We start from the raw sequence: 285,611 nt of genomic DNA, 5'->3' as shown, positions 1-285,611 counted from the left end.
GGGAAGAGCCCCTTATAAAACCATCAGATCTCATGAGAACTCACTCACTACCACGAGAATGGCATGGAGGAAACCACCCCATGGTTCAATTACCTCCACCTGGTCTCTCCCTTGACACATAGGGATTATGGGGACTAAATTCAAGATGAGATTTTGGGTGGGGCAGAGCCAAACCATATCACTTCCCTTGTGGCTTTGAGCCATAGGCTGCTGCTCCCGGGAGCGTGGGTCAGGAGCCTGACTCAAGTCCGTGTCCGTTCTCACCAAATCCCTCTCACACAAGGATAGAGTCAGCTAGAGAAGATTCCATTGCCCAATGCCTCTGAGGTTGACTGGCATAAAAACAGCAGAAATCCAGTATTAAAACCTTGTTTTAAGTGTGATAATGGACAACTTACTTCTCTCAGTTTCCCCTTCTGTAAAGTGCGGTGATTTCTGAGGTCTTTTCAGCTCTGATCTTCCAAGCCAGTGAGTCCCAGGACCAGCCTGTTTGGGTGCTGTGGACACAGCCTGCTTCAGTGAATGCCTGGTGCCTGGCCGCTTGGGACTCACAGCCCCAGGATCAAAGCCCACAGCCACCAAGTTTGAAAACCAGTTTATAAATTAGGAACAGAAGGCAAACAAGCATTTGTGAACAAGACAGGACACTGGGGCTGATGTTGGGGCCTGTGCTGTGGACACAGCCAGGCACAAGACAGAAGTGGTGCCCCAGAGAGGGGCCGGCCTGCAGCGAGCTCAGAATACACACCCGAGCCAGCGGCCTTGTCTGCCAGGTGGGGAGGAAGTGTGAGAAGAAACTCAATGGGGACTTTATTGGGTGTTGGGCTTAGGGACTGTTTTCATTTGGGATTTAGTCATAAATTAAAATCCTACACATAACCGTTCCCAAGGAGAGAACCCAGGAAAAATATTTCAAATTTAGGAGAGATGGAATAAAACTCTGTTTCCAAGGCCCAACAGAGTTCTTCTTGCTCTCAGCCTCTCTCTCTCTCTCTCTCTCTCTCTCTCTATTTCTCTCTCTATTTCTCTCTCTCTCTCTCTCTCTCTCTCTCTCTCTCTCTCTCTCTCTCGATGTCCAGGGCCTGAAGACAGGACCTATTCTTCCAGGAGGGAGAGGAGGAGGGAGCAGGAAGGCCGGCAGTGACCAGGGCCAGGGAAGGCAGATGAAGCTGTGTGATTTGGCTACACTTGCCAGGCCTTGGTCCCTGCCCAGACCTTCAAAAATAGAACCTGCCAGGCCTGTGGAAGGAAGAGGACAAATGCAGAAACGCACATAAACAAATTTTAAAGAGAAACGTGAGAGAGAACAGGCGGCCCTGGGAAGGTGGCTGCTGCACGGTTACTCCCTTCCGCTCCGGGTCCCCCTCTCGCAGGGCCCAGGCAGCACCAAACACAGTCCTGACAGCGCACGAAAGAGGTGGAAAGAGGAGTACTGTCAGCCAGGCGGCTTGAGGTAGAAGTGGAAGTGGAAGAATTTTGTGAGTGGCATGGGACCCCAACTAGGGGGCTCTGCACTGCTTCCAGTGGAAAAACTGCAGAGACCCTAAGCCACTGCCCACAGGGGTCACTCCCACTTTCTCTTTGTGCTACGAGAGGCCTAGGGGGCCTTCCCTTCCACCCTTACACAAGAGGGGGTTTCTGCCTGAGACCCAAGCTTTACAAGGCCCCCCTTCATCCTCCTCAGGCCACAGTCCTTCTCACTAGGAGAAGAGTCCATAGGACCAACAGGATGTTACTGCTAAAACCCAGGCTCTGTTTTCTAGAACCTAGACCATGTTTGGTGGACCCAGGACCAGGACCCCCAAATTATCTATCCAAAGGGCCCCAAGTCAGCTTCCAGGCCCTGCATAAGACTCTTCTCCAGGCCTGTCTCTCCCAAGTGATGGCCAAAAAGCAGTATTTGTGCAGATGTGAGCAGAGCTGAGACATGTGGGCCCAGGGTGCTGGAAAGAGAGGCTGGGAAGATAAAGGGGGGCTGTGGCCAGTGCTTTTCGTGCCTCTGGCTTCTGACACAGAACTCCAGAGAATCGACAAGTCTAACCTCCAATCTGGCTTTCCAGGTTGTTACAAAAGCATAGTTGAAGCCGGGCATGGTGACTCACACCTGTAATCCCAGCACTTTGGGAGGCTGAGGCAGGCAGATCACCTGAGGTCAGGAGTTCAAGACCAGCCTGGCCAACATGGTGAAAACCCATTCCAAGAAAAATACAAAAATTAGCCAGGCATGATGGTGGGTGCTGGTAATCCCAGCTATTAGGGAGGCTGAGATGGGAGAATCGCTTGAATCCTGGAGGCAGAGGCTGCAGTGAGCTGAGATTGTGCCACTGCACTCCAGCCTGGGCAACAGGACAAGACTCCATCTCAAAAGAAAAAGCATATTTGAGCTACGTGCAGTGTCTCACGTGTGTAATCCCGGAGATTTGGGAGGCCAAAACCAGAGGATTGAGGCCAGGGTTTCAAGACAGCTTGGGCAACATAGCGAGACCCCATCTCTACGAAAGTAAAATTTAAAAATTACCTGATGTAATGGCACACTCCTATAGTTCCAGCTACTTGGGAGGCTGAGGTGGGAGGATCACAGGAGCTCAGGAGGTCGAGGCTGCAGTAAGCCGTGATTGCACCACTGAACTCCAGCCTGGGTGACAGAGCAAGACCCTGTTTCATTTTTTTTAAGTATATTTGTGAAGGATGGAGACTAGAACACATTGTATGTAATGGTTTGTTGGCTTCTTATAACTTTTAAATATTTAGACATATGGTATGGGGGCCCCTCTGTGAGCCCTTGCCCTGAATCCCACAGGGGAGAGCAAGTCTGCTAGCAATGAGTCAAAGAAGGGCTCTTTCTGGAGAGTTGGCGCAACCCTCTGTTAAAAGAAAAACTTCAGCCGAATTAAATTTAAAGGAGTTTAGTTGAGCAATGAACAATTCGTGAATCGGGCAGCCCCCAGAATCACAGCAGATTCACACAGACTCCAGGGATGCCCCCTAGTCAGAACAAATTTATAGACAACAAAAGGGAAGTGACGTACAGAAATCGGGGGTGAGCTACAGAAACAGCTGGGTTGGTTACAGGTTGGCGTTTGCCTTAATTGAACACAGTTTGAACACTCAGCAATGTATGAGTGACTGAAGTATGGCTGCTGGGATTGGCCAAGACTCAGCAGTTGTTACAGGTGCATACTCCTAAGTTAGGTTCTCAATCTTGTCTACCTATTAGGTTACAGTTTGTCCACAAGGACTCAACTATAGAAGCACAGAGTCCTTCTCAGGCCACCCCTTTGCATTGGTTACTCCACGAACTCACTCAAAGTCAGACTAAGAGAAAGCAGATTAGCGTGTGACCAGAGAGGATGCAAATCTGATGGTGTCATCATGTACTTAAAACCCTTCAATATCCCTGGCTTCCAGATGACATGCTTTGGTGTGGCATTCAGGACCCTTTCCATCCTCCTTGTCTCCTCAAATTTATCCCTCACTTTCTACCTACACCCACCCAATGTTTCCCACAACTTTCCTGTCCCCTCTTCCTCTCATGGTCCCACATTTTGGCCCTTCACTCCTGCTTCTTCACAGGCCACTTCCTATTTGTCCTTCCTGAGCCAGTTGAAATGTCACCTCCTTCAGAGTGTCTTTCCTGAGTCGGACACCCCTCTCAGGTTCATAGCACTGCTCACCCAGTCCTCCAGCGATTTCTTGGTCTTTCTCTCTCATAGACAGTGGGCATCTCGGGAAGATCCATGTCCTCTCTGCACTGCTAGGCTGAGGGCCTGCTTGATAAGGGAACAGACACGTAATCGTGGAGGTCTCTGACCCACCCTGTGGGCAATGTCCTTCCTCTCATAGCATTTGGGAACTAAAATTCCTCAGGGAAGAAAGATTCTGTTCCTAATGCACAGGAAGCTGCCTAGTCGAGATGTTGGGGGTTCTGGAATGTTCTTGGGATCTATCCAGGGGACTTATAAGCACCAAAGGGATCTCCATTGATTGATGCAAGCTGGCTATGCCTGGAGTCCATCATGGATCCTCCACGCTGAGGAGTACAACAAGACCCCAGGTCTTTTGGATGCATAGAACTGGTCCTTGCTAGTCTCTCCCAGCATGTTTTACCCAGACCACAGCCGCACTCCTGTGGCCTCAGAAACAGACTCTCTAGTGTGGAAGGGGGGCAAGATCTGTTAGGCTTAACCTGAGACAGTGCCATATTATGGTCAGAAAGCATGTTCCACATCCACAGCCTTGTGACCATTCCCAGAACCCCCTCTTTCACAGGGTGGAGACCTCAGATATTCAAGTCCCATTGTGGAGATGCATGAAACAGGTAGGAATGCACAAAAATGAAAGAGAGCAGTGCTGGCCAGGCTCGGTGGCTCACACCTGTAATCCCAGCACTTTGGGAGGCTGAGGCAGGTGGATCACGAGGTCAGGAGTTTGAGACCAGCCTGGCCAACATAGTGAAACCTTGTCTCTACTAAAAATACAAAAATTAGCCGGGCATGGTGGTGCACACCTGTAGTCCCAGCTACTTGGGAGGCTGAGGCAGGACAATCACTTGAACCCAGGAGGCTGAGTTTGTGGTGAGCTGAGATCACGCCACTGCACTCCAGATTGGGCCAGAGGGCAACACTCTGTCTCAAAAAAAAAAAAAAAAAAAAAAAAAAAAAAAAAAAAAAAAGAGCAGTGTTAAGGAATTCCAGAAAGAGTCAGGAAACATAAAGCCCCTCTGATGGCTGATTTGCCCAGGGCTCTGGATGGTCTTGAAGAGTCTTTCTTAGATGCACGAAGGTCTGGAAGGCTTCTATTAGAGGTTCCTTCACACTTTCCTTCTTTCAGGGTCAGACTCACATTGTGGTCTGATGATTCTCCTCTTCTCTTCTCTTTCCCCTTCCCATTTTCTCTCACAGGTATTTCCCCCAATAAAATCTATGCAGGTTTAATCCCATCTTGGTCTCTGCTTCTTGGAGGACCCAGACTAGCACATTGACCTTGGGTAAGTAGGTCAATGCGTGCTGCACCCTCAGGATCCACATCCCTCATTTGTTACATAAAAGAGATTTAATCATGACTCTCATATTAATACAATGAATGCAATAAATATGTGTCAAACATTTATTTAACTCACTAATTAACGAGGCAACCAGTATGATGTTGTGTCTGTATGTATATACACACACAATTATATATTTATATTTTATATACATACATATATAAAGAACGCTGAAATGAATTTACAGAGAGATCCAAAACAGGTCAATAATCAGTTGCATTCCACTGTGCACAACTAATTTGCTTCTTTGCAGGCAAAAAACCATTTGCATTATTGGCAGTTTTCTACAACTTAGAGTTGTAAAATAGCTCTGAGATAATGAAAGGCAGATTCCTTGGAAAGTACACTACACAGGATACTCAGTCATCTTTTTTTGCACATGTCATCAGTCTTTCACAATTTCTGACGGAAGGGAAGGGATTGGATGAGACGATTTCTGAATTTTCTTCTAGCCCATGTGACCGTGCCCCCAAGGCTCACCTGTCATGCTGAAAATCTGGTTCCTCTGCCTACTGCATGCATCTCCCCTCCCCTTCCCACCCCAGGAGAATCAACCCATAGCCTTCCTTTGAGCTTACTGCCCCCTTGATTAGGAATTGGCACTCTGTGGATTCTAAGTCAAATGTTAGCTGATACTTAAAAATAAAAAGCAGGCCAGGCGCGGTGGCTCACTCCTGTAATCCCAGCACTTTGGGAGGCCGAAGCTGGCACATCACTAGGTTAAAAGTTCGAGACCAGTCTGACTAAAAGGGTGAAACCTTGTCTCTACTAAAAATACAAAAATTAGCCAGGCATGGTGGCACACACCTATAGTCCCAGCTACTCGGGAGGCTGAGGCAGGAGAATCTCTTGAACCTGGGAGGCAGAGGTTGTGGTAAGCCAAGATTGAGCCACTGCACTCCAGCCTGGTGACAGAGCGAGACTCTGTCTCAAATAAATAAATAAATAAATAAATAAATAAATAAATAAATAAAATAAATAAAAATAAAAAGCATGGAGACTATCCTTTACAGATTGTAAAGCACTAGTCAGTGTTCTGTTCCAAAGAACAGAAATTGGCTCTGGTTAACATAGTAGAGAAGGGTCAGTAGCTCATAGAATCATGGGAAGGCCAGAAAACATGCCCAGGCAGGAAATAGTTGGGAGCCGGGGAATGGTGTCAGCTGGAATGTTGCTACAGCAGCCAGCAGGACCATGCTAACTGTCCTGGTGACACCGCCGGGCACCAGCTGCTGAGCCATCAGACCGTCCACTTGGCCACAGTCACTGTTTTAAAAAGTCTCTAACTAACCTGGAGGCTTGGTTTACTTCCTCCAAATTCAGAAATAGTGGCAGGAATGTCCAACTGGCTGTGTTTAGGGGACATCCTCACAGTCAAGCTGCCTGGAGTTGGGAAAAGAATATCTAGTCCTGTGATGCTTACTATTGGGGTCAACTTGAATGGCCTGAAGGATGCCTAGACAGCTGGTAAAGTATTGTTTCTGGGTGTGTCTGTGAGGGTGTTGAGGGTGTTGCCAGAGGAGACTGACATTTGAGTCAGTGAACTGGGAGAGGCAGACCCACCCTCAGTGAGGATGGGCACCATCCAAACGGCTGCTAGTGCAACTGAAACAAAGCAGGCAGAAGAAGGTGGGATAGGCTGGCTTGCTGGGTCTTCTGGCTGCTTTCTTTCCCCCATGCTGGATGATTCCTCCTGCTCCTCCTGCGCTTGAACATCAGCCTCCAGGTTCTTCGGCTTTGGGATTCTTGGACTTTGCCGGAGGTTCTTGGGCCTTTGGCCACAGACTGAGGTCTGCACTGTTAGCTTCTCTGCTTTTGAGGCTTTTGGACTCATACTGAGCCATCAGTGGCTTCTTTCTTCCCCAGCTTCCAGACGGCCTGCCGCGGGACTTTGCCTAGTGATCATGTGAGCCAATTCTTCCTGATAAACTCCCTTTCGTATATACATATATCCTATGTCCCATGGGACAATTCCATGTCCCATTTTGACAATCAGAACAGCTCACACCTTCTTCTCATTTTTTTAGATAAATGTTAAGAGATTCAAAGTCACACATGCCCACTGTACTCATTTCTGAAGACTGCCATAACTAGGTACCACAAACTGGGTACATAAAACCAAAACCAAAGAAATTTATCATCTCACAATTCTTAAGTCCAAAGTTAAGGTGTCAGCAGGGCCACAATCCCTCTGATACCTATAGGGCAAGTCTTCCTTTCCTCTTCCTAGTTTCAGGTGGTTTACTGGCAATCTTTGACATCCCTTGGCTTGTACCTGCATCACTCCAATCTTCAGTCTTTAGAGATGGTTCTCCCCGTGTCCCTGTCTTCTTGTAAGGACACCAGTCACATGGAGTAGGGGTCCACCCTACTCTGGTATGACTTCATCTTAATATAACTAATTACATCTGCCATGATTCTATTTCCCAAAAGATCACATTTCAAGATGCTGAGGGTTAGAACTTCCATATATCATTTTGACTCACTAATATGGTTTGGCTGTGTCCCCACCTAAATCTCATCTTGAATTGTAGCTCCCATAATTCCCTTGTGTTGTGGGAGGGACCCAGTGGAAGGTAATTGAATCACAGGGACAGGTTTTTCCCTTGCTGTTCTCATGATAGTGAATAAGTCTCATGAAATCTGACAGTTTTATAAAAAGGAGTTCCCCTGCACAGGTTCTCTTGCCTGCCTCCATGTAGGACATGCCTTTGCTCCTCCTTTGCCTTCTGCCATGATTGTGAGGCCTCCCCAGTCATGTGGAACTGTGAGTCCATTAAACCTCTTTTTCTTTATAAATTATCCAGCCTCAGGTATGTCTTTATTAGCAGCGTGAGAACAAACTAACACACCCATCAACAAGAGCTTCCTGTTCTGTGTTTTTTAACCTTTTCTCATTCATGTCCCATTTTGACAATCAGAAAAGCTCACACCTTCTTTTCATTTTTTTAGAGAAATGTTAAGAGATTCAATGACAACCTCAATAGTAAGTTGGAAGTCTTCTAGATCACTTTTGTAAACTATAATAACCCCCCGGCTTCCAAGGACACACACTGCTCCTGTTAGAAGCAACCTCCCTCTTAAGTAAACAAAGCCCAGTATGAGTCCAAAGGACAAAACCAGAACCTGACCCATAACTTCTGTTTTTGCCCACTGTTCTTTCATAACACACCACAGCCACACCAACATCTCTCAGAGAAAGGAAAGTAAGAGCAAAAGAGCCTTAAAACTGATTCACTGGCTGAGTTCTTCCTTAAGCTAAATAGGTTCTCCCATAGCCCAGAGTCCTTCCCCAACTCAACAGCTCTTTCTATCCAAGACAAGAGGCTTCTCTAGTTTCCTGAAACTGAGGGCAAATTCTGATGCAATCCGCCTTGTAACCTGGGACCCTCTCCATATCAGGAAATTGTCTCTTTCCCAGACCCTACTTAATAGCCCCTAATGTGCAACTGTCTCTGTCATTGGAAGCAGCTTCCAAGGAACTCAGAAACTTTTTCATGGGAGCACAAAGTGGGAAGGGTCCCAGTGAGCTGACCAAGCATCTGCTGCCTTTCATCTGCTGCCAAGTGAGCTGGCCTTGAACTAGGTCTCCTAATCTTTGACATGCATCTCCTCATCTGTCAAAGGTCTTACCTTTGACATATTTATAGACTATAAAAGACTTCATACAACATAAAATGCTAAATGAAAATAAGGTATCCTTATGGTTGCTGCTGTTACTGAATTTAGCACAAGAATTTAAAAGGACATGAGTAAGGTGGAGGGGTCCTTGGCTGGCATTTGGCAGATCTCCATAGTGCTCCCTCCAGTGCATCTTGATATACATTTATTTATATTTATCCTGCTGATGATTCATTATTTCCTGAATCTCAGAATTCATGTCTTTCATCAATTTGGGAGCATTCTCAGAAAAAGCAAAAATATCATTGAACATTGTCCCTCTCCCAATCTCTATTGTCTCTTTCTGGCATTCTAGTTATATGTATGTTTGATCATTTTATAATATCCTCCATGTTATTCATTTCTTTTTCATATTTTCCATCTCCCTTTTCTTCTTCTTTTGTTTGCTTTTTTTTTTTTTTTTTTTGAGACAGGATCTTACTCTCTTGTCCAGGCTGCAGTGCAGTGGCATGATCATGGCTCACGACAGCCTTGATTTCCTGGTCTCAAGTGATCCTCCCAAGGAGGAGCAAAGGCATGTCCTACATGGAGGCAGGCAAGACAGCCTGTGCAGGGGAACTCCCTTTTATAAAACTATCAGATCTTGTGAGACTTGTTCACTATCACGAGAACAGCATGGGAAAAACCCATCCCAGAGATTCATTGACCTCCTACTGGGTCCCTCCTACAATACATGAGAAGGGACCCAGGAACTACGGGCACATGACACTATGCCCAACTAATTTTTGTTTTTTGTGTTTTGTGTTTTTTTTTTTTTGGTAGAGACAGGGTTTTGCTATGTTGCCCAGGCTGGTCTAAAACTCCTGGGCTCAAGTGATCCACTCACCTCAGCCTCTCAAAGTGCTGGGATTATAGGCACAGCCACTGCACCAGCCACCATCATCTTTCTTCTTTGCACCAAGTTTTGAGTAATTTTTTCAGATCTGTCTTCCAGGTAATTAATTGTCTCTTCTGTTATTTACTCTTTCTGTTGTGTTTTTAAATTCCTCTGGCTACTTTTCTTAATTTTTAGAAGTATTTTATTCTTCAATTGACCTGGTATATTTTTATATAGAGAGTAAGCTTATCCTTTTCTCGTGTTTTTTTGTTTGTTTTGTTTGTTTGTTGTTTTGTTTTGTTTTTTTTTTTTTTGTGAAACGGAGTCTCACTCTGTCACCTGGGCTGAAGTGCAGTGGTGCAATCTTGGCTCACTGTAACCTCTGCCTCCTGCTTCAAGCGATTCTCCTGCCTCAGCCTCTCAAGTAGCTGGGATTACAGGCACCTGCCACTACACCCAGCTATTTTTTTAAATTTTTAGTAGAGACAGGGTTTCATCATGTTGGCCAGGCTGTTCTCGAACTTCTGACCTGGTGATTTGCCTGCCTCGGCCTCCCAGTGTGCTGGGATTACAGGCATAAGCCACCACGCCTGGCCTTTTTCTCGTATTTTCAACTTTACTTTTAAGTTTCTGTAGTAAGTTTAGGCATATTTATTTTATAATCTACATTTGATAATGTGAATATTTTATTTTCTTGGGAATTTAATTCTTAGTTGTTGGTTTTGCTGGTTCTTGTTCTTGGTAGCTTATTTTTCATTTGAAATTTTGAGCTCATATATATATTTTTTGACACGAGGTCTCACTGTGGTTTCCCAGGCTGGAGTGCAGTGGTGTGATCTCGGCTCACTGCAACCTCTGCCTCCTGGGCTCAAGTGGTTCTCCTGCCTCAGTCTCCCAAGTAGCTGGGACCACAGGCACACACCAGCATGCTCAGCTAATCTTTTGTATTTTTGGTAGAGACTGGGTTTCACCATGTTGCTCAGGCCGGTGAGTTCATATTTATAGGCTTATGAGAGGACTCCTGGCCTGGAGTAAAATCATCACCTGTCAGAAGAGATATAAGTCTGTTTCTGTCAGGCACCCCAAGAGCATTGCCAACCACTGTTCATCTTTTAGTTTTCGTTCTTAGAGGTTAGAAGGCCACATCTTATTGGTTCTCTCATTTACTAATGAGTGAAACAGTCTTTGTTCATTTTACTTTTCATTTTTTATTTTTATTTTTTATTTTTTCTAAGACTGAGTCTCACTCTGTCACCCAGGCTAGAGTGCAGTGGTACAATCTCAGCTCACCACAACCTCCACCTCCTAGGTTCAAGTGATCCTCCTGCCTCAGCCTCCAGAGTAGCTGGGATTACAAGTGCCCACCAGTCCCAGATAATTTTGATAATTTTAGTAGAGATGGGGTTTCACCATGTTGGCCAGGCTAGTCTCGAACTCCTGACCTCAAGTGATCCGCCCACCTCGGCCTGCCAAAGTGCTGGGATCACAGGGGTAAGCCACTGTGCCCAGTCCGTTTTACTTTTTAATACTTTATGTGTGGTTTTGTGTGTGTTCATTGATTTGATTCTTGCAGCATCAAAGAACTAGAAATAACCTAACTATCCATTGTAGGGAACTAGATAAGAAAATAATAGTACATCCATTAGATGGAGTACTTGTCAGTCACTGAAAAGAAAGGTGATTTATGTATGTTGATATAAAACATTCTAAAAAGTTATGTAAAAAAAGAAGAAGATGCAAAAGAGCCTTACAATTTGCTGGCATATTCATTTTAAAATACTTATTTTATATATATATCTATGTGTATATTTAATTATGTATAAACTATGATTTTTTTTTTTTTTTTTTTTGAGACAGGGTCTTGCTCTTGTAGCCCAGGCTGGAGGGCAGTGGTATGATCTTGGCTCACTGCAACCTCTACCTCCTGGGTTCAAGCAATCCTTGTGCCTCAGTCTCCAAAGTAGCTGGGATTACAGGCATGTGCCACCACACCTGGCTGATTTTTATGTTTTTAGTAGAGACAAGGTTTTACCGAGTAGTCCAAGCTAGTCTCGAATTCCTGGCCTCAAGTGATCCTCCTGCCTCGGCCTCCCAAAGTGCTGGGATTACAGGCGTGAGCCACCGTGCCTGACAACTATGATTGTTTATCCATCAAAAATGTCTAGATGAATGTTTTTGTCACTGGTAGTTAACTCTGGGTAATGAGACCAAATAGTTGTGGGACATTGAACTGTTTGAATTTTTAAAATGAGAATTATATTGTTTAACCTAGGGGTTTTTGTGCATTTTGTTTGTTTGTTTAAACATGACAAGGTAAGAGGAGAAACATAAAAAAGACCAGTTTTCTGTATTGTAACTACATCATGTATTGTTGCTTCATTCCCACATTCAAAGCCAACAGCCAAACATAGGAACTGGTATCGAAGGAACAATTTTTTTTTTTTTTGAAACAGAATCTTACCTGTTGCCAGGCTGGAGTGCAATGGCGTGATCTTGGCTCACTGCAACCTCTGCTTCCTGGGTTGAAGTGATGCCCCTGCCTCAGCCCCCCGAGTAGCTGGGACTACAGGTGGTACCACCATGCCTGGCTAATTTTTTGTATTTTAGTAGAGAGGGGGTTTCACCATGCTGGCCAGGATGGTGTTGACCTCCTGATCTGGTGATCCACCTGCCTCAGCCTCCCAGAGTGCTGGGATTACAGACATGAGACACCGCGCCTGGCCCAAAGGAACATTTTTTTATTTTTTATTTTTTTTTATTTATTTATTTTTTTTGAGACGCAGTCTCGCTCTGTCGCCCAGACTGGAGTGCAGTGGCCCGATCTCAGCTCACTGCAAGCTCCGCCTCCCGGGTTCACGCCATTCTCCTGCCTCAGCCTCCTGAGTAGCTGGGACTACAGGCGCCCGCCACCTCGCCTGGCTAGTTTTTTGTATTTTTTTAGTAGAGACGGGGTTTCATCGTGTTAGCCAGGATGGTCTCGATCTCCTGACCTCGTGATCCACCCGTCTCGGCCTCCCAAAGTGCTGGGATTACAGGCTTGAGCCACCGCGCCCGGCCTAGGAACAATTTTAATACATCTTGGCAGAATACTTCTTACCCATACTTCTACCCAAGCCTGCCTCTCCCCACCCCAGCGTCTTTACCCATCATTTTATTAGTTCTCAAATCATTCTCCCCACAAGGTCTTGAGAACAGGAGTAAGAACAGGTATTCTCCCTCTTGGCAAAGAGGAACCTGAACCTAGGGTTAGCCCTAAATCCTTAGGGAGCAAGCCAGGAACAGCTGCTGTGCTCCTCAAAGCTCTGCCCAGACAAATACCTCACTGGGGGCTTTAGGAACTTCTAAGAGCCCCCTTTACTTCTGTTGGTCAGCCTGTGGAATGTCCAATGACTTTGAGGCCAAGGCAAGTCCTATTTCCAGTGTAGCCTTAGGAGCCCTTCCACTCAAAACTGGACATCAGAGAGCTCTCAACATGCTCTAAATTATTGCATAGATGCCAGGCACGATGCCTGCCTTCAGGGCAAAATTAACCTCCTGATCTTCTCCAGCTTGATCAGATGCCAGTAAAGACTGTCAAAACCAACAGTCACAAACCACAGCCTCTGGGCATGCGGTGGGAAGCAGACAGGTGAGCTCTCCTTCTCCTCCTCCTCCCAACCCCCAACCCTTGCCTCCCACAGACTCATGCAGACACTTCTCCAGTCAAAAGAAAAAAGAATGGTGAGGAGGGACAAGAGCCTCAGGGGCCCGGTGTCCTACCCAACTTCATGAAGAAAGACCTCTTAGGAAAACTGAGAGGGAACAAAATCTCTTGCTATTTCCATTTAGAGATTCCACTGCTGTCTGGCTTTTCATGACATTTGGACTTTCTCAAGGTGAAAGCACAGGAGTTATTCTTGATTGCTCTGGCGTCACCTTCCACAAACAATTCTTTTCAAACCTCATCAGATGCTACATCCAAAGTACTTCCCAAATGTGTTTACTTCTCTCCCTTTCACTGTCACATTCCCAGTCAAAGCCATCACTCTCTCTCTTTCAGTCCTATAGCCAATTCTACCAATAGCCAATGGGTAATCAGAGGAGGTCACTGCTGTGCTACAAGCCCTCTATGAACTTGCCAACATGGCCGGGCGCGGTGGCTCATGCCTGTAATCCCAGCACTTTGGGAAGCCGAGGCAAGCAGATCCCTTGAGATGAGGAGTTTGAGACCAGCCTTGACAACATGGCGAAACCCCACCTCTACTAAAAATGCAAAAAGTAGCCAGGCATGGTGGTGCATGCTTGTCATCCCAGCTACTCAGGAGGCAGAGGTGGGAGAATCGCTTGAACTCGGAAGGTGGAGGTTGCAGTGAGCCGAGACTGCACCACTGCACTCCAGCCTAGGTGACACAGTGAGACTCTGTCTCAAAAAAAGAAAAAAAAAAAAAAAGAACTTCCCAACAGCACTTAGAAGCCATCCCAGCTGTGTACGTGGTCCCCATGATCTTCCCTTGCTGCTCCCTCCAACCTTCCCCTCCCCCTGCCCCTTGCCCATGACTCTGCAGCAACACACAGGACCCCTCTCTGTCCCTCAAGCATGCCAAATGTGTCTCAGCCCTGGGGTGTTCTTCTCCCTCCTCACCTGGCTGACTCCTTATCCTCATTCCATTCTCAGCTCAGGAGAGGCCCTTGACACCCCTCTGGTCTCCTGTCACCCCTCCATGTGCACTGCTCAGTTCTATTTTCATCAAAGCACTCCGCGCCATCTGCAATTAACACATTATTTTATTTGCTTGCGTGTCTGGGTCCCCCAAGGAGGTAGGCTCCAAAAGAGCAGGACCCTCACTGCTTGCCTGTTTTGTCCACTTCGTGTCCTCAACAGCTGGGATGCTGCCCGGTAACACAATGGAAATGTTGCCAGTGAATGAGTTCTCTTTCCAGAAGTGGAAACGGCATGATTGAAGCCATCCACATCCTCTTGCTGCTGACCAGGATCAGCATCTCTGCTGGAGTGAGCTTTGCACCTGTTGTACAAAGTTAACTGGCCCAGCCAGGAGGCTCATCAGGGGTTGTGCCTGAGTCTCCTCCATGCAGAGAAGTTTCAGGGGCAAGAGGTCTTGCTTACATCAGACACAGACATACTCTCAGAGCGGGAAAAGAGCACATGGAAAATCACACACTGGCTCTGGAAGTTTCTGTCCAGTGGGGTGACACACATCACCTCCACTGAATGTTCACTGGCCAAGCAAGTCTTGTGGCTGCATCTGGTTTCATAGGGCCAAAATGAGTAATCCACCTCTTTCTAGTTTTCTGTCTTTCCTTGTGTTTCCTTAATTATTAATTTTAGAGTCAGAAAACTAAGCAATGTTCAATAAAGAACTGTGTGGCACCCCTTTATAGACTGGGTCATGTCCTCTCCAAGACTCATGGGGGAGATGACATTAGATCTGAGTTTTAGGAAGGCCAGGAATGGATTCGAGGGGCAGGACTGGAGAGAGGGAGACCAGTTAGGAACCTGGCCCAGCTGTCTCGGTGGGAAGGAAAGAAGAGGAGGAACTGAGTCCCAAGGATCTGTTTTGGGCAGCTGGATAAATGGATGCCCTTCCCTGACGCGGGGAAGTAGTTGTTGAGAACGTGTTGAGAGAACCCACCAGGAAGGGTGCCTAAACCCAGGTAGAGATCCCAACCACCCCCAGAATCTGTGAACTCAGTCTGTCGGTGCTGTTATGTGGAACCAAAGGGGCAGCCGTCTGGGTTAGCAAAGGCATAACCTGCAGGGCTAGGGTTGAGGGGAGGTGAGGGAGGTGACAAGGTGCAGAATTGAAGGAAGCTCCTCTCCTAGGTCTCAGGGCCACGCAAGGGCAGGCTGATCCTGGGAGTGGTGCCTCCTTAGAGTTGACATCCTTGCTCCTCACTCGCCTCATCCTAATCTTGGCCCGATCACAAAATATGTCAGGCCTGAGACATTCTTCCCAGGGGTCCTATGAGCACAGTCTCCTACCTGCTGGGCTGAGACTCTCCAGGACCCCTTGTCTGATGGGATGGTGGACACTGACTTGGCCTTTCCGGTCCAATTTCCCCACCACCTGCTGCTTCATCTGACCCTGAGATCTTGCCATCTGGATTCCTGTGTCCCCAGCGTGGTCTGTACTAAGCAACCTGGACTTGACAGCCCCTTGCCAGACTCCACACATTCCTCTGTGCCCCAGGGATCCGGCCTTGCAGCTGCTTTTGGGTCCCTGCTCCGACCTGACTCCATCATGATCATGGCCTAGAGAGCTCTGTGCAGGCTGCTGACCGTACAAAGGCCCCTCTGCGAATGCCAATATAGTGAGCAGCTCAGGGGCAGCCGACGCCAAGCAGGGCCCTGGGGCCTTGGGCCAGCCGGAGTCCCAATCCATGTCAGGCAACCATAGCATTTACACAGGCGGGCTGCCATCCTCTACGAATCTGGAAATGGGTCTGCCTGGTTACAGGAATCCCATAAACACCCATGCAGAGGCAGGCGGGGCCAAAGGCCCAGAAGGCTCCCAATTTTGTTTGAGAGCAGAAACACCCAGTCCCCAAAGCCACTGAGCAAAACATGTGATCCCCGCCTTTAAACACTGCAGGGACTCTGTCTCAGCGAGGAGGAGGCGCACACATGGGAGCTGTAGGGAGACTCAGGCGCAGAGCCCAACCATGCCCCAGGCCCAACCACACCCGGAGCCCACCACGGCCAGAGCGGGCCCTCCCTGAGCAAGAACTGTTCTGCCCCAGGGTGTGGGCTTCACCTTTGCCGGCACAGTGCAGACAGGAGGTAAAGTCACCAATGGTCAATCTCGACAGTCCAGAAGTGATGAGATGTAGACACACAGCCTCGGGAGCCCCATACCCCGGCACTTCTCTGTCCCCAGAACTGCTGCTCTGGACAGAAGCTGTGAGGCCAACAGAACTCCTGGGTCCTCCTCCTTTGGATGGCATGAATTCCTGGGCCTACCTCAGAGCCTACACTGCAGCAGAGAGCACCAGCAGGAATCTCCCCTCCTCTGTCCTCTGTCCTGGAGGATGGCCTCCTGGAGGCCTGGGAGGAGGGAGGAGGCACTGTCTTCCCATCTTGGGATTCCTCACCACTGGCTCCTGAAAACAGCCTGGACAGCTCAGGGGGAAGACCCAGTGGTGCAGACACAGGGGCAGGGAAGTGCTGGCTAGAGAAGGGCGGGGTCCCTTGCCAGGTCTCCACCCTCAGGCCTGTGCCTGCGGACCTAAGTGAGAACAAGCACTCCTGTTTTCGCGCCCAAATGTTGCGTTTTCCAAGACCACTCTGGCCTGTCATGCCCCCCATCCTGTGCCCATATAAACCCCAGACCTTAGCAGGCTCAGACACACAGGCTGAACACAGAGAGAAGCAGAGGAATAGGGCAACAAAAAGCAGTGGGGCAGCACGGCAGAGAAGGACGGAATGGGCTGAGAACAGCTGGACTGCAGGGGAACACCACCTTCCCACTCCATGCCTCCTCCCAGCCCTCCATCCATCTTGCTGCGAGGCACCTCCACCACTCAGTGAAACCTTGCATGCATCCTTCGAGACGGTGTGCGATCCGATTTTTCCAGCACGCTAGGCAAGAGCTCCAGATAGAGAAAGCTGTCACACTTTGTCCGTTGAGCTGATTAACACACAAGCCATCTGCAGATGGCAAACCTGAAAAAGCCTGTAACACATGCTCACTTGGGCTTCGGGAGGCTCAGACATCCGCCCCAGATGCTGCCTGGGGTGGGACCCCAAAAGCACGCGCCCCGGCCTTTGTACCTGCCTGTCTGCATGCTCCCTGCAGGAGTTTGTCCTGCAGGGTGACCAAACAGGCAACACCCCTGTCGCATGCCCTGCAAGGGGAATCAGAGAACTGTCCCATTTCACCAGCGGCCCCATGTCCTGCGAGGGGAGTCAGGGAACTGTCCCATTTCACCAGCAGCCCCATGGCCCTCCTTGCCCATGATTTGCTGGTGGGGTAGACACAGGAGGAAGGTGGTCCGTGGAGTGGGGCTTCATGCCAACCATCTGAGAAGGTCAGGACTTCTTGTGTGGTTTTGGGAGATAAGAATCTAGCTGCTCTCTGGTCTGTTGGGCCCTGGGCGGTGCCTGGACCTGAGATGGAATGGGCAGAGGTGCAGGAAGGTTGGGAAGCACACCTGGCCTTGCTGGTCCAAAGCGGGCCCATTCCTGTCTCCGTTGCACCCAACTTCTTGCTGACAGCCTTTCTTGCTGCTGCTTCTTGGCGGCAGCAGCTATAATTTCCCCATATAGCATCTAATTTGAACTTCTACAAGCCTCCTCCCCTTAAAATGCTTAATTATTATGTTCTTCTAAAATATCAGAGGGAATCTTCCCAGCCATAAGAATTTCCCCAGAGGAGAAAAGGATAAACCAGCAATTAGTGCCATGAACTCAGATCCTAGAAAGTCCACATGGGTCCAGGGGATGTGTTCAGCCCCAGGACTCCACCTGAGAGAGCGCGCCTGCTAGGAAACCAAGGGCATGCTGACTTGCCTGAAAGGCTGTTAGGGTGGCAAGCATGGCATGGGGCTAAAGGGCACCTCTGCCCTCACTTCTGCTGCTTCTGACTCATGATTTTCCCTGTTTCTCTGACAGCACAAAGCCACTCTCGCCCCCAAAGCCCTCCAAGCCACAGTGCTTGAAGCAGGATTAGTCCTTTACTGCTTTACTTGTTTTTCCAGAACATTACCTTTACCTTCATTCAAAAATCTCGTTTTAAAAAAAATTCTAGGTCTCCTGGTTATATCATGTCATGCCTTGAGTCACTTGTCCTTGGAATGACCCATGACCCTCCGCTTCCCTCTCAGCCTTTTGACTTCCTCCTTACTTATGACAGTCCCATTCCATCTTGGTCACACTGTCCCCTGAACAAGCCCCAGGTCATGTCATGACTCACCAAGACCACCAATGACTTCTCCAAAACCAAAACGTCGCCCTCTGGCTCTGAACACAATTCCCATCTCCTCCTTGTCTTGCACCCTCAATTTCACTATTCCTACTCGGGGACGTCAGTGAGTCCTGTGCACGCACACACACACACACACACACACACCCCTTCCACTTTCTCCCCATGTAACAAGCCTTCTTTTGATGAGAACAATGCTCTCATGAACATGTCACCTACCTCATGTCCCTAAGACTCCCAACCAGCCTGGGCTGGTTTTGATGTTCTCCAGGGAATTAGATGCTCTGTCCCAGCTTCTGTGCACAAGTGGCTTTCTCTGGCCTTCCACCTCATGGCTGAGTGGGAGAAAATCTAACCGAAGCATGCACTAGAGCAACTTCTCACTGCAGCGCCACTTACCAATCCTTTCATTCCTGTTTGTTTAGATACCCAGCATTGGGCCCTAGTGGTAGAGGAGCTAGAAAGAAATTATTTAGGCAGATAGTGAGGGTAAGAGTCCTTGGCAGAATTTCCCTTTTAACAAAAACCAGCCCCCAAATAATTTATTTTCTAACAAAAAGCAGCCTGAAAAATCGAACTGCAGACATAGATAAGCAAGCTGGAAGCTTGCACAAGCGAATGCCGGCAGCTGTGGCAAAAGGGCAACCCGGAAGCCAGGCGTGTTCAGTTCGGAGGCTCCATCTTCCCTTTTCTTTGTCACCACATGTATAGTAAAGAAGCAGGTAACGTGGCTCCTGCCAGGTAGAGAACACATCTGCATAATAAAACATCAGGGTAGGGCGGCCAACTTTTTCATGCCCTATGCAAATGGCACACCGAGTCCTAACCAGTTTTTTGTGCCTTATGCAAATGGCACACTTGGTCCAACAAATCTTTCATGCGCTATGTAAATCAGACACCACCTCCTCAAGCTCATCTATAAAATCCCTTGCATTTTGCCACAGACCAGAAAACCCGCTCAGGACCCCTCTCTCTGCAGGAAAGAGCTTTTCTTTTTCTTTCGCCTATGAAACTTCCACTCTGAAGCTCGCTCCTTGTGTGTCTGTGTCCTAGTTTTCTATGGCTGTGAGATAATGAATCTTGGGTATTTACCCCAGACAATGACACCACTTCACTAGGACCCTAGGACAACCTGGGCTGGCCTCCTGTATGGGCAAGAAGAGCAGTGCAGGGACCCACCAAATTCCCACAGACAGAGATGTGATTCCCAGGCTGGCATCTTTCGCTGGTACAGGCTTGTGAGAGCAGAATGTGAGTATCCTGTTCCAACCTAGGTCAGTGTTGTCACTCTGGTGACCTGAAATCGCTTTGGTGGGAATATTTACACCATGGAAACTGGCAGATGCTATGAATTGGTCCTGTCTGTATTCCAGAGGGCCACTAACTAGCACACCACTGCCAGTACCTGCCACAGAGGCCAGAACCCAAGGCTTTGCCACAGTGATTGCCTAGTTTTGCTGGGGACAAACAGCTGTCGTGGGCTGCAAGGTAACTGAGACTCTTTCTCTCTTAGGGAAAGAGATTGCACCAGGTGCTACAGAGTGAACCAATCACTTTTACTTATTTTGTGTTAATTTTTTTTAGAGACAGGGCCCACTCTGTCACCCAGGCTGGACGGCAGTGGCATAATCATGAAACCACTTTTGCAAAAATCATAACAGTGAGAAAATTATGACAGTGAATGAGATCTCATCTAACCAACTCCATCTTGCCTTTAATCTTCAAACTGCCCTTGGTCATTCCTGGGCATAAGCCAAGTTAACTTGTTGAGAAATTTAGTTTATAGTTTAAGTGATAAGAGCCCTGTCCAAAATTAATTCGTCTTTATAAAACTAATAAAAGATCACCAGGTTAGGAGGATGAGAGGGGCTTGAATTCTGCTAAGATACAGATGTAGTTAAATAATTACCAACCATTATTCCAGAAGTCACAGCATTTGTATCTTCCCCAATTACTCCTGCAGATAACATCACTATTGTAGAACCTAAGATTGACCTTTTGAGATGTCTTTTCAAGCTTTTGCCGATCGCCTCACCTGGACCAGACCGTCCTCTGTGGCTTCCGCCCAGAAGTGGTTCAGTGCTCACAAGGGCGGTTTTCCACACCCCTGATTCCATCCTCAATGAGTCAGCCTTCCCCTTCCTTCGCCCCGTGCCTGCCAAACTACACTTCAAAAACCCTAGCCTCTGAATTGTTGGGGAGGTTGATTTGAGTAATAATAAAATTCATCTCACGTTTGGCTAGCTCTGTGTGTATTTAATGCTTTTTCTGTTGCAATTCCCTGTCTTGATAAATCTGCTCTATCTAGGCAGCAGGCAAGATGAACCCACTGGGCAGTTAGACTCATAGCTCACTGAAGCCTCAAACTCTTGGCCTCAAGCAATCCTCCCACCTCAGTCTCCTAAGTAGCTGGAACTACAAGCACAAACCACTATACCTGGCTAAGTTTTTTGGTTTTTGTAGAGATGGGGTCTTGCTATATTGCCAGGCTGATCTCAAACTCCTGGCTTCAAGCTGTCTTCCCACCTTGGTCTCCCAAATTTCTGGGGTTATAGGTGTGAGCCACTATGCCTGGCCTTAAATATGTTAATTCTCTCTGGTGACCAATATAATGCACATGCTTTAGATATTTCATTTTTTCTCATTGGTAGGTACTTCAGACAGCCCATCAAAATGCCCAAACTCAGAAATACTGTCTTATAATCAGATAAACCAATTGCACTTGAAAAGTTAATTCCTGATGATAGCACAACTTAAGTCAGTGCTTTGAAATACTCTGTTTATAAGGCCTATGACATGTACCCTTAAAAGTGTTACAGGAAAGGGGTCCTCATCCAGAGCCTAAAAGAGGATTCTTGGATCTCGCACAAGAAAGAGTCCAGGGCAAGTCCATAAAGTGAAAGCAAGTTTATTAAGAAAGTAGAGGAATAAAAGAATGGCTACTCCATAGACAGAGCAGCCCCAAGGGCTGCTGGTTGTCCAATTTTATGGTTATTTCTTGATTATATGCTAAACAAGGGGTGGGTTAGTCATATCTTCCCTTTTTAGACCATACCAGGTAACTTCATGACATTGCCATGGCATTTGTAAACTGTCATGGCGTTGGTGGGAGTGTAGCAGTGAGGACCACCAGAGGTCACTCTTGTTGTCATCTTGGTTTTGGTGGGTTTTGACTGGCTTCTTTAATGCAACCTGTTTTATCGGCAAGGTCTTTATGACCTGTATCTTGTGCTGACCTCCTATCTCATCCTGTGACTTAGAATGCCTTAACTGTCAGGGAATGCAGCCCAGTAGGTCTCAGCCTCATTTTACCCAGCCCTTATTCAAGATGGAGTTGCTCTGGCTCTGGTTCAAATGCCTCTGACAAAAGCAATAATGCAGTGAGGCTTATAATGTCCCTTGTCAGGACACACTGGCCTTTCTACGGGATTTTATAGATCCCCTGGATCTAGGCACTGTGGCAGACCAGAAGCTGAGGCCTAAGCACAAGGTTAAATGTCTCATCCAATCCTCTCAGCAAGTCTGTGAGGTGGGCACTATTATTATTCCCACTTTACAGATGAGGAAACTGAGGCCCAGAGAGGTTAAGGAACTGAGGCAAAGTCACATAGCTTGTAAGTGGATGAGCTGGGTATGAGTCAGGCTGCCTGTCCACAGAATCTGCACTAGAATCCACAACCCAGGAGGATTAAGAGGCGAGAGCCTGAGCAATGCCTGGACCAGGAGGCCTGGAGGGGTGCTGATCTTGACTTTCACTTTCCACAATAGGGTGAGAGCATTTGCTTCCAGGAAGGAAGGGTCGGGATGTGAGGTTTAGGAATACAAGGACTTTGCCCCGGTTCCTAGGGAGAAAGAAGGATGCAAGGAAGTTACAGGAAAAGAGGTGATCAGACCCTGTTGGCCACTTGGATTTTTTCAGCAACTGCTGCAGGGTGGGGCTTATTCATTCCCCAGGGCCATCAGTGGATTTGATGACTTCCTAAACATGTGCCTCAGAAGCCAGGCTGCCTGAGGATCCAAGAGATGACTGCTGCGAGTGACTCACTCCCAATCACTGGAGGCCCGCACCTCCACCCAGAACTGATGAGGGAAACAAACCAACCCACGCGGACGCCATCGTCAGCCCCAGGAGTGGAAGTCAATGCCAGGGAGGACTTGGGCCAGAGGAGGCTGTCCAAGCTGAGGATACTTCCACACCCTTCTCTGCTGCTTTTTTTTTTTTTTTTTTTTTTTTTTTTTGAGACGGAGTCTCGCTCTGTCATCCAGGCTGGAGTGCAGTGGCGCGATCTTGGCTCACTGCAAGCTCCGCCTCCCGGGTTCACGCCATTCTCCTGCCTCAGTCTCCCGAGTAGCTGGGAAGACAGGCGCCCGCCACCACGCCCGGCTAATTTTTTGTATTTTTAGTAGAGACGGGGTTTCACCGTGGTACCAATAAGATTGAACATCTTTGGTGTGGAAAGGACACTTTTTGTCCAACTGTGCCCAGAGGCAGAGAAGGGAGCCCTAGGGCTTCCAGCCCGGAACTCTGCCTAGACCGAGATCCCATTGCTCCACTTACTCCAGGCCAGCCAGGTCTCAAGGCATTTCCCATGGGGAGTTTCACTCCAGTGCCCATTTCCCATTCACCACAGCCTAGAAGGAGCGGTTATCGATCTACCCTAAGCAGCCTGCAGCTTCCCAGCTCCCAAATCTACTGCTTCTCTTTTTGCTTCAAGGCAGAGTCTCCCCTTACCTCCCCTCTGACCACCATCAACCCACAGAGACCACTGCATTGCCTTGGGGGCTTTACTATTTCTGTGAATTGTGCTATAACATCTGTCGGTTGCTTCTATTCTCTAGTTGTTTTTGTTACGCTTGTTGAATATGCATGAGAAGTAAAGGGTTGAAGTGTTCCGCTCTCTCTGCCTCCTCTAAAAGCTTAATCAATGGTGGTGTTTACATGAAAGAGTGAGAGAGGGCATGTGTGAGCCAATGAGCTTGGGTGTCATTTCCTCGTCTAGACCAACGGTTCTTTCCTTGCCTGCATGTTAGAATCACCCCAGAACTTTCAAAAACCCTGATGCATGGGAGCGTCCTAACCAATTACATCTATATCCATGGGGAGGGACCCAGACACCTGTATGTTTCAAGCTCCGCAGCCGAAGCTGAAAAGCAGCACACGGGCCCTGCTTCTGAAACCACCTTTGCAAAAAGCATATCAGTGAGAAAAATTGTAACAGTGAGCTGAGCTAACCCACTCCCCATCTTGCCTTTCCCTTAATTATTCCTGAGCTTTTGGGCTGAGCTAACATTGGAAGACATTTAGGTTATAGTTTAAATGATAATAGCTCTTCCCCCAAATTCAACCAGCTTTGTAAAGGTAATGAAAGACCGTCAGTCTGGGGGGCAGAAAGCAGCCTGATCCTGCTGAGATGCAGACATAAATTGCCAGCCATTCCTGCAGATAACACCACTACTGCAGATTAGCCTTTGAGATCTCTTTTCAAGCGTTTTGCATGTCTGACACTGATGATTGCACCTGAACCTGCCACACTGCTCCTGTAACCCCACCCAGGAGTGATTCCGCTCAGGAGGACAGCTTCTACCTGCTGTGATTTTATCTGTCTCAACCAGTCAGTAGCAAGCCTAGCCACCCCCACCTCTTCCCCACACTGCCTTTAAAAAACCCTGACCTACAAGTTTTGGACGAGATTGATTTGAGTAGTAACTCCATCTCCCATGTTGCGTGGCCAGCCTCTTGTCTATTAAACTCCTCTTTACTGCTGTGACAGGAAAATAAACCTTGGGACCCCCAAGTCACTAAGCTAAAGGGAAAAGTCAAGCTGGGAGCTGCTTAGGGCAAACCTGCCTTCCACTCTATTGAGTCATCCCTCTACTCACTGAGACAGATATGTATCTGATTGCCTCTTTTGGAAAGGCTAACTCAAAACTCAAAGGAACTCAACCATTTGTCTCTCACCTACCTATAACCTGGAGGCTCCCTCTTCACTTCCTTTACTTCCAGTTGTCCCACCTTTCCCTGCCCAACTGATGTTCATCTTACATATATTGGTTGATATCTCATGTCTCCCTAAAATGTACAAAACCAAGCTGTACCCTAACCACCTGGGGCACATGTCGTCAGGACCTCCTGAGGCTGTGTCATGGGCGCACATCCTTAACCGTGGCAAAATAAAAGTTCTAAATTGACTGGGACCTGTCTCAGATATTCGGGGTTCGCACTGCAATGCCGCAGTCTTTATTTGTGCAGCAGGCAGGAAGAACCTGTTGAGCGGTCACACTGCTCCAACATTACTTTGTATGTAAACCCCACACAGATCGTATTGAAGGGAAGATTGTGATTCTGCATTGCGAACAAGCGCCCAGGTTGGGGGCCTGCTGCTGGCCCCACAGGCCTCACTTTGAGTGGCAAGACACTAGATTACTTGAAACTTTTTAGAACTGCCCTGCGTATCACCCCATCTTGGCCCTCTCACACGTTTTGTGGTTGCTTGATTAACCTCTCACTAGACTGAGGGCAAGGATACTCTCTGGCTCCCCACTGTATCCGGGGGTTGATAGCACAGGGTAGCGTTCCATTGTTGCATGCGTGCATGAAGTGATTAAATGAATAGAATGGATTTCAAAATGCCCCCAAAATATGGTCTGTTAAATGTCCCCCGCCAAAACAGACCCAAGTGCCTATTGCTTGTGGACTGCACCCAGTATTCTCTCCTTGGGACAGCCCAGAGCCCACCTGGTTGATGCCTGAGCTGCTGACCACCTAAGGACAGGAGCTTAGAGACTCAGAAGCCAGATAGGTACATCCTGGACTGAAATAGAAACCAGTGGAGGCTGCCTGAAGCTTCCTAAGGAAGGGTGGGCCCAGCCCAGATGGGAGAGGAGAGAAGAGCGGAAGGTTAGACTAGGGGAGGAGGAAAGGGCAGGGCAGGAGGGCTGGCCCCAGGGGAGAAGGGCTTCTAATGATGGTAACATCTGATCTGCCTCTCCTTCCTGCTAATCCTAAATCACAACAGTGTGAAATCTGAGCAAGTGTGAATGCCTCAGGCTCCAGCTGTTTTTCATATCAAGCCCCAGTTCCAGCCTGTCACAGAGAGAAGCCCCCATGCTGAGGACGCAGCAGTGAGAGGCTGCAAGGCTGGGGACTAATCCCTGCAAAGCGGTGGGGAGACACCACAGCCTGCGGGGACACCCGTGGGGAACCTGGCCAGTCTCTCAAGTCCAGCTGCCACCGTGGCTCTGGGTGAACAGCCCCCATTTCTGCCCCTGGAGACAACTGGTTCTGCCTTCCTGCCTGTGTGAGTGTCTTGGGGCCTCCGGGATGCAAACCAGGCAGGCAGGGGATGGGCAGGGGATGGGCAGGAGCAGCTGCCTCCCTCGGAAGCTGCAACCCTGGGGGAGTCAAACAGAGACAAACCCCAGCCAGGCCTAAGCCACAGGCCTAGGACTCAGCTGGGGGCATCTCAGTTGCTGGGGCTGGATTAGCCAGAGGAGACAAACAAAGGAGGCTTCAGAGGGATTACCGGGCACATTAGATGGGCTGGGCCATTAACCCAGATGGAATTGCTCTCTCGGAGGAAGCGCCTGGGGCTGGAGGTGTTGGGGAAGTGCCTGCTGGCACCGGTGTCTAACTGTGGCACTGTGCGGAGGCTGGGGCTCCTGTTACCTTCTCTGGAATTCGCTCCTTGAATAGGGGCCTGGGTGGGACTGAGGGAGCAGCAGGCTGGGGCAAGAGTTTCCTGCTGCCTGTAAGGAGAGACAGGACCCAGCCACCTTATATTTTCATTTATCACACCTCAAGCCCTGCCAGTGCACTGACAGGTAAATGTAGGGACGCGCTGTTCAGCCTCAGAGCTGACGGGGATGTTGGTCTTGACCTGCGACAGATGCCTTGCGGAGGTATCTTCTCCACCTTCCTTCGGCTGCCCGGGGAGAAGCCAGCGTGATGTTCTCATGGCTCTGCTCCTCCTTGGCTGTGACGGTTGAACATCATCCTGCAGAGACCTGACCCCAGGGAACTGACCCAGAGGCCAGACTGGCCCAATCAGATTGTCGCTCTTGAAATTTGCAACTCGGACTCTAAGAGCCTGGGTCAGTTTGCTGCTGGAGCTGGGTGATGCGGACCCAGGGTTGAAGGCACCGTTTTGGAGCAGCCCCGACAAGCCAAGTGCAAACTGAGCAAAGGAAGCCAATCCAGAGAGAGGGAGGAGAAAGAGAGAGAGAGAAAGAGGGAAACAGACACAGAGACAGAGAGAGACAGCAGAGACAGAGACGGGGAGAGATTTCTTGCTTTCAGCCCCTTGGGAAGCCTGCCTGTGGGTTCCACGAGCCACCCAATTCTTCTCACAAAAATCTTTTACTCTGCTTAAAATAGACCAAGCTAGTTTCCGTTCCATAAAAGCCCATCATTCAGGGCCGAGTGTAGTGGTTCACACCTGTAATCTCAGCCCTTTGGGAGGCCTAGAAAGTCAGATAACTTGAGGTCAGGAGATCAAGACCAGCCTGGCCAACACAGTGAAACCCCATCTCTAGGAAAAATACAAAAATTAGCCGGGTGTGGTGGCATGCACCTGTAATCTCAGCACATGGGAGGCTGAGGCAGGAGAATCACGTGAACCTTGGAGGCAGAAATTGCAGTGAACCGAGATCGTGCCACTGCACTCCAACCTGGGAGAGAGACCAAGACTCTGTCTCAAAAAATAAAATGTCCGTCATTCAAATAAAGTTCATCCATGGAGGTAGCTAAGGCCAGGCCGCAGGACAGTGCTGAGCCCAGAGGCCAGGTCAGAACCAGGGATGTCCAGCCTGGATGGTGCTTCGTCTGTCTCCAAGGAGTCCTGGGAGCTGAGGGGAGCACAAAGATCACAGACTGGCCTTGACTTTGGTCCTGATGTGGGTGGGGGCATATGTGGATCCTGTGAGGACTACAAGCTGCCTCTTCCTTCAGGAATCTATGACTTCGTCCAGCCCATGAGCCCCCAGCACTGCTCCTGGCCATCAGAGGAGATTTTGGGCGATGAGACATGCTACCCCCACCCCAACTCCTTCCTGATATCAAGGAGCAATTGGCCAGGCAATAGCCCAATATCCAGTTTCTGGGAAAGGTGGACAACATTATTTGAACCTGAAACATGCCAGAGGTAATCAGATCAGTCACAGAAAACGGAGAAGCCTGTAATTTATGGAGAAGAGCTTGGAGACAGGAAGCACCAGCCCTCTCCTGTTGTCCCCAGGGGGTGGGGAAGGTGCCGAGATGAAAGAGTGACCTCCCCCTGGCAGAGTGACCCTCTCTCACTGAGGGAGCATGGGTCTGAGCTGTAGGCAGGGATGGAGGGCTGCACGACTTCACAAGTTTCTGCTCCCACCAGGCCGGATGGAGACTGGCTCCAGGGACAGATCCTAAGCCTCAGCGGTTGTTTCTGAGGTCCTGGAGTTCCAGATGGCTGCTCGGGGGTTCTGAGGATCTTTGTCATCCCAGATTCCCCTGTGATACCCATGTTAAGTGCCTGAGCCACTGGGCTTCCCAAAGGCCTTTGGGCTATTTCTGGCTGTTTTAGTCCACCATGGTGGGGGCACCTTCTCCTCAACCCCATCTCCTGGGGAAAGCCCTGGTCAGGATTTTCCCAGCCCAAACCTCCGTTTACCGGCCAACTGCTTTCCTGGGAGAACTCCAAAAGTTCAGAATTCAAAGACGTTGAGGGACAAACAGAAGTCGTGTTTATAAGGAGGGAAAAGAGGATGCTGGTGGTGGATCTGTGGTCCCATCACAGAGATGAGGGGAGGTGGGTTACTTGCAGGCCTCGTCTCTAGGTGCTGGTTTACTGGAAGGGAAAAGGAGAGCGTGAGGGATTGAAGAATGCAGACAGGAACTCACCTTTATTGGATTCCTACAAAATTCCATTTAATCCTTGAAGTCTTCTTATAAAGCATTACTGCATTCCCTTTCAGATGAGGACACTGAGGCTTAAAGAATTGAGTAATATGTCTATGCTCACGGGTGTGTCCTACTCTACCACCGTAGGCAGACATACCCGGGTCTGGCCTCCCCACCTCACCCCTCACCATCAGCCTCCCATTGAAGTTTGGCAGCACTCATTAAGCCATTTAATAAGATTTACATACAGTCATGTGCATAGCAGCATTTCTGTCAATGACTGGCCACTTATATGACGGTGGTCCCATGAGATTACAATGGAACCAAAAAAATCCCTGCCACCTAGGGATGCCACAGCACAACCCATTACCTTTTCTACGTTTAGATGCACAATACTTACCACTGTGTTCCAATCACCTGCAGTATTCAATACAGTAGCGTGCTGTACAGGTTTGTAGCCTCGGGGCAATAGGCTGTACCCTATAGCCTACGTGTTTAGTAGGTGACACCATTTAGATTATGTAAGTACACACAATGATGTTTGCACAATGTAAACCCAATGGCAATCTGAGACAGGTCTCAATTTAGAAAGTTTATTTTGCAGCCGGGCGTGGTGGCTCACACCTGTAATCCCAGCACCGAGGAGGGTGGATCACGAGGTCAGGAGATCGAGACCACGGTGAAACCCCGTCTCTACTAAAAATACAAAAAAAAAAAAAAATTAGCTGGGCATGGTGACAGGCGTCTGTAGTCCTAGCTACTCAGGAGGCTGAGGCAGGAGAATGGTGTGAACCTGGGAGGTGAAGCTTGCACCGAGATTGCGCCACTACACTCCAGCCTGGGTGACAGAGCGAGACCCTGTCTCAAAAAAAAGAAAAGAAAAGAAAAGGAAAGAAAGTTTATTTTGCCAAGGCTGAGGCCACGCCTGTGACACAGCCTCAGGAAGTCCTGACAACATTTCCCCAAGGCTGTGGGGTAGAGCTTGGTTTTATCCATTTTAGGGAGACATGAGACATCAATCAATACATGTAACAGGTACATTGGTTTGGTCCAGAAAGGCAGGATAACTCAAAACAAGGGCTTCCAAGTTATAAATAGATTTAAAGATTTTTGGATTGGCAATTGGCTGTTATTATCAATAGAAGGCAATGTCTGGGTTAAGATAAGGGGTTGTGGATGCCAAGGTTTGATCATTCAGATGAAGCTTTCAGGTAGCAGGCTTCAAGGAGACCAGATTGTAAGTGTTTCTTATCAGACTTAAAGAGTCTGTTCTGTCACTAATTCCAAAAGGGAGGAGGGAATGATGAGGTATGTCCAGTTCCCACTTCCCGTCAAGACCTGAACTAGTTTTTCAGGTTAACTTTGGAAGGCCCTTGGCTGAGAGCAGGAGTCCATTCAGATGGTTGGTGGGGCCTTACAATTCTATTTTTGGTTTACAACAATATCAAAATTACCTAATGGCACACTTCTTAGAACATACCTGTGTTGTTAAGTGACACATAATTGTAGGTAGATGGAATGGAATGGAAATAAAATGATAAAGGCCAAGGCTCAGAATGAGAAGAGAGTAAAAGAGAAAGCTGGGCTGGGAAGAAAGAAAGGAGGAGGAGGAGGGAACAGATGGCCAGGGGGCCCCTAAATCAGAGTGTGGACTGCCTATTAAGGTGGGACTCCAGAGCCTCTCCCCTGACGTCTCCCCTGACCGGCTGAACCCAGATCTCTGAGTCTGCTTTTCAACAAGCTCCTTGGGTGATTCTTATACTCATGAAAGTTTGGGAACCACTGCAGCCTAGCCTGGGCTAGCCAAGGCAGCAGCCACTAAGTGTGGCCATTTAAATGGGAATAAGCTAAAATTAAAGATTCACTTCCCCCCTCACCTGAGCCCCATATTAAGTGCTCAATAGGCTCATGCAGCCGGGGCTATCGGGCCCCGCTATCCATGTGTGGTGTTGATTCCCGGCTCTCTCCAGTCAGGCAGTTCTCTCTGCATCCTCGGAGGGTTCCCGCAGGCCTGGTGACTATGGATTTGGCGGGAGTCTTCCATGTGTCTAACAGTGATATGGGTCAGACTCCCAACTGTATCCCCAGCTCCACCCCAGCCCCAACCCAGACCTGTGGTTCCTGATCCCCTACAGAGAGGGTAGGTCATCGAGTGACCACAACTTCTTCTTAGGCCCTGTCCTGCAAGGTCTCTGCAGAGGAGGGGCCAGTGTTGAAGACTGAGCAACTTGGGCAAGGTCTTCTCTTATTCTTGTCCCCACCCACACAGACAAGCTGTGGCTTCAGAATGACCAAGTGGAACCAGGCTGTGCAGTTTCCTAGCAAATGCCCACCTGGGGCCTGAATGTGGTGTGTGGAGGGTGTGCACACTGTCACAGGCAGCCCAGGGAGGCAAGCAGTGCGACCCCCGTCCACAGATGAGACTCAGAGAGGCTAAGGTGCGGGCTTAGCTCACACTGGTGAGGGGTGGGTCTGGATTTGAATCCGGGCCTAGCTGATCCTCAGACAGTGCTCCTATGATCCTGATTTCTCTCTGCTTTGTCTCCCAAAGCCTGGCCTCGAGGGGCCTTGGGTCCTGGCTCCAATCCTGAGAGCATCCTGGCCATCGGTCCCCAAAATCAAACGTGCATCTCACCCCTTCCTACTGTGGGTCTGGAAGGATTCCTGACTGAGATCATCTTGGTAATCAATGTTAAGATAATATAGTTTGGCTGTGTCCCCACCAAAATTGCAACTTGAATTGTATCTCGCAGAATTCCCACATGTTGTAGGTGGGACCCAGGTGCAGTCATTGACTCATGGGGGCTGGTCTTTCCCGTGCTATTCTCATGAATAAGTCTCATAAGATCTGATGGGATTTCCGCTTTTGCTTCCTCCTTATTTTTCTCTCACCACCACCATGTAAGAAGTTCCTTTTACCTTCCACCATGATTCTGAGGCCTCCCCAGCCATGTGGAACTGTAAGTCCAATTAAACCTCTTTTTCTTCCCAGTCTCAGGTATGTCTTTATCAGCAGCATGAAAACGGATTAATACACAGGATATCCCTTCCTTCCAGTTAAAGAGGAACAAATCATCCAGGAATTCCCAGTGCTGCGACAGCCTCCTGTTTACCCCTCGGCCTGCTTCGTCCCGGCAGATAAGGAAGAGCCACCCATTCTCTCCGTTACACCAGTGCAGGTTTCCTGCCGGACTCCAGGCAACTGCTTCCTAGCCAGGCTTTTTCCCAGGGCCTGGGGGTGGAGGCCACAGGCTCTTCAGCTTGTGAGAAAGTAGGAGAGAGGGAGCTCTAGAGAAATACCAGCAGGTGGGGAGGTGGCGAGAAGGGGCCCCAGCCTGCCTGTGGTGGGCTCTGCATGGCCCGTGGGCCCTGCCCTCTAGCACACACAGAAAGTCCCTTGGCTTTTCACAGAAGACTGACTGCTTTTCTCCAGCCATGATCCCTTTGCCCCTGCACCTGATGGAAAGCCAGAGGCAGAGCCACACAAGAAGCAGACTGACCCCACTGACCACCTGGCCGGCCAGTACTGGGCAGATCTGCAGGGCTGGCTCCCCCTGGATGCACCAAGATCCAGCAGTGGGCACCGCAGGGACTGCCCACCAATAACAAACCTCCAGCCAGCCTGGAGCCTGCCTTCTCAGCAAGCCCGATGTCACCAGACAGCCACTAATCATCTCAGAAGCCTTGCTTCCAAAGAGACGGGGCGCACCTTGTTGGCTTGAAAAGCTTGCCCCATTTCTCTTCCTCCAACCTCATCTCCCGGATAGGTGCAGGTCCCTGTCGGGCAGTAAAACTTCCCTACCCAACATCCACTTGTTGGTCTTTTAGTCTTTATTTCTGTTTTCATAAAGCTCTGCTTACTACACGAGGAAGAATAATTCTTCCTCTACCTCCAAAGATGACAGAGAGCTAGGAAATCATTATAACTACAGACTGGCCTCACATGGCCTCAGTGAGCAAATCCCAACTCCAGGCTCCCCAACTAACTCCCACGCTAGCGTCTCAGCAGGAAGGCCTGGTTCTCCTAAATTCCCCTGGGCAGATGGGAAGCTCTCCCAGGCCTTTTTCCTTAAGATATGACTCCTGGCCGGGCGCGGTGGCTCAATCCTGTAATCCCAGCACTTTGGGAGGCCGAGATGGGCGGATCACGAGGTCAGGAGATCGAGACCATCCTGGCTAACACGGTGAAACCCCGTCTCTACTAAAAAATACAAAAAGCTAGCTGGGCGAGGTGGCGGGCACCTGTAGTCCCAGCTACTCGGGAGGCTGAGGCAGGAGAATGGCGTGAACCCGGGAGGCGGAGCTTGCAGTGAGCTGAGATCCGGCCACTGCACTCCAGCCTGGGTGACAGAGCGAGACTCCGTCTCAAAAAAAAAAACAACAAAAAAAAAAACAAAAAACATATGACTCCTCTAATGCACAACAACCTGCACGAGAACCTCTTTGTATGTTTAGTCCTCTGAATCCACGTCCCATTATTAGAGTGGGCAAAGAGCCTAGGACCAGCCCAGCAGGCTGCGTGCACTCCAGCCATACTTCTCAGTGATGTCCTTCCCCAGCGCCTGCATCAACAGATCATCTTCTCTTAAGAAATCAAAGGTCCTAGTCATTTTAGAAAGTTTGTTTTGCTGCTGGGCACAGTGGCTCGTGCCTGTTGACACAGAGATAGAGAGAGACTGCAGAGACAGAGACCAGGGGAGAGATCTCCTGCCTTCCAACCTCATGGGAAGCCTGCCCGTGGGTTCCATGAGGCACCCCAATTCTTCTCACAAAAATCTTTTCACTCTACTTAAAATAGCCGAAGCTAGCTTCTATTTCATGAAAGTCCATCATTCAGGGCTGAGTGTAGTGGTTCACGCCTATAATCCCAGCACTTTGGGAGGCTGAGGCAGGTAGATCACTTGAGGTCAGGAGATCAAGACCAGCCTGGCCAACATGGTAAAACCCTGTCTCTACGAAAAATACAAAAATTTTCCAGGTGTGGTGGCATGCCCCTGTAATTTCAGCTACTCTGGAGGCTGAGGCAGGAGAACTGCTTGAACCTGGGAACGGAGGTTGCAGTAAGCAGAGATGGCCCCACTCTACTCCAGCCTGGGCAACAGAATGAGACTCTGTCTAAAAAAAAAAAAAAAAAAATCAAAGGACTTGAAAGCTGTCTTCTCACCTGTCTGCCTCCCCTCCTCGGTTCTCAGTCTTCTTTTCAGACAGGTGGGCATCCTAGGGAACTCCCTGAGGGAGTTAGGCATAGCCCCTGCCTCTCTTCTATCAGTTATGCATTTTGGCTGAGTTGTCTCTATGGTTAGCATTTGTTGGTGAAGTAAATGTTTCAGAGGCTATGAGGTCAAGACATTACTACTAGAGTATTTATAAACAAATAAAAGATGTAATTGCCTTGGGGCAGAATTTAAAACGCTAAGGGAAATTCTGAACATGATTAGAACTCATTAACCTTAAGGAAGTGAAGACAAAGTGTTAACAAAGAGGCCAGCACACTTTATTTCATAGCTTTCTCCATTCCTTGTTTGAAGACAAGACCAGTAGGGTGATAGGATGGCTATTCCTCTCCCCTTAGAGTCCCTGTTATGTTGGTCATGGTCCTGAGTTGCAGACAATAGAATCTATTCTAGCCGGTTTTCATCAGAGCATTTATTAAGGACATTAGAAAACTCACTGAAATGTTGCAAGGACTGGAGGCACCCAAGCTTCTAGAACAACTTCCAGCACTGCACTGAAGAATGGTCCTGGTAAGGGAGCTACTGACATTGACAACCCCCAAATCACATGCATTTGCAAGTCTGAGCCCTGGTCTCTGCTTGTTTCATCACTTTTTTTTTTTTTTTTTGAAACAGAGTCTCCTTCTGTTGACTGGGCTGGAGTGCAGTGGCGCGATCTTGGCTCACTGAAACCTCTGCCTCCCGGGTTCAAGCGATTCTCCTGCCTCAGCTTCCTGAATAGCTGGGATTACAGATGTGCGCCACCGCATCCAGCTAATTTTTATATTTTTAGTAGAGACGGGGTTTCACCATGTTGGCCAAGATGGTCTCGATCTCTTGATCTCATGATCGCCTGCCTTGGCCTCCCAAAGTGCTGGGATTATAGGCGTGAGCCACCGCGCCCAGCGTGTTTCATCACTTTCAAACTAAAGTCCATCTGATTGGTGGAAACTAAGTCACGTGTGGGCAGCCTTATGGCAAGCGAGGCTGGGAATCGTGTCTGGCTGCCATGCTGGGAAGGTAGATCCACAACATGAGGGAAGCTTTTGAAATATGGAGAGGCTGTTAAAATATGGATACCCAGGAATGATCACAGTCCACCACACACACAGAATTCCCCTTTCCACAAATCACTGTGTGAGACGGGAAGTCTAGATTCAGATCTGCCTTCTTTCTAGAAGCCCCTGTTCAAGCCCTTAGTTCTAGAGCAAATAAAGAAAGCTGTAGAAAAAAGATTTTAATTTTGGTGTGACTTGAAGACTCTTTTATAGTCTTCTCGTTATCAGGTATGAGAAATTTTTACAACTTCTCCCTGTTGTTAGAAATGCTCCTGTGATGGGCTAAATTCTTTGAAGTCTCTGACTCTTATCTGCAGTTTCCTCTGCCTGGATTGCAGCTCTGGCCTCTGGTCGCATCTATAATACCTGGCCCAAATATGCAGGTGGGAGCTTGCTAAACAGGCCTGGGCTAAAATCTATCTCTGCTGCTACACAGCTGTGTGACCTTCGAAGTGTTACCTAATTTTTCTTATCCTCAGTTTATGCATCTGTAAAATAGGGGTAATACTACTGACTTCCTAGATTGTCCAGGGATTAAATGGATAATAGACGAAAAGAGACCACATAAATAGTAAACACACAGGATTCTGTCCCTTCTTCTCCTTTCTTATGACGTTTTGTACACTCCTGGGTTACAATACTTACACTAAACTGTGCCATTTGGACGTTCACCTATTTTTAAAATATCGCGTAGACAGCCCCTTCTCTGCTGTGTGGCCCGTTGCTTTCTTGCAATGTTAAAAAATACACAAAATACAATATTGAAAAACACATAAAGGAAAGCTAAAATCACCTATTTTCCAAGCACATTAAACAAATTATGAAATAATGTTAAATTACTCCGTCATTTGCAGGTAGTCTTATATCTGGCTCTATTCGCCAGAGGAAACCTTGCTAAAAGTTTTGTTGTATCATTCTATTTTATTTGCAACTTATTTTTTTTCCTTAACGATGTACCATGAATATCTTTACAGGTGAGTTCATACAAATCTACATCATTCTTTTAAAGGGCTACCACGTATTCTATAGCTTTCTTTAACCAGGGCTCTTCTGGTGGACAGCATTTGTTTTGAATTCTTGTGATGAGCACTCCCATACATACACATGGCACACACATATGCCATCATTTCTGGAGGGGAGATTTCTAGAAATGAGACTCTTCTATCACAGACTGTAAACATCCACAGTGTTGTCAGAAACTACCCTTTCAAAATACTGTGTTGATTTTCAGCCATCCAAACAGTACCTCTTTCGCCCACATTGTTTCCAACACTGGAAGCCATCTATCTAAAATTCTGGACAACCGTGTAAGTTAAAAAGGTAAGTCAACTAGTGAATAGGTTGTCCATTTGTATCCCTCCTGTCGAGTGCCTGGCTATTTGCCCACTTTTCCACTGGTTCTCTTTTCTTTTACATTGCATGATAGAGATATTAATCCTTTGTTTGTGAGGGCTGTTGTAAAATTGATTTTTCTTCCAAGCAGTCATTTATCTTGTAATGGTTTGTTTACTACACTGCACTCTTGGAAGGGAGGGGCCGTGTCTTATTCAGGCTCTAGTAACTGAGACAGTAGCTGGCTTATTGCAGGCTCTCGGCAGTGTCTGTTGGATTGATGAGTAAATCTATACATGGATGGCAGACGAATCAAGGGAACTTCAGTGTGCATTAGCAAAAGCACCGAGTTAGGAGATTTTAAAAATAAAACGTGTATTCTGGAAAATGTCAATTGTGTCTATCCATTTTCTCAAAGTTTCATCTAAAGTTCAGCTTATTGTAGCAGAAACCACTGCAGATCTTGGGTTTCGCTTTTCAATTTCTGAGTATTATAAGACCCTCAAAATGAACATGAAACTAATATTATGTGACAAAACCCATAAGCATAAGTAGCAAATAAAAAACTAGAAAAATATGTATCTACCTTGAATAAGAACTAAGTCAAGAGAAATAGACTAGTGAATCATTCTATCAGAAGAGGGGTCATGGGATGGTTAAAACTAAAATGATATCAGGGAATCATGAATCATTTTTTTAATGACTTCATCATGGTAGGATTATATTGTGGAAAAAACTCTGGACTCCTACCTTAAAACTTGTCAGGCAAGTGGTCAAGTTCCTTCACCTCAAGTTCATCTGTAAACAAGGGAAAACTATTTGCCCCGGCTACTTCAACAGTCTGTCTATCCTTTCATCCATTTACTCATTCATTCCTTCAAAATTTTTTGGCAGACAACTTATAGTGAAGACCGACTTAATTAATTTATTCATTTATTTTTGAGATGGAGTCTCACTCTGTAGCCCAAGCTGGAGTCAGTGGAGTAATCTCGGCTCACTGCAACCTCTGCCTCCTGGGCTGAAGAGATTCTCATGCCTTAGTCTCCTGGGTAGCTGGGACTACAGGCAGGAACCACCACGCTCGGCTAATTTTTTTTTTTTATTTTAGTAGAGACAGGGTTTCACCATGTTGCCCAGGGTGGTCTTGAACTCCTGAGCTCAGGTGATCTGCCTGCCTTGGCCTCCCAAAGTGCTGGGATTACAGGCGTGAGCCACAGCGCCCATCCGAAGACTGATTTAATTTAGATAAGTGTGCATGGAAAAGGGACTTGTAAATTATAAAAAAAAATGCTACAGCCAGAATATGAAGGATATCCTTAACATTATTTAGCTTATGAAGTCAGAGTAGAAAATACCTCTATGGTACCCCAAAAATGTAGTGAATGGATACACTGATACAGCTTTTGGAACATAAATAAAAACACCTTATTTAAAACACAGCAGAGGTCACAGTGAGACAGACTAGAGTAGAATACAGTTTTTATTATATTGAAGTATTTGCAGCAAATCTATACATTGAATATATGTATGTACATACATTTACATACTATATATAATATATGCAATGTTTGCAATATAGGCAAATATATATGTAGCATCTGTATGACAGGGAATCAGCTGACAAAGGATGGCCTGCTCGAATGTTTGCCGGATGAGCTTTAATGAGTAGAATCGAATGACATGACGACGAGCATAAAAGCTATTGGATAGTAATAGTTACACCACAGCCTCTTTAATGCGTCGCATCTCATTTAACCTTTGCAACCCTGTAAGGTGGGTCTCATACATTTTACGGATGAGAGAGCTGAGGTATTAGAAAGTGGCTGGTCTTGCTCTTCAACCCAGGTCTTTGTTGTCAAAAACAAAGGGATTAAAAAAAAAAAAAGCCCTCAATTTTTTTAAAGACCTTGGAGTTGCAAACAGGAGTGACGTAAAATGCTCAGGACTATCTGAATCCTAGTTTCGTTTTTGTTTTTTAAATTTTATTGTTGTTTATGAGGGTCTCATTTTGCTGCCCAAGTTGGTCTCAAACTCCAAGCTTCGAGCAATCCTTCTGCCTCAGCCTCCCAAAATGCTGAGATTATAGGCATGAGCCACAGCACCCGGCCATGAATCCTAGTTTCAACATATTTGCCTCTTATTTTTAAAAAGTCTTACTTGTGCAATATGTGCTTTGCAAATCCTTTCTTTTTGGAAGTCTTTGATTTAGCTTTTTCAGGTCAGTAGCTTTCTTGAAGGCAGAGGCTCTTGGTCATCAGAGGCCCTGCAAAGGGAGGCACAAAGTGCCCTGAATGCAAGGGACTTTCAGTTGAATTTTGTCACTTCAGTGCAACAAGGTGCTGATGAGAATGCCTGCTCTCCAGGAGTTAGTCTAGTGAGGGAGATGGATCAATCATCGGACAATTATCATACGGGGCAATAGATGCTGATGGTGAAACCTGGTGTCGGAGCAAAGGCCTAGATAGTTTATCTGCTCCCTTCTCTAAAGGAGTTTGGAGAGCAAGCAGGTGAGGTTACCTGTAGTTTCCTTCAGGATGGCCCAAACTGCTCTAAAAAAAGACTCATCAACCCAATTCACCCAAGACCCAAATATGACATCAAAACACAGAGAATAGAAAACTGTCCCTCCAGCTCTGTGGGGCTGAAGGTAAATACTTCCACTCCCATGTGGTTTGTAATGATCAACCCACAGATGAGAAAAATCAGTCTTTGTTTCCAGGATAGGAGATGTGCCTAAATGTTTTCTGAATCACAGTGACTTAGAGGAAGGATTGAAGTTTTGTCTCAAAATTGGCTTTTCTGACCTCTGCTTCCTCTCGGTTGGCATCGTGCAGATATTTACTAGACAGCTGTGTAATTTGTCATGATTGGCAGGGAAGCCATTCACTGAAGGGAATTCCCCTTTATCTGCCAGAGCCCAGGGTCCTTTTCCAGGCAGGGCAAGGCAAAGAAATTCAAATTGGGATCTGTGACAGAATTATTCAGCAATTCAAGATTATTCGGTATATATCTACTCCCATCCCACATATATGACGAATAACACATGCACTGTTCAGGAAACTAAAAGTAAAGAGAAGGCCGGGCGCGGTGGCTCAAGCCTGTAATCTCAGCACTTTGGGAGGCCGAGACGGGCGGATCACGAGGTCAGGAGATCGAGACCATCCTGGCTAACACGGTGAAACCCCATCTCTACTAAAAAAATACAAAAAACTAGCCGGGCGAAGTGGCGGGCGCCTGTGGTCCCAGCTACTCAGGAGGCTGAGGCAGGAGAACTGGCGTAAACCCGGGAGGCGGAGCTTGCAGTGAGCTGAGATCCGGCCACTGCACTCCAGCCTGGGCGACAGAGCCAGACTCAGTCTCAAAAAAAAAAAAAAAAAAAAAGTAAAGAGAAGAGATCAAGCTCTAGAAAAGAACAAACACCGGTGAACTTCAATCTGAGTGAGGATATTGTCAGAGATTTGCTTGTTTCACAAAGCCTTTCCTCAGATCTCTTTACAAACAGAAATTTTACTGGAGGGAGAGGAATGCTTGCGGCTTCACACACCCCATGGTTTAAAGCTCCAGTGAATTAAGCTCTTGATTGCTGCCACAAAAGAGAGAAATAGAAGTCACTCTGTGGGTGAGAGAGTTTCCCAAGATAGAATAATGCAGCTGGTGGGAGTGGGGAGAATCTCAGAAAGACCACATTGAGGACCATCTGAAAACACATGCTATTTTCCCATTCTCACCTACTATTTAAAACATCTGGTAAAGTTTTGCCTAGAGATTATCCCACAGGACCCTTTTAAAAATTAATAAGATTTGTAATGATCATGTTATGTTGCAAAGACAGTAACACAACACTTTTTTAAACTCTAGAAGTTGTTTTCTTAGGCAGGCTAAACAGGCTCTTTGTAATCCTGTTTAGATTATTGGTTTATTTAGCAAATCCTTTCCCCTTTAAATAGTGGAAAGTTAAAAGTCCAATGCATTGATCGAAAATGGCCAATTAGTGGATAGAGATTGAGCCAATTTTACTTTGTTACTTTGCCTCAAATTAAAACCGGCTCTTATAAGAACCTTATTGGGTTCCAAAGAAAAATATTTTTCTTTTCCTTTTTTTTGGAGATGGAGTCTCACTCTGTTACCCAGGCTGAGCTCACCCCAACCTCCTCCTTCCATGTTCAAGCGATTCTCCTGCCTCAGCCTCCTGAGTAGCTGGGATTACAGGCACCATCAGCCTGGCTAATTTTTGTATTTTTAGTAGAGACAGGGTTTCACCATGTTGGCCAGGCCAGTCTCAAACTCCTGACCTCAAGTGATCTGCCTGCCTCGACCTCCCAAAGTGTTGAGATTACAGGTGTGAGCCACCGTGCCCGGCCCCAAAGAAAAATATTTCTTGCTAAAAATAATCTGCCCTTAATTTTTTAGGAAAGTGTAGATTACATTACAGAAAGTTATGTTAAAAAAAAAAAGAGATTTGAAAATGTAAATGTTGAAGTTTAGTTATTGCAGTTGATTTAAGAACATGGAATTGAACTATTTCACTGTGATTGTCCCAGGGTCATGAATATCACAGTCACTAAAGGAAGTACAAAGTCAAGAAGTGTAGTCATTGTATGGGTCAGATGAGAGCAGCAGAGGTGTTGACTGTTATTTCAAATGTTGGCTTAAATCCCTTAAGAAGGGAACCTGTTTTCTGCAGCATCATTCTGAATAATTTGGGCCACTGATTTATCTTCTTATTCAAAAAAAAAGTATATGCTTCTCAAGGCTACCTAAAACCGTAAGAATAGGCAAGCTAGAAAGAGCTCCTTCTTGGACTGACTTCTGAATGCAGACCATCATTGCTGTATTTCATGTCCCCCTCCCTAAAACTTAAAACAGCACTCACGGCCCCAGAATCTCAGGAAAGCATACTTATATGCAACAAATACCCATCAGGCTCCACTGAGTTACTGAACTGTGTCCTAGTTGTCCCCTGTATTGTCAACTTCATGTTCTAACTGATGGTTTAGGGGATCTGATGGAAACTCTTGTTGATCCTGATTACTTAGTTGTTTTTGTGCGAGCACCCTTTGGTTTACAAAGCTAACAAAACGAGAAGTGACATCATTTCTTTTTTTTTTTTTTTTTTGAGACGGAGTCTCGCTCTGCCGCCCAGGCTGGAGTGTAATGGCCGGATCTCAGCTCACTGCAAGCTCCGCCTCCCGGGTTCATGCCATTCTCCTGCCTTAGCCTCCCGAGTAGTTGGGACTACAGGCGCCCGCCACCTCGCCTGGCTAATTTTTTGTATTTTTAGTAGAGACGGGGTTTCACCGTGTTAGCCAGGATGGTCTCGATCTCCTGACCTCGTGATCCGCCGGTCTCGGCCTCCCAAAGTGCTGGGATTACAGGCTTGAGCCACCGCGCCCGGCCGACATCATTTCTTTACACACACACACACACACACACACACACACACACACACACACACGCAAATCCAAAATTAAGGCAATTAAAACACTGTTAAGAACAAAGGGCACAAGATACCACTAATCAACCTTCCATATTCATTACTTTTTTCTTTTATATTTAATGCAAAGATATGAAACCTTAGTGTACAAAACCAAACATTAATGAAAATGTCTAACAAAAAAAGTAGGTTAATGTAACAATAATTAGAGATAAACTAAATGCCAGCAAAAATTTCAAGAAGCTCCACTATGGCATCCAGCGTATTTGGACGTGATAGTTTCTTCTGCATAAAAAACAATCCGCTTGTGATTTCAACACATTTCTATTTTTGTGATTATGTTTGAACCTTATGAAAAAATCTCAATTGAGTCTGGATTTTTTTAAACCATAGGTTTAATTTTTCTTCTAAAATGACTCTCCTCATTAAAGTGAAAAGATGCAGCTGTTTTCAAAGATACTGTTTGCTGCTATTTCATTCAGAAACTATCCTAACTGCTGGTGGAAAGATGGTTTCCATGTGAGACAATGGGAAGCAGGAACATTTCCTAATCTCCTGGAAGATCACATTTGTAAACTACTCTTCACATCACCCCCATGCAAAAGTTTAAAAATTTAGAATGATTGAAGCTCAGGCATAGATTATTACAATAACATTTAATAGCAGCTTAACCTACCTTTAAAGAATATTATTCTAGGAAGATGTGCATTTTACAGCAATTACACACAAGAAATGAATACACACAGATGAAGCGGTGTGGTTATTTCAAACACAGCTTGTCTCTGTGAAAAAAATCCTTGCTCTTGGCCTCTTCCACTTTTCAATAAAATAGGGGTTTAAAAAATGACCTTGCAGGGAAGTCAGGAACAAATTTGATAACATGGACTCAAACCTCAGAGATGTTCTCTGTTGTAGTGAGTCTGCAAATTCTTTCCATAACCAAATACCTTCCAAGTTACAAGTATTTCACAGACAGAGGAAAGGGATCTTTTCCCTATGTATAATTTAACCTCTTATCTGTTTTGAAAATTATCTAGAAGATTGGATGAAATTTTTTGTGAAACATTACTAGAAACAGTGATCCTCTGCTGCCCAGTAATGAATTAAAAAAAAAAAAATCTTAAAACTTTCTAGCCCCAGCAAATAAATACTTTTTTTAAAAAAAGAAATCCATTTGCGAAAAACATAGTCAATTCAAAGTCCCAAATCTGGAGATGAAATAAATGTGAAAAGGGTTCACTGTTGCATTCAAAGTTCAGGGTAATTAATCAGAGATGGGGGATGGGGGTTGGGGGATGGGGGAGGCCCCTCCAGCCCCCTGGAGCCAGAGCAGGCAAGGTGCACCGTAACCATGCCTCCCTGATGGAACCCAGGGAGAAGACATAGGATGTTCCCCCTCCTCCCTCTAGTCTTCATTTTCAAATCAAATGACACTTAGCTTACCTCAAAGTCTTACAGGTTAGGTCATCCGTAAACAAATTGGTTTTTTTTTTAAATGCCTTTAAATTCAATCTGTGTGTGTGCCCAAGAAAAAAGTGCTTTTGGGCCACTAAATTTTCACATAACTTTGTGGTTACACATTTCAGAGGGAAATCAAAGACTCTAGTGTTGGGTTTGTGAGTCCTGTTTTCAAGTGTTGCTTCTCCTCCATATATCTCGTATTTATCTAACAGAATTAAGTGCGATGGGAATGGACATAAATTCCTGAATGTCAGTGTTAAAAAATCTAACTGGTTTGGAGAGGCAGCTTAGCAACAGAACACGTGAGATACCTAGAGGGTCTAGTTCCCTGTACGCTGCCTGAAAGTTGGCTGTAATACTTGAGCAAAAGTTATTTCCATCCCTGTGTGAACTAGCGGGAGTGCCATCCATGCTCCTGGGGGCTGGTCCTCCTCCTTGCAGTGTAATCAGAGTCTGTGTATTTCAGCTACACAGTGCGGAGATGCTCAATCTGTGTTCACGGGATGAACTCAGTGAACTGCGAATGTTAGCAGGAGGGATGTTTGCTTTCACTTCAGAGAACAGAATGAGGACAAACTGGTAGAAAAACTACAGGACAACAGATTCCGGTTCAACCAAGGTAGACATGTAGTGAGCTACTGGTCACCGGAGTGTTCAAGCAAAAGCTGGAAAGTTACTTAACAAATCTGTGGTTTAGTGGATGTGGGCTGGAGTCCATGACCCATAAGATCCCTTCCTGCTCCTGACAGCTTTTTTTTCAGGCCCTGGAATAACATGCAGATCTAATTTGGAAAACTATTCTTAGAAAATAACCAATATAACGTTAGGAGGGAACATTGTATTTACAAATATTTCCACTGTTTTCTTCGGAGGACCAAATTGGAGGTAGAACTCCAGAGGGAAGCAGAATGCAGAGGAACACTTCCAGGATGCGGCTGGAATGCACAAAGGATCAGATGACACCCTATGATGACGGCTGTCATCTGAAGCCTTATCCAGAAAGCAGGCTCCAACAGCTCAATTACTGTCGACTGATCTAACATGAGATACACAAGTGTCATTTAAGATGCTGCCTGAAGGCTCAGTATTTCCAGGTGTTAGCTGCACAAGAAAATAATCCTTACGTGTCTTGAGACACTCTTTAACAAAGGAGAAAGAAGCCTTCTAAACATGGCCCCTCAGGGGCAGAGTTGGAAGCAAGACTTCATCCAAGTTCCCTTGCTCTGAATGCTCACCTGACCTGGATCTGTCTCTGGCATCAGGCAATGTATCCTGGGAAGTGCAGCACTGTTTTGTGTGATCACATCTCTTCATTCATGCCCTTCCTTCTGTGCCTCTAACATAATTGTGGCCTGACACAGATGATGCTCATGGCTCCTGGGTTAACAGCTAAAATAACTGAACAACTGTACATTTTGGTTAAAGTGGAAAAGACACTGGTGTGGATATAAGTGTGTTCTTGGCTTCATGTAAAGTCTACTGAAGCAGACATGTGGGATGCATTATTAAGGTGCTTGGCAATTGATTTTTTACATGAAGCCTCACCAAAAATGTAAATTTTAATGTTGTTTAGTTTTTGGATCCCAAATGAAGTGGCTCAATTAAAATTAGAGCAATTCCTAGTATTCGTGTTGAGCGATCGGAAGTCCTGATCACTGCCCACAAAATACACTAGAATGAGGATACCAGGTGAATATGATGGCCCAGGAGAACAGAAACTTTAATTCAAACTTTAAACCTCCAGTTCACTGCAGCGGGAGTGTAGAAAGAGATATAAATATATAAATATTTATATATTTCTATATTTCAAGCTGGGCATAAATGCAAAAAACAACAATTAGCCAATCATCCAATCTAATAACCTAACACACTCAGCAGATTTGTAAGTTTATTGTTCCTATGGAATATAAAAACATTCTATAATTGTTAATGTGAAACACGCTTGTTGCTGTATTTTTGGGCTTCTTTTCTAAGCTTCTGGATTTTACTTCCATGTTAAAAGAATAACTGAGGCACTGGTTCTGAATTGAATGCTGTATTTATTATAGTGTTTTTATTAACAAACTTTCACCAGAAAGTTCCGAGTGTATTAATACAGCAGGCACATTGGCTTCCATGTTTGGCATTTGACAGTCCACAGAATTGCACTTCACTCGCACAATTCCGCCACAGCTTTGTGAATTATTTGGGCAGGACCTACAACCAGCCTCCCCCATTAAATGATTAAATATGATTTTTGGTTCATTCTGATTGAAATGTTCTGAGTTCACACTTGCATCCATCTGTGACAAGCTCAGCTCCACTTTCCCTCCTGCCTTGTTTTCAGTCCCTCCACTGCTCTCCATATTGCTCATGTCTCTATTTTTACAGAGTTCCCTTTGTTTATTCTCGGGGTCGCAACACGTTTTGAGAAATGATCCAGTGCTTCTGCAGACAAATGATGATGGCTCTGCCATCTTTGGAAGATGCTCTTCTATGCTCCTCTGAAGACTGTGTACATTGGTGTGGCCAGTTTTCTCTTGGGCCTGAATGTTCTGCACTGGCTGGAGGAAACAATTCCTAGGCAGAGTATTCTGCATTCCAGCTGGCTTTACTCTGCCCTGCAGGCAGGGACAGTGGTGGATGTGTGTGATGGGGTGCACAAAGCCCTCGGCAGCTTGGTGTGTGGCCTTCAGAGGTACCACGCCGTTTTGGATCTGGACAAAGCTGCTAGCGGTAGGAGCGCACTGGTGGCACACGCAGTCCCCCATCTGCTGGCAAGAGTGCGGGCCGTATTTCAAGCGTTTGTAGGCATTTGGGCAGCCACATCTCTGATTCAGAGAGAAGAAGTGACACATGGTGTGCTGTTCAAGAGAGGGCTGTAACAAGGCAGAGCTAGTGTCATTTTTAGTGCTTTTGCTGAGTTCACTGTTGTAAGCTGCATGCACAGGCATCCCTAAATTCTTTGCTTGGCTGTTGAAAAATTCAGAGCAGATGTGGGTCTCTTCATAAGTGGTCTTCTCAGAGGCAGTGCAGCTGTGGGAAGCCAGAGGTTCTAATTCATAAAACTCATGCTCCAGTTCAGATTTAGGGCCCCTGGGATCTAAATAAGCATTTACGGTATGTGTTTTGCTTTGTCCCTTGTCACTAGGACTTGTAGACAAGGCATGGGAAAAGGCACTGCACTGTAGTTTTTTAGGTAAGGGAATCTGACCACAGGTCCCCTGTGGTCCAAGGCACCGGCACATGCACTGGAAAAAGAAGGTGGCGAAAGCCCAGCTGATACACATGATGAGCATCATGAAGGTGCCCAGCTGGGTGTACGCTAGAACTGTGGAGGGCATCATCATGGCCCCTGCCACGAAGGTGGTCAGGGCAGCCATGGCAATCGCAGAGCCCATGCGACTCAGAGAGAAGATCACCTTGCCTTCTCGGTCGGGATCTGGAGCCAAGCGGTAGGCAACCCCATAATGGACGGCAAAGTCTACAGACAAGCCAACGGCAACGGAAATGGTGACAGATTCCAACACATTTAGCTCCCAACCCAGCAGGACGAGAGAACCAACAGTGACAAATATCGTTCCAGCAATTGAAATGATGGCATAAAGGCTTATGATGATGTTCCAAGTTGTCAGCAGCATCACACTAAATGCAACAGCAACTGAAAGCCCCATGGCAATGAGGGTGCCATCGGAGAGGCTATCCTGGAGGTCATAGAACTCCAGATTGCTGACAAACCAACCATTGCTGAGGCCTTCAGGGGCCGAACTCAGCTCATTGGATATCCATGAGTCCACCTCTTTATAAAACTGATGCATCTTTTCATAAGCCAGTGTGAAGAGGTAGGTACTCTGGAACTCTAACACCACTGCCCTGATAGTATCATTAATATCAAACCTCGGCCCTGGGGTTTTGCTATCCAAATGGTACCCTGTGCTCCTTTCCAGCTCCATGATAGCTCTCTTGATGCACAGTTCAAAAATCTCTTGCTTGTAGGGGAAGCTCCAGTGGCTGCAGCATGGGTACAGGGCGGGCTCATCACAGTCCTGGTTCTCCATCCACTGTTTGAACGTCTCAATGAAGCAGCTGGTGAAGTCCTGTTCATCAGTCTGGTAAAAGAACGTTTGGTTTCTCAGTTTTTGACAGAAGTGCAAAATCCATGCCTGGGAAGCTGGGCTGGCGATGTTAAAACTGCTATCTAACGTCAACTTCCCTTTACTCTTGGGATTTAGTGGATTGCCATTGTCTTCTGGGGACACGCCCCAGATTACTGTGATGGGCATGTGGAGCTCCTCACCATGGTGAACACGTTCAAACATGAAAAGCTTTTTGTATTCAGCATCATAACGCTCAAAAGGATGAGACGACCTGAACACCTGGAACTCGGATAACTCCAGTGAGGGCAGTTTCATCTTTGGATTTATACATACAATGTAGGCCCCACCTACAGTTAAGGCAAGGAACCCAAACAGCCAAAGGTAGCGAAACTTAATGACAATGCATGGCAATACTTTTTCAAAAAAAATTCGAGATGCTTCTGAAATGGCAAAGAGTACTTTGTGGCACTTCTGGCAAGCCACTGTCCAGCAGCTTTTGTTATCATATATTTGGGGCTGGGGCTTTTTGAAGCAAGTGAATATATTAAGAAGATACCGTTCATGCAGCACAACAACTGCTGGAAGCCATGTGACCATCAAAACATAATTCACCAAAATAGCTGTCCCTGCATAAACTCCAAAGCATCGGATTGCTGTAATGTTGCTAACATAGTTAGCATAAAAGGCAGCAGCAGTGGTAAAACTGGTGACGAACATGGAGAGGGCAGCGTGCTGCAAGGTGATGCTTACAGTTTCTGAGGTTTCAGCATGAGGCTTATCAAATTTTGTATAGTTCCAAACATCACACAGGACAAAAGCATCATCTGCTCCAATTCCAACCAAAATAATAAGGGCAGTGAGGTTCATAAAAGGAAAAAATTCGAAGTGAAATACTACACGATAGAGAAAATAGGAAACAATCAAAGAACTGATTATTGCAAACATTGTCATCAGAGTGATAAACATGGACTTGGTGTAGACACACATGACTAAAAGGACAATCACAATGGCTATGGCAGGATACACAGTATCCATTAGAAGATAATCCTGAAACAAACTGTGTTTGATACCAAACTCAATCCCGGTGATGGTAGTCACGCCGTCAGAAGAGTTCCAGTTTTCAAAGTTGTCCAAGTAAATGTTCATCATGCTCTCCCCTTTCTCTGTGGGAGAGAAGAGCATGCTGTATTTTAAAGCTGGCGTGGCATAGTCAGCCGTCTTTGGGGTCATAAAGTCTTTGTCCACCAAGTAATGGAGGATCTGGTACACGGCATTGTACTTGGTACATTTGCGTGGCACATTGGTGCACTTGAGCTGGTCCTTTCTTCTGGCTGCCATGTCCCAGCAGTCTGGCCCGAGAGTGCCATTTTGGTAGTGTTTGGCACAAGTCCGAAGCAGCTTCAATGTATGAGAGACGTCTCGCTCGACTATCTTCTGACAGGACGATCTATTGTTCAGAATGGCGATGTAGTTTCCCAGTGTCCAGCTGGGGCAGCAGGAGGCAGCAGTGGTCCTCTGGCAGAGATCACCAAACTGGGGGTGAGATCTGATCTGCAGAGATAGAGACAAGCAGAAGGACTACAGTTTAAATTGGTTCACAATCGTTCACAACTGGAAAGGTCTGCACTAAGGTGACCTTGAGGGACAGGGAAAGTTACAAAAGCTAAATCATTATCCTCTTAAATTAGGAATCAGTTTGAAAACAGGGTGAAATTTCCCCCTAAATGGCCTCATGTTACAGGATGCCCTTTAGGTTACTTTATTTTGAATTAAAAACTACTATTTGGGGATGACATGCAAGTGTGAAACAACTTCAACCAATGCTAGTTTTGTTTACAAAAGGAGATCAAATTAACACCTACTTAGTCAACAAGACTTTTAAAAGTCACTTTAAAAAGCAATGAAGTGGACAGGTTGTGCAGCTTAGGTATGTACCTGTATAGGATGAAGAAAACAACTGTACAATTGATACAAATTTGTGGTTTTGCCTAAAATTCTGGTTATCAGCATGAAATTGTTGGTGACTAAAGTACTATATTTCAATCAACAGTTAGAAGCAAAGATGATATTCCCTAGAGAACTGCTTTGGCCTGAATGTTTGTGCTTCTCCCAAATTCAAGTTGAAACCTAATCCCCAGTGTGTTAGGGGGTGTGGCTTTTTTGGAGGTGACTAAATTACAAGGGAGGAGCCCTCATGAATGGGAGTAGTGCTTTTATAAGAGTCCATGAGGACACATAGAACGCCCCATCTATGAGGAACAGGTCCTCACCAGACTAAATCTGCTAATTCCTTGATCTTGAACTTCTCAGCCTCTAGAACTATAAGAAATAAATTTTTGTTGTTTATAAATTACCCAGTCGGAGGTATTTTGCCACAGAAGCCCAAACAGATTAAGACAAAAACTGCTTGGTGAATCAAAAAGTGACCCCAGTAATATCAAAAGTGCTGATATCAAGAAGCATCGGCCAGGCACGGTGGCTCACGCCTATAATCCCAGCACTTTGGGAGACCGAGGCAGGTGGATCACCTGAGGTCGGGAGTTCGAGATCAGCCTGGCGAACATGGTGAAACCTCGTCTCTACTAAATATACAAAATTAGCTGGGCGTGGTGGGCGCATGCCTGTAATGCCAGCTACATGGGAGGCTGACGCAGAAGAATCGCTTGAAGCCAGGAGGCGGAAGTTGCAGTGAGCTGGGATTGTGCCACCGCACTCCAGCCTAGGCAACAGAGTGAGACTCCATCTCCAAAAAAGAAGCATAAAAGTCTAGAATAAAATTGTTTCCTGAAGTATGAGTAGAAAAGGGCAATGTTTCTAGATTAAAATATGATTTATATCTGATTTTTAAATTGGTATATACAATAAAATAAATGCTGAAGAATTTAATTATTTCTTCCATAAAGTTTATTCAAATTGGCAAAAATCCTTTTTTGGAGAACTTTCTCTTTTGGTAAATGAGGGCCTGCTGCATATTAGCAAGTATGATAATTCTGGATTTGGTGTGGAAAGTATTTCATTTAAAACACTGTTCCAGGAGAAGGCTTTCCATCTTACGGCTATTGTTATAAAAAGTTGAAAAATTGTTCCATCACTGGTTTGCTAGATTATGGTAAAGTCTGTACCATTCCATTCTGTAAATTAGATGAGTAGCCCCTCTTCTCTGAGGTGAGAATAAGAAATATTCCTCTTCTCCTGAGCCTGACCAGAGAGTTCTCTTTAGGAGAACTAGAACTAAAGATGACCTGGTCCTATCAGTTTCCCTCATCTCTATTTACCAAAGGCTGTTACAGGCAAGAAACTCCAAAGTTCAAAGAGGAAGTGAGTATTTTTTTTTTCTAGTAGGATTAAAAACACTCTTTACCTTGATTAAACTAGGCTTTATCAATCATATATTGAAATGTCTTCTCAAAGTAGAGCAGCAGCTGGCATGAATCACCTCTTTAGAACTTGGACTTACCCAAGAACCAAGTTACCTATGATCCCTGAACTCTGTTTACCAGGATACTTTCCTGGGATTAATCCTGTGGGGGTGGGGTGTAGATGAAACAGGACTAGCCACGTGTTGAGAACTGTGGAAGTCGGGTGACCTATTTCGACAGTCCATTACACTATTTATCTACTTTTGTATATGCTGGAGGATTTACATAATAAAAAGTTGTTTGTTTTTCTAAAGATAACGCTATTGAGGGTAAAGAAAAATGAACCCAAAAGGTTATTGTTCAAATGTACTAAAATAATATTTACTTTAACAAAGGCTTCATTTTAAAGCTCATTTTTGAGGAACAATTGTAGATGTCCCATAAACTAGGATAATTCATACTTGACTGTTTCCAGGTAAAAACATTCACATATGCTAACTTAGGGAAAAAGGAACCACCTAACAACAGGAAACCCTGGAATGGCATCTCACTGGTTTTCATGGCAGATTACCAGTTTTACCTTACAAAGAAGTAACATACAAACCACTAGGGTCAGCTTGATGAACTGAATGAAAGGTAATGCAACCCCAATGTCTGACAGTTTTCAGATGGAAGAAAATGAACTGTATCCATTGTGAAAATCCATTATCAGCTAGAAGGAAAATGACCTGTAGTTGCTGAAATAATCAAATGTCAAAGATAAAGGACATGGAGTTGCCAAGTAAAACTGGGAGAGAAAGCATAGAATTCTGTCCTTGAATAATCTTTTCAAATAATAGCACATTTTTAGATGTGTATCGTTGACCAAAGATTAAGAAGTTAGACATTATAAACACAGACTAAATACTATTTTGATGGCTGCTATTAAAAACAAGTGCTAGTAAGTCACTGGGGAGCCAATTCTCCAATTGAACGATGGTACTGATTGATGTTCAACCTTTGGGAAACCAGTTTTCGAGAACGCATACGGGGTAAGAAACAAGGACAGAGAAAAGACATCATGACTGGTTTTCTCTACCCTGAGTTGGATGCCAGCACTGAATTTAAAGGAATGGAGTTCAAGGAATTGTCTATACTTTTAGGGAGTACGGTCATATGTTCTTGATCTATTCATCCATTCAAAAGCAAATTTACTGAGCATCTACACAAGATGAGTAAGACACAGTTGTCCTTCCTCTCAAATGGTTCACGGTGTGGCAGGGAAATCAGACACAAACATAAATAACTGTAATTCAAAGCGAGAAGTATGGTATTATATGTAAGGGCTTATGGTGACCTACAGAGCAAGTACCCAAGTCTGTAAGTGTGATGTGACAATGGCACTACCTTAGTCACATGTGACTGAGATATAGAAACACAGAAGCATGTATTATATTATGGGGCTTGAAGAGACTGGAAAGCAGGCATGTCTTCACACAGAACAGATATGTTTTTGCCATATTTTTGGAAGAGGGATTCATATGAATAATTTCAAAATCTTTGAAGTTTATAAAAATAAAAATGGAGTTAGTGGAAGCAACTTCTTATAACTCTCATGAGGAATATAGCCCTTCTAATTCTAGTTATTCACAAGATGGGTGCTTAGGGGAACCATTGTGCTTATGTGGTTATAACATGTCTTTGTGCACTTCCCTAGTTAGATAGTGGCAGGGGTGGAGTTGACTTAAAATAGAGGGTAAAGGAAGAGAAGAGAGAAAAAGAAGAAACCAGCAGAGAGTTTTAAATGATACCTTAACTTTTAAAACTATTGGCTAAGTTGAAGATATTTTAAGAAGCTGAGAAAAGAACAAAAGGGAGGAAAATTAAGCCCTTAATACCAGGTTCAATTGATTGCTGGACCCTCCTCCCTGCGTAACAAAGCTCCCTATGTATTAAACATTTAAGGGGAGCCTAGGGAGAAAAGAAAAAGCAAGGGCTCTGTAGCCCTCTTTAAAACAAGAATAGGAAAACATGTTTCTGGAATCTTCTAAGCTTCAGGGGTTTTCCAGCTCTTCACAAAAGTCACCCTAGTAAACAGTCTCTGACACCAAATTTCAAATCCCTTTACAAGCTGAGTCCTCAGAGCTCCAACTTCTACATTGTACAAAGACTACAGAACAAGTAAATGGTTTCCAGCAGTCAAAATTACAGAGACTCACTTCTGGTTACTAATGACACGAGTGTGTCCTTTAGGATGTCAAAGGGTAGAAAGAGGCAATGAAGAAGAGTAGGGGAATCAACTGAAGCTCCTTTTGAAAGTGTGTAAGAAAACAAGCATTTCTGTTAGGAGGTAGAAAACAGGATCAGAAACAGAAGCACTTCACTTTGGAAACGAATGCTGTCTGAATTATGAGTATAAATGGCATGTAATTTAAAGAAAATCTAGAGTTTGAACTAAATGTGCTGTAAACACAGGCAGGCGACAGTTGAAACATCTGGTCTCACTGGGATGTTATACTAATTACCAGACGTTTTCTGGAGTCAACCCCCCAACAATTAAGGTCTTCTGCTTGCTATCACTTGGTTGTGCCCCATTTAACTTCAGAGTTGTTAATAATCAAGTGCTTCCATATAACAACCAGGATCTGGGGGCTGGGGGAGAGGAACAACTGCCAAGTAGTCTTAGGACAACTCGGCTCAAACCACTGTAACAAATAAAAATCCTAACAGTGTCTTGAACTGGGAGACTAAAAAAAGGTACAGTAATAATCTGAAAGCCAAACTGTTAACCAATAGTTATTATTTAAGATAGCAGATGAATATATCATCTCTATGAGGAAGGTTTCTTACAGGTTCATAGAGTTTGAGACTAGAATACAAAGGTGTTTATAATTGGTAAAAATAGTATTTAACAAGTTAAAATGATAACCATACTCTCTAAGGTAGACTTTTGGGGCTCTGATCACCTACTTATTCATTTGTTGGTATGGATTTATAATTGGCCATACCAACCATTCATTTTGACATGTGTCTTGAGTCTGGTTTTCAAATTCTCACAAGAGGACCACAATACTACTCTCTTCCTAATTAACTGCCAAAGCATATAGATAATGCTCTTAGTTGGTGACTTACAAAGTATGTACTAAAAACATGTAGTTGTCCTGTTCTTACCAGGGATTACAAACTTAAACTCACAGCTGTCCAATCCTTATCATCAACTCGGTAGAAAGACAGACTTAGACAAGCAGAGTACATCTATTCTTCAGATAGTCTAAATTATGCAAATACAACAAGCTAAACCATTAGAAAGCCACATACTTAGACTCCATTGCTTTGATCTCTTACAGAAATGCTTTCGCTATATAATGTTTTCTTGCTACCAGCCTACCTATGTTTTGCAAATCAGCTGAACTTTAATATTGTATCTCTTCTAAGCATGCTGTTAACAATTTTGTATACAGCATCACACTTCTTTTATGAAGACTATAGGGGAACTGTCTCCTCCTGTCTTAGCAGGAGGAAAAGCTGGGCTTCTAAAAAACAAATTTGTTACCCTATTTTTATGACTTTTGTTACTGATTGTGAAATTCTTTTTGCTCTGGCTGCTGGGAAGTTAGAGATAAGTTTGCAGCTCCCATGAGCAAATGTACAAGATTGTGGGGTGTGCATTATTATAAATCTCATCTTAGCTTTATTATTTTCCTCCCATTGTTTTCCCTTCATGTAATTCATTCAACTTATGTATCCTGTCCTTTGCATACGCTTTTCTGTAAACTACCTCAACATGATGATTTTTATCATCCATCGATCTACATAAATCATGTTGAGGTAGTTACAAATATATATATACAAATATATACATATATACATATACATATATATATATATATATAGAGAGAGAGAGAGAGATGAAATAATATACTACTTTTATTTATGAAACCCATCATGGCATACTATTGCTTACTGGCTTTTGAGTCTCAGAGTCTAACATGCACTCATGGAATAAATTGCTAGAATAAATTCTTTAAGAAAAAAAAGGATACTTATTCCGGACCACAGTGACTTTTTAAGCTTCATTTCTGTGGGAAATGGCACTGTATAAGGAAACAAAGTGGGGGAGATATCTTCCTCACTAGAAGCATAAAGCAGGGTGGGTAAAGGCAGACTCTGGAGTTCAACTTGGCTGGGTTCCAATCCTGGAAGTGCCCGACCACAGATGTGAACTTTCCTCAACTAAAAAATGGGCTATTTAGTATTTAATTCATAACACTGCCATCGGGATTAAATGAAATAATGTGTTAAAGTATTTAGAACACTTCCTGGCACATGATAAATACGCACTAAATATCAGCTATTAATTAACTGAGTGAATTCAATCACTTCAGAGTCTTCAGGAAAGGGAAGGTCTGAAGATCAACCAAAGGTAGAAGAATGAGGACAAAAAGGGATAGAAGTTAATGAACTGCACTCATCCAAGGTGTGATTATAAAGTAACCAGACTGGCTTAGCTTCTCTAAGCTTAATTTATCATCCGTGTAAAACACATTATAAATTCCAAGGTCATAGATCCATTGTGAATGATGTACAAGTACCCAGCATAAAATCTTGCACATAGTAAATATCACTACACATTTACAACTTTAGAGTTAACTTTCTGTATAAGAAGTATCCTAATGCATGACAAGGAGAAATAGGTTCATAGCCTTCAAATAAGGAACTGATAGCTGTAGAAGAAAATATCGCAAATAAAGATTGATCACCAATTAAGAAACTTTGGTCTGTTTATAGATCTTTTGTGGTTTTGTCTATGTGAAAGGAAGATGGCACTGACAGAAAATCCCAATACCTCAGTCGATTGGAAAGTCATTTTCAAAATGTACAGCCTCTTAGAATGAAGGATGGGGTAAATCTGGGAGATCTGGGACCAACTAACTAGGTTACCTGGTTAAGATATGTATTTCTTAGAAGGTACTCATATTAGCACAATGAGACTGCTGGTTTGGGTGATCTCTTCTTTCCTTTCTACCGCCTATTTCATTAAGACATTTCCCTGTTGATAGAACAGGTGATTGCATCAGGTTGTCAGGCTAGCTCTCAGCAGGGCACATGATTCGATTTTTAACTAACCAGTTATTTTACATTTTAGAGTTATGTGGGAACACAAAGTGTTCCTTTTATGCCAGTTGCTTTGCTTGGACAAGTTCATTAGTGACATCAGATAGCAGTTGCTATTTAGAGAAACTCTCTCTGAACATATGAAATTGACAGCTCTTCCAAACCCAGAAGCACTACATTTTCTGATGCCGACATGTTTTTGGCTCTAGAGAAGACTGAGAGACGAAGCGCCTGTCGTCTTGCATTCTGGTGTCTCCCAAAGCAGCAAGGTGTTTAGCATTCAGGGCAGTCTGGATTGGATTACTCTGGCCATTTACATAGATACTGTATTTATGCTCTTTGATGTCCCCTTTCCCAGCCTGCTCCCTAAATTTCCCTTTGAGGTCACTGGCCCAAATGACCCAGTGATTGCCAGAGAGGCAGACATTTCATTGCACAATTAAGATGCCGACAATTGCCTCAGGGCAGGAAATAGGGACTGATGAAACTAGGTTAGGAAATAAAAAATACAACAAAAGAAGAAAAACAGTCTTAAATATTATACTGAAAAGAAATATTCTGTGAAATAACAGAAAACACCATCAACAGCCAGAGACCATGAATGGGAAAGAAAAAGGAAGATGGTATGTTTTAAAGTTAGAGAAGGAAACACGGACACTTTGATCCTGGGATCTGAGAGAATGCAAAGCTGGCCTGCTGGAGTTTACTCCTCAGTAGGTAAGCCTCTTAAGTACTTTCATCTGATCAGACACCAGGGTCAGCAGTAAAAGGAGTTTCAATAATACAACCTTATTTATGCTAAGGTGATTTTAGTTTTATTTTACATACCCTGGAATTATCTACATTGCACATCGATTTAATTGCAGGTAAATTCCATAATGTCTCCCCTCCAGATGAAGTAAATACCACTCTGGAATATCGGTCACCTGGTGATATGAAAAAAAAAAAGGAAAGAAAAAGGTTTATAAATTATTCATTTATTTCATAAGACTCAGGATTCGGAAATAACTCAAACTGGGAAACCACATGGACAATTCATTAGCAGCAGGAAATTCTTTCCTTTGATAAATTCCAGGAGAAAATGTTAAAAGAAACAACAAAAAAAAGCAATGCCATAATATTGTCTTAGCGCAAAGCCTTTGTCTACTCACTACATCTTAAAATTGTATGAAATATATAGCAAATCTATTTTTGGTCAGACTATAGGAAGAAAAATCCATAGGAATTTACAATAGGAAACTAATTGAATATATCCCTTTTAATTTCACAACACATCACCATAATAAAAAAAGATGCACTAGGGAATACCAAGAATGGATTATAGGGATGTTCTCCCTGGCAGCTAACTAGAGAGGAAAGATGGTGGGTGATCTATTTAAAATCACTAAAAAGAGTCAACTAAGTACAGAATGCTGGCCATATTCCGGTTGAGTACATGGTCTCTCTGGTATACTAGAATCTAGAAAAAATATTTTGACAATCAGATTAACAAAAAATATGTTTCTGAATAAGGGAGGTTGTACGATATACCAGAAAGAGCATGCATGGTCTTTAAAGTCAGATTAGGATATAACCAGGTCCTGTCATTTACTAGCTATGTGAACTTAGGCAACTAACAACTTCTCTGAGCCTTGGTTCCTCATTTGTAAAATGCAGACAGCAATATCTATCTCAAATAGCTGTGAGAATTAAATGAGATGATAACAGATGCCCAACAATATTGTTTCTGTATCCTTAGAACAGAAACAACATGAACCACATATTAAAAAATATGAACCACATAAAACAAAGAAGATTAATTTTATGTTAGTTAAAATGCCTAATTGTGCTAACAAATCAGCTGGTAAATTTATGAGTAAAGCTTTATTAGAAAAGGTTTTATCTATGATCATGACGTTTTGGCTATTATCTTATGTTGACTAATTTTGGAGAGCAAAATCAGCCTGGTGGAAACTGAAACATTTCATTTACACAGAGTTGGTAATGGCTTTAGTCAAGGCAGAATCTACTTATGAGACAATATTTAGCATTGACTATTGACATGTAATGTTTTTCCTGGTTAAGATCATAACTAACAGATGTTGGTTAAGCAATAATATATAGTAACACTTTGATTGAGAGAAATAAACCAGCCAGAACATGCAAGTAACCAGAGTTCAACTTCCTAACGTTTTTTAAGAGAAGAGACAGAAAAGGAAACATGTATAAGATTCTGCCTAATCTCCCACTATCTATTACTATACAGAGTAAGAAATCAAAATAAAGATCCTGAGACTTGGTAAGCTCCAGAAACATCAATGATCCAATCAAGTCATCTAGTGTTCTATTAAGTGTTCTAATAAGACAGGAAAACATACATTTAAGAGGGATTTTCAATAACAACAGCAAAAGCTGAAATCAAAAGAGCTTTAATGTTAATATTTACTTAATTAGAAATTACACTATCCACAGTTCCTCAATCCTAATCACTATGGCTAATCAATGGCTTACATACTTATATTCATGTCCTCTAGGCTGTGCCTTCCTTCTTCCCTGGCAGCTGCAGAGTGATCAGGCTGACTCCATGTTACAGCAAATTTTGGGTAGTGAATTTGTTGCCAACATTTAGAGATCTGATGATTTCACATTCAAATCTGGATTTTTGGCCAGGTGCGGTGGCTCATGCCTGCAATCCCAGCACTTTGGGAAGTCGAGGCAGCAGGATCACCTGAGTTCGGGAGTTTGAGAGCAGCCTAACCAACAAGGAGAAACCCCATCTCTACTAAAAATATAAAATTAGCCAGGCATGGCGGCGCATGCCTGTTATCCCAGCTACTTGGGAAGGCTGAGGCAGGAGAATCACTTGAATCTGGGAGGCAGAGGTTGCGGTGAGCTGAGATCACGCCATTGTACTCCAGCCTGGGCAACAAGAGCAAAACTCCATCTCAAAAAAAAAAAAAAAAAAAAAAAAAAATCTGGATTTTTGACCTCTGGCAAGTTCTTGCAACATTTGGGTCCTCATTTCTAGAACCCCATCTTTTGTCGCAGCTAAGTAGCAGCTGATTTCTTTAGACAGGGCAGATGTTCCTTAGTGTTCCACAATCACCATCACTTCTCTTGTCATACCTAGCTAGCTTTATTCACTTGTATTATATGACAGGCCCGAAGTATTCAAACTTTGAACCTCTAGACTTTATTGTTTTCACCTCTCTACCTCTACTGCCTAGTGATGAGGCAGCACACTGACGGCTCTTAATACAGTACTGCTTTTTGAATGAATCAGAACTTTAAGTCATTTTCTGATTCATTTTAGAATGAATCAAAACTTTAACTGATTTTTAAATAATTCAACAGATTATTTCAAGGTTCAATCCAAAAATATGTACCTGTATTTGATCTAGAAATAAACAGTACAAGGAATGTTTAAAAAGACTTCAAATGTTGGGCGAGGTCGAGAATTTCATTAGATTTATATCTTCCTTAAAATAAGAAAACTCAATCATTACTTTTTTCATTAATTTTAATAATATAATAAACTCAGACTAGTAGTTGACTAAACTAGAGAAATAAAAGAAAAAGTTAATTAGCCAAAATTTCTTTAGGTTCAACAGCAACAGTGAAGCTGTGTGACTAGCCACACACGACTATCAGTCTAGACTGTGATCATGTTCAATTTTAAATGCCAGCAAACCACTGAGCGTGTGTTCATCTACGATGCCACTCACTTGGAACGTCGCAGAAAAAGCTGTCCTTGTGGAAGTTCCAGTCAACTTCTCTTTTCTCTCTTTCATAATGATCATCTGACCATCTATCATCCCGATGGCTGAAATGGAATGACAATTTGATCTTCAATAAAGTTCTCGCTATTTCAAGGCTGATAAGCATACTGGAAACAGTACTTCCTCAAAGCCATGACCTGCTTAGTTCTTGATATTAAGTTGAAAGGATTAAAAGAAGCAATCAACATTAATTTTCTCACTTCTAAAAAAGAAAAAAAAAAAAAAGAAAATCTCACCTTTTCATCCTACTACAACAAAATCTTCAAACACAATGACAAGCTAAACAAATTCAGTGGCAAAGATTTTGAGCCACACATTTTACATTTAAATTTTTTGTTCAGGCAGTATTTTAAGAGGAATTCATTAAGCAATGTTTTATCTAAAAGTTATATAAAAATAAATAATTGATTACCTTTTGGCTTGTTCATCTGCATATTTAAAGGGATAATTTGCTAATGTTGCTTTGTATCCTGTATTTTTCACCATATTATTCCATGTGACCAGTCTCTGGCCTATTGCTGTTCCTCTTGGTTCAAAACCCTAAGGCAAAATTACAAGTGCTCGTTAGTGTATTTCATTTCAGGCTAAGTATAGTTACAATGAAAGCTTGGGAAAGCAATGTCAAAGTAATGTATAGCTTTCGACAGAAAATATAGCTCCTCACAGCTACTCCAGAGGTGACTGCATTAAAACAAGATGCCTTGACATGATAATCATCACCTATTTGCTGTGACAAAACAGTTTGATTCTTTGGTATGATACATGTCTAAGGAAAGTTTATCTTTTCAACTCATGCCTAAGCATTTAGTAAATACTTATTTTTATCTTATAAAAATTATGATAAAATTAAATCATGTTACACATCGTTAGTATTTTTACAAGAGTGTTTCATTATCCTTGATCATATTTTCCTCATAATTCCACGCCAGAGAAACATTTACTTCAAAACAGACTCCGCTATCTGTTAGTAATACTGAAATTCCTTTAACTTCTTTGGGAGAAAACAGAGACAGTGTTAAAGACTTTATGAGAATAATTTTATAGAAGGCAGATTCTCCAATTTATTGCTTTTTAGCTTAAACATGGGGACCAAGAAGCAAACCTTCCAGATTTTTGAGGGTAAGCAAGTTCCTTGATCTTTTAACAACCTGATAATACAGATAAAGTAATGTCTTTACTTTTCAGAAAGAGAATTGTTGCTTGAGAAGGTTTTTAAAGAAATGGGTTACTAAATAACATAAGGCAACATGTATTAAAATACACAATATTTGAAGATGATTTTAGGCTAAAGAAAACATAAATGCTACTCACCAGCAATGGATCGGAGAAGTCAGGAAGCTCTGGCACTAATACTCCAACCAAGGCACAGACCACGATGAACATGGTGCACATGCCCAAGACCACCACTGGCCAGTCAGCTATCAGGGCTGCATAACTACAAAACACAAAGAAGTGTCAGCTATCAGGGCTGCATAACTACAAAACACAAAGAAGTGTCAGCTATCAGGGCTGCATAACTACAAAACACAAAGAAGTGTCAGCTATCAGGGCTGCATAACTACAAAAACACAAAGAAGTGTCAGCTATCAGGGCTGCATAACTACAAAACACAAAGAAGTGTCAGCTATCAGGGCTGCATAACTACAGAAACACAAAGAAGTGTCAGCTATCAGGGCTGCATAACTACAAAACACAAAGAAGTGTCAGCTATCAGGGCTGCATAACTACAAAACACAAAGAAGGCACAAAGAAGGCCCTTTGCAGAAATATTTTTGGTACCTAAGAGAGCAATTTATTAAATCCTCATATTGTAGACCAAATACAGGTATTTATCAATACAATATCTAATGGGGTTATAAGTATTTGTATGTAATTGTAGTAGAAAGTTACAAGATCATTCTCCCCTCATTTTTGTGATCAAGTAGCACTTTATGCCACAGGCTACTGAGAGTCAGAATAATGTTCGTATATGACAAATAACATTTTATATCTACTCTATGCCTGTAAAAGATATAAAATACACACTTCATTAGTGGAAAGAAAATAAATTTTAACAGAGGATCCATTCTCTATGCAGTGTCTTCCAGAACTTTTGTTGCTCTAGTTATTCCCTTTCTCCACACCTTTACTCTCACGGTTCTTAAAGAAGAACTCAATCTATAAACAGGTTCATATAGTTCTAATCTTAAAAATAACCAAATTGAGGGCTGGGCGCGATGGCTCACACCTGTAATCCCAGCACTTTGGGAGGCCGAGGCAGGCGGATCACAAGGTCAGGAGTTCGAGACCATTCTGACTAACATTGTGAAACCCTGTCTCTACTAAAAATACAAACAATTAGCCGGGCATGGTGGCGCACACCTGTAGTCCTAGCTACTCGGGAGGCTGAGGCACGAGAATCGTTTGAACCCAGGAGGCGGAGGTTGCAGTGAGCCGAGATCGTGCCACTGCACTCCAGCCTGGGTGACAGAGTGAGATTCTGTCTCAAAAAACAAACAAACAAACAAATGAACAAACAAAAACAAACTAAACATTTCCCACAAACCTGTAACTTTCCTTCTAGCTAAAACTACAGTGAACATATCGACTAGATATGTGAGTTCCATGAGGGCAGAAATTCTTGTCGGATTCATTTAGTGTACTATCGGTGGAAGGTGATCAGTATCTACTGACTAAATGAACAAACACCTGGTGCTTGTACTCTCCAGCTACTACAATCTGGCTTTAGTCTCTTCCCACATGTGGGGAACTGTCTCTATTACCAAATCCTACCACCGGGCCCTTTCTTCCAGATGTGCTTCCCACACCCGCATTTGTTACCTCAAATTGAAAGATCTGTTTCTGTATTCCTTCCATGAGGTCCTGGATCACACGTTATTATTTTGACACTTCCAAGTCTTGATATGAGCTAAGTACCCAATAGCAGCTGACTAAACTGAACTTTTTCTAAAATTCAAAATGCATCCTGCAAACTTCTGGTTTCTTGAATCTTTATTACAAGAAAAGCAAGACAAAATATTTAACTTGTGGACCACTACTCTCAAATTCTCAGCAATGTTAGCTCATTTGGCTGCTACAATGGCTATTTCTGGCTCATTTGAAATAGGATTCTTACTCATATATTTTTGAGTTATTTCTTCAAAATCATGCTAGTAGTTACAAATAATTCTGGTGGCTCTAAATGTCAGTCTGAAAAAAAAAGCTACTATATGTCTCTAAGAATAGACTGCCAATTTTTATAATCTGATGTCTTTATTGATCTGGCTTTGTGGGGATATTTGCTTCAAATTATAATTCTAGTAAGGTTATTAAAATACAGCGTAATTATGCTTTAAGGGAGCATGTGCACAGGCACTTTTCACTGCTGCTCTTTTAAAGTAATCTTATAAGGCCAGACGCAGTGGCTTTATATGTGGCCTGCAATCCCAACACTTTGGGAGGCTGAGGCAGTCAGATCACCTGAGATCAGGAGTTTGAGACCAGCCTGGCCAACATGGTGAAATCCTGGCTCTACAAAAATACAAAAAAAAAAAAAAAAAAAATACAAAAAATACAGGCGTGGCGGCACACGCCTGTAGTCCCAGCTACTTGGGAAGCTAAGGCAGGAGAATTACTTGAACCCAGGAGGCGGAGGCTGCAGTGAGCAGAGATCACATCAGTGCACTCCAGCCTGAGTGAGCAACACTCTGTCAAAAAAAAAAAAAAAAAAAGAAAGAAAGAAAGAAAGAAAGCAATAAAGGAAGGAAGGAAAATGAAAGAAAGAAAGGAAAGGAGAAATCTTATAAAAATAAATGAATAAATACAAGCTCGCCCTTATTCAGAATACCAGTTGCTCTTATGCTTTACATAAATTATCATCTTGTTCAATTCTCACAACAACCCTTGGAGATGAAACTAAGGCACAGACAAGTTATAGAACTTACTCAATGTCACAAAACTAGGAACCTAGATAGTCTGGTTCTAGTGTCAGGCCTTTTAATCTCTGGGCTGTCATTTCTTTCTTCAGACACAAGAGTAACTAGGAACATTACAAATAACTACACTGGCACAAATGCTTCCCAAAACTTACAATTAAACATTCCTAGCCCTACTTATAGTTAATTTCTCTATGCAAAGTCATATGGGTTCTAAGTTTGAACATTATTCACTAGACTGCAAATTTTGGATTTAAAAACTCATTCAGGAAAAGTGATGCTAGATAAGACAGAATAACCTTTTAGAATAATTCTGAATATAATAAAAACATATAAGTGACAATAAGCTGATTGTGGTTGTTCAAATGTAAACACCAAGTGGCTAGAAGCTTTCACACTTCTAGGACACACCCTGTGCAAAAACATTCTCCTTACTTTATTTCCTCCTCCACCAAATGCAAACTAAGATGAAAGTAACTAGTTTTGAAGCCATAAAGTCCTCTGTCTCAATAGCACATTTGAGACTACATTCATTGCTTTAGACTTAAAAAGAGTCCTTTACATTTTAGACCATTAAAATATCAGCCCTGTGAAATGAAAATGGCCCCAGGCTTATACAATTATTCATTACACTTTATTTTAAATGGATTCATTTTCTCTCAAATGAATCAGAAGTTATGCATTTTTACCTACTAATGTTATCAATAGAGGGCAATAGGCCCCAAATTGCTTAGTATTCATACTGTGGTTTAATTTACCCATATAATGATTTTTTATTTTGTGTTCTTGAAAATCTGCACACACATGTATAACAACCTTAAAAGCCCCATTCAATAATTGCTTTTCTTCCCTTTGAAAACATTTGGTTTTGATTTTACAGCACTGCTACATACCATATACGTGCACTGACTACATATGGAAACTTTATGGCATTAGTGATTTCAGCACATTTCTTCCAAACACGTTTAACCTTGCTTACTATAATTCCACTTCCTTACACGCCCGATGTTTCCCATGCTAACCTTTCCTAGAGACAACTTCACATTTAAGTAATGGGATCACCATCCTGAGTATGTAACACACCACGGGGGAAAGCCCAATCATTCTGAGTAAATTTTACTCAAACAAGTATTTCTCCTCAACACCACAAAATTGCTGAGGCTAATTCTACTCCTCCTGCTATCTGTGCAAAGATACAGTATAGCTGTGGGTACCACATGGGAAACAGAGTTGCATGCGCAATATGAAATCCAGACAATGGTTGTAATATGAAGATAAAAATCCAATAAAGTAGGAAAATTGGAGAAGTAAAGGAAATTAAAAAAGGCCTATAAATCTCACAAATATATATATATATTTGATGATGTTTTATATATATATATACACACACACACACACATATATATATCTCCATATCCTGTGCATTATTCTCTTTGAAAAGTGGACCACATGTGCAGTAGAAGAATTTTCAAAGGAACCATTCTTTTAACTATCATGTATTCTTCTGCATATCAAATAATACTTGTCTTTCATCCACCTGCTCTAATACTGAAAATCTTTAGACACCACAATATAACTGTAAATGCGGCCCACCTCTGTAACACCTGGCTTACAGCAGGTAGTCATTTTCCAGTGAAAGACCGTTTTCCCGGAGGCCCTACTGCTGCACTAGCTGCTGAGGTTAGGGCCCACAGCTCTTTACAGGGCACTGCGGTATGCAAGTTCACATCATCTTCTCAATAGGTTAAGTCTCAAATAGGAGACAGATCTGAAGGGCTCGTTCTCCTTTTACAGAAGAAGAAACAGAAGCAGCAGAGGTAATGAAACGTGTTCGTAGGTGAACCGTGGATCTGAGTTAGCAGGCAGGCTGCCTGGCATTCTGGTCCAGGGTGTTATGGCCATGCTGGAGTTTTCACTGCTACTCAGTGGAAGCCCCTCAAACATAGTCAGAGATTTTCAGTCACCTTATTATTGGGTTTACTCTGGAAACAGATCAGAAATAACTGTTAAAACAAATAAACGAAGTATCTTATACAGCCAACTTATGCTCAAGTGACATTAAAATAGGGGCCAATTTTAAGTGGGTCATTTATATTATAACATTCCCCCATAATAAATTTTCCTCTTAGCTTACAAAGATTTTTTTTTTCCTTGCTCTTTGCTGCCTTTCTCAAAACACTCTTCTTTCTTCTCTTTCCTCTGAGCAGAAAGCCATGTTTCAGATGGTGTAAGTCAGTCCCCACACCAGAGGCTTCCTTTTCGTCACCAACCACCGGATCTTTAACCCCTTACAGCCTGGCTTTTGCTCTCATGACTCTTCTGAACTGCCCAAGTCAACTAACTGTTATTGGTTTTGATCTTCCTTGACCTGAGCAGAATTTAACACTGTTAGCTACCTCTTTCTTCCTAAAAATCCTTTCCCTTTTGGTTTATTCCTTTCTGTTTCCCTTAATAGCTCTTTCTTATTCCTCTTGTCCCTTAAAGATAGACATTTCAAAATGTTATTAAGTCATAACTTTTCCAGTGGCATCAACTATCAACTTAGTGGGAAGAGTGATTGAAGTTCGAGAAAATTAAAAAAAAAAAAAGAATATACAACTCTTTTTTTCTTGTGAAGTAACAAATTCATCCAACATTTAGCATTAAACAGTAAGGATGCAAGGCATTCTGGAAATACAAAAACGGCAGACTTGGATCTTGCCCTCAGGGAATTTACAGCCTAATACAGAAAATAAGACAGGCACATGAATATCTACAAGACAGGTTAAAAAAATATATATGTGTGTGTGTTTTTTGTTTTTTTCTTTCCCCCCTGAGATGGAGTCTTGCTCTGTCACCCAGGCTAGAGTACAGTGGCATGATATTGGCTCACTGCAAGTTCCACCTCCCGGGTTCAAGCAATTCTCCCACCTCAGCCTCTGAGTAGCTGGGATTCCAGGCACCCACCACCACACCCAGCTAATTTTTGTATTTTTAGCAGAGATGGGGGTTTCACCATGTTGGCCAGGTTGGTCTCGAACTCCTGACCTCGTGATCTGCCCACCTCGGCCTCCCAAAGTGGTGGGATTATAGGCATAAGCCACTGTGCCTGTCCAAAAATATGTGTTTTTTAGAGGCATACAGATGAAATGTTTTGTGAATTCAATAAGGGAAGCAATAAGTTCCAGCCAAGGTGGGAAAGGGGAATCAGGAAAGGCTTTGTTGGAGAAGTTATAGTTATATGCATATATACTTAAAAGAAATTATAACTTTGTTTTAATAATACCAATTTAATAACAGAGAAAGAAATGAATTTTTTCAAAGTAAAATTTTTAGTCATTTGAAAAACCCTATTTATCGAAAAGTAGAAATTCGTTTTCTTAGTATGCCATATTTACTTGCATACCTCTTTCCCTTATTCTTTCTTTCTCTCTTGTTTTTTTGCAAAAATGAAAAGCGAATTGTTAAACAAAATGTGGTATATACATACAATGGAATATTATTCCAGCCTTAAAAAAAGGAGATTCTAATACATGCTACAACATGAATGAACCTGGAAGACATCATACTAAGTGAAATAAGCCAGTCACAAAAGGACAAATACTGTAGGATTCGACTCATACGAGGTACTTAGAGCAGTCAAACCCATAGAGACAGAAAGCAGAATGATGGTTGCTAGGGCCCGGGGGTAGGAGAAAATGGGGAGTTCATGTATAATGGATATAGAATTTCAGTTTTACAAGAGAAAAAAAGTTCTGGAAATGGATGGTGGTGATGGTTATACAACAATATGAATTACAATAGTCATCATGTTGTGTAATAGATCACAGCCAAAGAACTGTACTCTTACAAATGGTTAAAAGACAACATATATGTTATATATACAACAAATATAAACATGTTATATATACAACACATATAACATATAAACATGTTATAACATTTAAAGTATGTCAATATGTTTTAACTATCATATAAACCTGTTATATATAACATATAAACCTGTTGAATATAACACATAAACCTATGTTATATATAACATATATATGAATGTGCGTGCGCTCTCTCTCTCTCTCTCTCTCTCTCTCTCTCTATATATATATATATATATATATATATTTTTTTTTTTTTTTCCCGAGACAGGGTCTGGCTCTGTCACCCAGGCTTGAGTGCAGTGGTATATTTCAGCTAAGTAAAAACTCTGCTTCCTAGGCTCAAGAGATCCTCTGACCACAGCCTTCTGAGTAGCTGGGACTACAGGTGCAAACCATCATGCTTGGCTAACTTTTTGTAATTTTTTGTAGACACAGGTGTCCCCATGTTGCCTTGGCTGGTCTTAAACTCCTGACCTCAAGTGATCCACCTGCCTCAGCCTCCCAAAGTGCTGGGATTATAGGCGTGAGCCACTGCGCCTGGCCTATTATGTATATTTTACCACAATTTAAAAAATATATTTTTTTAAAATAGAAGGATAGTTTACTAATTAATATTTATGTAGTAATTTCACTTCAAAGAGAGGATAACTCCCTTGAGGCAGGCATCAGTGTTATCAGCATCTGAGCTTCTTTGGCAACTGAATTTCAAAGATCGCTTAGAATTTCTTAAGTGTAATGACATTGTATCTGGAATTACAATGTGTAAGAACATCTGATGAGAAAATGCTTTTTTAAGGAACTCTTATCTTGTTAACATTTTCTCTGTTGAAAGATAAGCCTTAAACATTTCCACATAAAGGAATACTTCCATTGGTAACAAGATTTTTAAAAAGAAAGACAACCCCTCTGAAATAAATTGCCATGAATTCAAGTCCTGGTAGTTGGCAGAACAGTATCTCTTTCCTCACTAAGTAAGCCACTGAGAAGCCAATCCATAGAAGGAAGGAATGCAAAATAAACAAATATAAATGTTTACACACAAATATAATTTTTTTTTTTTGAGACAGAGTCTCACTCTGTCCCCCAGGCTGGAGTACAGTAGCACAATCTTGGCTCACTGCAACTGCCACCTCCCAGGTTCAAGCGATTCTCCTGCCTCAGCCTCCTGAGTAGCTGGAACTAAAGGCACGTGCCACCATGCTTGGCTAATTTTTGTGTTTCTGGTAGAGATGGGGTTTTGCCATGTTGGCCAGGATGGTCTCAAACTCCTGACCTCAGGTGATCCACCCACCTTGGCTTCCCAAAGTGCTGGGATTACAAGCATGAGCCACTGCACCTAGCCCTAGACACAAACAGAATTTAATACAGTTAGAAATCTACCTTAACACTAAAACCACTTTTGGAGATATGGAATTCCTCAAGCAGCCAACTCATGGGAATTTCTTTTTCTTTCATAAAAATATGAATGAGGAAAGTGAAAAGAACAGCAAAATATGGAGAAAATACTAGACTGGAAAAAGTATGCAGGTAAGTTTATTATTTAACAAGATTACCCAGATTACTTTACCTTTTTGGCAACTTGAAAGGTCTGGATGGTCTGGAAAAAAAAAAACAAAGGAAAAATGATCAAAAACAAAGCATCATAACATAAACAAAGGCTTTACATATGTATTGAACATTTTACTTGTTATCTCTATTACAAAGAATCCTGGAAGCATTAAAAAAAAAAAAAAGGCAATCTATTTGAGAGATTTTAAACGATGAATGTTGGCTACTTTACATACCAGTAGAGACAGCTCAAGTGGCTACTCAGGAGGCAGAACCTTCCCAGACTCCGTATTACCATCTCCTGATGGAATCATAGTCACACTGTATAATATTCTTCTCTGAGATCTACAGCTACCAGATTCAGTCTTCTCTCTCATAACAGGAATCCACATCCCTAAGCCTCCAATCTAAGCTGCTTCCTTACATAGCAAAGATCCTAACACTTAAAAAAATAGGATATTAGGTATTCTATTCCCTCTTCAAGATACCAGTTGCTTCTCCATTTTTCAATTTCTTAATATCTAACTTCGCAATCCACTTCAACAGATATGGGCTTGTGTTTCCAATCAGCTCTTTCCCATACTCTGTTTTATTATTCCCACTTATCCTTTATACCTTGCCTCCCAGATATAGGATGAGCTTGCTAAAGAAACTCCAAATTCAGTCTCAACCTCCAAACTCTGTATTCCTATCAGATTATTTTTTTCCTATTTACTGGAAAGCATTTAATAATTTGTTGAACAAACAAAAGTACACTGGTTATCACATCATGGTCTAAAGACACATGGGAGTTCCTGAGACCCTTTCACGGGGTTTGTGAGACCTCCCTTTTCCAACTATAGATCTGTGTAAAGTCAGATTTTCTTCATATACTTCATATATTTCAACCAAATGGCATATTGCCATAGATTACAGAACAAATATGAGAATCCTGCTATCTTCTAGTAAGCCACGTGTCAAAAAGATTTGCAAAAATGTAAAACAATGATACTTTGCTAAACTTCTTTGTTTTGAAAAATGTAATTATTATTCACAAAAAGTGTTATTTATGTTAACATGTAATGGGCTTATTAATTTTAATGAGTTTCATAATTTAATATTTGTCAGTTCCAATTCCGATATCGTACATACAGCTATAAGACATAAACAAAAGCTCTTTGAAGATTCTCAACAATTTTTGAAACTGAAAGGGGTTGTGTGACCCAAAGTTTAAGAACCACTACACTAATTTATTGAGGATATATAAATATTTGCTGACTGAATAATTGAATTGCCTAGCCACATACTCTTTCTGAAAATGAAATCTTTCACCAGACTGTACCATACTTGGAGGGAACAAAACAAAATGTAAAAACCTGTCCTCCAAACTTTCTATTTTAAGCTATTACTCTTCCAGTAGTTGGAACCCTACCTTGGAATTTCTTGAAGATCTAAAGTTCTCTTTCCTATTTTCTCTCTCTGTTTACGTTTCTCACTCAGATACATGTATGCACTCTTACAAAGAAACATTTATCTAATTCCTAGTATATCCATGAACAAGACAAACAGGGTTCCCAACTACACAGAGCTAACATTCTAGAACGCACTTTGTATTAAACTGTTGAACAAAAGAGGCATGTGTTCTAAATTTCAAGCTTCATTTACATGCCCTCATTATGGATTCTACGCCCATTAAAATATTAAAACCAAGGAGATGGAACAATCTCAGAAGTTGCAAGCACTGAAAATAATTTTAGGGAATATATATTCCAATTCCACTGTAGCCTCATTTTCAGAGATGGGCCTCAGTTTGCCTTTGGTCTCTCAGCGTCTGAATAATGGAGCTGTAGTGAGAACTCAAGTCTCTTGATGCCTAATTTGCTGTTCTCTGTACTGTGAGTATTTGTCTGTAAAACCAAGCAAGAAAAGCCCATAGGGAAAAGAGAAAGTATTAATCTCTTATACAGAAAATAATTGTCTTTTCTTTTGGCAGATGTGGAACTTAAAGTCTGAGTTTCCACTAAGAACAGCATAAGATAACTCGTTTTTTTGTTTTGTTTTGTTTTGTTTTTGAGACAGAGTCTTGCTCTGTCGCCCAGGCTGGAGTGCAGTGGCGCAATCTCTGCGGGTTCCAGTCTTCTCTGCGGGTTCCAATCTCCCCTCGGGTTCCAGTGATCCTCCTGCCTCAGTCACCTAGGTAGTTGAGACTACAGGCGCATGCCACCATGCCCGGCTAATTTTTGCATTTTTAGTAGAGCTGGTGTTTCACCATGTTGGCCAGGCTGGCCTCGAACTCCTGGCCTCAGGTGATCCACCTGCCTGGGCCTCCCAAAGTCCTGGGATTGCAGGCCTGAGCCACTATGCCTGGCCGAGAACTTGTTACTTTAAGAAAAAAGATGAGACTGAATATTTACAGCATTATAAAGGACACAAAAAATGGATTCTTTTTATATATATACAGTAAAGATAATTCATTTTTAAAAATCTAAAAAGATACATTAGATACATAAAAAGGAACCATATCTTATTTGCATTCATATCTCCATAACTAGTATAATGTATGGACCTTAGTGGATGTCAGATCAGTGTGTGTTGGATTAATGAATGGGGATATTTCATTACTTTTCTCATACTCAACAGCTTTGAAATCAGTAGACAACGAATTAAAAAAGCAAGAAGCTAGGGACATAAATATTAACAGAGGTAAATTTTATTTTGTTTCTTTTTTTCTCTTAAACACACACACATGCACACTTTGTTACATCAGCCCATTCCTATCTGTCAATCCTAAACTCTTTCAACATTTTACTAAACTTTGTAAGTTTCTCTTTGTGCCTCTGTATCCTATAGTATAGGCTCTCTGTTCAATGCTGCAGGAACCATTAGTTTGTTGGTTAATCAGAAAGGTTAATTAAAGAGAAACATTTTTTGAAGTTCTACATACATTCCTTAAATATCTAATAGTAACTTAAACATAAATGTCAATCTGTTCTTACATAAACCATAGAACTGCTACATTGTCTATGACTGAGTTTTTGAGGACTTCGGATACTTGTGAGTATCCTGGGTATACTGACTACAATATACATCTAAATTTTGATGATTTTTTCCCAAATCTTTTACAATTTTTTCTCCCGTGCCTAATTCAACAGTATACATTTTTTTGTAGCAATTAACCTTTTTTTCCTAAGGCTACAATTTTCTTTTCATGAAAACAACTTTTTCTTTTAGCATCTATATATAAGTGAACTAAAAAATTTAATCAGATGACATAATTACCAAAACAAGCCAACTGGCATGCATGGGTTTGGTAAGCACACTTGTCAAATGCCGGGAGCAGAAGTGTGTGGCTGTAGGAGAGCAGCCTCCTGACCTGCAGCACTCAGCTGGCCAGGGCCATCCAAGTGTGCAGAGAGGAACGGAGCGCAGGGCCACTCCAGTGAGCTGGTGAGGGCTCAGCAGCTTTACACAGACTGGGCTTTCAGTGAACACGTTCACATCTGAAGAAGCCACGAAGCACGCTTAGTTTTCTGGTGAATCTACAAAAGACCAAAAACCCCCAAAACCTGTATTTTCAAATACAATTACATATTGATTTTTCAATATGAGTTTTATAGGGATATAATTCATATACCATATAATTCACCCAATTAAAGTGTACAATTCCATGGTTTTTAGTACTTTCATGAGTTATGCGACCATCACTATAACTATATGTTGATTTTATTTAAAAAATTTTTAATTTAAATTCTTTTCTTTTGAGACAAGGTCTTGCTCTATCACCCAGGCTGGAGTGCAGTGGGCCAGCTCACTACAGTCTCCATTTCCTGGGCTCAAGTAATCCTCCTACCTCAACCTCCTGAGTAGTTGGGACCACAGCTGTGCGCCACCACACCCAGTTAGTTTTTTAGATTTTTTATTTGTAGATGTGGGGTCTCTCTATGCTGCCTAGGCTGGTCTTAAACTCCTGGGCTCAAGTGACCCTCTCGCCCAGGCTCCCAAAATGCTGGGATTACAGGCATGAGCCACTGTGCCTGGCTTATACATTGATTTTAAAATAATATGCTGACTGGGCACGGTGGCTCACGCCTGTAATCCCAGCACTTTGGGAGGCCAGGGCGGGCAGATCACCTGAGATTGGGAGTTCAAGATCAGCCTGACCAACATGGAGAAACCCTGTCTCTACTAAAAATACAAAATTAGCCAGGCATGGTGGTACACACATGTAATCCCAACTACTCGGGAGGCTGAGGCAGGAGAATCAGTCGAACCTGGGAGGTGGAGGTTGCGGTGAGCTGAGATCGCACCATTGCACTCCAGCCTGGGCAACAAGAGCGAAACTCTGTCTCAAAAAATAAATAAATAAATAAAAAGAATATGCTATCTGAACATCAGTGATGAAACTATTAATGAGCTATGAAAGCAAATGTATTTTTCCAGAGAGTAAGGCCCTGGACAAAGAAGCAAATCACTTGTCTACAAAAATCTTAATTTTTCACTCCCCGTGTTTCACTTATGCATCCTTAAAAGTACATCTTGAATTTCCAAGAGAAATTACGAGATTTTGCTATCTTTAGAACTAAAATTATCCTCACAGCCATAAGTCTGGAACATGTACTGAGCAAAGAAATGGTATTTTGCTATAGACATTTGGGTTGTAACAAATGTAAACCCTCTCTTTGCCACTAACTTTTTCTTTTAACTAAATAGAAATTCATGTATCTATGATTAATTTATTCCCTAGAGAGAAACAACTAAAGATCATCATAGTCTTTCTGCTTGAGTAAAGATTTCACTTTATGTTAAATTTGAGACAGTAAGTAGAGATTGTCAACATCAGTTGGAAAAGAAAAATTGAGGTTACCACAAAGAAACCTCCTGGGAAAACATTAGGTCTCTCTGAAGTTTCTATACTAATGGACAGGACAAACAGATGATGGAAACACCGAAACCACACTACAGGTAAAACATGAAACCTGTTTGATTTACAGTGTTGCCTTCTTTAATTCTGCTTTCGCAGTCTCTTACCAGAAACACCTGTGAAAGGAGGCTAGCAAGGGAGTCTACCACATACTTTCATAGATCAAAAGCAGTCTTCCTCCATTTGTAAAATCCTTTGGATTTGCTATTTTTAATATCTACCTAATAAAACCCGCAGATGACTTTCACCCTAACTTCAGTCTTGTGTTGATAAATAACTAGTAAAAACAAACAAATCTAACCTCGGAGAGAGAAACTATCTTTTTCCAACATTCACCTTTTAATAAAAACAAACCCAAATAAGCAACAATAATCTTCAGTGGGAACATTTTCCTCTTCTTTGATTAGGTTTTTAGCCTTTTTTTTTCTGAAGGGAATAGGCCCAAGGAAAGATGACATTTGCGTGTCCCACCACACACTCCCACAGGCTGTGGTGTAGGTAAGCTTCGGTCCCCAGAGAGTCCATCAGCTGCGGTGTCATTCTTTCTCTCCCACTCAAGAAAGCATTTCTGTATGCAAGTGAGTGACAGTGACATTATTTTAGGGCTAAGCTCACATCTGTTTTTTAAAAAGCAAAGCATGTACAAACTGGGGTACTCATAATTAGTAATAAATTGCCCTTGGCACTTCACACTTGAGAACTGTAACAGCAGTTGAGAACCTTGGCTATAGTACTCTGATGACCAGTGAACTGCGGTATGTGTACATATATCGGTCAAGAGGACAACTAATGAGACTATAAAGTTCTCAGAAGGAGGGAGAGTGGGAGGTACCAAGCGGAGTAATCAAGATAATAGGGGTAGATATAGAGGCAACGGAAATTTTTTAAAAAGGTAATAGAAAAAAAGGAGTGTGAAAGGGGTAAAGTTAAGAAACAGAAAAAAAGTGGAAAAGCTCCTAATCGTCTATTTCTTTGTTTTGCTCAACTTTTCCTTCTTTTAATAATTTTTGGAAAGAGAAGGGGAGCTTGTAGAGTAAAGGAAATGAGAATACTGAAATGCAAAAACTTTCCCATCAGTCTAGAGAATTCTTTCTAGACATAACTGCAGAATTAATACCACAACTTACAAAGGGACAGTCTCAGGCGGGTGCGGTAGCTCACGCCTGCAAATGTCAGTACTTTGGGAGGCCAGGAGGAGGACTGCTTGAGGAGTTCAAGACCAGCCTAGGCCTGATAGTGAGACCCTATCTCTATAAAAAATAATAAAAAAAAAAAATTAGCTGGTGTGGTGGCATGCACCTGTAGTCCCAGCTACTCAGGAGGCTGAGGAAGGAGGATTGCTTGAGCCCAGGAGGTCAGTGCTGCTGCGAGGCAAGATTGCACCATGAAGAAAACATACTTTCAGCTTTATGGTAGTAACAAAATTTTAAAGCAAAAAGTGCTGTAAGTAGCACAGTTTAACCTCAAAAGTCACATTGGATTGTGCTATATTCTCTTTCTGTGAGAGGCTATTCTGCAAGTAGTAACTTCAGTTCAGCACTGGTAGGTTAGGAAGAAAGTATTTGAAAATAAAAAAAATCCACACTTCAATGCGTATTCTTTAAAAGATTCCCAACAAAAACAAAGCCATTCTTCATATTAAGTATTTCCATGAAACATCACTGGCACACTTGTGTTCTATCATGAAGATGAAACAGATACCCTGCAGACAAGCTAAGCTTGGCCTCTAACCCATTTTTCATGCACCAGAGCTAAATGTTTATGGTCTGTGTCAAGTGATTTTAAGGATAACAAAAACCACAACTACTTGTGTGATGCATTTCCTAAATGCTTACGAGATGCTGACTCAAAAGTGTTGGTCATCTTGATGTCTAGAATTGTTAAAACTGAACAAAGTGCCAGCTTCTATATAAAAACTAGGAGGCATGTGACAAAGGTTGGGAATGGCGAGACTAACATTTAAAGAGCGCCTTATAAATACTATGCACTTTATAAATATTAAAAAAAGAAATGTAGTATATATTGAATAACCATTTTGAGTATCAGAAAAATACTTTTTTCTCTTTAAGAGAACAGTGAACTTAGAAATCAAAAGATGTGAAGTTAAAGTCTGGACCCTGAAACTTATAAGTTGAATGATCTTGATGATCTTGAACAATTCCTTTAATTACTCAGGATTTGTGAGAATGAGATAATACTTTAAAATAAGCTGGTGTGTGTAACAGTTTTCTACAAACTGTTGAGAATTATCCAAGAGAAAACAGGTACTACTACCACACTATTATTTTTTCATCCAAAAATGGCATTCAAACATCAGTTAGGAGTAATGCAAAGGACTCATTTAGAGTAAAGCATAAGGTCCCTTTATTCATCAGCACTGTACACTTTTATGATTTACTTAACAAGATCAACTGATTCTTGCTACTAGCTGAATGTAACATAAAAATCGATGTCACACCCATAAGCCTAATTAGAATAAGAGACTGTCAGAACTGTAAGAAACCTAAAAGTCATCCCACTTAATACCTTTATGAAACAAAGGAGAAAAGGGTCTAAGATCATAGAGCAAAGTCAATGGCAGAGCCAGGTCTAGAATCCAAACATCTTGACTTGAACCTGTGCTTTATTGGCCACACACTGAAAAGGAAAACCTGCACACTGATGCAGGCTATGAGGTATTGCTTGTGAACTAAAAATGAAAAGGAACACAGAAATGGGAAGAGCTTCCTAACCAAAAGCAAATGGCACTTGTGCACAAGAGGGCATATGCAACGATGTCCACTGAAGTGTGGCTTACAATAAGGAAAATAAGTGAGAGCAACCTTAATGTTCACTTATTAAGAAGAAGATTCTTAAATAACCTTAATGTTCACTTATTAATAAGAAGATTCTTAAATAAATGGTGGCACATCCATGTAATGGTGCACTACACAATGTGAATACACATTCATATACGAACATATACATACACATATACTGATATGGAAAGAATTTTAAAACAAAATAATAAGTTTCAAAACAACTCATACTGTATTCATATGAAAAAAGAAAACTAAATACAAAATTCGTAAATGTATTTTAGAAGCTCAGAAGGGAACTTGGCAAATCAATAGGCCTGTTTACCAGAGAGGAAAGAAAAGGATTAGGAAAAGAATCAAGAATGACTTTCATTTTGTATTTTTGAATTCCTCATGAGCATATGTTCATAAATTAGTCGTATAATTAAAAAGTGAACTGAATTTTTGTAAAGGGTAACTGCTTATGTATTCATTTATGTACATGTGATAGAAACATTTTATTTGAAAATTTCTCACTTCTACATAATTTGAGGAGAATGGGGTATCCTGGCTAACTCTAATTTAGATGAAAAGAAGTAACATAGATTATACATTTCCAAAAACTTAAACTACATTTAATACAATCTATAGTTAATTCACTGCCAGTTTAAGTGACACCAAGTAATTTGATGACCACTGGAATCACCTGGGTAGCTAACTAAAACTAGAGATTGCCAACCCCCTCCCCAGGGATCTGGTTCAGTAGGTCTTGAAATAGAGACTACACAGTCAGAGCTTGAACCACTGTCTTGGACAATCTGCCAGGAAAATACGACCTCCAGACAAGAAACAATTAGAGAATAATACAAGAAAGTAATTATAACATATAGGTATAGTACAGACATTAAGTGAATGGGAAATAGGAAGATAATATTGGACCAGAGTAGTCCAAAGAATAGCCCCTGAAACTTGACCTAAGAAACAGAATTTGAATTAAGGTTTGACAGAAGTAGGTTTCAGATAGAGAAACAGAAAGCAGAGGGAAAGGAAACAAACCTTGTGTCAACAACACCTATAAGCAAAGTCAGTGAGGATTTACTGTGAAGGAACAGTGAGGATGACAACTTACTGGATTGGGGGTTGTTTGAGGGGAAGCAAGAGACTGAAGTAGATAACAGAAATAGGAAGCGGCTAAAGTTTCTTGAGTAACAACTGATAGGATAAAACCACTATTTTCGGAGGACTGATTTGGTAGTGATGTGCAGGATGAATTAGCCAGAGGAAACGCTAATGGGAAGGAGAAGCAGGTTAGGAGCTACTGCAGCGATCTAGGATAAATAGAGAGAAAAAAAGGAAAATAATCTTTTAATAATTCAGAAAGCCTCTGACAATCTTATCAATATGTGAATCAAAATTATAAGCATCTATTGTCATAAATATATATGGTATTACAAGAAAATAATTCTGGTGACATTTTGGATAAACCAAAGTTTATGTATCCTATGCATGTTATAACAACATATTTCTATATTCACTATTATTTAATATTTTATATAATTATGTAAGTACAATTAGAAGTGCCTCAAACTATAATTGAAAATAATATCAGTGCCTACTGAAGTGAAGTTAATGATAATTTGAGTTACAACACAAATAAGTTGTTCAAAAGATTAGTCTACAGATTGAGGGTATGGTTGTATAAGCATATTTTGGGACTTACATTAAGCCTAATTCAAATATATTTTATTACCTTCATTAAGATAAGGTACACACACATTTCTCACTTTCAAAATTTTATGGATCTTACATAAAATACTAAAACCTTTCTGCATTTTCACTATAAACTATACAAATTGCATAAAGAGCTTGTGTGTTAATTATAACTCAGTGAAGGTATGTTTCCATTTCTTAAAGTAAGTTCAAATTATGTATTTTATATCTAAGATTCCATCTCAAATTTGCTCATTTATTAACAGGACAAGGCCTTTATCAATGAGACCATACATCAAAAGTATAAATACAATCATAATTCATAAATGTGTGAATTCTCTTTTCCCCCAACATTTGCTTAGTTTCAATTTTTAGTTTGTCTACACTGTGTTCAATGTAAGAACTGTTACTTGAGCTCAAAATTACAGAAACATTATTAATCTTTCTTAAGTTCATTTCCCACATATCTTGGATCATTTTGTCCCTACAAAATTACTCAGTATTGTACAAGGTTGAGTTTGGAAGTGTAAAAGTCACACCTGCTATCAAAAAAACCCAAAAAACAAAAAACAAAAACATGGGGGGTGGGGGTTAAAAAATAATAAAAAATCCACTGTATCAAAATGAATTCCAACGGTGTAACCAATACCTTGCAGCTGTTGTGATATCTTCATTTTACAGGCTGGGAGTAGAGACATTTCCCTCAAACTTGTATAGAAATTCTTTAGTTATGCTTCTAAGGACAAAAATATATGGTGAAATTGATTTTTCTTCCTGATCTAAACGTTCTCATGCTTAATCTCTAACTTAAAATTTTTGTAACTCAAATCATTGTCAAAAGCTTTAATAAGGGTCAAAGCAAAACTCTAACAATCATCGTTAATAGAAATAATATTGATTTAGAAAAAGGTTTTCTTCTCAAAATCTGAGATTAGAAAAGAAAAAAAAATCAACTAAACTTAAAATAATTAAACTGAGGAAACAATGAGACTTTTCTGAAGAAAAATAGGGAAAGCCCCAACATGCTGGGGCTGCATGATCTCAAACTGTAGTAATGTCCTTGTTACACTTTGGCACTAGGGCAACCAGGGAAAACTTTAAATTCATTGTATTCAATTTGTCACGGCATAGATTCTGTTTGCAACTCCAGAATCTATTATATATGCCAGTGACACCCAAATACTATGTGACAACTTTTAGAAACGAATTCTAAAGTATAATGTATTTTTTAATAGACGGCAATGAGAAATCAGAGGACCAGTTTCAAACTGGGTGTTAATCTTGGGTTTTAACTTCTTTGGCTTCAATTTCATCTGTAGAATAAGGAGAGTTGGATTAAATTATTTCTAAGGTCCTTTCCTGCTGTGAGATTCTATTGTATTTTCCTGTGGAATTTTAGATAATTCAAATCACCACATATTTTAGTCTCTTAAAGTATTTCAACACTCTGGCATGGCTAAAGCTGGTGAGCCAGGTTCCTGTAATCAAAATTTGACGGTAAAATATTTCACGTGAATAGGCAATAAAAATGATCCCTCCATAAGGTAGGCAAGAACTAGTATTTTAAAATGCTTTGAAAAATAATGCTGGCTCTTTATGTGAACGGCTAGAGACAGACTTTTAAAATGACTAGATAAATGGCTTAATAAAAAAAAAAAAAGTGTTCAAAAATGCTTGTTAGGAAGACAGGGCAGAATTCCCCATCTGTCTGCTTTAGATGAAGGTAGAGATTGATGAGCGGGTGATACCAGTAACACATCCGTGTTGGTGCACGTCACACTGTAGGAATTAATGCCAGGTTACTAAAGACGGTCATTTGAGATTGCTCAGGAATCATCCAGTTTACCAACTGAGTGAGTTTTATCAGAAGAGCAAATATGAAAGAGTGCTCAAATTAAAAGGGGTATTTAAAAATTTCCCAAAGTACTTTTCCTGAGTTTCTCATTTACTATCTCAGAAAGGCAATATACACCCCTCTTTTTTCATTCTAAAAATTTTCCTTTAGTAGACTTTTTCACTTAATGTTTTGTCTATTCTAGAATGTAAACTTTAATTTTTAAAGGAAAAGGAAAGCTTTAATGAGGAATATATTTTCTGTTTTAATGTTGGTTTTGTTTTCTGATTATAAAACTAACACATTCATTTTCTTGAAACCTAAGAAAATGCAGAAAATCTCACAATCACCCATATTCTCACTACACAGATAAAACATTGTAACTCTTTTTGATGTATTTTCTCTGAATATTTTTTCCTTTTTGCCTAAATATAGAAATTAAATATAAACAAAATTAGGATCATACTAGATGCATAAAGTATTATCACTTTGGATTAGCATTTTCCATGTAATTAAAATCTTCTGAAAACATGAATTTTAGTAGCCATATATTCCATTATATTTGCCATTACTTATATATCACACGATTGTAACCATACTACTATGTTATGTTAGATCTCAACTTGTTTCTCATTTATTTATAAGAATCTTGAATTAAAGCTAGGAAACATAACATCCCCAATTGTGTCAAACAGTTTTCCTTGTTTGTGGTATTTTTTAAGATGGTTTTCGGATAGGCATTAAATTTTTTTTTCAAAACTTGTAATTTTTCTTTGTAGTTTTTTTTTTTTTTTGGAAACCGAGTTTCACTCTTTTTGCCCAGGCTGGAGTGCAATGGCATGATCTCGGATCACTGCAACCTCCACCTCCCAGATTCAAGTGATTCTTCTGTCTCAGCCTCCTGAGTAGCTGGGATTACAGGCACGCACCACCACGCCTGGCTAATTTTGTATTTTTACTAGAGATGGGGTTTCACTGTGTTGGCCAGGCTGGTCTCGAACGCCCGACCTCAGTTGATCCGCCTACCTCAGCCTCCCAAAGTGCTGGGATTATAGGCCTGAGCCACCGTGCCCAGCAATTTCTTAGTAATTTCTATGACTGTTTTCACAATTAAAGAGTCATCCTTGATCCAGATGTTAGTTTTTCTCAATTCCACTTACTTAATAATCTAGGTCAGCTCTATTACTTTCTGATGCTTCAATTATCATCTTTGGTAAAACTCTTTTTTTTTTTTTTTTTTTTGAGATGGAGTTTCGCTCTTGTTGCCCAGGCTGGAGTGCAATGGTACATTCTCGGCTCACTGCACTCTGCCTCCCGGGTTCAAGCGATTCTCCTGTCTCAGCCTCCCAAGTAGCTGGGATTACAGGCATGCACCACCATGCCTGGCTAATTCTGTATTTTTAGTAGAGACAGGGTATCATTATGTTGGCCAGGCTGGTCTCGAACTCCTGACCTTAGGTGATCCACCTGCCTCTGGCTCCCAAAGTGCTAGGATTACATGCATGAGCCACCACACCCAGCCAAAACTCTGTTTTAAGGGGAAAAAATAATCTAAAAATTAATTTTCACAAAATGTACAGCACCCAATGTTGTGAGAATAGTAGCTAATCATGGCACACTTGTGCAGTTATGGGATTGAATTTCCAGAGTCTGGCTGAACTGTCCAAATTGGCTGAACTGTCCAATGGGCTATAGTTTCATGCAATCTAGTAACAGTTGTTCACTGAGGTTTAATTAACAGTGGAGATGAACGTAGATTCTGAGTCGAATGGGTCCTTCTAGAACTACAATAGTGGTAACAGAAATCTCTCAGTTAATTGGTGCCCATTTTGTTAGCCAGGTTTTGGGAAACTGGGCTATGAGAATAGTGGGAAAATGGGGATCTATTTTCTGTTTCCTCATTTCCTGAAGGGGAGTTGCATATGGTTTCTTGGCTTGTAAGAAGAAAGGAATTTTAGTCTGACCTCATTTGAGAATGGGAACTAAGTGGAAGTCAGGAGCCCACTGAGTTATCAAGGGGTTTGACTTTATGGAAGTTTTATATGTCCTGTGCAGTCTATTTCATTTTTCCTGGAGTATCCATTGATGTGTCTACCAGTTCCTTTCGCAGAATCACATTGTTTTATTTTGGCTTCAACATGGGCAAGTCCCAGGGCAGAATACATTTAAAAAATCCTAATTCCCTTTTTGAGAATGGGTTTACAGTGTTATTCTTGCATCTGTAGCTTGAAAACAATTCTAGTCAGTGAAAGACTGGAGGATTAAATGGGCCCCAAACCAAATATAAGAACTATAATTCTCTATGGTATGCACATACTAAATTATAGTCTAGAACAAAGATCCTGAAGGGGCTTTCAGTTCATTCAGAGCAACTTCATAACACGACAAATGCATGAACACCAAGACTCCCATATGCTTTCCTTGTGCATACAGATCTTTCTTACAAAGCAAACTCACATTCAATGCCAAGTCAACTGAGCTTACTCAGTTTTCCCAGAACCTGACTTACATCATAGGTTGAAGTATTTTGGAGGAAAAAGGCTTAATATATGTAGAATCCAAGGGCTCTCTGTTGTCATAAATGTTCAAATCACCCTTTCTATTCCTTCTTCTGGACTTAAATCTGGCTCTTTCGTATGGAAAACTTAAATCTTTCTATAATCTTGGCTTGCTTCTAGATACCATCTTTGACAGAGAGATAGAAAAGATGTGTTACTACCTTTCCTAAGAAGGGTTGCCTAAGGACAGCCCTTTATTTTCTCAGCATTATTAAATCATTCCTTTTGTCATCTCTTCTCCACCCTAAAATGGAACACTAAGAAATAAAAGATACAATTTCTACTCTTAAGTACCAAACTAGGAAGATGAGAGGCTAACAGAGATGCAAATAAGAAAGCAAATAAGGGAAGACAGGTGCAAGAATGTGATCACATCACAAAGTCCTCCACTTCTCGGATTCTGAAATCAAAATGCTGCTTAATGTTGCCATCTTCAAATCAAGGGGGAATATTTCTACATATATATCTATTCCCCCTTGATTTGAAGATGGTGACATTTTGAAGATGGCGAGGTGGCAACTCAGAGTGGAATTGGGTTTATTAAGAAACTCTAGTAGAGCAGACCTGAAGGGAAATCATCTCCCTCTTCCTCCAACTGCATAGACCCTCCCTCCCACTCTATACCAGGAATACGAAAATTAATAGAGTATTGTCCCTGCTGTCCAGGTATACACAGACTAGTCAAGAGGGAGAAGGAAATTTTAAGACTGGTGGTGGGGAGAGTTCTTAAATCCCTCATGTCATTCTTTTAAACCATTCTGATTTCACTCAAGTCTTCAGTGAAAGGCACTAAGTTAAAGTGTAGAGTTTGATGCATTTTTACCTGTGTACACATCTATGTAACCACTACCCAGATCACGAGATACAACTTTCCCCAGCACCCCAAAGGCTCACTTGTGCCTCTTCCCAATCGATAATCATACCCTGTCCCCAGAGGCAATCAACATTCGGGCTTCTATCACCACAGATTAGTTTTGCCTAAAGGATCACCATTTAAAGACAGCCAAAAATAAAAGTTTAAGCAAAACCTCACATAATTAAAATTCAGGTTAATTCAAGTTTATGAAAATACATAAAAATGAAGTCCTAGTAATGTTTTAGTCTTAGTAATGACTCCAAATGAGATTTAATTGATTTTTTTCTCTTGACGTTTTAGAAATACCTTTTCCAATGACTTATAAGGTACAGATCTTATATAACCTATAGAAGGCTTCTGACGAGCAACAAAACTTCAATGATCTACAACAAAACTACTACTGGTACTGTTATTTGTCATTACATTATTTTTACTAGATTATTACTTTTTAAATCCATACTATTCTGCCTCCCTACATTTTAGTTTCTTTCCAAGTTTGAGTTCTCGCCTGAATCTACAATATCTAGTTACAATAAGTGCATATACTTATTGTAATAAACAAAGAAATGCTTCAGTGTAAAAATTACAAAGTATAATCTTTAACTCTGATACTTTGGTTTGACAGAATATATCTATCTATCCATCCATCCATCCATCCATCCATCCATCCATCCATCCATCCATTTATTTAGAGACAGGATCTTGCTCTGTTCCCCAGGAGTGCAGTGGCCCAATCATGGCTCACTGCATCCTTGACCTCTTGGGCTCAAGTGATCCTCCCTCCTCAGTCTCCCAAGTAGCTGGCACCACAGGCATGTACTACCATGCCCATCTAATTTTTTTTTTTTTTAAGAGATGGGTCTCACTATGTTGTCCTGGCTGGACAGAATATTTAAATAAAGCTGTCCTGCAGGCTAATGTGAATATAAAACTAACCATAACAGTGATAAATATAGATAGGAAATAAAGATATGAAATTTTAAAAACTTGATGGGGGTAAGAAAAATGCTGAGTGAGACATTATGGAAATGACAGTCACGTGAAAGGGTGGAAGAGGAGGCTCTGTGAATTGTGAAAGAGGGCAGAAATGGTCACAGTGCACAAAATAAAAAGAAAGAAAAGCATAAGATCATGGAATGCAAAAAAAGAAAACTTTAAGAAGAGGTGGTAAACAGAGATTGCATGCTATAGAACTAAACAGGAGAAGAAATCAAATGAGTTTGTCAAAGGAGTCACTGACCTGGCATTGCCAGGAAAGTAATGGTGACAGAAGTTAGACTCCAAGGCACTAGGAAGAAAAAAGACCATATGAAGTCAAGGTATTAAGTATAATAATACATTTAAAATAACAACAGTCGACATTTATAGATTTTACTATGTGCCAAACACTGCCCTACGCACTTGACATATATTACAATATTCTAAAATTCTTAAAATAATCCTATAAGGCAGGCATAGATTTTATAGATGGAGAACTAAGGCATAGAGAGGTTAAAGAAGTCACCCAAAGCCACATAGATAAAGAGGCAGGATTCAAACCCAAGCAGCCTACTCTGGAGCCTACATTCTTAACCACTAGGCTATACTGCAGCAAAAAATTTCTATTGTTTTCATAAAGTAGAAGGTGCTGCTGCCCATGTATGGGTGCTGAGAGAGTAAACTATGATTTGAGTTAACAAGGGATAGAAGAATACTTGAAACAAACAAAAACTGAAGGAAGTGTGCTTGGGAGTTAGCCATTAGAACTAACTTGTGACAGAAGCATGAAACCAGAATGGGTAAAGTCTGCACTGTTTCCATTTTCTTCCAGCAAGCAGTGTTTGTTAGCCTGGGAGCTGGAGCAAAGGCATCAAAATTCCTGAAGATGACAACACAGAGCTTTAACATTTAAACTAGAAAATTCAGTTCAGATAATTTCTCCAATTACTACTAGCATTTCCAAAAACCCACTGAAAAACCCACTGCGTATCCTGCACCAGGTAAGGTGTTAAAGTACAACATGATATAAACAGGCTAAAGAAATTAGGTGGAATTCTTCTTCAGGGTCTGTGCAAGGTAGCATTGTGAATATGCTGTTTCTATGACCTAAAAATGACCAGGGCAGCCTATGACACATCACCTATACCCTCATGATTATTTGTGTGATTTCAGTTCTACGATCTCAAGACTGAACCTGTACAGCACCTACTACATAGTAAGCACTTAACTGTTTCTTAAGCTATTACTGAAACGAAAAAAAAAAAAGTTATAGCAAGAAAACAAAACATATTTCATTCTCTTGTGTTTGCACAGCATAGAGTGGTGATTAAAAGGAAGGCCTCGAATCAGACACACTTAAACTTCATTCCAGATTCTACCACTTATTACTAACTTTCTAATTAATCTTCCAAACACTTTTGTGTTTTTTTTTTTTTTTTTTTTGGAGATGGAGTCTCTCTCTGCTGCCAGGCTGGAGTGCAGTGGTTGCAATCTTGGTTTGCTGCAACCTCCGCCTCCCAGGTTCAAGCAATTCTCCTGCCTCAGGCTCCCGAGTAGCGGGAACTACAGGCGCCCGCCACCATGCCTGGCTAACTTTTATATTTTTAGTAGAGACAGGGTTTCACCATATTGGCCAGGATGGTCTCGAACTCCTGACCTTGTGATTCACCCGCCTCAGCCTCCCAAAGTGCTGGGATTATAGGCATGAGTCACTGCGCCCAGCTCTTTTTTTTTTTTTTTTAAATTAAGGATCAAGATAATTTATTTAGGTAGAGGACCTGAAAGAGATAATCCCCAAATTAACTTGTAAATGAGATTCTAAGAATTCTTCTGAGTTTTATAAAACTTAAAATTATTTTTTTCTCTTCTTTAAAATTTAAGTTCCAGGATACATGTGCAGAATGTGCAGATTTGTTACATAGGTATACATGTGTCATGGTGGTTTGCTGCACCTATTGACCCATCTTCTAAGTTCCCTTCTCTCACCCCCCACCCCCCAACAGGCCCTGGTGTGTGTTGTTTGCCTCCTGGTGTCCATGTGTTCTCATTGTTCAACTCCCATTTATGAGTGAGAACATGTGATGTTTGGTTTTATGTTCCTGTGTTAGTTTGCTGAGGATAATGGCTTCCACCTCCATCCATGTCTCTGCAAAGGACATGATCTTTTTCCTTATTATGGCTGCATAGTATTCCATGGTGTATATGGACCACATTTTCTTTATCCAGTCTATCATTGATGGGCATTTGGGTTGGTTCCATGACTGTGCTATTGTAAACCGTACTGCAATAAACATACGTGAGCATGTGTCTTGAATGATTTATAATCCTTTAGGTATATACCCAGTAATGGGATTGCTGGGTCAAATGGTATTTCTGGTTTTAGATCCTTGAGGAATCGCCATACTGTCTTCCACAATGGTTGAACTAATTTACATTCCCACCAACAGTGTAAAAGTGTCCCTATTTCTCCACAGCCTCTCCAGCATCTATTGTTTCATGACTTTTTAATAATCTCCATTCTGACTGGTGTGAGACAGTATCTCATTTTGGTTTTGATTTGCATTTCTCTGATAATCAGTGAAGTTGAGCTTTTTTTCATGTTTCTTGGCCACATAAATGTCTTCTTTTGAGAAGTGGCTGTTCATATCCTTTGCCCAATTGTGATAGGTTTTTTTCCTTATAAATTTGTTTAAGTTATTTGTAGATTCTGGATAAATTAGACTTTTGTCAGATGGGTAGATTGCAAAAATTTTCTCCCATTCTGTAGGGTGCCTGTTCACTCTGATGATAGTTTCTTTGGCTGTGCAGAAGTTCTTTAGTTTAATTAGATCCCATTTGTCAATTCTGGCTTTTGTTGCAATCGCTTTTGGCATTTTCTTCATGAAGTCTTTGTCCATGCCTATGTCCTGAATGGTATTGCCTAGGTTTTCTTCTAGGGTTTTTATGGTTTTGGCTTTTACATTTAAGTCTTTAATCCACTTTGAGTTACCTTTTGTATAAGGAGTAAGGAAGGGGTCTACTTTCAGTTTTCTGCATATGGCCAGCCAGTTTTCCCAGCACCATATATTGAATAGGAGATCCTTTCCCCATTGCTTGTTTTTGTCAGATTAGTTGAAGATCAGATGGTTGTACAAATGTGGTGTTATTTATGGGGTTTCTGTTCTGTTGCAGTGGTCTATATGTCTGTTTTGGTACCAGTACCATGCTGTTTTGGTTACTGTAGCCTTGTGGTAAAGTTTGAAGTCAGGTCACGTGATGCCTCCAGTTTTGTTCTTTTTGCATAGGATTGTCTTGGCTATACAGGGTGTTTTTTTATTCCATATGAAAATTGAAGTAGTTTTTTCTAATTCTGTGAAGAATGTCAATGGTAGTTTGATGGGAATAGGATTGAATCTATAAATTACTTTGGTAGTATGGCCATTTTCACAATATCGATTCTTCCTATCCATGAGCATGGAATGCTTTTCCATTTGTTTGTGTCCTCTCTTATTTCCTTGAGCAGTGGTTTGTAGTTCTCCTTCAAGAGTTCCTTCACATCCCTGTTAGCTGTATTCCAAGGTATTTTATTCTCTTTGTAGCAACTGTGAATGGGAGTTCACTCATGATTTGGTTCTCTGCTTGTCTATTGTTGGTGTAAAGGAATGCTTGTGATTTCTGCAAGTTGATTTTGTATCCTGAGGCTTTGCTGAAGTTGCTTATCAGTTTACGGAGTTTTTGGACTGAGATGATGGGGTTTTCTTCTTCTTTTTTTTTTTCTTTTTTTTGAGACAGAGTCTTGCTCAGTCACCAGACTGGAGTGCAGTGGCGTGATCTCAGCTCAATGCAACCTCTGCCTCCTGGGTTCAAGCGATTCTCCTGCCTTAGCCTCCTGAGTAGCTGGGACTATAAGCGCACACCACCACACCCAGCTAATTTTTGTATTTTTAGTAGAGATGGGGTTTCACCATGTTGGCCAGGATGGTCTCTGTCTCTTGACCTTGTGATCCACCCGCCTCGGCCTCCCAAAATGCTGGAATTACACGCATGAGCCACCGCACCTGGTGATGATGGGGTTTTATCAATATAAAATCATATCGTCCGCAAACAGATACAATTTGACTTCCTCTCTTCCTATTTGAATACGCTTTCTTTCTTTCTCTTGCCTGCTTGCCCTGGCCAGAACTTCCAATACTATATTGAATAGGAGTGTTGAGAGAGGGCATCCTTGTCTTGTGCCGGTTCTCAAAGGGAATGCTTCCAGCTTTTGCCCATTCAATATGATATTGGCTGTGAGTTTGTCATGAATAGCTATTATTTTGAGATACGTTCCATCAATACCTAGTTTATTGAGAGTTTTTAACATGAAGAGATGTTGAATTTTATCAAAGGCCTTTTCTGCATCTATTGAGATAATCATGTGGTTTTTGTCTTTGGTTCTGTTTATGTGATGGATTATGTTTTTTGATTTGCGAATGTTGAACCAGCCTTGCATCCTGGGAATGAAGCTGACTTGATTGTGGTGGATAAGCTTTTTGATGTGCTGCTGGATTTGATTTGCCAGTACTTTATTAAGGATTTTTGCAACGATGTTCATCAGGGATATTGGCTTGAAGTTCTCTTTTTTTTGTTATGTCTCTTCCTGGTTTTGGTGTCAGGATGATGCTGGCTTCATAAAATGAGTTAGGGAGGAATCCCTCTTTTTCTGTTGTTTGGAATAGTTTCAGAAGGAATGGTACCAGCTCCTCTTTGTACCTCTGGTAAAATTTGGCTGTGAATCAGTGTGGTCCTGGGCTTTTGTTTTGGTTGGCAGACTACTAATTACAGCCTCAGTTTCAAAACTTATTGGTCTATTCAAGGATTCAACTTCTTCCTGGTTTAGTCTTGGGAGGATGTACGTGTCCAGGAGTTCATCAATTTCTTCTAGATTTTCTAGTTTATTTGTGTAGAGGTGTTTATAGTATTCTCTCAGGGTTGTTTGTATTTCTGTGGAGTCAGTGTTGATATCCCCTTTATCATTTCTTATTGTGTCGATTTGATTCTTGATTCTTCTCTCTTTTCTTATTAGTATAGCTGGTGGTCTATTTTGTTAATTTTTTCAAAAAACCAGCTCCTGGATTCATTGAATTTTTGCAGGGTTTTTTGTGTCTCTATCTTTTTCAGTTCTGCTCTGATCTTAGTCATTTCTTGTCTTCTGTTAGTTTTTGGATTACTTTGCACTTGCTTCTCCAGCTCTTTTAATTGTGATGTTAGGGTATCAATTTGAGATCTTTCTAGCTTCTTGATGTGGGCATTTAGTGCTATAAATTTCCCTCTTAACACTGCTTTATCTGTGTCCCAGATATTCTGGCATGTTGTCTCTTTGTTCTCATTGGTTTCAAAGAACTTTTTGATTTCTGCCTTAACTTCATTATTTACCCAGGAGTCAATCAGGAGCAGGTTATTCAATTTCCATGTAATTGTGTGGTTTTTAAGTGAGTTTCTTAATCCTGAGTTCTAATTTGATTGCATTGTGGTCTGAGAGACTGTTACGATTTCAGTTCTTTTGCATTTGCTGAGGAGCGTTTTACTTCCAACTATGTGGTCGATTTTAGAATAAATGCCATGTGGCACAGAAAAGAATGTGTATTCTGTTGATTTGGGGTAGAGAGTTCTGTAGATGTCTATAGGTTCACTTGATCCAGAGCTGAGTTCAAGTCCTGAATATCCTTGTTAATTTTCTATCTCATTGATCTAATATTGACAGTGGGGTGTTAAAGTCCCCCACTATTATTGTCTGGGAGCCTAAGTCTCTTTGTAAGTCTCTAAGAACTTGTTTTATGAATCTGGGTACTCCTGTATTGGGTGCATATATATTTAGAATAGTTAGCTCTTCTTGTTAAATTGTTCCCTTTACCATTATGTAATGTCCTTGTCTTTTTTGATCTATGTTGGTTTAAAGTCTGTTTTGTCAGTGACTAGGATTGCAGCTCTGCTGTTTTCTTTTTTCCCCCATTTGCTTGGTAAATTTTCCTCCATCCCTTTATTTTGAGTCTATAACAGTACTTTTTCTTTTTTCTTTTCTTTTTTTTTTTTTTGAGACAGAGTTTCGCTCTTGTTGCCTAGGCTGGAGTGCAATGGCACAATCTCGGTTCACTGCAACCTCTCCCTCCCGGGTTCAAGTGATTCTCCTGCCTCTGCCTCCCGAGTAGCTGAGATTACAGGCATGTGCCACCATGCCCAGCTAATTTTGTATTTTCAGTAGAGATGGGGTTTCTTCATGTTGGTCAGGCTGGTCTCAAACTCCTGACATCAGGTGATCCACCTGCCTTGGCCTCCCAAAGTGCTGGGATTATAGGTGTGAGCCACTGTGCCCGGCCAACAGTAATTTTTCAAAGCTTAGTTTCTTCATCTATAAAATGAAAATGACAGTAATAGCACTGAATTCCTTGGGTTGTTTTCAGTATTAAGTCAGAGAATGCATGTAAAATATAGCACAATGCCTGGCATATAGTAAGGGTTCAATAAAATAATTAATACTATTGTTATAAATTTTAATTGCAATTTTATGCCATTAAAGTCCACTTACTTCACTAATGACACAAGTTCAGTTCACAATCAAGTTCTGTGTCATAATTTTAAAAAATTCTTTATACTCAGGGAAAAGTGTTCATAATTACAAAATATTTTGGAATATTTATAGTAATGATAAAATTTATTAAAATTCTTAGAAAGGTCATTTTGTTATAAAAATCACAAATTACTAAAAGGAGATAATAATGTGATGAGAATTAGAAATAATTTAAATATTATGCAATCTAAATTGTAAGGTTGATAAAAAACTAAACATTCTTAATTGTTTATATGACCTGATATAGTCAAGGACATCATTAATGTGGAAGCCATCTATAGCTGGTTACATGCTCACGCAAAGCCTATATATCTGCAGGTGAGATAAAAGGAAATATATGACTTCAAAATGTTCATCTTTTCCCATTTTGAAACCTTTATGGGACACTTATTATGTTCTGGTTAAGCATATTCTATAATATAATCTAAATTTTAAAGACTTAATTCACAATGATGAAGAATTGCTTTTCTTTTAAATCATGATTTTTAAACAGAATCTCTTAGTTTAACTAAAGAAGACCACAAATATATAATTTCTAAACTATGCAATACAAAATTGTATTTAAAACCATGTTGAATTTACCTCTCTTCAGATATATCTAGACACTGATGATTATAACCATTTCTACCTTCAATAATGAATGTCCACACCTTAAATTTACAAACGTATATTCTTTTTATAAATGACAGGAATATGCCAGTCCAAGGGAAAACATAAAGCATGTGTTTCAAAATGACTAAAGGAGCTGCTCAAATGTCTATGGATTATGGGCAATCCTACTGATTTTCTTTGCTGTCTTTTACTTTTGTCTACTTTAAAGTCAATTTAAGCATTCAATAGCTATTGATTAGCTAAAAAACAACACACCTCTAATTCAGTGGTTAGGTAATTTACAATTTCCCCCCGGAAACATTAAGAATATTGCTGAGAAGATGTGTTAAAAGACTGCAGTGAACAATGACAGAAATGTGCTGTGTGCATGTATTTATAAACCCCAGTGCCAACTCAACTGAAACTTTTTGGTAAAAGAAAGATATCTGATAATTAAGTATGTCAATCTGATGGAAATGCCACAGAGCAAAAATGCACACTCATTGGATCTGCTTAACAGCCATCTCAATTAGAAACTGAAGAAGGCATTTCTACCTGATGTTACCTTCAAAAATAGGTTTTCTGCATAATGTACATGGTCTCTGCAGATTCCCTATGAACTCAAAATCCTATAAACTGGAACAAATCTAAGCTGGAACAAATCAGACTTTTATGTAACAGCTTCAGTTCCAACTTAGGTTAGAAAGAAACTTTTCTCTTACTATAGCCTGGTCCTAAGTAGAAAGCAAGAAATGATACTATTTGTTATTTCAGTAAACAAGAAAGGAATTGTGTTTTCTAAGACTGGGCAGGAATGGGGGAGAGATCTTAAGGTGTCATATCCTCTTATTAATCAATTATTTATTCTTACGATGAGTTCCAAGGCCTAGCTGATCACTAGTTAAAGGGCAGCTAGGTGCCCTTTAGAAAGGTGAAGGAAGCAGGGTATGGGAAATCCCTTTATTTTCTTTTTTATTTTTTTATTGAGACAGAGTCTCATTCTGTCACCCACACTGGAGTGCAGTGGCATAATCTCGGCTCACTGCAACCTCCACCTCCTGGGTTCAAGCAATTCTCCTGCCTCAGCCTCCCGAGTAGCTGGAATATACAGGTGTCCACTACCATGCCTGGCTAATATTTGTATTTTTAGTAGAGATGGTATTTCACCATGTTGGTCAGGCTGATCTCGAACTCCTGACCTCAAGTGATCCACCCACCTCGGCCTCCCAAAGAGCTGGGATTACAGGCGTGAGCCACTGCGCCAGGCCTGGGAAATTCATTTTTAAACACATTTTTCTCTGCCACTTATCAGGGGGAGAAGAAAAGGGCAGTACTAAAGGTCAAAATATAACGTGGCTCTGGTCCTCCCATACAATGCACACCCTAAAAGAGGAATCTAGGAATGCCTTTTTTTTTTTTTTTTTTTTTTTAAACAGTAGTAAAGAAAATAGAGCAATTAGAAATCTGAAAAGGACGATAGGTTAATTCAAAGTATTTTTAAATGACTGAAAAGTAGCTTTGCTTAAAAGGAAACATTCTTCCTTAGCCTATGAAGTTACAATTGCATGGTTTAGTTGGAGGTTATAAAGCACAGTCCCATGTGTTACATCTTAAAGTTACACTAAATTATAAAGTACTTACCCTTAAACTCAAGCCTTTTCATGCCAGACTGTTGCTGTGAGCCCTGTACAAAACATGCTTAATAAGAGTATAATATATAGTTTTCTTAATAAGATGTGAATAATAATCATTAATATGAGATCCAAGAAAAGCCCATAAGAAAGCCAGAAAAATCTTATTAAACTTAACTAACTTAAGAGCATGGAATACTGGAATGAAGTCTACAATCCTCAAGCCAAAACACTCACCAAACACTGATGTTGCTCAGTGAGAATTTTAAGCTGTGGGAGAAGGAGGTCAGGGGTAAAAAGGTTAAAAAAAAAAAAAAACAATTTGGAGCTCTGTGTAGAGTTTTACCCTATGCATTAGGGAGAAGCATTTTAACAATCAAACAATACTTCATAAATAAATCTTTACTAGGGATTACTTTATAATGAAAAAAACCAACCAACCAAAACAAAACAAAGTTCTAGAATACCACCTAAAAAACAAAGACCCAGAATATATAACCTTGTTAGATCCTCATTATGTATAAGTGGAAACAAAGACAGAGTCATTAATCTGACTTCTTTCTAAACTTCTAAAGTGCTGGGGAGAAAATCCGCCACAGTAACATGCACTGAGATCTGTCACCTTGTTCCTTCCTGTCCAGGGCTAGGGGACTCTTCCTCCATGAAGTACCCTTTCCTCACCCACAACACACTCCATCCCTCAAAGGGAAACTTGCAATGCCAGGTCAAGGAATTTGGGGAAACTGGAAGATTTCTGAGCAGAGGAGTGACATAATGAAAGCAGTGTTTTAGGAAAGAGGAGGTGGGCAGGCCCGAGTGACCACAGACACACAAATAGGGTCCGAAGGAATGAATGTACTAACTGTCCATCCTTGCTTCTTACTAGCACAACAAAATAGTGCTTGGAAACAGTAAATTGCTTACATTCCTGTAGAAAGCATTAGGCTTGAATCTCAAAGTATTTGGTAACTATTAGAACTCTGTACCATTCAAATGGGGAAAAGAAACTGATTTCACTAAATTAACTCAGCAAATTCACATAGAATAAAGGTATCAAATTTGGCCTTGAAGTCTTTCATTTTATTCTGCTTTCTAGATTCAGAAAAATACATATGAACAAAGAAAAGACAAAAGTCTTATTTAGGAACTGAGGGTTCATCCACCAGTTTTATAAGCTACTGACTCCTTTACGGTTACTTCCACTAGATTGGTAAATGTCCTGAAGGTGGTCAGAGTTGAGCAAACAGAAAGGTTATTCCCTGACTGACTCTCCCTGGGGCACAGTCTCCTGGTCCCTCTCCATCTTCCCCTAAAGTATGGAATATCTCCTGTGATTTATTAAATACTGTACTGAAAGTGAAAAACAGAATGGTTGTATAGGTACACACCATCAACACACACAGCTGAAAGCACACTGGGCCTGGGCCCAGGAAAAGATCAAAATTCAAAATCGGAAGTACAGTTTCTACCAAATGCATATTGCCTCTGTAGCACTGTAATGGCAAAAAATCATAACTCAAACCCTAAGTTGCAGACTATCTGTATTGAATAAATGCTTCAGGCTGCGTGCTATGGCTCACACCTGTAATCCCAACAATTTGGGAGGTCGAGGCGGGTAGATCACTTGTGGTCAGGAGTTCGAGACCAGCCTGGCCAACACGGTGAAATCCTGTCCTACTAAAATACAAAAATTAGCTGAGCATGGTGGCATGCATCTGTAGTTCCAGCTACTCGAGAGGCTGAGGCAGGAGAATTTCATGAACCTGGGAGGCAGAGGTTGCAGTGAGCCGAGATTGCGCCACTGCACTCCAGCCTGGGCAACAGAGCGAGACTGTTTCCAAAAAAAAAAAAAAAAAAAAAAAAAAAAAAAAAAAAAGCTTTACAATGATTACACAGCATTCAGAATTCATTTTATGGGCGCAATCTTCTTGGACTAACTAGAGTGTATCGTGATGCCTTCTCTGGCCCTTCTCCAGACAAAGGGGACTGCTTGCATTCCCCAGCCCCATACCCCACCCCACCACTTATTGCCATGTTCTTGGTGCTTCCAGGCCTCCTGTTTCCGTATTTCAGGCAGTTGCACTCTTGTTCATTTATTTTATTTTATTTTTTTATTTTTAGTATAAACAGGGTCTCACTACGTTGTCCAGGCCTAGTCTTGAACTCCTAGGCTCAAGTGATCCTCCTCCCTTGGCCTCTTCAAGTGCTGGGATGACAGGTGTGAGCCAGCCTGGCCTGGCCTCTTGTTCATTTTTGAAAAGCCCCTCACCTCTCCTATGACACTTTCTCTTAGCTCTCCTATGATTCCATCTCCTTCTTTAGGACTCACATAACCCTCTAAACCCTGATTTTGGCATTCAGAGAGTTGGGTTATTTTTGCTGAAATCATCCTTCTCCTTCTAGACTATAAGCTGTTTGATGGCAGTGACCAATCTAACTTCATGAGGCTTTTGCTGTTGTTAAGTTTTGTTAACTTTTTACAGAAAAAGATGTATTTTGAGAACTTTTTTTGGTAATCATTCATTGATTCAACAAGTATTTACTGAACCATGAATGGGTCCCAGGCCTTAGGCTCTATTTCAAACTGCAAAATACCAAGTAATCAGTTGAATATCTGGTTTGTGTTTAAAAAAAGGAGACAATTTTGTAGAGTCAATTTATTGAAAAGAACACAAAATATTACAGCAATCAAAATTGTCCTTTAAATGTTAAGTTCTATAAATTCTTTTAAATTACACCTAACAATCCATTTAAGTTTGAAAAGAAGATGCAATAGATCACAAGTGCCTTTTCCCTGGAATTAGATGTGTAACCGATCCATAACAATGTTTTTTTTTTTTAAGTCTCACTGTTTGCCAAATATTTTACAACCTTTTGAATTTTTTTTTTACCAAAAAGAAAAAACCTAAAGCATTTCTTTTTTTCCCCTTTACTCTCCAGTATCTGCTAAACAACTAGCACTAATATGGAAAGGGGATAAAGCATATATTTGCTTCATTCCAAAATGTTATATTAATTAATTTTACGAAATAAAGAAAGCATTGTTTTCTGACATTCATTATTAAAGTAAAAGATGACCAAGGCTCATATTCTAAAATGTATTACAGAATGTACAATGTATTCCTTGAGGCATAGCACACTCTAAAATCTGTTCATTTATAATAAAAGAAGAACTCTCTCAAAGAAGTCTTTCTAAAAAATAGGCCTTCACTCCGTCTGACTGCCAAGCTGACTTACTTTGGCAAGCAAGCCTGGAACATTTTCAATTTTATAAATATTATCCCTTTTAAAAAGTTAATTTGACTGCTTTAAGGAATGTCAAAATAAATCCTGGTTTCAGTGAAATCAAAATTAAATCTTACCAGACTTCTTCTAAAATCAAATATAATCAGATTATGTAATCAGTATAAAGTGTGAAGGCTCTGAGTTTGGGGGGCTAAAGAGACCCATTTATTCTTCATGACCCCTTTTCCTCCTCCAGAAGGCAAATGAGTGACCATCTTTTCCTATAGGTTGATGGTGTGAGGTGTGTCATTTATAAAGAAGAATGAAAAGGAACACATCATGTCTTTATTTAAACCAGGATTCAGTAATAGCTTCATTTCTAAAACAATACCAACAGGATTAAGCACAGGCATGAAACAATACAACAAAACTTAAGAGAAAGTGAAAGGAACAAAAATGGAGAACAGAAGGGAGATTATAATTTGGTACCAGACACTGTGTTAAGTGCAAGATAGCTACTGTTACTCCCATTTTACAGAGATGCTCTTACTACTTAATGTTGTACAATGCGGAAAGAATTCAGAAAAGAAAAATAAATTATAATGTAGCAACAATGATTGCTTCTAGAGACTAGCTATACTTCTCTATCCTGGAGAAAAACTACATTTTTACATTTATATTTTAGATCTACTTACAAAAAGCCCGGCAACTATAAACTAAATAAGATGATAGTTTTTGACTCAAAGATATGCGGTGACTTTTGTGGAATGTAATTGTGGCCTCTGAATTCTGAAGATTCTGAAGGATATTGCCTACTTGTTACACAATTTTTGCTAATATAGGACTTTTAATCCTTCAGATTTTTTTTTTTTTTTTTTTTTTTGACGGAGTCTCGCTGTGTCACCAGGCTGGAGTGCAGTGGCGCGATACCAGCTCACTGCAACCACTGCCCAGGTTCAAGTGATTCTCCTGCCCTCCCGAGTAGCTAGGATTACAGACACGGGCCACTACGCCCAGCTAATTTTTATATTTTTAGTAGAGATGGGGTTTCACCATGTTGGCCAGGATGGTCTCAATCTCCTGACCTTGTAATCCGCCCGCCTCGGCCTCCCAAGGTACTGGGATTACAGACTTGAGCCACTGCGCCTAGCTGTCCTTCAGGTTTTTGAAGGGATTTTTTTTTTTTTTGTCATTTCTTTGTTATTTAGTAAACAAAACACAAGCAAATACTAAGTAGAATTATGTCAACAACAACAAAGTATTCACTGTCAAATATTGCTGTTATTCTATATCATATAAGTTTCATTTGCTGCCGTGGACTTTGAAAAGGGATCTCAGCTGTTTTAACAGAGCCAAGGAAGGTAGTCCTGTTCAATAAAACTCTCTGCAATTATGGTAATATTCTCCATCTGTGCTGTCCAAAATGTTAGCTACTAGCCACATGTGGCTACTGAGTACTGAAAATGTGACCAGTGCCAAATTTTCAATTTTATTGGCTTTATTGAAAACCCAATGGTTTATTGAAAAGCAAATGTCTAAAGAATGCAGTTTAGCTATTCCTTCTTGCAAAAGACACTTGTCCAGCAGTTCCAGAGAGGTAATAATTTATATAAAAAATAAAGACAAATGATTGTTTCACTATTAGTAATCTTTCAATGGTAAGAGAGGAAAAGAGGGGAATATGAATTTGTAAAACTGTATAGTCTAGTTCTCTTTTTGTATTAATATATAATAAAACTTGCCTGTGCCTCTGTAAAAGCACTGGTATTTAACTTCTGTGGTCCAGAGAATACAACAGCTATTCTGTAAACACCAACCAAAGATGACAATCTACCTATGGATCTAAGTGTCTTATCTTGTCCAATTCTACATCTTTGAAGTCAGGAACCAGACTTTGCCTTTTCCACCTGTCTCCAGCACCTAAGGCTTATTAAATACTCATTAAGCACTTGTTGAATAAGTGAATAACTAACTCTGAATTTCTTCACTCATTGCTGCAACATCTTAGAGAAGCATTTGAATGCACTCTGGGTGATGTGGGTAAAGCAGAGACTGTGGGATCTGTGTCAATGGGCAGGTTCATGCTACAATGTTGATGAAGTGTTCAAAGTGATTTCTGCCTCAATTTTTCTGACTAACAAAATAATACAATCACCAGGGCTAAGGAAAGGGGAAAGGGTGGGTCACCATAGGCCATGTGCGGTGAAGTAAGACACTTTGGGAAATGATGCTCAGAGCTGTAGTTTTACCCCTGGATGTCATGATACAGCACATGCCAAGAAACAAGAATTCTGGTGGTAGAATACTTGTCTTTTTAATATAACAAGAGAATTCTCATTTCTTACTTTTTTTTCATTTTAAAAGAGGTCCCTTCACAGAAAATAACAAATGTCCTAAAGGGAAACAAAAAGAAAACCTCTGAGAAAAGTGAGTCAGAAATTAGAAAATTATTAAACAAATGAAGAAGAAAGGAAATGTAAGTTACAAAAATTATACAGTCATAACATATGGGGGTGGCAGGGACAATATTTAGTTAACCTTAAGGGGCTAAGCTAGTCCCAGGGTTCCTCAGTCCCCTCTATGCCAAGCATTCTTAACTATATATAGCTCTAATTCCTCTAGTGAGTCACTTGAAACATTCAAAATGGCCATCTGTCTATGAAATCACCTTAGGTAAATAAAAATGCATTTGGCAGGTATCCAAAAATGTCACAGGTTCCCTATCATGATAATGAGTCTGTGGCATTGCCAAGTATCATTCATGGAGTCCTCTGTTACAATCAAGAATATTTCTTTGCAACACCAAATTAAAAGGTAAGTATAGTTTAGATTAGAACTCTAGTGTGCTATTTTTGGATGCAGAACCCCTTATTAATTGTGCAATAATACCATTATTCTTTCACTTTAATACAGCAATAAGAAGATCCCAAATGAATAACTCAAAACTTGCTTCAACCAGCACACTGGAATATGTGGAATGTAACTGGCTTTTGAGAGGCATTTTCCAGCTCTCTGGAGGATAAAGAGCAGATCATCAAATGGACTGTTCAGGAGGTAGACTGGGGACACCCACAATGACCCTCCGCTCCCACAATCTTGTTCTCTTTACCTTTCTTACATGTTTTAGTCCCAGCTACTCAGGAGGCTGAGGCAGGAGAATGGCATGAACCGGGAGGCAGAGCTTGCAGTGAGCCAAGATCAGGCCACTGGACTCCAGCCTGGGTGACAGAGCGAGACTCTGTCTCAATAAATAAATAAATAAATAAATAAATAGATAAATAAATAAATAAATAAAAGCTTTTGCTTTTGAAAGCTTTCCCTTCACAACTTTCCTCCACTCTCCATGTTTTGCCTCCTCAAGTCTCTTCATTAATTTCTAGTCATCTTTCAAGGGCCATTCATGTTCTGCTCTTCTTAGTCAGACTGTCCCTAACCTCAATAACCTACAGGGATCCTTCCAGGGGATCCTTCCCACCTCTCAACTCTTAGAGTTATTTATTGTTTCTACTGCAAAAGAAATGTCTTCTTCTTCTTCTTCTACTTATTTTATTTTTTAACTCCCCAGGTGACTCCTAAGACAATCAGCTAGGTATAGGACTTGTTGGTATAAGTCTTTCCTCATGGTAGGGAGACACTATTTTCTGCCTTTTAAAATTCCTTACTGTGGCTGGGCGATGTGACTCACACCTGTAGTCTCAGTATTTTGGGAGGCTAAGGCGGGCGGATCACTTGAGGCCGGGAGTTCAAGACCAGCCTGGCCAACATGGTGAAACTCCGTCTCTACTAAAAATACAAAAATTAGCTGGGCATGTTGGTGTGCGCCTGTAATCCCAGCTGCTCAGGAGGCTGAGGCAGGATAATCGGTTGAACCCAGGAGGTGGAGGTTGCAGTGAGCCGAGATCATGCCACTGTACTCCAGCCTGGGCAATGGAGCAAGACTCTGTCTCAAAAATAAACAAATAAATAAAATAAGATAAAATAAAATTCCCTATTGTTCTCAATTAGACATGTTAATTAATGGCTGAGTAATGTATATGAGGACAGGAATCTACAAATGTAAAAGCCTGAAGCTTTAAAATGAAATCTAAAGCTTTAAAATAAAATCTATTTAAGCTACTTAATATTTGGCAATAATTAAAACAGATATATTAAATGTGATCCTTGCAATAATCTTTATTTTATTTTATTTTTATTTTTTTTGAGAGTCTTCCTCTGTCACCTAGGCTGGAGTGTAGTGGTGTGATCCTGGCTCACTGCAACCTCCACCTCCCGGGTTCAAGTAATTCTCCTGCCTCAGCCTCCTAAGTAACTGGGACTACAGGTGCTTGCCACCACCCTGGGCTAATTTTTGTAGTTTTAGCAGAGACGGGGTTTCACCATTCCTGGCCAGGCTGGTCTCGAACTCCTGACCTCAAGTGATTGGCCTGCCTCAGTCTCCCAAAGTGCTGGTATTATAAGCTTGAGCCACCACACCTGGCCTTAATTTTATTAATCAGAAGACTAAAAACGAATTAAAAAAAAAAACCACAGATGGTTGATATAATGAATCTTTTAGAAAGATTTATTGGAGTTTAAAGAATCAAAAGGGGATGAAAGAGAGTCTACTATACAAAAGGCGGTAAGCAGTAAATGGTCTAGACTAAAATTATATTTTCTATCTGATTGAGTCTTTAAAACATTATCTATGGCTTAAGTGCTTTATAAACAACAACAAAAAAAACTTCAAAAAACACTTTCAAATACAAACAGGTGGGCCCATTTGTGGTCTAGGTGCAAATAGCAATAAAAATTGATAGCACTTAGGATCTTCCATCACCATACAATTTTACTCTAAGGCGGTCAATGTTTAAGATATCCTTTAAAGTAATGTGAAGTCATAAATACATCTTAAACATTAATTGAATAATATTTCATTAAGTACTTACTTGATGTTATCAATTTAGAAAGAACTTGAAAATTACATAGCAATAAACCACAATAAAGAAAACTAAAAAGACTTGAAGTTTCTGGTAGAGATCAACCTCTAGAACCTTTGTTACAGTAAGTTCCTGAAAGAGTTGTGAGAATAATGAAAGGCAGTAAAGCATTGTACAGCATCCTCATTTTCAGAATTCCATACCAAGGATATCCTGTGCAGACTTTCCCAAACTGCCCTGTTCTCCCATACATAGCAGCTCTATCCAAGAACACATTTGCTTCTGTGGATATTTTATTGGTTGGGGAAAGGACGAGACAGCACCTCACTCAGTGCCTTGCCCATAGCACAATTCTGCAAATATAATACCTGCTGGCCTGAGTCAAAGTGCTTCAGTGTTCATTCTAAGATAAACCCCACCAGTATTGCCCTCAGTGCACTGTCATGTATTACCCAGCAACCTCATTCTTTCAAAGAAGCCCAGGGGACATCACTCTTTCACTGTTACTGTTACTCTGTAGTCCTCTCTGGAAGCTCAATGTCTCAGCTCTGTTTACTGAGTTCCCTTCTTCTGTCTTCCCCATTTTAGTGAATGGAATTACCATCTACCCAACCAGTTGCTCAAGCCAGGACACTGAAAATCAGTTGTGAATCTTCCTCCCTTTGCCCCTCCGATATACAATTATCCACCAAATCTAGTAGATTCCACCTCCTAAATCTCTCTAGAATGAATTTATTTATAAATCATGGTTCAAGTTATCACATTTCTCACTTGAACTACTGCAGCAAGCCTTCTAGTGTTCTTCCTATCTACAACGGTCCTGACCAAGGCAATTTGCTCTCCACAATGCAAATGATGAAGTTTTCTAAAATGTTTCTTACTGTGTGTGTGTGTTTTCTTTTTGTTGTTTTTTTTTTTTTTGCTTTAAAATTTATAATCTCACATCAGTTAGGATGCCTACTTTAAAAAAAAAAAACAGATAAAATAACAAATGTTGGCAAGGATCTGGAAACACTGGAACTTTTTGCACTGCTGGTGTAAAATGGTGCAGCCACTATGGAAAACAGTTTCTCAAAAAGCTAAAAACAGAATTACCATATGCTCCAGCAATTCCACTTCTGGTCTGAGCATATACCCCAAAGAACTGAAAGCAGGGACTTGAACAGAACCCAAGTTCATAGTAGCATTATTCACAATAGCCACGACACCCAAAAGATGGAATTGTCCATCAATGAACTGATACAATGTAATATGTAATTGATAAAATGCTATAATGTAATATACAAATATGCAATGGAATATTATTCAGCCTTAAAAAGAAAGGAAATCATGACGCATGCTACAACATGAATGAAACTTGAAGACATTATGCGGAGTAAAATAAGCCCAACAGAAAAAGGCAAGTACTGTAGGATTCGACTAATTTGAGGTATCTAGAGAAGTCAAATTCATGGAGACAAAAAGTAGAATGGTGGTTGCCAGGGGCAGGTGGATTTATAATTTAGTGAGTATGGAATTTCAGTTTGGGAAGATGAAATAGTTCTGCACAAAGGTAGTAGTGATGGGTGTACAACAATGTGAATGTACTTAATGTCACTAAACTGTATACTTAAAAATGATTAAAATATTAAATTTTATGTTATGTATATCTCACCACAATAAAAAAATCACAAACACACACAAATCTACAATGGGGCCTCCTTAGCCTCAGGATGAAGTCTGGAGATTGCCTTAATGTGGTTTACAATGCCCTTCAGGACTTAGTCCTAGTATACCTCTCCTCTTGCTACCATTCTCTCTTCCACTAGGGTCCAGCCATATTGACCTATGCTGGAGCTGAGCGCACACCACCTTGTAAAAGTATTTGCATAAACTGTTCCCTCTACCTAAAAGACAAGCCTCTTCAGTTCTCTCTCCATCTGTAACTTTTCTTCATCTTCAGCCCTGTGTATTCCTTCTTGATAGTGCTTACCATAATACTGTAGCTGCCTATTTGCTTTACTGTCTCCCTTCCTACTAAAGAATGTCTCAACTTGTTTGGAATTACATCCTCGGTGCCACATTGCAGATTATATAACTAATGTAGAAAATAGCAAAGTAATAATTGAGGCACAATAAAGTATGTAATATACACAAATGGACATATACTATTCCTCTGCAGGCATCTTTAAAATATTTTATGTCTATTACAAACAGATAACCGAAAGCTCAAATTCTTGAGATACAATTCTAAATATAAAAAATTTCCCTCATACTAATCTTTCTTCTACAACTTTTTTTGACGGACAATTGTGGCAATTTTTAAGTCAGCGTTTTTCAAATTAAGTATGAGAGTGTTTTTATTTCTCTCATAACTTTTAAAATGTAAATATTATATAGTTCAGTCACAGCCTTTACTTCCAAGCAACTTCTCCATGGGTCTCAATTCCCTTTTAAATAACATACTTTTTTTTCCAGAAGGCAGTTAGCTTTTCCATCATTCTTTCTCTTTAGATAACACACAAAGACAAATCCTATACGGACAAGTCTGTGGACCCAGTGGTCATACACAGTCTGAAGTCAGTCCACCATGATTGCAAAAGCCCCGGTTCCAACAATGACTCCACAACCAAGGGTAGTGACAAGCTCAGCCACCTGCCTATCAGTTTGTTTTTAAATGCCATTCTATTTAAAGTGTACACAGGGATCTCATTGCTTTTGAATTAGGTCACTGAGAAATGCTAAGTAAAAATCCTGAAACTCTTGGCACAACCTTCCATATTGAAAGGATTGGTTATTTGTCCACAGTTTTATTATGTTGTGATTTTTTTAAAGGAGGTATCAGCTTCAAAATGCAGAAATATCTATCTTATTTCATACTTTGCAACCATATAATTTATTATTTGAAACATCAATATGATAATTTAAAAATCAACTGTTCACACAATTTGATTCAAAATGGAAAGAGTCTAAAACTAGTCATGTAGCACAAAGTTGTCAGGACAAATCTTCTAAGAAATGACTTTGGTAAATGTGAGTTCTTATCATAGCCTATAACTAAAAGACTCTCAAATCCAATATGGAAAGTGTATTCAGAAACTGCAGAAACATGCTGTGAAGGACTCTCCTCTTTTCCCCTCCCCACTCTTTCTTTCTGCTTTATTACCACGTTTCCCTTCCTCTCTTTAAAAAGAGTGTAACCAGATAATCTCAACAATGTTCAAAACCTGATAAAGGTCAAAAGTATTTATCTCTTAATCCCTTTTTGGATCTGACTTTTTTTCCCTTTTTTTTTTTTTGTAGATACAGAGTCTTGCTGTGTTGCCCAGGCTGGCACTGAAGTCCTGGGCTCAAGCAATTTTCCCACCTTACAGAATCTTACAGCGATTCTGTAATCCCTGCAGCCGTGAGCTGCAGCACTCAGACCTGACTCTTTAATCAAAAGTGAATTTGCTACATGCATACAGTGGATTACTACTCAGCAATAAATGGAAAAACAAATACATACAATAATTAGATGAAACTCAAAAGCATTATGCTGAGCAAAAATTGCCAAATATGAAAGAGTACATACTGTACGATTCTGCTTATGTGAAGTTCTACGAGCAGGCAAAACAAATCTACAGTAATAGAACTCAGCAGTGATTGCTTCTGGTGAAGACAGAGGTAATAACTGAGAAGGGGCACGAAGGAACTTATCTTCTGGGGTGACAGAAATGTTCTACATCAGACCAAAATGTGGGTTACGCTTTTGTACACATTTGTCAACACTGTTCAAACTGAATAATTAATATCTGTACATTTCCCTATGTGTAAATTATATCCTAATTTTAAAGAGAATGCTCTTTTTCTAGCTAAACTCTTTTTATTACTTAAAAATATGAAATAATACTAGGTCTTTACAAAGTACTTAGTATTTTATAAAATATATTATCATCGCTAACCTATGCTGAATGCAACTTAACTTACCCATGGAAAAAATAGCTGAAAATCATATATATGAGAAACTATGGGCTGAGGTGGAAATAAGCACGGACAATGATATTGATTTTTCTAATACTTTTCAATCTACCAGATCTAAAAATGCTTTACAAAAAATATTTTTTAAAGTCCCATGCTACAGTTTACAGGTTTCATCTGCTATGAAGGCAATTGCTACTTTCATCTGATCTCAGCGTACTACATAGTCACCAAAACACATGAATAGAAATTGTCGAGTACAGTCATAAGGCAGCATAAGGAAGCAAGGTTTTTTTGTTTGTTTGTTTGTTTGTTTTTTTGTTTTTTCTGGGAGATGGAGTTTCACTCTTGTTGCACAGGCTGGAGTGCAATGGCATGATTTCGGCTCACCACAGTCTCCACCTCCCAGGTTCATGTGATTCTCCTGCCTCAACCTCCCGAGTAGCTGAGATTACAGGCATGCACCACCACGCCCGGCTAATTTTTTGTATTTTTAGTAGAGATGGGGTTTCTCCATGTTCGTCAGGCTGGTCTCAAACTCCCAAACTCAGGTGATCCGCCTGCCTCGGTCTCCCAAAGTGCTGGGATTACAGGCATGAGCCACTGCACCTGGCCAGCAAGGAGTTTTTTTACTTCTTTTTCATAAATGCTCACCACTATCAATAACAGCAAATAAAGGATGGCTGCTTAGGTAGTCTCATCATAAATACGCTTCCCATGTACAATAATAGAAACTGCTAATAGTAAAACTTTTTGTTGAATTTTATAACTTAAGGTCTAGCAGAAATTCCTAACCAGTTTGCAGACAGGAAAAGGGGAAGGGAGGATTTGACTAAGAAGTCAGTGGATACAATAGATATACTGTATTATTTTATTTGCGTTTTTCTTGGCTTCACACAATCCACAGAATATGCATTTTCATAAGTTTTCTTTCTGTGCCACATTTTTCTCCTCCCCTTTCAGGAAAATGAACACAAGTTGTCATGTTCATGTGGAATTAGTTGAATGCTAAAAGCAAAACTTTCAGACCACTTACCTTATGTTGGCTATGTGCTGTTGCACAGGCTGATGCTGAAAATGGTCAGGCCACGGATGATGCAGGCAGAAGGATGGAGAGGGCTGAAGACAGCACGTAGTCTGATACACAGGTGAATGACTTGGACAAAGAGATGCAGAATACTCGGAGTGTGGCTGCATGCAACACGAGGCCAAAGCAGAGGGTGCTGCAGGGCCAGCCTCAGGATGGCACTCTTGGTGACTGCTATGGCTAGTCAAAGGGTGATGGTATGGGCAAGGATGGCAGCATTGGGGTAACATCTGAGGCGTTCTTTGGTTGTCTAAAGGCAGAAAGGATGATTTAACTGTGCCATTAAGTTGCAGGCATCCATTTGGACTCACTTTTGTTCTTGTTGCTTCTTTGGGTGTGAGCTGCTGGGCTGCATGGTCTCCATCAGAGGGGGTAAGGGGACTCGGGTTAGCAGCACTGGTTGTGATGCTGCTGTTGCTCAGAACCACAAAATCATTGTTTCCATTGCTCATAGCCATGCTCCAATTTCTTGACCCTAAGAAAGAAAATCATATAAAATCACCCAGTTATAGTCAGGCAGGCAAATATGTAGGGAAGACAAGTATGATATTTAAAAACAGCTCTTTGAAAATGAGGGTTCTTGCAGAGTTTGAGACAGTGGTGGGAATTCAGCAGCATCTGTGATGGAACCAGCCAACACAGTGGCACTCCTCTTCTTTCCACCAGCTATTTTATGCACCTTAAGAACCTTCTTCTGTTCCCATTGATCACTTTCCTCTTGCCCACCTCTTCTTTCAGTGCCTTTTTTCTCACCTCATCCTAGATGCACAAGTAATCAGTTAAGAACGAGACCATTTTGCATATGAGAGAGGAGAGGATACAAATAGCATCCTTCAGCTTTTCAACAGTACCATGCTTGGCTTGTATGTTCTGATCTAGGAGTGACGGACAAAATGAAGGGCCACTCTGAGGGTAATTAGTTGTACAAGGTTAAAATAATTTGAATAATCTTAAGAATGTTTTATATCTTAGAAAAATCTCAAGAATATATGACTTTTCCTCTTAGTCATTCAAGTCTGAGGATAATAAATTAAAACCAGTCAGGAAAGCTAAGAATTCTAGCAACCAAAATGTCAGATGCAAAATTCTATATAATATACTACAGGTAACAATGCTTGCACATGAGAAAAATAATACTATGGGCGGGATTTGCTTCAAATGATTTTTTCTTACTTTTTTTTCCTTCCACCAAAGGGTTCAGGCCTTCAGTATAAAGGAAGATCCTTAGATGCTCAAATTACCAGCAGCAAGTGTGTCCAATCAACAAACAGAAAAACAGACAATCTCCCTATCTCTTTGCCCACTACACCTGCCCTCTGAGCAACACACACACAAAATCTGGGAATGCACAGTAAAAAAAAAAAAAAAAAAAGTCATCAAATGCTATTAGTCTATTCAACATACACATGAAAGCCAACAACAACAACAAAAAAGAAAACTGTAATTTGGCTCACTAACCCTTCTAGCATGCCATTCTCTAAGTAGACAAAACGGCTTGTGGAGGGATCTCTCTCCAGTCCTTCCCCACCTCTGGCAGACACACAGGTAACCAGAAGAAATCCTCTTTTTCAGTCTGAGTACATCGTAATCTCACTGGCAAACCTGGATCTCCCATGAGGATTCCTGTGTACATTTTCACCCAGTATGTAAACTGCTCAGCAGGGGCGTTTGTGAGCAGAGCATGCCCATACTAGGATGTAAATTTAGCATATTTACCTTTCAGACAAAATTCCTCAAACACACCCTATCCCACATACACAAATTCAGTTAAATAAACATCATGCAGTAGGAATTTCTTCATAAATTGCTTAGTGGGAAGACAAAGCATTTAAAAACATCAATATATATATAAAATCAATTAGATATTACTTCCCTCATTTAGTCTTACATCACTTTTGAAAATGGCTTGCCAATCCCAAGCTTCCTTTTATAATGACCATTGAGAGGGATTCTGAACTGTAGTATATACAGTTGCTCTCTCCTTCATTAAATCACTTTCCAATGTATCCAATGTTAAACAAACATCCACTGTAAAGCATTCAAATCATATACCCAACGCACAGTAATAGTAGTTAAATATATTATGTAAACTAGCAGGAGGTAGGGTAGATATACTGACTGGCAAGAGCACTAATCTGATCCAGGAGGTGAGAACTCATCTCATCGTTTTCTGAATGTGCCATCTCAGCAAAATCTGCTCATTTACTCTTCAGTTTACTGAAGAATATAACCTCCCTTTTGTTTTTAACAAAAGAAAAAGCCATACGCAAAGGTTATGAAGATAACAAAACATAAATTAAAGGACATTTAAAGAAGCACTGGACTTTTCTTAAAAAGCTAATTGAAATGTAAGATGTTTAATTGTGTGTTAGATAATGTAGGAAACAATCACTAGATGAGATCAATGCAATTATTTCCCAGAATTAGAAACTCTCATTGTGCAAGCACTCCATTCAAAGAAATCACTGAAGGCTCATGCTTTTCTCCAACCTCCACCTGTACCTCAGTTAAAGCTATCACAGCTGATGGGATCTGCTGGGCTAACTGGGAAAGTCAACAACTCCTCCTGCCCTTTCTATCAGGAGGGTTGAAGGAAGGAATACTTCTAATTTGTTGGTTTGTTTTTACCATCCCAGGTTAGTTAATATATTATTTCAAATAGTCTACTTTTTCCTAGGTATTTAATTCAATCAATTCTACTGATTCTAATCACAGACGCTGGGTAAGTTATGCTAGTGAGAAGCATCTAATAACAACAAATGACTTAAAAGTTTGAAAGTGCAACTGGCTGATAGGGTTTGGATCTGTGTCCTGCCCAAATCTCATGTCGAACTGTAATCCCCAGTGTTGAAGGTGGGGTGGAGTGGGAGGTGATTGGATTATGGGGCTAGATTTCCCTCTTTATGTGGTTCTCGTGATAGTGAGTGGGTTCTTGTGAGATCTAGTCGTTTAAAAGTATGGTACACACGTCCCCCTCAACTTTCTCCTTCTCTGACCAGCTTCCCCTTACCTTCTGCCATGATTGTCAGTTTCCTAAGGCCTCCCCAGAAGCTCAGCTGGTGCTGCCACATTTCCTGTACAGCCTGCAAAATTGTGAGCCAATTAAACCTCTTTCCTTTATAAATTACCCAGTCTCAGCTTATTTTTTTTCTTTTCTTTTCTTTTTCTTTTCTGAGACAGAGTCTTACTCTGTCGCCCAGACTGGAGTGCAGCGGTGCGATCTCGGCTCACTCCAAAGACCGCCTCCTGGGTTCATACCTTTCTCCTGCCTCAGTCTCCCAAGTAGCTGGGACTACAGGCGCCAGCCATCATGCCCAGCTAATTTTTTTTATTTTTTAGTAGAGACAGGGTTTCACCATGTTAGCCAGGATGGTCTCAATCTCCTGACCTTGTGATCCGCCCGCCTCGGCCTCTGGAAGTGCTGGGATTACAGGCGTGAGCCACCGCGCCCGGCCTTTTTAAATTTTTTTTTTTTTTCTGGAGACAGGGTCTGGATCTGTTGCCCAGGGTGTAGTGAAGTGGTGTAATCTTGGCTCACTCACTGCAACCTCCGCATCCCGGGTTCAAGTGATTCTCCCACCTTAGCCTCCTGAGTAGCTGAGATCACAGGTGTGTGCCACCACACCCAGCTAATTTTTGTATTTTTTGGTAGAGACAGGGTTTCACCATGTTGGCCAGGCTGGTCTGAAACTCCTGACCTCAGGTGATCTGCCCACCTCGACCTCCCAAAGTGCTGGGATTACAGGCATGAGTCACTGTGCTCAGCCCAGGTATTTCTTTATGGTAGTGCAAGAACTGAATACATTGGGCTTCAGACAGAATCCCATCAACCTCTAACTCCCTTCAAAGAACCCTGAAATGCCCCCTAGACCCTTCTCAATCTTCATGTTTCCCTATCTTCTAATTAAATCTGCTTATCCTCAGTAAAACAAAACAAAACAAAAAAAAAATAGTTTTCTTTGTAACCAGAATCACAACTATCATTCTCTTTTAAATTTATTACAAATGTATCATTTTGTAGTTACACAAGAGTTAAATAGATTCTTATATGCCAGCCAGGGACCTAATCATCATTTATAACATTTTTTTCCCACATGGTAAAATGCAGTTCAAATGCCAAATAACTGACTTCCAAATGAATTTTTGGAATACAACCTATTTTGTAACTTGGGAGACTTCTTGTAATGAAGTAGGAACTAGTAAAGAACAATTTGAACTCTGGCTTGTATTTGAAGCAAGTCACATGAGTGTTCTCTGATTCCATTTCTTTAATTATAACATGGGACTAATCAATTTGACCTCATAAATAAGTAAAAACTACAGGTAAAAAATTTAGAAGTAAAAACAGAAAAAATATTTTATGAAATGTCTATAGATTATTTAAGTTCAATGGATGCATTTGGGTAGGTGTTCAGATGACCAGCCAGAATAGGAAAGTATTTCACTCTGACATCAAGAGTTGACCCTAAGGCCCGTACAGAGAAAGATCATCCCTTCCCCCGTTCATCCCTTTTTTCCTTCCCCCGCTTTTTTTTTTTAAGACAGGGTCTTGCTCTGTTGCCCACGCTGGAGTGCAATGGTGCGATCATGGCTCCGGCAGCCTAGACCTTGCAGGCCCAAGCAATCCTCCTGCCTCAGCCTCCTGTGTAGCTGGGACCATAGGCATGTACCATCATGTCATGCTAATTTTAAATTTTTTTGTAGAGATAGGGTCTCCTATGTTGTCCACGCTGGTCTCAAACCCCTGAGCTCAAGCAATCCTCCTGCCTCAGCCTCCCAAAGTGCTAGGATTACAGGATGAGCCACCATGTCCAGCCTCCTTTTTCTTTAGAACTGAGATACACAAGGAAAAAATCCAGTCTGAACCTAAGATGGAGGGAACTAATAGGAAAGACACGATAGAGGAAGCATAAGTATAAAAAGGAGTGGAATAAGGAGTTCCTGAAAGAGAGTGTTAATACCTTTACATTTGTCAAACTATTGTGATAAGTATAATGGTACATGATTATGAATGCAGTGATAGTAATATTTATAGTGAAAGTTTAAAATCGGTTTTGGGTAAAATATAATGAGTAACTTTAAAAGACAGCTATGTTGAGGCTGGGCACCGAGGCTCATGCCTGTAATCCCAGCATTTTGGGAGGCTGAGGCAGGAGGACTGTGTGGGCCCAGGAATTTGAGATAAGCCTGAAAATATAGTGAGACCTTATCTCAAAAAAAATTTAAAAATTAGCTGAGCATGGTGTTGCTTACCTGTAGTCCCAGCTGCTTGGGAGGCTGAAATGGGAGGATCACTTGAGCCCAAGAGATGAAGGCTGCACTGAGCTTGAGAGCACACCACTGCACTCTAGCCTGGGTGATAGAGTCAGACCCTGTCTCAAAAAAAAACCACACACAAAAAACAGCTATTGTTGAAATCGCCTGTTCTCCCAGGGCCATAACACACAGGAGAATGCCAAAAAAAGAAAAAAAGCAAGCTATTATTGAAGCATTGGCTTGAGATGTGATGGGCCCACACCAAGATATTTTAGTGCATTTCCTGCTGTTCATGAATATAACATGCCAATATTAATAAATTCAAAGCCTCTAATCTCATATCCCCTATTTTACCTTTTTAGCCAACATTTTAATGTCCAGAATGATTTAGCAGTTTTGGGGCTACAAGGTCTTTGGCCAAAAACCATCTTTTGATTAAATTTTAAAATATACATTTCATAGGATTACTGTGAGAAGGTAGAAATGTTTTGAAAACCATAATGGGCTATATAACACAAGAATGTTAATACCCTTGTATATATAACACTATGTATGTATACATATATATACACACACACACCCCCTTGTAATACCCTTGTATAATATGTAACAGAAGTAAATTGATATATTGAAGTATAGAGAGGGGCCGGGCGCGGTGGCTCATGCCTGTAATCCCAGCACTTTGGGGGGCTGAGGCGGATGGATCACGAGGTCAGGAGATCGAGACCATCCTGGCTAACACGGTGAAACCCCATCTCTACTAAAAATACAAAAAAATTAGCCAGGCGTGGTGGCGGGTGCCTATAGTCCCAGCAACTCGGGAGGCTGAGGCAGGAGAATGGCGTGAATCTGGGAGGCGGAGCTTAGAGTGAGCTGAGATCATGCCACTGCACTCCAGCCTGGGCGACAAAGCAAGACTCCATCTTAAAAATACATATATATATATATATATATATATATATATATAAAATATATGCGTATATATATGTGTATATATATCTATATATGTGTATATGTGTGTATATATATCTATATATGTGTATCTATATATCTATATATGTGTATACATAGAGAGACATTTCAATCATACTGAAATGTAAAGAGAAAAGTGTCAGAGTTCATGTGATTAGATGGTTCAAAATAATGACATCGACTCTTGTTTGGAACTCAGGAAATATACAAATATATAATAAATGGAAATAATAATGCTTCAGACAAAAAGTTGCATCTCATTGAAAATGCTGTCAGGATTATGATAATTTCCTTTGTCAACAGACAGTCATATATCACCTAAGGATGGGGACATGTCCTGAGACATGCGTCATCGGGTGATTTCACCATTGTGTGGTCATCACAGTGGACTTCCATAAACCTAGATGCTGTAGCCACAGTTAGGCTATATGGCGTGGTCTATTGCTTCTAGGCTACAAACCTATACAGCATGTTACTGTACTAAATACTGTAGACAACTGTAATGCAGGTATTTGTCTACTACACATATCTAAACATAAATAATAAAAAATGATGATAAACATATCTAAACATAAAAAGGTAATGTGCTGCACTCCAGTGTTACCATGGCTAGGCCATAGGAGTTTTTCATCTCCATTATAACATGGGACCAACATGGTATATGTGGTCTATCACTGACCAAAATGTCCTTATGTGGCACATGACTGCATCATACACCAAAATATGTTAATGACACACAATTTGTACAAAGGATGCAATCAAACTAGATGGCTCCCAGAATACAAATAGCGTTAAGAAAACCTCATAGCAGCTACTTGGAATTGGCGGTCAGAACTGCTAGTGTGGCCAGAAAACTGCCAAGGTAAAATCTAAATGTACTGTTGAAGAGAATACACAGACCTGTTCCAATTACCACAGTAACCACTTAGCAAAGCCATCACTATCCTTAACAAACACAGGGATCATATAGCCTGAAGGAACACCATTTTCATCCCCATCAACTATTACAATTGTACACCTCTTTGCTATTTCCAAAGCACTTTCTCACAAATGATCTCACTTGAGTTGATCCTCCTAATAGCCCTCTGGAAAAACGGGGGTGGGGGGCAGGCATTACCACTCCATTTTGCAAGAGAAAACAACACAGAGATTCTAAGTAAGGTGCTCAAAGTCACACACTGATGATAAATGGTGAAGCTAGGAAGCATAATGCCAAGGTTTTGAGAGCTTTCTGATAAACTGTATTCTGTACACTCACATGATATATTTTAGAATAACTCTTTGCTTCACCAGATTCCTAATACCAAACTTAAGAATAAATACCAAGACTGGATCGCCAACAAGATCCCTTGTTGTAGCCAACCATCTTTTTCAGAAGAGTCATGCTCCCTATAGCAGTTTCATTACATAAATACAAAACACCAAACCAGGGCTTCCAAATATGAGGATCACCTAGAGATGTAGTTAGAATAAAGATTTGATACGGTACATCAGGGGTAGGGCAACAAGTCTCCAACAACATGTCCATACTGCTGATACCTGGAATATATTTTGCATAGTAAGAGAAAACCACAAACTAGGTGAGGAGACTACAAGAGAATTATACCTCAGGTATGGCAAGATACGCACAATTAAATCAGAACGAACAAAAATAAGTAGGGAATGTTAACAACTGACAGAAATAAAGGCCCATTTTTCTATTTAAGGCAGAGAAATGTAACAAATTTAACAACGGAGGTTCTAATTGATAATCAAGTTTAATCATGGCTTGTATCATGACTCCCAAACTGTTTTTCGTGCATGCAAACAACAGCTGTTAGGATTTTGATCTCTTTAGTGCAACTCATATACACGGACTGAAGCACCTGCCCAGTTAACTGAGACACACATTTTTCCCTCTCAAGTGGCACTAGATATTAAAAGATGGATATATAAAGAGACCTTAAGTCTTTCTTTACATCAGGTATAAAGGCAGTCTGGTGATACCTGTATCCATTATTTACCAAACCTGTTTTAATATGAAATGGTTCCTCTACAATTGCTTCATGCTTATCCTAAAATGATGGACTAATTTCTGATTACTGGTACCATGTTGGCCTATTAACATTTAGTGTTATGGCCAGAGAAATAAGTAGCTGCTCTAAATGCCAACAGAAATTGATAAAGAACTGTAAGCATTTCTGTAGAGGGGCTATGTAGAAGCCAAATCAGGCAAGTTTTGTCTCTAGGAATACTTTTCCCTTCAAAAGGCTATTAAGATTTTTAAAAATCATCTCACTATGTCAAGTCACTTTTTTCACAATACCCCTATGAATTTATTATTAAACCCATTACAGAGAAAACTGAGAATCAAAAATATTAAAGTAACTAATCCAAATCACATGATTCAATCTCAGACCAGTATGACTCTAAAGGTAAGGCTTTTCCACTACCTCAAGATGCCTCTAGAGCAATGCCAAGTCCAACTAGCTTTTATAGGACCACAAGAGGCTACTGATGTAAAATTCTGTCTGAAGGTCCACATGAAAAGTAGCCTATGAATTCGATATTTCCCAAGATTGTTTTAAAAGGTACAATTCAGCAATCAAGAGTGTCAGAGACATATTTCGCTAAATTAAGGAAAGGTGTTATCCATCCATATATCATATTATGCAAACTTTAAAAAACAAGGCAATGGATTGATCTTTGTTGTTATGTAGTATACTGACTATTTAAGAATAATGTAATTGTGACGTTACAGCAAAATCTGTATCTTTAATGAAAGAAACAGACATTTGTAAGGAACTAGAAAGGATGGTTTTAAATGCAGAAATATAATCTTTTTCCCTTCTGAGACAAATTACATTTTCTTATTTTCCTTTAAGGTTGTAAACTTTCTACTGTTAAACTGTCCTGCATGAGAATACTTATAAATAGCTTCACAAAATCACTCATAAACATTTTATATATTGCAAAGGACTATACAAAAATAAGGTGTTAATTCTAGTATTCCCCTTAAGCATAAACTGCAATAAGTTGAAAGCCATTTTCCCAAAGAAACAACATTATATATTTGAAGATCTATACCACTAAATATATATTTCATAAGAGCCTCCTAGGTATTAGTTAGCTTTCTGCCACACTAGGAGAAAGCAAACTGAGTTCCAGGAAATATGAAAATGAAGGTTAGCATTCTTTTACAATGAGAACATACTGTTCTTAATATTCAATTTATGGGTAGTTTCAACTTCTGATGATAAGCACCACCTTTGAAAATGAAATACACCTAACGGTTTTAGATAACCTCTATTAATATAATTACATACATGATATATATTGATAGAGGCACTAAGATATATAGATAAACTGTAAATGTTTTGTTTCAATATTCATGGTATTTACAAACAGCTTAATGATACAGAAGAAAAATTAAAGTTTCCAGATAAAGTTTCCCCCTAGAGTTACAACAAAAAATATGAAAGTAAAATAACCTTAATGATATTGCAGTGTATCTGCCATAACAAATCTGAAAGCCCTACATTTGGAAAGCAGTATTACTGCTAGAAATGAGTTAGGTTGTAAAAGCAGAAATTTTCATATATAGGGGCGAGTGATAGAAATTTCAGGGTTGTAGAAACATCAATTTCATTTTTGTCATTTTGTTTTACATCCAATGTACCTTTGGTCAATGTGGGAACAGAAATGTGGGTATAAAATGAAGTTTACCTCTTTCAATCTCAGATAAATGATATCAGTGATATTCTCCATTTAGCATAAACACTTATCTTCCTAAATACATATTTCAAGAGCACTCTCACAATATTGCAATTATTAAAGCACTTTTCAGAGATCTCTTTTCCAGGTTCATCCACAAAAATTATCATTCCATGTAATATTCACCACTTCTCTCCACACTCAGTTGTAAGTACTGTGCCCATAAGCATCAATGCTGGAAAGAAAGAGGTAGGGGAGACTTCTTATAGCTTTGCACTTCTATTTCAGATGAGTTTAAATTCCATTAAGCTGCACTGATTTCTTTTGAACCCTAAGTTTGGAGAATTATGTGAAACTGTATAACCAAAAATATACAAAATAAAACTAGAGAAACTTTCTATAATCAGGGATGTCAAACAATGGTCACTTTAAAACAATTCTACAAAGTTCTCCTATATAAGCAGTTATCTAACCCTAAAACTAGCCAAAACATTTAACTAGGCTCTGCTACAAGTCTTAAGGTATGCATTAAATATGAATATTCACAAAATTACAAGTCTATCACAGCAGTCTCATCCCTGGCTGCACATTTGAATCACTGCAGTAATATTAAAAAAATTATGATAAAAGGGTCCTGGCCCCAGAGATTGAGGTTCTGATTTAATTCATATTGTACCCAAGTGTGGCCATTAGCATTTTTTAAAGCATCCTGGGTGATTTTAACATGCAGTCAGAGCTGAGAGCCACTGATTTATACTTTATATAATTAATGCTGATCAACTTATAAGAGCAAGCAACTGCCACTCAAAATATTCAACATTCCGAAAATACTGCTTGAAATGCAGAATATTGTTGCATATTAGAAAACAGTTGGACCTGGCACTCTAAGTTTATACTATTTTTACTTTTTTTTATTGCTCTTGTTACAATGAAAAGAGATTTCATCTGCAGTACTTCTTAAGCTGGAAGGGTGGGGACAAGGGTGCAGCAAGGAGAAAGCCTTAATAAGATACTAGCTCAAGCAAGACAACAGTGCAGACTTTATGTGGAACAATGTTGTGGAAATGTGAAACAAGTTGCCATAAAGCTTTTATTATTTATTAATCTTTTGAAGAAAATCTGGGAAGTAGCTAATTTGACTAATGAGTTTATTTAACACTCAAGAAAAAGTATGTCCTCAATGTCTGGTCAGTCTCTAAAATGAAGGCTCAAGATCCTCTAATAAAAGAGTATGTTCCCTAAAGTTCCATGCCAGGAAAAAAAAAAAAAAAAGATTTCTGGTGGCATTTTAAGCATCTTAAACTTTCCAATTCTAGGGTTAGACAATCTGCAGATACCAGGACTGTTATTTAGCCTCACATACCCACCAAATAAGAATTACAAGATGGTTTGTTAATAAACAGGATCCTTAAGATGTGATAGGTGTGTCTTTAGGCCATGAGATTTCATTTGAAACTATTTTGTCTCAACTAAAATCACAAAATGGGCAGCTTTACAACTGAGAAATCTATCTGTATCACTATAGCTCTTCCCCAGTAGAAACAGGATCCTATTACTGAGCTTAACAAATGTTGTTGAACACATCACAAGCATGTCTAAAAGATACCATGCATGTTTAATACTTCACACATCTCAAAACCTCAAAACTTAGCAGCCCAAAGGGGGAAAAAAACATCACTGAGGTAAATCAAAGTAAGAAAATTTTACTCCCACACATTGTTAGGCAAAAGAATGTGAGAGAATTTTAAAAATGTCCTTCATAAAGCCAAAAACTGAGATCAATCACCATAAAGCACTTAAAAGTTGTTTGATTTAGATGGTAGTGTGTTGTTTTTTAATACCACACTTAGAATAATCTAAACTTTTCCCACAAATGTTTAGTATCTAATACCCCACTCCCTGCTGTTTTGTGAAGTTTGAGAAGCAGCAAATCAAATTTCCTAGAGCAGCTCCCCAAATGGGTTCTTCCCTGCAGAGTCCAGCAAATAATGTCTTATGAGTATCCTTTAGTCTACTGAGCAACTTGGGAAACATCACTCAAGGTATTTGTATAAAACACAATTAAAGAAAACTCTGAGATTTGCTTCAAGCTTAGAAAAACATCAAATTTATAAAGACTTTATTCTTACTTGAATTGAATCAGTAAATTAACTCTTAATAAGAGCCTGGGTGTAACTTTTATAAATCTTTCTCTATTCCTTAAATTATTACTATAAATGCTCATGAGTTCTGCTGTTTGCTTTCTTGTATATATTAGATGAACTGAAATTACATTTACTATTGTGTGGGATTCTTGTTTGCTTACAAAGATAATTAAATCATATTTTTCAGTTAAATGTCCTTACGTAGCAATCATTTTGGTAAGCACCTACTAGGTTCCTTATACAGTTTTCTTGGAATCTAAATATGAGCCTGTAATACATAAGCCTGTTTAATAGTGATTAAAATAAGAGAATAGAAATCAAGAAGGAGAGAACAAAAAGCCACCATCTTCTCCGAGTCTAGCTTTTCTAATTTATTTTAGTTGCTCTGTCTTATATTTTTTCCAAAAGGCTGATAGACTAAGGAGCTCATATGTCTTGATCCTAAACAACTTGGTTTTGCTTCTTGTGTTAGAATGTAATCAGGAATTGCATTTTTTTCAAAAATAGAAAATGTTCATATCATCTGTATGTCAAGGCTGTCCATCATCCACACTGAATTACAAGAATCATACAGCAAGAATGCTCAGATCCAGCCCCAGAACTCAAAGCAGTTAGAACAGAAGGTAAAGAAGTGATGCATAGCAAACACTGAAAAGCAGATTTCCCTAAAAGGCTCAACCGCTTCAATATAAACTGCAAAGCAAGTGAGATTAGATTTAAATTTTGGATGAATTCACTTTATAATACGTATTTCCCAGACTGAATTAAAGTAAACATGTATTTTCTAGACTACTTTGTAGGTCAATCATTTCAGACACTGAAAACATTACACATTTTTTCATAATCAATGCAAATAGTTCATGATAACAATTCTAAAATTGAGGTCTAAGATGTGAGCTATATGATGCATAGAAGATACATAAAAATATCTTTTTAATACTAAAACAAAAAGTTCCAAATAAAGTAAAATCAATAAAATATCCCAATATTTGATATGTTGGCAATAAAAGCAATCTAAGATAATCTATTGGAGATGCAAGACTAAAAAAAACATGAAATAATGCAAAAAGAGTTTTAACATTTTAGAAAGTAGAAATGTGTCGCCAGATATTAAAACCACGGGAAGTAGAAAACCCACTACCTGCAAGTGAAACGCTCATAAATTTAGAGCTTATTTACATAGTTTAGTGATTTCCCAGCCATCAAAGGGAACTGTAGTTTTCTTAATTATAAATAGTATGATCTAAAATAACCTTTTGTGGGTAAAAAGGACACGTTTCATTCTTTTTCGTTCCACAAGAATACCTATTAGTAAAATTTTTTAGCAAATTGTAAAGTATTTTCTCTATTTCTTGGATTATCATTGAATAAAGTCATTTATGATCAGTGATGTGCAAGAAATACTCAGTTTTCACTAAATTTCTGTTTAATTTTTAATGTATATTTTACACCAAACATAAACATATTTCACGTTAAACTAATATGAATTTTTCTACCAGTTGCAAATAAATTATCCATTCTCATTTTAAGCAAAAGTCAATATAGCAAATATATTTTGACTTGTACTTTAAATATAGTAAATCTAATCATAATGTAGTCACTATTGTAGTTACCATATAATGCATGAAACATTTAAACAACTAAAACATAGCTTGAAGGCCTTTACCAAGCTGTGTATCTGAAATGAACTCTGATAAGAATTACTTGCTGTTGAAGTTTAGTTCACCAGAGGGTATCTTCACCAAACTACTCTCTTTGCAGGAGGGAAGATGCTAATAATTTTCTATTTTATTATAACATTTAATTCACAAAAGTGACTGTGATTCCTACAACGCTACTTTTATTTTTCTATCATCTAGCAATGGCAAGCACATATTTTCAAAATTTTCTGATTTAGATAGTAGTTAAATAAGAATCTCAAAGTATAAAACAAACTTCTTTAAAGCTTAGGTCTCCTTCCAACTTTACAAAGACATGACATTTTAATAAACTTATGAAATGGCTGGCCTTACCTTACGGTGTTAGACTACAATTTAAATAAACTTCACAAGATTTTAATGTGTTAAAATGCCAAATGCCGTTCAAAGTTTACACTGGGAAAAAAAAAAAAAACAGTCAGCTGGAATTTTAAATACACTCCTAGAAACGAAGTTCAGTTTTTAAATAAATTCTCCTAAAATAACAAATTCACACGCATTTCTCACACACATATTCACACAGCAAGAGTAAATGTATTACCTTTATGTTAAAAGAGGGAACTTCTCTGGCTCAGTTTGGTGCAAATGATTGCAGTAGCAACAGCGGCAACTGACTGCAGGATCACAGCACAGCAGAAAGCAATGAGTTGGCAGGAGCAGCTCCACAGAGCGGCAGGACAGACTGAATGACAAGCACATGCAGATTGCTTTGAATTAGGCATGTTAGGGGCTGGAACTTCCAGTGTTTGCTCTCCAATAGGACAGGAGAGTTTTTCTCCTACTTAACCCCTTGGGGCAAGGTCTTAATAATGGTAACAGCTGGCATACAGAGGGGCTTGATCTGAGCACAAGGTCAGCAAGCCAGGATATGAAGGTGACATGTAATTTCTAGCCTTTTCCTGCTTCCACAGGGAAATTGCATGAAGGACTGTTTTTAGTTATAACTTCCTTTGATCTTTTGGATTTTAAGTTACTTAGTAGATTAAAGCCATGTTAGCTGATATTATTTGCTTGCTTAGCCTGACTTAAGTGTTACAGATTCAGTTTTCTAACACATAGTGCTACTACATTTAAAATAACATAAATAAACACCAATCTGCATTTATTTCCAAGTTCCAGGGATTCCTGTGTTCTTTCACAAAATGGCTTGAGACCCTACTTTTAGGACAGAAAGTTCATGGTTTTAAAAAGAGGCGAATCTTCTTTTAAAATGTTAGAGCCAGTTTTAAGTATTTTTCTTCCATTTTCCAAACAAAAACAGCAGTTTGTTAAGTAACTTTGACACTGCTTTTTATAAATGTTGGCCCTCATGATGCCAGTATTTAAAATCCCACAACCACAACATAAAAATCTCTTAAATACTACAAACAAATGGTTTAAATTTACAAATGACATCCCTTAGCAAGTAAGTTGTAATTTATTGAAACCGTGAAATCTAACTCTTCATGACTTCGGTAATAAAAATGTGTATGCAATTCTTTTAGCAGGATGTACTGAGTAACTATATGAGGATAGCAGTTTCAAAAATTTCAAAAGCATAAGCAATCAAAGAAAAAATAGATAAAATTGGACTTCATCAAGATAAACTTTTGAAGATCAAAAGACATGATCAAGAAAATGAAAACAGAGAATGGGAGAAAATATTTGCAAGTCATATATCTAGAGTCTAGTATTCAGAATATATATTTAAAAGCTCTTACAACTCAACAATAAAAAGACAAATAATCCAATTTAAAAGAGGTAAAGTGTTTGAATAGACACATCTCTAAAGAAGAAATACAAATGGCCAATATGCACATGAAAAGATGTTCAACGTCATTAGTGATTTAGGGAAATACAAATCAAAACCACTTATAAGTGGTATCTTATTAGATAACATGCTTTAGCTTCTGCAAAAAAACCAAAAATAGCTTGGTAATTCCTCAAAATATTAAACATAGAACCACCATATGACCCAGCAATTCCACTCCCAGTACAGTTGATCCTCATTATTTGTGGATTCTATATTTGCAAATATGATTATTCACTATAAATTATTTGTAACCCCCAAATAATCCTCATGGTGCTTTCACAGTCATTCAGACATGTGAATTGGCAGAGTGGTAAAAAATGTGAGTCACCCAAACAAGACTACCCTCTTGTGTTTGGCTCTCATACTGTAAACAAGTCTCCCTTTTCCAGTTGATTTCGTGCCACGTTTTTCATATTTTGTGCTTTTTTTGGTGATTTCACTGTTTCAAATAGCCCCCAAGTGTAATGCTGAAGTGCTGCCTACTCTTTCTAAGCGCAAGAAGGCTGTGACAGGCCTTGTCACATACAGAAAATATACCTGGTTAGGTAAGCCGCTTTGTTCAGGCATGAGTTATGGCGCTGTTAGGCATGCACTCAATGTTAATGAATCAGCAATAAATATAAGATGTCTTTAAAAAGAAACACACATAAAAACAAGGTTATATATTGATCAATCGATGAAAATGTGACCAGAATCTTACAAGAACCTAATCCTGTATTTCTCCGAGAACCAGTAATTCAGTATTCACTAATTCAGTGTTTGCAGTGACTTTATGAACAAAACTACCACAAATAATGAGAACTGCCTGTATATACCCAAGAGAAAATATGTTCATACGAAAACCTGTACATGAATGTTCATAGTGCCTTATTCATAACTGCCAAAAGTAGAAACAACCTAAATATCCATTAAGTGATGAGTGGATAAACAACATGTGTACATCTATCCAATAGAATATTATTCAGCCATAAAAATAATGAAGCACCGATACATGCTACAACACGGATGAACCTTGAAAACACTGTGTTAAGTGAAAGAAACAAAAGGCCACATATTTTATGATTCTATTTATATGAAATATCCAGCAGAGGCAAATCCATAGAGACAAAATGTAGGTTAGTGGTTGTTGGGCGCTGAGGGGTGGAGACAGGGGTGGAGTGACTGCAAATAGGTATGGAGTTTATTTTTGGATGGTGAAAATGTTATAGAATTAGATAATGGTGATGTTTGCACAGTCTTGTGAAAACACTAAAAACCACTGAAATGTCTACTTTAAAATGGTGAATTTTTTGGTATGTGACTTCCATCTCAATTTTAAAAATAAGGAAGGTATAAAGTTCCGGTCGTTAGACCAGTGGTTCCTAACTTGAGTGTGCAGGAGGATTCCCTGGAGGGCTGCTGAAAACAGATTCCTGAGTCCCATCCCCCAAAATTCTGATTCTGAAGGTCTGGGGTAGGGCTTGAGAATTTGCTTTTCTAGTAAGTCCTCAGGATGTTGCTGCTGCTGCTGTTCTGGGACCCACATTTTGAGAACCATTGTATGTCTGAGCTCCTAGAGGGTAGGAAAGGTAACTTTCATCCCTGTATCTCCTAATCCACCTAAAACAGAGCCAATCTTGGGAGGAAGAGGACAGGGAAAAACAGTGAAATATTTACTTGAGGAAACATATTAAAGGAGTCAGTCTCTAAAATCTTAGGGTATGCTGATTTCATGTCATATGTATGCCAAATGTTGTAATACCAAAAATTCCCATGACAAAAAGGAATTAAAGAATTAAAATAAAAATGAAGGTATTTTAACACTCTTTGATCATCTGAACAGTATTTTGGTTCACTTTATTAAAGCAGCTAATCCTATTTCACTGTGCTTTTCCTTTCAAGAAATACAAACAAAGGTTCTAGAGTTGTTGATCCTATAAAGAAATCCCTTAAATTAAATAAAGTGTCACAAAAACCAAAGACCTGTATTCTCTAACTCAGAACTTGTAAATTCTTATTTACATTTTAATCAAAATTACAGATTTGTATGTCTAATCACTTCATTTAAACATTTGGGGTCCATGTAAAAATAGACAAGTTAAAGTACACTTTTGGTATTGTCACATGGGACACAATTATTTTATAAATAAATATTATTCCCAATTACTTCAATATGTTCCTCAATATATTATTCAAAGTGAAAAGAAAAGTACTAGTGACCTTACAATGTTCTAATATTTTCTGAAAACAGTATTCTTTTTGTCTTAGATCCTACTATTTAGGTATCTTTCTTCATTATTAGGAAGACAAGGGCATGGGGGAGGGAAAAAGAGACCAGAGCCGGCAGGAGACACACAACACTTGGTACTTTTAAAAAAGTGATAAAACAGCTGCTGATTAACAAACTCTTTCCCAGCTGCACCTAGTCAAAAATGCAATTCCGGATTCTGTTACATTTATTAACATTTAAAAGTCTTGTCTGTTTATCTTTTTTCTTAGCATTAAGTGTCAAACAGTTATGAATAAGTAAACTGTGGTATATTGTAGATACTGCTTCAGCAAGATTTTTCTTTCAGTATGGTCAGATTAATATTTTAGTAATTTGGAAGTATAGGTTCAGAAAAACTAATCATACAAAAGTTCTGAAGATAATATTCTATATTGTATTTTGATGTTTCCAGAGTACAAATAGTTCCATACCCACTGAAAACTTCAGACCAGAGCATTATGCTGCCCAAGTCATAGCCCAGTGCAGGGAATCACTGAAGACTTGAAGTTAGTCTCAGCTCTATCACTCACTGGCTATGTAACCTTGAACTAATCACTGAATCAAGAGATTACAGTCTCCTTATCTACAAAAGCCAAACATTAGATGAGATGATCTCATAGGTCCCTGCTGGCTCTGAATTCAGTTTTTATGAATTTGGATATCACTGCAAATAGATAAGATAAATCCCAACTTTACTACTCAAATCTGGATTATTTAAGAAAAGACCACGCATTCAAAGTTCAGTTAGCAAGTCTGGAGCAAAGACCATATTGCAAGCACACTGGAGGGAAAAAAAAAATCAAGGGATGCTGAAATTCCTCCCCAACAAATTTGGAAATATATACATCTGTTTTATATAGTCCTCTTACCCAACGACGAACATTTCTTTCTTATCTCATTTCCTGTTGAAAATTCTACCTCTAAAATCTACCAATTTTACAACAGAAAATTTTATGGCCTTGCTCGTCTTCCATAGTCTGACATCTTCACCCTTATCATGACCTCGTGGCTCTAGAGTCTTTATCCATGTCCTTTCCTATTTTTACTTGCTTTGTGCTTAGTTAAGGGCTCATCGTCAGCATTTATTTACTTCACCAGCATTCCAGCCTTTCAAAGAGCTCCACTAAACTTGCTCTCCCTGCCCTTCTTTTTTTCCTTTCTCTCTTACGTTTAGAAATGTTACTGAAAAAAGTCACCAACAAGGAAGCAGAGACCTAAAACAAATGCACACTCTCAACTCCGGAGGGCTTACAATGCATCTGTGATTCATCTATCATAGGTTCTCCACTGGAAATCTCCACAAGGATGGCCGAAAATCTTTCCCATGCTCCCTACCTTAACCTTCTCAGCAAACGATGCCACCTATTTTATGGGAAAGAATGAAACTATTTGACTATGAGTTCCTTTAAACACTACCACCTGTGCTTTAAACTTTTTCTGGAACTTGTCCCTTATCCCTCAGTGTCCAACCCTCTTTCCTGCTATTAATTACTGTATTTATACACTGTATGTTTGCTCCCCCATAAGGTAGCCACAAGCCACATGTGGTGACTTAATTTTAAATGAATTCATATTAAATGAAATTTTAAAATCTCAGTGTTCCAGCTGCACAAGGCACCACATTTCAGGTGCTCAGCAGTCATATGCAGTTCACGGCTTCTGAATTGGGCAGTGCAAAGAGAGAAGATTTTCATCACTACAGACAGGCTTACTGGACACAGGTGCTCTAGATCTTGACCACCATGTTTCTTTACTGTGTCTCACTCTGCCTCCCCAAGTCCATCTTCATTTTCCCGTCTTTGTCAAATTGTTATTCAATTACTCATAAAAAATGTTTAGTTTTCTTTACTGTGTCTCACTCTGCCTCCCCAAGTCCATCTTCATTTTCCCGTCTTTGTCAAATTGTTATTCAATTACTCATAAAAAAATGTTTAGTTTTCCCCTAGCCTGAAAAATTCCTTCCCTTGGCCTGCTAATCCTCAGGCTACTCACCTACCTTTTCCTTTCCTTTGCCAGACAATACTCAAGCCTCACCCCATCTCGTTCCCTTACTTCCTACAATCTTACCTACCATCTAATAAAACTGTTTCTTCAAAAATGAAACCCAGTGGTCCTTTCTCAATATTCATTTTCTTTACATTTCTTCATTTACCAACTTTGTTGGTAAATATTCTTTTCTCTTTACTCAGTTTCTATTATCCTAACATTCTCTATCTCTTTAACCTCTATTCCGTTTTCTTGGTAGATCCTCTTAATTCTGTTATGCTAAATCCTGAGCAATATCCAGTGGTCTTGTCCTTTGAACTTTCTTCTTTATGTTTCCTGCCTATATTGTCACACTCAATTTCTATAATAAGTTCCATTTCTGCAGCTTCTACTCTCTAAGGACATTTCAATGTATATATCCTGCCAGCAGCTCAAACTCAATTTAAAATACAAATGATCTTATCATCCTCAAACAGCTTCTTGATTTTCCTATTTCTGTCCATCCTTTCAGTCATTTAAGCCCAAAATTGTCACTTAAATATTTATTTATTGAACACCAGATCTGTGCCGCATCCTGAGCTAGGGAAGGAGTCATTTTTGACCTTTACACCCTGTATACCCTTGTTCATTCATTCCCAAGTCCCAGCCATTGCCACATATACCATCCTTTCCATTTCCTCTGCCACTTTCTTAGATTAAATTTCCCTTGAATTGCTACAACAGCCTAATAGATGTGACCATATCTATGGTCTCCTACCTTTTCTTCCTTATCTAAGCAACATAGAGCTTCTAGATACATCATATAAGAAATGGATCTGATCAAGCTGCTCTTCAGTCAAAAAAACACTCATGGCTCCCCCATTAATTTAAATATCTTAGCTGGCACACAAGATTCTCCATTATCTGGGCCCTTTCACCTCTCACTCACTGCCCTTGCCAAACAGAATTTGCTTTACTCCAAACAAGCCTTCACACACACCCTCACACCCTCAGTGCTTGTGCTAGTCTTTCTACCAGCAATGGCCTTTGTTCACATTTCCAACTTCCATAATCCCATCCATTCTTCATAACACACAGCAAATAACATGAAACCTTCTCTGATTACCTAAGCCAGAAATTCTCTCTTCCTATTCCAAGTTATATACATGACCTGAGATATCTTATGGTACTTAGCACATGTCTTTTTTTTTTTATCGTGGTCATTTATATATCTCTTTTACTCTCTTAATCTATATGTAAAGGCACAGGTTCTATTATAATCATTTTTATACCCCTTAAGAAGGGATATAAAGTATATTGTACCATGTACTAGGTCAAATATTTATACTCGACAAATATTTATTGAATAAATGACATAACTTGTTATTACATATATCCTTTATTTTTTTTATTTTTATTTTTATTTTTGAGACGGAGTCTCGCTGTGTCGCCCAGGCTGGAGTGCAGTGGTGCGATCTCGGCTCACTGAAAGCTCCGCCTCCTGGGTTCAGGCCATTCTCCTGCCTCAGCCTCCGAGTAGCTGGGACTACAGGCGCCTGCCACCATGCCCAGCTAGTTTTTTGTATTTTTAGTAGAGACAGGGTTTCACCATGTTAGCCTGGATGGTCTCGATCTCCTGACCTCGTGATCCACCTGCCTCAGCCTCCCAAAGTGCTGGGATTACAGGCTTGAGCCACCGCGCCCGGCCTACATATATCCTTTATTAAGCAGAATACAGTATTGAAATGTAGCCTGCAAAATAATATTCAGCATACAAAATCCTATTGTACTGCTGATTTATATGGGCCTCACAATATGTTGCACTATTCTCAGCTTTTTTTTTTTTTTTTTTTTTTTTTTTTGAGACGGAGTCTTGCTCTGTCACCCAGGCTGGAGTGCAGTGGCCGGATCTCAGCTCACTGCAAGCTCCGCCTCCCGGGTTTACGCCATTCTCCTGCCTCAGCCTCCCGAGTAGCTGGGACTACAGGCGCCCGCCACCTCGCCCGGCTAGTTTTTTGTTTTTTTTTTTTTTGTATTTTTTAGTAGAGACGGGGTTTCACCGTGTGAGCCAGGATGGTCTCGATCTCCTGACCTCGTGATCCGCCCGTCTCGGCCTCCCAAAGTGCTGGGATTACAGGCTTGAGCCACCGCGCCCGGCCTATTCTCAGCTTTTAAATTCTGAATACTAAACTGCTACTGAATAATAAGGAATGATAGTAATTAGCTTTTCACCCTTTTCTCAGTAGAGGTTGCTCCAGAAGCTAACATGCAAGCATATTCTTGGGTAGTTTTTATAATTTTAGTTTTTGTTTTTGAAGGTAGAATTTTCCCATGGCATTGACAGAAATATTTTTAAACAAGGAAAAAAAAAATAAGAGTTTTCACCTACAGTCAGCCAATAACTATAAGTCTGTAGCTTAATTGCCAATTACTTTTTTTTTTTTTTTTGAGATGGAGTCTCACTCTTTATCCCAAGCTGGAGTGCAGTGGCATGATCATGGCTCACTGCAACCTCTGCCTCCAGGGCTCAAGCGATTCTTGTGCCTCAGCCTCCCGAGCAGCTGGGACTACAGGTATGTACTGCACCCAGCTAATTTTTGTATTTTTAGTAGAGACAGGGTATTTCACCATGTTGGCCAGGGTGGTCTCGAACTCCTGAGCTCAGGAGATCTGCCCCCCTCGGCCTCCGAAAGTGTTGGGATTATAGGCGTGAGCCACTGTGCCTGGCCCAATTAATCTTATAATAGCAAATATGATTTCTGTGATAAAGTGTCTTGGAAACAAGTGAATCTGGGAAATCTTAGTTTTTATTCATTATGATCTTTCCTTCATTTGATTATAGACTAGAAAACCATATGCATTTTATCACTAATACAGAAAGCATTTTGGTCATCTAGAATGAAATTTACTTAATATTCATTTATATACTACCAAAAATTTTGGTAGCGATCAGAAACTGGGGTACATATTTTAAAGCAAAAACCATAAAGATCAGTAAATTTCAGAGAAATGTAGTTTTTCATTTTTCTGTGAAGAAAAAAGTCTGACTAATCCTAAAAAATAGGCAAAAATTCCAACCCTCCTTAATGTAACCAAAAAATTACTATTAAGAAAACTTTTTAAATGTGAAAACTAAAGTAGGTTAGTTTATTACAGATTTCATACTGGAATTCAAGGGAACATTTTGTCTTTAACAAGACCTTTTCTCCCACACAAAGTATAGTGTTATGTTTTAGAGGACAGAAGGCTCATATTTGATAGTTTTATATCAAAAACAAGCCGAATCACTTCAGCCATAACAAAATAAGTAGATTGTAGATCATCTAAAAATATAATCTGTGCTGCAGTATGATTTAAAAGCAAAGCACAATAAATCCACGGGCTCTGGAGAGTTTCCAAAATATTTTTGGTTTGTGATACAGTATTTCAAAATGTAATATTTTACTTTTATGATAGAAACTCTTGGCAGGAGATCTACTCCTTGAATGAAGACCACTATGTCTTGACTCTGATCTAATCAGAACATTCTTTTTAACAGTTTCAGTTGTATTTTGTTACCAAACTCTAAATGAATCTACATGAATGTGGTATGCATATATTGAGAGGTTATAACTAATAAACTGAAATTTTCTGTAAGACATCAAATATTTATAGAGAAGGTTACATTTACTGTATGTCATGAAATAAAAATACATGCAAGTTAATTTTCCAATGGTTAGACTTTGTAGGACTATAAATATCACCTGCATACAAATATCTGTCATCATTGCTAAAGGCTTAGATTAAGTATAACTTAGATTATAGCAACATTAAGAAAATGACATATCACATTCCCAAAAATAAAATGAAGTTGTATGGAAAAAGGGAAATGAAAATTCAAATCCCATTTTATTTATACTTTCTGTAATATCTGGTAATATTTTTGGCAAGGAAAGAACTTTAAGCTACCCAAGCTCTAATGTAGAAAACATTAGGGTTAGTAGGGTTAGATATTTCATTAATGTAGAGGGAGTTGTTTTATATGTTGAAAATACGTGCATTAGTTATTCAGAAGTTCAAACAGTTCAAAATTATGTCATGCTATATCTAGCTTCAGAAATTTGTTTATATGAAATAAAGTGCTGTGGTTTGCCACAGTTACTATGGTTACCACAGGACTGAATGAAGGGAGACGAATGCAGAAATGAAAACTTAAAACAAAAGAAACTGTTTTAAAGAAGAGGGCCCCTTGCTTCTAGTGAGCAAAGCCAGCAGCCCTGAGCTTCTACAGCCCTTCATATTTACTGGGTAGGCAGAGCAGGGAGGAGCAGGTAACGATTGCTCAGCTGCTTGATTGATCACAGGTTCACATTATTGCTAACAGGCTTCAAATGTGCCTAATCACAAGAAACACTGCACTTGGGGCATGGCTGCCCTCAGCATTCCTTCTGGGTGGCAGATGCAGTTTGTCAGTTCGCCAACATTCTGCATTTATGAGAACAGTTTGCTGTTTACTCATATAGCCTCCAGTGGTATACTGAGTTGATCATGATCCCCACTCTTTCGGCCTGCAACATCTCTCCCTTTGTTTTTTAATTAATCGAGAAAGGCAATTGCAGGCTGTGCAGCCCTTAATTGCTGGTTGGTGGTTCCTTCAGTCTTCACATTCAAATTCAACTGGCTCATGGCTCGTACTGGGGGAACCAAGACCGTGGTTGGGATCCACGCGTCCCTCCAGTTTCCTGTTCCATGGTTGCACACATCTTGAGGGCACCCACACGGTTTGTACATTTCCTATAAAAACACAAGCATACCCTCATCCCCACATGAGTAAATCAACTGAAACAAAAGCAAAGGCTTTTGTGGCTGCAGCCAGGAGGCATGCCGTTGCTGAAGCATCTGCTTCACAAGCTGTATTTCAGCTTCTGCCTCTTTGGTTAATTACCGCGGGGTAAAACTTTCCATTGATAACAAGAGACAGGCTCCTTCTGATTAACAGAAGGCACAGAGAAAACAAATCAAGGCTTATTCTTCTTGTGCAACAGCACAGTAAAAAAAATCAGTCCTCAAGATCTATTACCATGAGAGACCAGTCTCTTGCTCCCATATCCATAAGCCCACACAACTTCTTTTCTTCAATCTGCACTGCACAAGTGGGTCTACTAGATACTATGGGTTGTGATAAACTTCCCATGTAGTTGTACTTCCAAATCCGATTCCCTCATTTCTCCTTTTGTGGAGAAGGGTGCAATTTACAGGGAATAAGCAACAGCTGAGCAATATATTTTCCCAGTTCAAAAACCCAAAGATCTTGTGCCATTACCACTACCTGAATTTCTCCTTCACAATCAAAATCAACACTCCTGGGACTACAGTAATGCCCTATAAGTTAAGATGACTTTTGCCCAAAATTAATCCCATGTATCCTGTTGGCAAAGGTCCCCAAATACCAGTGGGAATCTTAGTGGGTTTGTTTCCTCCAATTAACGTAACCCGTTCTCTGACTGGGACATCCAATCCTGCGCGTCCAGGTGTTCCTGGGGAGAGGGAATCAATGTGCCTCTGGAGGCCCACCCCTGAAAAGGGAATTGTGGCCTGGACGGGGAATGTCCTCATTGTTTGAGGTGCCCGGGTCCAGGCCCCCTTCTAATTTCCCGACAAAGGGGTGCCGTTTTGATGACAATTTGAATGGCATTGATTAGCACAATGATTTCCCTTATTGCAATGAGGGCAAAGTCCTGGCATTTTTTCTGTTGAGAGGGGAACTGTGTATAAGATCCCTTCTGCCCAGAGGTCTGACAGCATTCTTTTTTGAAATGTCCAATTTTTCTACACTTACAACATTTTCCCACTTTAGTCCCCTTAGATCAACTACCAAATTGGCCATTGCTTCAACCAGTATTGTAGAGCAATGAAGCTCAGTTCCCGTATCTTGACAAGCTCTGAGAAAACCTCCCAAGTTTTTTGTACATCTCACAGGTGCCAGTGTACATTTACAATCCACATTTGCATTCTCAAAAGCCAAAGTTAAAGTCAGCCTTCCTGTAGCCACAAAAGAAGATGGTATAAGGCAATTTTCATCCTCCCTCTTCTGTTCACCACCCTCGATAGGTGCTGTGGGTGGGGCAAAAAATTCTCTCAAATTTTGAAATAATGACAAAAGGACAGTATGAACCAAATTCCAAACAGAAAAGCGAAAAGAAATAGTCAAATTCTTTCTCATGTTACCCTGATTCAAAAACTTCCCGTTCTCTGTACCTCTTTAGGGCACTGACCTTATATTGCTGTCGGCAGACTCGTAATGGGGTTTCTCATCTGTCTGGTCAGTCTTACTTTCTCTGTTCCAGCAGGCCTTCCTCGTTCAAGTCCCTATAGGACCCTATCTGTCCCTGTCTGTCCCTCTCTGTCCCTGCAAGTCTCTGCTAGTCTCTCTCTGTCCCTGTTCGCCCCATTTGGGTGCCACTTGCCACAGTTTGCCACAATTACGACGGTTACCACAGGACTGAACGAAGGGGGATGAATGCAGAAATGAAAACTTTAAAGAAACTGTTTTAAATAAGAGGTCTGGGGAAGAAGAGGGCTCCTTGCTTCTAGCGAGCAAACGCAGCAGCCCTGAGCTTCTACAGCCCTTCATATTTACTGGGTAGAAAGAACAGGGAGGAGCAGATAACAATTAGTCAGCTACTTGATTGATCACAGGTTCACATTATTGCTAACAGGCTTCAAATGTGCCTAATCACAAGAAACACTGCACTTGGGGCATGGCTGCCCTCAGCATTCCTTCTGGGCGGCAGACGCAGTTTTGTCAGTTTGCCAATATTCTGCATTTATGAGAACGGTTTGCTGTTTACTCATATAGCCTCCAGTGGTATACTGAGTTGATCACGACCCTCACTCTTTCAGCCTGCAACAATAAAATTCTGCAAGACGGTTGTGAAAAGATAAGAAATAAGGTAATGACAGATGGGCAGGAGTAAGGATATTTATTTATATCAGAATTTAAGAGTATGAGAAATATGCTAGAATATTTTACTTAGGCCTCTTAAAAAACCCTTGAAAATATATCAATACAGATGTGTTGTTATGCTCAAAACTTAGGCCTGGCTGAAAGAATATATTTATAAATGACATACATTAGAAACTACAATTAAGTCATAGAAGGCAAAAGGGTATCCTAACATATTGAAGGGCAGCATGTCACTAAGCTCAGCAAATGCCATTTCAAAAACACTGAAACAAAACTCATTACAACTGATCGGCATGCTCCACAGTCAGGCTCTTCAAGACCAAGGCATCTTTCGCACATTTATTGCAAACTCCAATGCTGAAAGCCTAGGCAAGTCCTAGCTGACCATTACCATCCCTAAATGGTAGACTTTCGTGGGCTGTTAGCCAGAATGAGCCTCCTGGGTGTGGATCAGTAAATGCTCCAGTTCGTGTTGTGAAGTGTGAACACAAGAAGGCAGCTGTCCCAATGCCCATATCAAGCGACCAGATATGTGCCATAAAGTATGCTACTATGTTGGGGCACAACCAAAAGACTCAGAATGCTGTAACTGGGGCTAGATAAAACCCATAGCAGTCATCAGAGGCACCTTTAACCTCAAATATTTTAGAGAAGAAAAATCCACAGGTTAACCTTGTCCTGTTCTGACTATCCCGTGGGCCGGGATACGTGGCACCCGAACAGGGACCTGGAAACGAGGGACTCCGTGAGGAAGAGGACGCCAAAGGACGGTCGACCGCTAACGAAGACAAAAGGAGTCAAACTCTTCCGATCACCGCGGGAACCTGCCGCGTCAGAATCGAAGGTAAGTGACGCGTCCGAAATGGGACAAGAATTAAGCCAACATCAAATATATGTAGGCCAATTAAAAGAGGCTTTAAAGATACGAGGAGTAAAGGTTAAAGGTAATGATTTGTTTAAATTTTTTGATTTTGTAAAAGACACTTGCCCTTGGTTCCCACAGGAAGGAACTATTGATATTAAAAGATGGCGTAGAGTAGGGGATTGTTTTCAGGACTATTATAATACTTTTGAGCCAGAAAAAATTCCTGTAACCGCCTTCTCTTATTGGAACCTCATTAGAGATTTAATAGATAAGAAGGAGGCCGATTCGCAAGTCATGGCTGCGGTCGCTCAGACAGAGCATATTTTAAAGGTTAGCTCCTGCTCTAACCTCACAAAGCCTCCGCAAGATACGGAGGAGGATCTCATTTCCCTCGAAAGTGATCATGAGGAAATCAAGTCTCCTTCTGTAACAGATAAAGAAATACCACACGAAAACAAACCAAAAAAATACCCAATTTTACAGATGCTTCAAAAGGAGGAGGAAATTAATAAGCCTAATCAATCGGATATCAATTGGGATGATTTAGAGGAAGAGGTGGCTAAATATCACAACCCTGATTTGCCTCCCTTTACTTCATACCCACCCCCATATAATAAGACACATAGTGAGGCTTCTGCGCCCATTGTTATGGCAGCAATAGATCCCAAAGAAGAATTAAAGCAAAAAATTGCTCAACTAGAAGAACAGGTTAAACTTGAAGAGTTACATCAATCATTGATAATTAGGCTCCAAAAGCTAAAAACAGGGAATGAAAAAAATACCTAACTCAGACGCTATGGAGGGTTCCTTGCGCCCACTTCAGCGGCCTGGACAATATGTTCCAAGAGGGGGGTTAGTTGCTAGTCGACATAGAGAAGACTCCTCCCCTAAAGACGTTTTTCCGGTCACGGAAACCATAGATGAACAGGGACAGGCTTGGAGGCATCATACTGGATTTGATTTTACTATTATAAAAGAGTTAAAGACTGCTGCCTCTCAGTATGGGGCTACTGCTCCATATACTCTTGCTATAGTGGAATCTGTAGCTGAGAATTGGCTCACTCCTACAGACTGGAATACCTTAGTCAGGGCAGTTCTTTCTGGGGGAGACCACTTAATTTGGAAGTCAGAGTTCTTTGAAAATTGTAGAGATACAGCTAAAAGAAATCAACAGGCAGGAAACGGTTGGGATTTTGATATGTTAACTGGTTCAGGTAATTATGCAGACACTCAGGCCCAAATGCAATATGACCCTGGACTGTTCTCACAAGTCCAGGCTGCTGCTACAAAAGCCTGGAGAAAACTTCCCGTTAAAGGAGATCCAGGGGCCTTGCTCACAGCGGTTAAACAAGGACCCGATGAGCCATTTTCAGACTTTGTGCATAGACTTATGACCACGGCAGGTAGAATCTTTGGAAATGCAGAAACGGGTGTAGATTATGTTAAACAGTTAGCTTATGAAAATGCTAACCCCGCCTGCCAAGCGGCAATCAGACCTTATCGAAAGAAAACAGATTTAACAGGATACATTCGCCTTTGTTCAGATATTGGGCCCTCGTATCAACAAGGCCTAGCAATGGCCGCCGCTTTTAGCGGCCAAACAGTAAGAGACTTCCTCATTAACAAAGGTAAAGATAAAGGGGGATGTTTTAGATGCGGTAAAAGGGGACACTTTGCAAAAGATTGCTGTGAAAACCAAAATAAGAGTCCAGAAGCAAAAATCCCAGGCCTTTGCCCAAGGTGTAAACGAGGAAGGCACTGGGCAAACGAATGTAAATCTAAAACTGACAGTCAAGGAAATCCTTTACCCCCCAGGCAGGGAAACGGGATGAGGGGCCAGCCTCAGGCCCCGAAACAAGCATATGGGGCAGTCAGCTTTGTTCCAGCCAGCAACAGCAATCCATTTCAAAACTTAGTAGAGCAACCCCAGGAAGTGCAGGATTGGACCTCAGTTCCACCTCCCACACAATACTAACACCTGAAATGGGACCGCAAACCTTAAATACCGGAATATATGGACCCTTACCACCTAACACTTTTGGGCTACTTTTAGGAAGAAGTAGTGTCACCATGAGAGGCTTACAAGTCCTCCCTGGAGTTATCGATAATGATTATGAAGGAGAAATTAAAATTATGGCCAGAGCTATTGATAGTATTATTACTGTCCCTCAAGGAGTTAGAATAGCTCAGTTACTCCTGCTACCTTTGGTTAAAACAGATAATAATATCCAATACTCTAATAGAAATATAAAAGGTTTCGGATCATCAGATATATATTGGGTGCAACCAATTACAAATCAAAAACCCTCTCTAACCTTATGGTTAGACGGGAAGGCATTCACTGGACTAATAGACACAGGGGCTGATGTAACTATCATTAAACAAGAAGATTGGCCCTCTCATTGGCCTACTACAGAAACTTTAACTCACTTGAGAGGAATTGGACAAAGCAGTAATCCTAAACAAAGTTCTAAATACCTAACATGGACAGATAAAGAAAACAATTCAGGCCTCATTAAGCCATTTGTCATCCCTTACCTACCTGTTAACCTTTAGGGGCGAGATCTGCTCTCTCAAATGAAAATTATAATGTGTAGTCCAAATGATATAGTTACTGCACAAATGTTGACTCAAGGATACACCCCTGGTAAAGGTCTTGGAAAAGGAGAGAACGGTATCCCACAGCCTATACTGGTTTCAGGACAACTTGATAAAAAGGGGTTTGGAAATTTTTAGCTCAGGCCACTGACATACCTGCACCCCAAAGGTGCGCTGACCCCATTACTTGGAAGTCAGATGAGCCCGTTTGGGTTGATCAGTGGCCTTTACTCAATGATAAACTAAGTGCTGCCCAACAGTTAGTGCAGGAACAACTAGCAGCAGGACATATTGAGGAAAGTAATTCCCCTTGGAATACACCTATTTTTGTTATTAAAAAGAAGTCTGGTAAATGGAGACTCTTACAAGATTTAAGAGCAGAAAATATCACTATGATCCTTATGGGTGCCTTACAACCAGGATTGCCTTCACCGGTTGCGATTCCTCAAAAATATTTTAAAATCGTTATTGACCTTAAAGATTGCTTTTTTACAATTCCCCTTCACCCTGCTGACCAGAAAAGATTTGCCTTTAGTCTTCCATCTACAAATTTTAAACAACCAATGAAGCGCTATCAATGGAAAGTCTTACCTCAAGGTATGGCCAATAGTCCTACCTTGTGTCAAAAATATGTAGCTGCCGCTATAGAGCCAGTCAGAAAAACATGGGCACAAATGTATATTATACATTATATGGATGATATTTTAATAGCAGGAGAAATTGGCGAACAAGTCTTACAGTGCTTCGCCCAACTCAAACAAGAGTTAACAGCAGCCGGACTACAAATAGCCCCAGAAAAAGTACAATTACAAGATCCATACACTTATCTTGGTTTCCAGATTAATGGACCCAAAATCATTAATCAAAAGGCCGTTATACGTCGTGATCATTTAAAAACTTTAAATGATTTCCAAAAATTACTGGGAGACATAAATTGTCTTCGACCGTACTTAAAGCTCACCACAGGAGAGTTAAAACCTCTTTTCGATATATTAAAAGGAGACTCTAATCCAAAATCCCCCAGGTCCATTACTAAAGAAGCATTAATAACACTCCAACAGGTAGAACATGCCATTGCAACACAATTTGTTACTGGTATTGATTATTCTCAGCCATTAATATTCCTTATTTTTAACACAACAATAACCCCTACTGGCCTATTTTGGCAGAACAATCCCATTATGTGGGTACACCTGCCCACCTCCCCTAAAAAGGTTTTGTTGCCTTATTATGATGCCATAGCTGATCTAATTATCTTGGGAAGAGAGAACAGTAGAAAATACTTTGGAATAGAACCCTCTACCATTATACAGCCCTACACTCAATCACGCATCCATTGGCTGTTACAAAATACGGAAGCCTGGCCAATTGCTTGCGCTTCTTATACTGGCGCGATTGACAACCATTACCCACCTAACAAACTTATTCAATTTTGCAAACTTCATGCGTTTGTATTTCCCCATATTACCAGTAAAGAACCTCTCAATGACGCATTACTAATTTTCACTGATGGATCCTCCACAGGACTTGCCGCTTACACTTACAATAATGTAGTCGTTAAATTCCAGACCACTTATACATCAGCTCAGCTGGTCGAATTGCAAGCTATAATTGCAGCACTATCAGCTTTTCCTTGTCAGCCACTTAACATTTATACAGACAGCGCCTACCTGGCTCATTCAATACCCCTCTTAGAGACCGTGTCTCAAATTAAACATATTTCAGACACAGCTAACCTATTTTTACAATGTCAACAACTTATCCAAAAAAGGACTACTCCCTTTTTTCTTGGGCATATTAGAGCACATTCAGGATTACCGGGACCTCTAACACAAGGTAACGCAACAGCTGACACGGCAACAAAAACCATAGCCACAGTCACTACAGACAATTTGCAACAAGCGCAAAAAGCACATGCCTTACATCATTTAAACGCCCAAACCTTAAGACTTATGTTTAAACTTACCAGAGAACAGGCTCGACAAATAGTTAAACAATGCGCCAACTGCATAACATATTTACCTGTTCCCCATCTAGGAGTCAACCCCCGAGGACTCATCCCCAACGAAATTTGGCAAATGGACATTACTCACCACTCAGAATTCGGTCAACTAAAATATATCCATGTATGCATAGACACCTATAGTGGATTCATCAGTGCAACTCTCCAAACAGGAGAGGCCACCAAACATGTCATAGCTCATTTATTACACTGCTTTTCTATTTTAGGAATACCCAAACAAATCAAAACAGATAATGGCCCTGGTTATATAGCCAAAGCCTTCTTACAATTTTGTAATACCCTACAAATTAAACATACCACAGGCATTCCCTATAATCCCCAAGGACAAGGTATAGTAGAAAGAGCTCATCTGTCATTAAAAACTATTATCACAAAATTAAAAGGGGGGAGTTGGTACCCCGTGAAGGGTACCCCCAGAAACATACTCAATCATGCCCTGTTTATCCTTAATTTTTTAAATTTGGACAGTCATGGAAAATCGGCTGCCGACCGTTTCTGGCATCCTGAATCTCAAAAACAGTTTGCAATGGTGAAATGGAAAGATCCACTTGATAGTTCATGGCATGGCCCCGATCCAGTTTTAATTTGGGGAAGAGGCTCAGTATGCATCTTCTCACAAAAAAATGATGCAGCCAGATGGCTGCCTGAAAGATTGGTAAGACAAATAAATCATAACCATTGTCAGTCCAGGGAAGATAAATCTCCCTGAGAAGTTCTTTCCTTCTTGTTTTTCAGAAAATGAAGCCTAACATGAAATTCCTTTGGAGAATAATCGCTCTATACAACATAGTGACAGTCTATGCAGGTTTTGGTGACCCTCGTAAGGCAAGAGAATTATTACGAAAACAATACGGCCAGCCTTGTGACTGCAGAGGGGGACAAATATCTGAACCTCCGTCAGATAGAATCACCCAGGTGACCTGCACGGGCAAGACAGCTTACCTAATGCCAAACCAGTTATGGAAATGTAAGTCTACCCCAAGAGATACCTCACCTAGCGGGCCGCTCCTAGAATGCCCTTGTAGCTCTTTCCAATCTTCTGTACATAGTTCCTGTTATACCTCCTATCAACAATGCAAATCAGGCAATAGAACATATTATACGGCCACGTTACTAAAAACACAAACTGGAGGCATCAATGACGTACAAGTATTAGGATCCACTAATAAACTTGTACAATCTCCTTGTAACGGCCAAAAAGGAAAGCCTGTTTGTTGGAGCACTACCGCTCCCATTCACATTTCTGATGGAGGAGGCCCATTAGATATTGCAAGAATTAAAACCGTCCAGAAAAAATTAGAAGAAATTCATAAAGCTTCATATCCTGAACTTCAATATCACCCTTTAGCCCTGCCTGAGCTTAGAGATAATTTTAGGCTCGATGCTCAAACCTTTGATATCCTCAATGCTACTTACAATTTACTTCAAATGTCCAATACAAGCCTGGCCCACGATTGTTGGCTTTGTCTTAAAATGGGCCCCCCTATTCCTCTAGCCATACAATTTATTCCCTTGTTGGCTGGACTAGGAATCACCACTGCTTTTACTACAGGAGCCACAGGCCTAGGAGTCTCACTGACCCAATATACTAAATTATCCAATCAATTAATTTCAGATGTACAGACCTTATCCAGTACTATACAAGACTTACAAGACCAAGTAGACTCGTTAGCTGAAGTAGTTCTCCAGAATAGAAGAGGTCTAGATTTGTTAACAGCAGAACAGGGAGGGATATGTTTGGCCTTACAGGAAAAGTGCTGTTTTTACGCCAACAAATCCAGAATCGTCAGAGATAAGATAAAAACTTTGCAAGAAGAACTAGAAAAGCGCAGAAAAGGCTTGGCCGCCAATCCACTATGGACTGGACTCGATGGACTTCTCCCCTATCTCCTGCCATTTCTTGGTCCTTTACTCACCCTTCTACTCTTCCTCACTCTCGGGCCTATAATCCTTAATAAGCTTATGGCATTTGTCAGACAACAAATTGAGGCCTTCCAGGCCAAACCTATACAGGTCCATTATCATCGCCTTGAGATGACTGAAAATGGTGAGTCTTATTTACCTTAATAAGACCACCTCCCCTGTGTGCTGAACTGGACAGTCAATGATGGGTAAGAGGACACTATCTCCATCGGAGCCTAAGACAGGAGGGCCGCCCTTCTGCTGCCTTATCCCATGACGGGCCTAGAAGGTGGGGGTGAGTTCACCCAACCTAAGACAGGCGCAGTTCCCGAGGGGTTTTCTTATCATAAAAATATAAAAAGGGGGACCTGTCCGGAGCTGCACGCCCCGGCCATAGCGAATAATAATTAACGATTAAAACGCCTGAGCTCTATTCATTTCCACCTTCTACCTCCTCCCTATCTTTGCCTTTTTTCCCCTGTACTAATACCTCATTAAAGATGGCGCTCTTCCTGCTTCTTCTTCACTCACTTTTCCCGCGCCCGGGAAAATTGTTACTTAATAGCGCAAGCGCAACATGACCTCCGACCGGAGAAACCGAAACTAACCTGGCCACGCCTTTGGCAATGAGATCATTTCCGCCTTAGCCCAACCCCTTCCCTTCCAAGTGTATATAAGGCAGTGCATTACTGCCATTAAACGAGACTTGATCAGAGCACTGTCTTGTCTCCATTTCTCGTGTCTCTTGTTCCCCAAATTCCCACCCCCTTCTCCAGGGCCTGTTCTGACTATCCCGCGGGCCGGGATATAACCTGTTCCAGGTACTCAACCCAGGATCATTATACTTTTGACAAAAAATGAAGGGGGTAAATATTTAAAGTGAATTCTAACATTTCTATTTTTATACAACAACTCACTACCTAATTTTATAATGAAAATTGCCATGACAAATAGGTTATAAGTGTTGGTTCAGGCACTGAATTTGCAAAGAAACACCAAAGGAGATGGGCATTCTAATAGTTGGGTTACAAAGCATCAACAACAACAAAAAGTAAGCATACACAATCATTGATAGCAGGGAAGTATTTTATTTAGTAGCAGGTCATGGTATCAGAGTTCTGAGTTATGTTAGCAACAAGATAACCTGTGCCTTAAAGAGAAACAGAAGAGACATTTATGACCATGCTGTTAGTAATATTCAGTGTTAGACCTTGCAAAGATCTGTCACCGACAATGCCTTATACTACAAAAGAATGAAAGATGAAAGAAAAAGTTGAGGAGCTGGAGAAATGAAAACTAGTAAGTTCTTTGTTGCATTCCTAAATTAAGGCATCTGCCCTGGTTAATCACCCAACACTATTTGCTTTCCTGGATATCTTGGTCAATGACCAAGAATTCTAATGATCTAAGTATGGACTCTACTTAACATCTTCAAGTCACATTGTCTTACTCACACAGTCAACACAGCCCTCAATCACACTGAAGGAATGTTATGCACTCCTCCTTCCCATCCCTATGGGATATTAGGCAATGCAGTATTCATTCCTTCCTTTGCCAAGTGTAAGGCCTTGGTAATACACACCTACACCCTTCTGGCTTTACAGGGAGTTAGACAAATCCAGCATCAAGGATCAAGCTCAGATCCCCTATGCAGGAAAAAATGGAATTGTCATAAATCTCTAAAATAATCCCTAATCTTGCATAAAGCTAAAATGTACCATTGATTTAGATCAAAGAAGCATAACTTTTGGAAACAATTGCTTTTCCCAATCTCTGATTGTACTTGCAATGATGGTTACTGTTGATACTGATACACTGACAACAGCTACTCAGAGACAGTGTCCAGGACAACCACAGCTGAACTCAGATTTTAGAAAGCCAGGAGCATACGAAAAATGCTCAGTCATTGTTATTATGATCTTTTTTTCCCTTTCCTTCCTTCCTTTTTAATGAATGAATGAATGACAGAGTCTTGCTGTGTCACCCAAGCTGGACTGCAGTGGTACAATCATGGCTCACTGCAGCCTCAAACTCCTGGGCTCAACCAATTCTCCCGCCTCAGCTTTCTGAATACCTGGGACTACAGGTGCAGGCTATCATCCCCGGCTAATTATTTTAATTTTAATTTTTAGTAGAGATGAGGTCATGCTGTGGTGCCCAGGCTGGTCTCAAACTTCTTGGGCTCAAGAGATCCTCCTGCCTTGGCCTCTCAAATTGCTGGGATTATAGCTGTGAGCCACCGTACCTGGCCTATGATGTTAACTTATTCACACCTTTTGACATTGCCGAAAACTAAGTTTTACAAGATCTCTCACCATATCTCTGGGGATGGGAGGAGGGAAGGAAGGATAATGGTCTCATATTCATAATAGTATTTGCAATGCCTATTCTCACAGTGATAAATGACTATAACCTTTTCAAGAGGATGAGTGAAAGAAAGAGGGAGGTGAGAATGAAAAAGGAGGTCAGGTCCTGGTAACATATCATCTTGTTTCTAAAGACAAAGCTCCTTGAACTGTTCCAAAGAAAACTTAAAATCCAAATTAATAACAATGTACAGACATCACCAGGTCACACGAAAAAAAATTTTCTGAACCCAACTTCAAAGCATAAAATGAATATCCCTTTGGAGTAATATATTTTGGAAGGCAATTAAATTTGTATATAGTAATACACATTTATTTCTGGATTTAAGTACTATATTTGAAAAGTTCAACTGAGTATTTACATAAGTCTCCCTAAAATAGTTTTTATTTTTAAAAAGTTTCCTTTAAAAACTTAAATCCTGGTCCCTTTGATCCAGACTAACTTCAAATAGAGAAGCAAGGAATTTCAAACAACCCAAAGATTTTAATGATTTCCTTCGGATCACCTAGCATTAGAGAATACCTATGTAAGCTTGGGTAAAAACAAACAAACAAACAAAAAACAAAAAAACCCCGATATATATACACATACACACACACACACACACACACATACATATATATATATATATATAAAACAGTATGAGTTATATAAGCAGACCCTACCCATTTTTTTTTATTTAGAATGTATTTGAAAAAGATGAACTATTCCCACACTTAAGTACAAATTTGGAAATAAAACAAGTTACCCCCACTTGGATTTAGAGTGTATCAAACAAGGAGTCTGAATCTCAAATTTTAGAAAAGTTATTTCAAAGATAAATAATACTTAGAGATTCCTATTTACTCCTTTTTTTTTTTTCTTTTTTTGTAGAGATGTAGTCTTGTTATGTTACTGAGGCTTATTTCAAACTCCTAGTCTCAAGAGATCCTCCCATCTTGGCCTCCCAAAGTGCTGGTATTACAAGTGTGGGACACCGTGCCCAGCCTTATCTACTCCTTTACTGAATGTTTAGTGCTAATACTTTGCAACTTTTTTTAAAGACAAAAAGTTAAGGAGTAAAAGCAGAGAGTAAAGAGAAAAAGGAAGCCCATCACAGATAATATCTTATTGCTAAGCAAATAGAAGAATGATTCCAAGGGAAATATAATTCAAGTAATTTAGATATTTTATGATTCAACTTCTTTTGCAAATAAACTCTAACTTGGAAGTTCATATTCTAGATCATTTAACAGTAATATCTCTATATTGATACGTGCAAGCTAGCATTTTGATATATAAAAGTGAATGGTTTTATCTATAAAAATAAAACCTAATTTATTTGCTTAATTTGTTAATATTCTATAAAATAATTTGGTCTTAATATTATATTTCACTTCTAACTATTGTATAGGTACATCTTTAAAGAGAATACAAGCAACTACCAAGTACCAAGAAGGTGGGGTACTGGCCATACTTCTCACATCAAAACAAACCTTTCTAATTTACTAAGTTCCAGTCACTATTTTTTTTACTATATTCCAAAACTTTAAAGTCTAATTAGAAGTTTTTTCCAGTACAAATTTCTTGTTTTTGTTTTCATTTTAGCATTCCTGCTGTAAATATCTAGTCATGCAGGTTGAGAGTGCAAATTGTCTCATATTCCAAGATCATATCACTGCATATGGCAACTATGCTTCATTCTTGTTCCCACTACATCACAGGTCAATATTCAGACATGAAAGCACACCCCTATCACTCTGTCATTTTTCTAGCTCACATTCTTTAGTGAAACCTCAAATAACCAAATAAGTTCAACAAAAGTTTACTCAAACTTAAGAATATACTATGACTGGCTTTATTCTTCTGCTGGCTAATAAGGCCTGACAATAAACTAAAGTTAAAAAGAAACACTTCGATTAATCCATGAGTCAAGCCACGATAATTAACCTTTAAGAAACCCCTTTAAGAAAAAGATTTCAACAAATGAGGAAACCAAGGCAAACAGAAATAGAGGAGGAGAGAATGAAGAAAGGAAGTAACAGAAGGCAGACTGTAAAGCAAATGTGGGAAAAGGAAAACAGCCATAAGTAGTATCAAGGTGATAAATGTATGACATACACTTCAAATAGTGGGAAGAACATAAGCAAAGCAGAAGCTAAGGCAATCTGAGGGAAAAGGAGGAAACTGAGGGGAGAGGACAAAATACAACACTGGAAACAGGGAAGTCAGAAGAAAAAGTAGGTGCTTTATGCTGCAAAGTAATCTGGCTTCTAAAACAATTTATTGAGAGAAAAATACATAAATGGTGCAAATTGCTACTCTATGCAAACCTACAGATGACTTGCAGAGATATGAAGATATGATTAAGCCCTCTTGCAAACATTATTCTTCAAGTTCCAACTTATTTTTTTTCTTTTTACCTCAAAAGATTCATTACAATTCTGGACACATAGCAACTTGGTTAAAGCACATTAGTAAGAGCTTATGAAAAATAAGATACTTCTGGGAATTCCAGAGACAAGAGTCAGTTTCATCCAGCCCATGGTCAAAGATCACATGAGTGCTGGCTGCTGCAACCACCTATTTAATTCCTTGCTATTCTTTAAGTTGGCACCCACCATCTCACTCCTTCATTAAAATAATCTCTTCCTAGTCCACTCGTAGTTCATAAGCAAGATGATTTGGTTTTCATGCTGGTGTGTGAGATGTGCCTCCCTCAAACCTTGTTACTATGTTGGCACAATACCAGTCTGATATGAAAACAAATGGGCCAGGGACAGTGGCTCATGCCAATAATTCTAGTGCTCTGGGAGGCTGAGGCGGGAGGATCACTTGGGGCCACGAGTTGGAAATCAGCCTTGGCAACACAGCAAGACCCTGTCTCTACAAAAAAGTACACATACAAACAAAAAATTACCTGGATGTAGTGGCATGCACTTGTAGGCTCAGCTATTTGGGAGGCTGAGGCAGGAGGATTGTTTGAGCAATCCCAGGAAATTCCTGAGAGTTTGAGGCTGCAATGAGCTATGACTGCACCACTGCAATCCAGCCTGGACAAAAGAGCAAAAAAAACCTCTGATTCAAAAAGAAAAAAAAAGTTAAAAAAAAAAATCTCTTCCATCTGTAAAAGAGGGAAAAGAAGGGTACTAGAAGGCACCCTCCTTTAAGAGTTCCTTAACCCTTGCTCTACAGTTTTATACTTGAAGCAAGGTAAATCCCAACTTCTCCCAGTCTCTTTGGTGCAAAGATACCCTTTGTTCTCTAGACAATACAAATTGGAAGCAGCAACAGGCTCTGGTTCACAGAAGATTCTCTCTGATGCTATGATATCACTTACTTTATATCTAATTGGCCTTCATTCAGTCTAAGGATTAACCAAGGAACAAAGCGAAAAACAGCTTTTAACCAAAGCTGATATAACACAAAGAGGTAGAGCCTTTCAAATTATCTAAGCTAATCATCAGGAAAAAAAAAAAAAAGAAAACACAACTTGAGAATATGGCATTTTACCAAAAAAAGAAAGCCCTGAAGACAATTACTATGAATTTCCTAAAGATACATATGTTGCTCATTTAGAGAAGACAAATTACTAGGGCTTGCCTAGGAAAAAAGTCAGCTAAAAAGGATACCATCTCATTGATCTCAATACAGATACCCCAGTGCCTACTCCAAAAGGTTCAAAATAACCTCCCCAATCACTCTCTTCCATAAACCCTGGCCAAACTACCCTCAAAATGAGTCATAAACATCACTACCTAAATGCGATTTGGTCACATTGCTCCTATTCACTGCACAGTCTCCAATGAGATTGACAAAGGTAAATCCTACATATTTCTTCAAGGTATACCTAAATTTCCTTTTCTCTGTTTAGACTGCTTTGACTCAGAAGTCATTCTCTCTTTTGCTTACCTAACAACAAGGTCCTATTGGACATATTAGACATTTGCATTATCTTAAGAGCTTATTTTTTGTAGTTTAATTAATGCTATAATTGAACAAATCGTGTTCACACATTTTCAAATACAAGAAATGACTACTTACACTTCTAACATCTCAATCAATTTCACTATTATTTTCTAAGCTCACCACACCTTCCCTCTGGGACATTTTTTCCTACCGAGTACACCATTTAGTATTTCTTTTAGAAAGGTTATGTAAATGGTAAATACTCTTATACTCTTATGCTACATATTTTTAAATGTCTTAATTTTGTCCTCATCCCTTTTTGTTTGTTTTTTGGAAACAGGGTCTTACTCTGACCCCCAGGCTGGAGTGCCATAGTGCGATCATGGCTCACTGTAGCCTCGACTTCTCCAGCTCAGGTGATTCTTCCACCTCAGCCTCCTGAGTAGCTGGGACTACAGGTACATACCACCATATCTGCTAATTTTTGTATTTTTTTATAGAGACGGGGTTTTGTCATGTTGCTCAGGCTGGTCTTGAACTCCTGAGCTCAAGCAATCCTCCCACCTTGGTCTCCCAATATGTTGGTATTACAGGCGTGAGCCACTGCGCCCAGCCTCATCCTTGAATAATAGTTTAGAAGGATGGCCTTAGGGATATTACAGAATCAGCAGACCACTTTTTCAGTTTCTGGTCACTAAACTGTGTTTTTATCCTACTTTTGCCTCTTAGTTCACAGCTTACAGTAAGACCACAGCCCCAGGCAGAGCTGGCAGCTAACATTTTAGTGTCAATGATGGAAAACAGGCAGGGGGAAGGATTCTCCTGGCTTCCATCCCTTCCTTCAGGCAAGAGCTCCCCCATCTCCTGAGAAGCGGCTGAGGGGTAGTTAAGCAACTTTCTGCTTCTGGCCAGGAGCTTGGCAGTCTCAGAGTTCCAGGGCTACTTATCACTTTCTATTTCTGGTCACCTCCTGGTCCTTAGAGATGTTTGTCTTGATTTTGAGACTAGGTATGTCGTTTTAGTTTTATCTTGTATATCCTTTTGTTGCCATGTGGGATATGGTGCTGAAACAAGACCTTCATGGAGCCACCTGACTGGAACTCTCCTCTGTTCCTCCTTGACACTGGGGTGCTCAGCATGGTGCTGACTATAGAAGAGTTGATAAATGCTGATAATTTTTACATAAGTTCAAGTAAATGTGCATATATGCAAACATGTCAATGGGATCCTGAATAACAAGAGAAATAACACATTCATAAACAATCCTAGTGGCATATAGGTTTTACTTGCTTTGATTTATAACAACCATACTGTCCATCTTATCCAAATGAATGTAATAATCCTGGGTTATTCATAATGAGCTTCAGTTACAATTTTAAGAAAACCAGGGAGCTGATAGGTATAAATCATACACAGTGTTGACACATCTCTTTCTGACTTCCTCTGTTCTCTACATACATTATTGAATTATAGAATTCAATACATTTATAGATATAAATGTGTATCTATATATACAATATAATTTAATATGATTCAGGATATAATTCAATACAATTATAGAATTCTAAAAGATGTTTATCTTGAATCAAAAACTGAAATGAACATGAATCAACTTGAATGGTTTTGACCCATGCAGCCCACATCATCCTCAGAAGTAACCCATCCCAAGTCTTTTGTGCGTATTCTAAGGAAGAATGAGGCGTATCCCAAACAGCACCACGATACAATAAATTTACAAAGTGTAGTATATCAACATCACAAAGAGAAAAATAATAATCTCCATGAATTCTTGGTTTTTCTTAAAGCAAAGAGCCAAAAACTAAAAATTAATCAGGGTATCTTCTGTAGTGATTAGAAAAATATTGTCTTTGCATCTGGAAAAGGCTTCTACTTATTTTACACTGACATATTTATGCTATGAAGAAAATAAATTCACTAGGTTATTGATTTCAATTAAAATATTGTTTAAGAACATCCAGGCCAAGCACAGTGGCTCACGCCTGTAATCCCAGCACTTTGGGAGGCCAAGGTGGGCAGATCAAGAGGTCAGGAATTCAAGACCAGCCTGGCCAACATGGTGAAATCCCATCTCTACTAAAAATACAAAAATTAGCTGGGCATGGTGGCAGGCATCTGTAATCCCAGATACTCGGGAGGCTGAGGCAGGAGAATTTGGGAGGCAGAGGTTGCAGTGAGCCGAGATCGCGCCACTGCACTCCAGCTTGGGCGACAGGGCAAGACTCCATCTCAAAAAAAAAAAGATCCAACTGCCTCTGATTTAATTATCTGTTCCTCACACAACCTTTTTTAAAAAATTTTTTTACAGACAGGGTCTCATTCTGTCACCCAGGCTAGAGTGCAGTGGCATGATCATAGCTCATTGTAACTTCAAACTCTTGTGTTCAAGTGATCCTTCAGCACACAACCTCTTTGATTGATAACTTTATCTTCTAAGATAATCAACATACCAAATGAAAGTGTACTGTTCTGATTTGAGCCAGTTTTTTTTATCTACTATACACAATAAATTGACATTGTACTTTCCAGTTACTTTTGGGTAACTGGTAAAAATGAGTTCTTCCACCCATGAAGCTGAAAGCCTAATGGTTCTCCACCAAAGTGCAAACATCTCTATTTTTTTTAAAAAAAACTCTGTACATCCAATGATTAATCATCCCTGCACAGCCACACTAAATAATCAAATCTTTATTTTATTCTATGTATTTCTTTATTTATTTTGAGACGGAATCTTGCTCTGTTGCCCAGGCTGGAGTGCAATGGCACAATTTCAGCTCACTGCAACCTCCGCCTCCAGGGTTCAAGCAATTCTCCTGCCTCAGCCTCCTGGGTAGCTGGGATTATAGGCTTGTGCCACCACACCTGGCTGATTTTTGTATATTTAGTAGAGACGGGGTTTCACCATGTTGGTCAGGCTGGTCTCAAACTCCTGACCTCGTGATCCACCCACCTCGGCCTCCCAAAGTGCTGGGATTACAGGCACGAGCCACTGCACCCAGCCATAATCAACTCTTTAAATCATTCAATTTACAGTTGGAAATAATCTTAGTAATGATCTCTTCTATAATCTCTAATCTCACTGCTTTTACCTGGTACCTGATTTTCCTCCTCCAGCCCAGTGGTTCTCAAATGTTAGCCTAAGGATATCAGAATCCCTTGAAGGGCCCACTAAAACACAGGTTGCTGAGTCTCCCTCCTCCTCGCTCCTCACCGGGAAATTCCCATTTAGTAGTTCTGGGTTGGCCCTAGAATTTGCATTTCTAACAAGCTCCCAGATAATGCTAAAGCTGCTGGGTGTGGGACCACTCTTGGAGAATCTCTGCTCTAGTTTCTTCCCCGTTTTACTCCTGTAGAGTTAATAAAACTAATTTTACTTGACTAGACATTCATGACCCAGGGCTCTCATACTAAAGTGAATTGAGTTTAACATGGAAGTCCTTCTGATTATTAGAATCCTCATTTATCCTGAGCTCATCTCTTTACCAACATAGCAAACCGGTTCACAATTCTTGCCTCCACAACAATCCTGCCTCAGTTCTCCCTCTGCTAGAAGGCTCTCCTTTTCTGTAAATCAATGGCCACTATTTTATCAATCCTTATTTATTTACTCATTCATTCATTCAATAAATATTTATGAAGTACTTGCTATGTGTTAGTCACCATGCTAAGTGGTGTGAAAAAAGACCAAGGTCAAAATCTTCCATGACTAACCTTAAATCAACTCCAAACACCTCATGACTTTGTTACTCAACGGGGTACTGATCCAGACCCTAAGGGAGGGTTCTTGGGTCTGAGCAAGAATTAAGAGGCAAATCCACAAAGCAAAGTGAAAGCAAGTTTATCAAGAAACCAAGTTTATTAAGGAATAAAAGAATGGCTTCTCTCATAGGCAGAGGAGCCCAGAGGGCTACTGGTTGCTCATTTTTATGGTTATTTCTTGATTATATGAGAAACAAGGGGTGGATTATTCATGCATCCCCTTTTTAGACCATATAGAGTAACTTCCTGATGTTGCCATGGCATTTGTAAACTGTCATGGCGCTGGTGGGAGTGTACAGTGAGGACGACCAGAGGTCACTCTCATCACCGTCTTGGTTTTGGCAGGTTTTGGCCGGCTTCTTTATTGCAACTGTTTTATCAGCAAGGTCTTTATGACCAGTATCTTGTGCCGACCTCCTGTCTTATCCTGTGACCAAGAATGCCTCAACCTCCTGGGAATGCAGCCCAGCAGATCCCAGCCTTATTTTACCCAGTCCCTATTTAAGATGGAGTTGCTCTGGTTCAAACGGATGGAGTTGCTCTGGTTCAAACACCTCTGACAACTTTGTATCCACCTTAGAAGTTAAATTGTTCAAACAAGAAAAAAGTACCCCCAAAGCACATCAAACTGTTTTTTCCAGGAGTGGAAATAAATATGCCACGAATCTGTTATATTTTCTTTCCTGGTCTTCTTGTAACTTAATATCCATTTTAGAGAGCTCTAAAAAGAGCTACGGGTCTAATAAAGATGCCACTATTTATATGTTGAATACACTTGCAGGATCTTCCTCTCAAGCGGTAGGTTTTAAAAAAAAGTAACTGCTGTTAGTAAACGTTGACGCTCGGTAGAAGGAAACTAAAATACTTGAGGGCAGGAAACAAGCCTTCCTTCTTGATGTTTCTGGAGTTTACCTAGCAGGTGCTCCAAAGTGAGACGAATGGATGAAACCACCCACTGCTTGTTAAACTTTTTAGACAGCATATTTTTACAGATAGCACTACAGCAATACATAGTTCACGGTAACATTTTATGCACTCTTGAGTAAATCCTCAAAGTCCTATGACAATATTTTAAAATTTGCTTTTACTCATGCTTAATTTTTAAATAATATTTATTCATATTCTAGAACAAGTTTGAATGAAGTCATACAAGTTGTCCAAGACTAATAACCCCATGGAATAAATAAAGTTTATTAATGATAAAGGAAGCTTTCAGATAGACCCAATTAAGTCAATCTTATAATTTTATTGAAGCTTGACAGAAGAGTCCATGTAAGTGCAATAAAGTTTAATGGAAACTCAGTCCGGTACTAAAAGAGTAGGCATTATATGCAATGAAAGTATAAATTATAAATAAGAAATAGTCTTATAAGAAGTTTGAATTTCCTCAAAATTAGCCAACATATACTTACAATCAAATTTATATGTTCAGTTAAGAAGACAGCTACAGTGATGCTATACATTGTTTGTACAGTCTGCATTTGAAAAATGAAGTTATTCTTTAATTAGCCATTTCTAAGCCAAAGTTAATGGTTGTTTGAAAATGAGGCTCATTACATGATTCTGCAAATGTACTCTGTAATAACTAACATTACCACACAGCTGTGTAAACATATTTACCATGACATATTCTTTTACCACAGGTGTATGTTTTCCATTCTGAGCATTATTAATATGCATCTGAGACTAGTCTGATGTAGAACTAACATTTAAGGGAAGAAATATTTCTTAAATTATTTAACTGTTTATAAAATAATATTTTAACTGGAGAACACTTAATACATCATAATCCATGTATTTTTAGTGTTTTTATGCTCCAACTTGTTCTTAAATCGGTTTATGATAGTTACTTCTTTCTTATTTAAGATCTATTAATAATAGAATCCTCACCTAAAAAGTCAATAAAATCAGTCCCGAAATAAATGATCTGATTTGTATTTACCAGCATGCATATTTGCAGCATGAGTAGTTTTTATATCTTTCTGGTAACAAATACAGTTTTTGAAAGTAAAAATATTCCAAAAATATAATCAAATGACTGGAAATTATTAGTTAAAATATGAGGCCAGGGCAGTGGCTCACGCCTATAATCCCAGCACTTTGGGAGACCGAGGCGGGCAGATCATGAGGTCAGGAGTTCAAGACCAGCCTGGCCAATATGGTGAAACCCTGTCTCTACTAAAAATACAAAAATTAGCCAGGCATGGTGGTGTGTGCTTGTAGTCCCAGTTACTCAGGAGACTGAGGTAGAAGAATTGCTTGAATCTGCCAGGCAGAGGTTGCAGTGAGCTGAGATTGCACTACTATGTTCCAGCCTGGGCGAAAGAGCAAGACTTCATCTCAAGACAAACAAACAAAAAAAAGAGTCTCTGAATAAACTAAAGATAAATTACCGTTTCTAAATTTATATAACATATCATATTAAGAGAGAAGCTATCAGAAATAAACTTTAGTCTCTTTTTAACATCATGAATACTAATTAATGTACTAAATGATACTGAAAACATCTGTAAGTATGTTTCTATATAAATAACATCTTCAGTATGGCTCAGAACAAAAGGCTTAGTAATGACTTACGATGTAATAGTGAAGACTGAATGACTACTTAAGCGCAGAGGCTTCAGAAGCTCACAAAAATATATTTTCTATCTAACAAGTAGTTCAGACAATCTTGGAGATTACTTTTTAATTTTGGAAATGTAAAATACATTAAAAACCTCACATTGGCAGGTACTGGTTTTAAAAGATGTCTAAACCTTTACGTGGACATGAGAATATTTTTTCAGCTTTTGTCCAATAACTATTAGCTTCATCCTTCCCGATTAGGGAAATGAATAAGAAGACTATTTTTCTTTTCCATAAAAGGAATTTGAATGGCAGGAGTACACAGCTCATATGCTAGGTTTTATTTGATCTAAGTAAGGCTGCCACAAACACTGAAGCAGATTAAAATAAAAATAAAATGTATTTAAGCACAAATTTGATGTTTATGCACTCTACTGCCTCCTTCTGAGGAAAGACCCAAACATAAGTCTTCTAATGCACAGAAGTAGTTCTCTTCCCTAACCTCTGAGTAGACACCTCAGAACCTAGGAATGGCTTAGGTATCTGATTCATAAAGAATTTAGACTAGTAATCTTTAGTGTACTTGGAAGGCAATGTCAAATATCTATGATACCATCTAATTTTACATAGTGTAGATTAAGGTCACACTACATCTAAAGTTCTTAAACAGTGATCACAAAGCCAGCTTAAAAAATCTGAGCTCTTTAAAAACAGTCGGCAGAACTTTGTTTTCCCTCTCATCACAAAGGGAAAGAAAAAATAAGCAATTTGTTTATATTAAAACAGATATCCCAAGTTATCCAATATCCTAGTAAATATATTTACATATATAAATTTAGTATTTACTTTTTATAATATGTATTTAGACATACCAAAATACCCATTTCTTTGCTCATTTTGATTCTCATATCTCACACTTTCCATCTGGGTTCAATTTCCTTTTAGTGAAGTATATGCTTCTGTAGCATTTCCGACAAAAATCTATGAGTATTGGCCAGTGGCTCACACCCATAATCCCAGCACTTTGGGAGGCCAAGGCAGGTGGATCACTGGAGGTCAGGAGTTCCAGACCAGCCTGGCCAATATGGTGAAACTCCGTCTCTACTGAAAATACAAAAATTAGCCAGGTGTGGTGGTGATGCCTGTAATCCCAGCTACTCAGGAGGCTGAGGCAAGAGAACCACTTGAACCTGGGAGGTAGAGGTTGTACTGAGCAGAGATTGTGCTACTGCACTCCAGTCCAGGTGACAGAGTGAGTGAGACTCCATCTCAAAAACAAAAACAAACGAACAAAAATCTATAAGTATTACATCCTCAGCCTCTGCAGGTCCCCAAATATCTTTGTTTTTCACTCTTACCCTTAAATTATTTCCCTTAGTACTTTAAAGGTATTATTCCATTGCCTTTGTCATCTATTAGAAGTTAATTTTCAATCTTCATTTTCATTCTTGGTAGAAAACCTATTTTTTGTCTCTAGTCACTGTTAATACTTTCTCCTTTTCTTTCAGATATCTATTTCATATGCTTTCCTGGCTCCTCAAATCTCTCACGAATCCTTCATCCTCAAGCTTGGCTCATGACCTACTTTACTAAGAATACAGTAAGAATATACAAGCAATCAGAAGAGAACTTCCACAATTTATCACCACCAGAGCTATTCACCCACCAGTATCTGTTTGTGGGTTAGTTTTCTGCAATCCTGCATGTTTCTAGAGATAATCTGTCCTCACTTCTAAAAATAATCTATTTGTGTACTATATTCCAATTCCTCTCATCTACTCAACAAGACCATCAAATACTTCTCATCTTTCTCATTTTCCCTCTCTGTTGGATCATTCCCAACAGCATACAAATATGCTTTTTTCTCATTTTAAAAACAACACAAAACAAGTAAAATACCTTTCTCAGTCCTACAGCTCCTTAGAAATAGTGCATAGATTTCCCCACAAAGTACCTAACTTTAGCTCCCACTCATCACTCTGTTCATATATTAGTAAAAATAATAGTTAACTTGATGGAGATCATACTGCAATCAACTAAAAACATCATTGACTTCACCACCTTCATCTTGATCTCCTATCTCTAATTTGTCAGATGAGTTATTATCCTGCCTTAAAAGTATGTTCTGGGTATTTTGGTTGTTGCTATTTTAATTTAAAGCATAAGTACAGTTAAGTTTCAGTTTTTCTGATTATCCAAGTATATAGTTTACAAATGTGTTGAGGATCATTACTTTTCCATATCATAATTAATTCATTACTCAGTAGGATCTCCAACAGAAAAAAGAAAACAGAAGCACTGAAAATCCACAAATTAAGTATGCAATAATGTCAAAACTACTCATCAACTGGATTTTCTTTTTTATGTATCTCATCTACTGACATAGACAATCCAAATTAACTGTATCATGTGAATGGGTATGTATGACATAAATGGTTTCACATATATCATTTTAATCCTCATTCTTAGCAAAAGAGGCAAGCACTAAGATTATCCTCATTTTATCAATCAGAAAACTAAGGCTTAAAAATGTTGTCCCTAGTTATACAATGAGAAAGTGATAGAATTTACATTCAAACCTAGACAGTCTGAATCTAGAGCCTAAATTCATAACTGCTATACTATATTCAATCTCAATTCTACTGATTAATGTTAATAAGAAAATGTATATGATGATTTTAAGAACTAAACTACGTGTATTTTACTTGTTTTAATCTTACCAGTTTACATAATTACACAGCATATCTTATGCCTTTTATTAAATTTTACAGTAAAATTATTTGAACTCTTGAAGTCAGAAGCATTTTGGGGTTGCTAAAAACAAAATCATGATTTTTTAGAAATTTTTCATTAAGGGAACAATCAGCTCTACATAGTACTTAACATTAAACTTCCTCTTGCTGGCCAGGCATGGTGGCTCATACCTGTAATCCCAACACTCTGGGAGGTCAAGGCAGATAGATGGCTTGAGCCCAGGAGTTCAAGGCCAGCCTGGGCAAGAGTGAGACCCTGTCAAACAAAAAAAAAAAAAAAAAAGAAAAATTTGCTCTTGCTGAGGTAGGTGTGGTAGCTCACGCCTGTAATCCCAAGTATTCAGGGGACTGAGGCAGGAGGATCCCTTGAGTCCAGGAATTTGAGGCTGTAGTGAACTATAATCATGCCACTGCACTACAGTCTAGACAACAGCACAAGATCTCATCTCTTAAAAAAAAAAATTTCCTCTTGCTCTAGGTTAAACAATCTCAATCCTGTAAGCCAGACAATATCAAACAAGACCCTCACCCTTTGCAGTGAGGACATAATTAAGATGGAGATTTTATTTTGACTCCTGATGCACATAAAAGTTAGCATTTAATGCCCCAAATACTCTCAACCATTTATTTAATTACTCTTAACCATTTCACCAACTTGAAAATCACCCATGATAATTCATCAACTAAGAAGACATGTTCTGATTATTTCTCTGGCAGATACTGAAAACAAGCAACTTTTAAAAATGTTTTAAATATTCTATGTTAGAACCTGAGACTATTTTCTTGCTCCCCTCACAACCCCTCCCCCAAATTCAAACAGGCTGAAATTTGGGGGAGGCAGCACAATGACATGGAAAGACTGTATTAAACATAATTTCTGTGAGCCTTGGTTTTCTCATGGCCTTGCTGTAGGAATCAAAAAGATAAAGGACTATATCCATACAAAGTATTCTTACATAAGAATGTTATATATTCCTATATTTATATAAAGTGTTATTTCAAATAGAAGCTGCTTAAAAGGTATTCATAATTTATTTTGTAAAAAGGTATTTAATTATTTTCTCCAGAAACATTAAAGATTAAATGTCACAAGGTTAAAATAACTTCATGTTAGGTGTGTGCACAAGTAAACCAGATCAGGGCCCAAGTATATCAACTAGAGAGATAATTTAAACTAGTCATGAAGTTTAGCTGAGATATACAGTAGACATAAGGCAATGAAAATAAGTAATATAACCAAACCCTGAAAGCAGCCTCATACTTTATCTATTAAACACTGAAAACAGTATCTTCCTGCCAAGTGCAGTAAACTGTCGTGTGGGTCATGTGAGTGACACATTTGAAAATGTTTTAAACCATTAGGCATCTTTTAATTCAAAAAAATTCTGTTATTATTAAATTCCCCAAGCCTCAGTTTACCCAAGTAACAAATCTGAATGTGTACACTTTAATCTATAATAAAAGTTGAAATTCAAAAAAAAAAAAACCAATGGTACATGGCACATAGGTACTCAATATGTAAAATGGTTTCAGGGATAAGTGTATTAATATATTCCTGAATGTGAACAAATGAAGGAACACTTCAAAAAATTTTTGGCAGGAAGTTTCAAGAGTTACAAATTAAGAATTTTCCATTTGTTTTTCAACAAAATCACTTTTACTCTTTAAGAACACTCTATGCCACACAAAAACAAAGTTGATACTTCAGTCACTGTGTTCCCTCCCCAACAATTGGCTCTCTGATCTCAGTGTTTAAAAAAAAAAATCTATTTACCACTTCTGAAAAAGACATTTTGATACTGGCTTCAACTTTTATACTACATCTGCTAGTGCAGGCTTTTTCCACCCAAAACAATGTTTATATCCCTGCAGTTAAATTTCTTCCACATACTGTAAGACAGAATCCACATACTAAAAGCTAAAATCCCTGACCAAAACTTTACAGATAAGTAGATTTAATAAGAAAGTGTATGTTTTTCCTCAACGAACATTTTTCCTCAACGAACATGACTAGTGAATATCAGATGTCACCAGTTCATCGGGAGGATATCAAGATACAAAGCAGGGGAAAAAATTACAGTAAAAATGTACTACTTACTGGGAAGATTTAAGACTTAAATATTTCTATGATTCAGATTCGATGGGGAATATCTTTTTGAAAATAAATCTGAAATGGACATGTACATGTTTTTACATTACAGGTATGTTTAAAACACCAAGTACTTTAGCCTCTGTACATACAGAAAAGTAAATATAATAAAACTGGTATGTATTTTTAAAATAAAAACATTCAAGTGAAAGTGAAAGTGATAGATGTTAAGAAGTGTTTCCCTGAGGGAATAAGGCTTAGCTCATTATTTCTAGATTTAACCACAACCATTAGGTGCAAAATGAAATTATTAATGACAGGTTCATTGAATTGCCACCTAGAAAGCTTAATAAAGTATCCTAGAAATACAGTACAAATCCCCATAAATTTAGCTGACAAAGGCTTTTAAAGAGGATACAAAACTCTATGCTAACAATATTTTTCATTATTTTTTAAAGTTTCACGTTTTTATTTCTAAACAACTTTGAGGTATAATTTATATACAATAAAATGTACAAATTTTAAATACATAGTGCAATGAGTTTTGACAATGAATAGATGCATCCATGAAGCCACAACCTCAATGAAGTTATAAAATATTTCCATCACCACCAAAAGTTCTCTTGTACCCCTTTGTAGTAATCTCCCCACTATATCCCATCCCAGACAACCTCTGATCTAATTTCTATCATCATAGTTTTGCCTGCTCTAGAACTTCCTAAATGGAACTACATAATACATATAATATATACTCTTTTGTGCCTAGTCTTTTATTCAACAGATATCTATAAGATTCATCCACACTGTCTTTTCATTGCTGAGGAGTATGCCACTGAATGATTATATCAAATTTTGTTTGTCCACTTCCCTATTCATGGATACTTAGATTGTTTTCAGTTTGGGGCTATTACAAATAAGATTGACATGGACACTCATAAGTAAGTCTTTTTGTGGGCACATGTTTTCATGTATGTAGGGAATTACTGGGTCATAAGGTACATGCACGCTAAGAAACTCCAAAACTTTCCAAGTGGTTATGCCATTTTACACTTGTTCTTCATTCTCTCTGATACTTGAAATCTTTGGTCTTTTTCATTTTAGCCATTCTGGCAGTTATAAATGGTATCTCATTGTGGGTTTTAAATAATTTCCCTGATGACTAATGATGATGCTCATCTTTTCATGTGCTTATTGGCCATCTGTACATCTTCTTTGTGTGTCTTTTCAAGTCTTTGCTCACCTTTTAAAAGTTGTTTGTCATGTAAGAGTTCTTTCAACATCCTAGATACAAGCCCTTTGTCACATATTGTATTACAAATATTTTCTCCTACTTTGTACCTTGCTTTTTCCTTTTACTTTTCTTTCCTTTTTTTTGAGACAGAGTCTCACTCTGTCACCCAGGCTGAAGTGCAATGGCGCTGTCTCAGCTCGCAACCTCCACCTCCTAGGTTCAAGCAATTCTCCTGCCTCAGCCTCTGGAGTAGCTGGGATTACAGGCGCCCGCCACCACACCTAGCTAATTTTTGTATTTTTAGTAGAGACGGGGCTTCAACATCTTGGTCGTGCTGGTCTCAAACTCCTGACCTCAGGTGATCTACCCGCCTTGGACTCCCAAAGTGCTGGGATTACAGGCATGAGCCACCGCGCCCGGCCTCTTTTTTTTTTTTTTTGAGACAGGAGTGTGCTCTGTCGCCCAGGCTGGAGTGCAGTGACAGCATCATGGCTCACTGCAGCCTTGACTTCCCAGGCTCAAGAAATCCCCCCACTTCAGCCTACCAATAGCTGGAACCACAGGCATGCACCACCATGCTCAGCTAATTTTTTTCATTTGTAGAGACAGAGTCTCCTCTCCGTATGTTGCCCAGGCTGGTCTCAAATTCCTGGAGGTAAAGCTATCCTCCCACCTCGACCTCCCAAACTGCTGGGATTACAGGCATGAGCCACTGCACCTGGTTGCCTCGCTTTTTCATTTTTTAAATGGTATATTTTGAAAAGCAGAAATTTGTAATTATGATAAAGTCCAATTTATCAAAACTTTAAAAAATCTTATGAATAGGTTTTTTAAAAAAAATCTTGAGAAATCTTTGCCTTTCCTAAGGTCACAAAGATTCCCTATGTTTTCTTCTAAAAGTTTCATAGCCTTAGGTTTATAGCATTTAGGCCTATAATCTACTTTTAGAAAATTTGCTGTGGGATACAGATCAAGTTTTCCTTCTCCATCTGCAAGAGATGCAGTTAACCCATCATATGTGGAAAAGACTGATCCTTCTTCATTGAATTACCTTGGCACCTTTGCTGAAAAATGAATTGGCCATATATGTGTGGGTCTTTCAGGACTCTATTCTGTTCCATTGATCTGTTTATCAATCATGTTCTTTTAAAGAGATAAAATGTACATTAATTCTTGTGTTTGTTATAAAAAGTCAGAACTGGGCAACTACTGATGTATTCCCAGCATTCTCTCACAAAGAAAAAGAAAATCAGAGATTGCAAAAAATGATGAGATAAATGGCAGAAATTTGTATTTCATTATTTTTTAAAAATCAGTTATTCTTAATAAATAAACCAAATTAACAGTAAAATGTGTTGAATTTATTTTCTAAGTTGACTGGTATTCGATTAACTACTTGGAAGGAGTACAGTGGCAAAAAAGCACCAAGGTCTATAAAAGGTTCCTAATGAGCCTTTCAGAATTTCCCTGATACACTTCAGCTGAGCCTTCAACTGGACAGTATCTCCTTAGGTTCATCCCCGGTCAGCTGTTCCAAACCCTAACAACCTACCTCTGGTATCCCAACCCCGCCCTTTGTCCATCACAATTAAGGAGTGTGAGTGTACTCCTTCTTTGGAAAGAAAACTGAAACTATTCTCCAGATTTTCAAATTCATCTGTATTTCTACCTATCCTGAAATCCTTCCCTCAGAAAAAGGAAAAAAGAAAGGGTGTCCCTACTCAGATGCTTATTTTTCTACCTGTGGGTCTTTAATCCCAGCCTTTGGGTCAAATCAGTCTCAAAGGTGGTGTTTCTAAATCTTTAGGAAATAAATTGGAATCTACAAGAATTCTCAACCTCATAACTTATTCTGTATTTTTCAAAGATTTATTTATGTGTTCTTAAATAATAATGATGGCAGCTGCAGCCCGTCTGGGGCAGCCGCTGCAGTGTCGCCAGCTGTAGCAGGGGAGGCACAGCCGGGCTCGGGGTGCCTGTTCCAGGGAGCCAGCAGGAGCCGGGAACAGGTGGGAGCCCCACCCATTTCCGAATTGCAAGGCAGGAGCCCCATGCTCCCAGGCGCAGCGACAGCTACCCAGCCATGGCTGCAGACCCAGGCATCTCTGCACTATTGGGAGCCCGGGAAGCCCCCTGTCCCCACCGGCCTGGAAGAGGCTGCTCCCGCTGCCTGGCCTCTCGCTGCTCCCAGCACCCGCTCTGATTTTGGAGCAAAGTTGAAGCCAAGTCCAGGCGCTGTCGCAACCTGGCCGGGTGTGTGCATACTTGAGGCAGTGCTGACACTCCAGCCCCCTGCTGTCTCAGTCCCCTCTGGATTTTGGGTGCCTACGGGGATAGGAGGGAGCCCGAGGGGGCACTGACGGTGGCTCAGCCATTGGCCTACAGGTGCCCCTCTGCAGGAACAGCCTGGGCATGATAGACTGAAGTGACTTATGGTGTCAGGAGGCAGACTGGCTCCTAGGTGGAAAGGGATAGGTCCGTGGTGAAGCCCCACCTTCAAGCCAGGGACGGCCTGAAGCCTGGGGGCCGGGCTGTCAGTTCTAGGTGAAGTCTGCACTGGGAGTGAGAACTTAGGGAGCTTTTTCTGGGCCCACCCATGGGTCAACCAGCACACACTTCCTGCCTTATGAGACCCATAACCACCCACCCAGTGTGTCAGACTCACACAGACAGGAGGACTACCAGCTGGGAGAAGGAACTACTCACTTCACCTCCCTCAGGATGACCTGCCTGCGGGAGGGCGCTACCCACTTCGGGTCTCCTGAGAACTGTTCTGCCACTCAATGAAGCTCCTCTCCACCTTGCTCACCTTCCAGTTATCCATGTACCTCATTATTCCTGGATACCAGACAAGAACTCAGGACCCGCCGAATGGCAGGACTGAAAAAGCTGTAACACAAACAGGGCTGAAACATGCCCCCCCTCCATTAGCCACATTGTGGGCCACAAGGAGAGAAGGGAGCCCACACCTAGGGGCTCCCGGAGCCAAGGTTGTGACACTCTCTTTCGGGCTCTGCAGTTCCTGGCGTCTCCAAGCTTCCAGACATGAATGCCTGCAGTGGAAGCTGGATGCAGTACATCTGGTCCAGCCGCAGCCTTCCATGGAGTCAGTGCTGGCGCCTGGAGCTGCCCGCCCTGCCATAGCAGCTGATGTGCCTAGCTGTGCACAGTGGCCAGACCTCACGCTCACTCGCCCACACAGCCCTCACCGCTCCGGCCTGGCTTGCCTTTGGCAGGTGTGGGATCTGGGCCGGTAGCATGAGCCAAGCACAGCCTGCCAGGTCGAGTGGGCGGAATGAGGCCAGCAGGCACAAGCAATGCTCAGGAAGAAGGCTCCGCCAGCTACAGAGGTTTCCAGCTGGCAAGTAACACCCCAAGGATCCTGTGACAATAATGAGTGACAGTAATTATTCTATACAGTGAATAATTTTTCCGTGATAGGGTTATTATCCATTTAGTAGAAAACCACTAAAGTTTTAGTAGTTTTCTGTAACACAAAAGATTTAATAATAAAGGCATGGTTTATAATTATCAACCAATATATTGTGGTATTGTGATAAGATCGATATTTTCATAACATAAAAATGATCTCTACCTGATATAGACATCTAATAACAGAAAACATCAAGTAAAGTCAACATTAACACATGTCAAATAGAAATTATTTAAAAATTTACAGATGATATAACAAATATTTGATATTTAAAAGCCACCAATTTTTAATAAAAATTAAAAACACATAAAACATTAATTGCCTTATTTGAGACTTGACTTTGGTTTCATGACAAACATTCCAGATATAGAAAACTTTCTTTCATGTTGCATAGATGTTGGTGTGATCACCAAGCTGGACATTCAAACCCATTTTGCTTCATTTAAGCTCATTTTCTTTTTTAACAATGAAAATATTTTGTATGCTTGCCCTGATTTTGGTTTTGTCATGAAAATGAATACTGCTTTGCTAATCCAGATTACAGATGTTCTGATTTCACATCAGAGTGTTCCACAGCCACACTGTGATCACCTCTTGCATTTATTCTGTCAAAAGTATTTACAAATAATTGTAGCCTGTAGCAGATACCAAACACTGGGAGCCCTCAGCAAACATTTTTAGGTATAGTATTCAAGTAATGTAACATTCAGATCTCCTAGCAATGTTAATAGCACTACAAAAAATCACATGTCCAAATGACCAATTTAAGATTTTGCTGTCAAAACTTATTATTTCTTGGGATACAACTCACTGGAATCATATACAAAATATACTATGTGAATAAGCTTATTAATACTTGTTATTTGCAAGAATGATTCACCATTAGCAGTAGTCAGGGTGAGGAATACACACTAGTACATGGCAAAGCCACAATAAGACGTAAAGCTTTCCATCCTGTGTTCCTCTCCAGCTTCCCAGAAATAGCCATCTTAACCTTTGACTCTCTGTGTCATGTTTCCTGCTGTTGCTGCAGACTTGGTGTCAATGAATTTAATCAGTAACCTCTGCCTTGACTGCTAAACTTGAAGGAAAATTATAATACCCTGCCTGTTTTCCTGCTTTTCCCACCAAATTTCTCAGCATTTGGGAATCTAGAAAAACATAAAATTCCTGAGAAATGCCAGGAAGCAAATCTTGAATGGGAACACTTCTCTTGGGTATCTTTACCTAAGGTATCACTCCCTCCTCTCCTCTCCCCACCCCCATTAATTTTCTTGCTCTTGGCTTTCAGTCATACATGTTTTTCCTAAACTCTGTACCATCTTCTAAAATTTGTATGTGCTTCCCTGTATCACCTTCCCTTCATTGCCAGTTCTTAAGATAGTCGTTCATATTTACTCTTTCTGCTTCCTCATTGGCCTTTTACTCCTCAATACACACACACACACACACACACACACACACACACACACAAATCCTGGCTTCCACTTTCACCATTCTATAACCTGTTGTACTCACTAAGGACCTCAAACTGGCAAATGAAATCAGATCTCTCTCCAGGTCTTATCCTACTTTACCTTCATGTAGCATTTGATGCCATCTACCAGTCCCTCCTTCTCAAAACTCTCTTCTAACTTGGTTTCCCAAGCAGTAATCCATCTAGTTTTTCTTACTGCATATTGCTTTTCCTGCTTTTTTGATTTTTTTTTTTGTTGGCTTTTTGTTCTGGTGCCCTCTTTAAATATGGATGTTTTTTAAGGTTCTAGGTCCCAGCCCTCATCTAAAGGCATTCTTCCTGAGTAATTTTAGCTAACTTTTGACCAATAACATAGTTTACTTCCAAATCCTTATTTCCAGCTTCAACCTTTCCCTTGATTTCAGGCAGAAATTTGTCTTTCTACCCGAAAATGGTGAAAATACTTTCATCACAGCTATAGGTAGGAAATTATCTTTGATTATTCTTTCCTTCACACCATGTTCAGCTGGTCATTAGGCCCCATCTATCTATTCTACCTTTAAAATGTCTCTGGAATTGTGTCACTTCACTCTTCCTCTCAGTTTCTATGCTTCAGCTACACTTCGTTTCTTAAATGAGCCATGCTTTTCCAACACAATACCTTCACACACGCTGTTCTCTCTTCCGGAAGTCATCCCCCTCTTCTCTTCACCTAGCTAACTCCTGGTATTATGGGTTGGATTACGTCCACCTCAAATTCATATATTGAACTTTAACCCTCAGTACCTCAGAACGTGACCTTATTTGGAAATAAAAGCTGTTGTAGAGATAATTTGTTAAAATGAGTTCATACTGGAGTAGGGCGGGTCCCTACTGCAGTATGACTGATGTCCTCATAAAAAGAGGAAATCTGGACACAGACAAGCACAAGGGGGGAACACAATGTGAATGTGAAGGCAGAGATCAGGCTAATGTGTCTACAAACCAAGTAACACCAAAGATGTCCAACAAATCACCACAAAATAAGAGAGAGGCATGGAACAGATTCTCCCTCATAGCCCTCAGAAGGAACCAGCAACCCCGCCTACACATTGATCTTGGACTTCTAGCCTCCAGAACTGAGAAACAATAAATTGCTGTTGTTTAAACCACCCAGTTTGTCATACTTGTTATGGCAGCCCTAGAAAACTAACACCTAGTTGTAGCTCAGATTTAAACTCAAAAGTTACTTCCTCCAGGAAGTCTTCCCTGATTCCCCCAAAAGGAACTATTCCTCATCTCCCTTACTTATCAGCTCTCATAAACACTCATTGCTTTTCCTTTACAGCATTTATCATATTTATCTATATGATTAATTATACTAAAATTATCTCCTCTACTAGTCTGTAAAGTAGATCAGCTCAAGTACTTCATTAGTTCTCCCTGTATTACTGCCTTTGAAGTACTGATCCCTATCTGAAATGATCTTAATCATTTACCTAAGTACTTACTGTATTTATTACTTATTTCTCCCTCCACAAAGCATAACCCTAAATTATACAACAGTGTCTGGCACATAGTTGGTGTTCAACAATTATCTACCAAATGAACTAATGCATAAACTCCAATAGAAGAACCTATCAATGTTTTGCTCACTAATGATTATATATCCAGTTCTTAACATATGGAAAGCTGGTCATATAGAAAGCAATTATACATGTTGAATAAATGAGCCTACTTAATAATGACAAGCATTTCAAGGAAGCTTATCACTTTAAAAAATCACTTGTAAATATTAACAGTTTAGAGATGATAACCTTCCATATGCTAAAGTAATCTTTTATTTTTTTTTTTTGAGAGGAGTCTCGCTCTGTTGCCCTGGCTGGGGTGCAGTGGCGTGATCTCGGCTCACTGCAAGCTCCACCTCCCGGGATCATGCCATTCTCCTGCCTCAGCCTCCCGAGTAGCTGGGACTACAGGTGCCCGCCACCACGCCTGGCTAATTTTTTGTATTTTTAGTAGAGACGGGGTTTCACCGTGGTCTCGATCTCCTGACCCTGTGATCTGCCTGCCTTGGCCTCCCAAAGTGCTGGGATTACAGGCGTGAGCCACTGCGCCCGGCCAGTAAATCTTTTTTAGTTACATCAATTTACTTCTACTTTCCAGTTGGTATTTAATATTTAGAAACATGTGCCAACAATACAGCTTGAAAGGCACAGCTCTAAGCTATGACTGATTTCAAAATCATTTAAATTCATAGAATAAAAATACGAAACTTCACTACTACCTTAAGGTTTCTGCTCTGAAACAACAAAATGGAAAATACAAGTTTAAAAGAAGTTTTCAAGATAATGAAATCAGAAATTGTCTTCATTTTATGTTATATATTACTACAATAATGCTGACAACATTAAGTAATTTTTAGAAGATATTTTTGCCCATTATCTCATGTCTCTTAACCTAACAGGCATTTCCTGTTTCTACGTTTTGTGTAGTCTTTGCCCAAGGCATATATAGTTCATGTAGTTATAATAAAACGTGGCTCTGTGAAAAAAAAAATAGTTGCATGGGGAAAATGATAAACCAAACCAATGAAAATTTACATTTGGAAGAAAAACTGTATCACAGAAGCCAAAAGATATTATCCCAAGTGCTACTGTTTGCATTCTCTCACCTTTAATCAGAAAATCTCTTGAAAGAGTTCCCTTTAAATAGGAGTCTTAAGGAATTGAGCAAAAGCACTTACTGGAGGAAAACAGAATCACCTATCATCAATCAGTTCAGCAGACAAGGTACACAAGGTAACTAGATACCAAACAAAACCCTGGCTTTCAAAGGATTAAACATCAATTTATTTAATGCTAGCCTGCTTAGATTTTGAGGGGTTTTTCTTCTGTTCTTAACATAAAACTTCTTGACCTCAAAAGAATCCCAATACCTTTTCCGAAAATATGCCATATATTGTAATAAAAAATATAAAATATACTCCACCCAAATTATAAAGTATATTTTTAAAGAGTTGGAATCTTAAGGGAAAAAAACATTTATCTTAAATGTTTCAAAGTAACATTCCCAACACAAAAAAAATGATAAATGTTTGAGGTGATGGATATTCCAAGTACTCGGATTGATCACTGTACACCAGATGTATAGAAACATCACTATGTATTGTACATATCCATGGATATGTACAATTATTATTTGTCCATTTAAAAAAGTTTTTGAAGGGAGAGAAAAAAGTAAGCAACTAACTAAACTAAGAAATCTCTTCGGAGACATTCAAATACACACACACACACACACACACACACACACAGGCACGCACACACAGACACACAAATAACATAACCAGTCACTCAAGATAAAGTTGTCACTAAAATAACAAAAAGAAATCTTGCATTTTAATTTTTCTATAAAAGGTAATATTGTTGATATTTAAGAAGATGTAGTTACTCTCTCAGTATGTGGGAGAAAATACGAATTTTCTAAATACTTTCTGGTTTGCCTTTTATCTTCAATGTGCAACAGAATACATTCTGATAAACACACTACATAACTCAAAATTTAATACAGCCTCTCCCATTACTTTGGGCATTCTAATTTCACAATTTTTATACTACCCCACCCTCAGCATTCCCTTGCTCCAGAAAAAAATTTACTTAAAGTAAAACTTTTTACCCTTTTCACCCAATAAAAATACCAAAGAAAATTTTACTTAAAAAAAAATATTTTCCTTAAGATTAGTTTCTTCAGTTTATGTAATAGCTTTAAATTTTTACCTTTTTAAAAGATGGTTTGTTCAATATAATAATGTATGTAGAGATTTGCTCTGTCTCATTCACATGCATGCAGTAAGTAGCCAGCCTATATTTCATATGTGATACTCATTATGATTGGCTGGTACATCTAAATTTAAAAATTACTAGTGAGTCTTTCTTTCCATTACACACTGATCACTTACCAGTGAACCCAGGAAACTCAAGTAGGACTGTATTGTGATATTTCAGGTAATTTTATAAAGCTAAACCATCTCCTAGAAATGTTCTTAAATGAAACAACTAGTATGAAATGCAACCTGCTCCTAAACAGTCAGGCAGATCAATTTTTAAAATCCACCCAAAATTGTGAACTGAAACTTCTACAGTCAACATTTCAGGGATTTGAAGCCAAGAACCCAAAGGGTCCCAACCTGAACCCAGATTTAATATCAGTGACTGAAATAATGGAATTATAATGGTTCAGCAGTGCCACTTCTCTGCTACTGTGACCTCTACACCCTGTTCCAATTGGTCAAATTAGGACAAAAGATCTATTTCCATTCTCAAAGACATCAACATTTTGAACATAAAAATATTAAAAACAAAAACAATGTGACATTTATAAATTACCTAATTCAGGAAACTATTATGCTTAAAACTAACAAATATTTTGAACTATGAATTTAAGAGTAATGAAGAAGAAAATACTGACAAGTTTCTTTAATCTCAACTGCCTGAAAAATGCCCAGATATTCCGGCTACAATCAGAACAGCCAATCAGAAGGATGACAAACAGGCAGGAAAATAAGGGCTTGTACTTCAGGTATTCAAACAAGTATTTTAAAAATGTGCCTGCCTTAACAAGCAACATTTTAAAGTGTAAGAGGGTAACATACGCCAGCTTGCAGTTTCCAATTTCCCATTAATCTGACATTGAGAAAGAAACCTGATAACTTGGTATCTCTGAAACTGAACCTTCAGCTTCTGTGATTATTTTTCTCCCACTCAAAATCTTTTTTAGCTGGTTAAAAAAAATGTCTCAATCACATACTCTGTGTTTATGTAAAGTTGTGCATTTATCTATAAACAAACCCAGAAATGACTGCAGTTAAACATACCAGTGCCCAAAAAATTCTGAGAGATGCAATACATCAAACTAGAAATTCCTATAAGGAATCATTTTGAGCAACTAATTCTCTGCCTCTAGGTAAACCAGATTAATTCCAAATGATCTCTCAAAACTCTTAAGTAAATATGATGTTTCAGATCACTTATAGCTACTTTCAACTCTTTTCTGGCAAAGGATTTTTGTGTCTAGGCTTTCTAGGTCAAATCATTGGCCCTATGTAAGCAAAGATTGCCTTGAATCACTCTTCTTCAAAGGAAATACAACATAAATGGTCTCTCAAAACAGTTCTGACATCAAAGTACAATCTGGCTTCCTATACCTTCAGAATTGACAGGGTTAGTCTATGCAAGTTAAGGAATTTCAAAGAGCTGGCACCTAGCCAGCTACATTTGTGCTCAGTTGTCTTCTTCTATACCAAGTTAATCTTCCTTAAGGAAGAAATGTAGGTATTATTACCAGGGAGATCTAAACTTTATCTTCACAGAGTCAGTGGAGCTTTATCTGAAAATAAGTTTGGCTGGCTTTTGCAGTGTGATTTTTAAGCACATAATAGATGCTCAATAAACATTTCATAACTACATGAATGTCTGAACCTGACAGCATATGAAACAAGTGCAAACTAACAGGTGTGGTAGCTACCCCTATCATTGGTATTATTGCCTAATAAACCTCAAAGCGTTGCTTCTCTTGCTGTCTCTACCATTCTCTCAACACTCACTGTTCAGATTTTCTATAGCCTACCTCTCTTTGCCATCAGCATCAGAAAAATGTAGAAGTATAAAAGGAATTTGTGTATGAGCTCCATTATCTGACTTGGAAAGGTGTCGCTGAAAGGTCTTTTCCGTCATCCCCTTGTCTCCCCATGATTGACATGGAGGAACTCTGAATGCTATATTATATACATCAGTTTAAGCCTATATATCTCCTTCCAAGTTGCCCTATGAAGTAGTTTTCAAACTTATTCACACCGCAAAGCACCAAAAAATCATGACGCTTTTATATTTAATTCTGTCATACAAATTAGGAATAATCTCAGTAGGAGAAAACACTACTCCATGTGTATGTGAGTGTCTGTGTGTGTGTGTATGTATATATATTTTTTTTTCTAAAAAAAAAAAAAATTCAAGGTAACCAAGGGCCTGTGTATCACAACAAAAGATAATCTTATAATTGTATAGGATCATTTCAAGGTCTTCTATCAATCACAATACAATTTAATTGTTTATTTGTCTTGTTATTGCTGTTTACTAACAACAGATATGTACAATTTATAAAAGAAAAACTAAAATTGAGCAAGTTCTATCCATCTAATTTATTTTTCAGTCCACTTGGAAAAAACTACCTTTATTAGAATTAGCAGAGACACAGCCGAGGCAGCTCATGGGATACCACAGTGCCACAGATGCTTAATTTTACAATCACAGCTATGACATAATCAGGAAGAGTAAAAGAGAGGGGTAGCCGCACCCCAAACACAGCCCCTAAGTATACCCCTGCCAAACATCTGTGGAGAAGCATTTTGGAGGCCATAGACAGCTATGGGAAACCTTTTTTCCTTAGTTTAGGAAGAAACTCTCCTAGACACCCCAGAGACCCTTTCAGGGGATGTAAAGGTAAAAAAAAATTTCATAACAATATAAAGTCACTATGTGCCTTTTTTCACTCTCATTCTCTCACAAGCATTCACTGGGATTTTCCAGAGGCTACATTATGTATGATACTACAACAGATTGAATGTAAAAGCAAATAAGAAAATCCACCTGTCTTCTATTAAGTCAGACATTAAAGAGATTTGCAAACAATGTAAAACAATACACTATTCTAAACTTTTTTATTTTGGAAAACAGTAATTTTTCATCAAATGTTATTTACATTAATGTGCAACAGGTTTATTGTATTTTTAAGAATTGATGAATATGCTTTTTTAAAATTCTGTTTTGGCCAGGTGCAATGGCACACACTGTAATTCTAGCACTTTGGAAGGCTGAGGCAGGCAGACTGCTTAAGCTCAGGAGTTTGAGACCAGCATGGGCAACATGGCAAAACCCCATCTCTACCAAAAATTCAAAAAATTAGCCCGGCGTGGTGGCAAGTGCCTGTAGTCTCAATTACTTGGGAGGCTGAGGTAGGAGGATCACTTGAGCCCGGGAGGCGGAGGGTGCAGTGAGCTCTCATTGTGCCACTACACTCCAGCCTGGGTGACAGAGCGAAACCCTGCCTCAAAAAAAAAAAAAAAAAAAGAAAAAATTATATTTTAATTTCTACTATTATATATATATATTATATATATGTCATATATATATATATATATGACTCACAAACAAAAGCTCTTTGAGGCCCTCAATCAACTTTAAGAGTATGTGTAAACAGTTCTTTCTAGAGACAAAAATGTTTGAGAACCACTGGCTTAGGAAGTCTGAAATTACTATAAGACTGAAAGGACAATACTAGGAAAGCCACATAGATGTGGCATAGATCAGACTCCTAGATGTGGGCCTAGAGTGACACCTAAGCAGCCCACATTTCCACAGTGCCTGGGTGAGTTAATCACTTATACTTAGAGCAACGTCACTATAATAATTTTTTAAAATATATTTTAAAGACCAGACCTTTCATTAATTGGGACTAGATCAATTTACCTAATGTAACACACTAATTAATCACTTAAAACTTGAGCTCCCTTACATTCTGTTGTTGAGGGGAAGTGGGGATCTTTTGTTGCCATAGACACTAATCCCAAATGAAGGGCCTCCAATTCGAGCTAGATCACAAAGCTTCTAAATATCAGATATCCTGGAAAATGCCCTGAAAAACATATTTTTACTTAATCCAGGTGCAAAACTATCAACATCTGCCCTCAACACTTTTTCCGAAAGAAAATCATCATTTCTATGCTACATAGTAGTAGAATCTAAACTTTTGTTTTCTTCCCTTCATGAGCAAAGTATTCATGAGCACACACCCCCAATATAGGTTATACAAAGTATTTCAGTATCAAGAAATTACGTAAATTCAAATATGCCCACAAATTAGAAACTTTAAAAGGCTAGATGGGTGAAGCAAAAAATATTTTAAAATACTCTATTAAAGTTTCCAAAACTTTCAATAAAACATGATGTTAATTAATTGTATATTAACATAGTGAGAGCAATGTTATTACATGTTTTCCTTTTCTTGTCTTTGTTTTTTGAGACAGGGTCTTACTCTTGTCCAGGCTGGAGTGCAGTGGTGCGATCAGAGCTCACTGCAGCCACGACCTTCCCGGCTCACGTGATCTTCCCATCTCAGCCCCACAAGGAGCAGGGACTACACAGGCACAGGCCAACAAACCCAGCTAATTTTTGTATTTTCTGTAAAGATGAGTTTTTGCCATATTGCCTATGCTGATCTCAAACTCCTTGGCTCAAGTGATCCTCCCACCTCAGCCTCCCCAACTGCTGGGATTACAGGCATGAGCCACTGCTCTTGGTCTTCTTTTTAAATCTTGATTTAACCCTTAATGATGACATCGTTTGCAAGTTCGACTCTAATTTCAGTTAATTTAGGTACTTAGTTTTAGTGGTTGTCACGGTGGAAAAAAAAAATATCTCACAAATAACATATAGGTCCAAAACAGAAGCAGCACATCTTTAGCTGCATTGCTAAGTCATGAGGTTTGTCTTCACGTACTAAGTGTTCATTTAAAATGTTTCATCTGCTATTAGTGGTGACTTCAATAGTACTTCAAGGTACAATATGCACATTGAGTGAAATTAATCATTAATAATGAGCACATATTTCATAACCGGTAGAACTGGGATTGAAAGGCAGAAAGTATGATTTCAAAGTCAGTGCAATAAAGACCCTGACTACTTAAAGTGTGGTCCACAACCACTGTGCCTGCTGGGAGTGTTATGAATGCAGATTCTCAGTTCCCTTTCCAGGATCTACTGACCCCAAATCCGCTTTTTCATAAAATTCCCAGATGATTCACATGCACATTAAAATTGAAAAGCACCATTCTAGGACATTTATATACAGGCTTCCCTCTGTATCTGTGGGTTCCAAAGCCATGTATTCAACCAACTCAGATCAAAAATAATTGAAAAAAAATTTCGTCTGTACTGAATGTGTACAAACTTTTTTCTTGTCATTATTCCCCAAACAAGACAGTATAACAACTATTTACATAGCACTTATATTACACTGGGTATTAAAAGTAATCAAGAGATTATTTAAAGTATATAGAAGGATATGTATAGGTTATATACAAATACTATGCCTTACCAGGGCCTTGAGCATCTGCAGACTTTAATATCCCAGAGAGGTCCTGAAACCAATCCCACACAGATAGTTAGGGATGACTGTATATATTGGATATATGAATCACCTGAGTGTCTGGTACGTAAGAATACTAAACGCATGTTTACAGGCATACACTAGAAAATTCAATTTCAAATGGTCTGAGATCTAGACACTTCTAAAAGCCAAAAATGACTTATATTTGAGAGAATCAGAGACATACATTTCTTTCCCTAGATTTTTATCATAATAGTTCACTACAGAGATACAGTCTGTACTGGTTAAGCTTTCTACAGAAAAGCTTTAAAAAATTATCATTTATTATAATGTTAGCCTCTTATGTTGCATTTCAATGTAAGAAACGGTCACTGTATTTTCTACAAAACTGCTAGATGCCCCCCAAAATGTGAACTATTTAAAGGCATGAACTATGTCTTAGTTATTTTGAATCATTAGGAAACAGTACAGTGCCTCAGTACATAGTAGCAATGCAATTAATATTTGCTAAACTAGTATATGAAAGAATACAGCTATCACTTTGGCTTTCGCTTTGTGCAGGCATTGTGATAGACATTTCATATATATTTTTTCTCGCCCCCACAACAATCCCTAGAGGTAGGAATCAGAAGCTCAGAGAGGGAAAGTAGCTTACCCAACATTATATACCTGATAAGAGGCTGAATTTAAATTCAGGGCTGAATGACTCCAAAGCCCATGGGTAGTTCTCAGTGTTCTGAAAACAGGTGAAATGTCAGAATCATCTGGAAAGCTTTTAAAAAAGAGCTTTCCACTTTTCTGAATACAATTTTTTTTTGTACTGCTCTGACTCTTAACACTGTGATGTTTCACATACTCACAAAATAAACAAAGAAGTAAAACCAGGATGAACCCAAAGCTGAATACAAACAATAACAAATGATCCCAACTGTATTAAAAGTGAATAACCCAGCCATACTGAAGAGGTGGATAAGGAAATAATTAACCCTAATTAACTTTAGATAACAGTGTTTGACGATACTATAACATGAAAGAAAGAAAAACCTGTACACAAGTATTATCTTCTAGTTAGTAAACTTATTTCTCACAGGGATACAGGCTAGCAATTTTGAAATTGTATGTATACACATACACACAAAACAAATATATATATATATATGCATATATACATATGGACATGTTAGCACATATACATGTATTTCCTTTCTCTGCCCTCTCAAAGGACCTAGAAGCAATGACACCAAGGAGCAGGAAGCACATCTAGCACTCAGACTTGGTTTCTAAATACCATTCTTCAATAAAAGAAATCAGGAGCCCGGGCAACATATCAAGACCCTGCCTCTACCAAAAATTAGGAAATTAGCTAAGTATTGTGGTATGCAGCTGTAGTGCATACCACAACACTTGGGGAGGCTGAGGCAGGGGGATCACTTGAGCCCAGGAGCTGGAGGCTGCAATGAGCTGTGATTGCAACACTACACCCTAGCCTGGGTGACAGAGCGAGATCTTGTCTCAAAAAAAAAGAAAAAGAAAAAAAGAAAACAAATCAGGGCTCCTTGGAGCTCTAGGGTGGGTGCAGGGAAAATATAAGATGAGCCTGGAATATCTTGTGGCACTTCAAAGTACGGAAGTGCTCAAAAACATGTGGAACGGACACAAAAGCCAATTCAAAGGAACTTCCAATGGACAAAGATGGAACAATTTAAGCAAAAATATAAATTAATAATCGTATTGGATTATAACCCATGGAATGAAATAAATATTCATGAGGCCATACTTACATAAATAAATGAGGAAGAAGAAATGGTTCTTCCTTACAGTAGCTTTCCAATTACTGAATGTAGAAGAAATGTAGAAATTTAAAAGTCATCATTAGACAGGCCGGGCGCGGTGGCTCACACCTGTAATCCTAGCATTTTGGGAGGCCGAGGCGGGCGGATCACGAGGTCAGGATATCGAGACCATCCTGGCTAACATAGTGAAATCCCGTCCCTACTAAAAGTACAAAAACAAAGTTGGCCGGGCGTGGTGGCGGGCGCCTGTAGTCCCAGCTACTCGGGAGGCTGAGGCAGGAGAATGGCGTGAACCCGGGAGGCGGAGCTTGCAGTGAGCCGAGATCGCACCACTGCACTCCAGCCTGGGCGACAGGGCGAGACTCCGTCTCACAAAAAAATAAAAAATAAATAAATAAAAAATAAAAAGCCGTCATTAGACAAATACCATAGTAATAATTGTAGGCAAGAACCATCAATGGATGCTAAAATCAGTGAGCAAAAGATACTCATTAATCATGAAGGGAAAAATAGTAACTTTACAGAGTAAAAACGGGGCAGACACCTTAACCAAGTGGCCAACGTTAACATCACCAAAAAGGCATATGGACACCATATACCCCCGATATGATGCATTAAGACTTATACAGCATCCCTTCTGTAGGATGCATAGCCGAAACTGCATAGCCTCCATCTAAAACATAAGCTATACCCAAGCTGAGGAACATTTTATAAAAGAAACCTAAAAAGTGCTCTTCAAAATTGCCAGGGTCATGAAAGATAAAGCCAGACTGGAGAACTATCACACACTAACAGATTGGAAGAGACTAAGGAGACACAACAATTTAGTACAGTGTGGGATCCAGGATTGGATCTGGACCAGAGAAAGGATATAAGTGAAAAAACAGGCAAAATTTAAATTAACAGAAGTATTATAATAATGCTAGTTTCCTTGTTTTAATAATTGTGCTCTATGGTTATATAAGATACTAACATGAAGAAAGCTGAGAACCCAGGAACTCTATGTACGTTTTCTGAAAGTTTAAAATTATTTCAAAATAAAAAGTTAAAAAAAAAAAAAAAAAAAAAGAGTTCCTGGGCCAGGTGAAGGGATAAGAATTTCAAGGCAGAGAGCCCAAGTGATTCAAATTCAGTCATCTGGCAGGAGTTTGGGAACCTTATTCAGCAGCAGTGGTTAAAGAGAATAACAGATCCAAACAGTAATTATCTACTGAGAGTCAATTATAGGACAGGCACTCTATTAGGCTACCGAGATGAATAAGAAAAGATGGGTCCTGGTCTTCAAAGAGCTGTCAGTCCAGTAGCTTTCCTTACAATCAGAGCCCCTCTCACCTTATAAAATGTAAATTGAATGCCTTCTATTTTCGCACAGGTAGGTGTATTTTGCATTTTGTCTACTTGTGAGCAAACACAGTATACTGTCAGTTTTCCTTGTTTTAAGTACAGAATTGTAACACTACACAGTGTACACCTCCAGAGTCTAGTATATATTTTAACAGACCTTTTTGCAAGCACACTTACCACCATGTGTATAATTAACAAACCTGTGTATGCTTATGCCTGTGCAACTCTTTCTTAAAATTCTTGAACAGCTTGTCTCTAAACAATGTATAATCTTTATTTGTTTATTAATTTATTATTATTTTGAGACAGAGTCTCACTCTTTCGCCAGGTTGGAGTGCAGTGGCACAATCTTGGCTTGCTGCAACCTCCGCCTTCCACGTACAAGCAATTCTTCTGCTTCAGCCTCCCAAGTAGCTGGGACTACAGGTGTGTGCCACCACGCCCAGCTAATTTTTGTATTTTTACTAGAAATGGGGTTTTACCATGTTGGAAAGGCTGGTCTTGAACTCCTGACCTTGTGATCAGCCCGCCTCGGCCTCCCAAAGTGCTGGAATTACAGGCGTGAGCCACCGTACCCAGCCATTTTTATTTTGAAAAAATGTGGAAATTTTAAAAAAAATGTTTCTTTTAAAACTTTGTATATATGTACATCATTGGTGGTGGTGGTGGTACTGTTACTTCTTCTAAATTTTTTTTTAGGATTAATTTTTATGCTTGGAATTACTGGGTTACTGGGTTTAACATGTTAAAATGTTAAACATGAACATTTTTATGATACTTAAATTGTATTACCAAATTGCCCTCTAAATCCTACACCCAGACTAACTGGGCCTTAACATATTTAAATACAAAAAATGTTAGTTAAAAACACATGAAATTATTTCCTACCTTATTTGAACTGGCATTTCTTTTATGACTAGTACTATCTCATAAGTTTCTTCACTATATGGAGATTATGTATATTCTAAAGGTTGATCTAATCATAATTTACATGTAACAGATCTCAAGATCCTCTCTGAAAAATTTCTTTTGCAAAAATTTCTTTTTTAGCTTCTCTAATACTTTTTAATATTTTTTCATTGTATATTAGTTTATAAGCATTTATACAAATACACTCTGCAGATATTTAATATAATCTTAATTGTCATCAACATTTATTTCCAGTAAGTTTAGCCTGTCACAGAAGATAAAGAATTTATATAACTCCATCATTAAATGCTTTCTTTGTTCTGTCAAATTCCATGTAAAACCAAGTCAGAAAAATGGGAAATGACCTAAAAGTAAAACATATAATAAAGGAAAATTTAAAACTGGAACAAAGGAAGCATACAGAGAATATTTTTCTCTATTCATTCGTAAAGTTACAAAGAGAAAAATGTCCCTTTAAATTAACTTGCAAATTTGCAATATTTCTAGACAAAAATACTTTTAAATCTAATGCAGAGAAGAGAAGAATTCACCAAACTTTAATTTCCTTCTCCTTCTGCCATTGTATTAGAGTTCCTCTAAATATTTGCCATTCCCAGATTACTAAAATAGAATGAGAAACTACTCCTTTGTAGTGCAGATGGCTGGAATAACCCTCTAGTAGTGAAGAAAAATTCTCACGCCTTCAAGAAGGAATTAAATTGAGAGGATGAATGATAAAAAATGAGAAAAAATCATTGAAAAATAAAATGATTGTTCTTTGTAGTGTACAATTATTTTATTCTTGATTATCTCACAACATGAATACACATGGTAAACAGTCCATAATGAAATAAATTAAGAAAACCTAAAACATCTCCAGGTCTATTTCATATTGAAATTAGGTAATTTCTTGTATGTTCATGGCGTATTGCTTTAAAGCTTTGTCAAAGTTCCAATTCTACAGAAAAGAAAATATCTGCTATTTTTCTAAATTTTAATTGTTAAAATACATACTCCTCTCCACCTCAGAATTTCCCTTTTGCTGGTCCAGTCTTGTTAACTGCCTTTTTAAATGTTTCGATTCAATGCAATGGTATTAAGTTATGTGTACATGTCAAATACACAAACGCACACAGACATACACATAAATATACATGAAGGTACTTAGCAACTGTTCTGGCCCATTCTTTTTAGTATAAGAATATCTTTATGTCCTTTCCAAATTTAGAATTAAAGATTGTCAAGGCAATATTTTTCCTTTAAACCAGAATTAAAGGCAAAAATGACCCGTAAAAACCTTCAAGCAACTGAAACAACTGAAAATATTATGTTGCTAATTTTACAATCTCAAACTCTACCTGATGCCAGTAGGCCCTTGCCAATGAATCCACTATAAAGCTGCAAGCATGGCTCTTATCTCACAATGTAAAGAGAACTGAAGGAAGAAAAAACAAGAACACCCCATCTGAACATCTTGTTATTAATACTTCCTTAAAATCCATTAATGTCAGCAACTAAAGCGCTACTTTATCAACAATTCTAGGCCAGCCACGGTGGTTCACGCCTGTAATCCCAGCAGTTTGGGAGACCGAAGCAGGTGGATCACCTGAGGTCAGGGTTTCGAGACCAGCCTGACCAACATGGAGAAACCTTGTCTCTACTAAAAATACAAAATTAGCCGGGCGTGGTGGCACATGCCTGTAATCCCAGTTACTCAGGAGGCTGAGGCAGGAGAATCGCTTGAACCTGGGAAGCAGAGGTTGCAGTCAGCCGAGATGGCGCCACTGCATTCCCGCCTGGGCAACAAGAGCGAAACTGTGTCTCAAAAAAAAAAGAAAAAGAAAAAGAAAAAAGAAAAAAAGAACTCTAAAAGATACTGACAAGTTCTGCTTTAGAGATATATACTAGGCCTATCAAAGTCAAGCAAGTTAAAATTAATTTTCCTATATATAACACTTTTCTAAAATTCTTCCAGACCTTTGTTTTTTGGAGACAAGGTCTTGTTCTCTTGCTCAGCCTGGAGTACAGTGGTGCAATCACAGCTCACTGCAGCCATGAACCCCTGAGCTCAGGTGATCCTCCTGCCTCAGCCACCAGAGTAGCTAGGACCAGAGGTTCACACCACCACACCCAGCTAATATTTATATTTTTTATAGAGACAAGGTTTTGTCATGTTGCCCAGACTGGTCTTGAACTCCTAGCCTCAAGTAATCCTCCTCCCTCAGCCTCCCAAGAATTACAGGCATGAGTCACCGTGTCTGTCCCAGACATTTTATTTTAAGATGACTAACCACCAAGTTACATGTAGTCTTCTCTCTCCACACAGGAAGTCAACACTTTCTACCAGAATCATCTTTATTCTTAGGTGATTCATTCAAAAAGGAAAATGTTGCCCACTCTTTGAAAGACCTAAATTTTTACCTATGATAAACAGCTTTCCGTGAATAGAAATCTGCAAAGGCCTGTGCAGGCTGTACTCCCTAGCATTGAAAGGTCATTATAGAAGGGATTTTATTTTATTTTTATTTCATTATTTTATTTTTTGAGAAATGGTCTCAATATGTCACCCAGGCTGGAGTTTAGCAGCATGATCATAGCTCTAGAAGTAATTTTACATAACATTCATATACTTTCTGATTACAAAAGTAGTACATGCAAACTGAAGAAAAATTAGACCACACAGAAAAGCATGAACAATGAAATAACAATCACCCATGATCTTAATGCCCAAAATACCCTCTTAACATCTTGATGTATATATTTCCAGACTTTTTTATATGCCCGTCTGTTTCTCTTTGTAAAATATAACTGAGGTTGTACATCCTGCTTTTTCTCCACTAATATCATAACAATCACTTTCTCAAGTTAATTTAATCTCCATAAGTGTAAATTGTAATGAGTACAGATATCTCATAATTTATTCAAACATTCTCCCCACGATTAAACATTTTGATTGCTTCTGATTTTTGTTATTATAAAAAGGTATTTCAGTCATGAATTATCATGAACGGTAATACCTTTGATGCAAGACTTTTTTTTTTGTGCATACTTGTTATTTCCTCAAAAGTCGTCAAAGTGGAGTTTTCATACATATTGTAAAGTTTTTTTCTTTAATATTATGCTCCTCTATATTCCACAGGCAATTTTCAACAATTTTTCAACAATATAGTGTTATTTTGTTAATCTTAACAACAGTATTGTGTTAATCTTAACAACAGTATAGTGTATTTTGTTAATCTTAACAACAGTATTTTATTTTAAACTTATATTTCTTTGATTACTAGAGAAATTAAATTCTTTTTAATGTAGTAATGTATGTCTTGTTGAGTGAATTGGCTTTTTGCCCATTAAGACTTTGGTCTTTTTCTTGTCAATCCGTGTTTTTAACAATTTATATTTACATATATTAACTTTATCTTTCTTAACCCAACTACAGTATTGCTAACTTGCCTTACATCTTTTTTATTTGTAAGTTTTGTCTTAAAAATGACAAAGATTAAAAGATATTCTTCATAACCTACAGAAATGTACACAATCACATTTTATTCAAATAGAAAATTCTACGATATATGAATATTCTTTATATAATTTCCAAAATATCTTTGCCATCCTTCATGACATCACATAACATCACATGAAGTTACTGAAAAAACGAACAGGACATATTTCATTCATTTCCTCATTACCACCTCCTTCCTTCACACCACAGTACTCCTCATTTTTAACAGCCAATGCTAAACATTCCCAAGAGTCATAAATAGGTATACCATGTTCTTTAGCTTTAAAGAACTCAATATATTTTGTGTGGCAAAGGAAATGGAAAAGTAAAAATATTTCACACAGAGCTAAGCCAGGTGTCTCATTGCCAGAGAATGGACTGTCACTTAAGATATTAAATAACCTTGTTTTTAAAACAAACGTTACACTAACAAGCACAATTTAAAAACTAATAGTCTTCAAAAGTCCTAAGAGGGCCAGTTTCAGTATGAGGTAAAACTGTTAAAGCCCCTAACGTATTATAGGACAGACTCTCTAACTGCTCAAAAGAAGAAACGAAGAACCAAAGAACCAAGCTGCCGAATAAAGAAACATTAATTAAAATGCTTCCTTTATTTATACCTCCAAAAGCAAGTATTTACACTTAATCTACTTACACATAAAATTGCTATTGCTAGAGAGCAGACCTCAGGTTTCCTGAAATTAATTTTTAAGATTACAGAATCTCCCTTAAAGATCTTTTTAAGAATTAAAAGGAATATTTGAAGGTGCTGCTCTCAAAAGTAAACTTGCAAAACCTAGAAACATGTCATATTTCTACAATACTTTAGGTTTGCAAAAATGCTTTATCCATAAAGTGTTGTAGTTGATTGTTATTGCCTATTTTTCACATAGGCACTTATACTGAGAATATTTTATGATTTACCTGAAAGCTAATCCCTGAGCAGACCTCCTCCCTGGAGATCTTACCATATACAGAACATGGGGCCTTGGAGATAGTAAACCCTCAACAAGTATTTAATTCATCAATATACAAAAAACACTTAAAACATTAACATATTAAGCACTTCAGTTGGGGGGTATACTGTTAAAAAAGGAATTTAACAGTGTTCTAAAAGATTCCATTATGTACAACCAATATTACTAAGTTCACCTTCGTTCACCATTTTAGGCTTTAACTTTGTGTATAACCATATAAACTTAGAATCTGTACTACAACAGGATCTCATATTTTTAAAAGAATCATTAGGGTGAACAGTTATTGGCAAAAAAGAATCAATGGGTGACCAGTACTCCAGTGGATATGGTTTCTGCGTCTTCACTCTCATCTTCTTTTGAAAAGCTATCAGTATTAGCTCTGATTGGTCTGCAGTAGTTCACCAGATCATTTTCAAGGACTCCATTGTTTAAAGCTGTTTTCAAACAGTCCTTGAGGCACTGCTTCTGTTCTCACTGATATTCGGGAACTTTAGCTTACTATAATAGTCAGTGGCTTCCAATGGTTCTTTCCATATACCCCAAATTACCCAATGGAGACTACAGAGTTCTGTAGGATCTGACTCGTACCACTTCTCCAGCCTTATCTGGCACCACCACTCTCCCACTGGAACTCTCTGCTCCATTTCAGTGGCCTCTCTTCAGCTTCTATTGGCTGTGCTCCTTTCTACATCTCAAGGCTGTTCCCTTGGGTTGGACCATCCTGCCCTCCCTTCTTCACCGTGTTCCTGCTCTTTTCCTTAAAAAACCAGTCTCAAGGCTTTTCTCAAGGAGCATTTCAAGACTTCCTAACCAACATGAACTTCCTTATTAGAGGGATTCACAGCACTTGTCCTTCAAGACACTGATAATAGGTAAAATTTACATTTATTTGGGTGATTAGTTGATCATCTGTCTGCCCTGCTAGACTCTAAAGTTATATACAGGCAGGACAATGCCCATGTTGCTCACATTTTATTCCCAGTGCTTGGCACTTCTGGATCCTAAACACTACAAAAGGCTGATATAGTTTGGCTCTGTGTCCCCACAGATCCAAAATCTCATCTTGACTTGTACTCCCATAATTCCCAAGTATGTGGGAGGAACCCTGTGGGAGATAATTGAATCATGCGGGCATTTTCCTATATACTGTTCTTGTGATAGTGAGTAAGTCTCATGAGATCTGATGGTTTTATAAATAGGAGTTCTCCTGCACAATCTCTCTCTCTTTGCCTGCCCCCATGCATGTAAGAGTGACTTGCCCCTCTTTGCCTTCCGCCATGATTGTGAGGCCTCCCCAGCCATGCAGAACGGTAAATCCATTAAACCTCTTTTTCTTCCCACTCTCGGGTGCATCTTTATCAGCAGTGTGAAAACAGACTAACACAAAGGCATTTTGGATAACCTATTTATTCCTCACAAGAAACTGGGATGAAGACATTATTATCCCCATTTTATAGATGAGGTAATAAGCTCAGAGAGGTAAAGCAGCTCTCCCAAAGCCAGAATCAGGAAGAAGCAGAGACAGAACAAATTCATGCCCCTCTGACTCCAGAAGCCTGGTTCTTTCTCTCTCTTTGCTGTTTTCACAACATGTTCATATACTTATCTTAATTTGCGTGCAATATTTCAAACATAAGATAAAGAGACTAATATGAATACCCATGTATTCTCCTTTCAGATTTATAAAATCTTAATATTTTTTCTCATTTGTTGTTTTTTTTTTCTTTTTAAATAAAACATTACAAGTACAATGGATCTCCCCAAGGAATGTTCTGGAATCCTATTCCCTTTCTTTCTTCTAAAGAGGTTATCATTATCCCAAATTTGCACTTTTTATCCTATGAATGTCTTACACTATTACTACCTGTGTATCCATAAATAATGCATGTATTCTTTTGCATGTCTTCCAACTTTATACAAATAGTGTCAGATGACATCTATAGTTCTGCAACTCTTTTGCTCAATGCTGTTTTTGAGATTTATGTTCATACACAGCTCTACTTTGTTCTTCTGAACTGCGCAATTTTATTCCACAGTATAAAGACATTAAAATTTCTTTACCTCTTCTTATTTGATGGACATTTAGGTAGTCTTGATATTTTACAATTATAGACAGTGCTGCAGTGAACCTTTTTGTCTCCTTGTACATATGTAGGAATGACTCCCCTGTATTTCACTAAGAAGTGAAATTTCTGGGAAGAAGGGTATGTGAGTAGAAAATGCAAAACTGTTCACCAAAGTGTTGCCACTCTGCTTCATTTATATTTATCTTTATTGAAGATTTAAGAGATATCACAGTATATACTCCAGAAGCTGCATCTTACTCTCCTTTTCCTCCACCATGACTGACCACAGCCATACCTCACCACACACAATTAATGTTTATGAAATAAAATGAATATCCAAATCAGGGAAGTAAGACTAGCAGTTAAAAATGCATTAAACATTTGTCTGTGGCAGATGTCCTAATAATTTTAAATAAATAATACCTTTTAAGCCTCATGACAAGAGGCAGATACTGTTATTACTCGCATTTTGTCCTCTGATAGATCAAGTTTCCCTCAGCAATTCTCCTTTTCAGAATTTCCTTGTCTGTTTGTAAATTTTTTTTTTCAGGAAAACTTTAGAATCAGGTACATATCTTAAATACAATAGTGGCAAGAGATAAAACTCAATTAATGTTAATTCATAACAGGCATCTGATGCTATTTTCTTCTTCTATTCTTTTCTTTTTTCTTTTTTTCTTTTTTTTTTTGAGATGTGGTTTCTCTCTTGTTGCCCAGTCCGCAATGCAATGGCACAATCTTGGCTCACTGCAACCTCCACCTGCTGGGTTCAAGCAATTCTCCTGCCTCAGCCTCCCAAGTAGCTGGGATTACAGGCATGCGCCACCACACCCGGCTAATTTTTTTTTTTTTTTTTTTTTTTAAGTAGAGACAGGGTTTCACCACGTTGGGCAGGCTGGTCTCAAACTCCTGACCTCATGATTCGCCCACCTCAGCCTCCCAAAGTGCTGGGATTACAGGCATGAGCCACTGCACCTGGCCTTTCTGATGCTATTTTCTATCTAAAATTCTCTTTGTTCCTTTCAGAGATCAAGAGAGGCTCTGGTTTCCTACATATAAAAGGGGGAAAAAAAGCCAAAACAAGAGTTACAATAATTTGTAGTATATTTTATAGTTTAATGTCTTTAGTACACATACAAAAAAAATACAAGTGTATATAAAAACTGAATTGGGGATATTTAAAAATCTTTGTTTTATTATTTTTTTGAGACGGAGTCTTACTCTGTTACCCAGGCTGGAGTACAGTGGTGTGGTTTGGGCTCACTGCAACCTCCGCCTCCTGGGTTCAAGTGATTCTCCTGCCTTAGCCTCCCGAGTAGCTGGGATTACAGGCAAAAATCTAAATTTAAGGCACATCATGAATTTAAGGCCCAAGCTAAATGACTCACCTACCCCATCCCGTTATAAGCCCCAAATTCTCTCTCATTTTCTATCCTCTACACATCTCCTTCCCCAAATTGGTAAACTAATGGTTTACCAATTCATTTACAATGGTAAACTAATGGTTTCCTTTGACCTAATAATTATCTAATTTTCACTAAGAGTTGTAATAATCGTAGGTATTAAGAGGCAGTAAGAATTCTTCATGAATTCTTTAACGGTCTCATTTTAAAAGCTAGAAAATATTAAGAAAATAAAATTCCTCTATTTTTCTTTATAATTATCTTATCATCTACAATTTATTTTGTTCTTTGGTAGCCTGCATCAACTAATCCTTAAAGTTATCATCGGCTTTTAGATCAGATGCTCCTGGTTTCTCCAAGCTTTGCTAGCTCCTCAGAGTGAAAGAATTCCCATGTTAAAATGTAGTGCTTGAATCAAGTCTTGGTTACAAACTAAAGATATTAATTTGGTGGTGCCATAATGAAAAAAAATAGAAATTATAACAAGAGCAGCTGACTAGAACACACACACCTAAATTGAGAAAAGGGCTAGTATTTTGTTTTCTCCATTCCAAAGACACTCAAATTGTTACTGGTATTTTTCTCACAGGTTTTTAAATGACTGCTATTTAAATTTTATATAAAGAACAACTTTGTTAGTGCTATGTGAAACCTATGACTAACAGGCTTCTAGTAAATATTTACATCCAAAAATATTTTTCTTTTATTAGTACCTATGATCTAAAACAAACAAATAGCCTCTTAAGACCATAGACATCCCTAATGTTGGAAAATTACAGGAGCATTTACACTTATTTGGGGTTATTGAAGGCTCAAGAGCCTTAAAACCTCACAAAATGCAGGAGTTTATTTTTTCCTCTTTTAAATAAAAATTGTAATTACAAAAAGCAATTCATTTCTTGGCAAAAGGAAGGTTTAAGTCTTAACTAAATCAAAGGCATTATGAGAATTTCTTAACTTTGTTTTTGCATGGATACAATATTCATCTTTAACTGAATATATTAACTTTAATTAGCTTGCTGCTAAATATGATATAGTTGCAAAAATCTATATATGAATCTTTTAAAAGATTTCTAAAATAAAATAAATGAAATCTTTAACATTATGTGAATCAAGAATATAGGCAATTGAAACTTTTGATCTTAGGGAAAGCACCTCTAAACATTAGCTTCAATATGTTCCTTTCTGCACATATGTTATTATTGAAGAATTTCAGTATATTAGAAATACCAGAGTAGAGTCAATTCACAGCCAGATCATCTGTATTTTTCTTCTATGGGAAGCTCTACTAACTGACATCACTGTTGTAAGTTCATTTTAAAAAGTCATAAATACAAAAAGCTATAAATGGATTTATTAGATTATTAGATATAACAAAATAGATGTTTCATGTAACAAATTAAATAATACAACAATAAATGAAGAAAAAGTAATAATTCCTCTCCCAAATTCTTCAATGATATAATGAATAATTCCTCTCCCAAACACTTCATGATATAATGAATGTTATTAGCCTGGTTATTTCTCCAGGCTCACTCAAATATATACAAATATCATATCTATAAATATATACATATATAAACATATATACACACATATATAACATAGAGTTTTGTTTCATTTTTTTATGGGATAACACATATTACTCTGCAACTTGCCTTTTTCACTTCTGTCATCGCTATGCCTTCAATCAGTAAATACAGAGCTACTTGAATCTTTTTTTTTTTCTTTAAGAGATGTTGAGGGTCTCACTATGTTGCCCAGGCTGGACTCAAACTCCTGGGCTCAAACAATTCTCCTGCCTCAGCCTCCCAAGTAGCTGGGACTATAGTCAAACACTAGCATGCCTGACTAATCTAGTCTTCTCTTAATACCTGCAAAAAATTACACAGTATAGACATAACATAATTTAGTATCCTCCTAATCATTCGCCCTCCTCTTGATAGAGGTTCAGACCCTTTCCATGTGTTTGCTCCAAACCTGACACTGTTAAAATTCCCCTTTTTCTTTAAAACTTCCTCTCACTAACTCCCTCTGCAACAACCAATTGGCCTAAGCATTAGGGAGTAGAGAAAAGCCTAGTTTAACCAATTTTATATTTAAGGCTGCCCCTCAAAGCCCTAAATTTTAATATATATCATTGCCTATATAAATCTACACCAAGACATTCACATATAAGGCAGTTCGAAGTCAATTATTTACAACAAAGATACACCTGACAGAGAACCATAAAACCCAGGCTCTATTTCTAGCTTTGACACTAACTATTGATGTGACATCGACAAGTTACTTAACTGGAGGTCCATTTCCTCCTCTAAACAATAAATTGCTTGAACTAGATACTCCCTAAAGTCCCTCCACACTGAAGTCAATAATATACTGTTTAACAAATGCAGACTTTATGACAGCCCAGAGAGGGGAGTTTACTAAAAGAACCTTTGTGTACCTTGCACAAAGGGTTTCCTAACAAATTAACCACATGAACAATATTAAAAGAAAAAATATTTTAACAACTCAAGAAAGCAAGCCACTTAAGTACCTCCACAAGAACATTATAATTACCTATGTACAAAGAATATGCTAATCACAACTATAATGGTCAATTCATTGAAGCAGCATGTCTAAAAATTTCATTTTTATATATGTTTGGCTTAGTTCCAATTATTACATATCTTGAAAATAATAAAAAGGTTTCTTTTAAAAATGTAGTAAATGTTCAATGACCATCAATAGTAAGTTGGGCTCTGCTTCTGCCTAAGCCATTCAGTCTTTAGATTAAGTTTCTTCATCTCTAAAATTAAGAAGTAAACCAAAAGCTTCTAAGATTCATTGATTCATTCAATAGACCTTTACCAAGCATTTAAAAATCGCCAGTTGCACATAATAGATGCTTTCTACTAGGGATACAATTGTGAAAAAGAAACATGAACACCACCCTAGGCATTGCTAGGATGGTATAGTTCTAAACCATTCTGCACTTCAGATGGTTTTCCAATCTAAACTGGTCCTTCTTCTTCATTGGATCGAATTTAAATTTTACTATGCATCTTTTAAAAGGTTCATGTATTTTTTTGCAAATATTCTGCTGCATTCTTAAAGACAGAAGGGAATATTAGTTTTCACTTCAAGTGGCAAAGAAGCTTGCCAAACTGCAAATTTATATGAAAGGAGTGGCAATAAGTTATTTAATATCCATAACTACCTTTAGATCGTATGTGATATTAAAATATACCTGGATTTTATTTTGTTTCATCTTTATCTTAAAAACATACAAAGAAGAAGGAAATATAAAACTATCCCAGGAGTTGGACACGGTGGCTCACGGCTGTAATCCCAGCACTTTGGGAGGTCAAAGGGGTGGTGGTGGTGGGGGAGGCCAGATCATGAGATCAGGGGTTCGAGACCAGCCTGACCAACATGGTGAAACCCTGTCTCTACTAAAAACCCTGTCTCTACTAAACCCTGTCTCTACTGTCTCACTTAGCCAGGAGTGGTGGCACGTGCCCATAACGTGCTACTCAGGAGGCTGAGGCAGGAGAACTGCTTGAACCTGGGAGGCGGAGGTTGCAGTGAGCCGAGATCACGCCACTGCACTCCAGCCTGAGCAACCCAGTGAGACTCTGCCTCAAAAAAAAGAAGCCATAGAAAAGGCTGAGGGTGAGGATAAAGGGAGTGACAGAAAGAAAATGGCATTTGCTCCAGCCAAAAGAACTAGAAAAAGAGTACCCCAACAGTTCCTCTGCCACCCTCTCCCCGACATTCATTTTTTTTTTTCAAAGGAGGAAAAGAGTTAGCAGGGAGAACTAGACATCGACTTACTGAGGTCAACACTGACCCTCAGTTACCTGAGGGGGCCAGTTTCCTCTCTCTTAGTTACTTTTACCTCATCTGGGTTATTGTGTCTGTACTCCTATGAGAAGATACTGTATGACTGTAAAACTCAACAGGGGGCCGGCCCCTAAGGGAGAATCCAGGGGAAAACAAAAACATAACTGGCTAAAAGTGCAAAGACAATTTGGGAAATATGCCAAACATACCCACCTCTTATAGTTATTATTCTGTGTATATGTGTGTAGGTACAAAATCAGTAGTACCAGACTAACGCTGGAATAAATTCTATTTATAGAAATAAGGAACAGGGAATCTATGATATGACAAAACCACTTTGCCCCACAGAAAAGTACTTTTTAAACAACAATTTTTAGATGTTACCTTTAAATGTCTATACTTAAAAGATACAGAATATATCTTTGCTTATATATACAGAACTTTGCTTTTAAAATTTAATCTAGGAAAAGAAGACTATTTGTATAAATTGCAGCATTTCAGTTTTTCTTTAAACAGGAAAGGCTTTTAAGATGGAAGTGCTTTAAATGTTTTGATTTTTCTATTAATTTAAAAAGACCCACTCCCTCTTCTAAGTATGGGGGGGGGCAACTTAAATGTTTCTACACAGGGCTAAAGATGTTATCTTGGAGAACATTTTCTTTAAAACAAAAAGTCATCAATTCTCAGCCAGTTCTGTGAAAAAGTCTTACTAATATAAAAATAACCACTTTTCCAACTTTTCCTACTTCTCTGGTAGTATGATTCATGACAAATTTTACATTTTGAATTCTATACCATAAATTATAATGCATATGATACATTTAACATAATTTAGGTAACTAGAAAAAGCAAAGATAGAAAAGGATAGGGCCCTTTTTAAGCAAGTTTCTAGGAATAAAGTATCAGTTTATGAGCAAGGAGTTGTTAGTTTTAATTACATCGGAGAGAAAAATAGACCACGTTTCCTGAGGTTTAAGGAAAAAAAACAAAACAAAAACAAAAACAAACAAACAAACAAAAAACCTATCTCAAGAATTAGTGTCATTAATGGCTGTCCTAAATTGTAACTCTATAACCTCTGAGGGCACAGGCAAATGAAACCCTACTGTTTTTCCCCAAATTACTCACAGAGTTAATAATATAATTTGGGAATGAGTCTTAAGGTTATCAGAAATTTCTAGTCATTTGCTCATAAGTTACCTTCAAGCATTCTTGTTTATAGCAGCTTAATAACAAGCAGCAGTGAAGTGAAAATTCTTTTTGCCTGACAGCAGGGGGTATAGGAAGAGAATTCAAATGAAGAACATATTTCACATTGCTAGAGCTGACATATGTGAAAAATGTGCCAAACTCTGCAAGGCACAATTTTCATAACTAGAAATTCTGAAATCTTTTCAATGATGTTGCCCATATCAAAGTTTTTTTAAACAAAAAAAAAAAGAATTATTTTTAATAGATCAATCTGATTGTTACTTATGACTTTTTCTTATTGTAAAAAGGACTGATTGTTCATATTAACTGAATTTACAAGGATTCATATTTAAATGGCAAAAATATGAGAGTACTCCTACAGAGTCGCTTCTCATGTGGTTCAAAAATATATAATAAATGTATTGGCAAGAAGAGAGCTATTTGCTCAACAAAGTTTTACTTAGCATCTATTAATACCTAATGCCAAGCATGGGTCACAGCAGTGAGAATACATACTGAGATAATGCCATAACTATGTATTCACTCATTCATTCAAATGCTTACAACATATATCAATTACTTAATGCCAAGGCTTGAACAAGACACTTGGGATACAAAACAATACCATGGAGCCAGGTTTCTCACTGTTGGAAATGGGAATTAGGAATATGGAGAGAAACTAGAATGAACCCTGGAGTGCTGTATTTGAACTAGAGGAGTCAATATGAACTCTTAGTTTAGCTACAAAACTTTAATTTAGATGTACATACATTTCTGAGCTTGGTCCCTGAGAGATCTGAGAGAGTCTAGAGCCAATGCTATTAGTAGCAATGAGCACACTCAGCACCTAGATCTTGGTTTTAAAATACCATTCTCCATTAAAAGGAACCAGGACATCTCAGAAAAAAAGTTGACTCCAGGGCTTGGACAAGGAAAAGTACAGGAAGGACCTAGCATATCTTATTATACCAAAAAAGATAAAAATTCTCAAGGAACATTGAAGACAAAGCAAAACAACAAAGGAACAGTTTGCAGGGACTCCCACGGACCAAATCTGGAATGCCTTAAGCATCAAAATAATTAATGACAGTAATGGATTACAACTAAATGAATAAAATAAGAATCTATGAATTCAAACTAATATAAATAAAAAATAAAAGGAAGGTGTTTCTTATAGTAAAATGCCAACTAATAAATGTGGAAGACTCAAATGATGGATGCTAAATTTATTGAGTGTAAGTTTCATAAATGAAGGATGAGATATTTACAGTTTCAAAGTATCTCCCCACAGATTTTTTTTTTTTTTTTTGAGATAGGGTCTCACTCTGTCACCCATGCTGGAGTACAATGGTGGAATCATGGCTCACCGCAGCCTTGAGCTCCCCGACCCCACCCCCGGGCTCGGGTGGTCCTCTCACCTCAGCCCCCCTCCCAAATAGCTGGGACCACAGGCACATGCAACTATGCCCAGCTAATTTTTATATTTTTTGTAGAGACAAGGTTTCATCATATTGCCAGGCTGTTCTTGAACCCCTGAGCTGAAGCAATCCGCCCACCTCAGCCTCCCAAAGTGCTGAGATTACAGGTATGAGCCACCGCGTTCAGCCCTCTCCCCACAAATTACACCAAGGAAAATATGGCAACTTTACAGTGGAAATACCCTGTGGATACAACTTAAGCAAGTGATGAGTTGCTAATATTTGTGCAAAGTGGCCTCATGTGCCTAAAGATATGATGTACTGAGAATAGCACAGCATCTCTTCTGTGGTTTTCCAGCAGCCAAAACTGCAAAACCTCAATCTAATCAGGAAGATACATGATACAAACCCAAACTAGGAATATTCTTCAAAATTATTTTTTAAACTCTTCTAAAAAATGTTAAAGTCAAGAAAGAAAGAGAAATACTAGAGTACTGTTCCAGATTAAAGAAGGCTAAAGAGACATGAAACTTACATGGAATGTGTGACCCTGGATTGGGTACCAGACTGAGAAAAAATAGCTGCAAAAGATATGATTGACGCTGAGCGCAGTGGCTCACACTATAATTCCTGCACTTTGGGAGGCCAAGGTGGGGGACTGCTTGAGCCCATGAGTTGAAGACCAGCCTAGGCAACATAGGGAGACTCTATTTCTACAAAAAATTTAAAAATGAGTCAAGCGTGGTGGCACACACTTGTAGTCTCAGCTACGTAGGAGGCTGAGGTGGGAGGATCACTTGAGCCTGGGAGGTGAAGGCTGCAGTGAGTCATGATAGCACCACTGTACTCCAGCCTGGGCAACAGAGTGAAGTGCTATCTCAAAAAACAAAAACAAAAACAAACCATTGAGACAACTGATGAATTTGAAAACAAACTGGATTAGGAAATATTATATCAATGTTAAATTACTAGATTTTGATAAGTTTACAGTGTTTTATTATAAAAGAGAACGTTCTCGTTCTCAGGAACTACATACTAAAGTATTTAGGGGTGTAAGGGTGTAATAGCAACAACTGATTCTCAAATGACTCCGAAAAACAATATATGAATATAAAAACTTTAAACTTAGTTAACAATTGATAAATCTGGGTTAACAGTATATGGGATTTCCTTGTACTAATCTTGTAAGTCTTCATTAAGTTTTAAACTACATCAAAATAAAAAATTACAAACAAATAAAGCAACACAATAGTTAATTCATTCATGCATGCAGTCATTCAGTCAACAGTTAAGATTTTACTATATGCCAGACAATAGACAAGGAGGTGATGAGCACAACACAGATTCCTACCCTTGATGACATCCCAGTCTTAAAAGGGTTGCTCAGCCTTTCAGAAAAACAGGTCGCAAAATTATCTTATTACTACTCCCTTAATGCAGCCAATGTCTTCATGAGAAAAATGTACTATAAAAAACACATATTTCTCATGAAGTAGTAAACATTTTCCCCACTGTACCAGAAGTTATATAATAAACATTCCTAAAAATAAATCTATCCTCTGAGAAACATGTTTTTGCTTTAAAAAATGAGTTGTTAATATGACCTATAGTGTAATTACATTACTAGAGAATTCAGAAAAAAAAGTATAACTTGCTTTATTAATGTTACATATTATTTTTAAATGCAAGTTTAATCACTTATTGTGGTGTTTTGAAATATGCTAATAATCAGAAATAACAAATGATAAATGGTGAAAACGTTTGTGAGGTGGAGGGCCTTTAGGTGTTAATTTGAAACAGAAAATGTTAATACTTAGAAAAGAGGGTTTCAGAAAAGAGGTTAAGTGACATGGCTAGCAAGTGATAGCAATGGGATTCAAATCCAGGTTTGTCTAACCTAAAAGCCATGTTCTTAAATTTACATAATTTCCTTCTCAAAGAAATATGAGGATAATTTCAATCATATGCACATACTACTAGATAGCCACTGAATAAATAGTGAACAAAACCAGCAATCCCTGACTTCACAGAATTTAGAGTCTAGAATACGTAACTGACTGGAACAACACTGAAGCATTAATAGCCTTATCGTGGAGGTTGCAATAAAGTAACTGTAACCACAAGTGACTTAAAAATCTCATAGAAAGGAACTCAGAGTTAAAACAGGAAGTCACCACAAAATAGACAAGAAAACTTACAGGCTAAGTATTTCAAGCCACATGGTTATGTCTGAAGAACACATCAATTCCAAAGAGAGGTGAGTTGGCAAAGGAAATAGAGAAAAAGAGAAGGACCATCCCAAAGAGAAGATACCCTGGTCCTAGGATAGCCATATTCTGGTTCATTGATAAGCATGGCCTTAATATGGAAAATGATGTGGCCTGGTGCCATTAAATATCTTAAATTTCCATTTTATCAAAACAATTCATTTAGATAGTTTTAAAATTAGTTCTACAAGGCATATAATGGGGACAGAAAGTGGTCCCCTGCCCCACTTTTTTCTAGCAATCACTTTCTTTCTTTCTTTCTTTTTTTTTGAGACGGAGTCTCGCTTTGTCCCCCAGGCTGGAGTGCAGTGGCATGATCTCAGCTCACTGCAACCTCTACCTCCTGGGTTCAAGTGATTCTCCTTCCTCAGCCCCAAGAGTAGCTGGGACTACAGTCTCACACCACCATGCCCGGCTAATTTTTCTATTTTTAGTAGAGACAGGGTTTCACCATATTGGCCAGGCTGGTCTCAAACTCCTGACCTCATGATCTGCCTGCCTCGGCCTGCCAAAGTGCTGGGATTACAGACATGAGCGACCGTGCCCGGCCCTAGCAATTACTTTCAACTATTTCAACTATCTCTAACATGCCCGTAACTGCTTTTTAAAATTTAATATCTCAGGCATTATGTATTGGCTTTCTACTATAGATGATGCAGATTTCGCTCTCCTGTAGCATTGCTCTTCCCTGCTTTCTCAATACTGTCACACCACGATTGTTGGTTAAATCAATATTTAGTGTTTTACATTATTATGACTAAATATTATTCCCAAGTGAATCACTTAAAGAATAAATGGGGCCGGGCTCATGCCTGTAATCCCAGCCCTTTGGGAGGCCGAGGCAGGCAGCTCACCTGTTGGTTCAAGACCAGCCTGACCAACATGGAGAAATCCCGTCTCTACTAAAGGTACAAAATTAGCCAGGCCTAGTGGCCCATGCCTCAATCCCAGTACTCGGGAGGCTGAGGCAGGAGAATCACTTGAATCTGGGAGGCAGAGTTTGTGGTGAGCCCAGATCACACCATTGCACTCCAGCCTGGGCAACAAGAGTGAAACTCCATCTCAACAAAACAAAACAACAAATGAATTTCCTTTATTGAAAAAAAAAGTTTCCTTCTGATTAGCTGCCTCTTTTTAAAAATTTGCTTAGTTTTTCTATGTCTCTTCTCAACAAGACACAAGAATAATTTCAGTCAAAATATCTGAAGACCTACTAGGTGCACAGACTGTGACAATGAATAAATAGTGAACAAGACCAACAACATATTCCCCAACATTCCAGAATTTACAGTCTAGGTTATAGAACGAACTAAGTGAACTAATTCATCCCAAACTCTATCTGGAACTCCTTCTACTAGTCAAACATTGGAGAGCATAGTTTTCCTCTAATTGTACTTTCTTTTATCTTACATCGCCACTTTATTTTCTATCTCTTAGTCTTTTTAAATCTGCTTTTGGGAAGATAGTCTCAAATTTATCTCCCAACCCTTCTACTGAATTAACAATTTTTGAAATACCCAAGAGCCTTTATTTATTCTTTAAATGATCCCATCTAAATTATCCTGTTATTCATTTGTAGATACAATATCTTCTCTTATCTCTGAGAATTTTAATTACCGCTTTTTTAAGTTCTGGGGTACATGCACAGGACGTGCAGGTTTGTTACACAGGTAAACATGTGCCATGGTGGTTTGTTGCACCTATCAACCCATCACCTAGGTATTAAGCCCAGCATGCATTAGCTATTTTTCCTAATGCTCTCCCTCCCCCGACCCCACCTCCCGACAGGCCCCAGTGTGTGCTGTCCCCCTCCCTGTGTCTGTGTGTTCTCATTGTTCAGCTCCCACTTAAAAGTAAGAACATGCGGTGTTTGGTTTTCTATTCCTGTGTTAGTTTGCTGAGGATAATGGCTTCCAGCTCCAACCATGTCTCTGCAAAAGATATGATTTCATTCCTTTTTATGGCTGCATAGTATTCCATGGTGTACAGGTATCACATTTTCTTTATCCAGTCTATCATTGGTGGACATTTGGGTTGATTCCATGTCTTTGCTATTGTGAATAGTGCTGCAATGAACATATGTGTGCATGTAACTTTGTAATAGAATAATTTATATTCCTTTGGGTATATACCCAGTAATGGGATTACTGGGTGAAATGATATTTTGGTTCTAGATCTCTGAGGAATCACCACACCGTTTTTCACAATGGTTGAATTAATTTACATTCCCACCAACAGTGTAAAACTGTTCCTATTTCTCTGCAACCTCGCCAGCATCTGCTGTTTCTGGACTTTTTAATAATCACCATTCTGAGTGGTATGAGATGGTATCTCATTGTGGTTTTGATTTGCATTCCTCTAATGATCAGTGATATTAAGCTTTTTTTCAAAAGTTTGTTGGCTGCATGAATGTCACCTTTTGAGAAGTATCTGTTCATGTCCTTTGTCCGCTTTTTAATGGAGTTGTTTCTTTTTTTCCTGTAAATTTGTTTAAGTTCCTGGTAGATTCTGGATATTAGACCTTTATCAGATGGATAGATTGCAAAAAAAAAAAAACATTTCCCACTCTACAGGTTGCCAGTTCACTCTGTTGACATATAATGGGGAAAGAAAGTGGTCCCCTGCCCCACTTTTTTCTAGCAATCACTTTCTTTCTTTCTTTCTTTTTCTTTTTTTTTTTGAGACGGAGTCTCGCTCTGTCCCCCAGGCTGGGGTGCAGTGGCATTATCTCGGCTCACTGCAATCTCCACCTCCTGGGTTCAAGTGATTCTCCTTCCTTAGCCCCCAGAGTAGCTTAAGTTTAACTAGATCCCATTTGTCAATTTTTGCTTTTGTTGCAATTACTTTTGGTGATTTCATCATGATATCTTTCCCTGTGCCTATGTCCTGAATGGTATTGCCTAGATTTTCTTCTAGGGTTTTTATGGTTTTTGGTTTTATATTTAAGTCTTTAATCCATCTTGAGTTAATTTTTTGTATAAGATATAAGGAAGGGGTCCTCTTCCAATTTTCTGTATATGAAACACAACTAGACTTTCTTTTAGGGCCAGTATAGATATTATACATAATAGTAATCCCAGCACCATTTGTTAAATAGGGAATCCTTTCCCCATTGCTTGTTTTTGTCAGGTCTATCAAAGATCAGATGGTTGGAGATGTGCAGTCTTATTTCTGAGTTCTCTATTCTGTTCCATTGGTCTATGTGTCTGTTTTTATACTAGTGCCATGCTGTTTTGGTTTCTGTAGCCTTGTAGTATAGTTTGAAGTCTGAAGTCTGGTAACAGATGCATCCAGCTTTGTTGTTTTTGCTTAGGTCTGTTGTGGCTACACGAGCTCTTTTTTGGTTCCATACAAATTTTTAAATAGTTTCTTCTAATTCTCTGAAGAATGTTGTTTAATGGGAATAGCATTCAATCTATAAATCATTTTAGGCAGTATGGCCATTTTCATGATACTGATTCTTCCTATCCATAGGCATGGAATGTTTTTCCATTTGTTTGTGTCCTCTGATTTCCCTGAGCAGTGGTTTGTAGTTCTCCTTGAAGAGGTCCTTTACTTCCCTTGTTAGCTGTATTCCTAGGTATTTCATTCTCTTTGTAGCAATTGTGAATGGGAGTTCATGACTGGGCTCTCTGCTTGTCTATTCTTGGTGTGTAGAAATGCTTGTGATTTTTGCACACTGATTTTTGTATCTTAAGACTTTGCTGAAGTTGCTTATCAGCTTAAGAAGCTTTTGGGCTGAGACAATGGGGTTTTCTAGATATAGGATCATGTCATCTGCAAACAGAGACAGTTTGATTTCCTCTCTTTCTATTTGAATATGCTTTATTTCTTTCTCTTGCTTGATTGTCCTGGCCAGAACTTCCAATACTATGTTGAATAGGAATGGTGAGAGAGAGCATCCTTGTCTTGTGCCAGATTTCAAGGGGAATGCTTCCAACTTTTGTTCAGTTCCAAAGTCTGCAATCTCTATTCTTCATTCTATATCACACTGTTTTTTCTTTTTCTTTTTTTTAGATATGCAGTCTCACTATGTTGCCCAGGCTGCAATGCAGTAACTATTTACAGATGTGATCGTGATATACTACAGCCTCAAACTCCAGGCTTAAGGCATCCTCCCACCTCAGCCTCCTGACTAGCCAAAAGTCACGCTGTTTTTAAGTGTCAATTAAGACAGTTTAAAATGCAAAATGAATCCATTCTGGTCTGATTTGAATAGAATAATTGGTGATGACATTTTGAATGTTTCTGAAAATTCTATTACTAATAATAATTATAATAGGCTGGGCACAGTGGCTCACACCTGTAATCCCAGCACTTTGGGAGGCTGAGGCAGGTGGATCACATGAGGTCAGGAGTTCAAGACTAGCCTGTCTAACATGGTGAAATCCCATCTCTACTTAAAATACAAAAAGTAGCCAGGCATGGTGGCATGCACCTGTAATCCCAGCTACTCAGGAGGCTGAGGCAGGAGGACTGCTTGAAACAGGAGGCAGAGGTTGCAGTGAGCCAAGATTGAGCCACTGCACTCCAGCCTGAGCAACAGAGTGAGACTCCATCTCAAAAAAAAAAAAAAAAAATTATAATAAACATAAAAACATATTATCCCCTTAATTCAATATTCTTGCTCAAATGGCAAGTGCCATCAACAGATATTGTATGGTAGGGAACGGATGCTTTCCATGACACCAGCTTCCAAAAATTAGGGGCAAATCCCTAATACATTCTTGTTTTTCCTTAATACCCTACCATCTGCCTGTCTCCCACTGTTTTATGTTTATCATCAAACTCCTATCTGTACTAGCCCTAAAAGAGAGTCTAGTTGTGTCAGTGTGGAAAAGGTCAGCTATCTCCAGTTGCTGGAATCTAAGAACATTATCTCTAACTTCTTGTGGGAAAAGACAAACGCTGCCTTCAAGTTCAGAAAAGGAAAATTAAAAACAGTAAGCATCCATACCTGGATTAGTAATGAATGACAGCAACACAGCCTGGAACTATTAGTTTCATCTGGGCTGGAAAGAGTCTCAGAACAGGATTTTTGGCTGCAGCTGTGCTATTTGCTGAGAATTTTGAAAATTAAACACTGATCCACTGAAAGTGGAATGTGCCTTTGTAATTCACAGTAACATGTAGTCCCTTGCAGCTAAAGGTTTATATATCTCATAAAGGACTACATGTCAAAATAAAGTTCTCAATTTTTCCATTTGAACTCGATAAAAAATAAATGACAGTGATGGAGTTCAAAATATTCACACCCTGGAGCTGCCAAGCTAAATAGTTTAATATCTTTTTAAACAGAAGAATCTTTTCCCCCAGGACATATTTTTCAAAATATTAAACGTTCTGTTAGTTTAGCTCTCCTCTTGCAAGCAGCTGCATTCTTTTTTTTTTTTTGAAACTGGAGAATGATGGTCTTGTCTCTCTTATAATTGGAGAAAAATTCCAGTTGCATTAGATAGGAAGCATTCAAATCACATACCTCTATGGCTTATAAATTATAGTACTCTTAAAATTATGTGAAATTTGAATTAGTCAAAATATCTTCAAAATTTGGGGAGAAAAAAATGTTTTAAAATAAAGAGGAGGGAACCATTTCACACTGCAAAATTAAGCTAGTCAATTCTTCAAATTTCATTTCATTAGGCATGTAAGGCATTTAGCAACCAAGTAAGATTAACTGTGAAAATCAGACTGCACTGGTATAATGAAGAATTGGTCCTTGACAAAATAAGTATGGTGGCATAGCTGTATCTGCTAGTATATAATAACGATTTCCATGTGCTAACCCTGCAAAGGTTAAGGCTCATTACTGGCTAAAATACACTGCTTTCTAACTAGTTCAGTGTGTTGATTACTTTCATAAATATTCTTCCTAATGAAGATAACACATATTTCCATTTAGGTAGAAGATTTAGGAACATAATTTTCAGGGCTTTCAAATATTGTTTAAATCTTTCTTTTCTAACAGATCTTAACTAGTTCCCAAGGCCTGGTACTTAAGTGTTTGTGTGAGGAGAAGGGTAGAGGAAATGGCAGAAAAGAATAAGAGAACACAGGTGAAAGGTCTTGATGTGGCTCCTCGTCATACATGATGAAAGCCTCAAGAGTTGGTATACAAACGGTAACTCAGGAAGATTCTATGACAAAGAAGCAAAAGCTAATTTATTATCTTCAAAGTTATTTGTTTTCCTTTATGTCTAGTAGAAGTTCCTTAGTTAAAGGTTGTAGGGATGAGACCCCGGCCCTTCTTGGCAACTCTATTCCCACTAGTAGTACTGAGGTTCCTCTGAAGAGCCCCAGAGCTCCCTGGACAAGTTTGAAAATGATTCAGAATGAACTATCCCACTTCCCCAGGCCACATAAATAACTATTAAGTCTCTAAAGAAGCCTTTATCCTATTCCCCAAAATCTTGTTCATCCCAAGCAGTTAGGTATACCCATTTATCTCCTTAACATTTGGGTTTCAAAGCACCATATTCTAGGTAGGCACAATATTTGCCATTTATGATGGGAAAAAAAAAAAAAAAAAGCAAAACACTGAGGAATTTAGGCTCAACTATAGGATTCCCAATTAACCAACTGAAAGGAGGACACTGAAACCCACCAGCTCACTGAAACCCACCAGTTCACCATCTTTAACATAAAAGGATCAGTGTCCAAATGGTACTCCTTAGTGCCCGGAATTCAGAACTATCTCCAAAACAGTCATTCAAGGGTCCTAGTGATATGGTTTGGCTATGTGTCCCCACCCAAATCTCACCTTGAATTGTAATAATCCCCACATTTCAAGGGTGGGACCAGGTAGAATTGGATCATGGGGGCAGTTTCCCCCATGATGTTCTCGTGATAAAGAGTGAGTCTCACAGGACCTGATGGTTTTATAAGCATGTGGCATTTCCCCTGCTTGCACTCATTCCCTCTCCTGCCACCCTGTGAAGAGATGCCTTCTGCCATGATTGTAGGTTTCCTGAGGCCTCCCCAGCCATGCAGAACTATGAGTCAATTAAACCTCTTTTGTTTATAAATTACCCAGTCTTGGGCAGTTCTGTACAGCAGCATGAGAACAGACTAATACGCCTAGCTTCTATGATTCACTCTTGTTAAGAGATCTACGAAACAAGGAAACAGAGTTATAAAAAATAAAGCTGTTTCAGTTTTCTTTCCCCTATATTTATAGTCTGTGGCCAACATCTTGCCATGGTGTTTTCTTTCCAGAGCAAATTTTATATGTTTCAAGGCACAAAAATCTCGATGAGAGCTTCTTTTTTTATTTTATTAATTGACAAAAAAATTGTAAATATTCATGGGGCACACAGTAATGTTTTGATACATATAGTGATCAGATGAGGGTAGTTAGCATATTCATCATCTCTAACATTTATCATTTCTTTGTGTTGGGAATGCTCAATATCCTCCTTCTAGCTATTTGAGACTACACAATATATTCTTGTTAACCATAATTATCTGCAGTGATATAGAACACTAGACCCTATTTTCCCTATCTAGCTGTAATTTTGTATCCCTTAACAAACCTTTCCCTATCCCTCCCTTCCCCCTACCCTTCTCTGTTCTACTTTTTATTTCTACGAAATCAACTTTTTTAGTTTTCACAAATGCATGAGAACATGCAGTGTTTAATTTATTGTTCCTGGCTTATTTCACTTAACATAATGTCCTCCAGCTCCATCCATGTTGCTGTGAATGACAGGATTTCATTGTTTTTTATGGCCAAATAGTGTTCCGTGGTGTATATATACATTTTATTTATCCATTCATCTGCTGTTGGACACCTAGGTTGATTCCATATTTTGGCTATTGTGAATAATGCTGCAGTAAACATGGGGGTGCAGATATCTCATTGATACATTATTTCCTTTCCTTTGGATAAATCCCCAGTAGTGCAATCACTGGATCAGATGGTAGTACTACTTGTAGTTTTCTGAGGAAACTCCATACTGTTCTCCACAGTAGCTGTACTAATTTACATTTCCAGTAACATATAAGTTCCCTTTTATGCACATCTCTACCTGCATTTGTTATTTTTTATCCTTTTCATAACAGTCATCCTAACGGTGAGATGATACCTCCAATGTGAGCTTGGTAGTTCTTTTCTGAACAGCCTGCCACCAACTTCATTTTTAAAATACAGAAAACAAATTAACAGAGACTAAATGACTCTCTTTTTTCTATGAAATAACTAATTTTTCTATGAGATAATTAATGGTATTCTAAAGCAACATTTACTCTCTCCTCAGACCCTATTCATTTCTTCATTGCACTTACTACTATTTCTATATGAATACATTTGGTATATATACACAGATATATTTGTTTTTCTCAAATACTCACTACTCACTATTGTACACCCAGAGCCCTGCATATGCCAGGCACGCAGTTCACTTTTGTTAAATATGTATTTGGCATTGTATTATCTATGCTCTACATGCTAACCCAAGGTTCATCATCAGTGGTTAAAAAAAGGAAGGGGCGATACACAAGGTTTGTGTTTGTTCATTTGGTTTGCTTATTCCCCAGTAGAGCCAAGGTCTTAAAAATGGGTATTTTTTGAGGTCAGAATTATCCGTGCAAAGATTAAAGCAGTGCTATTTTCAAAGGAATAGTTTCCTTCTTTAGACAGTTAAACATGAACAAGATGTGTAAAGAATGACTTACTGGGTTATCTCCTTTTCTTAGACGAGTTCTACATTTTTCAGGCTGTCATGATGATTCATGTGAATGATGATTTTAGTTAAGAAAACAACTTTGGTGCCAGGCACGGTGGCTCATGCCTGTAATCCCAGCACATTGGGAGGCCAAGAGGAGTGGATCACTTGAGTCCAGCAGTTCAAGACCAGCCTGGGCAACATGGTGAAAATCAGCCTCTACTCAAAAAAAAAAAAAAAAAAAAAAAAAACCACTGAAAAACAAACAAAAAACAACTTTGGCTATTTGACCAACTAGAAAAAAAATGTACTAAAAGCCTACATGACTGTTTTGTTATAGAAGGCTTTTTTTAAAAAAACCCAAATGCTGTCAATTTGCAATTTTTTTTCTAGTAAATTTATTTATTTATTTGTTTGTTTGTTTATTTTTTGAGTTGGAGTTTCGCTTCTGAGGCTGGAGTGCAATGGTGCGATCTCGGCTCACCACAGCCTCTCCCTCCTAGGTTTAAGCAATTCTCCTGCCTCAGCCTCCTGAGTAGCTGGGATTACATGCATGTGCCACCACGCCAGGCTAATTTTGTATTTTTAGTAGAGATGGGGTTTCTCCATGTTGGTCAGGCTGGTCTCGAATTCTCAACCTCAAGTGATTTGCCCGCCTCAGCCTCCCAAGTGCTGGGATTACAGACATGAGCCACCACGCCTGGCCTCTAGCAAATTTATAACTAATTTTAAAACATTATTTTTCTGCTGGACTATTAGCTTCTAAAATGCTGAATGCTTTGGTTCAAAGCTGGCTTGGGTATTTTACATAGAAATGGAAAAATAAAATAAAATGAAAAATATTTACCTTGTTTTAAATTGAGCTGACCATTTGTTATGAATATTTGAAACTGGGAAAAAGAACTTTTAGGGAATGCACAATGCAAAAAAAGTTTTAAAAACAAAGTTGTTGCTTATAAATATTACAACATAACACAGTGATGCCACAATTAATGAATTACCTGGGGATGAAGTTCCTTTCTAATACTATGATGCAAATCCAGTACATACGCTGAGTAACACTTTTTCCTGTACAGAAAGTTTCCCTAATATCAATGAGGCAAATGGCAGAGAGGCTCAACAAATCAGGTGGGAGGGAAGGGTTGCTACATCTTATCAAGCAATGGTTCTTAAACTCATAAAATTAGTGAAGTCCTCTGAAACCCTGTAAAGAACTATGGAACCTCTCCTTTACAAAATGCATATTCAGCTGGGTGCAGAGGCTCATGCCTGTAATCCTAGCACTTTGGGAGGCAGAGGCGGGTAGATCACTTGAGGTCAGGAGTTCAAGACCAGCCTGGCCAACATGGTGAAACCCCAACTCTACTAAAAATACAAAATTAGCTGGGTGTAGTGCCGCATGCCTGTGATCCCAGCTACTTGCGAGACTGAGGCAAGAGAATCACTGGAACCCGGGAAGAGGAGGTTGCAATGAGCTGAGATTGCACCATTGCACTCCAGCCTGGGCAACAAGAGTAGCAACTCTGTTTCAAATAAATAAATAAATAAATAAAAATGCATATTCATAAAATGTTGAATAATTTCAGAAGTTCGTAGGTCATCTGAAGGACATTCAGAGATCTCAGATTAACAGCCCCTGTGGCAGAAATACAGAGATACAGGCCTATGAAGGAAAGAGTGGCCATTGGGCCTGTCACATAAAAGAATAGGAGTTGGCACTATTCACAATAGCAGAAACATGAAATCAACCTAAATGCCCATCAACGACAGATCGGATAAAGAAAATGTGGTACACAGTAAATGTACATTTATTATACAGCCATAAAAAAGAATGAGATCATGTCTTTTACAGGAACATGGAGGCCATTATCCTTAGCAAACTATTGCAGGAACAAAAAACCAAACATTGCACGTTCTCACTTATAAGAGGGACCTAAATGATGAGAACCTATGAACACAAAGAAGGAAACAACAGACACTGGGGTCTACTTGACAGGGGAGAGTGGGAGGAGGGAGAGGGGCAGAAAAGATCACTATTGGGTACTGGGCTTAATAACTGGGTGATGAAATAATATGTACAAAAAACCCCCATGATACGTGTTTACCTATGTAACAAACCACATGTACCCCCAAATCTAAAATTAAAAAAAATTAAAATACAGTGGAAAAAAAAAGTATAGCAGTTGGAGGATGGAAAATTTTTAAAGAATAATAAAAACCTGGGGTAAAGTGAAGAAAACAGAGGGGTTAAAAAGAGAGAACAAGGGAGCTAGTGAAACAAAAAAAAAAATGGAATGGTTACAAAACTAAAGAGAAAGGCAAAAACAATAATAATCATAATCAAGAGGGTTAGCAGAAGAGAGAAAAATGGAGGGAAAATGCACAAGGAAAAAATGTCTACTCATGTTGAACTTTACTGCCAGCATTTATTAAGGATTTCTCATGTGCTGACAACACGCTAAGCATTTTTTTAATGTCACTCATTTAAATCCACAGAAACCCTATGGGGTCTATCTTATACATTTTACAGCTCAAGAAACTGAGGCAGAGAAATGTTTAAAATACTGTTCAATAGCCTAGAAAATGACAGAGTTAGGATTTAAACAAAGCCAGCCTCTCAATCTTTATTAGCCATATCCACATAAAACCTGCCTTTCTAACACTCTAAAAGGCATCTCTAGACCTCTCCTGTTTGTGTTCCTTCTGAAGACAATTTGCTAATAAGGAAGGTGACACTAGAATAAATTGTATTTCTTAATAGGTACGGTACCAGAATCTAAATTACACTCTCACTGAGACCTAAAACTGGTATGATTTTCATTTCAACCAAAATGGTACCTTTATTTAGGTTTTTAATTTTTTAGAAATTTCATAATTTCACTTGTCAAAATACTTCATGTACATTAGAATATTTTCAATAGTGTACACAGAAATATGACCTGTAACAGTCTACTAGTATGTGCTAATACTCACTAAGGTGCTTCAAATTTCACAGCCTCCTGCTAAGGTGCATGTTTGTCACATTGGTGGCCAGCTGTTTCGTTTTAGTTATTTTTGTACAATACTGTTTTGTTAAAGCTGCCTTCCCAAATCACGGATACATTTTTTTTAGCTACATTGATCTAGAAAGGTTTATGTTACACAGATTTGGTCTATTACATCTCAGTTTGGTTTTCATTTAGACAGCCTTTTTTTGTATAAATACTAGAAGTAACTTCATTCTTCTCAGAGTTTCAGTAATTGGTATTTTTCACATGGTTATTTGTGCAAAAAATAGAATGTATGCTTCAAAGCGGGGTTGCCCCTTGATAATGTGTTTCTCTTTTATAAGTGAGTCTTTGAAATAATCTTGTCACAGGTGTGGAGCAAATAGAGAACAGATGTTTGGATTAAAAATGCATTAATTTGATCTTATAAAAATACAAATTCATTACCTGATGGTAGTCAAATAACTGAAAGAAGCATTCAGAGAAAATAATACTAGAATATTAGTGCTGAAATTACCATTTTATTAATACGCGGTATACACACATTCACTATTGAGGACTACACATGGAATACATATTAAAAGCAGAAAATACAAAAGACACTCCAAATATGTGACTTTTTGCCTTCTTTGTGGTTAGTATTATATAAAGATTTGGTGAGGTACAATCAAGCAGTTTGGGACATAGTTCATGGGAAGTCAGCATAAAAATACTGTTTAAATATTCTCATCCCATCCCCATATTTAGAAAAATGCCTCAGTGAATGTGTAGAGCTCTGATATAAATATTTTCACATTAATGGAAGACAACTAAGTACATTGCTATACATATATTAGCCCTCTGCAAGTTATTTATATTTATTTGTTTATATGTCTGTTTCCCCAACTAGCCTGTGAGCTGCTCACGGTAGATATCATATCCCATTCTATGCTCAGATCCTGACGCGGTGAGGTGCTAAATAGGTATTCGTTAAATGAAATGAGACATAGTCTCTGCCCTCAAAGAGCCTGCAATCCAGGACATCTGTAAGTCTAAATAGCTTAACTTTATCTAATATTGGACACATTTTTAAACATAATTTATCTGTATATAAAGAATATGAACTTTTGCCATTCCATACACAAAGTATAAAAATTAAGAATCCTACAAGTTTTTATTTTTTAAAAAAAGGCACTACTTAATTTTTACTTTTTTTGTAATTTACTCTCATATTGTTTGTAAAGTTTATTCCTTTTATATTGAGATGCTAATGGTTGCTAATATGTGTTGACCATTTTATACTACATAACTGGTACCATACTGACCATTTTATGTGCATTCTCATTTAATGTTCACAGTCACTCTAGGCGATAAATACTACACTGTCCCACTATCAGGCATGCAATTTAAAAAACAAACAGATAAGACAGAAGAATACAGTAACAGAACAATGTAGAACAGGATACATCAATGGAGAAAAGATAAATCAATCAATATTAATGTTGAAATAACTAGCTATCCATTCAGAAAAATAAAATATAAAATATTTCCCAAATAAATCTCAGGTGTACTAAAAATTAAAATGTAAAAAAACCAATAGGTTCACAGAAACCAAGAAAAAAAAAAGGCATAAAAAGTAGTATGAAGTTTATTTTCATAAGCTTTATTCGTGACATAAAAGCCAGAAAAAAGACATTAAAAAAGAGAAAGATGGACAAAACTGACTATTCTCAAGTTTAAAATTACATGGCTCCTTCCTTTCTTCTATTATTTTTAACCATGGGGCTAATTCAAAAAAAAATTCATTCGGAGGAACTTCCTTCCCTCTTCCTTCCCTTTCATCCTTCTCCCTTCCCCCTGGGTTGCACATGGCTATTGGGGGTGGGGGTTGGTGTGTCTTACAGCAAAATATATTGACTTAATAGGAGCCAGGTTTCTACTGCAAGAGGAGGGAATTGCAAACATGGAAAAGGAAAAGGCCGGAAAAAAATATATATATATATATTGGACTGGATTGGAATTAGAGGTATAGGTATAAACTTAGAGTTATTTTTAAAGATGGTTTGATATAGAAAATAAATATGGATATATGTGTACCATCTATATTCCTATGTGTATATGCACATACACATTTTTATATGTGTAAATACAATTTATAAGCTCTGTTCACTGACAAAACCTAAAAGAAATGATGTCTTCATAGCAATGAGCACACCCAGTGTTCAGATCTTTGTTTCTAAATACCATTCTCCACTAAAAATAACCAGGAACCTTAAGTGAAATGGCTGAGTACAGGGCTAGCCCAGGGAAAGTATAACATGAGCCTAGAATATCTTATTATGACAGAATTTAAGAAAGTTCTCAAATAACCATGAGGACATGTCAAAAGGACACAATAGTTAGCTTAACGTATGTTATTTCCACTGGCCATGCCTGGGATAATATGAGCATCAAAATAAATAAGGATAATACAATTTTACCTCTGTGGAAAGAATAATATGAGATGTCTGCATATCTAGACAAATACTGACAGAATATCCTTATTAGTGGTCAAGTTGTATTGAAAACAGAGGAGGGAAATACAGTGGAAACCACTTTAGTGGCATTTTTTAAATCATTATTTTATATAGTAGATATAATAGTTTCACAACAAAATTTAAATACTGATGAAAAGCTACAAAAATTATCACAATGGAAATTAAGTAATAACATAAAAAATTAGTCACAGTGAATTAAAGAAAAAATGTTTTCACTAAGAATCTGGCTGTTCCTCAACATGTATATATGTGGACAAGGACAGAATGTCCTGCTATCACATAAACTCAACAGTTTGAAAACAAAATTCTTCTCCATTCACCACAATGGAGAATCACAAAACTTCCCTTTGTCCTGTATTCCAGTTTTTGCCACAGGTCATACTACTTTCTGGAACCATAGGCCTTAGATTCATCTTTACTTCTACCTCCATGCTCACTCCCCATCCAATTCATTCTGTCTCTAAAATGTCATCAAATCTCTCCTCTTCCCTGCTTTTTTGATATGCAGAACTGCTATCCTAGTTCTAGTCATTATGAACTCATATTCCCTGTCTTTTCACTCTCATTTTTTGAGACGGAGTTTCGCTCTTGTTGCCCAGGCTGGAGTGCAATGGCATGATCTTGGCTCACCGCAACCTCTGCCTCCCAGGTTCAAGTGATTCTCCTGCCTCAGCCTCCCGAGTAGCTGGGATTACAGGCATGTGCCACCACACCCAGCTAATTTTGTATTTTTAGTAGAGACGGGGTTTGGCCGTGTTGGCCAGGCTGGTCTCGAACTCCTGAACTCAGGTGATCCACCCGCCTTGGCCTCCCAAAGTGCTGGGATTACAGGCATGAGCTACCACACCCAGCCTTTTCACTCTTTTCATTGCAACCTCCACACCGTCACTAAAGTTGTCTCTCTGTACAAACATTTTGAAAACAGAAAAAAAATCCATAGTCAACATACATAAAAATTAACTCAAAATGGATTACAGACCTAAACGAAAAAGCCAAAAACTACAAAATTTCTAGAAGAAAAATAGAAAGAAATCTTCAAGACCTTAGGCTAGGCAAAGATTTTTTTAGACCGCATACAAAAAGTACAAGCCTTGTAAGAATAACTGATAAAATGAACTTCATCAATCAAAACAAAAATGTCTGCCAAGGACATTGACTAGTCACTAAAAATCCAGATTCACTGCGAATTGTTTTGAATATTAAAACATGTCAAGTGGCTAATACATTTCCAAAAATTACATTCCAAAACAAATTTCTACCCTCAAAGTTATATATCATAGAGGGAGAAAAAAGTAAATTATCTTGTGATAGAGCTGACATTAAACCGTCTTGTTGAGATACAGATAGAGCCAAAACACACAAATACACACACATAAACAAATCAGTTCACAGTCATAACAAAAATAATTCAAAATGACCTAAACATATTGTTCAAAACTCCAGAAACTCACAAAGCACAGCATTAAGAAATATGTATTGTGCTCATGTAAATTGCATTAAAAATCTACATAATGTTTCCAAAACACTTGTTGAAACAGATTTAATATTTGTGGGATTTTTCTCTTTTACATGGAAAAAATACCTAAGTCAAAACAACTTTGAATAAAAAACATGCTGAGATTTTCTTTAAAGAGTCCTCTTAAGCAACAGTATCCATGGTTAAATGTCAAAACAACATATAAATCATTAGATTATATTTACTATCCATCTAATAATTGTCTTCCACTTCTTTTTTTTTTTTTTTTGCTTTAGGATGACAAATGAACTGAAGAATCGATTTTGAATGCACTTACAATACTTCACTGTGCCTTTCTTTGGCATTTACCAAAAGCAAAGTAAATTAAATATTCTTTAAAAGAAAAATCATTTTGCAAAGCTCTTTAGCACTACCAAAAGCTAGCAATGGCAAAAACTGCAATTACGTTTGCACCAACCTAATATTTTAAGTGGAGATTTGACCTTTTTAACACTACATCACAAAAAGTCATTTTACCTTAATAAACTACAATTAGCAATTTTCCTGAAATATAGAGTCAAAAAGTTAAAGCATTCCCTTTTAGTAAATTCAGTTGGCTAAACCCTAAATGTTGAGTTTGAAGTTTTAATCCTGCCCAGCAATTCCCATCCTTTTTTATACTAAAAATTCCTCTTTCGTGGTCTACAACTAAATTTAAGCAATTGTTGAAGCTGCTGGGGAGTTATTCTAAATCTCACTTTGCTTCCCAGTAACTTAAACGACTCACACAGAAATACAATTATCAATACAAATCTCATGGTAATTGTTCCATTCTGTTTCCTTGTTACAAGGCATAATGCTGCATAATCCTTTTTTTGCATTCAGAAAAACTCAAATGTCTCACTAAGAAACAGCTTTGAAAATTGGCTCGAGGCCTATTTGCAAATGATACTAAGGCTTAAATACCTTTCCTGCAAAATTACACTAACTTCAAAATACTCTAGGATTAACCATTAAAATGTTTTTGTTTCGGTTACAACACTAATGAACACCAAATGTTAGAATTTGTTCTAATGGTGTAATACATCAAGGATTTTCTTAAAAGGAAAGGCTGGATCGGCTATCCATTATATAACTGAAGGCAGATTAGTCAGTACTGACACAGAGAATACTTGAAAGATTTAATACTTAAGCGTACAATCAAGCATAAGAAGTTTAATTCAGAAAACCTGCTAAATTAGCCATCATATTTTTTCCCTATAAAAATACCAAACTCCTGTTTTCTAAGCTACACTTGAAAGCCTTCCTTTCACTCCGTACACAAGCCACTTAACCTTCAACCTGATTTCCCCACTCCTATAAAATGAGGTGATGCTACTATGCTGTCTTATATCACCAAGGAATAAAAAGAAACAAAGGAAGCAAAAAGGGAATTGAGGGAATCTCAACACATCAGGTCTATTAAAGCCTGGTAAAAACAACTGATATGATGAGATTTTACGAAACAAATGTGTAAATGCTGTTTTAAAAATACAAAAACAAAGACTGGAGAATGAGCTACTCTGGATATATTCTAGAGATAAACATTTGGCATGTAAAAAGGTAGTACTTTAAGGACTATCGCAATTCCACGAGTGCCTTTCCTAGCCCCAACGCCACACTTCAACCAGGGTGTAATATATCTATATCTTCAGTGTAAAAACAAGAATGACATGATTTATCTACTTTTTCTGGGGCTTTTGCATCTTTTAATGCTGACTCTTCTGTGGAATGTTATCTGTTTGAGGCCTCCCCGATATCTAACCATCCTGGTTGCTACAAGTTCATCTTTCTCTTCCACCATGTTTTCATTTTTCTTTCTTGTCTTTTGATTGCTATTGTGATTTAATAGTTTGCCCTCAATCTGGACTTTTACAGAACTCAAGAAGCAGATGCTTTTCCTTTTAGTTAATTATTAATCACTCCTTTCAGCAATAATAGTCAAATGTTTGTTCTTGTTTGCTATTTTTATCACTGCTCAAAAGAAATTTCTTCCCCTTCCTTCATTAGAGAAGATCTCTCCCCTGCCTTATTTCCATGTTTCATTCTATTCTCAATTAGGATACAGATCACTCAGTAAATTTTTACAAGCCATACCACATTAGAAATTTGAAATAGACTACTCTATAAAGAAATGGTTTAGCAAGTAAATACTGTAAATAAGATACATGTAATAAAAGCTAAACCTTTTGAAAAAAAATTTTAAATAATGTCATTTATTTCAGAAGTACCTATATAATTCCAACTGAACTAATTACAAGTCACTGTTATTTATTCTTTAAAGGATTTCCACTCAGAATCTTCTACTTTGGACTATTTTGTTGGTATAATTTTAGATACAGTATTTGCAGTGATAACACTGCATTTCTTTAAAAACTATTTTTTTTAATACTATCTTGGATTTGCCTAGCTTCCTTGATTAGTCAAAAATAATGAGGTTTACCATTCTCTCATTATATATCAAGTGAGAGGTTAAAGTCCTTGGTAAGTAATAGGTCTATAAATGCAAGGTCCAATGTTATATAAATTCAAGGAAGATGCATTGTACCTCAAATTTCTAATAACTTTTAAATGCCATTCCTAAAATCCATTTATTAACTATGAATGAACTAATAATGGCATATTTTTGATGGGCTACTTTTCTGAAACCTCATCAAAATAACAGATCTACTGTTATACTGTCACAGAATATAGCATTATATACCAAAGAGCCGTCTGTGGAGCACAAAGTACATCAGACAACCACAAGATTAGGAAAGAAAAGGTTCTGAGGTCAAACAATGTGGGAAATGTTGAGCTAAACAAAATTAAATCCATTTTTATTACCACAGGACTTCTTAGTACCATTAATAAATTATGTATACTGTGACTCTCCAAAGCCTGTGTGTTAACAGATGCATGTTTGTATGTTGGGAGGGGCAGTATTTATGCAATTGTTCCTCTATTTATGATTATAAAACCATATTACAGCAAGCCATCTCCCATGGAACATACTTTGGAAAATACTAATATACATGGACCACTGTCACTATTGATTGCTGTTTTTGATATTTAACATAAATCAATTTCTGCCAGATACTATATTTATAAAAGTACTAATTATTTAGGGAAAGAGGGAAGGCATAAAAAGAAAGTGTAGCTATTATCTCCTTCTAAAACAGTAATACCTAAAAGGACAAATAGTGTTCTGTCCATATTTAACCCTTCTGCTGTGGCTATAGAATAAAACAGACAATTCCTTTTCTTTTTTTTTTTTAATGACAGGTTTTATTTAACAGATGCCTCAGTGAATTTGGACATCTCATTTTTAATTAGGCTATCTGAGGGCTTTAAACAATCAAAATACCAAAAAATTTCACAAAAGGCTTTTAAAAAGAGCTGCATATAGCAGTAAATAAAATGTGAATTTAAGCACCTTGATTTGTAAACTATCAAACACAAACTTAAACTAGACTAGAGTTTGAATCTTCAGACCTCTTTCCTAGACCACTAAACAAGGCAAAGAATAGAAACACTCCAGTTCCTCAGGTACCAAAATAGCAGATATGGGCATTACCAGGTTCAAAATTCATTAGGTACTTATCACAAATGACAAAAATAATTGAAAGATGTCTAAAATTCCAATTCCTCTGGATTCCACCTCCCATTTTTCCTCTGATATTTCAGAGATGCTTCAGTCAGAAAGAATACTTTACCAATACCAACAGAAAGAAAAGCACTCCAACAGTCACACATACATATTCCATCACATTTTGAAACAATGCCAAATTTTACCAATATCAACATTTTATCAATATAATTATTAGCATACAGACATCAAATACGTTTATAATAAATATCACTTTTTAAAATAAAACAGTATACTCACTAAAGAGCTTGATGATAAAAGACAAGTACAGTGAATATTACCATTTGACAATTTCAATTTTAATAAAATTTACTGTAAATAACAACAAAAGCCTCACTAGTAAGGGCAGTCTTCTGGAGATGGAAATAATTTTTAGAGCTGGTACTTTTTTATTTTGAGATGGAGTCTCGCTTTGTCGCCCAGGCTGGAGTGCAGTGGCCGGATCTCAGCTAGCTCACTGCAAGCTCCGCCTCCCGGGTTCACGCCATCCTCCTGCCTCAGCCTCCCGAGTAGCTGGGACTACAGGCGCCCGCCACCTCGCCCGGCTAGTTTTTTGTATTTTTTAGTAGAGACGGGGTTTCACCGTGTTAGCCAGGATGGTCTTGATCTCCTCGTGATCCGCCCGTCTCAGCCTCCCAAAGTGCTGGGAAGGGCTGGTACTTTTTAAAAATAGGAGTCTGTCTAGTGTAGTGGTTAAACACACGAACTTTGGAACTTAGACATGAGTTCACGTCCCAGCTGTGACACTTACTAGCGGGATAACCTTGAGTAAGTACCTAACTTCTCTGTGCCTCAGTTTCCTCTTGTAAATGGAATATTAGCAGTAACCACCGTATAGGGTTTTTATGAGGATTAAATGGTTTGAGAACAGCACTAGGTACACAGTAAACAATGTATAAATGTTTGATAAACACATCTTTGTTTATGTGTTATGAGAGCCTACTAAAAAATAAAACTACTTAAAATAATGTATAATGAGCTTTTAAAAGAAGTCAAATATGTACAGAAAGAAAATAAAATATGCTAACAAAAGAAAAATTTACAGATGAAAAAGGTATGTATCCCACTACACTAATTAGCATATACACACAGATTTAGTCATTAATTAATTCATTCTTTCAAACATATATTAATAGCATTTTATATGTCTGGCACTGTGCTATGTAATGGAATCACAATGATAAATAAGATAAAGTCTCTGTCCAAGATTAATCAGGTGCTCTACTCACCTTTGCATTTATTATTATAATAATTTGATGACAGTTGTATATATATATAGTATGTAACTAAATGCTATAACTATGCACAAAATTGGGGTTTTGTAATTATTTTTATTTTTTTAAGAACCCTTCTAAACATACTACAAACAAAAGCTGACCACTAGAGATACAGAGGGAGAATAAACATATCTAATCACGTTTTTTATTAACTCTTGTCTCAGAACTCAGTCAGTTGCTAAAGAATGTTGGAAATAATAACCTAGCTTTGGTAGCTAATCTTAAACTAATACTATTTTTGGTTATCAAATAATTTCCTCATTCTGAGAAAAACAAAGAAAGAGTAATTTGAAGCATGTAGTTTGCTTCTTTCCTCTTAGGCAAATTGGTGGTTTTCCTCACATCCTCAAACTTCTGTTATGGGTAGACTGATACTTTTCAACCTGCATTGCAGCGCTATGACATATCTTCTTTTTCACTAGGCCACTTACATCTTACAACTCTAGATTAGATTACTTAAGTATACACCATATACACAAAACTTCAATCAATACAAATAAATGTTCAAATGGTATTTGAAAGAAAACTTTTATAAATATATAAAAAGTATTAAGTCTACAGTCCTTTTAAGAGCAGACAGTAATGACCAAAATGATTATCTTCCTCTTCATGCTCTTGGTAGTTGACATTAGCAGCATATTCCTAAACTTAAATATTTAGGAAATGTGATAATACATTTTTAAGAATAGTCACTTAAACTTTCAGATTTCTCCATGCCTTGCTAGAATATTCCACTAGAGAAAATTAGTTGCCTCTGTTTATCTTTAAGTAAATTGATTTTTCTTAGTTTTTAATTGTGGTAAAATACATATTAACATAAAATTTTCCATCTTAAATGGCAATTTAAGTGTACAGTTCAGTAGTGGACCAACATTCACATTGTCATGCAAACAGTCTCCAGAACTTTTTCATCTTGCAAAACTGAAACTCTATATCCATTACACAGCTCTCCATTTCTGCCTTCCCCCAGTCACTGGCAACCACCCTTCTACTTTGTTTCTGTGACTATGACCACTGCAAGTACCTCATATAGGTAAAATCACACAGTATTTGCCTTTTTGTACCTGGCACATTTCACACAGCACAATGTCCTCAAGGTTCATCCATGTTGTAGCATGTGTCAGAATTTCCTTCCTCTTCAAGGTTAAATACTATTCCATTGTATGCAGTGTCACATTTTGTTTATCCAGTCATCTAGGAATACTTGGGTTGCTTCCACCTTTTGGCTATTATGAATAATGCTGCTACAGATATGAGTATAAACTGATTTTTCATTGATTCATCAAAGTTTATACTGTCAGCATTATTGAATGGTACATATGAAAGGCAAGAAAAATAAATACAAAATAGATTTATCATATGGTTTTAATTTTTTTTTTTTTTTTGGAGATATAGTCTTGCTCTGTCACCCAGGCTGGAGTGCAGTGGCGCAATCTCAGCTCACTACAACCTCCGCCTCCTGGGTTCAAGCAATTCCTTTGCCTCAGCCTCTCGAGTAGCTGGGATTACAGGTGTGTGCCACCACGCCCAGCGAATTTTTGTATTTTTAGTAGAGACAGGTTTCACCATGTTGGCCAGGCTGGTCTCAATCTCTTGACCTCGTCATCACCCACTTCAGCCTCCCAAAGTGTTGGGACTACAGCCGTGAGCCCACCATGCCCGACCTATCACATATATTTTTTTAAAGCGTGGTCCTTTCCATGGAATAACATAAAAAAACAGAAAATAACAAAAAGTCCATTTTTTTATTTGAATTGCCACGAAGTTCTATTTCTTTCACAAGTAAGTTTAAAAGTATATCAGGTCAATTAAATGGTATCTTAGTCCACTTTGTGTTACTATAACAAAATATCATGGACTGGGTAACTTATAAAGAAAATAAACTTATTTATTTTTATTATTATTATTTTTTTTGAGACGGAATCTCTGTCGCCCAGGCTGGAGTGCAGTGGTGCAATCTCTGCTCACTGCAAGCTCCGCCTCCTGGGTTCACGCCATTCTCCTGCCTCAGCCTCCCGAGTAGCTGCGACTACAGGCGCCCGCCACCATGCGCAGCTAATTTTTTGTATTTTTAGTAGAGACAGGGTTTCACCATGTTAGCCTGGATGGTCTCGATCTCCTGACCTCGTGATCCGCCTGCCTCGGTCTCCCAAAGTGCTGGGATTACAGGCATGAGCCACTGCACCCGGTCAGAAATGTACTTCTTACCATTCTGAGGCTGGCAAGTAAAAGGTCAAGAGGTCCATTCTGGTGAGGGCCTTCTTGCTGCATCATAACATGGTACAAGGGCAAGTAGGCATGCAAGAGAGAGAGACCACAAGAGTAAGCTGAGCTCATTTTTATAATAACACATTCTCTTGACAACTCACTTCCTAGAGAACTAATTCTCTATATAATGACATGAATCCTTTTATGACGGTTCTGCCCTATGACCGAGTCACCTCTTAAAGTTCCCACCTCTTAATACTGTTATACTGGCAATTAAACTTCCAACACATAAACTTTTGGGGAACACATTCAAACCATACCAAATGGTAATTAATTTTTATTTCTAACATAAACATATATCAAAACACTTTTTTTTTAAAAGTCAGGGTCTTGCTCTGTCACCCAGGTTAGAGTGTGGTGGCACAATCACACTTCACTACAACATTGATGTCCCAGGTTCAAGCAATCCTTCTCTTTTAGCTTCCAAAGTAGCTGGGACTACAGCTGTGTGCCACCATGCCTGGCTAATTCATTTTTCTGTAGAGATGGGGTCTCACTGTGTTGCCCAGGCTAGTCTTGGAACTCCTGGGTCTCATGTGATCCGCCCACCTCCACCTTCCAAAGTGCTGGGATTACAGGCGTGAGCCACTGCACCCAGCCCAGCAAATACTCTTACAATTTTATGAGAAAGCTTAAAACAATGCCTGGTACTTTCATTAAACACCCTTAAAACTTCACTAATTCACATTTTTTCAAGCTCCATATTTCAAAGAGAAAACCTAAGATATCTGTTTTTAAGAAGCATTTAATCACATAATCAATGAAAGCTGCTTAAAGGCTTAAAATATCAAGGATGAGAAATTATTAAGTCTTGTACAATATTAAGCAAAAGCTTTTCTATTAGACAAATGTGCTTATGAAATGGACATAATACATATATACATATGTCACAGCACTTGCTTCATCTTCTAGTTAATAACATTATTATTCTGTGTTCAATAATCCTAAAAGCTTAAATTATACCATTTAATTCCATATCAAACTGGTGCTATTGTATAGCATTAGATATGCTACCTCATAGTATTCTTCTCCGAGCACTACTCAACAATAAATGCACTATTGGTCCTCATATTTACCTGGTAATTCCTTCCTTTAAGAAGTTTCAAGATTGTTTACTATGCTGCCACTGGAAAAAAATATGAAGTATCTACATGTACTTATATGGGAAGAAATCTAAAATTCATTGTTCATGAAAAAGCCAAACTGCCAAGACAATTCTAAAAAGACACTCAAGTTTCTCAGAGGGGTCCGAATGGGAAGGTTAGTAGAAAAAGACCTGTTCTTTCGCTTCAAAACCCCATAGGGGATTTTTAAGGCAGTGAAACTATTCTATATGAACCGTGATGCTGGATACACATAAAATGATAACATTTGTCAAAACCCATAGAATAGTACAATAAAAGAATGAATCTTAAGGTAAACTTATGGCCTTTAGTTAATGTATCAATGTTTATTCATCAATTGTAACAAATGTATCACATTGATGAGGATGTTAATAATAGAGGGAAACTGGAAGGGAAGGAATTAGGGGGTATAGGAAAGCTCAGTACTTTCCACTCAATTTTTCTATGAGCCTAAAACTGGTCTAAAAATAGTCTACTGATTAATAAAAATGAAAGAAAAGTGTAGTTATATTTTTCAATGACAAGTATAAGAAATATCTCTCTCATAATATGGGAAATAAAATTTTTTAATGTTAAGAACTCTTGGCCAGGCACAGTGACTTATGCCTGTAATCCCAGCACTTTGGGAGGTCGAGGTGGGTGGATCACTTGAGTTCAGAGTTCGAGACCATGCTGGGCAACATGGCAAAACTCTGTCTCTACTAAAAATACAAATATTAGGCAGGCGTGGTGGTACATGCCTGTAGTTCCAGCTGTTTGGGAGGCTGAAGTGGGAGGATGGCTTGAGCCTGGGAGGCAGAGGTTGCAGTGAGCCGATTATGCCACTATACTGCAGCCTGGGTGACAGAGAGAGATCCTGTCTCTCACACACACACACACACACACACACAAATAATAATAATACATTTTTAAAAACCTCTAAATAATCATACAATTAATATTCAGATTCAGGAAATGAAATCAATACATACTATCTAATTGCAGGGCTTTCATTCAATGAGAGCACATATTTTGCCATTTAAAGTAGGTTAGTATCCAGAATATAAAAATGCATAGTATATACCAACTAAGAGATATCCTATGCAGGTGGGTCCCGCTTTTACCTCTATATACCAGATACTACACTACAAGGATCTATATACTCTAGATCATTTCTCACCTTTTTTCCCTAAAATGCTTTTTGAGACAGGGTCTCACTATGTTGCTCAGGCTGGTCATGAACTCCTAAGCTCAAGCAATCCTCCCACCTCAGCCTCCCCAGTAAAATGAGACTGCAGGCCCATGCCATTCCACCCAGATTAAGGTCCTTTTTTGACCTTTTTTTCTCTATCATGTTCTCCCATAAAGTTTTAATACCTGAGTTTCTCCTCGTTTAGAAAAATAATAATAAAACATTTTAAAAATTTTAATATCATAGATAGACAATTATTTTGTATTATTATGAATAGCCACTCCCTCCATAAACTAAATTGCAATCTCTTGTTTCTATATCTTAAGGACCAAAAAGACGTAGTCAATTCTAATCAGCCCTTCTAAAATTTAAGTGAGGATACTCTATATTGCACATAAGAGAGTTCAGAGAAGAGTTACTAAAGGTTTTGATAAATACTCCCAAATTGTTCATTAATGATTGTACTGTAAAACCCTACCTATCTAAAATATGCAATACTTATTTCAGAAAAAAAATGGAGAACATGTCAAATATAACTTTTTGATGTATCAATAGCTTTTAACAGTATTTTCTACTTTGTTTATAGCAAATAGTACTTCTGCAATGGGAAAACCTTTATAATAAACAGTTTTAACTAGCTTGATTAAGCATTTGACACTTTTCCAATTTTCTTATTTAAATACAATTAATTTGCCATTCCATCAAAAGTGAAAAAGACAAGACTATGGCAAGAAGATAAAATCGTCATCAAGTAGAAACATCATAGGAATGGAAGAAAAGACCAAGTTCACCAAAGAAAAGTAAAAATAACTATTATCAATATTCAAGAAGAGAGATCCAGTATAGCATAGTGTTTTAAAAATGTGACTCAAGAAACAGAATGCATGGGTTTAAATGCCAGCTCTGTCTTTTCTTAGTTATATAACAAGGCAAGTAACTTAACTTGTCAAAGACTCAGCTATTTATCTGGAAAATGAAGATACTAAATGTCATTATCACACAGGTTGTGATCAAATGAGATAATGCCTCTAGCACAGAGACTGGTACCCAATAAACACCCAATAAATGTTAAAGACACAAGGACAGATGTATCAATATGTGGCACTAAGTAGGGCCCTTATAGCTCCTCAATTGCTCTACTAGGTAGGAACACTGCTCTTGAGCCATAGGGCATGCAGGTACACAGCCCCACTGTTTTCCATGAAGGTATCATTTGAATGATGACCAACTCATTACACAAAGGCCTTGTTCACAATATAGAAATTAACACTAATATTATGGAATATAAAAGAATAATCAAGAAACAGACAGTCATACATGAATATTGAACTGTATGACACCAGGGTCAGCATTCTGATTGGGAAGGCACAGAACCCTGAGAGTTGGAAGATACATTTAAAAATCTTGAATCTCTGGAGTCCCAGAGTGCCAGGAACTATCAGATCCTGCAGAAATTAGCCTTTCCTTTGCTCAAGATGAAGCACATGCCTCTTCCTTACAAGATAACCTATGTCTTCCCAGATCTACCTCCACCTCTGGTTCTTGACCTCCAGACCAATCACAAATAACCATGTTTGGGAAGTGCTGAATCTGCTGAGGAGGAAAAGGTCTATATGGCTGAAAGAGCTGCACAACTTAGTCAACATGTAAAGCAAGAGCTGGAAGAACAGACTTAAGGCTGGATTCTGAAGACACTGGACCAAGGGAAATAGAATATGAAGTTGGATAAAAGAAGACTTACCTAACTGAGAGCACTCTCCCATTATACTGAATTTAATACCCTGACAAGGCCCCTGGAAATGATACTACAATATTAAGATGGCTCTTGAAAGTTTGGAAAAAGTGGAGGCACACAGTAAGTGAAGGAGAAATGGCGGAACTGCTGTGGCAGATAGTAAATTTAGGGAATGAAAGGTTCCAAAGAAGTGGCCATGCTGGAGAGTCTATATGAAGGAAGGCTGAAAACCGCCTACTGACTATGCTCTATGAGAGGGCCCGAAGGGCATTACATTTCCCAAAGCATAAGCAATACACCGATGAAAAGGGCAACCATATTCCTGAGCTCAGTAGTGGCTGTCCTCATATTAATAGGAGATACTATGAGAAGCTGGGCTCCTTGAAGTACAAAGACCTGGCCCCCGTACCTAGATTTGGGACTTCTTTGCAGGTTAATCCCAGGTCTGGAGCTCCCCATAGGATCGACTGGTATCTTGGATGCAGCTGCACTATGGATTAGCTTCTCCTTCTGTTGAATCTGCTTCACAATCCTTCACTTCCCCACAGGGGTTGGTTGCCAAGAGGACTGCCGAAAAAATCTCCTGCATGCAAATTTCTGCCTCAAATCTGTGTATTCCCTGCAGAACCAGACCTAGGGCATTCTCAAATATCTCAAAATGCTGGATTAAATCAAACAAACATTCCTTTAAATGCATAGTAAGAAATTAAACATTCAGAGGCCAAAAACAAGACAGGAACTGTAATCCAGAACAGTAAGCAGAAACTGATTATGGTTACTCAGGGGAGATTTACCAGCCTCAATAACCAAGACATTTGAATCTTAATACCTATTAACTGGCTGGAATGAGCACCAACCCTGGGACACAGAAAGTTAGAACTAAAAGACCCTCATAAAACCAAATTCCCCAAGTAAACATAACTATCTTGGTCTAGGTTCTAGGTGAACAAAAAAAATCTACACCAATAACTTAAATCCTGGGCCAGCCTTCACAATGGTTTGAAGTTCAAGTTTATACCACCTGTATGATCCAAGAAATTCAAGGCTCAGAAATGTATAAAAAGGGTGATCCCAGGCTGATAATATTCCTGAGATAACTAGCAGAAGCAAATGTAAAACTATTCCAGACCCATAGAATTCCCATATTTAAAAAAAGCCTCACTAAAGATAAGCTCATAATCTAAAGCTGTAACGCACAAGAAGAAATAATTCACCATAAGGGGACAGCAGACACAAAAATTAGTAGGATTAGACATTAAAAAATTTCAACTGATAGTGCAGATGGAAATTATAAAATAAGTATATTTAAAATTATTAAACACATAAGAGACATTATAAAACATGAGAGAAAAAGAAAGACAATAAAAGACCAAAAAAAAAAAAAAAGACAATATCAAAAGACCAGGCAGATCTGAGGGAAAGGAAAAAACAAACAGAATTTTATATGAGCATTGAAATAAAAAAAAATACACACGAGGTTAAACTGCAGATTAGATACAGATAAAGAAATAATTAGTTTTTAAAAGGAAAATAGAGTTTAGGAAATTACTTAGAATGCAGAACAGAGATAAGGAGACAGAAAATAAGCAAATGGGACTAAGAAATACATAGGAGAGGATGAAAATGTCTAGCAAAATCTTCTATCAAATCAAGAAAGAATACAAAGGGGAAAAAAAAGCAACATTTGGACAGATAATAGTTGAGAATTTTTCAAAAATGATGAAAGCCATTAATCATCAGATTGAGGAATCACCAGCATAACATATCCCAACTAAGACACAAAGAAATTACAAAACACCAATGACTAACAGGATATCTCAAAAGACCAGACAACACTGTCTCAAGATGAAGAAACTACAAGGTACACTAAAAACAAAAATTAAACAAACATAATAATAGCACATTAAGGAGAAGACTCTATGCTTGTATTATAGTCATTCAATAAGCATATGTGGAAAAGGGAAATCAGATGAAACAGCATATGAAGGAAGAAAACATAGAACCCTTCCCCTGAGAAAAAGGCATCTTGTCAGGCAACCAGGAATACAATTATTTTTTTTCTCAGGATTCATTAAGACAAGAGAAAGGAGGTAAGGAAGGATGAAAGAGAAAGGGAGAAGAAAAGTTTCTTTAGGAGGGACTATCAAAAGGTAGAATTAAAAAGTCTCTAAAGGCAAAAAAAAAAAAAGAAAGAACGAACGAAAAAAAGGCTGGGCACAGTGGCTCAGACCTGTAATCTCAGAACTTTGGGAGGTGGAAGCAGGAGGATCCCTTGAGCCCAATAGTTCAAGACCAGCATAGACAACATGGCAGCACCTGTCTCTACAAAAATAAAAATAATAAAAATTAGCCAGGCACGGTGGTATGAGCCTATAGTCCCAGCTACTCAGGAGGTGAGGTAAGAGGACCACTTGAGCCCAAGAGTTCAAAGGCTGCAGTGAGCCCTGTTCACACCTCGGCGACAGAGCAAGACCCTGTCTCAAATAAAGAAAAAACAACAAGAAAGTTAAAAGCAAAAAACAATCACAACTAAAGGATATTGTGGTTACCTCCCCAACATCCATGTTCCCTATTTTAATTTCTGAGTATCACTCCTGATACACATTCTATAAATTTTGGGGAAATATCACTACCCTTGCTCTAGAAATGGGACATGAGACTCAGATACAAGTTACTAAGTGCAAATGCTCCACCTTACTGGTTCAAGGGTCAGCATGGACTTAATTCAAGCCAGTAGGTCTAGACATGTTTTCTAGAAATTTCTCGGAAAGAAACTCTCTCTTCAACTGAATGATGTGATATGAAATATGATACCTGGAACTCCTGTAGCCATTTTGCAACTGTAAGGGAAGTCAGACTAAAAACAAAGATTAGAGCAGAGCTGAGAGAACTGCAGAGCAACAGAGCCACAGACTTGACCAAACAATATCTGAAGACTGACCTCTCTCTAAACTTTCCAGTTAATTAATAAATCCCCTTTCTTGTTTTAGCTAGGTATATTTACTATTATTTTGCAACTAAAAGCATTCTATTGGATACACATGGCACAAGGTTAAAGCTCTATTTGATTGATCACAAAAATTTCCTCTGATTTAGACTCAATATTGAGCTATGAAGTAGAAATTTATTATGTTAATAAATACATGTTGTATTTCAGAAATGGCTTAGGAAGAAAAACAAGACTCTGCCTGACATTGGAGATTTTCAGCAGACACACAACTGTAATTTGCCAGGTGCCAGGAAAACTGACCTTTCCCAACATCACAGGCCCTGTATGTGCTAACACAAATTGTGCAGAAAGGGGCAAAGATGCTGCAGCCAAATGGAAAATAGGACATTCTTAAATGAAGTTTGCTTCTGGAGAAATCCATATAGCACCAAACTCTTAAGTCTTTTTATTTTCATGCTATTTTGTTTAAATTGTGTCAATTTTTAAAAATCGAAGGACTTCTAATTAAAAATCAAAGACTGGATACATGCATTTATCTTCACTTGCTCCCAAAACCCCACTAACATGACAGTAAAGAAATGTTAAAAATTATAAACACTGAAGATAATGGCTGGAAGAGATAAAAGAAAACAAAAAAGTTAAAGCTTGGAAGATGCAAATCAGAAGTATAGTTTCTGACTTAGCAGAACAGAGAAAGTTGAAACATAACGTGTAGTTAAAAGAGAGACACCAGCCAGCCATGGTGGCTCATGCCTGTAATCCCAGCACTTCGAGAGGCTAAGGCAGGTAGATTGCTTGAGCCCAGGATTTTGAGACCAGCCTGGGCAACAGAAAAACCCAATCTCTACAAAAAATACAAAAATTAGCCAGGTGTGGTGGTGCATGCCTGTAGTTCCAGCTACTTGGGAGGCTGAGATGGGAAGAACTGCTTAATCCCACAAGGTCAGGGCTGCAGTGAGCCAAGATAGCACCACTGCATTCCAGCCTGGGTGAAAAAGCACAAGGCACTATCTCCACATGCACATAAAAAAGGAACACCAACATGAAAATAATTCACAATAAAGAGTCCAGAAATGGGGCAGAGTTATGGGTAAGGCTAAAATCAGAAGGATGACAGAAAGTCCACATAAGGAACAATTAGATTTTAGATGCCCTGTTGGGTGTGGTGGCTCATGCCTGTAATCCCAGCACTTTGGAAGGCCAAGGCAAGAGGATCACTTGAGCCCAGGAGTTCAAGACCAGCCTAGGCAACATGGAGACTGTCTTTACAAAAAATTTTTAAAATTAGCCAGGCTTGGTGGCGCATGCCCATAGTCCCAGCTACTGAGGAGGATGAGGTGGGAGGATCACTTGAGCCCAGGAGGTCAAGGCTGCAGTAAGCTGTGATTGTGCCACGGCACTCCAGCCTGGGCAACAGAGCGAGACTCTGTCTCAAAAAAAAAGAGATTTTAGATGTCCCTCTACAACTCTGTGACTTGCATTCTGGCAGGAGAAAAGCAGTTTACTCTCTAGAAAAAAAAAAAAAAAAAAACTGAATCAGACAGATACCAGACTCTGGGACTACAAGCACAACTGAGTATGAGGATAAGATACCGTACTGATGGCCAGGCACGGTGGCTCACGCCTGTAATCCTAGTACTTTGGGAGGCTGAGGTGTGTGGATCACTTGGGGTCAGGTGTTCAAGAACCAGTCCGGCCAACATGGTGAAACTCCATCTCTACTAAAAATACAAAAATTAGCCAGGCATGGTGGTGGGCATGCCTATAATGCCAGCTACTTGGGAGGTTGAGGCACAAGAATTGCTTGAACCTGGGAGGCAGAAGTTGCAGTAAGCTGAGATCATGCCGCTGCACTCCAGCCTGGGTGACAGAGTGAGACTCGGTCTTAAAAAAAAAAAAAAAAAAAAAAAAAAAAAAAAAAAAACCAGATACTGTACCGAAAACAGGGAGATTCAATTTATACAGCGGTCCCTGATTTATAATAGTTCGATTTTACCATGGTGGGAAAAGAATATGCATTCAGTAGAAACTGTACTTTTGGTATGGTATGACCATTCTGGTTTTTATTTTCAGTACAGTTTTCAATAAATTACATAAAGTATTCGCTCTTTATTATAAAATAGGCTTTCTGCTAGATGATTTTGCCAAATTGTAGGCTACTATAAGTGTTCTGAGCACATTTAAGATAGGCTAGATTAGGCTTCATTAAGTTAGGTGTACTAAATGCATTTTTTTTTTTTTTTTGAGACAGAGTCTCGCTCTGTCACCCAGGCTAGAGTGCAGTGGCGCAATCTCAGCTCACTGCAACCTCCAGCTCCTGGGTTCAAGCAGTTCCCCTGCTTCAGCCTCCCGAGTAACTGGGACTACAGGCGCCCGCCACTACGCCTGGCTAATTTTTTGTATTTTAGTAGAGACAGGGTTTCACCATGTTGGCCAGGATGGTCTTGATCTCTTGACCTTGTGATCCGCCCACCTCAGCCTCCCAAAATGCTGAGATTACAGGCATGAGCCACCGTGCCCGCCTCTAAGTGCATTTTTGACTTATGATATTCTCAACTTCCAATGGGTTCATCAGGATATAATGCTACTGTAAATTAAAGAGCATTTCTATACTAAGCAGTGAGATCACTCTCTACCTCTCAGTTCTCTTCCTTTGTTTAACTGTCAGAAACTAGTAGCAACTTGTACCTCCCAGGCAGGAGAAAGACTCTTCTTTGGAAAGAGAAAACAGCCCAAGAGAAAAGGCTATAGATAACTGGTCCCTAACCTTTTTGGCACTAGGAAGCGATTTCATGGAAAACAATTTTTCCACAGACAGTATGGGTGGGGGCAATGGTTTCGGTAGGAAACTGTTCCACCTCAGATCATCAGGCATTAGATTCTCATAAGGAGCTTGCAACCTAGATCCCTTGTATGCACAGTTCACAACAGAGTTCACACTCTATGATAATCTAATGCCGCTGCTGATCTGACAGGAGGCAGAGCTCAGGCCTGCCACTCACCTGCTGTGTGGCCCAGTTCCTAATGGGCCACAGACTGTTACCAGTCTACAGCCTGGGAGTTGGGGACCCCTGCTATAGATATTAAGAGTCAGCAATGTCTCAATAAAATAAATCTGATATTCAACTAACAGCCCTACAGTGAAACCCATGCACACAGAGTTTCCAAGATTTTTAGTATTAGCTAAATGTTTGAGGACCAACCAAGGAATGCTCCTATCATGAAATAAAGAAACCAAATCAAACAGAAAAACAAACAAAAATACAATGCACAAAGAAATTATTTTTAAAAAACTAAAATTATTTGGACAGAGGTGAAATTATAACCACAAAACAGTAATACACTATAAAAATGAATGCTCAGAAAAGAAGAAAAGGCTTTGAAAAGTTTACTTATAATATTTTTGAGACACGGTCTCACTCTGTTGCACAGTGGCACAATCATAGCTCACTGTAACCTCTAACTCTGAGCTCATGCAATCCTCCTGCCTCAGCTTCCTGAGTGGATAAGACTACAGACATGTACCAATGCACCATGCTAATTTTTTTTTTTTGTAGATGGGGTCTCACTATGTTGCCCAGGCTAGTCTTTTAACTTCTGGCCTCAAGTGATCCTTCTACCTGGGGCTCCCAAAGTACTGAGATTAAAGGCATAAGCCATCGTGCTCAGCTGAAAAATTTAAATGAGAGCAGAACATTTAAAAATATATAACAATAACATTGGAAGAAAAGGCTTAGAAAATCTCCCAGACACTAGAAAAGTAAAAATTAGAAAATCAAAATCCAGGAGTTCAAATATTAGACAAAAGAAATTCTAGAAAAGAAAAAATGGGAATAAAATTTATCAGGGATATAATACAAGATAATTTCCCATAAACTCCAAGAAAACAAGTTTTAGAAAAACAGTAAATGTAATCATAATCACTGAGTAGCTCAAGTATGAATAATACATAATTTTAACAGTGAAGACACTAACCAAAAATAGTGATAACTCCATTAGGGAAAGAAAGTTGAGGGGGAAAGGGAAAAACTTAAGTATAAAAAAGCTAAATCTTCCTTTGCCTTATTAGTAAGTCAACATACATGATTAAAATGGAAAAAATTTTAAATGGCAGCATAATATCGAGAGGATTATAAGTAGTTGCCTCTGGGGATAACCATTCAGGGATGAGAAAGGGTGGACCAGGGAACCAATGTTTTTCATTATATGCATTATGTCATATTTGAGTTTTTAACATTAATTAAACCTATAAACTAACCTTTGTGAGAAACAATGTTTTATAACATTAAGTAACAAGAAATAGCTCTCCATAAATTTTATGGTATTTTGGTCTTAATTAAACTGTTTCTCATAAAAGTCTTCTTGCCCATTTCTTATTTTTTCATTCTAGATAAATTATATTTTTGGTTACCATTATGAATGACACTATAAAATTTTGTTCTCTAACTGGCTATTGCTAGTTATTTTATATACTTCTGTTAAATTGTTAAGAATCCTTGTTTTAATTGTTCTTAAATCCACTGATAATAGAAACTATTTCCATGATCGTTACATTTAGCATTGCTCCCCACCCACAATAGATGGGAAGCAAATATTTAACAAATGATAGATAACACTGCTAGAGCACCTACTAATAATGTGTCACCCACTAAACTAGGCAATTTATAATCTCTAGCCTTCACAACTCTTTAAGGTAGCGTTTTGTTTAGGCCACTAGGTAGACTAATCAGCCGTAACAAAGAAATACCAAAAAAAAACCAAGGGCTTAAAGAAGATAGAAGTTTATTTCTCTCTCACATAACAGTGCAAAAGTAAATGGATAACCTAGGGTGGAGAGTCAGCTCTGCTCCAGGGAACCCAGACTAGCCAGTCAGTTCTGCCGTCTTCATCAATTGGCGTCCATCTCTGGATCCAAGACTGCTGCTTTAATTCTTGCCATTTCCCAGCCAAAGAGAAAAAAGAAAAGAGGACATCCAGGACACATGGGTTTTTCTTTAAGAAGATGACCCAAAAAGTTGCCCGCATCTCTTCCTTGCACATCCCAATGGCCCAAACTTACTGGGCCCAATCTACCAGCATCTACCTGGGAAACACAGTTGGAAACACTTGGGTAGTCATGGGCTAGCTTAAACTTCAGGCAGGACTAGAAATTTTATTTCTGAAAAGAAGAAACGCAGAATGGCTACTGGAGTATATCTGGCAGTCTCTGTCATAGGTAGGTATTATAATCCCTATTAAAGATAAGAAAATTGAAAATCAGAGTTATTTGCCTACGGCCACATAGCCAGCAATGATTAAGCCAGGATTCAACTCCTCTTCTGTCTCTGGATCCCATACTATCTCCCTGCTAAATCATGCTAAATAACCATATATATATATATTCTTTTTAATTTCTTGCTCAACTGGATGATTCTAACCAAATAGTCTTGGGTGTCCTCCTTAATACTATTTGTTTTATTACAAAATTTCCTTCCCTTAGGTGGAAAGGACCTTGATATTTAATTCTAATGCTCTCATTTTACACAGTAACTAAAACTCAGAGATGAAATGAGTTGTTTAAGGTCCCATAGCCAGTTACTGAAAAAAAAGGGCAAGTAGAGACCCTGGGTTCCTGATTTTCATTCCAGTGCTCTTTTCACTATCCTATTCTATCTTCTAGTGAAAATAAAGTTTGTCTGTCATAATTATAGCCATTCCCAGATGTTAAATGGTTTAAAATGATAATTTTTTTTCTTCCAAATGATAAGAAAGCACTAGTTCCAAGCAGATATTAAAGTTTGGTCACACATTACCACTTCTGTACATTTACTGAGAATTCATAAAGTAATGTTGTCTTTGGACTACAGGAAGAAACCTTCACAGTCACAGTAGTTTCTCTGTGTATCTCTAAAACCTAGCATTCTTACTTACAAACATCATGAGAGTAAAAGAATTTAAGCCTGTTTTTTTCCCCCAATTATGTTTACCTTCATTTCATGGTCACTTAAAGATTCTGGTACCAAGTGTGCCCTCAGAAAATAAAACAACTTATTCCTCCTATCTCAAAAGTCAAAATTATTCATAGTCCACTAAAAGCTCTATTTGCTACTACTATCTTAAATACAAAATAGAGATCTAGGAAGTCTGCTGAATTAAGTTCAAATTTTTTAAAAATTTATTTTATTTATTTATTTTTTGAGACAAGAGTCTCACTCTGTCTGCCAGGCTGGAGTGCAGTGGCACGATCTCGGCTCACTGCTACCTCCTCTGCCTCCCAGGTTCAAGCAATTCTCTTGCCTCAGCCTCCCAAGTAGCTGGGATTACAAGGCATGTGCCACCACACCCGGCTAATTTTTGTATTTTTAGTAGAGACAGGGTTTCACCATGTTGGCCAGGCTGGTCTCAAACTCCTGATCTCAGGTAATCTGCTTGCCTCGGCCTCCCAAAGTGCTGGGATTACAGGCGTGAGCCACCGCGTCCGGCCACTCGATTTTTAAATAGATGTCAAGGTTGCCTAAAAGTAGTATAAAAATTTGTCATTGCATACAACTTCTTTCCAGCTTCTCTCCTTCCTACTCCAGTAACAAGCTCCCCACTGAGATAATTCCAAATGCACCTGGTATTTTGCATTTAAACAAAATACATTTAAAATCATTTGGGAAAAAATTTTAAATATTTACGAGGAAACAAATTATTTACATTGTTCATGTCATATAGCATGGTAGTGCTCATTGAGACTGGAAAATCAACTGTATTACCAAAGATTTTTTTAAAAAAGAAAAAAACTCCAATACGGAGTGAATATGATATAATAGGGATGTTCTATAGTCTGAATGAATCAAATTTAGTGTAAGAGAACCATTAATTATCTATGCCAAGTATACAAATATAATCCAAGTAAAATTAAAGAGTAAATGACCCTTTCAAAATTTGAAATTACCTTTTAAATGAAGCTGCTTCTGACAGCTTGGTATATGCCTTTTGAGTTACTAAATATAATTCAACAGAAATAAGATGGTGTCTGCTCTCTCAGAAATCTATGAAAGGAAAACATAATATATATTTAGTCTAAAAACAAACACCGAAACCCACAAGACCAACAACATTTGGAATGTTCATACTATATCAATAGTACTGTCAAATGATATACAAATAATTATACATTAAGCCTAGATCAAAAAATAATAATTCCCACCATTAACTGAATCCCTACTGTGCACTTAGTACTGCACTAGGTACTTCACATGCATTGTTTTGCATCCTAACAACAACTCTGCAAGGGAAGTATTATTCTACTTTAAGGCATGGGAAAAACAGAGTCAAGTAAGTTGGATAACTTGCTCAATATCGCACAGCTCATGTGTAACAGAGCCTGGATGAGTCAAATAATTCACTCTCAGAAAACTAATTTGAAGGGTATATTTAACCTACTAAAAAGAATTATAGGGATACTATCTGAAAATATAATCTTATCTATCCTCTATCACCACAGGAATGCTGATTTACATACATAAAAATATAAACAGGGTACCATTTTTTAAAGCAGTCTGAATTTCCATGTATAAGCTTAGTGTGCCCTACCTGGCTGTGACAGAATGTTTCAATAGTAAGACCTCGTGTACGCCTTTATGGTCTAGATCTTTCCCTGGACCCAACCCAAACTCCTATTCTGGCTTCTTCATTCAACTGCTATTCCTAAATTCCTGCCTATCTCTCTAAGTTTTACTGAAACATTTTTCATTTCAGGTTCCCATCTATTATCTTGTTTCTTTTTATTTGTGGCAGAAATAGAACTAAAAGAGAATCCCATTGTAACCACCGTCCCTCTTTACTTTTAAGGACCAGCCCACAAAGAGTTAGCTTATCTATCCAACTACAGGATAGGGTGCTATGCTCTGTTAATATCTTTTTTTCTTTTTCTTTTGAAGATGAAGAAAGAATCATCAAATTTCTAAGGAAAGGGGGTAAGCAGAAGAAAAATGTTTTAAAGTTTTGAAACTTAGAAATAAATAAACACCATTCTGTAAGATGCTGCAGATGCAGCAGTACAAAATAGACAAAGTCTGTACTCACAGAGCTTACAACTTAAAAATTTGTGCCTTAGTGTTGTAGTTGCTCCAAATGATACTTAAGACACACTGCATGCCTCCAAAGACTCACCATGTACCAAGGACACTGGGCATTTAAACAGCTCTTTAGAATTTTATAAAATGCTTTCTTGGCATCTCATTTAAGCCTTATTGCAACAACCTCACAACAACCTACGACGGTAATGACTATTCCCTCTTTACTAATAAGAAAACAGATTAAGAACACCTACATTTTGTGGCACAAATAATAAGAGAAAGAGCCAAGGTTCAAGCCTAGGTCTTCTAGCTCCAAATCTACTATACTAAAAGTCTCTGCATAAAAATGAATCTGGCTTCTGTCAAGTTAATTAGAGCTCAGTGCATAACATCTGAAATGAACACCTCATAACTCATACATCATACCATAGTTTTACACAGTCATGGCAAAGCAATGGTCATAGGAGGAAAGCAATTAAAGGGATGTAAATTCTAAAGAACAAGGCACAGCACCAAGCCTTTCCCTTCTCCTCAGGCCAAACCCCATTTCCTATACTCTCCACTGCAAGTCTTGCCACACAGTTTGAATATATAACTGAACTATTCCACAGTATCAGAGATCAAAAGTTAGTTTATAGTAATAAATATGTAGGGTACTAGAGGGTGGTCATGGGGCATACAAATATTAAATACCACTAAATACCACTGATCAGAACCCATAGAAATGTCCTGGAAAAAAAGTAGAGTGTACGGAAGAACCTACTTAATAATACCCACACTTTTGCTACACTAATATGAACAGTAGTGAAGTTATATTTGTGACTTATCTCAACTCTTATCACTTTGTTAAAAGTCTATTCTCAATCAGATATCTATCCTAAACTGTCTATAACAGAGGGTGGAAGTTGTAATTCTGCCTACTCAGTATGCGTTTCTAACCTTCTTTTCTGATTTAAACATCAGCAGCAACAACAAATAAACATCTACCTTGTGTTCGCAGAAGTCAAACACAGAACCCCCATGTCCTCAATTCCTTCCTCCAGTTGAAAAGATAGATGGGTACAAGATTATTTGGGTTGTGATTTATTTAAGGTGTGTTTGGGTTTTAATTTTCAACTTATTTAAATTTAAATTTAATGTGTGTAATCTAATTTAACTTACATTTACTTTCATTTTTTATTTCTTTGAGACAGAGTTTCCCTCTGTCACAAAAGCTGGAGTGCAGCAGTGCAATCTCGGCTCACTGCAACTTCCGCCTCCCGGGTTCAAGTGAGTCTCGTGTCTCAGCCTCCCAAGTAGCTGGGACTACAGGCACGAGCCACCACACCTGGCTCATTTTTTGTATTTTTGGTAGAAACGGGGTTTCGCCATGTTGGCCAGGCTGGTCTCGAACTCCTGACCTCAGGTGATCCACCCGCCTCAGCCTCCCAAAGCGCTGGGATTATAGGTGTGAGCCACTGCCTGGCCTTCCTTTTAATTTTAAATTTGACTTAAAATTAAATTCAAGAATATCCAAAAGAAGTCAAAATAGCTAAAGTAATCCTGCATTTTAAAAGGTCTCAACTAAAAAACTTCTCTGTGAAATACTAAAATTTTTTATATTAATGATAAAATAGTTCTCTATCTCTTAGACCAGTAACCAAAAATGAAAGTTCTTATAACAATTTCTTAGACCTTAACATTAGAAATTTTTATAAAAATCAATGACTTGATGATTTAACAAATTTATCATCACAGATAGACTTAGACCTGTCTGAGAGGGTTAAGAAACTTACACAAGGTCATTAAGCCAACAAGTAGTAAATCAAGACTTAAACTTGGAAGTTTAGTTGCCCCAGGGCCTGTGAGATGAGTCTCACTCTATTGCCCAGGCTGGTGTGCGGTGGTGCAATCTCGGCTCACTGCAACCTCCGCCTCCCACATGCAAGTGATTCTCCTGCCTCAGTCTACCAAGTAGCTGGGATTACAGGTGCCCACCACATTTTTTTTTAATTTTTAGTAGAGACGGGGTTTCATCACATTGGCCAGGCTGGTTTTTAACTCCTGACCTCAAGTGATCCACCCACCTCGACCTCCCAAAGTGCTAGAATTACAGCCGTGAGCCACCATGCCCGGCTGCTATGTGATTCTTACCCACTCTACTTTTCTGCTTAATTGGTACCTGGCACACAACTGATACTCAACTGGTTACAAAATGAATAGATGATCAATCACCTCAGTGTTTCACAAACTTCAGAGTTTTCTCAAGATGGTACTCAAGGTCCTATATGTCCTAGCCCCAATCTTATCTTCCCTTACTCTCTAAAATGTATCTCATATATTATAACCAAACTGGTCCCTCAAACACATGCTGCAACTTCCCATCTTGTCCCAGGCTTCCTCTACTGGGTACTTGTCCCCTATGCCTCTATGCCTCTACAAATCCTATCTTCAAGTACCAGTCCCAAGTCATTATGTATAAAGTTTTCTCTAATCTCTTTGTCTTGTGATGTCTCTCATGTGAACTACTATTGGGTTGGTGCAAAAGAATTGCAGTTTTTGCCATTAAAAGTAATGACAAAAAGCTTATTTTTTTTGACAAAAAGTGACAAAAAATGACAAAAATTATAGAGCTTATTAAATTCAGCAATTCTAAGCTATAGGGTCTTTATGGACAATTCCTTATTCTATAAGAAATAAGAACTTACAGCTATTTATAAATCTACCTGGCATCAAACATAGTTCCTATACACCATAGGCATTTATTATATATTTAATTTACTGAATTTAAGATACACTTATTATTCAAAAATAAACCTACTACCTCTGAAATAATCTCCCCATTTTTTACATATCATTGTCTAATCTATGATTCCACATGTGTATGTGTCCATACATATGTCAAACTAATCAATACTTAAAATGGGGTAGTAACTCTTATCAGATAACAATGCTGAAATTCTCAATGTTGACAGAACCCAGTTTTTAAAAGAACCATTAAAGAAGTATTTCACATTTGCACAAAGGTCAGCATATTAATGGTTCTGTACAACTAATCCATACACATATCCTACAGAAGAAAGAAGGAATCCAGGAACAATTTTAATAGTAAACATATATTTAAAACATTACAGGCATTCAAATCCAAAAGATCCATCAGTCACATGTGCCACCATAACAATTTAGGCAGGTTCTTCACAAATTTAGATATCATTCTTTAGGGATTAGGCTCCTTTCCCATTATGCCTAGAACAAAAAGGACCAGATCTAAATGAAATGCAGCAGTTACAGTCACACAGACACTTGAGTCACTGTCATCTCTGAAAGACGGTCACCAAATACCATATACACAAATTGATTTTATAAAATAAGTGAATGGCCTATCAGCCTTGCTAAAAGCTAACTGCTAATGGCAGAGACCGTGTTGGGAAGACCAACCAAAAAGTACCACAAAAATCTCTGCATTGAAATTTGTTTTAAAGAGGGTGGAAGGAGCCAGGCACTGTGGCTCACGCCTGTAATCCCAGCACTTTGGGAGGCCGAGGAGGGAGGATCACTTGAGATCAGGAGTTCGAGACCAGCCTGGCCAACATGACTAAACCTTGTCTCTACTAAAAATACAAAAAAGTAGCCGGGCATGGTGACACGTGCCTATCGTCCCAGCTAATCAGGAGGCTGAGGCAGGAGAATCACTTGAACCTGGGAGGTGGAGATTGCAGAGAGCCGAGATCACACCACTGCACTCCAACCTGGGTGACAGAGCGAGACGCTGTCTCAAAAACAAAGGAAGGTTGAAGGAAGGATGGAGGGAAGAAAGAAGGCAGGAAAGAAAGATGAAATAAAAAGAAGGAAAGGAAGGGAGAAAAGTTCCAAAACCCATACACAAATTGTACAATCTTATTTTCATTGAAATGACCCCAAAAATAAAAATAAAATATACTTTCAAAGAGTCCTTTGAAAGAGCTGCTTGATTTCATGGTCAAGTTATGTGGTTTGTAAAACTTGAAGATATTCAAGTCAGTGATAAACACTAAATCACATGACCCACTTAAGGAACAGGCAGCGAAAAAATCATCTGGAGTTTATACTGGCTGTGCAAATGAATGTACTTAGTCATTACTGAACATCATGACTTACAAAGCAAGCAATTGTTTCCTTTCAAATCCTCATCTTTTCTACCAGTGCTAACAAAATTATTGCCAAAAACACTAAATCAATACCATCTGCTAAAAAAACCTCAAAACATTAACCTTAACCCATTAAAAAATGTGAGTTAAACATCTTTTCAATTAAAATATTATTTTTAACAGTGTTCTATCAGGTAAGCAAAGCAAAACACAACACATATATCCTATGTAGGTAATCATATGAGAATATATGAAAAAAACAGAATATCGAAAATACTGCTCTAAAGTTATTTTCTATTTCTTGGCTGGGCACAGTAGCTAATGCCTATAATCCCAGCACTTTGGGAGGCTGAGGTAGGTGGATCACCTGAGGTCAGGAGTTCAAGACCAGGCTGGCCAACATGGTGAGACTCCATCTCTACTAAAAATACAAAAAATTAGCCAGGCGTGGTGGTGCATGCCTGTAATCCTAGCTACTCAGGAGGCAGAAGAATCGCTTGAACCTGGGAAGGCAAAGGTTGCAGTAAGCCGAGATCGTGCCACTGCACTCCAGCCTGGGCAACAGAGTAAGACTCTATCTCATGAAAAAAAAAAAAAAAAATTCAAAGAGAACTGATGAAGTAAGTTACCATCTCTTTGAAAACTGATATAAGAAGTTAAGTCCTAAGAACAAATTTTGTAAAATTCCAATACAAAGATGTTTTGGCATTTTCATGGTAATTTCAGCCTTAATGTTACAAATTTTCTTAGAGCATCTGCTACCTAAACTTTACAACATGGCATCCCATGCACAGAGCAAGTAATCCTTGGTTCTTGTTTATCTTAGAAAAAGATGCAAGGGAAAACATACTTAATGTACTATTAAAAGATCTTTCTCAGATTTTTTTTCTTCCTCCAGAGGGCAGTTAATATAAACCTTCAGTAAGGGGAGTTTTCAAAAGTGCTTTTTGGAAGTCATCTGTTGCTTCTTCATCAAACAAATAGTTCATTTCTTATGACTCTAAATGAAAGAGTTTCATCAGTTACTAGAAATTTATTTTTAAATAAATTTTAAAAAATCCTCTATGCATCCCCCAGCCCACAGGTTCAATACAAAATACTCCCATGAAGCACAATGACAACGTGGACTTTTATTTCTGGCAATGCAGCCCCATGGCTGGAGATCATCTAAAAATGTTGTATTAAGTGCTTAAAATTTTGTTTTAATGTATGGAAGAGCTAACAACAAAGTAAGAGAAATACTCAAGGGCAGAAATAATTTTTTAAAAAGTACAAGTCTAGAGAGGTGAGTTAGTGCTGAAGCCAATGTTCCCCTGGGGAATCAACATATCCCTGGTGGAACGAACCTGATGGAGGACAGGAGCTATAGAAAATAGGGTAATAGGCAGCAAAACTTGAGGGCCTGTACAAAATGGAGAGCCTGAGCAAAGACCGTCTCACATAAAGCTCCTGAGGGGGGTAAATTAAAAAACAGTTAATCTTACAATCGATACACATGAAGGAATGGTCAGGGGAAAAAAGAGTAAATGCATATGGGTAAATCTAAACGCTGTTATTTCTGGGGCTGAAAGATCAAGTCCCAAAACTATAATATCTCATAAAAATAGTTCTTGTCAGAAGGAGGTTCAGGAGAAGGATAAAGATTGCATTTACATTTAGACTTTGTTAAGTATGCATATTAACAGTTCTATGGTAACCATAGAGAAAAGAAGAAATAGAAAACTTCCAACACAGTTCAAGGGGGGGAAAAAACAAACAAAAGATGAGAAGAAAGTATATGATATGGTAGAAAGAATTTAGGTCTTGGAGTCAGATATTCTGGGCATAAATCACAAATCTACATATATTTCTTCTAACCACAGACAAGTCACCTACTTTTAAAATTTCAGTTTCCTCATCTTTAAAAGAGGAATAGTAATACAAACTTTTTAGCCTAGTATTTGAGTTAACATGCAAGTACACTATACCTAGTACAGTCCTGAAACAAAGATTGTACACAGATACCTTTTCCTGTCCTGTTCATTTCATGACACGGAAGCATGCTCAACTAGTGAGGAGGTCATTATTTTAGGCTGCTGGATCAGACTATTTTCAGCTTGAGCATCACAACTATTACATAGAATTTTTCCTTGACTTTCTATGTACTCCTTCCTTATTCAGGATTAAAAAGCTTCTAAATCAAATTATATGTAGTACCTCAAGTTTATTATTCCTAAACTATGCTTAAATATGTTTAGATTTTCACAAGGAAGATTAAGTTAAATCGAATGCAAATGCCCCTTCCACAGCAAAATGCCACGATTAACAATGCATATAAAATAAAACCCACCTGTTACTTTTCAGATAGCTAACTACCCCTGACCTCAGTTCTAGAAATAAAAAAGAATGATTATTAATTATATAAATTTAAAGATGTATAACTCACCTATTAAAATTTGTCAAAGTTAAGAATAAGCATGTAATACCAAAATTTGATAAAATAACATCTTGTTGCATGAAGATTATATCAGGAGTTTAGAAACTGTACTCCCAAAATTAAAGTGTCCAGTAAAAGCTTAGTAAGTCAAGCAATCCCAGTAACAGTATTATAAAAGTTGACTCTAAGAATAAAAAAAGTGATAAATTTAATTCAATAACCCACATATGGATGACCCATGCCCCTACCCCTTTTTATAATTCTCCAAGGCCAATTTTAAATTCTGAGTGGAATTTTTCTCTTCAACACAGGATGTTTCCAGAATTCCACCATCTGTACGTTTACAGAATAAAAATTATGTATCTAAGACAAACTTCAAATGGCAAATCTGTCCCCCAAATTATAACATAATCCAAAAGAAGTACCGTACATGCTTTAACTGTTTGTCTCTACCGGTACAGAAGACTAACTTTAGAGCATATATGCCAAGAAGTCATCAAGGCGACACAATCCTTTTACCTGAAATAAAAATGCTAAAGGCAGAAAACGTCTTCCAAGAAACCAACTGGCAACCACTACAACTAAAGATGGAAGTTTTATTAGAATGGAAATGGAAAACCTTGCATATATACACATACTCTAATAGAAAATGACATGGGGGAATGTTATATTTAGAAATCTTAAATAGGGGCTATATTATTTATAAAATGGGAGGTATCAGCTTTATAGTAAAAGAGTTAAGAGCTAAAACTCTGAAGTCAGATTGTCCAAATTCAATGGTTAAAGAAATTACATTTTAGTTAGTAGCTCCCTGATAGGAGTGGATAATCTTAATACCCATCACACAGCATTCAGCAGATATATAATAACATAAAGGCCAATACCAAACAACCACAAATCATTAAAAAATTCTTAAAGTGTAGGCCAGGTGCAGTGGCTCAAGTCTATAATACCAGCACTTTGGGAGGCTGAGGCAGGAGGCTCATTTGACCTAGGAGTCTGAGACCAGCCTGGGCAACACAGTAGAACTCCATCTCTGTAAGAAGTTAAAAAACAAAAAAAAATAGCTGAGCATGGTGGTACACACCTGTAGTCCCAGCTACTCAAGAGGCTGAGGCAGGAGGATCACTTGAGCCCAAGAGGTTGAGGCTTCAGTGAGCTGTAATCACACCACTGGACTTCAGCCCAGGTGATACAGTGAGATCCTGTCTCCAAAAAAAAAAAAAAAAAAAAAAAGTATTAATGTGTAAAGGACACTACTAATCTGCAATTGAGCCCAGAGCTCTAATTACTAATAATCAGGTTATAGTCTGAAAGGACTAAAGGAATATTACTATACTATACTGCTGCTGAAGTCATCTTGAGGGGCAACCATGAGGAATAATCAACTATACTAAGAAGAAAAACCCAGGATGGGCATGGTGGCTCAAGCCTATAATCCCAACACTTTGGGAGACCAAGACAGGAGGACAGCTTGAGCCCAGGAGTTCAAGACCAACGCAGGCAATGAAAGGAGACCTCTGTCTCTACAAAACAGTTTTTAAATTAGCCATGCATGGTGGTGCACACCTATAGTCCCAGATACTTGGGAGGGTAAGTCAGGAAGATTGCCTCAGCCCAGAAGTCAAGGCTGTAGTGGGCTATGATCTCACCACTACACTCCAGCCTGGGTGACAGAGCAAGACCCAGTATCAAAAACAAACAAACAATTTAGTAAGCACAGCAATTCAATCTGCCCGGCACATAGTTTAACTGCTGAGGGGGTGAGGAGGCTGGGATAACAATGTATTAGAGATATAAGCTATTCAGCTGGGCACAGTGGTGGCTCACGCCAGTAATCCCAGCACTTTGGGAGGCCAAGGCCAGCAGATTGCTTGAGGCCAGGAGTTCGAGACCAGCCTGGCCAATATGGTGAAACCCTGTCTCTACCAAATATACAAAAAAAATTAGCCAGGTGTGGTGGTGGGCGCCTGTAATCCCAGCTACTCAGGAGGGTGAGGCATGAGAATTGCTTGAACCTGGGAGGCAGAGGTTGCAGTGAGCTGAGATCGTGCCACTGCACTCCAGCCTGGGTGACAGAGTGAGGCTCCATCTCAAAAAAAAAAAAAAAAAAAAAAAAAAAGAGAGAGAGAGACACAGGCTATTCCAAATGGCTTAGTTCTCCCAGGTTCTAGTGAGTTAAAAAAGGATCTGTTGCAGAACATTATTAAAGTTTAGTTTGCATTTGACTTTCTTTTTTAAAATTTGTTAACTGACAGATAAAAACTGTATATATTTATGGTATACAACATGATGTTTTCATCTACGTATATATTATGAAATGGCTAAATCAATATATTTGACCTTGACAGCCTGAAAATCTAGGCAGTTTCTGAAAAAGTAACACCCATGTCTAAAACCTACAGTTGGGAATGAAAAAGAAAGACTCTGAAGAATGCTTGAATTCTTATACCACCACCTCCCGCCCCCACCAACATTCCCCACCCCTGGGGAGAAACTATTTGAGACCGAACTGTTAACTGGCAGCAACCACCATCAGCATCACCTGAACAGGCTTCTAGGGCAGCAATCTAATAACCACTCATTTAGTGGCCACTAATTTACTCTTCATTTCCAAGTGGTCTTTTTATCTAGGTTTAAAAAAAATGAAACTGTCTAAAAATTTTTTGCAGCAGCAGCAGCATATGGAAACACATTCATCATTACCCTCCATCATCCTTTTCAGCTGGCAATAACTTGGGGTTGTAAAGCAAAGAAAAAAGAGTTTGGGTGATTTTAATCAAACCTTGGATTCTAGCCCTGCCCTGCAGCATGCTGTAATATGAGAAAGGTTCCAGCCTCACATTCCAACAGAAACGAATTTTTATGTGAAGAGCCCCCCTCCATTAACTGCCACCTCTCCTTTCGTCACTGTTTTGAATCAATGCAGCATATATTTTTAAAGTATCTGCTACTTTCAACTATGCTAGATGCTACATTAATTATGGTACCATCCTTGAAAAAAATAAATGAATTACATTTAACAAATGCTTACAGTGGAACAAAAGGAAAATAAAACACTTTTAGGAGTATGAAGACATACAAAAAAAAAAGTAGAATCAACATGCTGCTAACTCTCTCTAAAAAGTACTTTAAGTATCAGCACCAAATCATTTAATGTGCTTTTGAAATGTAGAAGAAAATAGTGTATAAGCAAAAGCAGAAGGGCTTTAAAATAAGCTCCACCATTCACAGGTAGCACAAGCTTAGACAAATTAATCACTCCAAAAGTCAAATATAAACATCTACCTTATATAAGGGTTGTTGTAAGAAATGAGTTACATTTCTCATTGCAGTGCAGTGTCTGGCATATATGATCAATAAATAGAGGCCAATATCATTAGAGGCATTTTCAACACATTTACTGGTGAATTTTCCTGTTTGGTGGAAAAAATTTATCAAGTCAATAAAACTTATTACTGTTCTGAAAAACAAGGTAAAATAAGTTTCATAAATTAATATGTAACTTAATATATAAATTAGAAGTATTTATCTTATAACAAGTTGGGAGATGGGAAACTGCAACTAAGAGGCATATAATATTTCATCAGGGAGTATTTAAATAAACAAACAAAAAAATGTAATAAGATTCTGAGGACCTGGAGAGGGAAAAAACGTATGAGAAGTAGCTATACCTATTTGTCAAGTTGAAAAAGGTCCTGTCTCCTCCCATTATTCTTCCTCCTCTTCTCAACTCCTATAGGGAAGAAATATGTTCTCAGATACTGGGAGTCAAAAAAAAAAAAAAAGGAAAGAAAGAAAGAAATCTGAAGCAACAAGGTAAACAAGGAAGCAATCTACATATATTAAAATACTTTGCTAATTCTTTAGGTGAACAGAACTTTTCAGTTTTACAAGTTTCACTTCAAAATACATACACTTTTTTTTGCTTTTTACTTATTTATTTTTATTTATTTGCATAAATTTAAGGCGTCCAAGTGCAGTTTTGTTACATGGATAATGGTGAAATCTGGCCTCTTGTGTAACCATCACCCAAAGAATGTATGTTGTACCCATTTGCAATTTCTCATCCCTCACCCTCTCCCACCTTTTCCAGTCTTCAATGACTATTACTCCACATTCTACTTCCATGTGTATGTGTTATTTAGCACTTATAAGTGAGAACATGTAGTATTTTACTTTCTAAGATAATGCCTTTCTAAGATATCTTTCACTTAAGATAATGCCCTCCAGTTCCATCTATGTTGCTGCAAAAGACATGACTGCATTCTTTTTTAAGCTGCATAGTATTCGTGTGTGTTTGTTGTGTGTACATCACATTTTCTTTATCTAGTCATCCATAATGGATGTTTAGGTTGATTCCGTATCTTTGCTATTGTCAATAGTGCTGCAATAAACATACTGAGTGCAGGTATCTTTTTGATATAATGATTAATTTTCCTTTGAGTACATACTCAGTAGTGGAACTGCTGAATCAAATGGTAGTTCTACTTTTAATTCGCTGAGAAATCTCCATATTGTCTACCATAGAGTTTGTACTAATTTATATTCCCACCAACAGTGTATAAGTGTTCCCTTTTCTCTGCATCCTGATGTAATTTGGAATTAGGTCTATCAGTCATTCCACTATTTATTCTGAATTAACTCAGATAATTCAGACTAGCTAACAGGAGAGAAGCAAATTCCCTTTGGGAGAAAGGTTAAGGGACAAGAAAGAGAAATGTACGATTTTAATGCATGGACACTTAGGAGATGAGAAAGCATCATTAACCAAGGAGAAAGTAACAGAGCAGAGAAAAGGAGGAGATTTTAAGAAGGTGTGCACCAAAGGCTATGGAACAAATATAATGATCAACATACCACTCACTGATATTTTAGCGGCAATAATTTGCCAGCATGTCTCACTCAAAGTGAAATGCTGCTGTAGATTACCAAAACTTATCAACTGTAGAACCGTGAAACAGAAAACCTTATAATTTGAAACACTGAGGTCTGGATATATGCAGCTGTCCTATCTCATGATCAAATTGTATTAAATCATTTATGAAAATCATTATCATTGAAAATTCAATGTTTATTTAATTACATCTTTAAAAAACAGTTGGAATTACAGGAAAAACATGCAAACTTACTTCTTCCCTCAAAAGCCTCTGTCAAGCTTTGCTAAACTCTTTCTGCTTATAAATGTAGAAATACATAAATTTCTCAACTTAAATTTAAAACCTAGCATACAAAATGATATAGAGAGGTTCTTGTCAAGCTTGAAGGGTTCCAGAAAGAACTGCAAAGGCTAATAAATAAATCCTAATAAATAAATCTTCAAGCACTGCAAAGGCTCCTGAGAATGACAGCTAAACATACCAAGTCACTCTGATTCAAATGCAAATTCTACCAACCTTCTGAACGCAAGTGAAATGGTTTCCAGGTCTGGTTCAGAAAGAATTACACTACAAAGTTAAGGCAGATACTCTATGCCTCCTACCTAGTAATCTCACTACTGAATCTTGAGCCCAAATATGTCATTCAATCCTGTATAGTCCATTTTCACACTGCTATAAAGATACTACCTGAGACTGGCTAATTTATAAACAAGAGTAAACAAGAGGTTTAATTGACTCACAGTTCTGCATGGCAGGGGAGACCCCAGGAAACTTACAATCATGGTGGAAGGTGAAGGGGAACCAAGGCATGTTTTACATGGTGACATGGTGGCAGAAAAGAGGGAGCGCTCAGGGAAAACTGTCACTTTTTTTTTTCTTTTTTTTTTTTTCCTTTTTTTTTTGAGATGGAGTCTCTGTCACCCAGGCTGGAGTATAGTGGCACAAGCTTGGCTCACTGCAGGCTCCACCTCCCAGGTTCAAGGCAATTCTCCTGCCTCAGCCTCCTGAGTAGCTGGGATTACAGGTGCCCGCCACCACACCTGGCTAATATTTGTATTATTTTTAGCAGAGACAGAGTCAGGCTGTTGGCCAGGCTGGTCTTGAACTCCTGACCTCAAGTGATCCGCCCACCTCAGCCTCCCAAAGTGCTGTGATTACAGGCATGAGCCACTGCACCTGGCCAAAAACTGCCACTTTTAAACCATCAGATCTCATGAGAACTTCACTATCACGAGAACACCATAGGGGAAACCACTCCCATGATTCAATCACCTTCTACCAGGTCCCTCTCTTAATACATGGGGATTACAATTCGAGATGAGATTTGAATGGAGACACAGAGCCAAACCATATCAAATCCTTAAGTGCTTTCATATCTTACGATGCATCATCCCAGAAAATGTCTTTTTTAACCAATTATCTTTGGAGCTGGCATCTGTCAAAATAGTTTATTTTTATTCAAATAGTTGTTTACTCAAAACCTGAAGGGAAGAACCCTTTAAAGAAAAATGTTACTTCAAATGCTTGTGCTTTCCACTCCTCTTCCCAACCCCATCTGAATAGTTACATTCCAAAGCAAAAAAAAAAAAAAAGGCAAGAAGAGTAATAAAATTAATTGGAGATAGCACTGTAGTTAAGAACATCATTTCAGTTTGAAGAGATGGAACCTGCAATGAAATACAGCCAAAAGGTGCATTGTTCATTCAAAAACAACAGCCCTACTGATCACAGAGGTAGAGAAGTACTCTACATATGGCCAGACACACGCACCTGCTTAGAAATTATAAACTTGAAGGCAAAAGCATGCCAAAGACCCGTGGGATGGATAAGCATATTTCTGAAGTCAGAAAAAAATAAAATAAAATAAATTTTAAAAAATAAAAATAAAAAAGACCTGTGGGAGTAACATACAGCTGTAGGAGGAAAAAGGGATCTCATTTTAGTGATATTTTCTAATAACACCCTCAGCCAGCTGCCATGTAAAATAAATGCTACAATTTCTTGAGTACTATGTGGCAGGCAGTATGCTAAGCACATTATATACATTATCTTGTATTTCCTATAATGACTACGTACAGTAGGTATTACTATGCATATTTTGCAAGTAAAGCATAAAGTTCAGTAACTTGCCTAAGGTCTCTTTTAACTGTGCTGAGATTGCAAGTGAGCAACAAATGACAATTATTATTATTATTACCATAATTCAGCTCAAATTAATGCCTGAAACCTGGCAAGCTTCTAGAATATCCATTTATGTCCTATAATGTTCTATCCCCCAAGGAGTCCTTAAAATTCTCTTCTGGAGAGTTTCCAAGTACTTGGGCTCCAAAAGCACCATGCTTTCCTATCTTGAACTGCCTCCAGAAAGGAAGTCCTCTCAGTAACTTCTCTTGGTCCATGTGTTCCCTATCCTTAAGGTCTTTTCAAATACTCCTTGTGAATCACCCAATGGCTAGCTTGCAAATCCCTTCAAGCCCCATGGGTATCACACTTCACTATGTGCCCCAAGGAGTTATGTAGTCTACTTAGATATTTTATGATGTATCTACTCTCTGCTCTTCCTTCCCCTAATATAACTGAATAGCCCGAATATCACCTCCATTCTCATAACAATCAATTCATACTCCCTTAAATAGAGACTGAAAATCACCCTCCTTACAGAAAATTTGCCCTTGATTAGCTTCACTTAACTATAACTACTTTTGTAACAGAAAGGGCACTGGATTGGAAACAAAGAGATCTGGCCTCAAATTCTGGTTCTTTTACTAGGTATGGTACCTGGGTAAATCATCTTTCTGGGACCCTTTTGGTGAACATAAATGAGAGGAATCAGGCTAAATAAGCACAAAACTAATTCCCAGATCTAAATATTTAAGCAGAAAGATTAGCAAGAGCATAAACTTTAAAAAAAATAGTTACAAAATTTAAAAATGTTTTTAAACACCTTAAAGTAAAAATATATACACAACGTATTAGCTGGGCGCGGTGGCTCACACCTGTAATCCCTGCACTTTGGGAGGCTGAGACAGGTGGATCACTTGAGGTCAAGAGTTCAAGACCAGCCGGGCCAACAGGGTGAAACCCCGTCCCTGCTAAAAACACAAAAATTAGTCAGGCATGGTAGCCAGTACCTGTAATCTCAGCTACTCCGGGAGGCTGAGGCAGAAGAATTGTTTGAATCTTGCAGTGAGCCGAGATTGTGCCGTTGCACTCCAGCTTAGGCAACACAGCGAGACACTGTCTCAAAAAAAAAAACAAAAAACAAAAAAAACCCAAAAAGATGCATGTGTGTGTGTGTGTGTATATGTGTATATATATATATATATATATATATATATATATATGTATATATAACATATTAAAACCACAAAAAGAGAGTAACTTTTAAATGTCAGAGAGTGGAGGGGCCATTAAATTGTCCATTTTCCATTCTTTGGCATGATGAAAACCCAGGTTTTCACTGCTTTTAAATCCCTTAAAAAGTAACTGGGCTATGAATTTCGATACTTTTATTAGTCCAGTCTCACACAGCTATAAAGAATTACCTGAATGGATAATTTAAAAAGAAAAGAGGTTTAATTGGCTCACGATTCCACAGGCTGTACAGGAAGCATGGCTGGGGAAGCCTCAGGAAACTTACAATCATGGCAGAAGGCAAAGAGAAAACCGGTGTGTCCTACATGGGTGGAGCAGGAGAAAGGACCAGCACAGGGGGAGATGCTACACACTATTAAACAACCAGATCTTGTGAGAACTCTACCATGAGACAGCACTAGAGGGACAGTGCTAAACCATTAGAAACCACCCCCATGATTCAATCACCTACCACCAGACTCCACCTCCAACACTGAGAATTACAGTTCGACATGAGATTTGGGTGGGGACACAGAGCCAAACCGTATCAATATTCTCCTATTGACTATGTAATATTTTATATGCCCATATTAGTTTAATACACCAAAAGTATTTTAAATACTGTCATGGTTAGCCTTATGTGTCAACATGGTTAGGTTATAGCACCCAGCTATTTAATCAAACACCAATTTAGGTGTTGCTATAAACATATTTTGTAGATGTAGTTAATGTCTACAATCAGTTGACTTTAAGTAAAGGAGATTACCTTCCATAATGTCGGTAGGACTCATCTACTCAGCTGAAGGCCTTAAGAGCAAAACCTGAGGTTTCCCAAAGAAGAAAGAAATCTGCCTCAAAACTACAGAATCAACTCCTGCCTGAATTTCCAGCCTGCTGGTCTGACCTACAAATTTTGTACTTGCCAACACCCACAATTGCATGAGCCAATTTCTTAAAATAAATCTCTTTAACAAATACACATATATATGTGATAATGGTCTGTTTCTCCAGAGAACCATAATGATACACTAACACAGTGAAAATCAAACTGGTACTATTTTGCTTCAAGAGGCTCCACCAGGTCATTCACACAAGTGGTGGGAGGGATTCCCCTCCCAGCCACCTGCAGGTAACCAAGGAGTGCATCATCTGTGTGGTATTTAAAAACTGTAATAAAACCAACTAAAAGTCTTTCTGCTATATTGTCACCAGGAGCTGGCAATTCTAAACCTCAGTGCTAAAATACTCTTTCCAACTATAGCAGACAGCTCCCACCATCAAGACCCCTAGTATGTCACTGGTAGTGGTCAACTTCCCCCACACCCCCATGCAAATCATTTATCCAATAGTTCTTCTATTCCTTAGGCTCTCAAAATTAAAAACAAAACTAATAATAACAACAAAGGTTAAGGGCAATCAGTGTGTTTTCTATAATAGTTGCCATTATGAGTTACAGCCTATCACTTTATAGAAAAGTTCATCTATAGTGTCATGTGATGCCTCACTCAAAGCAAAACTGAGTCTACTTATATAATCCAACAAATTATGATTTAGTATTAAAAGTATTTTTAAGGGCCGGGCGCGGTGGCTCACGCCTGTAATCCCAGCACTTTGGGAGGCCGAGGCGGGAGGATCACAAGGTCAGGAGATCGAGACCACGGTGAAACCCCGTCTCTACTAAAAATACAAAAAAATTAGCCGGGCGCGGTTGTGGGCGCCTGTAGTCCCAGCTACTCGGGAGGCTGAGGCAGGAGAATGGCGTGAACCCAGGAGGCGGAGCTTGCAGTGAGCCGAGATCGCGCCACTGCACTCCAGCCTGGGCGACAGAGCGAGACTCCGTCTCAAAAAAAAAAAAAAAAAGTATTTTTAAAACAACAACCTAAACAAGAGGTTCACAGTCATAACTATGTGCCTAGAGGCCGGAAAATGTGCCAAGATTTATGGGATCACATTCAGCAGAATGGACAGGGCCCTACTAACAGGACTGCAGTGACTCATCCCCTTTTGAATCACTCTGAGACCCAAGTCATCTTGGTCACTATCGGAGAAAAGGCCTAACTCACCAGAAGGACAGAAAGTGATACTAAAAGCAGTCAACCCTGTGTGAGTTAACCTCATTAAGGGCCACACTTTTCATCAGAGGCAGTGCAGCAGCTGGACCATAAGTTAGCAGATCAGCACTCTTTGGTAGCTCCTCGTCCAAAAACTGTACTTCCCCGTTGTAACAAATATTCTTGATTCTATCAAGTGGCGGGAAATGGCTTTCTAACTAGGGTATGCAGATAATTGAGAACGTACTATATAAGAAAATTGATAACCAAAGAGCATAGAACCAACGAGCTCAACTTAGCACATTACTTCATATTTTACAAACTAAAGGTTAAGGAAGACAAATGTATGTATATGAAGACAGTGTTTTGGTTATACCTATTTTGATAGTTCTTCCAATACAGACACTGTACATATTTCGGAAATAAAAAGAAATAGTGAATCTATAAAATAGCCAGCAGTTCACTGTACTTAATTGAAAACTGCCATTATTGGTTAAACTGTAAAATACATCTAAATCCTATGAAATAACAAAAATAACTTACCTAGATAGAAAGCTAAATTTACTAAACAATTAGAAGAAAGAATACAATTCCAAAGATTTTCCAGAATACAGGGCAATCAAACCTCAACATACCATTCATATATATAGCTAGCCCAACTTGCCCAAGAGGGCAAGTGCTCTTGTGTTTCAACAACGAGCACTTCCTCCAACCATGAACTAATGTCTAAAGACTTACATGCTTTCTCAAGTGCTTTATTTCTCAAAAACCGTGGGAAAAGGCGGAAGAAAAATAAAATCAAGCCTTATCAGATAAACAATATTGTCTACTTAAAGAAATAAGATTAACTTGAGACATACACAGAAATTAACATGACAGTTAATTCAATTACTTTAGAGATCAGTGTTATCTCTTCATTTTGTAATTTGAAAACTTATTCAATATGCTCATTTACATATCAAGGCACTGTTTATGTTTAGGCCTTGCTTTACACTTGTAAATATCAGCAGTCCTCCTAAACAGAAGGACATTATAACTGCGTATTTCACTCAAGCATAGATATTCAAGGCCATCAAGAATTTACAAGCTAGCAAGACATCGCAGTACCAATAAATATAAAATGTTCTAGTTTTCCTGAATTAGTTCAAGTCAGACCACCAAATCAGATCTAAAAGTTACCTGTAATAATACAGTAATTTTTAAAACAAAAACGTCTAACATTTGAAATATGAAACACCCCAAACACGCAAAGCAATCATCAACTCTCACCCTTCACCAATTACAGTGTTATGATTCTTCCCACTTTGTGACAAAATCCAATTCAACTACCATCTACTCCGTTCTAATTTACACTGAGTGAGATACCATATTATGTAGATTAGGAAGCACATATTAATCACATCCAATAAAACATAAATACAAGGTAAATAACAACTAAATAATTACCTTTGGTAATAATAAGGAGCCCACATACCAAACACTGGCCACTGGGAAAACTAAATGTGCTAACGTGTGTGTAACAACAGATCTTGGGTTATCAATATTTTTTAAAAACACTGATAATGGCAAATATTTTTTATATATATATATTCTCCTTATAGCAGAAATAAAAAGGAACAGTAATATCTTAAGAACTGCTAGTAATTTGCTGCACCCTGATGTAAAATTGCCTTTACTGGTTAAACTAAAAGACTAAACCCAACAAAATAGCTTTTAGAAAAAACGTGTTAGAAAGTTGGGCAGAAAAACAATGAGTTGCAACTGCAAACATTGACAGCACTGGCTTTCCATATGATTATCACCATAATTCTAAAAGCATTTAGTTCATCCCATGACAAAGGAAATAAGACAAGCTAAACTCTGCAGGGTAGAGAGGAGTTCAAAAGGAAAACTTTGGTTGGCTTCCTTGGGTGAAGAGAACTTTTAACTACTATCAGTTTGACAAACGCAGAATGTGGGTGAAGCAAGAGTTCAAGCGGTCCCTAGGAATATACAATATTTTCCCGAAATCCACACGCGCGGAGCGGGATAGATTTCTTTTAAAAAAGTGCATGAATTGCAAATGAAGCAGTAGGAGTTCAGCATCCAATAGGTGGCTGGTCATCTTTCTGGTTCGTAAGGTCAAGACGCCCTTCTCATCTACAACCCGCAGAGAAGGACTGACTCCCTCCTCTCTAATCTCTCCCTAGAAGCCAACCTTTGCCATCTCATGCCACCCTCGCAGACAATCCGCCAGGACCCGGGACACGCCCCCACGAATGACTACTTTCCTCCGGGATGCATCTCTGCCCCATGTCATCCTCAACCTCCAGTCTCAGGGCCTCTTTGGCCTCAGGGTCCCCGGTGCCTCCCTCCCCAGCCCCTCACGGCTGCCCTTAGGGCTCTCCTGGTTCCCCGTTCTCAGTCCTGGCCCTTCTCGCACGCCTCGGGTCCCGGCTCTCCCTCCACAGGCGCGGGAGGTGCCGCCTCTCCCGTCCCTACCCGGTCTCCCAGTCCCGCGGCGCCGGGCGGCGGCACGCCGAAAAGCATCCACTGAGGAAACAAGTGCCTGCAACGCTCCGGCTGCGAACTCACCTCCAGTCCGGGCGCTCAGATCCTGGCCCGGAGCCGGGCTTCCGCCTGGCGCGGTCCGCGTCGCGAGCGGGACCGGAAGTCCCGCCCCCCCGCCCGCTCCCGGCCGGCTGGCCTCGCTTGACTACTGCTCCGCTGGAGAGGGATTGCTGGCGGCAGGCGGCGGGCGGCGGGCAAGGGGCAGAGGGCAGGGGAGCTTGGCTTGAAAGGGCGAGGCAGGCGCCAAAAAAATTCCCTTTCGCGCTCCTGCTCTTTCTAGTGTATCCATCGACCAGTGTGCAAATGGTTGACCAGGCGTCTATTCTGCTCAAGCCCAGTGAGGCACAAGATGACTCAGACACTGACCTCTGTCCTCACAATCTAGTTAAAAGTTGATATAAGTAAAAACAGAAGTAAATCACTCCGCAAGACAGTGCGATAATTCACATTATTATCACCTGCTGTATATGGCCTGTGAACAACCAGCCACTGCTGTAGGGACTGTTAACAGAGAACAGCCCCAGCTCTGGTGGAGCTTAGACTCAGGGCGAGGAACTAGCTATAGAATAAATCTAGCTATAGAATAAAACTAGCTATAGAATAAATAAATAAATAAAACTAGCTATAGAATAAACAGCGGCGGCTCCCTGGGGAAGCTTATGAACAGAAACACAAATATATAAGCAATGAAACCCTCAAGTGTTAGAGGCACTCTGGTGGTGCAGTAGGGAACGGTGCGACGTAGGGAGCTGGGCAGAGAAGGCTTTCTAGAAATAACGACTCTTCAATTGAGACTGAAATAAATGATGAATAAGAGTTGAAGGACAGTCAAGGTGGAGAAGGGCATGCAGAGGAGAAGAATGGTATGGAATGAGAGCTTGGCTTGTACCGGTAGCTGGCCAGGAGTTAAGCAAAGTGTCAGATGGCGGATGCAAGAGCAAGCATAATGAGAAAAGACAAGGCCAGATCATGAAGAACGTTGTACCTTATGCTTAAAAATTTTGGACTTCAGAGACTCCGTGCAACGGAATCCATGGTGTCATCTAAGGGAACAGACAAAACAGTGAGTCATGGGGTTGACTAGGGGGATTGTCCTAGTCATCAAAGAAAAATAAATAGATCATGAATAGCATGTTTTATCCTTGAGGATGCTTTCTCGAACTGCCATACCCAGATGTAAAGGCAAAAGATGGCTACCACAACCCTATAAAGGCAGGACCACAAGGGATCATACCCCTCAGGTTGCTGCATTGAGCAAATCACCCCAACCAAATGAGATGCTAAGTGAAGTCACAGGGAACTATGGAATGAGCCCAGAAGAAAGAAGCTTCAATACCAGCTACAGTAATGAGGACTGTTGCATTTATTGTTTTCTTTGCTCCATTTCGTTCCTAATAAATACTCTTTTGCACACCAAGCCCTTTCTTTGCCTTTTTAAAAAGGAATGGTATAATACATAAATTTTTCTTTTTTGCCAGCAAAAGGCCATATGTTGCAATATATATGGAGATAGGATTACAGTAGAAGAAAATGAGGAATGGATATCATGTAGAAAGTCTGTACTTAGACGGCATAGCATTAACTCTAAAAGAGGTAAAAGATTACACCTTTGGGTTTTCTCCCATTGGTAAGGTTAGTAGTCCATTTGTGGTGGTACGTGAAATAACCGATTCACATAGCGGCAAAATATGTTTTTGAAAGGAAGGGAAAAAGAGAGTGTGCATGTGGTGTGGTGTGTGGTGTGTGTGTGTGTGTGTGTGCGCCCACACTGGGTGCCAAGAAGTAGAATGTAATAGACGCTCTGTGAAATGTTTCCTTATAGCTTCCCACAATTCCTTTTTTTGTAGGAATGGCTGAAATACATAGAGGCAGTCCTTTTATGGGCCACATATGCACAAGAGACCATGTCCTAGTGTGACCAGCTACGTGTTTGTTAAAGACTGAGGGGGATACCAGGATGCTGGACTTCCGGTGCTTAAACTGTGATAGTTTTGGGAAAACTGAGACAAACTGGTTGCGCTTACCATGTCCCCTGTCTACATAACAGATTAATTCAAAGGTGGTCATATCCTAAACCAGACCATTTAGACTCTTTGCCCCAGAGATTTTAAATGAGGCATAGAGAAACACAAAGAGAATATAGTTACTGAGTAGAACTGAGTCACAAATGGCAGTTCCCTAAAGAAAAAAATCTATTAAGACCCTTTACCAAAGACCCAGGACCTGCCCTGTTTCCTTTGGTTATAGGAGATATCCCTGTATAATTCCAAAACATTTTTTTTTTTGGCTAGTCAAAGAAGATTGCTGCTGCTTGCAACCAAAACAATCTTAAGGAGGTATTCATATCCAATCCTTATTTAAGATAATGTGCTCCAAGAGTCCCTTCTGAATGGGCACTGAGCTGAATGCACCACAGTCATTGCCACAGCAAACCAGACCAGGTATGAACACTGAACTCAAACAGGTCTAGAAAGTCTCACGTCATGGATTTTGCAATGCACAATACAGGGCTCCACTCTTGCAAGCTAAATTAGAAATGTCGTCCAAACCTATAATTAGGTTAGGCATCAGTAAGATGTTCAAAACTGACGGGAAAAGGTGGAGAGCAACAGGAATGATGAGAAGGAAATAAGGATAAGGAGAGAAAGATGGAAAAAGAGAAGACTTATCTGAGAGGTGATCATCTTAGTTCCCTTTTTTTCAGTTTTTGATTCCCCAGTCCCTTATGAGATCCAGCTAAATGTTCTGCCCTTAAGTTCTATGAAAATTCCATGTCCTTCCAGTAAATCTCCCATTTGGCTAAGAATCGTTTTAGTAGGTTTCCCCTCTTAGCAATCAAACCCCAAGACATCAATTTATAAGACACAAGGTTGTCAGCTCATCCTATAGCATCCACCAGCGCTCTGGAGCCACTTTCTCTCCTCAGGCTCAAGAACAGGAGAAGGATTTGCACACCTCCACGGCTGCCTGGTCCATTCAGGAAAACCGTCACAATTACCATGGGTTTGATGACTTTACTATTAAAATCACACAGGTGGGGAGAATCATGCAATCAGAGTATAAAGCTGGAAGGAGACTTTGGAAACCATGCATGTCAACAGAGGAAGGAACTAATGCCCTTCCAGCTAGGCATAGTGGTTTTCCTAAGGCCAAATTGCTCGGTAGTCCCAGAGACAGAACTAGTTAACAATCTCCTCTCTCCCAATCCTGATCTTCCCAGTTAACTAACTGATCTTTGAATGTAGAAAGAGTGAAACACTTGAGGAAACTACTGTGAAATCCTTAAAAGTGCACTATTCAGTCTCCTCCCACTCAGCTTCTGATCTTTGGAGTTTACCCACGTCTGTATAATGGCATCAGCCTGACTGCAGAACTGTGAGAGCTATTCAAAAGCTATTTGTGGGTGACAATAGATAATGGACATGTGAATCTGAATCAGGAGAGAAAATTTTAAGGAAAATTTTCCTGCTTTTTTTTTTTTTTTCCGTACTCACCAACTGGCTCAGACAGGTAGATGGGTTAATTAACAGAGCTAATAAGGTTAGTTATTCATAAAGTTTATTTACACATTCTACATTCTCTTTGGTTCATACATGGGTATATGCCATTTCCTTACTTTTTTTTTTTTACCACCAACATAAACATCGATATCATTTGCAGTTATGTCTGAAACTATATCCTTGTCCCTTTGTAATTTAGTGGCAATTTACTAAATTACTACTAAATCCAGTAATTTAGAAATTTGTGGCAAAATCAACTAGTCTACACTTGGAAGCAATCACAACAGCATACTCTCTGCTATATTAACCATTTGGTGTAAACTTGCATTAATTACAGATTATGAATTGAGTGATAAATAAGATCAGCCAGGGATCTCCAATTAATAATTCCTAACTCTTCTGCAGCTTATTAAAGGCAAGATATTTTCTATGAAGATCTTAACAACTCTTAGATAAAGTGAAAAATTAATTACTAAATTTAAAGTGCTATTTCCTTCCTAATGATGTGAAACTATTACTCACCATCATCATCTCCAGAAATTTGGCACTGTTGCCCAGGCTGGAGTGCAGTGCTGTGATCTGGGCTCACTGCAATCTCTATCTCCTGGGCTCAAGTCATCCTCCGACCTCAGCCACCTGAGTAGCTGGGACTACAGGCATGCACCACCATGTTTGGCTAATTTTTTTTTCTTTTTTTCTTTTTTTCTTTTTTTTTTGTTTTTAGAGATGAGGGTCTCCTTATGTTGCCCAGGCTAGTCTTGATCTCCTGGGGTCAAGCGATCCTCTTGCCTCAGCCTCCCAAATTGTTGGGATTACAGGTGTGAGCCACCGCACCCAGCCCAGAAATTTTTCATCTTCCCAAAATGATACTTTGTATCCATTAAACAATAATTCCCCATTTCCTTCTCCCCTCAGTGTTTTGATCTAATTTTGTTTGTATATCCTGCAAAAATATTTTTAGCACTGATTCATATCTTCTTGAAGTAAATACATTTCTAATAGAAATAATATTTTGCCTTATTCAGCTCTTTACTCCTGTGGAATCCAAATAAAACATGTGATTTCCACAGGGATGCCGTTCTGCTTCAGACCTCTTTAAGATCTAAACCAATGGAAATTCCATGTGTAAAAGAAACATAACAGGGAGACTTGGCATGATACTCATTAACTAAAAACCTGGGTGGATGTGTTCCTAAGGATTTTTGTACACGTTAATACTTTTGAACTCCAATCCTGCTTGTTTCTCTGCAAAAGCAATGGGCATTCCACGTGTTTGATTGGTGCACAAGCCTCACTTTGTTTTCCTCCCAGGAAAATCAAAACTAAGCAGAGATACTCCCGCCAGAGAAAGCTTCACCTGCTAAATTCCACAGCAACTAATAAAACAAGCCTTTGTTTTCCAATAAAAATTTCACTCCATGGTTGGTAACTAAAATAGATCCACAGCTCTAATCCTAACTTGGAAATCTCACCAGTAGGTAAGTAACAGAATGAATTTTCAGTTCTGCATCTCAGTGATAAGAAACATTTCCTAAAACAGAATTAACTACAGGCTGGGAATGCTGAGGCAAAACTTTTCCTGTAGAAACAATGGATTCATGCCTTAAAGGGGGATACACCTCCTTTACATCCTGATTAGTTAGTGAGAAGTCACTTCTTTTATTTTTAGCATTCTCTTAAAAACTTTTAAAGCCGGGCGCGGTGGCTCAAGCCTGTAATCCCAGCACTTTGGGAGGCCGAGACGGGCGGATCACGAGGTCAGGAGATCGAGACCATCCTGGCTAACACAGTGAAACCCCGTCTCTACTAAAAAATACAAAAAACTAGCCGGGCGAGGTGGCGGGCGCCTGTAGTCCCAGCTACTCGGGAGGCTGAGGCAGGAGAATGGCGTGAACCCGGGAGACAGAGCTTGCAGTGAGCCGAGATCCGGCCACTGCACTCCAGCCTGGGCGACAGAGCGAGACTCTGTCTCCAGAAAAAAAAAAAAAACTTTTAAAATCAAACAATAAAGCACAGGTTGATTATAGTTGCCTTGAGTACACGTGGTAGAACCATAGCAGGTTATTTCTTTTCTTTTCTTTTTTTCTTTTTTTGAAACGGAGTCTCGCTCTGTCACCCAGGCTGGAGTGAAGTGGCAAGATCTCAGCTCACTGCAACCTCCGCCTCCAGGGTTCAAGCGATTCTCCTGCCTCAGCCTCCCAAGTAGCTGGGACTATAGGTGCCCACCACCACGCCCGCTAATTTTTGTATTTTTAGTAGAGACAGGGTTTCACCATGTTGGCCAGGGTGGTGTCGAACTCCTGATCTCAGGTGATCCACCCACCTTGGCCTCCCAAAGTGCTAGGATTATAGGCCTGAGCCACCATGCCCGGCCAGCAGGTTATTTCTGATTCCTCTGTATTTTTGTCCTGAGAGGGACCTTCTCCGCACTGCAAATACTCACTACCCAGAAAAACGCCCTGCACATAGAGTTGCCAGATAAAATATAAGATACTCAGTTAAATTTGAATTTCAGATTATTTTGTAGCGTATGTCCCCAGTATCACACAGGATATACTTATAGTAAGAAATTACTCATTGCTTATCTGAAATTATATTTAACTGGGTGTCCTGCATTTTTATTTGCTCAACCTGGCCAAACCCTACTTACACACAAGTAAGGTTCTTTAAATATTGCTAAAGGAAAGTTTCCTTAAATATAATTAATGCAATTCCCCTAACCCCACCAAAAGTGTGAAAAGAACATTTGACTGTCAATATACTATATAACTATCTAGCATTGTATACTTTTATTATTTTGTAATACAAAACAGAAGCAAGACCAAAGGTCTGTGACGAGTATTAAGAATTAAACAGAAAGTGGGCCGGGTGTGGTGGCTCACGCCTGTAATCCCAGCATTTTGGGAGGCTGAAGCAGGAGGATCATGAGATCAAGAGATGGAGACCATCCTGACCAACCTGGTGAAACACCATCTCTACTAAAAATACAAAAATTAGCTGGGTGTGGTGGCACGTGCCTGTAACCCCAGCTACTCGGGGGGCTGAGGCAGGAGAATCGCTTGAACCTGGGAGTCGGAGGTCGCAGTGAGACGAGATTGTGCCACTGCACTCCAGCCTGGCGACAGAATGAGACTCCATCTAAAAAAAAAAAAAAAAGGAATTGAACAGAAAGTGTGTAAGACTGAATCAGAGAAACTGATCTGATATCCATATGGCTATAAGATTAATAATTTATGGATCGGGTGTTATTTAGTATGGTAATCTAGGACGTTGCTTTCTTAGAGTGGACAAATGCTATCCAACTACCAATATCTTCATGTAATTACTCTTGAAGTGCTTTTCTGTGGATTTTTAAGGTCACGTTTTATTATTTTTATCAATTTTTTTCTCATGGCAGTCAAATAAGGATTTTGGTATTGAAGGAGTACAACCCAAATAATGTTGGAGGGATTTATGTGGCATTTATGGAAAATGGAACATTGAGACTATATTTACAAATAAACATGCAGAAATTGCTGACTTTTCTCACCACACCCGCATCAACATTCACTCCAGCAGAGCCAAACTGCATATAGTTTCTGAGACATCACTGCTGCCCTGACTCAAAGTCTTGTCTACATATGTCCTCTATGCTTCCAATCCTTCAGGCCTCAAAGTGAAGGTCCTTGCAGATGTCCTCTCTCCACCCCAGGTCATGCTTTTTTACCTAAACACAAAGGGTCACTGCTGAAACCCAATTCCACAAGTTCTGTTTGTGAAACACCTCCTTTGGTTTCTTCCTGCAGCCCCTCTCTACATGAGAGAGAGATCGATAACGTCAAAGACAGACACCATATTATCCTTATTAGCTTTATTAGCCTCTTGCCCAAAAGAACATTCTTATTCTTCCTCAACTAAGCATCAGCTCATCCATCTGGTTATGTAACAAACATTTAGAGAGTGTCTACTTCTAGATGCTGGGGACACATTGGTAAACAAAAGACAACAACTTCTGCTGTGATGGTTAATTTTAGGTATCGATTTGATTAACAAATACCTACATATCTGGTAAAGTATTATTTTTAGGTGTGTCTGTGAGGGTGTTTCCATTAGTATACTGAGTGGTGAAGATCCACCCTCAACATAGGCAGGCACCTGAGGGCCTAGAGTGAGGCAAAAAGGCAGAGCAAAGGTGAATTCACTGTCTCTCCTGAAGCTGGGATACCCTTCTTCTCCTGCCCTGGAACATCAGAATTCCAGGTTCTCTGGCCTTTAGACACTGAGACTTGCACCAGCAGCTCCCTGGGTTCTCAGGCCTTTGGCCTCAGACAGAGAGGCCGTTGACTTCACTGGTTCTGAGGGTTTCAGATTTGTACCCAGCCATGCTACCTGCATCCCTGGGTCTCCAGCTGGCAGATAGTCTATCATGGGACTTCTCAGCCTTCATAATCACGTAAGCCAGTTCCTCTAATAAATCCCTTCTCATCTAGCTACCTAGCTATCTCCTGTTTGTTCTGGCTATCTAGAAAATTAGGGCTAATATACCTACTCTTGCAGAGTTTACATTCTAGTTGGAGGAGACAGAAAATAATAAACCAATAAATAAATATGTTATAACTAAATATATTCATGTATCTAGCATGATGATAAATATTTATTTATTATAATTTAACAGGCTTAATTAACATAATGATAAATACTTTGGAAAAAAAATAGAGCACGATAAAAGGGCAGGGGTGGGAGTAGCAATTGCAGTCATCAAGAAGTGACACTGAAGCAGAGGCTCGAAGAAAGTGAAAAAAAAGTGACCGGGTGCGGTGGCTACGCCTGCAATCCCAGCACTTTGGGAGGCCAAGGTGGATGGATCACCTAAGGTCAGGAGTTTGAGATCAGCCTGACCAATATGGTGAAACCTTGTCTCTACTAAAAACACAAAAAGTTAGCGGGATATGATGACTTGCACACCTGTAATCCCAGCTACTCAGGAGGCTGAGGCACAAGAATCCCTTGAACTGGGGAGGCGGAGGCTGCAGTTAGCTGAGATTGCACCATTGCATTCCAGCCTGGGCTACAGAGCTAGACTCAGTGAGAAGGGAAGGGAAGGGGTGGGACAGAAGGGGAAGGGAGGGGAGGAGAGGGAACAAGGAAGGAAGACCAGGGCAAAGACCCTGAAGCAAGAGCACACAAATCAAATTCTGGATATCCAGTTCTCTAGAATGCAACATGTTCAAACATATTTCACTTCCAGCTTAGGCCTAGACTGAACCTCCTGCTAGAAAGCTTGAGCTGCTTGCATTTCCATCTGCACAAGTCAGTCCAATGGACATTTCTTCTTTGCCAGTTGCTGTCCAGTAGACTTTGCCAATAGGGGGCAAAAGAAGGATACTGAAAGGAGACAGAGAAGGGACATTCTCTTTCCTGTGTGTTTCCTATTTCCTATCAGTATCACCTGGAATGGTCCTTCTCCTTGGGAATGGCTGTCAGGACCAGTTTCCAGCTTTTATCCTGCTTCCAAAACCAACTTCATCAGTTCCCCAAGAGTATCTGCTACTGAAAGGTGGCCCCTCCTCGAAGTCCCAGGCACCACTTCTGCAGCCCCTGCTCTTCCCTTTGTTCCTCCAGCCCTAGAGATGTGAGCTGCTTCCTGCAACTTCTGTCTCTCTATGACCTCAGTGCCCCCTCTTGCCTTTTCAGTTGTCCATCACCCACTTAGCCAATTCCCAATACTGAATTCACTCTGTTACAATAACTAATGTGATTTCTTTTTATTGATATGGGGAGCTGGGAGGTAACCTTCCTGAAGTCACAAACAATGTTTTATTTGTCTCTGACTCTAAGCAATTAGCATGAAACCTAGCATATAATAGAGTTCAATAATGATTTGTTGAATAAATAGTGAGCAAATGTCTTATCTGTTCACTGGCAAAGTAAATTCAGACAAATTCCTGGACACTTAACACCCAACCCCAACTTTCCCATTAAGTATTCAGAAAATTGCCTTGGCTTGCCTTGTCGGGGCCTTAATGTGAACAGCAACCTCCACCCCTCACTCCCATCAACCACACAGAGGGAGTCTGTGCCAGTCAGGAGGGAACACATGGAGAATGCAGGCAGGAACAACCACGTCCTTAGGCAGACCACCATTAGTCCGTGGAGGTTTTAAAACAAGAAGAGAGTGTTTGGGTTCAAATGATTTACTCAAATCATTAGAGATTGGCCCACTGCCCACCCAAACTCTGGCAAAACATGAGCCACTTTCTGACAGGGATTCATAGCAAGACACTAGTGGCTTATTTTCGTTTGGTCAGAAAATATGAAAGAACATCTCTCTGGGAATACCTGTGCATGAAGGAAATACCATGCCAAATTTTAAATGCTAGATTATATTTCTACTAGGAAATTTAGTTGTAATAAAAACGAAGCAAATGATACCTGAAAGTAGAGCAGAGTTGCACCAGGGCTTGCGTGAATGAGCATGCAATAAATATTTGCTAAGTTCTTCTATAGCCATTCTTTATCAAAGTTCTGATTTATGATGAAATCATTCAGAGAACTCAGAGTGCTTTTCATCCCACAGTAAGCATATAAGAGATAAAATTTTGACACAGTATGTTTTTTGATATACTTTTCCATCCTGGCCACTGTCTCAATACAAACTCTTCTGTTTGGATTATTATAACAGCCTCTGGACTAGTCTTCTTGCCACTAGCTCTGGGCCACACTCCACATTGCTATCAGTTATTTTTCTAAAACTCCCTTACTTAGTTCAAATCCCAGTTTTGTCCACTACTATCTGTGTGGTCTTAAGTAACTTACCTAACCTCTCTGTGCCTCAGTTTCATCATCTTAAAATGGGGATGATAATAGTTCTTTTTTTTTTTTTTTTTGAGACGGAGTCTCGCTCTGTCGCCCAGGCTGGAGTGCAGTGGCCGGATCTCAGCTCACTGCAAGCTCCGCCTCCCGGGTTCACGCCATTCTCCTGCCTCAGCCTCCCGAGTAGCTGGGACTACAGGCGCCCGCCACCTCGCCCGGCTAGTTTTTTGTATTTTTTTAGTAGAGATGGGGTTTCACCGTGTTAGCCAGGATAGTCTCGATCTCCTGACCTCGTGATCCGCCTGTCTCAGCCTCCCAAAGTGCTGGGATTACAGGCTTGAGCCACCGCGCCCGGCCTGAGGATGATAATAGTTCTTACCTCATAGGGTTGGTACAAAGTCTAAGTTAATGTATCTAAAATACTTAGGACAATGCCCACCACAGTGAAACTGCAGTATAAGTGATAGCTATTATTATTACAGTTGAAAGCACTAGTTGGCTTCATGTTGCTTATGGGATAAAATCCAATTCCTTAACAGACGTGGGTTTTCCTACTCAGAACCGCCAGTTATCGTTCCAGACTCATCCTCTATCTTTTCCCTCGCTACCTCTCCCCCAAATTACCTATCTTCTCACCCCTTCTGATAAAATCTAGTTTTCTCTTAAGAGGTTCCATGAAACAGACCTCCAACTACCCTGTCTTTCCAGTCTCTTCTTACTGAGTTTCTTTGCATGTGTTTTTCTTTGTACCTGGAATGTCTTCCTTCTGCCTCTTCAACTGTTACACCTTCAGGACTATCACAAATGTGACACTATGAAGCCTCACAACGCCCTCCAAGAGGAGGTAATGAGTCTGGTCCTCTGGCCTCATCCAAGGCTTCGTATCTGTGTAGTGTTAATGACCGTACTACATGCTATCATTTACGCATTTACATAGCTGTCTCTTCCCACAGTAATTTACATTCCTGCAGAGCAGGAAATATACCCGAAAAGATGACTGTGCTTTCCAGTGACTGACATAGTTTGTGTCTGATAAATGACAAGGAGATAAACAAATCAACACATGAATCAATAGGGAAAAAAAGCTATTTAAAACAGGCAGAAAGAATTGTCCATTATTTGAGACCTCCAAACAGATGTGAATGATGATCTTCCACCATTGCTTTAATGAGAAGTGGGTGAGTTTGGGCCAGATGACCTAACTTCTGACTCTAAGATTCCAAGAGAATCTGGAATAAAGCTTTGGTATGTGTGTTAGTGTATTTTGCTTAATATAAATGAATTCAAATTGGACTTTAATGTTATTATTTTATTTTACACCGTTCAATTTTTTAACTAAGAAGATATATTTAAATACACACAGACACACACACACACACAGCGTATGTAATATACCAAAAATTGGTTCTCTGGCTCATGAATGGTACAAAAGTTCACAGAAGAAAGAAAAGTTCACAGAAGTTCACTCATCTTCACTTGTATTATATGTAAAGGGTCATTCCCCAACTTGGACAATTTGAAAAATGCAAATTTAATCTGTTTCTTTTCAAAAACAAAGTCAGATACAGAGAAAGAAGAATGATAAAATGGTAGGTAAAGAAAGGTAGGTGCTATAAGGAGAGAGTTAAGGAACTGCCGTGAGACTAGAAAAAAAAAAGATAATTGACAGTAAGGTGAACAGAGAGTGGTCTTAGATGACTCAGGAAAGCTAACTGTCTAAACAGTTCCAAATCTAAAATTAATGTGTTTATTTAAATAATACATGAAATGGAAAAAGTCAAGCAGCAAAACCACTAACAGTTTTTCCTTGACAAATATGCAGCATTCATAGATAGAAAAATACCTCTTTTCATTGAAGAAATTTCTCCCTATTGCAGACTCGGGTACTTTACATTTCAGTGTAACATGAATCATTTCATAGAAGCAGAGGTGAAAGAATAAGCTTAAAATAAAATCACTTCTAGTTACTTTAACAAAACAAATATATGTTTAAAGTATTAAAATCATTCAATCTTGATGTGAAATGTAGTTTTTAAACAAGAAAAATAGTTGTTTTCGCCAAATCAACATGAAACACTTAAAATAGTCCATTACCCAACCAACTCAGTTTTCACCTTCCTCTTCCTGTGTATTCATAGTCTAAAGAGAAAGATAACTCTCTTGCTTTTTTTAAGGGCCCAAAGAGATCTCAGTTTACAAAGGTAGATAACATTCTTTCTATACATTCTAAGCATCAGTTTATCTTAAAAGCTGGACTTCCCTCAAACACTCCCAGAATGCCAGCATTCAGATATTCTTAAAACCATCAAAAGCTATTTACTGTGGACTTTTTAAATAAGTTTGTTATGGTTGATAATAAACTTTTCTTGACAGCTAAAACATATGACAATAAAATATACAGTTTTAAACAATAAAAGTCTTTAAACCAAAGTGTCCAAATAAAAAGTATAATATTACCCAAAACTTTAGACCAGTAATTTTTCGACGATTTTTAAGGGGAAGAAAAGTTTACTTTACATTTCATGTGGCATCTAGCCAGCAGATCTAATTGTAGGTTGGGAAGGGTGTAACTCATAGGTGAAATGGGAGTCAGCCACCTTTGGTAAAGCTCATTATAATCTCAGGTATCCTATCCTATTATCCATGTAAGTATACTTATACTTGTCAGTTCACTGGAGGAAAGTTTTATTTCAAAAATTCGATCCCTGAACCTTTGACATGTAAGCCAATAATGAATTTAAATACTGCTGGGACAGGAACACTGAAAAAGGTAGGTTTCTTAGCAAAATTATGGAACATAATCATCACTCTCTCATATTTCCTCTGTGTTCCCACCCCTTGTTATGGTATTAACTAAAATTTGAGGTGGAAGCTAAAGAGGTCTTAAGCATTGATCCTCCCAATATTTAAATGAATATTTCCTTGGAAAATATTCATTTAAAAAAAAAGGCTTTCAAGAATTAATGAAATGAAGCATTAATAGTGGATTGACATATGGAACAGGAGGGCCTCAGTTTACCAGAACAGTGCTATGATCCCAGGCCCTTCCACTCTTCCTCCTGGGAAATGTGAAGCTCTGCAGAACTGCTGTCCCTCAGTCCATGTGCCCTTCCCCTTGTGTCTCTCCCTTCCCACCTCCCTCCTGTCCCTGCATCTAACTGCTCCAGTGTCACCATACATCCTGAATTCCTAGCTAAGAGTGAATGAATAAAAACAGATGTGCTATTTTGGAGAAAAATGACCTCTGGCCAAATCATAAACTAACTGAAAAGACCTGAAAGGAACCACCTATATGATGAGTCCTTTATTTGGTCCTCAGTTAAGGTCTAAGCACACTAATTCAGCCAGTATATTCCCTCCTCCTCATCAAATTCCTGCGTGTTTGCTGAAGTGGTTACCCACCTATGGTTCACATCAGACATCTTTCCTCTGTCCATTAGGGCTTGGCTGGACAGAGTCTTTTGACCTGAATGATTTGTGTGAGCCTGCCTCAAAAAAATCAATTCTGGCAAATGAACTCAGAGTATTTGCAATAAATAAACCCTATCATTCTGGGATGGATGGCTTTCTGTTCTTGGACAGCTATTTTCTAGTTTGATGCTTCAGAACCATTGCCTGTGCCATTCCTTCCACCCACCCCTCCGGCTGTCTTGTACCAGCATTAGACCTTGCTCTTGGGCTCCTTGGTTTTTTTGTTTTTGTTTTTTTCTGGTTCTCACCCAGAGGTCAGTGCTTTTTGCCCTTATTTCTATCATGAGAATGATTTCCGTTCTGAAAATATGATCCACAATATACACCAATTCTTCCAAGAAAAAGCCCATGCTCCCACACACAATTTTACATACAATATGCTCATGGATGATCCTGTTAGGTCCATGATCCCTTATCTTGGGAAACTGTGATGGATTACATAGGCAAAGTTAACCCAATCTATTAGAGACAAAGTATACCCTGCATTTATAAATGCATATGGTTCAACATAGCACAGTTCATTAGGGAACAAAGTTTGTGGGACTCTTCTTTCTTTCTTTTTTTTTTTTTGAGACAGGGTCTCACTTTGTTGCCCAGGCTGGAATACAGTGGTACAATCTCAGCTCACTGCAATTTCCACTTCCCAGGTTCAAGCGATTCTCATGCTTCAGCCTCCTGAGTAGATGGATTACAGATGCCTGCCACCACATCTGGCTAGTTTTTGTATTTTCAGTAGAGACAGGGTTTTGCCTTGTTGGCCAGGTTGGTCTTGAACTCCTGACCTCAGGTGATCTGCCCACCTAGGCCCTCCCAAAATGCTGGGATTACAGATGTGAACCATCGCACCCAGCCTGTGGGACTTTTCTTGAGAAAACCACACTATCAGAACTAACCCAAAGTCTGCTCCCCTTAGGATACTTTCAAGATGTAGAGTCAAAGATTCAGTCTTCACTTATTGTAGCTAGAGGAATGCCAACTAGTCTACAATTTTTGCCTAAGGCTCCATTTTTCTATTACCCAAAACATAATTTGAATTATCATTTCATTTGAAAAGTGTCATGAACAGTTTATATTTCCTTTTCCATGCCTTTACCTTTCCTACATCATTTTTTTTAGAGGTGAGGAAAAAGGAAACATGATCAGGATAAGAAAATCCAACAGCATTTGTTAAGTACCTGTGGTGTCACCATTCGTGAGTTTCAGAGAGCAATTATGTGACAACTCAGGTTGCTGAAGTATAATCGAGTTAAGATCATTCTCTTCTCATTCTCATGTAGAACAAATCCTGAGATGTGAAGAACTTAATGGTGTCATTATAATCACTGAGGATTATAATTAATTTTGGATTATGAGTGTCCATGAATTTGAAAATGACAGTTTAAGTGCAGTTTAGCTCTTTATGGAGACACTTTTACATTTATAGAGTGAAATATAAGGAATATAGTATTTTTAAAAGTACTTTCAAAGCCTTCTTGATAAAATCTATTATAAATCTCCAAACCACTAGTTAAGTTACTTTGAATCTGCAAATTCCTGAGTAAAAGGAGAGTAGATGGAAAAGGAGAGAAATAAATAGAAAGGTCGCAGTTGTTAAAAAGTGATATTTCTGCTATTCAACATTTTTGAGCATGCATACATTCTTACTACAGAACATTAAAAAGAGCATTAACAGCAGGTTTGCAGGTTCAACATATAGCCAGATAGAGTACAATGAAAAATACCACTGTGGGACATAACTCTGCAACCAGAGAAGGGATGCATTCCTGTCCCTCACACCTGCCTCATTGGACCATCTAAGGCAGGATGAACAGGCTGTTGTCTTAGGGAATGAGGGACCAAGGACCCAGGGGCTGCTCCAGATTCAGTGTTAAAGGAGGGATGTCCTGGTTAAGAACAGGGCTAAGGAACAGCTCCTGAAGCTGTTTTCAAAGCGAGCCTATGGTTTTCTCTTACATTATAAAAAGTACTGCCCGTGGATTGCACTTATTTGGGATAGCTTGAGGAAGGGTAATGGAAGTTATCATGTGTGGGGGTTTCTTTAAAGTCCCACTCCGGAGCTTCTATTACACCTGCTTTCCTGTTTCTCCCACCCTCCCCATGCTGTTCTCAGAAATACCTTGCTAGCCACTCTTCACTGGATCTCTCGCCTGAGCCATACCCTTCTCTGCTTCCTGCCCTTCAGTGAGCTTTATTTTACTGCTAGCATCACCTCTACCTGCAAGTCCTGATGGAGATGACCAGTCTTCTGAGTGAAGTTAGCTTACTGGAGGTTTCATCACCATGTCATCAGGGTGGCTTAAGATTCTTCATTAAGACCACTTAATGCGGCTGGGTGCGGTGGCTTACACCTGTAATCCCTACACTTTGGGAGGCTGAGGTGGGCAGATCACCTGAAGTCAGGAGTTCGAGATGAGCCTGGCCAATGTGGCGAAACCTCGTCTCTACTAAAAATACAAAAATTAGCTGGACGTTTTGGCACACCCCTGTAGTCGGGAGGTTGAGGCAGGAGAATTGGTTAAACCTGGGAGGCAGAGGTTGCAGTGAGTCGAGATTGCAGCACTGCACTCCAGCCTGGGTGACAGAGTGAGACTCTGTGTCAAAAAAAGACCACTTAATGAGTACAATTATTTCAGAGGGATTTCAGTGACCAACCCTCATGGTGATAAAAGTGACTAGTTTCAATTAATCTATTCATTCAAGGGCTTTGCATGAATCTACTCATTTAATCCTTACAACAGCTAGATATTAATTTTGCTCATTCTCAAGCTTTGTAATAAAGAAAGAGTATGTATTCTTTTGAGTAGCTTCATTCATTCCACATTATGGTCTTTCATTTCTGTGTAGCATTCCATTGAGCAAATGAGAATAGGATTTCCTAGCTTAGGTTTATATGAAGACTATTGTGTTAACAGCTCAACAGAGCAAGACAGGTATTTTTTCTGTTTAATTCCAGCATGACTCATGTTTGAGTTACTGAAGTTCTTTAGACTTTTTTTTTTTTTTTTTTTTTTTTAGACATGGTCTCACTCTGTCACCCAGGCTGGAGGGTGACAGCAACCTCCTTTCCCTGGGCTCAGATGATCCTCCCACCTCAGCCTCTGAAGTAGCTGGGACTACAGGCACATGCCACCACACCCAGCTAGTTTTTGTATTTTTAGTAGAGACAGAGGTTCACCATGTTTGCCAGGCTGGGCTCGAACTCCTGAGCTCAAGCTATCTACCCATCTTGGCCTCCCAAAGTGTTGGAATTACAGGCATAAGCCACTGCACCAGGTCAGAAATATTTTCATTACACTTTTAAAATTAAGGTTTAACTGAAAGAAAAGAAGAGGAAAGCATTTAGGGTTAAGAGTACTTGTTTGTACTGAGAGTTAGTGGGGGAATTCTGAAGCTATTCTGTGAGCCCTCTGAAGTTTTAAGGTGAATGCTAGATCTTAATAAAATTTAGCAAAGGGTATAGAAGAAAGGGCTTCAGAAGCTGAGGACATAACGTAGGGGACAGGAAAAAAAGAAGAAGTTAAACTTTTAGGTCAGAGTTCTCATTCTCTAGAAGTTAAATTTCCAGTAACTCTTCAATCCCAACTGGTTTCATACCTACAGAGAAGTGTGCTAGAGATCAACTCTGAATGTGTGTGTTTAACCCAAACTTCTAGATTTGGATACACTGACGCTTGAAGACATAGAAACTTGGATGGTCAGTTTCTTTTAGTTACCCCTTTTAAGTTCATAATTTGCAAGAGAATGGAAAATAACCCCACCATTTCTTTTTCAGAAAAGGAGAAAGTATATATTTTTGTTAAAATGTCAGCAAAAATGTATAATTCTCTTTATTCTTGCAGGAGTTTCCCCTTGTACAGATTAAATAAATATTTATTGAGCATCTACTGTGTGCAAGTCCCAGTAATAGGTACAGTAAGTACATATAAATGAGTGACAGACATTTCCTTCCGTTGAGGCACTTAAAATTGGGAGAATAGGTGGGTTAAAAATACAAAGAATCTGGACAGGCACAGTGGCTCATGCCTGTAATCCCAGCACTTTGGGAAGCTAAGGTGGGTGGATAACCTGAGGTTGGGAGTTCAAGACCAGCCTGACCAACATGGTGAAACATCATCTCTACTAAAAATACAAAATTAGCCAGGCGTGGTGGCATATGCCTGTAATCTTGGGAGGCTGAGGCAGGAGAATTGCTTGAACCTGGTAGGCAGAGGGTGCAGTGAGCCGAGATCGCACCATTGCACTCCAGCCTGGGAAACAAGAGCAAAACTCCATCTCAAAAAACAAAACAAAACAAAACAAAAAACCACAAAGAATCAAAATTAAAGCTGCAGAAAATGAGGACTATGAGAAAGGCATGCACACACCCAAAACATGGTAAGGGAACCAAGAGAAAAGACTGGCAAAATCAAGTTTGGAACAGAGGAAAGTCTTTATAGAGAATTTGGTAATGGCATTGGCTTTAAAAGATGGGCCGATTTTGATAGTAGAGAGAAGATAGGGAGCTGCATTTGCCCAGTGAGGAAAACAGTAAGGGCAAAGCTATGGAGACTGGCATATTAGGAAAACAATGAATAATGCAACACATAATAATGCATAATAATAATACAAAAGAGAGATATGTTGACCCCTCCCTCCTGTGGTCCCAGTGTTCTGTCCAACACCATTTCTCCAAACATTTATTGCATTTACTTATTGTCTTTGTCTGCTAGGGCTACCATAACAAAATACCTACAGGCTGTGTGGCTTCAACAACAGAATTTGTTTTCTAATAGTTCTGGAAATCCAAAATCAAGACTGTGTTATGGGATCTTTGGGGTGCCATTTTTCTGGCTGGAAATATCTGTAGCTGGTGGTAACTTTGCCCAAATTTTGCTCGGGCCTTCTGGGCTCTTTTCTCCCACTTGGCTATAGGCAGGCTGCACTTGTCTCACACTACTGGCCTGGGCCCCATGCTTGTCAAGGATGAGCCAGGCATGGAATGGTGAGGGGTGTGTAAATGAGTCTGGGGTCTGGCCACTGCAACCAGACAGACATGCTGGCTGCTGCAGTGGGGTGGGCAGCTCCAGGTGCTGGCATGGGTGCTAGCTCTCTGAGAAGCTGCAGCTGAACCAGATGCAACACAAGTAGCTCCCATGGCTGGCATTGTGGAATATGGTGACACCTGGAAGCTTGGAGATCCCAGGAACTGCAGGGCTTTAAAGAGGGAGTCACAGCCCTGGCTCGGGGAGCTCCGAGGTCTGGGCTCCTTGAAAGGCCACAGCTCATCTCTCCTTCGCTTTGCCTGCAACATGGCAAGCAAGGGGCATGTTTCAGCTCTGTTTGCATTATAGCTCTTTTAGCCCTACCATTCAATGGGTCCTGAGTTCTTGTCCTGTGACGAGGAAGAATGAGGTATTCAGACAAGTGGAGAGTGGGCAAGATGAAGAGGAGCTTTATAGAGGGATAGAACAGCTCACTCTCCCACAGAGGGCAGCTCCTTTCTGTAGCCAGGGTGTCCCAGTAGCAAGTGTTCAACTCCTAGCAGAGAGGAGATCCTGGAGTAGGAAGCTCCTCTCTGCAGACAAGTTATGCCATTGTCTCTGCAGCTCTCAGCAGAGAGGAGTCCCTGGAGTGGGTAGCTCCTCTCTGCAGCTGTTCATCCCAATGTGTGCTCCACTCTGGATGAGCCCAGGACTTTTATGGGCCTCCGAGGGGAGGAAGTGTGTGCGATTGGTCCACGGGTGGCCATGGGTGGGCCTGGAAAAGGCACCATGAGTTCCCACTCTGGTCCATAGGACTGGCAGTCCAGCCCACAGTCTTCAGGCCCTCCCTTGCCTGAATGTGGAGCCTCACCAGGGATCTGCCCACTTCCACCCAGGAACCTGTCTGCCTCCAGCTGCCGTCCACGGTATCCAGGCTGTAGTTGACAAGGGGCACTTGCAGGCCAGCATCGAGCTGCCCTCAGCACTCCTTGGCTTCCTTCCTATGCTTGTTGTTGCCCAAAGTCCAGAAGTGGCTGAGATGGCAAGGAGCTGGCATGTCAGCGCTGCCCCAAGTATATGCACACTTGGCCAGGCTCCAACAGTGCCTGGGCTCAGCCTGACTTTGCTTCAAGATCAAAGCAGGTGCCTACAGCAGGAAGAAGCCAGGCAGTAGGAGCAGGCACTTCCAAGCCTGTGAGGGTAGGAGGAGGCCTTCCGGGGCCCCTAAGAGTGTAGAGATGCCTGGGTCTGCAGCCACAGTTTGGGAGGCTGCAGTTGTTGGGGTGGAGGAGGGGCAGGAGGGGAGGTGACTCCTGCCTGCTCCATGGAGCGGGAGGCCTGGGTCTGCAGCCCCGGTTTGGGCAGCTGAAGCTGTGCACCAGAGGTTGGAGCGCCCACCTGCTCCTGGGCCCCAAGAGCACAGGGATGCCTGGGTCTGCAGCTGTGGCATCCAGGAAGCTCCTGTCCCAACTCAGAAGGGGTGGGGCTCCCACTCTCCCCAGCTCCTGCTAGCTTTATGGAGCATGCAGCCCGACTGTGCCTCCCTGCTGCAGCTGGCATGTTGGCAATGGTTGCTCCAAATGGCCTTCCACTGTCATCACCTGGAAGTCCACGATCAAAGTGTTGGCAGGTTTGGTTCCTCCTGAGGTCTCTTTCCAGACTTGCAGATGGCTGTCTTCTTTCTCTCCGTGTCCTTATGTCACCTCTCCTCTGTGTGTGTGTGTCCGTGGTGTATCTCTCACCCTTTACAAGAGCACCGTCCTACTGAATTAGTGTCCTACCCTCATGACTTCATTTAACTTCTTTACCTCTGTAAAGGCCGTATCTCCTAATACATTCTAAGGTACTGGCAGGTAGGATGTCAACATATGAATTGGGAATGGACACAATTCAATCTATAACACTTACTTAGTAACCTTCTGCTTATCATGAGGGAAGGGCTCTGGTCTTATTCATATCTCTACTCCATGTGCCTTAGTCCAATGCATGATATATAAACATTTCTTAACCCACTTTTTGTTGATTTAGAGGTAGAGTGCAGACTATGGAGGTTGAAGTCAGGTGATGGAGAGATTTAGATGCTAAGAATAGGAGTTTAAATGCTTAGAATAAAGAATGGGGGTGGGGGTTGTGTGGTGAGAAGTACTCTTCAAGAGAATTACTCTGTCAGCAATATAGAGGATTTGTTGGAGGTAAGAGGAAAAGGAGGCAGGAAAGTCTATCACTGTGGCCCAGGCCAGGGGCACTGAAGACCTGTTCCAAACCTTGGATGTGACAATTGATTAGGAATGGAAGCAAAGGAGAGAAAGCAGTTAAAAAAAAAAAAAAGTTTAGGTTTTTAAACTTTATTTATTTTTAATTGACAAAAATAATTATGTGTATTCATGAGGTACAATGTGATGTTTTCATCCAAGCACACATTTTAGAAAGATTAAATCAAGCTAATTAACATATCTCTCACTTCATCAATTTATCTTTTTTTCTTGTGAGATGTTAAAAATCTATTATTTTAACAGTTTTGAAATACACAATACATTATTATAGATCACTTAAACGTATTCCTTCAGTCTAAACTGAAGCTTTGAACCTTTTGATCAACATTCCTTCCCTTTTCCCACCCTTCTCCCCCCGACCAGCCTATGGTAACCACAACCATCTTTCTGCTCACTGTCTCCATGAAATTTACTTTTTTAGATTCCACATATAAGTGAGATCATCCAGTATTTGACTTTCTGTGCCTGGCTTATTTCACTTAGCATAACTGAGGTTTTTGAGCTTGATGACTTAAGAGAACAAGTGATGTTTCCATTCAAGTCAAAAGGTGGTGCTGTGGATGAATATGATGAGTTTGAGAAGCAGCTCAGCTACATGGGTGCTACCTGAGAGATTTTCAATGTGGGAGATGCAAAGATAAGTTTAGTTCCTATCGCAATAGAAAGTTGAAAATGTGGGTCTGTTGTCCAAGAGCGAGCCGTAAGAGTAAGCTGCATGGTGGCCAAAACTTTGTCTGTTTTATTCACTCCTGTATGCTCAGCTCCTAGTCAATGTCTGGCTTATATATAATGTTCAATAAATATTTGTTGAATACATGAAATAGGGATTGAGGAGTGATCTGCATTGCAGGCACTGCAGTGAGAGAGATGGTTGTTAAAATTGAGGGCATGACGACTTCAAATTATTTCACTGCAAATTATGTGAAACACAACAGGTAATTCTCAAAATCAAATAGACAAAAATCAATCTCAGTACCTCTGCAAAAAAATACAGGCATTTGGGGGTGGGCAGGGTGTTGATAATGTGTTATCAAATAGCAACACCTAGTGATCATTCCCAAAAACAACATGGGGATTTTTCAATAAGCTTCTTAGTGAAGTTTTTCATAGAACTCAGACATGCAAAAAAGGAAACATCAAAATTGACCAGTTTTGCAGGTGGTAGTAACGATGAAAATAATATTTGTATGACACTTGATAACTTATAAAATGCTCTCCTATACTTTATCTCGTTTGATAACCGATGGATATTGTTGTAGAATAAAGGTGAGGTTGATGTAGAGAAGATAGTTGGGGTCTGGGCTACTTGTTATGATTGAATCCAGCACAGTGGTGGGCAGCCAAAGAGGAAGGTTTCATTTCTGAACAGGTTTTACTCCAACAATTTATCATAGAGTGTACGCAGGTCCTCATCTCTGCCTTTTGTTGCGGAAAAGGTGAGATATAAGCGGTGGTAGGAAAAAGAAAGGGGATTTAAAGAAGCGTCTCTAAGGAGAGCCATGCAGTTACACACACACACGTGTGCTCACGTGCAAATACAAACACATACACACATATGTATGCACACACACATACATACAGACACACACACACACACACACACACACACTTTCCCCTTCTACCTACAGGTGAAAACTTAATCCAGTTTGTCAGCCCCTCTTGTTGATTTCCATTTGAACCTCAGCAACCTTTTTAAATTTTCCTGCTCTCAGTCCTTGAATCCTGAATTCAGAGGCTGACTGCTCTGGGACTTGAATGCCAGTTCTAATACTTCCTTACTGCCTGACCTTGAACAAATCGCTTAATCTTCTGTGTCTCAGTTTCACCACCTATAAAATGGGAGTAATAACAGAGCCAACCTCCTAGGTTTGTTATGAGGTTTAAATGAGTTAATATATCTCAAGCTAATTAAAAATGCCTATCCTATAATAAATGTTAGCAATTATTTTTCTATCATCATATTCTATTTGTTTACATTTTATGTCTTTTTCCCTGAACTTCAGTTTCCTTGAGTATAGAATACTTTTTCTCCTTTTTTTTTAGAGATGAGGTCTCCCTATGTCGGCCAGGGTGGCCTCTAACTCCTGAGCTCAAATGATCCTCCTGCCTCAGCCTCCCAAAGTGCTAGGATTACAGGCATGAGCCACCATGCCCAGCCCCTTGAGTAGAGAATCTCATTCATCTCTGAAACCCTAACACTTAGGTATGGCACGTAGTAGGACTAGGTAAGCAGTTAGCTTCAGAGATTTCAGAGGAATAGCAGGATGTCTGAAGAGTTTCCTGGAACATGCTGCTATTTAAAGCAGTTCATATTAGGGGAACCAGGCAGGCTGTCTAGTGTAGAGTTCTCAACTGTCCTCGACTTGTGAATGGGCAGTCTTGGGTAATCTAAAAAGTCAGGCACAGCAACGGAAATTGGAAAGGTATCCACTTGCAAGAACTAAGGAAAACATGGGTAAAATGACTCAGGATTCAGGAACAGGACAGAAACTTTGATGTCAGAACTGGAGCAAACCCAAGGCTGGACTCTCACTGCATCTTTCCTGGATAGATTTGATAGTCTCCTAAGTCTCCCTTTTTTCAATTATTTCTCACACTGCCACCAGAGTTAGCATTCTAACACTCTCATTATGCCATTTCCTTGTTCATAAATTAAATGTTCAATGGCCCACTGTGTCAGCCATTGTCTCATTTTCAGACCCCTCTTCTATACTCAGCTTGGTGCTGCTGGGATCAGGACTTTGCAAACCACTTTTCTGTTTGCCAGCTGGTTCCAAGTTAGACTCTGCCAAGAGAGGTTGGTAGAGGGAGACTGTAAGGCTGGAGAAGAACGAAGGAATTTCTTTCTGCTTCCTGTCAGTCTCACCCTAGTAATTCTTCCTTACCAGGCAGCAGCTGTTCGTTTAGTCCCAGTACCAGCACTTGGTTCCAGTTTGCAGTTTTTCCAACACTTACAGAGGCAGCCTGATCATTGTGGCTCCTTCAGAGACACCAGTAGCAGTCAGTCCATCCCCACCATGCCCAGAGGTCCAGGTCCCAGCCCCACAGGGCCTTTCCTCTGAGCTCAAAGACACCAACACTCCAAGGCCTGAGTTTTAGCTCTGCAAGGTTCTTCTTCCAAACTTACAAGTGTTTTTGTTTTGTTTAAATATTGATAAATATGTAACATGAAACTTACTACCTTAACCATTTTTAGTGTGCAGTTCAGTGGTGTTAAGTACATCCACATGATTGTACAGCCAATATCCAGAACTCTTTTCTTCTTGCAAAATTGAAACTCCATACCCATTAAGTAATGACTCCCCATTTCCCCTTCCCCCCGTATTAGTCCATTTTTGCACTACTGTAAATAACTGCTTGAGACTGGGTAATTTATAAAGAAAAGAGGTTTAATTTACCGACAGTTTTGCATGGCTGGGGAGGCTTCAGGAAACTTACCATCATGGTGGAGGAGGAAGGAGGCACGTCTTACACGGCAGCAGGTGAAAAAGGAGAGTGGGAAAAACCGCCACTTATAAAAACATCAGATCTTGCGATAACTCACTCACTATCACAAGAGGAGCATGGGGGAAACTGCCCTCATAATCCAATCACCTCCCACTAGGTCCCTCCTCCACACGTGGGGATTACAGTTGGAAATGAGATTTGGATGGGGACACAGAGCCAAACCATATCGCTCCCACAGGCCCCTGGCAACCACCATTTCTGTTTTCTGTTTCTATGATTTTGACTACTCTAAGTACCTCACCTAAGTTGAATCACACAATATTTGTCTATTTGTGCCTGGCTTATTTCACTTAGCATAATATCCTCAAGGTTCATCCACATTGTAGCATTTGTCAGAATTTACTCTCTTTTTGGAGTTGACAATATTTCATTGTAGGTAATTAAAACATTTTGTTTATCCATGCATTCATTGATGGACACTTGGGTTACTTCTATCTTTTGGCTCTTGTGAATAATGCCTCTATGAACATGAGTGGCAGAGTTTGGCTCTGTGTCCCCACTCAAATCTCATGTTGAATTGAAATATTCACTTGTCAGGAAAAGGGCCTGGTGGGAAGTTACTGGATCGTGGGTGTGGATTTCTCCCTTGCTGTTCTCATCAGAGTGAGTGTGTTCTCACAAAATCACAAAACTTTAAACCACAAAATGGTTTAAAAGTATGGCACTTCCCTCTTTTCTCTCTCTCCCCTACCATCATGTGAAGACCTGTCTTGGTTCCCCTTTGCCTTCTGCCATGATTGTAAGTTTCCTGAGGCCTCCACAGCCATGCAGAACTGTGAGTCAATTAAACCTCTTTTCTTCATAAATTACCCAATCTCAAGTAGTTCTTCATAGTACTGTGAGAATACAACATGTGTACAAATGTCTCTGAGTCCCTGCTTACCGTTCTTTGGAATATATACCTAGCAGTGGAATTGCTACATTGTAGGTAATTCTATTATAATTTTTTTGAGAAACTGCCATACTGCTCCATACTTCCAAGTTTTAATAACTCCATATTCTCCTATTAGTTTCCTAAGCCCTAGGGAACAAAGCTTCTCCCTGAACCTGCTTCCTTTCTGATACCTTAGTTATTTTTAGTTCTTTAATACCTACTTAATAGTTATTTGTATTAAGTTGCTGCTCTTAAAATAACAGTTATGGTTAGTCTTTGTTGGAGATTAATTTTGTGGGAGGTAAACTTTACAAATTAATATTTAGTTACAGAGTATGCAGATTATATTATGATTGGATTTGAGGAATAATTAACAGTATTCTGATTGGATTCGGATAACTGTGTCCACTATTACATGACAAATCAAGGGCAGGCTCTTCAGCACATCCTCCAAGTGCTTCTCATGCACTAGGCCACTCCCACTTGGCCCCAAACCAGCTTTCCAGCCATGTTCTTCATTTACCCTACCTTCCTCTCTAATGAGGCCTCTTCCCATTCTCCCCACAAAGTCTTCAGCCTGCTCACCCTACTTCCTCTTCTATATAGGAACAGCAGAACAGATGACTGGGTAAACCTGTTAGGTGCTGGACACCGCGGTAAGTACTCTCATGCATGTCATTTCATATTTTACTCAACTTGTGTCTTAGACTGTTCGGTCTATTATAACAAATACCATAAACTAGGTGGTTTATAAACAAATTTATTTCTTGCAGTTTCAGAGACTAGAAGTCCAAGATCAAGGTGCTGGTACATTTGGTGTCTGATGAGGACCTGCTTTCTGGTTCATAGTACAGCACCTCCTGACTGTGCCATGATGAAAGGGGCAAGCAAGGAAGCTCCCTTGGGCCTCTGTTGTAAGGGCATTAATCCCATTCATGAGGGCTCTGCCCCAGTGACCTATCACCTCCCCCAAAAGCTCCACCTCCTAATATTATCACCTTGGGGGTTCGGATTTCAACATACAAATTTATCAAGGGACAGAAACATTCAGATGATAGCACCTTGTGTCATCATTTTCCTAATTTTAATCACAAGAGAATTAAAACTCAGAGAGGTTAAGTGACTTTCTTATGGTCATACAGCTAATTAGTTTCACAGCCAAGATTCCAGCAGCCTCAATATCTTTTTCCAGTGCTATGTGTCAAAACCCTATCTATTTTTTAACACTCTGTGAACATTCTACCTGTTCCATTAAACCTTTGCCAGTCCTTTTATGTGGAATAAAATCTTCGTTTTTCTGTTCACCAATAGCACTGTGTCTGAATCATTTTTAGAGGTGTTACAACATCATCTTACTTAGGTGGAGTTTCTGTTTACTATATTTTTGTCTCCTTGAGGGCAGGTATCATGCCTTCTTTACCTTCACACACCCACCACTGGCACTGAGCAGAGTGCCTTGTATATTATAGTACCCAATAAATGTTGATGGGCTTGAACATCTAGGGATTACTTAGGGAGCTTTGCACCACCAGGATTCATCTCTTTGGAAAATGGCTATTTGGTTACCCTGTGACCCAGTGTTTGACTCTTGGGGTTTTGTAGGAGTCTGTATCAGTACAGTCAGATATTCCTTTTTCAGTGCTACAAACATATGCTGTTCACAAAGCTCACTGGAGGATCTCAATCTGGAATATAACCTCCCTTTGCTCCTGGGGTTCGGCTGCCTTGAAGTGGGAGGCGTAAGGCTGTAAGGCAAATAATAGTGTTTAAGTCATTTGTTTTGTGTGGTTTCTATGTTTATTGGGATTCACTTGACCAGCTAACATGGAAGAGGTTGAGATACATTATAATGACTGTTGTTTATCTCCTTATTTGCATTTAAGGAGCACTTTGAAGGGATGTGAAAAAAGTGCTTAGATACTGTTTCAGGGGCATCCAGGACAAAGCCATGAGTAAAATCTAAGCATTGTGCCCTCTACAAGGGCTTCCAGATGAGGACGGCAAGCAGAGCGCACCTGGCCTCCACAAATCAGGCCATGTGTCCACTGGTGGTATCCTTCCGAGGGGGTGCCTTTTTCTCATTCACACAGAGGCACCAAAGGGTCTAGTGGAAGGGCCCTAACTGTGACCACTCCATCTGATGAAGTTTTGCCCCTAGTTGCAAAAGGTTCCTAAAGTTTAGTCCATGGTCCATCAGAATTCCCTGAGTCACTTACGTCAAGAGATCCCTGGACCTTCTTGATGAAAACCTCTGAGGGAGACCAGGAATTTGTATTTTTAGCAAGTCCCCTTGGGTGATTCCAATGCACAGTCAGACCTGTGGATGCAGGTGTGTTGGCCATCTCTCACCCAGTTTTTTATACTAGTATTTGGTCTTTTGTGCATTTTAGACTTGCCTCCCTATTGAGAGCATAACTCCTGGAGGGTGGATATTCCACCATATAGTACATAGCCACTGAGCACCTCACATGAAACAGGGTGTCAAGGAATGCATAAACTACGAGGGGCTCAGTTCCTCAACAACAGGAATTGATGAACCATATAAATGTCCATTTGATAAATACTGCTTGAGCACCTACTATGAGCTGGTGCTATGCCAGGGACTGAGGAGACATAGCTCTACCCACATGGTCTCTACCATCTGGGCTACAGGCAAATAAACAGGCAATTACAATAGATTGTGGCAGTGTACAAAGGAGAAGGGATGAGTGATGGGAGCCAGGGGAGAAGCAGCTTAGGCTTGGAAGGCCAGAGGTGCTCAGAGAATGCATCATGGGGAATCCTGGGAGTGAAAGGGTAGAAATCATCATCTGGGCAAAAGAAACATGAGTGACAGCCTAGAGGTCAAAGAGAACTTTGTTAAGGGAGGCTGGAGAGTAGGTTCTAAGGAGAGGAGGGAGATAAGGTTGGAGAGATAAACAGAAGCCAGCTCATGAAGGGCCTTGTATGCCACTGTAGGCAGGGTGGACTTGGCCTTGGCATTAAGTGCAAATGTCCCTCCAGCACAATAGATCTTTTATGTAGGAGCAAGTTTGGAACCAGTGTCCTACAGCTTGAAGATTCCCGGCTCATCTGCTCAGGGTTAAAGGAAGAACATTGCTTTCCCCAGGAGGACTTCCAGACTGGCAATCTCCTCTCTCTGTTATGTCAGTCATGTTCCTTCCATCCCTCAGTGCCGGTGGGGGTTTGGGGGTAGAATACTAATATATAGGCCTGGCTAGAAAACAGTCCCTTGCATGGGGTAAGGAAGATATATTGCAGGTTTAAGAGAATTGTTCAGTCTAGGAATTGGAAGAGCTGAAGAATGCAGTCTTGGCACAGGACCAAGAATACCAGGTGCTGAAACAATAAGAAAATTTAGATTCGGCTCTGCATGAGAAGACATTACTGAATCAATGTTAAATATTATGGTGATGTGGAAGATTACCTTTATCCTTAGGAGATAGTTGCTGAAGTATTTAGGGGAAAATTGTTATGATATCTGCAACTTACACACACACACCCATATATATACACACATACACACATATATCTATTAATATATCTATATACATACACACATATATACATATATATGAAAGCAAATGTGACAAAATGTTAACAATTGGTGAACTGAAATAGAAGGTACCTCTATAGATGTTTACTGTGCTATTCTTTCAACTTTTGTGTAGGTTTGATATTTTGAAAAAAAAAATTGGGGGAAGAAGAGAAGAAAAGACTGTCAAGCATCTGGCACAATTCAGTTCTCAGACCTCAAGTTTCCTGTCCGTTTCTCTGAGATGATGGCAGTGCAAGATTTTCAACCTAGTTTATTGACAGTAGGCTCAATTCAGCACTTTGGAGTTTCCAGAGTACATAAGATCTTGAAGATCTGTTTTGAAGTTGCAAAAATACAATTTCTGTCCTTCCTCAAAATCAAAACACACATGCTAAAAGACTAAGAAATTGTTTTGCATGCTCTGCAAGATTCTGTTGCTTTTTGTGTTGGCAAAGGATTTACACAAACAACCTAGTCAGCGTTCATTTTTAAAATACCACATACAAAATTCAAAGAATGTTTCATTGTTTACGTTATATCTTTCTTGGGATTTTGGTTTTAAACTACCAATTGAATTCTCATTTTAGGCACTCAAGATCTGTGCTGCTTTAAATAATTCAAGCACAACTGTATCATCTGTTCCCACTACATCCTTCACTCCAGAGATTTATAAAGTCTGTTTTTAGGTGATTGCACACGGACTTAAGAAATATAGCAAGGGGTTCTTTTGAGAGAAGAAGAAAATGACTTATAACTAGTGAATGCAATAAATGACATGAGGATAGGTATAATTAGCAAAGGAAAGCTGTATGCTTGAACAGTGCTCTGAGCTTCAACAAGTGGCACATGATATGCAATCTTCAGGAAGGTGATTTTTCAGGAAAACTCAATCTGATCAGAAATCTCTCAGTCTGCTTATCTTTTACCATCTATTCGTTCTGTAAGCATGTTTGGCAATATTCCTAAAGAAACAGAGCATGACCCCTTTTTCTAACGAGATGTTATCACACATAATTCACTCCCCATATTTCCACTGGATGTAAACCATTGTACATTTCAGTGCAGTGAAATCAATCAGTCAGTGCTCTTCAAACTTTTTAACCTTTACCCAGAGAAAGAAATACATTTCCACAGAGACCTAATACACACACACATCTATAAAATCAAAACAAAAATTTCATGGAACTATTTTACTACCTGCTTTCTGATACTTTCTTTTTTATTCCACTTCATTTTTTTTTAAACTGATGTTTGAGGCTTATTTAATCAATTTCAAAACGTTTTGGTTCTGACCTTGAGGGTGAGGAACTCTGAAATAGAGGACTACCTCTTCAGACAAATCTTTCTGATGGAGAAATAAAACACCGAAATGGAAAAGAATAGGACAATTGTAGGTTCTTCACTCCACAGAGGTTTGGACAAAGAGCTAATGTCTGATAATTCAACAAAGAAAGTTCTCAGCACTGTGCATTCTGCCTGGCACATGATAGGCACTTAACAAATGCCAATCAGTGTCTGCAGTAATAGCATTTCCTACTTGATGTTCAGAGCACAAATCCTGAGAGTCTGCTTTTCTTTTATATCTTGTTTCTTAGCCTCTCCTCTGCATTGTCAGTGTTAGATACTACCACAGGCAGTAGTTTCGTTCTATTTTTTCTCTTCACACAATCAAATATCCTAGAACTGAGATTTCAAACATGAAAAAGGATCTATTGGCTTATCAGCCAAAAGACAAAGTCTTTCTTTACTTTTCAGAGAGAGGAAAGAATTATGATTCCCAAGTCCAATTTAATTCTGCACAGATACACTGGAAATTAGCGTCTAGCCAATAACACTAAAATTTACTGCCTTATTTCCCTTCCTTCTGGAGACATATGGAGAATTGCTGCCCAAGAACAGCCCTCACTGGATGGGGCATTTGGACACTGAAACCTCCTATTTTTGATACCCTGGAAAGACAGTCATGAGACCTCTAAGAAGGCAAAATGGCATCAAAGACTTAATGTTCTCTCCTGATGCCAACACTGTGGGTACTTCAGCAACACAATTAGATGAGAAATAGATAAGCATATTCCAGCAGGAGTGCAGATTGCTTAGTCCGCCTTCACTAGATTTCCAAGGTTTCACTATCTCTTCCCTATTCCAGCTAACCCCACCACTGAAGGCCCCAAGGAAAACAAGAAACTCTGTGGCTAGAGACTCCTGTCCCACTTTGTTGTTGCCAATCCCAGTTCCAGGGAACTGGAAACTCTTACTGCTGGTCTCCACCGTGCTTTGCATAGATAAGATTCTGCCCTCCATTGGGCATTGTCACCGTCTCTGCTCATCACTCCCAGAGCTGTGATCCTCGAGTTATCCAAGTCAGACTGAGTTTTGGTCACTTTTTTCAAAAAACCTTGTAGAATTAAATCACTTTTATATGTTGCAGTATTTTAATATATTTCCCCATCATGTTCCTTAGTAGTTCTCTCTTGAATGACTCATTATAACTATAAATGTTATATGACAAAAAAATTAAAAACTGTGTAATGTTCAAAATCACTGTAACCATCAACATTCACCTAAGTGATACCTGACACAGAGTAAGCACGTGTGCACACATTCATCTAAGTTCAACATCTGTGGATGCTCCTATGATTGTGCTTGAAGGCACTCAAGCTATTCTCTTTCAAAAGAATGAGAGTGTTCCCTCTTCCTCAGTTCTTTTGAAGAATGTGAGAAGGATTGGCATGAATTATTTAAGCGTCTGATAGATGGCAACCATGAAATCATCTGGTCCTCGGCTTTTCTTCGTTGGGAGATTTTCCGATTCAATCTCCTTACTCATTATTGGTCAGTTCAGATTGTCCATTTCTTTATGATTCAGGCATGGTAGACTGCATGTTTTCAGGAATTTGTTCATTTCTTCTAAGTTATCTAATTTGTTGATGTATAATTGTTCATAGTGGTCTCCTGTGATCCTTTGTATTTTCGTGGTTTCCGTTATAATACCTTCTTTTTCATTGACAATTGCATTTATTTTAGTATTTTTTTTTCTTGGTTAGTCTAGTTAAAGGTTTGCCACATTTTTTACATCTTTTTAAAAAGCCAACCCTTAGTTTCATCGATATTTTCTATTCTCTTTCTAATCTCTATTTTATTTATTTCTCTTTTTCTTTGTAGAAGTCTCACTCCGTCACCCAGGGTGGAAGTGCAGTGGTATGATCTCAGCTCACTGCAACCTCTGCCTCCTGGGTTCAAGTGATTCTCATGCCTCAGCCTCTCAAGTAGCTGGGACTACAGGTGCGTGCCACCACTCCTGGCTGATTTTTGTATTTATAGTAGAGATGCGGTTTCACCATGTTGGCCAGGCTGGTCTTGAATTCCTGACCTCAGGTGATCTGCCCATCTCGGCCTCCCAAAGTACTGAGATTACAGGTATGAACCACCGCGCCCAGACTATTACATTTATTTCTGCTCTAATATTTATTTCCTTCCTTCTGCTGACTTGAGCTTAGTTTGTTTTTCTAGTTCCTTGAGGTGTGAAGTTAGGTTATTTACTTGGTGTCTGTCTTTTTCCTTAATGTAGGCATTTATCACCATAGACTTTCCTCTTAGCGCCACTTTTGCCCCATCTCGTAAGTTTTGATATGTTGTGTTCCATTTTCATTTGTTTCAAGATACTTTGTGAGTTTCTTTCGATTTCTTCTTTGATCTATTGGTTGTTTAGGAGTGTGTTGTTTAATTTTACGTATTTGTGAATTTTTTAAAATTCTTCCTATTGTCAATTTTTAGTTTTGTAACATTGTGATCAGAAAAGATACTTGATATGATTTCAATCTTCTTAGATTTAAGACTGGTTTTCTGGCCCAACATGTGATCTACCCTGGAGTAGGTACTGTGTGCTCTTGAGAAGAATGTGTGTTTGCTTCTGTTGAATGGAATGTTCTGCCTATGTTTGGTAGGTTGATTTTGTCTATAGTTTTATTCACATCTGCTATTTCTTTACTAATCTTCTCTCTAGATGATCTATCCATTGTTGAATGTGGGGTATTGAAGTCCCTTATTATTATTGCACTGCTGTCTGTTTCTCTTTCTAGTTCTGTTAATATTTACTTTACATATTTAGGTGCTCCAATGCTAGGTGCATATGTATTTTCAATTGTTTTACCCTCCTGATGAATTGACCTCTTATCATCATATTGTGATCTTCTTTGTCTTTTGTGACAGATTTTGTTTGTTTTTTTTCAAGATAATGTCTGGCTTGCTGCCCAGGCTGGAGTGCAGTGGCACAACTTTGGTTCACAGTAACCTCTGCTTCCTGGGCTTAAGTCATCCTCCCACCTCAGCCTCTCAAGTAGCTGGGACTACAGGCACACGCCACCACACCTGGCTAATTTTTGTATTTTTTGTAGAGATGGAGTTTTGCCATGTTGCTCAGGCTGGTCTTGAACTCGTGCGCTCAAGTGAACCTCTCACCTAAGCCTCCCAAAATGCTAGCATTAAAGGCACGAGCCACAGCACCCGGCCTCTTGTGACAGATTTTGACTAAAAGTCTAGTTTGTCTAATATAAATGTAGCTACCCCTGCTCTCTTTTGGTTTCCATTTGCATGGAGTATCTCTTTCCACCCCTTCACTTTCAGTCTGTGTGCCCTTGAGACTAAAATGAATCTCTTGGAGTCTGTGTATTATTGGATCTTGTTTATTAATCCATTCAGCATCTCTGTGTCTTTTGATTAGTGAATGTAATCCATTTATATTTAGAATAATTATTAATAAATAAGGACACACTATTGCCATTTTGTTAATTGTTTGCTGATTGTTTTGGATATGTCAACAAAAGCACAAGCAACAAAAGCAAAAATAAACATATGGGACTATATAAAACTGAAAAGCTATGGAACAGCAAATGAAACAATCAACACAATGAAAAGGCAACCTATGAAATGGGAGAAAACATATGCAAACTATATATCTGACAAAGGGTTAATATCAAAATGTACAACAAACTCCACAGCAAGAAAACAAGTAACCCAATAAAAAAATGGGCAGAGGATCTAAATAGGCATTTTTCCAAAGATGACATACAGATTGCCTACAGGTATATAAAGAAGTGCTCAAAATCACTAATCACCAGAGAACGCTAATCAAAAACCACAATGAGATATCACCTCATATCTGTTAGGATGGCTATCATCAAAAAGAAAAAAAAAAAAACAAGTGTTGACAAGGGCATGAAGAAAAGGGAACCTTGTACACTGTTGGTGGAAATACCAATTGGTACAACTATTATGGAAAACAGTATGGAGGTGCCTCAAAAAATTAAAAATAGAACTACCATATGATCAAGCAATCCCACTTTTGGATATATATTCAAATGAAATGAAATCAGTACCTTGAAGAGATGTCTATATCCCCATATTCGTTGCAGTATTATTCACGATGGCCAAGATACAGAAACAACCTAAGTGCCCACTGACAGATGAATGAGTAAATACAATGTGTTAGATACAATGAAAGATTCTTCAGTCATAAAAAAGAAAAAATCCTGTCATTTGTGGCAACATTGATAAACCTAAAGGATATTATTCTAAAGGAAATAAGCTGGACACAGAAAGACAAATACTGTATGATCTTGCTTGTATGTGGAATCTCAAAAAGTTGAACTCGGGCAGAAAGTAGAATGGTGGTTGCTAGGAGTTCAGAGTGGAGAAAATGGGGAGATGATGGTCAAAGAGTACAAACTTTCGGTTTTAAAATAATAAAGATCTAATATATAGCATAGGTGATAATAGATGGGTTAATTTGTGCATATCACAATGTATATGCACATGCTTCATCACATTGTACACCTTGAGTATATACAATATTTGTCAAATAAATATTTTAAAATAAAAGAGAAAAGAAAAATCATAATTCATTTTAAAACTATATATCAGTATTTAAATTGGTATCCTCATAGATTTTTTATCATTCC

At 39.4% G+C, this 285,611-nt stretch overlaps 2 protein-coding genes, 1 long non-coding RNA gene and 1 other non-coding gene across 53 annotated transcripts; 2 read left to right on the top strand and 2 right to left on the bottom strand.

Moving 5' to 3' along the window:
* Positions 1–44,854: 44,854 nt before the first annotated feature.
* On the bottom strand, positions 44,855–250,802 carry DISP1 (dispatched RND transporter family member 1). 50 transcript variants are annotated; one of them, XM_077938282.1, is made up of 11 exons: positions 250,763–250,802; positions 241,578–241,639; positions 120,327–120,467; positions 105,973–106,498; positions 71,694–71,953; positions 68,455–68,484; positions 60,431–60,554; positions 59,532–59,659; positions 59,066–59,163; positions 56,190–56,287; positions 44,855–48,459 (listed from the first exon to the last, which is right to left on the bottom strand). In XM_077938282.1, exons 7-11 carry the CDS (start codon positions 60,509–60,511, stop codon positions 44,875–44,877), a joined length of 3,990 nt encoding a protein of 1,329 aa, XP_077794408.1. In that variant the 5' UTR covers positions 60,512–60,554; positions 68,455–68,484; positions 71,694–71,953; positions 105,973–106,498; positions 120,327–120,467; positions 241,578–241,639; positions 250,763–250,802; the 3' UTR covers positions 44,855–44,874. The 50 variants fall into 50 exon arrangements, with proteins under 50 accessions (XP_077794408.1, XP_077794236.1, XP_077794230.1 ...); XM_077938110.1 differs by lacking the exons at positions 71,694–71,953; positions 120,327–120,467 and adding an exon at positions 241,192–241,319 and having other exon boundaries at positions 250,670–250,802; XM_077938104.1 differs by lacking the exons at positions 71,694–71,953; positions 120,327–120,467 and adding an exon at positions 230,256–230,352 and having other exon boundaries at positions 250,670–250,802.
* LOC144338633 (uncharacterized) lies at positions 113,019–140,935 on the top strand. The gene is made up of 5 exons (XM_077989001.1): positions 113,019–113,113; positions 118,624–118,711; positions 133,386–133,580; positions 138,958–139,678; positions 140,901–140,935. Exons 1-5 carry the CDS (start codon positions 113,019–113,021, stop codon positions 140,933–140,935), a joined length of 1,134 nt encoding a protein of 377 aa, XP_077845127.1.
* LOC114675362 (small nucleolar RNA U13) lies at positions 145,126–145,229 on the top strand. Its single transcript, XR_003726409.1, has one exon. It is a non-coding gene; the product is annotated as a small nucleolar RNA U13 (small nucleolar RNA).
* On the bottom strand, positions 154,062–169,522 carry LOC144329631 (uncharacterized). Its single transcript, XR_013395182.1, has 2 exons — positions 159,483–169,522; positions 154,062–155,661 (listed from the first exon to the last, which is right to left on the bottom strand). It is a non-coding gene; the product is annotated as an uncharacterized LOC144329631 (long non-coding RNA).
* Positions 250,803–285,611: the final 34,809 nt, after the last annotated feature.

This window comes from Macaca mulatta, chromosome 1 (assembly GCF_049350105.2).
Source record: "Macaca mulatta isolate MMU2019108-1 chromosome 1, T2T-MMU8v2.0, whole genome shotgun sequence".
NCBI lineage: Eukaryota > Metazoa > Chordata > Mammalia > Primates > Cercopithecidae > Macaca > Macaca mulatta.
This window is presented reverse-complemented; position numbering and strand designations above follow the sequence as displayed.

Excerpts from the sequence above, each read along its gene's own strand:
- LOC144338633 (XM_077989001.1), top strand. The coding sequence starts at position 113,019 with ATGGCTCCCAGAATACAAATAGCGTTAAGAAAACCTCATAGCAGCTAC. Across the intron at positions 118,712-133,385 it reads CAAAGCAGTTAGAACAGAAG|AGAAGAAAAATCCACAGGTT; the intron begins GTAAAGAAGTGA and ends CAAATATTTTAG. Across the intron at positions 133,581-138,957 it reads CTGCCGCGTCAGAATCGAAG|AAAATGAAGCCTAACATGAA; the intron begins GTAAGTGACGCG and ends CTTGTTTTTCAG.
- DISP1 (XM_077938049.1), bottom strand. The coding sequence starts at position 250,717 with ATGCTTTTCGGCGTGCCGCCGCCCGGCGCCGCGGGACTGGGAGACCGG. Across the intron at positions 109,107-250,669 it reads CCGCGGGACTGGGAGACCGG|GCTGTACAGGAAATGTGGCA; the intron begins GTAGGGACGGGA and ends ACAATTTTGCAG. Across the intron at positions 59,164-59,531 it reads GCAGATGAACAAGCCAAAAG|CCATCGGGATGATAGATGGT; the intron begins GTAATCAATTAT and ends ATTCCATTTCAG.